At 41.5% G+C, this 252628-nt stretch overlaps 4 protein-coding genes across 10 annotated transcripts; 1 reads left to right on the top strand and 3 right to left on the bottom strand.

Moving 5' to 3' along the window:
• Positions 1-93390: 93390 nt before the first annotated feature.
• Positions 93391-119715, bottom strand: plpp3 (phospholipid phosphatase 3). Of its 2 annotated transcripts, none has more exons than XM_030726724.1 (7): positions 119207-119345; positions 106555-106712; positions 103536-103628; positions 102798-102985; positions 102624-102681; positions 98880-99056; positions 93391-93779 (listed from the first exon to the last, which is right to left on the bottom strand). In XM_030726724.1, exons 1-7 carry the CDS (start codon positions 119343-119345, stop codon positions 93651-93653), a joined length of 942 nt encoding a protein of 313 aa, XP_030582584.1. In that variant the 3' UTR covers positions 93391-93650. The 2 variants fall into 2 exon arrangements, with proteins under 2 accessions (XP_030582584.1, XP_030582585.1); XM_030726725.1 differs by lacking the exon at positions 106555-106712 and adding an exon at positions 107107-107261 and having other exon boundaries at positions 93641-93779; positions 119207-119715.
• A 1560-nt stretch (positions 119716-121275) lies between these two features.
• On the top strand, positions 121276-137567 carry prkaa2 (protein kinase, AMP-activated, alpha 2 catalytic subunit). Its single transcript, XM_030727024.1, has 10 exons — positions 121276-121518; positions 122723-122864; positions 124859-124952; positions 127937-128081; positions 129680-129767; positions 129961-130185; positions 130646-130808; positions 131225-131563; positions 131702-131828; positions 133705-137567. Exons 1-10 carry the CDS (start codon positions 121419-121421, stop codon positions 133953-133955), a joined length of 1674 nt encoding a protein of 557 aa, XP_030582884.1. The 5' UTR covers positions 121276-121418; the 3' UTR covers positions 133956-137567.
• On the bottom strand, positions 137543-147632 carry LOC115778743 (verprolin). 2 transcript variants are annotated; one of them, XM_030727022.1, is made up of 22 exons: positions 147471-147632; positions 145914-147088; positions 145643-145812; positions 144589-144771; positions 144189-144489; positions 143978-144099; positions 143840-143868; positions 143674-143708; positions 143339-143507; positions 141422-141581; positions 141177-141300; positions 141044-141078; positions 140877-140955; positions 140727-140761; positions 139862-139931; positions 139668-139727; positions 139557-139576; positions 139429-139465; positions 139299-139318; positions 139169-139214; positions 138713-138824; positions 137544-138631 (listed from the first exon to the last, which is right to left on the bottom strand). In XM_030727022.1, the coding sequence occupies exons 1-21, from the start codon at positions 147477-147479 to the stop codon at positions 138728-138730; spliced, it is 2976 nt and encodes a 991-aa protein (XP_030582882.1). In that variant the 5' UTR covers positions 147480-147632; the 3' UTR covers positions 137544-138631; positions 138713-138727. The 2 variants fall into 2 exon arrangements, with proteins under 2 accessions (XP_030582883.1, XP_030582882.1); XM_030727023.1 differs by lacking the exon at positions 139668-139727 and having other exon boundaries at positions 137543-138631.
• A 2595-nt stretch (positions 147633-150227) lies between these two features.
• Positions 150228-243796, bottom strand: dab1a (DAB adaptor protein 1a). Of its 5 annotated transcripts, XM_030726727.1 has the most exons (17): positions 206206-206663; positions 204323-204606; positions 185178-185317; positions 183253-183351; positions 172533-172664; positions 168920-169039; positions 168425-168463; positions 167901-167963; positions 166470-166523; positions 161742-161906; positions 159888-159950; positions 159666-159762; positions 158400-158806; positions 157344-157539; positions 157103-157251; positions 155604-155700; positions 150228-152310 (listed from the first exon to the last, which is right to left on the bottom strand). In XM_030726727.1, the coding sequence occupies exons 2-16, from the start codon at positions 204390-204392 to the stop codon at positions 155620-155622; spliced, it is 1875 nt and encodes a 624-aa protein (XP_030582587.1). In that variant the 5' UTR covers positions 204393-204606; positions 206206-206663; the 3' UTR covers positions 150228-152310; positions 155604-155619. The 5 variants fall into 5 exon arrangements, with proteins under 5 accessions (XP_030582587.1, XP_030582589.1, XP_030582588.1 ...); XM_030726729.1 differs by lacking the exons at positions 161742-161906; positions 206206-206663 and adding an exon at positions 243535-243796; XM_030726728.1 differs by lacking the exons at positions 166470-166523; positions 167901-167963; positions 168425-168463; positions 206206-206663 and adding an exon at positions 243535-243796.
• Positions 243797-252628: the final 8832 nt, after the last annotated feature.

Here is a 252628-nt window from a genome sequence, read left to right as displayed (position 1 = left end):
TTAGTGCAAAGTCTGCAATGATACAGATGCTGTACTGAACTGCTGTAAACTGATTATGAATGCAAAGCTGGTGATTTACTATTTGATCTGTGTTCCTACTCTCATCTATGGCTACGAGCTGTGGGAGTGACCATAAGAATCCCAGAGAGAAGCAGGGGAAATTAGCCTCCCCCCACAGAGTGTCTGGGCTCAGCCTCAGAGATAGGGTGAGGAGTTTGGTCGTTCCAGAGGGGCTCAGGTAGAGCCTCTACTCCTCTGCCAGTTGAGCAGATTCAGGTATCTGACTAAGATGTCTCCTGCACCTCCCCTAGGTGAGGTATTTCTGGCAGACCCAGGACATTCTGGAGAGATTACAGCTGGCTTGGTAATACCATGGTGTTTCCCCAAAGAGCTGGAGGAAGTGGCTGGCAAGAGGGAAGTCTGTGCATCTCTGCTTAGACTACTGCTGCTGCCACAACCCAGATAAGTGGCATAAGATGGACGGATGAGTGGATGGATATAGGGCACATTATCTGCTTTAGTCAGCACAGAGCTGCTGCACATCTGCAAACCACTTTACAACCCACCTCCACTTTTCAGCCCCCATGGTGTGTCTTCTCACTGTTGTCTGCTGTGGTGTGTTATCAGGTCTTGCTGGTCTTTCTCTGCCTCTGGAGGAGGATGAAGATTCTATGATAGAGAGGTTCTAGAACCGAGCAATGCCGCCAAATATAAATTACTGCAGGTGGACATAACAATCTTCTTTAATCATACTGGATCTGACTGAAAAGTTTTTTTTAATTGCTGATTTTAGACCCGAAATGATCTTGACACTCATTGCTGTTTTCATTCCTTGACCCTCTGATCTCCACAGTGTTTCTCCAGCCTCAGTAATGTAATGTGATCAGAATTTTACTTCATACAGATCCAGAGGTTCTTTTGCTACATGCTGTGATGGGTAACTCATATTTTATTAGATTACTGTATCAACAAGAAAACATATGCTTTCCCTCTGTTCCCAAGGAAAAAAAAATCTCTCTTTTTCATTTTCCTTCTCATTTCTGATTCCCATCCACAATGTACATGTTGATTCCCAGCATTCCCAGCAGGGGACACGGTGCAGACAGTGAGTCCTCTAAAAATATGCTCTAAAAATGTTCTTGCAAACCTCAGAGCCTTTCCCGCATGCACCTCTCTAAATAGAAAAGTCTGAAACAATGCATTACAGATGTCCTAATATATGTGACCTGCATATCAATAAAATAGAATAGAAACATAGAAGGAGTCAGATTACATGTAGTAACGCTTTAACTTAAATATTGAATCCGTTTAAAATATTGGTTACGCAAAACAATGGAATTGATGAAATTCACATCTTCTGAAATGATATAGCCTCAATCTGAAAGCCCTTGAGGGGTTCCCAGAAATGTGTCTGAGAAAGTATCAAACACATGTCCATCATCAGCTGAAGCAAAGGAGCTGTTTTCCTAAGAGGCGATTGGGCAAGTTAACAATAACAGGGCAGGATGCCACACCACAGTGTTGTGTAACTGACAAGCAAGCACAAAGTTTGGGAAATTTTGCCTGTGTTCATGAATGAGAGAGAAAAAAAGGACACTCAGAAAGTCCTTTTCAAACCACATTTGCTCTTTGTTTTTAGCCCTTGTTCAGAGTTAGTATTTTGCTTAATTGGACAGTATAAACAAATTTACTAGTACTGAGAAATTTAACTTTATCCCTTTGCCTTTCCCTTACTTTCACAAGTGCACATAGACTATGATGAGATAAACAGCCCTCCATAACTGCACTGAAAGGCGTTTTAATACCCGTCCGTGCCTCAGTAAAGCAGACACTTTAAAGTCAGCCAACTAGCTTGAGATAAAGCGTTTTATGTTAACACTGATTTCAAAGCAGCCAACAGATCTGGGAGGTACTTGGGTGCAAACGCAAGCCACATGTGAGATCTGAGGGACCGAGTCAAACTTCAAAAACCTTTTACCAGAAGGGCATGAAAAGCCACATGAGGTCAACTTTTGGGATTGCAATCATTCAGTTACCTCTGCTACTCACACCTTTGTCGTATACTGTGCATATGTGAGAATGCACGAAAACACGCAAAACCTACACATGTCACATGTGACCTCACTGAAATTCAACCACAAGAGGCAGGGTCTGCGAGGTGTGTAGTTCTTGGAAACACACTGACCAAGGCAGATGAATGCAATCCATTCTGATGGTAAATGGTAAATGGACTAGCTCTTATATAGCGCTTTTCTACTCAGTATGAGCACTCAAAGCGCTATTACAACATGTTTTACATTCACCCATGCACTCCCATTCATACAAGCACTTCCATGTTTGCTAAGCTAAGTGCTTTTTTAATTAACTATCATTCACACACATTCATACTCCGACGGGACGGTTATACCAAGATCTCCACACCATCCTTCCAATATTGCAAATGTAAAATGACACCAGATGGGATGGTTGCACAAAACCATAGGTGCAATATTATTTTGAATGTGAGACAGAACCCAGCTGTTCTCAGCAGGTAGGAGAGTCAGGGTGTCACACTCTGGTTCCAGCCTCAGATCCAGCATTGCTCCTGGAGGGTTGAAAGGAGGACTGAGAGAATCTTTTCTCTGCAGGGAGCCATAACTAACAACACCTGAAAACAATCCTGTTTAATCCTGTTTAAAATTCTGTGTTAGTTCAGTCCTGGTGTGCTGACGTTGTTTATGTTCCTGTTTTGACTTCCTATGAAGAGTCTTCCTTTCATGCTCACTGTGTTCAGCACCATGTCTAAATCGACTGAATATCTCATAGACCCCCTTTAGAGCCCCACTCAAACACTTTGGCAACATTGTGCTTTTCCATCTCTGCATGTAGCTCACAGTCATAATGACCACACATGGGGTGGCATTTGATACACAAAACATGTCAAACATTTGTCATAGTAATGTGTAATGTCATGATGTACTCTCTGCACCCTTTAACAGAATATAATCATTATAAAGCACATGCAGTTCCACAGACCAGAGAAGTCCATATGATGTAAAATAGTGTTAATTATTAATCAGCAAATGTTTATGACCCACATCAGTCCCTTTCAGCTCTATGGAACCTTTTCACTCATCCTCATTTTTAGCATTGTTGCTAAATTAGTTTTTTTTTTTTTTTTAAATCCAACAAGTGATGGCTTCTGTTTTGGAGCCAATGAATGCTTTCTAACTTACTGTAAATCTTTCATGAAAAATGCCTGTCAAATGTAAAAAAAATGTCAGTTTGTACTTATTGTTATAGCCTTTACATCATTATATCAACTGAGACGTTTAAGACCACCGTGGTTGAGTAATAAAGGGGATTTATGGCAGACAGTGGCTTTCTTTAACAAGTCTCATCCTGTTTATCCAAAATGCACTGTCAATAGTTCACAGTGTAAAATTTTCTCCAAAAGGGCTTTTGTGTGTGTGTGTGTGTGTGCACGTTTGGTGTGTGTGTGTGTTTTGCTTTCAGCATGTGTGCATTAGCTCATCCAAATGAGTAATAAATGTCCAAAAGCCATAAAAGGACATTGTTGACTCATCTTGTTATTGGAGCACTACAGGCTGTCCCAAAATGAGACATTTGGAACCAGAAAATAACATCCATGCAAAAACCTGCTGTTCTTTCTGTCCAGCACAGGCACATAATAAAATGTACCCATGACAGTATATGCTGGACTAATTTTGCACATACTTAATCTACATCAAACTCTGTGCAACTGCTAACCAGATTTGACCTGGTTTCCCAGCTCGCATTCTCTATGGATAACAAATTGCATACATGAACTGACTGCAGAAAGGCCAAAGCAGAAAGCCAGCATTGTGCTTTACACAGACTTCTGGAAGAGCCTTTGCTTGCACAACTGCTGAAGTTAGATTTGTTTCCATATTTCCTCATCAACACCACCGATGTGTGGCATCCCATTCTGAGTCCGGGCTGTGATCTCTGTATTCATGCTCCATCAATTCTGTCTGGGGTCAGTCGGTTTTCATCCAATTAAAATCTTCATAAGGCAAATTTCAGTCCAATGTTACAGAGTTTTCTTCAAGTTAATTATGGCTCGAAACAGCCAAAATTAACTTGAACTGTTAATCATTGTTTCTTGGATCATATGAAGCATAGTTACCTTACTAAATCTGGCTTGTTTTGTTTTTTATTTAATGCTTTGTCATTCAAGAGTTTACTGTAATTTCTGATAATCAGAATCTTATTCTAGTTTCTTTGATTACTTTTCTTTTTCTCTATTTTTTTTCTGTTTATTTTTGCTGTCTCCTCTCACCACAGTGAGAAGCCTTCAGATCTGGAAGTCACAGAATTCAAGGTCAAAGGTTAAGAGAATTATAATTACTCTTGCTTTTCAGTGAATTTCTTCACGCTGACATAGATATGAGGGTGGCACAGTGGTAGAGTGGTTAGCACTGTCACCTCACCGCAAGAAGATTCCTACTTTGAACCCCAGCTGGGGCCCTTCTGTGTGGAGCTTGCATGTTCTCCCTGTGCTTCCTCCAATCCAAAGATCTACAAGTTATTGATTCAATATTAGCAGTGAATGTGAAGTACATAGTATGACTGTATGGTTAAAATATTACTAGAAACAGCACTATATAAATCCAAGTAAATTACATTAAAAGGCTTCAAACCAAAGGTAATAGTGCATTATCTCTCTGCATCATTAAAGGCTTTCTCCAAATCCAAGTAGTTCCAAATAGTTGAAAATCATCTTAAAATGTACATATTTTCCATTAAATATCCCTCCAAATGTGAAATTAATTCCTGGCTGGTAGAACTTTTTTTTTTTCTCGTTAAAAAGATTTATTTACATGAGAGAAACCAAAACGGCGACTGAGGACACAAACATGTTCTGCTTTGTGTTAACTGTGAGTGCATGCAAGCAGAGTGTGAGATAAATTCAACAGAACATTGAATTAGACATGCTTTTATTCCCTCCTACCTATGAGCAACATGAGCAGCAACTGAAAGAGAAGGCCAGTGGACAAAAACAGTGACTACGAGGAGAGGCTTTTTGAAATATTTATTTTAAGGTTAAATAATCAAATCAATTAAGCTGTTGAATTAGATCTTATTCTTTCTTTCTTTCTTTTTTTACTAGAAGAAAGTGACTGGCTGTTTAAATGATATGCACCAATCATCTGAAACTGCACTCATCTTTCTCCACTCTGTGAATTAGCTTTGGCCATTTGTCCAAGCTAAGTGCACCAGCAGAACAAAGGGCGTCTGGCTGCAATAATATTTGCCATAATTACCCAGAGAACATAAACATAACTGCACCTGGATCAGCAGGGCTACCTGGTCAGTTCTGCTGTGTGTGCTGTTCTGTAGCAGATGGTACTACAGTAACTGTGTGCTAAGGTCACAATGAGGTCGGTCCTAGTCTGCCAAAAAAAAAAAAAAAAATCAGGTGGTTTCTTCTTGGTCTGCGTCACCAACTTTCCTAATGGGTTTTTAATAGTTTTGAAACACCATGCACCGGTGAGTGCATATAACCTAAAACAACCACAAAACAATCAGCCTGTGCATGAGTTATTGCCTCCTTTAAATCATCCATCCATCCATCCATCCATCCATCATCTATCCAGCCAGCCATTTTCTTCCACTTAACAAATATAATCACTAATCTGTGTTCATGCTGATTTTATCTATGTTGCAAATATAACAGTTTGCTTGCTTAGAAAGAAATGAACAGTCTCTAATTGATATTGCAGTTTCATGCAGTTTTAATGGAGAGAGACAGAATATCAACCAAAAATCCAGAAAAAACACATTACATAAAAGGTCTAAATTGATTTGCATGTCATTGAGTGAAATTAGTATTTGATCTCCCCCAAACCCCATGACTTAGTACTTTGTGGAGAAACCCTTGTTAGCAAGCACAATGATAAGACATTTCTTATAGTTGATCACCAGGTTTGCACACATCTCAGGAGGGATTTTGGCCCACTCCTCTTTGCAGAATGTCCAAATCCTTCAGGTTTCTTGGCTGCTGCTTTGCAACTCAAAGCTTCAGCTCCCTCCACAGGTTTCCTATAGGATTGAGGTCTGGAGGCTGGCTAGGCTACTCCATGACCTGAATGTGCTTCTTCTTTATCCACTCCTTTGTGGCCTTGGTGGTATGTTTTGGTCATTGGCATGGTGGAAGACCCATACATCTTCAGTGTTCTCGTCCTCCAAACATGACAGGTTGAGTTGATGCCAAAGAGCTTGATTTTACTTTCATCTGACTGTGGCAATTTTTCCCAAGACTTCTCTGAATCACTGTTCACTGCCAAACTTAAGACATGCCTGTACATGTGCCTTCTTGAGCAGGGAGCCCTTATGGGTGCTGCAAGATTTCAGTCCATTATGATGTAGTGTTACCAATGGTATTCTTGGTGACAGTGGTCCCAACTGCCTTCGGATTATTAACAAGCTCCTCCCGTGTAGTATTGGGCTGATCCACCACCTTTCTCATGATCATGCTCACCCCATGAGGCAAAATCTTACATGGATGAATCGTACCAGCAGTTGTGACTTTGTCACCAAGCTTCTTGCTGATGGTCTTGTAGCCCACTCCAGCCTTGTGCAGGTCTACAGTCTTGTCCCTGATGTCCTGTGACAGCTCTTTAGTTTTGCCCATAGTGGTGGAGAGGTTAGAATGGAAGAATGGCCACACCAACCAAACTCTACTTACACTCTCGAGTCTAACATTTTCACAGTTTTCATGACCTTGCACCAAATGCAGAAATAAAGGTGGGATCTTCAATCAGATTCAAGATAATCAGGGATAAAGGTACTTTAACACTCAGGCCTCCCAAAAAGTGGGCGTCGCCCTCTCCAGCACCAAAGGGGTTAATCCGAAAATTTTCTTTTTCTTTTGCAGTCATCTAACACCATTATCATGTAATATAATCAGATTTGGATATGGTGAATTCCCAAACATGTGCTGATCTTATCTGAAGTTACTCTTAAGAGGCTTTGCTCAATAAGTCACATGGCAGCAAAATGTGACTGTGTTTTTAAAGTGTGGATGCTTGATTTACTCTCTCCTGCCACGTTTATTTGTTTATTACATTTTATATACCCTCTCTGTCTCCAAAGCCTCTTTATCCTATCAGAGTTAAGACTTTGATTAGATGGAGCTACTGTCCATCACATTAAGTTAGAAAGAGTTCGGTCTTACATCTGTGAGAAAATATTAGTTTGGTGTTTGTGAAGCTGTGCAACAACCAACACATTTCCCCCGAAGTAGTTACATTGGCCTCTGCAGATCTCCTTATTTACCTTTACTATTACAGTAAATACAAACTTTTTCCCTATTGTAGCCTCAAGTGTCAGAGAGAGAGAAAAAGCTGGAGGGAGGTATGATTGATGGCTTTACCCCCACTGGTTTTGAGAGTCATGCTCTCTGTAACAGATCTAACCTACAACAGATGTGTGAGCTGTGTGTGTGTGTGTGTGTGTGTGTGTGTGTGGTGTGTGTGTGTGTGTGTGTGTGTGTGTGTGTGTGTGTGTGTGTGTGTGTGTGTGTGTGTGTATTCACCAATAAGAGAAAGCGAGAGAGACCAGCCTCTCTAGTCCTGTGTGTATTTCCACATCACCCAGTCAAGGATAGGTTCACAATTTTTCACAATTTTTGGTCAGTTTTAAGAGAAAATTATGGTGGACGTATATATATATATATATATATATATATATATATATATATATATATATACTGTATATATATAATGTACTTCCACTGGCTCTGTGAAAAGAGTAAACAAGCTATCATGAGAAAATGTTAGGCTCGTGGAAACTGATAACAAGCAATAGCGCTTGATACCTTATTATGAAAGGTGCAATACTCAAATAAATAAAGCTGATATTACGTAGTCTTTTTCAGAATTTAAATAAGTAAAATGTGTCGGTCAAATGAAAAAAATAAACACACCCCTACATTAAGCGCCAAGTCCATAAAGTTAGAAGATGGGGTTTCAGATTAGGTGCCAATAAGTAGGACTTCCTTTGGAAGTGACAGGAAAAGACTGTATTATTTAACCCTTTGACATTAGTGTCTGCTGATGTCTTTGCTACTGAGGTTTGTGGAGACATTTTGACAAAGTCTAAACAGTTCTTTAAGGCCTCCATAAAACTAAGCAACTAATCCTTTTCCCCCTATAAGATTTCAAATTTAAAAAAATTTAGCCAAAGACCAAAAACTTGGTTTGCTGTAAAAGGAAGTGTCAGGGAAGCCCAAAAAATTTAACACTGGATCTGCAAGTAACTTCTTTAGCTGTCGGTGTCAAAGTACATGCATCTACAGCAAAGTCTGGCAATGGGCATGTACCCAGAGATCTCTCAGAATAATGTGCCCTAGACAGATGAATCAAAGACAGAGTTGTACGGCCACAGTTTGGTACAGATCAAAGACATAAGAAAAACCCATACAGTGAAACATAGAGGAAGAAATGTTATGGTTTGGGGTTTCTTCACTGCCTAAAGGAAAGGGCAGCTTGTAGTCGTTAATCCAACTGTGACTGCTGCATCATATCCAACTATGATTGGTGAATATCAAAGACTTCTTGAAAATAATGTAGAAGATAAAATGGAAGTGGACCTTTAACTGGATCATGCACACAAAAAAAAATTGCTCAAAAAAAGCCCCGATTTGTATCAAACTGAATTGCTGTGGGTGGATTTTAAACAGGCACTACATGCAATAAAACCTCCAAACACCTCACAACTGAACACGCTTTGAATGGAAGAGTTGTTTGAAATCTTAGCGAGCCAGTGATACAGACTGGTGGACAATTACGGAAGTTTCAAAGAGGTTCAAATGTTTCCAAATATGTCAAAAAAGCCCACCATTTCCATAAGGATTTTCAAAGTCATATTTCTGGACAGTTTATTTTTACTGTGTTTTATTCTGTTGGCCATTTGTGTTCTCCAGATCTATGTTTAGATGAAGAAGAAGTGGGTTTGTTGTTTGATAAACACTTCCTGTAAACGCAACAGTATCCCACTGGAGACTAACGCGTTGTATCAAGCATGTGGCACATGTGGATTGTAATAATTTCCAGGTTAATATCTGTCAACAATAATGCCAGCACCACTGCAAGGCATTTAACTGTTTCAGTAGAACAGAGTTATTCTTAGCATGTTACATAATCTATTATCACAGATTTACAGGTGGATCAGGACAGATAATCAAAACATCTCTTAATAAAACAGTGGATTTCTGGTGGATTTTGCTGAAGGAAAGACAAAGTGGATAACAAACATCCTTATGATTCTAATATCAGCAAATAAGATGGGAGATGAGGAAATGGCTATTTTGAGAGCAGCGCAAAGAACCTTGGTTGTGTGTGCGTGTGTTAAAGTGAGATTGTTTATATATGAAACCATTCCATAGGTGTGTCCATCATGCCACCGGTGACCCTCACATTCCCTCCTGTGCAACGTCATGTCACTTCCCTCCTTTGTTTCCCCACTCAAGAGGACCTTTCTAAAAATGTCTTTTTGTTTAAAGGATCTTAACAGCCCTCCTTCCTCTTTTGCTTGGCAGTTGTGTGTATGTATGTATGTGTGTGTGTGTGTGCGCGCGCGCTTGTGCATTCATTATACTACATACAGTGGGTCCCAAAACAGGAACTGCTGAGATGCAGATGAGGATCCTGAAGGGTGTGTATTTTCCTCTTTGGTTTGTACCTATATACAGTCAAGGATGCTGTTTTATAGCACATTCAAGATTTAGACACCGGGGACCTGAATGTCCCCACACACTTTATTCAGAATGACATACATACTTTCAAACATCATATAGCTCCCACCTTGGATGATTCACTTTTACACCTCTGGTCCTGAACAAAGCAAGGTGTTGGACTCAAAGTATCTCTTGAGATCCTTTAGCAACCATTGATTGCAGATGACAAAAACACAAAAACTCAGTAAAGTTGTAATAATTTGCCATTGGATTTCATTAGTTAAGTCACATTTAAAAAAAAACTGAGTCCTCCCACAAGTACTGAAAGTACACAAAAAACACACACATTTATTTGAAATCAGAGAGAGGAACACATGCTTTTCTCTTCAGTGGAAAGTGGCATTTGTCCAGGTAAATTTGTCACTTCCAGACTTCCAGCACTTCCATAGCTTCCCTCTTTTTGGTGGTACAACAATAAGAATCTGCAGTAGTTATTCAGAGTCAGAATTAGGATGCACTGGGTTTGTGGAGCTGATAAGCAGACCTCTGGGGACCAGTCCAGCCTGGATGAAGCCCTTCCCTGCCTTACCTTCCCCATTGGACTGCAGCTTTGCAGCGAATAGGACAGGAATGAGTATAAGAACCCCTTGTGTATGTAGGTTATGAATTTGTTATTTTAAGCATCTTTAAGCTTATTGTTTTGGTTGCTCATTGTTTTTGGTAAAAATAAACTCACTCTACACAACCAGCTCAGCAACCAGTAGGCAGACAGATAGAGCTAGCGAGACATACATTTAGCTAAAAAGCTAAAAAGTGGCCCTTTGGAGGAAGTTCTGTTCACTTCCCACAATCCATGCTCTCATTAAATCTCCGTGAGTTGCATTGCACCAAAATGTCTTACCTGCTATTTGGACATTTTCGCTCTTCATAATACAAATACTACTCATCTGAAAAGATCCATGACTGGCCCAAATCTCCTGTCTGTGTCTGGAAATGGAGACCAGGGGATGTGCGATAGACTCCTTCTCAGACCACATGAATTAAAAAATACTACTGAGGTTTCTATGGATTCTTTTTTTGTCCGCTGATGCTAAAGACATGCTGTCTACCCCAGCTGTCAAAGAAGCCTATGCTGAGTGATGGTTAAGGGCACAGGATGCAGTTTTCATTGTCAGTGTCAACTTGCTGACCCAACGATCCAGCTTGACCACCATGTTAAGATGTTTTACAGCAACATAATGACCTTTGACTCGGAAAAAGAAAAGTCATGACTGAGTTTTTTATTTACGGTTGTACTTTGCAGTTGTTTTTATATCTGTGACTGTCCTGCACTGGCAAGTTTGTTGAAGAACTTTGACCAATCAAATATATCTTTGTAGTCTTTGTAGATTTGTCTTTTTTCAGAAGTTACAAGCATATGTAGAATATATAGATAATGAACATGCATGCATGTTTCTGCCTTTAAAATGACAACAAAAAAGAATTAAAAAGGAGTTATGCAGAATAGGCAGTACTTCTAAGATATTGTAACTAATGTCTCTTGACCTCTTCTGTCCTTTGTCCCTTCATCTAACCACGCCAAGACCTTTAAAACACTGGACACGGGTTCCTGTCTTCTATCCACACTAAGTTGGCTTCCCACTCAACTTTATAAAGGGCATCATAATCCACTGCTCTATTTACAGACCTGTGAGTATGTTTTCCGGTATCACGGCTCTGAAATAGCTCTGTCAAAGGGAGCGGCAGGAGCCAGGGAGGCACCAGATTTTGCTCTTGATACGGATGTCCACCTCAAAGCTGACAGTCCCACAACCAACCATCACTCAAGAATAGAGAATGAGAATACCATATGGTCAGACACAAGGGATGAGAGGAAATTAGCAGGGACACAGACAGTAGGAGAGGGAAACTGAAAATTAAGGGAAGTGAAAGGCAGATTAAAGGGAGAAAGCTTTTGCTGTGTGGAGTCTTTGTGAGTTGGACCAGCAGAAGTCTCAGGCCTGCTTTGAAGACAACCCTCAGGGGTTTTGAGTGCAGATAAAGGGGAAGGAGAGAAGAGGAAATGAGTGTGTTTATTCTGCATGTGTTTGTTGTTTAAAGATCGGTTCAAAAAGCCAATTTAACACATCATTGAGGCTGTGCTTCACTTGGCATTTGAAACAATACTGAATCTCATGATTTGGGCCCGAAAGAGCCCCAGCCAACAAACTGACCTCTTGATCAATCCATTTACTACCACCCACTGCACTCAGATCAGTTACTTGAGACCCCCACTAGGCTTCTTCTAGCCAGATAGGAGTGTTTTATTCCCTGGCAATCTGTTGTTTTACTTGTCAGTCCAAACTAAACACATTTCAAAAGCAAGGGCCTGCACACACATGCGCTGTCACACACACCTCACATACACAAAGTTTTTGTTTGCCTGGCTGTGGATCAGAGGACATCAGTACTTCAGCACTAACACAGGCCTTTGGAGAAAACAGCATCCTGTGGCAGCATTGAGTCCAGCCCCTCCATCCACAGCAGCGTGATAACTCCAGGCAAGAACCCAGATATACACAAAAACACACACAACCTATTTGCACATAAACACAGCCACACATAAAGCTAGCAATTGGCTACCATACATCTCAACTCTCATAAATACACGGGGCCCCTGAGCTTTGATCCTTTCTGGCCAACAAAAGACTGACTAATGACTTAACAACAGAAACATGCATTAACAACTTTTTCTCAGTCTTATAATGTTTGCCAGGTTCTGCTGGTCATTGTGCTGTTCAGGGGGAGAAACACAACCAGCAGACTCCAGCAAGAAGCTTTCTCTCAGCAGTTATGCCACGTATTGTTCAATATTTCACTCGAGTGTCTCAGCAGAGCAGCCTTTGCTCTAATTATGTATTTTCTGGAAGTGGGGCTGGTAGAAAATCGTTTGACAACTGTGTTGTCATTGTTGCGAAATTTGTTATGAGACTGAGTCTTGAGTCTTGGAAGGAGGATTTGCCAGATCACCGATTGCGGTTCATGTCCAGGGATAAGGGAATGGTGTCATCTGTGTGGAAGAAGGAAGAAGGAAGAGTCTAAGTCATTTTATGAGCTCTGTTGATCCAGATCACTTACTCCCTATGGTATCTGAACCCAGGTGTTGAGCTGAAACTGTCACTGTTTTTGCTGTTTTTTGCTCAAAACAATGAAAAATACATTTGGAATAACTCAAGCTATATTATCGCTTGTGATGTCCTGAGTACCTCTTCTCTCTTCTCTTCACTTGGACTCTTTTATGACTCTCTTTTGTCATTATAGGCCACTGTTGCAAGTCATTAACCTTATAAGACAAGATAAAAAAGATATTTCTTTACTGATCCCCAGGAGGGAAATTCAGGTGTTACAGCAGCTCAAGTATGGGGCAACATGCAGGATAAATAGATTAAGATGCAATTTTATAGAAGATAAAACTGTACATAAAAAAGTAAAAGACAATAGATAAATGTTCTCAAAGAACAAGTACACACTGCATCCATTATTTGTAGTTTTTAGAAGAAAAATCTTAAAAACCTTTGTGGCTCAACTTCACTAGAAAATTTTGAAAAGTGTGTGTGTGTGTGTGTGTTGGGTTGGGTTGGCTTCGGGTGGGACAGGACAGTTCTTAATGATGTTTTGGGTGGAAGGGGGAAGCTGTGACTCTGGGGTCAGGGGTCTGACGTCACTGCCTTGCTGATGTTTGAGAGGCAGGATTTCCTATGGGCAGGTTGTTTACCTGGTGCCCTGTCTGTCAGACGGGGTGAGACCAGCACCCGAACCCTATAAATGATAACCCTGCACAGGCCATTTGGTCTCTTTTTTTGTCCTTCATCCAGAACCACTTTCATGCAGAACATGGCAGAAGGTATCCAGTTTCTAGTCATGAGTTCTAAATTTCTCAATACTGCTCAAATATTTTCTTTTTTTTTTCACTGCTTAGTTGGGAAAAACAGCGAAGAAAAAAATGGAAGACTCCCGTCCTCTCTTTAAGCTTTGCAACCCTACCTCAGCCCTGTGGTACCAGCAACAGTTCAGCGCTGTCACTCAGCATAGGCAGGGGTCCTCCATGCACACAAACACCACCATGCTTCTCCTCAGTGCTCACATTGCATGCACCTGGTTTAAATTTGTCAGGTCGGAGGTGAGGCATAGATGGATCATTATCATAGGTCATACATGAGGCAGGCACAGAGAGTGAAGAGGCTGATACTGAACAGAAACATGCACAGTGGATCTTACAGCAGTTATTCTAGCCTTGAGGGTAGGCCACTATTTTGATTGATGCTATTCATTTAGCCAGCATGTATATATTACTTGTCTTTATCCTTTCCTTCATCAACTGATAAGAGATCTCCCACTGAGGACGGTGGAGTGTTGAGTCGCGGAAATATTGCAACAGTACGCATCACCATGCCACCTGCCTGGCGACTAAACTATGACTGTGCTCATTTCCTATCTTTTGCTTTGTCATATTTCTTGTTTAAAAGTTTTTTGTTTTCTTTTTGATTGATTTAAGCATATACTGGCTGAAAAACACGGACATGCTCTGTTATTCTGTTGGAGAAGTCCGGATGGGCTTTTTCCATGTAACAATAACTGTGGAATGTTTCTGGTTATCTAGATCTCATTGTGTGGATTAGTTCTTGTCAGAATGATCTCATAAAGAAAGCACCATTTCACATTTCAGTATTTATTAGCTTAGGTAACTTGTGTAACCTTTCCAAGAGCACATGTGTGTAATATTTTTTTTTTTTTGTCTGCGTAATATTACAAATATAATTCAACCCTACTCAGCAGGTTTGGGGGAATCAATCCCCCAAATCTGCTGAGGTCACTTCAATCCATCAGTTCTTGTGTAAGAGCTAACGACAGCGCCGCAGCATTATATCACTAACTTGGCTTGTTCAGAAGGTTGTTAGTGGAGTTCATAAATGTTTCAAGATCCTGCAATGGTAACGAGAAATATGTTTGTATTGACTCAGTGAGGCCACACACACTTAACAAAATACAGAAAAGCCACTTGTGGCCATATTACCTCCAGATTTCTAAACAGAAAAAAGACAAGTTTGATGTTTGAGGATCTGCATCTGATATAGACACATTTTACAAACAGTCTACTGTATACAGCATGCCTGAAAGGTCTGTGTGCATCATAGATGTTAGTGGATTACATGGCAATGTGTTTATGCACACAGTTAGATCTAAAAAAAAAAAAAGAACATTGGCTTGAAACAATATAAGATGCATGCATTGTGAGGAATTGTTGCTTTAGGTATCAGGGACGTTCCATTGAGGCCTGTCAGATACTGCAGTTTATAATCACATGAGGCAAGAAGGCAAAGTTTTAGAAACTTAAGTCACTGAGAATCAGTTTATATTTTGTTGTGATAACTGTAAGGTAGCTAGTATAAATATAACTAGTATAAATATACTGTTAGTGTTAGTAGTAATCTACCAGGATGTAGGAAATAGGACACCAAGTTCAACTTTTTTGCTGAAGCTCTGGTCTCAGCCTTGGCAGCCTTGTTGGGCCCACTCAGTGATTTACATTCTTTCAGCTAAGGTTAGGCTAAACATGACAGCCACTGAGGAGCTTTGACATTTAGTTTTAACAGGAGTTAAATGAGACAAGTTAGATACATTATGTGCATTCAGTGGACATCCTGCTCAAGTACATTTTGAGGCAGTATGCTGCTCGATGGTTGAATAACTTCAGAAGCTGATGTTCCTCCACACCTCAGCAGGCTGTCTGCAGCAATATCTGCAAAAAAGAAAAAAAATTGTGGCCATTAGAAATTAACCAGACAATGGAGGTTTTTCACTCTTTACCCTTATTTATTTGTTGCACAGCTACAGTGTTGTGAAAAACTATTTGCTCCCTTCCTGTTTTCATAGTTTTTAGAATATTTGCCAAAAGACACACTGTGGAAGCAGAACCAGAGCTTGAAAATAACTAATGATTAAATGCAGAGCGGGGTATAAACAGAGTGAAAAGGAGGTGAATGATGAAGAAATACCCATTGCATCATGGGAAGACCCCAGCAGCCCGGGCCTGTTCCACTCCTATTAACTAAAGGAGGGTTCAGTGTCACCTGATCCAGCCCTATAAGATTTATCAAAAAGGAAAATTTCAGGCTTAATCTTAAAAGTAGACAACATGTCTACTGAATCCACACTGGGAGCTGGTTCCACAGAAGATCATCAAACAAATTTTAATGTTAGACAAAGTTAACCAGAGTAAATACAAAAAAATTATGATTTCATTCATTAAGGGAGAAATGCTTTCCAAACCTACCTGACCCTGTGTGAAAAAGTAATTGCCCCTTAAATTTTAAACTGGTTGTGGCAGCAAGAGCTGCAATCAAGCTTATGCAATAACTGCTAATGAGTCTTTCACATCACCAGGAAGGAATTCATTTTTCCCTTAATGAATGAAATCAGAATTTAATAAATTGCATTTTGTATTTACAGTGGCTTGCAAAAGTAATCATACCCCTTGAACTTTTCCATATTTTGTCACATTACAACCACAAACATAAATATATTTCACTGGAATTTAATGTGAAAGACCAACATAAATTGGCATACAGTTGTGAAGTGGAAAGAAAATTATACATGATTCAAATCATTTTTTACAAATAAAAAACTGAAAAGTGCGGTGTGTGCTGTAGGCTTAATGCCTAGCAACATTAATGCCTACCAATTATACAGGATGTACAATCTCATTGTACAATAAAGGCATTCTATTCTATTCTATATTTATTAGCTGTAAAGTAATGTAACTGATTACTTAAAAGCACCCGCACACTGTGCAAATATGACACATGAACTATATTAGACAGAAAAACAAACCCCCTCATAGCTATCCTGACGCACTCATCCAGTTACCTTTGACCTCCCTCTGGATCATGTGTCCGGTCCAAATTATCCTGACCTCATCTCAACCTCATCCTGGGGTTTCCGTTCAGCTCTCACCCGGACCTCTGACCTCCCCATGGTACAGCATTTTATTTCATGTTTGTAACCGTCTCCATTTATCTGTTGCAGTCATTATTACATGATATGATTATGTTGCAGAGACCGTGATGGAGGGATAACAGCGTGTAATGACACTGTGTGCCCAGTGAGCAGATCGTTATAAAGAAGATGAACGTACAGCAAATGAACACCAGCTTTCTATGACAGCAAGAGTCACACATGAACAAGCACATAAACATATTTCCTATGACAAATTTGCAAACAACATTTATAGTTTTCACTCTTCACACTCTCAACTCTGCATCTATTTAACAATATTCATACAACAGGCATCTGTGCATGTGTGTGTGTGTGTGAGAGTGGGGCGGGTAACATAACTCTGGTTTATTTTACAAAACTGTAGTAAATCAGCAAGGGGGGGGGGGGGGGGTGACTATAAAGGTGGAATAATGAATAGTGAAAAACATGAGGAGGGAGGTGAGCATTTAGGGGAGGTGAGGAGGAGTAGAGTTGGCATCATTACAGGACGCAGGTGTGTTTACATTATGAGGCAGTGTTTCTGTGAGATTAGCAGACTTTGGCAAACTGTATCACCAACAAAGCCCTCAACATCACTCACAGTTCTAAGCTGTGACTTGCTGACGCCTCCACTGGGACCTCAATGTTGAGAAGTCCAAGACAACTGCTAATCCCGTTTGTGTGTGTGTGTGTGTGTGTGTGTGCTAACATTAAGATAGGGAGAAAAGACCATAGAACAACATGTGAAATCATGTTGACTCCCTAGCTGACAAATGTTTCATCTTAGAGCCTGAGGCTGGCTGCTCTTCAGCTCTCTAGAGGGAGGCTGCAAATAAGGTAACACTTAGTTTGCTTTGCTCATTAATACGACATCAGAATAGGGCCATTATATTTAATTGCCTCAGTATGTAGAGTGGAAGATAAGGTTGGTGCACCAGCATCTGATTGTGATTGCGTGCATGTTTGTAGGGTGGTGTTTAGTAATGTTGCTCACCATTTGGCATCATTGTGTTAAAACTCCAGGAGATTATTACAAGGAGTGCCATCTGACTATTGTTATGATGCACACGTTCTGTACAACATGCAAGCAATATGATGACAACATAAACAAGAGCAGTCTAAGACAGCATACCTCCACCAAGGCTGAAAATCTGCTCCACACCGTGCATGGAGTACCTGGATCCCAAATGATATCTGTCTCCACATTTGTTTGTGATATTTTCTTGAAAAAAATCAACATCTTTGTTCTGATTTGATGTGAAGATAGGGCAAAATCTGACATTTTGCCAGTTACCTGACAATAATAAAGAATCCTGGAATCAGGTATGAGTTCTAATCAGCTAGAAAAGTCCAAAAGTATCTCTCTATAAGTTTTCAAGGAATCCTGTTTTTGAGAGATCCTGCTAACAGCAAACCCAAACCAACTTTCTTAGAAGCAGTTTTGTGATTTAGTGTTTAGATCAGTTTGCATTAAAATTCCTAAAGGTTTGCAATGTACAAAAAGTATTTGTGAAAAAGTATTTGTCACCTTCCTGATTTATTTATTTATTTATATTATATCTTTTTTTCTGGAAAGGTGAGTTTAATTTCACCTGCACTTAACTTCAAAAAGTTGTTTTCTGTCTGGAAGTCTGGAGAACTACAATGGGGCAGATAATTGTAAATAAAATGGATACTAAGGTACAGATCGTAAACAAACACATCATTATTTTTATATTTTGCACTTTTCTCAAATATTTACTATTTTTAGGCTCACATACTGATCGCTCATAATGGAGGCCCTGAAGCTCATAAGGTTAGCAGGCTGAAATTCATTCTTGAAAATATGATGCTCATGTGGGTTTATGAGTTTACATTGAAATGCATTCATCTAATTCATTTTTTTCCATTGAGTTTGGTATGGAGAATCTGAGTGTTTCAGAGGCATGTTTATTGATGGACTGAAATGATTGTGCATGATTGTCTATCCATCCATCCATCCATCCATCCATCCATCCATCCATCCATCCATCCATCCATCCATCCATCCATCTTCTTTTGCTTATTTATTTATTTAACCATTTTATTTTGATTATAGCAAAAGTGCTTGCTAACTTCCAGTTATGAAAAAAACCAAATGAATCAAAAGTTTGCAGCGGTCTCTGCCACACAGAGGGAGGCAGCATGTGCAGGGAGTCAGGTCCACTTCCCCAGCTGCAGTTTACATCTAACATATTTCTTTAACCAGAGTTACCTTTGAAGTACAGCAGGAAGCTTACAGGAAACAGTCCAACTACTTTCTGAAAATCTTGCAAAACAGGATTCCAGAAACATCTGAGTTCATTTGCAGAAGCAGTCTTGCTATAGAGAAATACTCCTACTGATAAAAGCATGTTTCTGCCATTGAGAAAATTGTCAGATCTATGAATTTGATATACTCCTACCTACAGTAGTTCATTTGGTTTGGAGTGGAAATCGTGAAGGGAGAAAGGCGACAGCTCAAGAGATCTGCCAGTGAACTCTGCATCCCGAGTAAAGCTGCTGAGTCTTTATTTTAACAACAGGAAAGCAACATGACGGCGGGAGACGGTTTGTCCCAGAGAGAGAGCAGTATCAATGGGGAATCTCTGTAAAAGAAAATGGTCTGCACTTATATAGCTCCTTTTAACCTTAGCAGCTCTACAAAGTGCTTTACAATGTGTTTCTCATTCACCCATCTACACACATGCCCCACAACTTGAGGTTCAATGTCATGTTCAAGGACACGTGCAGGGGCTGAGGATCATACCAACTCACGATACCACCTGAGTCACAGCCACCCTGCTCTATGTTCTTTCCTTCTCTGTACCTACTCCTGGGGGCTGAGGTTATGCCACATCTACACACTTATTTTCTTACAAAGCTAGAAGACATTTAACTTCAAAGTCAACTTTGATATCAAAGAAACACACTGTGTTATTCACATCTTCTTGCAGTTTCAGTTGCGTCATGCTTGGCAGAACAGTTGGGTAACACGTCTTAGTAATCTCAAGGGGCAAACTTTTCTTTTCTTTTGTTTCATGAGTGTAATTTTAAAGGGGATCTACAGTGTTTTTTTTTTTCCCCTTTCAGGCAAAAAAGACTAGGCAGACAGAACAAAGGGTCCATAGTTGCTTAATGGTTAAGTGTTAACATGTTCAAGCTGAGTGTGAATCTGTGATGTAAGATAAATTGATCTGCTCTCAGCATAAAAGTTGTTAAATTAGTTATGATTAAAGACTCCAGACAAAAGATACAGTTTGAATTTGTTTGAAATTTTCTGCAGAATGCATTGAATTAATAAGATGATTGCTGAGTTGCAGTAAAATATAAATATACAGTATTTCTTCTCAACACTGTCTCTTTGATGGTTACATAATGAGCAGTTCATTCTATAGACAGGCCTAAACACTGGCTGCAGTGTTGCTTCTTTAAGGGTTATGCTCAGGTCGACTTTCTTACCCAGAGAAGCACATTCATACTACAGGATGTTTACGGTATGTGTGCATGTGTGTGTGTGTGTGTGTGTGTGTGTGTGCATCTATGATGTAGAAATTTATGTGGGGAAATCTGACTTTCACTACTTCTTGATCATGTGTTGCGGTGTGTCTGTTTAATAGTGTCCAAAAAAAAGCAGCATGATTACTTCTGGACCTTTCTGAGTTAACCTGGTCTGAACCCGGGAATGTACCGTACTCTTTAAAAACCCACCTACAAAAACGAGTACAACGCTGTCATGGACGATTTAGGGAAGTAAACACATGTGCACAAGTGTTTTCACTTTGATGCCATCGTGCCTGCATGCATTGCTTTCATCATAGACACATCTGCACAAAGGTGCCCGATTGCTCACTCAAACTCATTTACATGCTGATCCAATCACTTCCCTTTAAAACACTCACACTCACAGCACACACACACACACACACACACACACACACAACACACACACACACACACACACACACACACACACACACACACACACACACACACACACGTACAGAGCCTTGAGGCTTCAGGATATGGCCTCTCCAGGTTTAAAGCCTGGGCCGTTTTTCTTGGCAGTGGTTACAGCAAAGCCTGCTGGGGGATATGGAACAGCTCAGTGCCGCAAAAGGACCGGCCCTGTGTTCGGTTCAGAAAATACAGAAATGCACAGTGGACATTTTTCAGTCCATCTTCATCTGTAAAATGCTGAAATAGAACTGGACACTCCACTAATGTACAGGCTGAGTATGAAGAGGAAGGACACTGCATTGCTGCTCAAGGCTACCCAAACTGTCCAGTCTTTATGCGCTTGTCTGTTGGCAGGGGTTAATCCCAGTCCTGTCTGACACATATGTGCTTGATGGTAGGAAACATATGGACGCTAAGACAATAGACAGTGGCAAAAGAGTCAGACAGCAGCATAAGTGTCCTCTGCTGCTTTGCAGAAAGACCTACTTCCCTCCTCTCTTTTCCTCTTTTTGTTTAACTCACTGTTCTGCTTACCTATAATGACACAACCTAAGCTGTGCCATTATTTTAGATCTTTATCTTTATGCATCCTACCGTATCTTTTTCTTTTTGAACAGTCCCTTGATGCTGACAGATATGTGTGTGAGTTATTTTGAGGTAACTCAAATACACATTCATTGACACGTCAAAACTGAGAACCTGTAGTTCTCAGTTTTGACATGTCAGTGTGTGTTTATTTTGTAAACAGGTATGCATGCTGACTCGTGTACCACTGAGATCCCTTATATGTTCTCCATATTACAATGGACAGAATGATGCAGGAATTCTTTAATGATGAAAAGGGAATGGCTCTAGAGACATAATAGTGATCTTTTAGTCATCCAGTGAGTTTCATTTGCTGCAAATTACCTGCAAAAGTTTGATAACCCATCTGAAACTCCTGTAGCTTCGTGTATGAAGCTATTTTTAAAGCAAATATGCAGCCAGGAAACATATGAACCAATCACGATGTTGCACTGTGACCTGAACAGTAGAGGTTCGTGACAGTTTCAATTGCGTGGTAGTCATTAAAGCTACTTATACTAAAGATGTGGATAAGTTTATTGAAACCATAACATGAATTAATGTCATGTAACTTTGGAAATGCATAGAAGCACATTATAACTGCCTTGAAAAAAATTACATTTGGGGCAAAGTCACCAAACAGTTTTTTTTGTTTTAATAATGCTTGTCTGTACGTGTAGCACTTATGTCTTGGTGTCCATTAAAAGTAAATTTATGGCTCTTTCCCTTGAAAATAAGTGCTGAGTGGTAAGACTTGCTTCTAGTAGGACCTTGACTGTTACTATTCAGTGAACTGGTGAATTAGAAACAGCTTAACACAGTCCTCTTAAGCAGTGCGTGTTAAAACCAAGAGAACTGATTAAAAGAAATAAAACAAGACATGAAAGTTGCTGCCACTATTCATGATTCACCCTTTTATCTCTCAGTGGAGTTGCTGCAAATCAAAAGCTACCAGCAGCTCGCTGATTAACTTTTGAAACACTGCCTTCACTGGCAACAGGTTACTTGGCATCTGTACTGAACACAGACCCTTGACATATTCGGCTGAAGGAAACCTTTGAAATACTCTGTGCGGTTTGTAAATTGATGAAAACCTTCATCGCAGCCATGACGCCAGCAAAGAGCAAAACAACTCTCTGATTCATCTTCAATAGCTCCAAAGTAATTGTTTCAGAATGCTTTGTCCTTGAGCCAGTAAACTCAGGTTGAATAGATATATTAAAAAGAAAAAGCAAGTGTGGAGCAAACACATGTCCTATCTGGGTATTATACATTATGTGCATATGACTGAATAATCTGAGTGCGCCTTATAATTGTTTTGAAAATTATTGTATTTTTTGCATATGTATTTATGGAGGGTTGTTTGTGTATGCTTTTATTGAGCAAGTGTGGCTGCAGGGTGTAAGAAAACTCCTTTAATAACTAACAGGCCTGCGTAGCTCGTGGCAATGGGGGGGGGGGATTTTGATTGCTAAGCCAAGAGCGACCAGCTGGTTTGAGTTGGGAACAATACTGGAGATTCAACCTGCATATGGTTTTGATTTGAGACTCCCTTCTCTTCATATTCTCAATTCCCTTTCCCCATCATCTGCCTCTCTCTCTCCACAGGCCACTTTTGCTTGTGTCTTAATTTCCTGGGAATCTTGCTGTCCCCCTCTATCCCCCTCTTTATCCCTCACCTCAGGATCACACTCTGATTTTTTTTTTTTTTCTGGCACCTTTTCTTATTCTCAATACAAGCCTTTGAAGACTAGAGCTGACAGTGCATCATGTTTTTTTTTTTTTTTGTTAAATATTAATACAACTGAAAGAGTTGAATAATCCTTAAATTACTAGCCCTTGTTCTCCATTGTACACTCTGTGGGAGAGCAAAGGGGCTTATTGGCCCCTGTAGCATCTTGACCCTGCTTATCTGTCTGAACGCTAATGACCTCGGGAATAAAAAGTGAAATAATGAAGACTGTGCTTTCATTAAGTAGAATAGAAAATCTTGTATGTGTGTAGGCTTCCACGTTTAATTGTGTGTAAAATCAAATATGATGTTAGCTGGATGAATTATTTGGCTGCGTCCATGCATGCTCGGATGAGTATATGCACCACTAAACTTCTGTGTGTGTATATATGCACTGCCCATGCTAACCATCTTATTGTACCACAGTGCTGGGTGTCTGACCAGCTCAAATTTCTTCTGGTTCACTGTGTAACCTGTGGTCAAACTCCTCTCATGCTGTGGCCTGCCTGTGGTCAGTGGTCTCCTCAAACAGGATCTGCTAAGATGCCCCCCCCCAACCAATTTCCTGTTTTAAACCTACAAGCACACAAAGGCACAAACATCTAAACACAAGCCTGCTTGAGAACACGTATGCATGCACGTCACATATGGGATGTGAAAAAAAAAGATTCTGTGGTGAGACTATTATGAACCAGAGTATGTCAGACATCAGCCAAAGTGGTTCAAGAGTTCCACCTTCCTAACTTTTAAAAACTTTTTTGTTTCTAGGCAATGCCAGTCTGCGTATAAATTGGATGGTCCACTACTTTGGTCCACAATAAAATATCGATTGCAAAATTTTGTACAGATGCTCGCAACTTATTGCTTCCTTGATTTTCCCTCAGTGGCCCGTAGGTTCATATTTCTGCATCTGGGTGAATTTTTTAAAACAATTGTTGGACGAATAGTCGTTAAATATGAATAATAAATCTAATAAAATAGAAGTGTGCTTCCATAAAAAAGACAGTTACAAACTTTATAACTTTAGCTACATAATATTCAGTTCTCACACCCACTGAAATGTAGGATGTTTTAAAAAGGGACCAAGCTCGAACTAACTCTGCAGTGAAAATCTGGTAAAAGATTTTCCCTAAAATTGTCCGCCTTATTCTTTTCGGCCATCAAGACTGACCAGCAGGAGTCACTACATCAACAACAAGAGAGCCAGCTTTGGCGGGCCAGTGAGCGCACTCCAGCCCATAGCCCCTGTGGGATCCATAATTGCACAACAATGGGGTTTGACATAAATGTTTGTGCTGACAGATACATTTTGACAGTTTCATGTTGGGCAGGAAATGCTCTGGCAAGACTGAACCAGAGTGTGTGTGTGTGTGTGTGTGTGTGTGTGTGTGTGTGTGTAAGAGAAAGAGAGTTTAAAAGCCACTGAAGGTTCGGCTCAACCTTACTGTACTTACCTTAGGGATTAGAAAATTAGGCTTCATTGGAGCCACATTTGTGTCCTGGAATTATTGTTTGAATGTTTTAAATTAAATTATATTTTGGGTCAAGCAAAGCCATGATAGAGTGAAGTCAGACAAACAGCCTCTGGGTCCAAATGACACACACACACACACACACACACACACACACACACACACACACACACACACACACACACACACACACACACGAAAAAGTAAAAAAATAAATAAATAAAAAAAATCAGTGTATGTCATGTTGCTCAATCTGTGTTGAATTAGTTGAGCATTCATTACTGAATTAAGAGTCAAAATGAGAGCAAGCAAGTTTACAGAGTGAAGCAAAAGGGGGGGAGATGTGGGGTGAGTTCACCTCTGGTCTATTTCGTGACTTGAACATGAACTGCTTCACTATTTGTTTATGTTCTTGGCTGTGCCTTTCCTAAGCCAATTGAAATACCTTGCCCCCCCCCCCCCCCCCCCCCCCAAAAAAAAGATAGTTCCTGCATATAAATATACAATATATGCTAACACACTCTCATAGAATCTCTGACTTTAAACTAAAGTTTATTATTAAGCAATCAGACTGAAGTTTGATTTATTCCCTTTCAGTGTACAAACAAACAAGAATTAGATTCTGATTGAATCCAGATTTCATGTGGATGTAGTTTTCCCTGACAAATATCTTCCAATAATGTTTGCCATTTTGTGGCTTTTTTTTTTTTTTTTTTTTTTAGCAATACTCAGTGAGATATCAAAGTGTGGTTTAATAAAAAAGAACATCTGTAAAGGATATGCAGCATTTTCTATAGCAGTATAATACTGATAATTATTCCTTTAAGTAGCTTTCATCATTCAACAGAATCACATTAACTAAAATGTTCCGTTAATCATTCCTTCATTTGGTCTTTAACTAGTGTAGTTGTGTTTCTATCATTAGTGCTAATGTGTTTATATCTTAGCTGAGGCTGAGTGTCTAATTAAGCCTCTTAGTGGTTCAGCCATTTTATAGGTGAACCACTATGGGCGGTCCAAGTGCCACTACATAGAGATCACATATGATGTAGACATCAATAAAATTCCAGCTAAATTATTTCCACTGGCAGTATTTGCAATGTAATCTGTCTCTTTTGTTTAACATGTTGCATTTAATTACACAATATGCTGTTTTTTATGCTCATTTTTTAAAATGTAGTAAACAATAAATATATAAAGTTTTAGAGATGATGACAGGTGTGTTGTTTCTTCTGGACCTGGTTATCTTTCTCTTTATCTTTCTTAAACTTTGTGTTACGCTAACAGGCTGCTGATAGCTAATGGCAAGAATTATGAGATTTTACTCATTTCACTCACGTCAAATAATTAAAGTTACTTCCTAAATAGTTTGTTCCTAATCTAATTGGTCATGTTAGGTGTAACGCATTACAAAGTACTCAAACTATTTTTATTGCAACAAATAATGCAAGATACACTGCCTGGCCAAAAAAAAAAGTCACCACCTGGATTTAACTAAGCAAATTCCTATTGGATAATTACTGCATGGGCGATTATCTTTCAGCTGGCAACAAGTTATTTAACCCCAACTGATGCAATGAGTTGCTTCTCATTTCTTAAACAACCATGTCCAAAGACACATCGTGTGGTCGTGGAAAAGATGTCAGTCTGTTTGAGAAGGGTCAAATCATTGGCATGCATCAAGCAGAGAAAACATCTAAGGAGATTGCAGAAACTACTAAAATTGGGTTAAGAACTGTCCAACGCATTATTCAAAACTGGAAGGACAGTGGGGACCCATCGTCTTCGAGGAAGAAATGTTGCCAGAAAAAAATCCTGAATGATCGTGATCAACGATCACTTAAACGTTTGGTAAAATCAAATCGAAGAAAAGCAACAGTAGCACTCAGGGCTATGTTTAATAGTGAAAGTAAGAGCATTTCCACGCACACAATGTGAAGGGAACTCAAGGGATTGGAACTGAACAGCTGTGTAGCCTTAAGAAAACCACTAATAAGTGAGGCTAATTGGGAAAAAAGGCTTCAATTTGCGAGGGAGCATAAAGATTGGACTATGGAGCAATGGAAGAAGGTCATGTGGTCTCATGAGTCCAGATTTACCCTGTTCCAGAGTGATGGGCACATCAGGGTAAGAAGAGAGGCAGGTGAAGTGATGCACCCATCATGCCTAGTGCCTACTGTACAAGCCTGTGGGGGCAGTGCTATGATCTGGGGTTGCTGCAGTTGGTCAGGTCTAGGTTCATATTGTGCTCAAAGAATGAGGTCAGCTGACTATCTGAATATACTGAATGACAGGTTATTCCATCAATGGATTTTTTCTTCCCTGATGGTGCGGGCATATCACAAGATGACAATGCCAGGATTCATCAGGCTCGAATTGTGAAAGAGTGGTTCTGGGAGCATGAGACATCATTTTCACACATGGATTGGCCACCACAGAATCCAGACCTCAACCCCACTGAGAATCTTTGGGATCATCACTGCAAGATCTTGGTGAAAAATTAATGCAACACTGGATGGAAATAAATCTTGTGACATTGCAGAAGCTTATCGAAACAATGCCACAGTGAATGCATGCCGTAATCAAAGCTAAAGGCGGTCCAACAAAATATTAGTGTGTGACCTTTTTTTTTGGTGGCAACTTTTATTTTGGCCAGGCAGTGTATTATCTTTGCAATTCAAGCAGTCAATTATTAACTTATTTAATTATTAATTAAATAAGCAGTCTGTTACTGTTAAAATTTGAACACAGATCCCCTTTTCTACTGTAACAATAACCAACTGTTTTTGTTTCCTTGCACTCATTGATTGGTAGCTGAGTATTAGAGGAAGGTACTTAATCCTTTTGTCTGTGTACATCTGTAGGTCAGTTAGTGAAATTATATTTACAGTGTGTAAGTACTTCCATTATTTTGAATTTGTACTTGAAAAGTACCAAAAACATTAGAAATGTAAATTGTGTGTGGGTGATGGCACGTTTCTGTCAGCTGCAATGAGCTCTGCTTCATAGTTAATGAAGCACCTGCAAGCTAAGGCTAGCTTCACAACACAGATGGCAAAGAGGAGAATGATGATGATGCCTTTAATTGGTTAGAGGGAGGTTTACAAGCTTCCTGTTGGTTACTTTATGGAGGAGAAGCAGCCAATGTCAACTGGCTATGCAATGAGGTAAGGTCAATATAGTCAAAGGTATAAATGCCAGTCTACATACACTCTGGACATTGTAACTAAAATGTGCAACTGCACAGTTCAGATGCACTTCAGTGGATCAGAAAAAGAATTCAGCAGCGGTCACAGGGTCTGACTTCCAGCGATACATTTGTAATATTCCAGTCTGAGCTTTTGCTTTGGTCCAAAATAGCCAATGTAAGCACTGCGATTAATGTTAAATGTACAGCAGCCTGGCAGTTTCAGATTCCCAAACAATATTTTAATGTTCCTTTAGAATAATTTACAGCTGATCTGAAAAGAATAACTGCCTGAACCTGATTCAAAATAGTCTGTTTCTGATTTTTTCCCCCTATGAACACCTCTATAGCTTTACACTGAGCACACAGACATTATGGTGCTATTAATCCTACCTACTCAGAAATAATACCAAAATACTCCTAAATAAAAGTGTCTTACATAACAGAGAGCTATTGGTCATCATATCTGCCGCTACAAGCGGATTATTAAGTAACCGCAGAGATAATTAGAGCACAAAGACTGTATAAACAAAATATTGTACTGGCCAGACATAAAGGCTAGTAATACACATTTGACTGCTTATGCTAGGTCTAGGTTGCAATGTTTTGTATAATTATTTCTGCTTTCGTCTGCACTAAATTGAAATGTTTTTGTAGACGTTTATTCATGCAAATCAATGAAAGCTGACCAAGTCTTTGAGATCACCCAAGCTAGATAATCCATCATTTTTAAACATGAAGTTGTGCTTTGCATTTTCAAAGTTTCTCTTCTAATGTTTTGCCCAAAATCTTTTTTTTCACTGCACATATTAGTTTACTGTCAATCACGAGGCACCCGCAGGAATAATCTGTTCAATGGGACATATAATCCTGTACCCATGTTGTTTCCTTAAACTTAATGACCATGGATTTTTAGGAGTTCTCTGTTATGAAGGATCTATTTCACTCTAAATGTGACACTAAATTGTATTTGATTTAACCTACATGGTGTGCTTTTAAAATAAACTAAAGATGGTGTAACTGGGCAGGAGTCATGGGAAAAAATAAATGACACCAATGGTGGTTTAATCTGTGCTTTACAGTCAAAATGTGTTTCATGGGAGCCACAGAAGGTTCTTATTTCTGGAGTGGCTTCTACCTCATCAGTGATTGCTCTGCTTTCAATAATGGACTTGTCTTGGCATGGATCACTTACTCCCAGAATCTTTTCCTCTCTGTTTTTGTTCTCCACTTGCTTTTGCCCCTTTGTCTCTGCCTCTGCTGCACGGACAGAGAAAGCTGAGCCAAACAGTAACAGGACAGAACGTTCCCGATGGTGCTGCCAGCTCTCTGAGAGGCCTTGAATTGTGGGGCCGTGATTTGTCACCCCAACTGTTCTGCCTCTTACTATATACTTGCATGCATTAGAGTTTTATTTTCATTACTGATGCATACTATGCATAACCCCCACCCTCCACATGAATCCACAGTATTTCACTCACATTCCTAAAATTATTTAGTCTATAAAAATCAATGGATTGAATTTATTGCTGCAGGCAAATATGCTCCGATGTCAGGTGTCAGTCACATCAATAAGTACACAGAGATAAATACATTCCAGTAACTGCTGAAGTGCTCAGGAATTCATGATATTGTCATCTTGGGCTTTCCCCACTAATAAAGCCAAATTTTCAAAAATACTGTCAAGAATATTTCACTCGGCTTGAGTGGCATTCCTGGAAACTTTGGTTAAGTAATAACAGATTTACAATGAAAGAGTGTGCAGGTCAGGTTTGTGGTGACCTACAAAATGCTCTGTGCCATGAATATTGTATGTATTTGATGTGGGAGTCAGAGTTTGTATGTGAAGAAGTAGGCAATTTCTCTCTTCTTCAATTATCCATAAGCGAGAAAAGTTAATAAAATAAGTCAACAAGGGAAGTCAAGTCCACAGGGAATAAAAAATAGGGACCATAAATCGCCTTTGAGGCTGAGTAACATGAGTGTTATGTATGAACTCTTAATCTGTCAGGTTAGTAAATGTTAAGGGTTAAATCAAATTTAGTGCCTTTCCTGGGGTCTGGAAGAAGGTGGTTTGCCTGGGACCACCACAGTGTGAGTTTCATGTTGGGAAAATTGCATTTGGATTGCTTTTTCCTTTTCTGTCAGATTCTTACACTAATTTGTTGGCCGTTCATTTCTAAGGCCTTCTTGGACACTCATAGTTATAATTCATATTTGTCATCATCAGAAAGTGCAAAAAATGAACAGTGGCACCCTTTTTTTTAAAAAACAAACAAACAATACTTTCTGTACGCTCATTTGCACAGTTGTGTCTCAATGTAATTCTGCTACTGTGGCATGCTAGCAGTGGTAACAGATTAGCTGGATTGCTGTTTGTGATGCTGACTTTGTGGTTGCTACCTAGTTAGTGCATCCACAGACTGTAAATAAAAGATGGACATAGCTTCTGGGCTAGAGAATTGTCCTGGTGTCCCGCAGGGCTTAATTCTGGGCCCACTGCTTTTCTCACTGTATTTACTGCCTCTGGGTTCTATCCTCAGAAAACATGGAATCTCATTTCATTGTTATGCTGATGATTGCCAAATTTATTTGCCTTTGAAGCAGAAGGATGTCCATTCCATAAAACATCTCTTGGCATGTCTAGGTGATATTAAAGCTTGGTTGACCTTGAACTTTTTAAATTTTAATGAAAAGAAAACAGAGGTGATGGTGTTTGGACCCAGTGGCTCCTGTGAGTCCTCCTCTGTTGACTTGGGATCCTTGGAGGTACATTTTAAACCCATTATTACTGATCTTGGTTTTAAGGTGGACAGTGATTTTAAATTGGACAGCCAAATCAGAACTGTGGTTAAGTCCAGTTTTTATCATTTGAAGCGATTGGCATCAGTAAATGCATTTCTATCCAGGCAGCACTTTGAAACAGTGATCCACACTTTTATTTCATCACGATTGGATTACTGTAATTCACTTTATTCAGTCAGTCAGTCGCTAATCTCACATCTGCAGCTGGTTCAAAATGCTGCTGCACGACTTTTGATAGGTACTCAAAAGAGAGAGCACACGACCTCTGTCCTGGCCTCACTTCACTGGTTGCCTGTATATTTTAGGATTCATTTTAAAATTCTTATGTTTGTTTTTAAATCTTTGCACAATCTCGCCCCACCTTACCTCTCTGAGCTTCTTCACCCCTACATACCTTGTCGGTCTCTCAGGTCAGCAGACCAGCTGCTCTTGGAGGTATACCAAGATCAAGAAGGAAGCTCAGTGGGGACAGGGCTTTCTCTGCAGTCGGTCCTAAGCTATGGAATGACTTGCCTTTGCAGGTTAGAGCGGCCCCTTCACTGTCCACTTTTAAAGTTTGTCTTAAAACCCATCTTTTTTCCTTGGCTTTTAACTCCAGGGGGATGTAGTTTTAAGCTGTTTGTTTTTGTGTTGTTTTGTTTTTTAACCTGAAAGAGTTATTTAATTGTTATTTATTTGTGTTTTAATGTACAGCACTTTGTGTCAGCTGTGGTTGTTATAAAGTGCTTTATAAATAAAGATGGTATGGTATAGGTATGGTATGGTATGGCTAAAACTCAGTTCATTCTAATGGCCAGGAGGGGGTGCCTTCTCCAGTTGCAAAACGAAGTTGCTCAGAGGGATGTGGGAAATTGCACTCCCCTCATTTGATCTATGACTGTAGTAAATTCTTTAATAATGAGTTTATGGGCACAATTGCAAAGTTTTATCAAACACATCATGCCACATGTTTTATAAAAATACCATCCTCTTTAGAGTCAAAATTGACAACAGATCCTTCCTTAAGGGCAGGTGTACCTTATGATTGACAAGTTGCTACCATATGAGCATTAAGTGTCCCTCAATTTCTCAGTCAGATCCACCCTTTCCTCTTCAACTCTGGTTTCAAAACATCACAATTGCAAGGGAAAAAACTTTGAGGCTTCACAGTAGTATTTCATTGGCCAATAGGTCATGTGGGGATGGCTACATACATTTTTTTTTTATTTACAGTCTCTACAAGTAACTAATGTTATAGTTCACAATGCCACCACAGTAAGTTGATTGATTTAATTTACTCAGTGCACCTACCAGCTACCACCTACCCCAAGAGATTGTCTTAGCCAAATAACATTAGGTAGCTAACATTTTAATGAGGAGAAATCATTAGGAAAAATTTAACATTATTTACTGATACAGAATTCAGTTCAATTCAATTTTATTTATACAGCGCCAAATCACAACAAACAGTTGCCTCAAGGTGCTTTATATTATAAGGTAAAGACCATAAAATGATTACAGAGAAAACCCAACAGTCAAAACGACCCCCTATGAGCAGCACTTGGTGACAGTGAGAAGGAAAAAACTCCCTTTTAACAGGAAGAAACCTCCAGGAGAACCAGGTTCAGGAAGGAGCAGCCACCTGTCGCAACTGGGAGTGAGGGCAGGGAGACAGGACAAAAGACATGCTGTGGAAGGGAGCCAGAGATTAATAATAACTAATGATTAAATGCAGAGTGGGGTATAAACAGACTAAAAAGAGGTGAATGAAAAGAAATACTCAGTGCATCATGGGAACCCCCCAGCAGCCTAGGCCTATAGCAGCATAACTAAGGGATGGTTCAGGGTCACCTGATCCAGCCCTAACTATAAGCTTGATCAAAAAGGAAAGTTTTAAGCCTGATCTTAAAAATAGAGAGGGTGTCTGTCTCCCAAAGAGGAAGAAAGTCGTAGTGATAGACATAGCAATACCAAATGATACCAACATCAAAAAAAGGGAACACAAGAAGCTCGAGAAATACCAAGGGCTGGGAGAAGAGCTAGAAAGGATGTGGAAGTTGAAGATAACAGTGGTCCCTGTGGTAAGTGGACTCGGGGTAGTGACCCCCAAACTGAGAGAGTAGCTCCAGCAGATTCCAGGAGAGCGCAGTTCTGGGAACAGCTAAGATACTGCACAGCACCCTCAAGCTCCCAGGCCTCTACCAGAGGCCCTGAGCTTGGAGGCCAAAGATTGCCCGCAGGGTGAGCTAGGATTTTTAAAATAAAAAACTTTTTACTCAGCTTAACTTCTGAAAAATACTGGTCTTTTAGAATGTAATATTATTATAGGTTTGAGGCATATTTGCATTTCACATTAACAGAATCAATATGTACCCCCTTTTTGTTTAATGAATTAACTATTTTAGTATGTTTTATTGCAGTAAGTCATGTGGGCTTAACATTTTGTTCTTCTGCCAGTTGCATCATGCCAGCAGTTTCTGTAGCTTAAGGCTGCATGACTGTTGTCTGATCAAAGCCTTCCCAGTAATCATGCTTGAAAAAGTCTTATTCTCAGTCTCCCATGAATCACGTAGGCTTGCAGGGGACAATAATCACACTCATGTGTAAATAGTTGAAGAATCAATGAAAAACCAAATGGCAAAAGGGACGAAACCCAATGGATTTCATAACCTTTTACAAGCATTATGTGAATGCTTTGTTCTTTGTGCAGCCTGGTATTTTGTCATTATTTTAGAATGTCATACAAAAATACAATTTTACTTTCTAATTTAAATAGTGCATGCTTTGACTGAAAGAAAACAATTATGAAGAAGATTCAAGTTTAAACCTGTGACAAACTACAAAATACACAATCTGAGTTTCCACAGAAACTGAACATAAGCATGGACAAAAAAAAATAATGCAGTTCTCCACAGACTGGGACACAGCTCATTTTCCTGTAAACTAATACAGATTTTTACAGTTTTTACTTCAGAACTTACCAAATCTCCAATGAGCTCCACCTTCAGTCTTTGATGATATGGTTGCTGTGCAAGGTTAAGCATGATTTTTGAGCGACATTAAAAAACATGGCGTGACTTCTTGAACCCCTCATGGCTCTTTACATCTTCACTTACAGAAAAACTTCAGGCGACCCTTTTTTCACACTCTCTGGGATTCAGTCCACCTTTCACCTCTTTACTCTCTACTGAAATTAGGTCACCAATACAAAAGGAAAACGTCTCCAAGCCAGGAGGGTTTTTATCACACATATTTATATTTCCTCTTTGAGTGAGCAGTCCTGGCTTCAAAAATGAAGCTCACAATAAGCCTTTCAAAATTCATTAAATCTTACATCGCCTTTCCATGCACTCTCTTTTGCTTTTTTCACACTTTCTGATCTACATTTAAAAGCCTCCACTGGACAAATAAAAATATGCTTGCACTGCAAACCTGTTGAACTTACAGTATATTTAGCCAGAGCTAGGCAGAACCATTAATGATGTTTAACATGCCTATTTAACTTTTCCAGCTAATTGTGATGCTTTTGATTGTGTTACAGTATGTACACCTGTATGCATATATATTTATCACAAGAAAGGTGCCTTAGTGTGCAATCTACAGCATGATTAGTCAGATCTTATTGTTAACACGCAGTTCAGTTAACTAAAGCCAGACCTTTGATATTAGACTTGTTTTTGGATTAGTGTCAACAACCACAGTTGTTGGACCTAAAGTTGCACTAACAGGAGGAAAAACTTTCTCATGAAATATCAGTGGCATTTGAGCAAACTTCCAAACACTAAAAACAGCATAATCCAACACCTAAGGCTCAATTAAACAGCTACATCCCTGTTAGTCTACTGCCACTGTGGGAAAAAGGATGCGAAGCAGTGATCCACGAGCATGAGTGTGTGTGTGTGTGTGTGTGTGTATTAGAGACAGGCAGAGAGAAAGAGAGAGAGAGAGAGAGAGTTGTGCATAAAGTGGATGATAAACACTCATTTTCCGCCCCGATAGCCAGAGCAGTGGGAACTTCCTGTCAGTGACACACTCACAGACCAGCTACAACTCAGAACCAGCCTTCACACACACACACACACACACACACACACACACACACACACACACACACACACACACACACACACACACACACACACACACACACACACAGGAGGGCAATTAGCACTCATATATAACATGCAGCAAATCTCCCATTAACAGGTTTACAGTTATATCTGATTTTAGTGCAGCGCAGCACAACAACACCACTGACTATAACTTTAATGATTAAACATACATTATAATTACATTAACATATCTATAATCTGTTTCTGTGTTGATTTTGGCTGTGGGTTGATTCCTTGTGATCTATAAACTTCCTGACAGAACTCTGTTATGCTTAAATTTTGATTCCCTGTTTTTCTTTTTTCTTTTCTTCTTCTTCTTTTTTTTAAACAAAGTTTGCCCAACATAATATTTTTTTTGTCTATTTCTTAGATTTGCCCTTTTGTTACACTTGGTGAACAAACAAATTTCATTTCTTTAAGTATTAAAGTATTTAAAAACTATCTAAGTATTCCCTTAGTTTGCCATGGTCCCAGAGCCAGACTATATCACAGTGTAAATAAAGAAACATATTATAGCCATAAAACGAGGCTTTAGAGCAGACAAACTGGCCTTGATTAAATTAGACTGCACATGTGTACTAATAAGTGACTGCAGCATATACTTTATCAAATTATTTGAATTAAATTTAATAATATAAAATGACTGGGTCTAAAAGGAAAGGCTAAACCTCGAATCAACATTTATCTTTTTTTTTGCCTGCTGAAAAATTGTGCTGGCATTAAAAGGCATTGATAAAGGTAGTTTCACTTTGCCTCAATAGGGGGCGACTTTTAGGTGAAGAACAAACATATGCTGTTATGTCAAACTTCAGACTCTTAATTCCAACTTGATAAATGCTACTTGAGGAATAATATTATCAAGGCCCCCATACGCTTTAAATGTTTAAACCAAGGATCCCAAATTCATTTTTGATCATCAGCCCAATTTAATCTTGAGTGGGGCAGGCCAGTAAATCTACTGGCTAATTACCTGTATAAAAACATCTCCAAATTGCTCCCCTTACTTTCCGTGTAATGGAGGGCACATTCGCTGCCTGAAATGTCTTTAGGAAAAGAAGTGGAATTTTAAGAATATGTCTCAGTGTTGCTGCATTATAAAGAAATGCTGCTGTAGTAAATCAAAGAAACATGTCAGCACACTGTAAAGGAAAGAAAGAAGTAAAGGACTTTAGCCCATAATTAAAAAAACAGAAATGATCTGTGAATATGCTGAAAATGTTCATTTTTTTACAGCGTAAAAACAGAAAATGATACTGTAACTAGTTAAAAAGTTTTCTGTGATTAAATTGAATACGAACAATAACAATGCAAGCCCATAACAACGGGTTATGTCTTTGTCAGTATGCCCTCCTTCTTTAGATTTTCCACATTTTCCAGAACTATCCAGTGGGCTGGATTGGAATATCATATCTTGCCCAAAGATACTTTGGCATGTGGACTGGAGGAGTCAGGGACTGAGCCACCGACCTTCCAATTAGTAGACACTCTAACACCTGATGCCGCTGTTGCTTTTAGTTTTAGATGTTGGTGCTCCAGTGTGACACACAGTGGTTCTGAACGTTGTGTATATATTCCCTTTAACAATGATTAAAAGGGTGCCTTGACTCACCCAACTGCACAAACATCAGACTTGACTTGACCAGAACTTGTCTTGATGAATTTGAGACTTGACTCGGAAAAAACAGCATCAGTGTGGAAAATCAGCTCGTAGTGGGCGAGTTTGGATGACACCCAGCCGCAACAGAAAGAAGCCGAGAGGGGCAACGTTCGTGCGTAATTCCCCAAGCACCCGACTGTCTGAATAGCTGTGGGTAGTATTTTGTAAGCTTGCTTTCAGTGGAAGACTGTAAGAGCATATGGTGCATTATATCACGAGCTGTCACAGTTTGTTGGTGGGTTGCGATGCCATTCTGGGTGTAGACAGGCGGGTTGAGCAAGGAGTGTAATCAGACCCTACTGTGTCAACCTGGGATCAGTGTGCCTGAAAAGCTAAAAATAAATAAATCAATAAGAAGATCTGGCTCCGATTTAGTGTTTCCTGTGAAATGCTGGAGATATACACACACTCACACAGTATTGAAACACCACACGCTTATGTTCCAAGTCCATAGGGGGTGATTTGGGTTAAATCAGTGTCAACTCATAATAAGGACCAGCTTCCACACTGAGTGGTACCCTGATATTCTTTAGTCATATTTGATGGTCCAGCTCTGTATCTAAGTGACATCATGTAGTCACACATACTGATCATGTTGTTGTGCATCCATAGAAACGATGTAGGAACATAAGAAAAGCTCTCTAGCAGCAAACTTCACATGAACTGCCTTTCATATCTCCAAAAGATTTAGTTGTTGAGTGTGGAAAAATGTAACAATAAAATATGTCTGTGTAGATTCTCAGTCATCCAGGTCATAGTAGTCTCTGGAGCTTGAAAAAGGCGACTGGACTTCTTTTTGTTTCTTGAAGACGTTTCACCTCTCATCCGAAAGGCTTCTTCAGTTCTCAACCAAATGGTGGAGAGACCCAGGTATTTAAACCCCTGTGGGCGTAGTCCCCTGGAGGTGGTTATGACCCTCTATTGATCATGTGCGTGAACACATGTGCCCAGGTGTGAAGGGGGCATGGGTCATATTTAATCAGTGGTTTCAGTTGAAACCAATTTAGGACTCCGCTCCATTGTTTCCTGTGGCCTATTGAGGTCACTGGAACAAAGGTGTGAATGGGGGTTGAGACGTCTGGGAAGGGAGCTCAGGACAGCACTGTAAGCGGGGGAAAGTTGGTGACGTAATCCACCTCCTCTGTTCAATGATGGTTGTTCACAGTGGACATAGATGGCTTCTTTCACTCCTCTTTCAAACCATCTGTTTTCCCTGTCCAAAATGTGAACATTGGCATCCTCAAAAGAGTGCCCTTTTTCCTTCAGATGCAGATGTACTGCTGAATCTTGTCCTGTCGAAGTGGCTCTTCTATGTTGTGCCATTCGTTTGTGAAGAGGCTGTTTGGTTTCACCAATGTAGAGGTCCGAGCACTCTTCACTGCACTGAACAGCATACACTACATCGCTGATCTTGTGTTTGGCGGGTTTGTCCTTGGGATGAACCAGTTTTTGTCTTAGGGTGTGACTTGGTTTGAAGTATACTGAGATGTCATGCTTGGAGAAAATTCTTCTGAGTTTCTCTGACAAGCCCGACACATATGGGATGACAATGTTGTTCCTCTTGTCCTTCCTATTCTCTGTAGTTTGTGTTTGGCCTTCATTCCTGTGCATCTTAGCTGATTTGATGAAGGCCCAGTTGGGGTAACCGCATGTTTTGAGGGCTTTCTTAATGTGTGTGTGTTCCTTATGCTTCCCTTCTGCCTTAGAGGGAACACTTTCCGCACGGTGTTGTAGGGTCCTGATCACCCCAAGTTTGTGTTCCAGAGGGTGGTGGGAGTCAAAGAGGAGATACTGGTCTGTGTGTGTGGGCTTCCGGTAAACTTCAATGTTGAGGCTTCCATCTTCCTCGATAAGCACCGCACAGTCCAGGAATGGTAACTTGTTATCTCTGGTGTCCTCCCTGGTAAAACGTATGTATTTATCCACTGAGTTGATGTGACGAGTGAAGGCTTCTACTTCATGGGTTTTGATTTTGACCCAGGTGTCATCTACATATCTGTACCAGTGGCTAGGTGCCATCCCTTTGAAAGAACCAAGAGCTTTACTTTCCACTTCCTCCATGTAAAGGTTGGCTACAATGGGAGACACTGGGGAGCCCATGGCACCTCCATGCTTCTGTCTGTAGAATCCATCATTGTATTTAAAATATGTTGTGGTAAGGCAGAGATCTAAAAGTGCACAAATCTGATCTGGGGTGAGGCTGGTTCTGTTCAGTAAGGAATCGTCTTCCTGTAGTCGTCTTCTGACGGTCTCCACTGCCTCAGTTGTAGGTATGCAAGTGAAAAGTGAAACCACATCAAAGGACACCATGGTTTCATCTGGATCCAGTACAAGATTCTGGACCTTGTTAGTAAAATCTGTAGAGTTTTCAATGTGGTGGGGTGTGATGCCAACAAGCGGTGATAAGATGGTGGCGAGGTGTTTGGAAATGTTATAGGTGACCGAGTTTATACTGCTGATAATGGGTCGAAGTGGGACTCCTTCTTTGTGGATCTTTGGGAGTCCATAAATGCATGGAGTGGCTTCTCCAGGGTACAGGCGGTAGTAAGTGGGGCGGTCAATGGCTTTTTCCTTTTCAAGTTGTTGCAGGCAGCAAACAACTTTTTTCTTGTAGTTGCTTGTGGGATCACGTCTCAAGACCTCATAAGTATTGTTGTCACTGAGGAGTGTAGTAATTTTGTTGTGGTAATCCGATGAATTCAGCACAACCGTGCACCTCCCCTTGTCGGCTGGCAGTATGGTGATGTTTTGATCCTTGCTTAGGGCTGTGATGGCCTTCTTCTCCTGAATGGTGAGGTTGGATGGAGGAAGTCTTGCACTGGAGAGAGTGGCTGAAACTTTCATCCTGATCTGTTCTGCTTCAGGATGAGAAAGTTTGTTATTTCTTATAGCGGTTTCTGTCGCTGTGATGAGGTCTACTATAGGAAGCTGTTGTGGGGCTATGGCAAAGTTGAGTCCTTTGGCTAGCACATTTTCTTCTGGTTTGGTGAGGACCCTGTCTGATAGGTTCTTCACCCACTTTCCTTGGTTTCCATTGCTTATCGTGTCGTCCTGTTTGTTAACAGATGAATGGTATGCCTTGGTTTGCAGAGTTTGAAATTTACGTAGTTGTCTTTCCTTGCCTTTGATGTGTTGTGCGAGCTGGGCTTTGTCCACAAATGTAGAAACTTCTTCTGCGATGGTGTGAGGTAAGAGTGATGAGAGTTTCTGCTGAGTCTGGTGGATTTTGTTCTGGAGTGCATCTATGGTGAAATGGACCTGTCTTATCCTTTCACTCAAAAGGTGGTTCTGTGCTCTCCATAGAATTTGGTCAGCTCTATGTCCTTTTACTGTGGACCCAAGGTGCATACTCTTGGGAACCAGTCTGGACTGTCTGCATCTCAAGTTGAAACGAAGGTGGTTCCTGTAGTCCGCTAGCTTTCTTGAGTCCCTTTCATACTCCCGCACCAATTGAAGGGTGTTCCTCCCAAAGTGCAAGGCAATATGTCTGTGTAGATTCTCAGTCATCCAGGTCATAGTAGTCTCTGGAGCTTGAAAAAGGCGACTGGACTTCTTTTTGTTTCTTGAAGACGTTTCACCTCTCATCCGAAAGGCTTCTTCAGTTCTCAACCAAATGGTGGAGAGACCCAGGTATTTAAACCCCTGTGGGCGTAGTCCCCTGGAGGTGGTTATGACCCTCTATTGATCATGTGCGTGAACACATGTGCCCAGGTGTGAAGGGGGCATGGGTCATATTTAATCAGTGGTTTCAGTTGAAACCAATTTAGGACTCCGCTCCATTGTTTCCTGTGGCCTATTGAGGTCACTGGAACAAAGGTGTGAATGGGGGTTGAGACGTCTGGGAAGGGAGCTCAGGACAGCACTGTAAGCGGGGGAAAGTTGGTGACGTAATCCACCTCCTCTGTTCAATGATGGTTGTTCACAGTGGACATAGATGGCTTCTTTCACTCCTCTTTCAAACCATCTGTTTTCCCTGTCCAAAATGTGAACATTGGCATCCTCAAAAGAGTGCCCTTTTTCCTTCAGATGCAGATGTACTGCTGAATCTTGTCCTGTCGAAGTGGCTCTTCTATGTTGTGCCATTCGTTTGTGAAGAGGCTGTTTGGTTTCACCAATGTAGAGGTCCGAGCACTCTTCACTGCACTGAACAGCATACACTACATCGCTGATCTTGTGTTTGGCGGGTTTGTCCTTGGGATGAACCAGTTTTTGTCTTAGGGTGTGACTTGGTTTGAAGTATAATTACTACACTCCTCAGTGACAACAATACTTATGAGGTCTTGAGACGTGATCCCACAAGCAACTACAAGAAAAAAGTTGTTTGCTGCCTGCAACAACTTGAAAAGGAAAAAGCCATTGACCGCCCCACTTACTACCGCCTGTACCCTGGAGAAGCCACTCCATGCATTTATGGACTCCCAAAGATCCACAAAGAAGGAGTCCCACTTCGACCCATTATCAGCAGTATAAACTCGGTCACCTATAACATTTCCAAACACCTCGCCACCATCTTATCACCGCTTGTTGGCATCACACCCCACCACATTGAAAACTCTACAGATTTTACTAACAAGGTCCAGAATCTTGTACTGGATCCAGATGAAACCATGGTGTCCTTTGATGTGGTTTCACTTTTCACTTGCATACCTACAACTGAGGCAGTGGAGACCGTCAGAAGACGACTACAGGAAGACGATTCCTTACTGAACAGAACCAGCCTCACCCCAGATCAGATTTGTGCACTTTTAGATCTCTGCCTTACCACAACATATTTTAAATACAATGATGGATTCTACAGACAGAAGCATGGATGTGCCATGGGCTACCCAGTGTCTCCCATTGTAGCCAACCTTTACATGGAGGAAGTGGAAAGTAAAGCTCTTGGTTCTTTCAAAGGGATGGCACCTAGCCACTGGTACAGATATGTAGATGACACCTGGGTCAAAATCAAAACCCATGAAGTAGAAGCCTTCACTCGTCACATCAACTCAGTGGATAAATACATACGTTTTACCAGGGAGGACACCAGAGATAACAAGTTACCATTCCTGGACTGTGCGGTGCTTATCGAGGAAGATGGAAGCCTCAACATTGAAGTTTACCGGAAGCCCACACACACAGACCAGTATCTCCTCTTTGACTCCCACCACCCTCTGGAACACAAACTTGGGGTGATCAGGACCCTACAACACCGTGCGGAAAGTGTTCCCTCTAAGGCAGAAGGGAAGCATAAGGAACACACACACATTAAGAAAGCCCTCAAAACATGCGGTTACCCCAACTGGGCCTTCATCAAATCAGCTAAGATGCACAGGAATGAAGGCCAAACACAAACTACAGAGAATAGGAAGGACAAGAGGAACAACATTGTCATCCCATATGTGTCGGGCTTGTCAGAGAAACTCAGAAGAATTTTCTCCAAGCATGACATCTCAGTATACTTCAAACCAAGTCACACCCTAAGACAAAAACTGGTTCATCCCAAGGACAAACCCGCCAAACACAAGATCAGCGATGTAGTGTATGCTGTTCAGTGCAGTGAAGAGTGCTCGGACCTCTACATTGGTGAAACCAAACAGCCTCTTCACAAACGAATGGCACAACATAGAAGAGCCACTTCGACAGGACAAGATTCAGCAGTACATCTGCATCTGAAGGAAAAAGGGCACTCTTTTGAGGATGCCAATGTTCACATTTTGGACAGGGAAAACAGATGGTTTGAAAGAGGAGTGAAAGAAGCCATCTATGTCCACTGTGAACAACCATCATTGAACAGAGGAGGTGGATTACGTCACCAACTTTCCCCCGCTTACAGTGCTGTCCTGAGCTCCCTTCCCAGACGTCTCAACCCCCATTCACACCTTTGTTCCAGTGACCTCAATAGGCCACAGGAAACAATGGAGCGGAGTCCTAAATTGGTTTCAACTGAAACCACTGATTAAATATGACCCATGCCCCCTTCACACCTGGGCACATGTGTTCACGCACATGATCAATAGAGGGTCATAACCACCTCCAGGGGACTACGCCCACAGGGGTTTAAATACCTGGGTCTCTCCACCATTTGGTTGAGAACTGAAGAAGCCTTTCGGATGAGAGGTGAAACGTCTTCAAGAAACAAAAAGAAGTCCAGTCGCCTTTTTCAAGCTCCAGAGGTAACAATAAAACTGAGGAAAAAAATCTTAATGTTCCATTTTAGACACGGCTGCTCCAATTCGAAACCATAAACTGTATATAAAATATGGACATTTCCTCTGGGTCCAATTTAGAATTGTCTTAACCCAGCAGTCTTTCTAGTCAATAGCAGGAAGTGACTACTCTTAAGTTCAAATTTATAGAAGTCTGTAAGAAAATGACCTTACTTCTCACCTGATTTATGTCCGCCCTCTGAATTTGGTCTCAAGCAGTAGTCTTAAGTCTTTGTTTCATAAATCACGAAGCAATCTGCAACCTCTGAGGCTAAAAAATTACACCAATGCAAAAGTGCCCAAGACTGCAGTTCTTCAAATGGCCACTTGAGGCTGGCCTCAAAAGTAAGTCAATCACCACTGATTAGTACGAAACTGGTTTGAACTCTTTTGATAGTTCCTCCCTATATAACAACTCCACAGTCTTACTGTTACGACTTAAAGTGAGGGATGTGGCTGCTGCGACTGACAGATGTGCCTACATAGGCAGCTATGAACTGCACCTCTCATTTGTATTTGTGCTGTTGGTGCATCTTGGAGCATTGTAATGGAATTATCCAACAAACAATATGGCTATTTGTATAGTACCGATCACCTGAAAGTTTCCTAACTATCCCAACTAATATGACAGTACATATGGATGCACTGCACTAATTAGCTACTATTAGCATGATAAATATGCCCCCCCCCCCCCCCCCCCCCCCCCCCCCCCCCCCCCCCCCCCCCCCCCCGTTTTAAAAGGCCAAGATGGCAAAAGTGGTAGTCCATGTTTTGCGCCAGTAACTAAAAAAAAAAAAATAGAATAAAGGTCAACAGAAACCCAAATTTTCTGAGCATGATGTTTTGTATTTATTTAAGAGAAGTCCTTTCTTTCATGGATTTCATCTCTGCTGATGCTGAATTACCAGTTGTACCTTTGGCCCCAGATTCTTCTTTCCCCCTGTCCTCCAGCTTTCTTCAGAGAAACTTACAACCTTATATATCATACTTGCATCTGTATGACTGTGCTGGGAGCCGTGTTCCCTTCCAAAATGCTCTCAGATTCTCTTCTGCCACACTGACGCTTTGCACATCTGGGACAAAAGTCTGTGTAAGCATTGATTGTTATTTAGGCCAAAGTTTGCCACATTCTTTCCACCATCTTAGGTGCACACTCACACATACCTGCATAAAAAGACGTACACACACACACACACACACACACACACACACACACACACACACACACACACACACACACACACACACACACACACACACACACACACACACAGAGCATAAGAAATGAGTATTGGATGAGATGAGTTTGGAGACGCTTACTGGGGCATGGGAAATCCATCATTTGTATTTTCACCCTAAAAGTGGCCCTGCATGCATGTGTGTTTGTGTTTCTTGATATGAGGTGTTTTCTTACCACACACACACACACACACACACACACACACACACACACACACACACACAGAGTTTCAAGAAATGGGAGATGTTTTTTTGTTGTTGTGGAGAAAGTTGCAGGTATTTTCCACTCCAGTTTCAGACAGATCCAGCTCAGTCTGCTGGATGACCTGATAAAGGCACTGTGACCCACTTAGAAGGAACTAATGGCAAACAGCCTTTGTGTTAGTGCTGCTCCTGACTCCATGTTTACTATACAGTATATAAATATATGCTGTATATACTGTATATATACAGTATATACAGCAACAAATGCAACAAATGTTTTGAATATCCATGAGTTGGATGCCCAAAGTGCAATATGGCCAAGCAGACCCTTTGTGATCTAGGTCCTTTTGCATGCACAAATTCCAAGGATTTAAAAAACAATTTCAGGAGTTAAATGTGTTTGTTCAGTGTTGTATATCTGAACTACATTATGCAACATGGCTTCATGTCGTCAGTGGGTTTTTTTTTTTGCTCTATTTCACCACCATACACTACATTTGTGAGTGCTAAAATATAACTTTTTTAGAAAATTGTGTTGAAACAGAAGGAACGGCTAGAAGATGAGGCTGGTACCAAAATGTAGATTTAAAAAAAAGGAGAGGTTTATTTCATAAACCATAATTTGTTCTGACCAGCCACCTATCCTACATGGTGATATGACCCTTGAATGTTTACCTGAACTTATATTTTCTGGGGTTTTTTCCAGTGAATTCTCAGAAAACAGATTAAACATCCAGGGTAACAACACTAGTTTCTCTTACTCTGCATCACAGATATTAAATTGCTGCAGATTTGCTTTTGAAACTGCAGTCCCATGATATCCCATGATATTAATGCTCACCTCTCCAAATTTCATTGCTATTTCCTATAGTTATGAACTTATGAGGGCTTTTTATACCAAACATGAGCAGAAAACCTTATTTAAACTGCATAAAAGAACTGTGGCTCTTTAATAATAATAGAGCCACAATTATTTCAATCATTTTTTAAGCTTGAATGTGACTGACAGCTTAGAACCGCTATAAGAGTCAATGTCAAACTGCTGTTTTAATACCAATAAAACTACTACTATACACTACTACAAGTGCTGCAAGAAGAATAAACTGTTCTCACAGTTAAGACCCCCACTAAGGCCACTTCTGAAATATGAAATACTGGTTGCTTCACTCCTTCACACCACAATTATTTATTCATTTTACGAAATCCTAAGAAAAACAAACCTCTGCCTTCCCGCCTACAGCTATCTTTCCCAACGTCCCTCTCTGGAGCTTTTTCCTGAAATCCCATGTAACACACACATTTACACTCTGAACATTTGCCTAAAAGCTTAAAACTGAGGATATCCCCCCCCCCCCCCCCCCCCCCACAGCTTGCGGATTAAATTAACACATGGCATCCTCTGTTACTTTCACCAGTTTTTATCCTCAATTCCTCTCCTGTTCTCCAAGTTGGAGAGCAAATGTGTTTGGATATAATGCCGCGGAACGAGTGTAAACATCACTGTTGGCTTGAATTTACAATTTCTGGACGTCTGAGGTCTGAGCTTGGGCCATCCTCTGACCAGAATATAGTGGAGCTGTGTTAATTTGCCAAATTCACTGCATTAATGAAGACTACAAGAAACATTCAATTGCAACTCAATCTAAAATTAAAGCACACACAAAATAACTTGGCATCCTCAGGGACAAATACCTATCGTGTCATCCACTCTAAACAATTTAGACAAGAATATCAGGGCTGTTTTGAGAGAAGTGTACTGAGTGCCCAGTGCTGGAGAGAAGAGAGCTATGCATAATCATAACTCATGACCACCCTGGTCACAGAGCCACAGAGCAGCAGTTATATCCCTGCTTAGACATACCTTAGGAAATGTGATTTAGAGTTATTAGGTAATGTGTATCATGGGACACCGCAAAAGGTGCTAAGAATGTGCAAGGCAGTGAGTCAAGCACAGCTATAAGTAGAAAAATCACATGAAGCAGGGTGTCACAGCTTTTCATAGGGATTTAGGGGAAGTCCAGCTCATTCCCCGTGTCTCTTTGTTTCCCCTCCCTCCTCTCTCCTTTTCTTTCAGCATCCACAGTCCAGAGTTACTGCTTGGTCAAATATTTTCAGAGGAGTCACATGTATGTTTTTGTGTGCTAAGTTGCCTGGTGTCTATGTGTGTTGCACATGTGTTACACTGCACAGCTCCCACATGCGGGCCCAGGAGCACTCGTGCAATCCAAGTTACTCTAATGTGTGTATTTCTAATGGGCCTCAGAGAGGTGAAGTCATTACATGCGGGTCGTGGTCAGTGTGTGGAGTCAGATCATGAGAGGAAATATCAGCACCTTAGCCGCCTCTTCAGCACATGTGCATGCACATATAGCTGAAAGTCTTTGAAGAAATGTCTGCTGAGGAAAGTCTTTACACCTTTAAAGATCCCAGTCAGGACTTTGGTAGGTCAGCTGGGTGCGCATGTGTGAGAGAGAGAGGGAGAATTGGATTTGCGATATTACTTCAGGGTGTAAGGGAAACTACTTAGTAAGCAGTCTCTCAAACTTCAATCCCACACTCTCATCCTGACTCTCTTTTATGAGTAATATCCAGGAAGGTGCATTAGATATGGACCAGTGTGCATTTGTTATTGTGCATATATTAAAAGCACACACCCACAATGAGACAGAGATTCTCAGGTGCGGCTGGATGGAAAGATAACAATCCGCATGTCCAGAGCAAGAAAACAGACTTTTCATTTTGGCAGTGAATTGCACAATGACACTCAATAACCTGACGTCTGTAAAACGTCCAGTCCACATGGACTCCAAATGGAGGCGCACCAGGACTCACAAAAACATCTCTCTAGTATGATGTGGCATTTCAGATAATACTCTCTCCTCTCCTCTCTTCATTTTCTTCACAAAGCTTCTTTGTGTGTCTCTTCATCAGAGAGGGATACATTCCCTGCTGGCCTGGGCCTTGTGTTGCCCCTCCACCACAACAATCCACACATTATTGAGCCATTAACACTGACCTCTGGCTTTATGGACAGCCCAGACCTCTCACAGGCCAGAGGAGAGCTTAGTGGATGAGAGTGGGGAGATATCACAGTAGAAGCTTTGTGAGCTAAAACAAAAGCTGTGTTCAATTAAAAATCAGTTGAGCATCACTGCTGTTCATCAGCTCCTCTAAGTGGCTATGGAAGTTTGCCAAAGCAGTGCCATATTGTGCTAAGAAATAGCCTGATTGGCTGTTTTGAGGTATTGGTCTATGGTTCTTTCTTTGTTTTTAAATCTGGCCAGCTATATAAAACACTGAATTAATTTCCTGGTAAGTATTTAAGCTTCCTTTGACAAATGTTTAATTTAAGTTTAAGAATTGATATTGATGCCCAAGAAGATCCTGACCTGCCATTTTTCCATGATAATCCGAAGAGGGTTAGAGTTTGTTTAGTGGTTAAGGTTTTATGCCACATGTACTGATGTGTGCTTTGTTTTAAATCTGGCAGACCTCAAGCAAACTTCACTCTCCAGCAGTTTCTAATGGGTGAAAGAGCGCTCAGATCAGAGGTCGAGGGTGATGGGGTCAAAACCTTTTGTATGGGACCTATTACCATGGGAACTGCTAAGTCCCAAGGGCTAAATGATTTCCTGTTTGCCGTGGAGCCTGTCTGACAAGGCAGTACAGACATAGACGTCTGAAATTATATTTTCTGTTTTGAATTCAATTCCAAATAGGAACTGGAGCAATTGACAAGCTTGATGCTCCTTTGCAACCCACCGTTCTTCATCCACACCCATAGAAAAGTGTATTTAGAGAATCAAAATTCTCTTAGCTGGCTAAAGGAGTGAGACCAAACCACTGACCAAAAAAGCTGTGCTCAAACAGTTGTTTATTGCTCTTTAAGACTCCCATTTCTGGCTCTGTTAACTATTCTTCTTCATGATCATGGAAAATCACAACTGCACCAATCAGCCCGAACTGTTCTGAATCAGCACCTTGGGAGATTTTCTCTACAATTTGCTCCTGTGGGAAGTAAATGCTGACAGTTTGCTTCATAGTGGGGTTCATGTGTGTCTGTGAAGGATCACAGTCATCTAAAATTAATGTGAAAACTACACTACAATATAATAAGCATCACTCAACTGATCTCAGCCTGAATCCCGCTTTGTCAACATGTAGTTATGAATGAGAATTGTGGTTTCCTGCAGGCAATTGTCCTGTGGGAATTTGATGTAAAGTGGTTTTCTGGTCTAGCTCCATCTATCTCCAGGAAGGCACTTGTAGCTCTCACTTGCTTACGTGGGAAACACATTTGAAATAAAGTTTTCCAAAACTGAAGTTTTCCGGAACTTTTGACTGCATTCTTGTGTAAGTACATCCTGGATGTTTACTTGTTTTGACGAAAATAAACCAAAGTTAAGGCCAATTTTTCTTCCTGTTCCCAAAAGAATCAGTGGTTGGCTGTATGAATGCAAGTTGCATGTATCTATCTTATTTTGTCAGCATTTACATCTCAGAAGAGACTTCCAGAGAGAAAAGCTGCTGATTCAGAACAGTGCAGGCTGATCGGTGCAGTCATAATAATCTCACAGGATAGGATGATAAATATTAGAGACTCATAAATGGTAATACTTTGATAAAGTCTGGATTTTAGGATTAGCAGTTGGATGTGTTAAGTACCTGTGGTGCTAAAAGCATTAACACATCTGGGTCCAGTTCTTGTTAAGACACACCGCACACACTTTTTGCAGTGCTCCAAAAACTACAACTTAAAGTTAGGAGCTGATTTAGCTGCAACATTGAGCAATGCTGACAATAAGCAGAACCCATCATGTCATCACATACGAAGCGAACATACAGCAAGCAAGCATTCGAGTTCCTTTTCTTTGATTTGGTTTATATATTCTGTGTTTTTGTGTTGGGAAATTGAGAGGAAGATTTGTTTTTGTAGCGTGAGTCACACGAACGAGAGGGTAACCAAACACAAAAGCTCAGCGAGGAAGTCTTAAGCAACAAATGAGACATTCCAACATAGGTTGTTTAATTGCATATGCTCATTTCAGTTCACTGCTGTTGCCAACTGCCTGAGATGTTTTGCAACAACAATGATGGATTTCCCTGACCAGCAGCTGGTGTCCGTACTTAATCTTCTGGCCCCCGTGTTTAGAAAGCAGAGTCACTGTGAAACTGGGAAAAAAAAAAAAAATTATACATCATCTTCAAAAAGCCTACAAATACTAAAAAAACATGCTGACTTTAATTAAACTATAGTGATTGTAAATAATGCTGCACTGTCAGGTTGGTGTTGTGGCCAGTGAGAAGATCCTGGCTCGTATCTCATTGTGGCCCACTGGACTTTTCTGAGGTGAATTTCAGGGTTTTAATTTCTGCTGTGTTTAGGAAAAATGTACTTCTGGGTGAAGTGTGCGGTATGAATCGGTCATATGTAGAAGAGAATGCATGTGACTAGATGCCTGTATGCACACAATAGTGCACACACTATAACTAAATGTGCATGCATGTGTGGACGTGCGTGTGTATTGTTTTCCTCAGTATGAAAGTCTTTAATTTGATCAGTCACAGGTGCCAGAGAATAAGAACCGACATTGTCTCTCAACTTAATTAGGTTTAGACGTGCATTTATGCTATCCCTGTTGGCATTTACTGTGGATCGAGTACCAAACTTTATAAATATTTAATTTGTTAATGACACATATCATATCAAATATATTCATGTATTTAAGCAAATGCAGCATTATGCAGTAGCAGCCGTGTTAGATACATTAATGTTAACATGAAATGGATGGCATCAATGCTTATTATTTCAAGATGATGTAAAGGTTTTATTGATGGCCCACAGAAAGACTGATGGGCTCAATTAGTGTTTAAAGCCCACTATATATTTATGAGGTTTAAATGAGGATACAAAGAAAACTGCCTTCTGTGCTTATTTTCGGCAGACGCCACTCTGACTCACACGCCACCAAGTTCCATTCATGCTGCCTTCAGGGCTCATTGACAGGTGCAGATGCACGCACACACGCACACACATGCTTGACCAGCACAGCAAGCTCAGCTGTTGCAGGGAGCAGGGGTATGTCAGTCAGCAGCATCTGCAGGCCAGCAGATCCAAGAAGGCATTCGATTCCTAAATCCAAGCCACTCTTGGATCACTCTCCTAAGGGAGTTTTAGTCAGCTCAGCCATCAAACCTCATTCTGACCCACATGGAAATGGATCATCAATAATCCTGAATCCTCTGTCACTGAGGGGAATCCAAGGTCTATGCATGCGTAATCAAGAGTGTTCGACACACCCATTTTCCTCATCTGCTCCCTCTGTGTCACGACAGTAATGGCAACAATGTGTGGCTTAGTGAGATCTGGGGGGCTGGACTCCGTGTCTGGTCTCCTCTGAGTCACCCCATGGAGAAAAATCATAGTGTGACCACTTTATACTGCTGTGTTATGAAGGTACAATGGCTGCATCTGTCACAAACACATCATTTTAAATCCAGTGTGGCTGCAGTGATATTGAATCCAGGTGGATTGATTCTGAAAGATACAGACCCAGTACAGCCCCAGATAGTGTGGACTTCCGTGTGCCAGGCATGCACACCTTCTCCACTTACTGCTGGGGTAAGGTTCAGTAATGCAGGCAATGCTTTGATCCTCAAACCCGGTCACTATAAATGATAGTGACAATGATTCCTTCAAATCCTGCCAGCCCGCAGTGTTGCCAGGTACAAATAGCAGATACTCCATACAGTATTACTACACACCTGTCCAACTGCTCATTGAGTGAAACAGGATAATGTTCTTTCCAGTACGGTTAACCACTACAGCTCTAAACTTGGTGTGCATCTATTTTTGAGAAGGGAGTGGCTGAATATGTGAAGAGACAAACTAAGGGGTTAAGAACTTTAGAAGAGATAGTGTAGCAGACCTGCAAGTAGATCTGTCAGCTCTCTATCTTTCAGTATATTTGTGTTCATGCAGATACTTAAAACATGTGTTTGGGGTTGTCCATCCATCCAGCCATCCAGCCAGCCAGCCAAAGCCTATAACATGAGGGCCTTTTCTGACTTCTTCAAGAGAAAAAAAAAATGAACTACTATTGCCAAAAAAAACCCTGCAGTTCCTGGAGTGGCACTTGAGGCTGGCTCAAAAAGCCAATAGCCAGTAACCATAGATTCTCATGTTTGAATGCTCTACTAACCAGCATTAAAAAGTCTGTTTACAGACTGGTGCAAAACTAGATTTTGGAAAATGGTCTAAATAATGCAATGTGGTAGCAGTCAAAATGCTAACATGCAGAGTCCAGAAACACCAATGAGTGATGTCACAGGTTGTGTCCATCTTTTATGTACAGTCTAAATTTATGTCTAACATTGGTTGCAAATTACCATATTTAGTTTGGTGAACAAAACAGCAACATTAATGCAGTGGTTTGTGTAGTATCTACTTTATGTAGCCTTTGTATTTAGCATCTGGACATTCTGAAAGTACGTGTCCGGTATCTTTCTGGTAACTTAGATGACAAAGTGATGCAAGGCACATACATTCAGCCTAGTATGTGGTTCACTACTGTATACTACTGGCAGTGAGGAGTTACTACGAACCAACTTTTTCCAACTCAAGCACATTTACAAGCACAGAACTGTCTGTAAAATATTAATGAAAATAACAGTTTAAAAAAAAGTGCTTTATCACCAGGTTTTACCACAAAAACACGAAAAGGTGAAAAGTCCATGACACAGTTTTCCATTATTATGAGGAGGAGGACAAAGAAGCCAGAGATCAGAGTGAAGCCAAGTGAAATCATGCCGAAATTCCTCCGGCATGAAGCAGTCTAAATCTGAATCCAGCATGTGGATCGATTTCAATTCAGTCATCACAGATGTCACCATGTCTGTGTCGTGCATCTGATTTCAGCCCATCTATTCATGTATCCATCCTTTATTTAATACCCATGCACTGATCATATTCAGGGCCACCAGATGGGCCGGAGCCAATCCCAGCGGTGACAGGCAGAGTACACCCTGGATGGATTATCAGTCTGTCTGAAGACAAGCACACTGAAAGTGCCACATTGGATCACTGCAGGGTCCCAATTAGGCTTCTGTTAGAGTTTGCATGTTCTCCATGTGTTTGCATGGGTTTCCTCTGGGTGTTCCAATTTCCTCCCACATGCAGGTTTAGTGAACTGGAGACTCTAAAATATCCTGTAGGCGTGAACAGAGCTCCCAAAGATTGTGCTAAAAAGTTAAACCAGGTCAGTTGCTCTTCTGAGAACTAATTCATTTTCACCTACATAAGTGACAGTCCAGGGCCAAGGCCAGTGATGCAGCCTTGGTCAAGGAGTGACTGTGATTCCAGTAAGTGTTTTGAAACCACCTGCTGCTGCCAAATATCCTATCATCAAAGACAGCTGTGTGAATGCTTGTACATGACTTTTCTTTTACCCATTCATGTTTGTGTGCATGCACATGGCTTTGCACTTGCTTTTGTGAATGTGTGTCTAAAAGCATCTAGATCACACATTCCTCTTAGATGGAGTCAGTGCTTTTGGAGGAGACCCTGCTGCCTGGACTATTGAGTGTGTCAGGACTGTGAGGGGAAACAAGAGAGGAAAAAGAGAAAGTGAGTGAGGCTGGCTTCCAGTGGGGCAGTTGGTAATATGCCACACACACAAAAGTAAAATCCCCTGCAAAAATCTAGTTGGATCCTGGAGGCAATTTCCTCCTTTGGTTTACCCAGAAATCATATAATAACTAGACAGCTATTATTTGCCTCTTACATATGTACAGGTGGACTCCCCTACTGAGTACCCCCAGCCCTGAGCCCGGAGGACTTCTCTTGGAAACATCATTCTGATCCAATTTCTCCAACCACTGTTGGTCTTTCACCATCCAGAAAGGCTCTGCCTGGGAGGCCTGATTACACGGGGGCTCAGAAACAGATAAAGGAACTGGATTGCCACTACTGTTGTGTATGTGCATGTGAAAGCCACAACACTGGTCTCGACATGTGTTCCTAATGAAAGATTCAGCTGGTTGTGCAGCAGTTTGTACATCAAGGTCAGCATTCATCATTATTTTCAGCTTATCTAGAAAAATTATGTTCATCCCTAACAAAGTCCAGCAAGTTAATTCCAGTAAGTGAAGCCAGAGAAAGTAAGTCTGCACAATACTTAATATACAGCCAACATAATGATGCGCTTTAAGCAATAACTTCTTCTTTAGCTTCTTATTTTAGCTCTTTTGTTGGTCCTTAATTACTCGTGAAAATATTTGTTGAGCTGCTAAGTGTTTAAATCACACAGCATCAAATTGCATAAAACCTGCTGGAGAGGCTGGGATTAGGCTTAAAACTTTCCTTTTTGATCAAGCTTATAGTTAGGGCTGGATCAGGTGACCCTGAACCATCCCTTAGTTATGCTGTTATAGGCCTAGGCTGCTGGGGGGGTTCCCATAATGCACTGTTTCTTTTCATTCACCTTATTTACTCTGTTTCAAAGTCAAAGTCAAAAGTCAAAGTCAACTTTATTGTCGAATCTGCAATATGTACAGGACATACACAGGATCGAAATTCTGTTACTCTCAGACCCATGGTGCAACAATAAACAGTAAACATTTAACTAACCAATAATATTAGCATAATAAATAAAAAGAAAAATACGGTACCATGCTAATTGTAAAATATAAACTATGGCAGTATAAATATATAAATATAAAAGTATATATATATATATATATATATATATATATATATATATATATATATATATATATATATATATATATATATATATATATATATATATATATATACCCACGTGTAGCGGTCCTGGCATTGATATCTAGATAAGTGGCATATGCAATGAATAAAGTAGATGTACACAGTATATATATATGGAGACCCTGATATTGACAGTAAAGTGACATGTGCTGTTCATTAAGGCGATGCTAATATAAACGGTATTGTAGTATAGACAGTAGTGTAATTATGAACAGTAGTGTAATTATGAACAGTAGTGCAATTATGAACAGTAGTGTAATTGAATGAGCACATAAACTTGAGTTGAGAGAATAACCAGTTCTTAATGAGTTCAGTGTGAAATATGTGAAAAAGTGTGAAAGTTTGTGTGTTAAGGCAGTAAGAGAGGGAGGGAGGGGGGCAGAGCAGGCAGAGAGTTAAGCATCCTGACTGCCTGATGTTTGTGCTTCACTCTGTATTTAATCATTAATTATTATTAATCTCTGGCTCTCTTTCACAGCATGTCTTTTGTCCTCTCTCTCTCCCCTCAGCCCAACCAGTCGTGGCAGATGACTGCCCCTCCCTGAGCCTGGTTCTGCTGGAGGTTTCTTCCTGTTAAAAGGGAGTTTTTCCTTCCCACTGTCGCCAAGTGCTGCTCATAGGGGGTCATTTTGACTGTTGGGTTTTCTCTGTATTATTGTAGGGTCTTTACCCACAATACAAAGCGCCTTGAGGCGACTGTGATTTGGTGCTATATAAATAAAATTAAACTGAATTGAATTGAATATTGAACATTGATCAGTTATTTAAGAAATGATTCAATCATTTGATATAATACAACTCTAAACAAAATCTTGATTTGATAATTGCGCCCCTCAGCAATAGAGGGATCTGATTTGTGAGACGGTAGGTAAAGGAGACATTTGGGTGACATTAATCCCACTCCAAACGTTCAAATGATGTTGAGGCCTCTGGAGAAATGAATCCCTGGGTGGTTGGTAATCCAGCTTTCACCCTTTCACAGCGTTTTGAGGTGTTTAAAATGTTCAGAGCTGCATAGCCTATTTCTGAACCCAGTAGCATTAGCGTAACGTTGGACACTTTCAGCATATCTGCAAAGTCAACAGTGATTATTCAACTTAAAGTGAACCTATGAACTCTTGTCATCCTGGGTTTTTCTCCTCTCCACCTTCTCTACGTGTTGCACGCACGCACGCATGCACACACGCACGCACGCACGCATGCACACACGCATGCACGCACAAAGGAGTTCTCGTTTCCTACCTGCCGGCTGACTCTCCGACATGAAACCAAAGAGCCAAAACCACAGCACAGCAGCAAGTCCTCCTCCCAGGAGTGTCGGTCTTTGATCTGCATGTTGTCACAGCTCACAGGGAACACAGACACAGACAGAACCCAGAACAGGATTTTTCTTCATGTTTTTACAACCCTGTGAGAGAGATGGGATTCTGCAGCTCTGCCATAAAGTATATGAGTATTTTACCCGATGGCAAAATGAATTCCAGTTAAGTCAGAAAACATCACATAAGAAGCACATAACTGCGTGTAAGAGGTTATGTCATATTAGTTTGTGGTTTTATTTTACTGCTAACTAATATGTTCCGATCACTTCTAGCTTCTTTTATCCTGTTTTATTGATTAAACTCAAGTTGAAAATCATCAGTTAATTGGCAGATGCTGATTTTTGTAAATTATCCTTAAAGGAAACTGTATGACCTTTGCCTGGAAAGCAGAGCCAAAAGGAGGAAGATAAATGACATCAAATTATATATTCTGAATACTTTAAGTGCAACTTAATGGGTTTAGGCTTGAGGCTCCTACGGTGGACATTACATCACCTAATTAATGTGGGCTAAACTGTGCAGTATGCTCACTAATATGACAGCTTGACGACTGTTTTCATGCATGCAAGTGCTGGGCGTGTTGGGTAGAACAGCTCCAGCTGAGACCTTGACTGCTACAACTTATATGATATGGTGGTAATGCTGTTATTCATATCGCTGATCTGTGCAAGTGTATAGTTTCATTTGAAAATGCAATAAGGCATGAGTATCATAACCCAATAAAAGGCAGGAATAGTGACACTCACATCGGTGTTTTTCACTTTGGATGGTTTACAGTTCAGGGTTTTTCTTATAGAGCTCATCTTAAAAGTTGCAGTTAAATTCAAAACAACTTCAATTTGGATGGAAAACAGACTCCTACTTCTTGGAAGTGAACTACACTCTATGACCTTTTTTAGCATTTCTTCTCCATCTACCCCCCAATATCCTTTTACCCACTAAACCTCCTCCTTCTTCTACTCAGGAACTTGCGTCCCCCCCCCCGCCTTACCCTCCATGCACTCCAATGTTTTGTAAAGATTGCCAACACATGTTTCAGAAAGGGATACTTCAACATGCCTGGATATACTGCCTCTGGCTGCGATACACGCTGGGCCTCACTGGATTCATGATGTAGCCTTGGCAGCTCCACCTCCCACTGATCAGTGCTTTACCTTTACATCAACATGACAGTAGGCCAGCCTCACCAGGAGATCTCTGCTTTCTGTCTCTTCACCTCATCTATCCGCCCCTCTATTCTTCTGCACCTATAGGCCTTCGCTGATCCAAGTCTTTTTCTCTGTATGCACTTTCACCTGAAACATCCTTGTTCCAGCTCTGTCTCCTTACACCATGGTGTTCATCCAAAAAGAAAATCCAAAACGACAATGTGAATTGCAAAATAATTCTCATTTCTGGTGTTAAATTCACATCAGCTAATTGTGGATGATTGCTTGCTGGATCCTGTGGAAGGCTGGAATTACAGCAAAGGCATTTGTTAAAATGCTGTCAAACAGCCTGTTGATCATACTCTGCAGCTCATGGCACAGAAAGATATGCAGTTCATGTTAATTTTTTAAAAGTTAATACTTGTTTGTTCAAAGACTTTAAAAAAAACACAATTTTAAATTCCTGCTCATGGGGAATGAGAACATATCCTTGGAATCCTTGGAAGAGTAGTTTTACCTCACAGGGTCAGTGAAGGGAGGAGGCTGGGATGAGTGGATGGGACAAAAAACAAGAGTAAACAGGGGAGATGTTATACAGGGAAACGTACTTCATATCAATGTCTTTAAAAATGTAATACTACCAAAGATGGTTGTCTAGCTCATCTTTCTCTAAAAAGTACATGTTCTATACTCCTGCAAAAAACATTTCTATTGGTCATAAACCAAATAAATTCGAACATCTACTGTTCAAACATAACCAAAGATCACATATTTTTTGCTGCTATGTTATGGCTAGATACCACCAGCTACCTTACCTCACCATTCTCCCTTTTTTTTCTTTTTTCCCCCCTTTTTTTGGTGACAGTTTACCTTAAACAAAAGAATAGACATAGATAAGTTAAACGATAAATAGATAAGACATATACAGTACAGACAAAGACGAAGACTGCTTGTATTTGAAATGAAGTGTATATGTGTCCAGACCTCTTGTAGGAGGAAGCTGACCTTAAGCTACCTCACCTAGTTTCTTAGTGTTATACCAACTTCATGGAAAAATGGTAGCACCCAAATATTTAAGATTGGGAAGGGTGAGTTAAATGCAAATATTTAAAGGTGCGCAACAGCTATTATGTGCTGGCTCCTTAAAAGAGAAGAAAAGCAGTCTTGTATTTATGCTTGTAATCTATCTGGGTCTATGATATAGAGACTGCAGCTCAGAACAGTCCATGAAACACTGCCAGGAGAATCATCATCATCTCAAAAAAAGCATTTATTTTTTTGGAGGATGCTAATATACCTGCAACTGTTGATGAAATTCTGAATTATACTTTTGATACAGGATGATATTTCTATTTCATTGTGTTTCTTTGAAAAACAAGTTTTACTTTCTAGGCTTTGGTTGAAAATCTACATTGTATGGGATGTAGTCCTAAGTGATATGGATGTTTCCTATGTTATAAAACCAAAACTAAATCCTTAATTCATGCACTGAATTCAATTTAATCATTCAGTTCACAAAGGGCAGGCCATCGTAGCCTTCCACTACGATGGACAGTAGTGTTTCATAACCACCTGTGTAGTTTCACTAAAAAGAGCATCATTGCCAAAAAATGTGATGAACAACTGGTTATGTTTAACATATCAAACCATCAAAGAGGCCTCTATCCCTCCTACAATGTCATCGTCACAGCAAAGGACTCAATCAAAGCAGATTTTACCTGCATCCGAAGCACATGCCTCATTTGTTTTATTTTATTCCATCAGCTCCATCTGATGCAAATGCTTCCGAATCCACTGAACAACACCAGATGGAGTCACGTGAACTGTGATATGTGAATGAAACAGGATGAGTCACTGATAAATGGGAGACCTTGTGTTGCTCACTTGCACTCTCTGTGTTGTTCTGTCTCTCTTTTTTTTTTTTTTTGTAAGTTTCCAGTTGTGTGTGTGTGTGTGTGTGTGTGTGTGTGTGTGTGTGTGTGTGTGTGTGTGTGTGTGTGTGTGTGTGTGTGTGTGTGTGTGTGTGTGTGTGTGTGTGTGTACAATATTTTAGCCCCTGGTTTGAATTAAAGACTTCCCGACACATTGAAACAATGCAGCGCTCCCAGCCAAAAGTGTGTAACACATCCCTGCTCTTGATTTCAGCAACACACAGAAACATACACGTGTGCTCGAGGCCACGGTACATTGGTTTTATATTTTACAGCTGATTGCACTTACCGCTTGTTAGCCTGCCTTAAAAGAACAAAGAGAAAACAGAACAAGAGCACATAATTCAGTCTAACATGTTACCTCTAATGGAGGTGACTCAGGCTTTTTCCATTTTTCTGCTTCAAATTTTACATTATTTTGCCAAAAAAAATAAAGTTGTGAAATTGAAGGTCATTTATACTATGGCCTCCTTGCTGTCCAGTAATTGTTGTCTATGTTTTAGATCACTCACATATCACTTCATGGCAAACTTTATTGTAAACTTATGGTGGATATGGGAAGCTGTGAGACTCAGTAAGGTCAGGCTTAAATGAACAATGATCACTGCTGATTGTTCCATGTGTATTATGAAGCTAATATTGTGTAATATTGGCTGTAGGCTGTTGTGGCCCTCTAGACGCACAGCTAGACCCGGTATTTCTAATCTTGTCAGCAGTGTAGCCTGAGATACAGCAATATTATCGTGGGTCACGCCACCATTTCGGTCTCAAGAAGGAACAGCACAAGTGGAATTAATATTGTCATTGATAGTTGACGCCCCACTTTAACTGTGCTTTTCCTCCCTGCCATGCCTGTTGTGAAGATAGCCTACAGTATGTCCATGAAAAATTCTGCTCGTAATTCCAAATGACCTTGGTAATTTTGGCTTTTCCTGTAGTGCCACTCTGAGGTTCCATTTACGGTCACTACTGGACAGAGTACAATGAAATTTGACAGATGCAGTTAGTATCCCATCAGTATGAATTTTAACAACACTGGCGACCCTCTCACTTTTCAGAGTGTGTGACATCAACATGTCTCTTGGGCGAACGGCTCAGAACTGGACAATTCAAACTACTTGAGTGGATACCTGGCATTAAAACACACCTCAGTGTGTGTCTCAAGTGACCACTTCATACTTCCCTGCTTTATATGTAAATCCTTTCACACATCATTTCCATTTGCAAAGGCCAAATGTGATGTTTTTACCTGGCAGGAGACACCAACCTCCCCATGCCTAGTGTAGTGCAAATTATAACCAAGAAGAAACTGAAACAGTACAGACTGGGTCTACACTTTGGCATGTTAGAGGCAAGCCAAAATGTCCAAGATGTTTATATTTCATAATATATCTGGGAACTTTCTGAAATGTAACATATCCAGTTAAGTAGGATGTCCTTCAGTGTGGCCCAGGACACATTCACACACACAGTGCTAACAGAAAGTTGCCTTATGCGGTCCAGGCCACCTGCAGGTGTGATCTGAGAGGTTTGATCTTAGTAGATCCTCACTCCATCATGGGTTCATTCATACTTGTACACATGCAATATGATTGTACATGTTAACACTAGTTCCTGCTCTAGGCAGGAAATACCACCGTGTGTCACCCATTTATTTGTAAAGGCTTTAGCATATTTTTATGGTTGTTTCATCCAGAAAAAAACGGCATTCTCATGATGCTGACTCACTGTTGTATAACGTTGCAGTCCCAGATGTTGGTGCACATTTCTTACACACTGCATCTATCTAAAGGATAGAAATCACTGATTTTTTTTTGTTTGTTTGTTTGTTTTAAAAAAAAAAAGAAAGTTGTTGCGCCACTCTGCAAAAATTAATTAAATGCAGCAACAAAGTCTGCTAGAGGGGGCGGCAAAGTCAACTTTGTGTTTAAGCTTAGAATTACCTGTGCAATGACAGCCTGTTTAAGAGCACATGGCTATAAAAGAGAAATATTACCACTGTCCTCTTCCTTCACTCTACTGGGATTTTTTTTTTTGGTGCAATTGTTCAGGAGGTCCACATTGACCAATTAAATCCACCCCAAAGATTTACAGGGCAGGCTGCTATGATGAAAGTTAGGCAGAATTCTTGTATGCAATGCATTTACACAGTTGTCAGTGTAATCTATGTCTGATGCTGTGTGAATAATCTCTACAAGCTGTTCATGGGTTGGAATCCCTTTTAGAGATGGTCATGTAGCATGCTGGTATTCTGTTAAACTGCACATCGTTAACAGCTGTGTTTCACATCATTAACTTCAATCAACCATTCACACACAACCCACTTTCCTCCCTTCCCAATCTCTCGCTTACTGACATGCTATCAATCGAGCCCATCCATTAGCACTCTCCACTATCAGCTGTATATCTTGGTGCTCATCACAACATTAAACCTGAGACATTAGACTGGTGGTTATGACAGCCAGCGATCATCACCTCTGTTTGCTTAATCTCAATCCTACTCCCAGAGCTCCCCTCTGCCTGTCTTTAATCCCTCCCCTCCTCTCCCAGGACTTGATCTTTGACTCCTTTGAGGTCTGCAACAAAGCCCCTCTAGACTCCGCAAAAAGGCACCACAAAAACAGAAGGCAGAACAGCACATATACACACTCAGATAACAGCATATGCTTATTGGGGCATCTAGGTCTTCCCAGAGGATTCAGGATGTTCTGGCTAAACAAACACACACATGCTCTGAGGTGGTGGTCAGCAGTTTCGAGAGATTCAAGGAGATTTTTTTCTTTTTTTTTTTTGCTCTAAAAATGATTTTGGTGTAAGAAAAAATAAAATGAGTGTTAAACCACAGCAGATCAAGGTGAGCGTTTGAAGACTTTCTAACTAAATTAACCACTATATACACAACACAGCTGCGCAACTTTCAAGATCCGGGATTTAAGACTCATGCGACCACATCAGGTGTTGTCCAAATGGTCTGTGCTCTGGGGTGCAGAAATATTACCCAAACACAAAAGGAGCCTCAGGCCTCCCAGAGCCAATGCAAGGCAGAGGAGTGAAGAAAACAACCAGCATCTGAGCTGGAAATGTTCCACAGCACAGATAGTGAGGACAGTTTGATCCGGGACATCTGCAAAGGACATTCTGCAGAAAATTCCAACAAACAAACAAGAGAGGAGTGATGCAAGGGGTTTGTAGCTGCAAAGGAATCCTGTGAAACAATAGCAAAGCCAACAACATTAAGATAAATACATAATGCATTTGCGTTGTATATACACACACACCCACATGCAGACATTTGCATGAATATTGTAAATACGCACTGACACACTGATATCAAGCGGCAGTAAATCAGCTGAAATTTGGTTTGAATGGTCTGAGCCAATATAGCTGGAGCCAGAGAGACACTGTGGTTATCCCGATTGGAATTATATCCCAAGCAGTAAACACAGGGACATACCACACACCCACAGAATGATCCCGACCTCCGTGTCCTCCATCAGGACACTGAATAAATGAAATGCAGTACAGGCTGCACGTCTTTGGGCCTCTCTTATATGAGGCCACTGTGCTTCTGGCACATACCCTTTACAGTACTGTACATATCAGATTGCCAGAAGGTAACTGCTGAGAGAAATGTAGCAGGTGACCAGGGTGTGACCTAATACACATCATTTCTCTTGGAGGCCCTCAGTCAGAAATCATATAAAACTCACTCTTTCTCCTCCTCCCTACCAGCCCGCCTTTCTATATGAGAGAAATGGAGTTTGGCCTCAGTGCTGGCAGACCATGAAAGCACCTGACTGTATAGTGATAAATTTTCCCAGCTTCCTTTTTTTTTTTTTTTTAAAGGGATGCTGGGAAGCTTTCACTATTAAAATGAGTTTTCATGCGGATCCAATAAACTGTATGGCACACTAAGAGTTTGAATGGAATGAGAACATGGAGGCATTTTAGAATATCTGCACAGTCTTCATTAAATCTGGACATTAAAAGCAAATTAGTTAATGCTAATGCTTTGCTAATGTGCCATATTTTTTACTTTACAGATATCATTGCCTTTTAATTATATATATCATTACAATATCTTTACAAAGAATTGTGTGCATGGCGTAGGTGTAATCTTTAGGAGGTGCAAAGATCAGATCAACCAGAAACAAAGACTTAACATCTGCCAGTTGTTTGTTTCTTGTTTTGAACCCTCAGATGTTGCCAATGATTTACCAATTAAACATGACACGCTCTTTATTTTAGCATTTCCAGTAAGAATTACCACATTAATACCAGTGTGGTCTACAAAAAGTATAGCAACTTATGTAAGCTGACTTACATAGTGCATAGAGTGAAAACTGATAAGCTGAGGGCATGTAAATAAAAGTATGAGTACATACAAAAAAAAGTGAGGTAATACCAAAAACTATGTACTGTTAAAAATGGCTGATGCAAGTCGTACCTCTGAAGGCATGCGTGCTCATTTCTGTCTCTGGACTGCATCAAGCCCAAAGCTTATGACTACTTGTAATGACCACTGAAACATTCTTAACTTTATATATTTAGACTAATTACTTTTATTCATTAGTTTGCAAATAGGAGAAAACTAAAAAAAAAACAAGAACTATGTTTTCTCACATAAATTCCAAATTTCCCTGTTAGCAGTTTGATAATATATCATGGTGGATAATCCATGATGGACAGTCCAGTTCTGCGGGCTGTAAGCTGTGAATAAACATGAAAAAGTCACATGCTTTCATGGATGCGCATGGATGAATACAAAGCTATATTCCAGACAACAAACTAATTTATGTGGCAGCTACAGATGTAAGAAAACCACACAACCAGTGTGAGTCACAGCACCCCCTGACAGGAAAAACGAAAAGGAGACATCAGGAGGAAGCTGTCAGCCATCAAGGAAGAGAAAGAGGATGTACCCCCACCAGTCACCTGGCACAGCCATCAAACCTTCTCACAGTGCCAGGAACTAAGCAGTTGCCTTCACTGGTCATCTCAGGACTATGTCCCCTCCTCTCTATAAATAACCCCGTCTATGAGTCTATTGTTCCTGGAAGGACCTTCCCATCCACCCCCCATTCCAACCTCACTAACATAAAGGGAAGACCAAACTTTCACCCCACCGACTGGTCATGTGTTTGTGCACTTGGAGCGACAGTGTGTCTGCCCTGCAGGTGGGAAACTGGAAGAGGAAGTGTGTCTGAGTGGAGTTCATGAAGTGGAGGATTTAGCAGACAGTGGGAGACAGACCAGGGAACGGAATCTGCTTAGGATGCTTCCAGCAGGAGTCAGGTGGATGACAGTGAGCTGTTTACACCGCAAATTATAGCCGTCATAACATAGGATTCTGACCGGAAGCTTTTATAGCAATTATGCCCATCCAGCTCTCTCTCTTTCTTTACATTTCCCCAATGTATACAGCCTGCTGCATTGTCATTCAACAGAGAGTGCTGAGTTTGCTGATTTTGTTTTCCCAATTAGTCTTAATGGCAAGCTTAGAAAGACATGCCATCCATTAACTCTGTTTTGGATACACCGGAACATTGTGATAGCTGTTTACTAGAGCTTATTGAACAGTTGAATTTCCCCTTGTCCTAATTAGCTTCCTTTATCCATTCAGCAGATACTGAGCAGTGACAAGCTTGTTGCTTTGTGTATTTATAATACCATCCACTAGATGGGGTGTTCTGGCCTTGCAGTCACTGCAGTTATTTATTAGGCCACTGTTCAATAAAAGGTATAAAAGGATATCACAGGGGTTTACTTACAATATCATCAAACTAAGCTTTTTAGGCTTTTAAAGGAAACAATAAGAAATGATGGGATAATGTTGAATTATAATCATAACAAACCAGTTATGACCCCTGCTAGTCTACCTCTCACAAAGCACACACTGAAAATATTTGAATGTTGTAAATAACATATTCTGTGGAGCTGGAAGTGTTTTGTGGTGTATTTGACAACATTATGAGGAATCCAAATTACTGCCACATTTATTATAATTTCCCTAACCCACCCACTCCTCCCCACTTGTCTCTGTGTAAGAGAACTGTGATTGAACCCTGTCTCATGAGCCCACTCGGATTTCTTCAGATCCACTAGTGCTGTTGTTTGTATTTTATAAGCGAATAGAGGCCCTGTCCAACCCAGTTCAGGGTTCTTAGATGTTCTTAAACACTCTTTAAAGCTCCATTCTGTCTCCTCTTGACTCCTCATGGTATGCGGATGGAGGCCAGGATGGGGCACACTTCTAGCAATGACATTTGTACGAGTAGCAATCCATCCAACAACCATGAACGATTCACTGTTGAAGAACGCAGTGGAAGCACGTTTGTAGTCTCTGTACGTGTGCATTTGCAGTTATAACATGTCTTATGTGTTTGCATGTAAAGTATATGTGAGTCACATTGTGGGTGTGGATGTGTAATTTTAGGCCTGCATGTTCATTCTGTATTCTTGTGTGATTGCAGACTCTTGGTTCTGGGTTTGAGTTGTGTTTATAACATGTGGTTCCCCTTCTCCCAATCAATCAGAGGTCTTTACACTGACAGTTTTGGAGTTGTGAGCCTATTAGCCACCACAATCAAACTGATGAGCCTAACTCAGCTTTAACACAGTGCTCTGTGAGTGCTTTAATCTGGGTCCATCCCTCAAAAACCATGCACCTCTCAATGCTGGGGCCTTAATTTAGGACCATAAAACATGGTGTCCCCTAAAATCAGGAATGATATCATGAGAACAGTGTGAGTCAAATGAGGCAAATGACAAAAATGTTAAAATACTGCACTTATACAAGCTGATTTTTATTGCTTGTTTGGGTCACTTGGGTACACAAAAAACAGACAAAAAACTTTTGACCAACAGTTGCTTATTTAGGCAAGTAGCAGATATGAAGACAGCATGTATCAAAAGCTGACTCACAAATGGTCAGACCTACAGGTGCTCAAAGAGCCTTAGGATGCAACAAAAGCAAGTCAGTTGCCATAAACAACTGTTTATGATGACTGACGTTGCAATACTTTATAATATTAAAGCCCCCAAACTGATGTTGTCTCTAGTTACTTCATGCTTTTGTGACAGCTGTATGAATCATCTTCTTCTGACTGCTCCCTTAAGAAATCACAACAGTGGATCTTCTACTTCCATCTTATCCTATTCCTAGCATCCTCTTCTGTCACACTGACTTTCTGCATGTCCTCCTCCACTACAACAACTTCTGTGATCTGCCTCCTTTCCTTCTGCTTGGCAGCTCCATATTCAACAATATCCCTCCTCTGCACACATCCAAACCATCTCAATCTTGTCACTCTATCTTTGTCTCCAAACCACTCAGCCTGAGCTTTCACTCTGATATACTCATTGCTAATCCTGTCCATCCTGGTCACTCCCAATGAATCTTTAATTCTGCCACCTCCAGCTTATTCTCCTTCTTTTTGTCAGTGCCACTATCTCCAAACCATGAATCAAAGCAGGTCTCACTAGCACCTTGTAAATCTCCTCTCTCACTCTTGCTGCTATCCTTCTGTCATATATCACCCCTGATACTAGTCTCCATTCTCCATCCCATTCTCCTCTTCACCTTTCTTGTGCACTGTCCATTGCTCTGGACGGTTGTTGTTGCAATGGATTTAAAGAATATACTTTTTTTTTTTTTTTGCACTTTTGGCCACAGCGGCTTTTGTTAGCAGTGGAGAGAGACAGGAAATGGGGGAAAGATACAGGGGAAGACACGCCGTGCCGCCCACACCGCAACACGGCATATGTATGTGGTTGCCGGCTTCACCACTAAGCCACCCAGGTGCCCTAAAGAGTATACTTTGCTGGTTCATTATAAAATGTGGCCACCAGGGTCTATGGGCGATATCATCAGCTGGGTTGTTGCTAGAACCCGCATACCTCCAGGCCCAGGCATCAGTCAGCTTCTGGATTGGGGATTGTCTGACCTGGTTTAACAGAATCCACCCTTTGCTGTTCATGACAAAATAGGGAGACTTCTTAAGTGCATAAACCTCCCCTGAAGTGCTTTCATTGGGTATGTGTGTTCAGCCAGACCCAACTGGTCGGCTGTGAATGCCTTAAAGGATCTCTGTGGATGGTCAGCTGAGGAAATGGAACGACAATGCAGTGTTACAGTTTTGAGTACCATATCGTTCAATTCACCAGTTAGTTTCAGCCTCTGTGCTGCTGCAGGGAGAAGAATGGTCTGTTCAGACCCATCATCCAGGATTCCATATGTCTCTAGGGTGTGCTCGCCATTGTGCAACAGCACCTTACTGACTTTGAGCAGGACCTGGCTGCACCCAGACCTCCTGCAGCTTGATGCATACAACCACATTGCCAACACCTCCTGTTACTCTTGATCCATGTCGTTTTTTGGTCCACTGTCAGTTGTGAAAAGTTTGCGCACTGATAGAGGGAGTGCTGTGTGTGGGCGCAGTAAGGGCAGTATGGAGACCTCTCTGGTTGTTTGGAGATGGGGGATGGCTTCCCTGGGGCTGGCTTTATCCCGGGCTGTTATCTGGTTTGCAGGATACTGCTGTGTTTGCCACCCTTACATTTCAGGCAGTGCTCTGTCCAGGATCTTGTTTTGCTCCAATCCTCGCTATAGAGAGAAACTCATACACTGTCTCTTGAATCTTCAGTTCGTAATCAAGCAAATCAGCAAGATGCAAGAGGCTGGGGATAGTAATGTGCATGGAGTACAAGAACCTCTTAAATGCCACTCGCATGTCCTGGGGCAGCTTGGAGAGCAGCCGGGTTACATGAGACCCACGGTGAAGTTCAGTCTGACCTGTGACTCCAAGCTGATCTAGCATACAGGTGGTGGGGATGTCAGAGGTTGATACACCCTGTCATCAGTGGCATCCTGCTGTAGAGGTTGCTGCTGTTGAGCTGCCTCAGATGTCTCTGAAGAATAGAGGGTTGACCGTAGCAGCAATGGAGGGTTCAGTTGGTGGAGTACGAGCATCAAGTCTCCTGTGCCTATCCATCACCTGTTGCTGCAGCCTACAATTATCCTCCATCAATTTCTAAAGTGCCTCTATAACCTCAGATGCTGTTTCTGGTATGGACCTCCCCTGGGAGACCCATCCAAGCTGGTGGCTGTGTCTCCCAGCAAGGATGGACATCTGCTGGGCGTGGGCCTTAATGGTAGTCTGGGAACATCTTCAGGGAATCCCACAGTAACCACTCTGATCTGGCTCGAAGGACCAAATGTTGCAATGGAATTAAATAGTATACTTTGCTGGTTCATTAAAAAATGTGACCAGAAGAAACAACCTGCCAACTCTAAGTAATATCTCAACACCACAGTCATTCCACCATGCTCCCTTTTTCACCGCCCACCAGCAGTCACCTCATGCATTCAGGGGACATCTGATTGGCTGTCACTTAACAACCAATTTAGTCCAATTTAGTAGTTAGGAGGTTGTCCTTAAGCTCTACCTTCACTATTTCTACTCCTTATATGTTCACCTTTCCACCTATCTCCCTCTCATTTACACACATCTTGCTTCTACTGACGTTCATTCCTTTCCTCTCCAGTGCATACCTCCACCTCTTCTGAGTCTCTTTCACCTGCTCCCTACTCTCAGATCTACAGATCACAATGTTATCTGCAAATGTAATAGTCTACAGAGGCTCCTGCCTGACCTCATCTGTCACCATCGCAAACAAGAAGGGGCTCAGAGCCAATCTTTGATGTAATCCCACCCCTACCCTGAACCCATCTGTCACTCCTACCGCACATCTAACCACTGTTTTGCTGTCCTCAGACATGTCTTGCATCACGCTTCTCTGCCACTCCTGACTCCCTCATACAGTACCACACTTCCTCCCTTGGCACCCTATCATTTGCTTTCTCTAGTTCCACAAAGACACAGTGCAACTCCTTCTGACCTCTGTAATTCTCCAGCAATACACTCAAAACAAATATAACTCAATTATTACTGCTCTTTCTTGGCATGAAGTCATGCTGCTGCTCACTGATCATCACCTTTTCTCTAACCTAGCTTCTGCAACTCTTTCTCATGCTTTATGGTAAACTTTATCTTATGTAGTTAAAACAGTACACTGTTAAACCACTACACTTCTCCATTCCTCAGGCATCCTCTCACTCTCCAAGATTATGTTAAACAATCTGGTTCAAGTCCACTGGCCTCCCTCCCAGACATATCCATACCTCCACAGATATGCCATCTAGACCAACTATACACTTCCTCTTTACTAATCCTCGGTACTTTCTAAATCACCAACGTTCCTCCTCCCATTTTCTTATCAGCTTCTCAAAGTACTCTTTCCATTTTCAACGCACTCTCGTCACTCTTTAGTACATTTCCATCTCCATCCTTAAGTGGCGTGGAGTCAAGATGGTGCCTGTGTTTGGCTTTGCCATTCTTTTATCTTCCTGGTGTAGTTTTACATTGCTGTCATCATTGTTTGCAATGCTATTTTTACAATTTTGTGTTATGACGTCGTTTCTGCTGCTCGAATTTACGATCGAGGCACACTGTTGAACATTAAAAACTCAATGGAGAGCTGCTGCGTCCCTACAGGGAAAACTTTTCCACCTCCTTTTGTATGTTCCTCATCTGAGTACTTGCTACTGTGCACAACCCACTGGACTCTTAATTCCAAGAAGCAGAAAAGGGGAATAAGTGCCGGTGTCCAGGTGAGACTGGTGAGACCAAAAAGAGAGAAATAGAAGACTTACAGAGAGGAGGGCCACATCTGGAGGACAAAGGGAGCCATGAGATGTTTCATAGGTTCATTTTGTTGCCATCCCATTCAATATCACAGTAGATTATTGTTGCATCTTGCTAACCAAGCCTAATGCAACAACCAGTGCTAGCGTTACCAGAAAACACCTCAGCACTAACCCATCATCCAAATATCAAAAAAAAAAAAAATGTCTGGTTTAAAATAGAAAAACAAACAAGCGGTCCATGGCCAGAATACCTAATTCAAGGCTTCATATTAATATTAACGTATTAATTGTGTCTATGGCCACATCCCAAATGTAAGTGAATGTGCCAGGCTCTTATAATGCTTCTCTGTTTACCAGCTAATCTGTCCTTTCTGTTGTACTGTCTCATTTAAAGAGAGTTGGGTCTCACTGATGAGAGCTCACTGAACCTGCAAGCAGACCAAAACATTGAGTTTAAAGGAGTTGCAATTTCTCTGAATTTAAAAGCATCACTTTTCATATACAAGTAGTCAACTGTTAGCCATCAGCTAGTCAAAGTAAAGAGTAAATGGAAAGAATGTGCCAGTGTTATAGCGCCTGTTAGCAATACTTACACACAACACAGTTAAGAGTCAAAGGAAAGTAATGGCATGTGCAGCATGTGTGAGATCACAAAACGGTGAATGTTTTGCAGCTATTAGCCCGAGGCATGATCAGAATTACACTTTTAGATCCAAACCACATTTTAGCTATGACTCTAATAGACATTCTCTGATGGATAAATATAACCCATGTGTATTTCATTTCCTAGAACACAGGAAACAGGAAGTCCCAGACAGGAAGATAGCGTGATGGCCTTGATGCCCAATACAAAAGTTAAAAGTGGTCGGATGTTGTGAGCTGACGTCTCCAACCAAAAAGGAAAAAAAAAAAAAAACTGTGCTTCTCATTTTCTTTTTGTATTTATATCCATTTTATGTTCTGATATGACCTGAAAACAGAATTTCATAAAGCTAGAATTAAATAGAGTTCCTTATTTGTTCCCTAATCCAGTTGTTCTATAACTATTCAGAATATACTGGGTGAACAGGAAACATTAATGTGCATCACACCCCCTCAGAATGAGATTACCTCTCGCTTTGTGCCATCTATTCATTTTTCCATCTCCACCCACATACCCGCATGATTCTTAGCTCCCAGCAGCCCTTAATATCAACCCACTTGTGTATGTAAGCATGTATGGAACTGTCATAACCGCTTAAAGCCTTATTTTCACATTTAGCTGAATTGAAATCTTTTCCTCTTCATCTTTAATCTTTGAAATTTTCCACCCCTATGTTCCCCAACAAGTGAACACTCAGAAAGCTACCGGTGTTAAAGTTTTTAGTTCACAGCAGTCACCACACCCCGCATCTTTCGCCTTCTCAGTCCTCTTTTCCTGTGGAAATGGGATCATTTAGTAAGAGGGGGAGATAAGCTGAGTGGATGAGGTGAGTGAAGGCTTTTTTTTTTTAAGTCTGGCGCACACAAAGCTCCTTTTTCCTGACGGCGCCCCTGTGCTCAGCTATAGGCGGGTTCACGGGTCAGATCAAGATTTTCTTTTCATTTATCCTCCTGTCTATGTCTGTTGTCTTTCCCCTTGACTCTGACATCTGCATTCAGTATCTCTAATGAAATGTCCTGATGATCGCAGGGCTGCAGATAGAACACTGTCTCGCTATCACTCCCACTGATACCCTTTTAATCTCCAGTGTACATTCTGTTCAGGGAGGAGGATGTTTCTTCAACACCTTTATCTGCCCTCTCGATTTTCTGAACTTATCTCACACTCCTCTTTATCCTCTCTTCATCACTCATACAGCCTCTCTTGTCTTCCCATGTTTTTATAATCTTTTTAATTCCCACAAGGTAATTTTCCTCTCTAACCAAGGAGCAATTTCTTCATAAATTTTTGGAATTCGTCTGGAATTTTCAGTACTGCTTAGTGGTCATATTCTTGAAACAGGAGGTAGGGAGTGAACTTTGACCTCCTCTTGCATGCTGAACTTTTACCCGCTAATTAAAAAAAAACACTATAAGAATGCTGAAAACATAATAGGATTCCAGGCTTTGTCTGGGTTTGTGTATCCATCCTTTTTTGTAAGCTAGTAGGGTTTGTACACATGATACACCGGTGCACAAAAGAATAGAGCTAAAAGTGAAATAAAGTTTAAACACTAGCAGTTTCCCCCTGTTTCTAGTCTCTGTGCTATGCTAGCCCACTGCTGGCTTTAATGAACGCTTCCCTTTATTTAGGAGACAGTTATGAACATCTCTGATAAGAAGGACAATGCTCCTCATCATATAGCTCAGGCACAGCCCCAGAAACACAACAAAGAGTTGATCTGGCTCCCACACTCCTGAGGTTCTAAATGAGCAGCCACGAGGTCTCCCTGACCAAGCCTGATGCATCACCCGTGTTGACGTCTAAGGATTCAGAGCTCTTTTTGGAGACCTACATAAACAGGTGAGTTTTTAATGCTGCAGCTGAACAGTGCATATCCATGTTTATGAATGTGTGTGGCATCAGGGTATGTCCAGTTAGCCACCCCTGTGGTGGGCTTCTGTTGAACTCTGCCAGTATAAGTATACATGCACCACAGAAGCAGCAGCAGACTCACTATTACACATGCAGTGTTAAATATGGACCCATGGACACACACTACACATGTATACACACCTGGACTAGCAGGTCATATCACCTGTTTATAAGCAAGTGTGTGTCAGTTTGAACTTAATTTGTGGTTCTTTTGCTTGAGTTATGTGTTCCCCGTGCATGGCATACCAACCTCATTCTTTCTCTGCTGCCGATGCCCACCCATCTGTGTCAAATCTCCCTTTCCTTGTCCTTGTCTTTGCTTTCCTTTTCCATCTCCCCCTTCTCTTTATTCACACAGGAATGTGTGATATGTGGATCAGTAGACGGGGTGTGTAATATTCCCGCTGAGCACCAGAGAGAAGGCCAGACGAGGGAGAGGTGGTGAAAAAAATTCCGCTGCCACCTCAACTCACATATCCTTCATCACCTCTGTCCCTGATCATGTGATCATCTAGCAGCTAACAAACATTTATTGCCTTTTTACCTCCATGCTGTTAAAGGCACAGGCAGGTACAGTGTACAGCAAATTAGGCACTGACGGTAAAATGAGATCTGGATTTTTTTTTTTTTTTTAACCCAAGATATCTGCTCCAGAGACTGTTTTACTCTTGGGTGTTTTATTGTTTCATACATGAAATCACTTTAAAATTGAGAAGGGATGTGTTTTTGATTTACAGGGAGGCAGCAAAGGGCTGGGCCTCAGGAAAAAAGGGATTTATAGAGATGGGAAGGAGGAGAACGCTAAGAAGGAGCAGTTGATATTTGAATTGTTGGTTTGTGATGGTCAGAACAAAACTGAGTTTTGATCTTTTTATTAAGTCACATACGGGCAGTGTAAAGTGGAAGTAGACTTACCATGCGGGCCTTGCAGTCCCATGACTGAGAGGGGGAAGCAAATGGAGGGGGATGCTAGAAAAGAATGAAATTTCTTCACAGTTTGGCAGTCGTGCAGATAAAGATGAAGTGAAAGAGCAAAGAGGCACGGAGGAATAAATGAGGCACAGAACTGGGAGCAGAGCGCGCAGCTGAATAGCTTGGCATGTGTTGCTGAATTATCACTCACCTTTGAAAATACACCTCACATATTTTACCCGTACATGGCCAGAGGGAGATGGTGTTTGATGCATGTGTATTTGTGCACACACAAGTTGAGCAGGAGTTACAGGCCAGGTTTAGGTTTTCTTTTGGGAAATTTAGACCAAGTCTGGTTTTTTTTGAGGTGTTGTTTTCACTTCACCTCACTGGTCCTGCATAAAATACAATGACCACATGTGCCTACAGTGCCACAATTAGATGATTTACTAAACCTCTAAATATAGACGAGTTGAAGTATGTCAGAAGTTTCTTTTTTTTTTTGTTTGTTTGTTGTTTACATAAACTACTGCACAAAGTTTGGGGTCACTTATGGATGTCCTTAATTTTTAAAGAAAAGCAGATTTGTGCTCATCAGATTACAGACATGTTGTAAGTGACAATTAATAACTGACATAATCATCTGTCATATATCACCGATGATTGTTAATGGAATATCTGTGCAGGCATACAGAGGCCCACCGTGTTACCTAATGCAAGTTTATCATTTAAAAAGTGTAAGTTCTGAGCATTCCCAACATTTGGAGATGTAGTGCAAGTCCTGTTTAACCTTCTAACTGTGACATTTGATCCAGACAAGGTGAAAGGTCACACAGATACAGGGGAAAATGTCAAGCAGGGTAACTTTAACAAATGACCTACCAAACAAAAAAGCTTTGACAGTGTGCTGACCACAGCTCACCCCAAACAGTAATCTCCCCAATCTCCAATCATAAACCACAGAAGTAATTTAGACACAATAACTCATCCACATGAATGAGTTATTCAGGGGCTCTGAGACTTACGCTCACTTCATCAGATAAGCATTTAAAAAAAAAGCAAAAAAAAAACAATAACTTTGGAATATTTGGAACTTACAACATCTCCAGTGATTTAGAAACCAGCCAAGTACATCAGCGAGGTGCTGTTATCAGGAGAAATCACAAATTCAGCATATGTCCACAATCTCAACCATCATCAAACTGTCTTTTGACAGTAAAGACAGTAAAACATGCAGGTGGGAGTCCAAGATAGAGGGACCTTTGAAAGACCGAGCAGATGACATTAAAAGTCTGTTTTTTTAATTTTGTTTTTAATGCAGCCATAAAATGATATCTGTTTGCTTGTCCTAGATGATCATAACACACAGTGGTACATGTATAGCACTTTTGGCAAGGTCGGGCTCTAAATGATTTCACAGAGATTTCCTGGTAGTGTGATACTGCTCACCAATAGCAAGGTCAGAGAAGGAGCACAGCGCTTTCAGCAAATCAAAATTCTGCATGTGTGAAATATTCCATCTGAACTGATGGGTGTTTCCATGTTTCACATGTCATAAATAATCCAGATATGTACAAGTCTCATATGGTAGATCAGTGAAGTAGTATAAAATACTAAAGTACTTCAAACTGCAATGCTTCCCTAAATGCACTGTGATGTTTCCACAGCTACTTGAATTTAAGAGTTTTGTTTGAATTTAAATGATTAAATATGTGATTTAAGTGTTTTGGTGTATTGATGCACTGAAGTTTCTTTCAGATTTAAAAGTAAGCCTCTAATGATCAGTTACGTCAGAGGGTCACTGTGTAAGTGCAAATTTCCTGAAGTTTGGGTAAAATTTAACAGTCATGTAACAGGAATTCTGCCTTGGCTGAAGAAAATGTGTCTGTCTGGTGCACTCCTCCGAGTATCTGTTTAGTCTCAGTCTGAGGGATCTAGCACAATGATGAACTCTTACACACCGAGGGGTCAACGACATTTGCTGGAACCCAGATCATGACTCCAACTTACTTGCTGAATGTTTTGTTACAGTAAGTGATGAAAACATGTATGATAATTGCAGTTCCTCTGATCTTTTAAATGACTTTCTTCAGGCAGGAAAGTTCTCTCAACGTACGGTGAGTAAAACTGTGTGAATTCATGCTTTTGTGTTTACTGTGCTCACATTTTTTTCTTGTCATAATATTAGCTGAGGCCCTTCAGGAACGCTAAACCGTGACTTCTCTCCTCAGTTTTCTGGCCTCGTTTTACCTCCCTGTGTTAAGAAGGTGACTGAGACAGGGAGACAACATGCTGCTGTTGTTTCAGTTCCAAGTTCATCTCATGGTATTCATTTGCCTGTCTGGTCCTTATTACGTGCACTCGCTTTGGGCTGCGATGTTTATTATATTGTTGTGTTTTAGTAAGATGGCTCTAAGTAAATTAGAGCTAACTGACATCTGCGTGACTCAGAAACCCTACTCTCCCACCCAGCGCCCAACTTTCTCCACCTCCCAGAGGAACCCATCTTCTCTTCATCACTAATAACAACGGACACTTCTCAGAAACCAGAGAGCCACATTTCTCTCTTTCCTGCTTCATCTCATCCTCTCTTTCTCTGCGTCTCTTTATCTGTGTGAGAGGGCGCTTGAGTTACATTTCAGTGTTGGGGAAAGCATGCTTGTGCCAGGTCTAATTTAACACTAAGCTAGCCTAGGAGGTTTTGGAGAAGGAGCAGTGAGAAGAGATTGTTTGAAAATTGCAGCAAAAACTTCACATAACAAAAAAAAGAAGACATACCATAGCCAGGGAAATGCTGAGGAGTGGATGTGAGCATGGTTTTCCCAGGCTCTGAGTCTCAGAAGTAACAAAGTTCTGGTCTTCATCACAAATACAGGCACAAATACGCACGCACTAAACCCACAGAACCATTCAAACAATGATAGTTTTAAAAAAACAGTAAGTAAGTAGTAAAAATGTGTTTATAACAAATAGTTCACTTTGCGTGCAAGTCCTGCTGAAGATAAAAGTGCAAATGCCTGCTTAAATAGAGCTACATTGGGCACTAGGGTGGTGAACTCATGGGGTCTTTACACAGTGACTAGTTTCACCCACGGTCTGAGTGATTTGGCGTCCTGCTGAATGAAAGATAAGAAACAGTTGTGTGCATTTTCTTGGGTTTTCATATCAACAGGAACCATCAAACAGCTATTAATGGTCTAATTACACAAACAGACTGATGCTGCATAAGGAAACTTACACAACAGCCTCACACGTTTTAAAGGAATGTGCAGTGACAGCTCCTCCTACTATAATTAGGCCATAAAGAGAAGGATTACCAGACCCAATTAAAAGTCAACCTCAGTCTCTGTCCGCACATTCTCCAGCTACTCTGTGGCGACCCACAATTCAGAACGGAAACACTTAGTGTACGAATACTAGAAGCCAAGTAGTTTCATGTGTCATGGATGTTCTCACACATGAGGAGCACTATCCACTGTGTGCCAGACATGTTCAGAGACAGGCCTCTTTGTCATGTTATGTAGTTCAAGTTTGGGGGAAGTTTGATTAATGTTTATGTATGTATGCATGCAGAAATGGATGTGTTTACATTTATTTAATTCTCAAAATTGTAGCTATATGTCCCTCTTTACTTCAGACAAAGCTTTATTTATCCAGTTAGTGTCATAGTTGTTAGTTGAGCAGACAGACAAGTTGAGTTGTGCAAATAATACAGATACATTCACGCGAAAACAACAATACACCTTCTTTCAATGCTAAGATTTTACGTATGAGGACATAATTAAAAAAAAATATCATCTAGTCCTTATCACATTCTAAGATTATTTAAATATAGCTTTAGATGCACAGCACATAAGCCAAAATGCTGAAGCATTGTGTGAATAACCACAGTTCCCTCCATAATGTTTGGAACAAAGAGAGTTTTTGCAGTTTTGCCTCTGCACACCGTCACAGTGGACTGTAAATCAATCAATATGTGATTGAAGTGGAGACTTTCAGCTCTAATTCAAGGGGTTTTACACAAACAGCCATTTTTATACACAGCCTCCCACTGATTCAAAATTAATGGGATAAACTAACATAAATGTAAATATAAAAACTCTTTTAATACTTATATGAAAAAGGTTTGCAGTCAATGTCTACCTGAAGTCTAGGACCCACGGAGATCACCAAAAGTTGTGTTTTCTCCCTTGAACTGTTCCGCTAAACCTTTACTGTAGCAAAACAACAAAAACTGTGTCTCTGCCCCCAGCATTAAAAAAAGCACTGTAAATACACCCGATGATTCATCAGCTTGTAGAACCATCTTGACATAATCTTTTTTTTATGACTTTATTAGTCTTTCACATCACTGCAGAGGAATTTGGACTGGACTTTGGACCATCACAGCATCTTGATTCTTTTCTTTTTGTAACTATTCTGTTGTAGATTTCCTGGTGGGATCATTGCCCTGCTGCGTGACCCAGTTTGGGCCAAGCTTTAGCTCTCAGACATTTGACTCTTAAAAAGACTTTGGTATACAGAGAAGTTCATGCTCAACTCAGTGACTGCAAGGTGCTCAGATCCTGGGGCTGCAAAACAAACCCAAATCATCACCCCTCCACCACCGTGCTTTACAGTTGGTATGAGGTGTTTGTGCTGATATGCTGTGTTTGGATTTCGTCAAATGTGGCGCTGTGTACTATTGGCAAAAAAAGTCTGCTTTAGTCTTGTCTGTTCAAAGGACATTGTTTTGTGGTTTGTTCGGATGTAACTTTTCATTGCTAGATCAATGACTGTAAGCAAAACTGTCCCTGAGACAGTGGAACATCCCCAAAACACATTCCCACCATTGTGCTTCTGAGTTGGTATGAAAAGGTTATTGTCTGTCTTTGCCTGAGCCAAAAATATCTGCTGTTAGTGCAGCCAAAAACCTTTGTCTTTGATTAATGTGTCTAGAGTTCACTTTTCCTAAAGACCTGGTCTTTGCCTGTATGTTCGTTGTCAAACTTTACTTTTCCTCTCATGCTCTCTGAGGCTTTCTCTGGCACGCCTCATATGCAAGTCGAATGTCTGCAGTCTCTTTCTTATTGTTGACACATGCACTTTGACACAAAAGGGTGCAGTTTTACCTGCGCAGTGATAAATTTATTTAGCTCTTGGAGACTTCTCTTTGCACTGCAAAAGACTCGATTCTAATTTTCTGGATTTGAAGGTTTAAATGTAGGTGTGGACTCACCTTTTCCATGTGACTTTTTCCATGGACACAATTTAAATTGTAAAAAAAAAAATGTTAATTTCATGAGTCATTTGTGTATTTATATTACACAAGCACTGTTTTAAAGACAATCAAATGTGTCCTTAAACATGAAAAAAAAAGTCATCCCTTTCCATGTGAACACATTTCACATCACAGCAGATAACTGTTAAGAAATATCACAGATGTTTTACTGAAAAAAAATACTTTATTTTGGAGTATGTGTTTGCCATATGTTATACTTGAGCTGACAGGAACAGTAAGTAAATGATTTGCAGTACAGTTAAATGGCCCTTCTCACAATACAGTTGTCATCAAGCAGTCAGACACAAACAAAACCCGACGTGTTTTATACAATTTAAATTGACAGTCTGTCTGGAGAGGCAGACTCAAACGGTTTGTTGCTATCTTGTTTTATGGCAGCTGCAGGAAAACGGCAGTGACATTCAGATGTGTATAAATCACTCTGAGCCATGAGACTCAACAGGCTTACTGCAGATCACATTCATATTTCGTGTCCGCGGTCATGCTGTATAAATGGTGCTTCTGTGAACAAATATAAAAAAAAATCAAACACACACTCTCTCCTGGGAACTTGGCCTGCATTTGGCCTGAGTTTCGCTCCTCTGCGAGTCAGAGGTACGATTCCCAGTTCCAAGGTCCCTGTTTCTGTCTCTGCCTGTGTCTCTGTGCTTCTGTGCTTGCTTCTCCTCCGTTAGGTAAGAGCCACAAGAACTCTGATTGAGTTCTGCATATAGAAAGTGCGTTTCCATATCTGAATGAAGGATTGTAGGTTGGTGACCACAGCTGCTGCAAAATGGGGTAAAGGAAACCGGACTTTACCCAGCTGGACCTGCGCCCTACCCTGGACACACACTCAGCGTAAACCTTCAGACCCCGCAAAATGGACACATGCTGTTCTGTGCCTATCCTTACCTAAATGCAGAGCCCCCACCCCCTTCTCTTGGTCTCTCTCTCTCTCTCTCTCTCTCTCTCTCTCTCTCTCTATAATTTCAAGGTTCACATCTGTTTATCTACTAAAACTTTAGCATGTAGATGTACCAACAAAGCAGCAATCATATTTCATTTAAGGATGTCTTCAGATGAGGATTAAATTGAAAAGGTTGCCCTATTTCATCTGAAACTACCAGAAAAGACAGTCAGTCAACTTTTATTTATGTGGGGAGCTTCGACCAGTTTTTCAAAAACTTGAAAAAATAATCCTGCTGATGTTATCGGGGTCTTCAGCCTTGGACATATACACGTACATAGTACCACATTGGCCACTACTTTTCACTGGAACACATTATGTTATATTATGTGCCTCCGAATGCATTCATGTCTATGGATTCAGAGGTCTACGGGAAATTATATACATCATAGAAAAGTCTCAAGCCATCTTTGTATTTATCCATCCATTTTCTTCAGCTATCCCAGCTCTCATGAGGTGAGACATACAGGTCACCAGGCTAACACGGAAAGACAGACAACCATTCACACCTATGGGCAATTTAGAATGGCCAATTGGCACTCAATGGGTATGTGGAGAACAGCACTAACAACACCAACTCCAAGCCCATCACACAAGTCAATATCAAGTGCGGGATTTACCACAGAGATGCTCTGTCCCCACTACTGTTCTGCATAGGGTTGAATTCCCTCAGCCAGATCATCAACAAGACTGGCTACGGATACCGACTATGGAATGGAGCAAACATCAGCCACCTGCCGTACATGGATGACATCAAGCTGTATGCTAAGAGTGAACGAGATATCGATTCACTGATCTACACCACCAACATCTACAGCAATGATGTCGGAATGTCATTCGGACTGGAGAAGTGTAGTTGGATGGTAACTAAGAGAGGAAAAGTAGTCAGAACTGAGGGGATTACACTACCAGAAGGCAACATTGCAGACATTGAGGACAGCTACAAGTACCTTTGAATCCCACAGGCAAATGGGAACCATGAAGAGGCCGCTAGGAAAGCTGCAACCTCCAAGTACCTGCAGAGAGTAAGGCAAGTCCAGAAGAGTCAGCTGAATGGGAAGAACAAGATCCAGGCTATCAACACCTACGCCCTGCCAGTTGTCAGATACCCTGCTGGGATAAGAAGCCGGCCAAAGGAGGAAAAAGAAGCCACTGATGTGAAGACAAGAAAGCTCCTTACCATGCATGGAGGGTTTCACCCCAAATCCAGCACCCTGAGACTGTACACTAAGCGGAAGGAAGAAGGCCGAGAGATCCCCAACACCACCAGCTGAAATGCAGACCCAAAACATGAGAGAGCCTCCATCATGTTTTACAGATGAGTGTAGACACTCACTGTTGTCCCTCTCTCCTGACCTCCTCTGCACATGCTGAAGATGATTTGAACCAAAAATTTCAACTTTGGATTCTTCACTCCATGAGACCTGTTGCCACTGATTTTCAGGCCAGTTCTTGTATAATTTGGCATACCTCAGCCTTTTCTGCTGGTTTCCCTTCCATAAAAATGGCTTCTTGACACTCACCCTTCCACTGAGACCATTTCTGATGAGGCTTCAGCAAACAGGAGATGGATCAACTGAAGGGCCAGATGACTCTCCCGTGTTCTGTGTCAGGTCTTTGTTGGACTTTTTCCTATTTCTGAAGGACATGACTTCATTCTTCTTCTTCTTCTTTTTTTTAGGTCTGCCACTTCTTCTTTTGTCCTCCACTCGTACAGTTTCCTCAAATTTCTTTAAGGACAGTTTGTACACCGTGCTGAAAAATGGCAAGTTTTCAGCTCAGACCTCTTTGGTAATCACTATGGTGGTGCAAAAATACTATTTTATGCCTGTCACACTCAACAAAAGACATTGGAACAAATGATGTATTTTTATGACAGGCTGCTAGTAACAAAGTGCCTAATGATACAATGAAAATGCTCCAGCCTATGCCTAAAGAAACGCTTTGAAAGCCCTTCAGAAAAGTCTGGAGAACTAATACTCAAGACCGCTTTAAAATTTACAAGAATGTCTGGCTTCTTGGAGGCAAAATATAAAGAAGTGAAGGGTGGCTCAAAACTTTTACACAGCACTGCAACTCATTGAATTTTTAAACTGATTTTCAAGAGCATCTGCTTGTTGCTAGACATGTATTTATCATAAGAGATGAAAAATGAGTGTTCGTGTCTTTTCCTGTCATTTGGAGACAATTCATTTGGCTTAAAACCTCTTCTCTGAGCTGTGGTCCCTGAATGTCTTCCAACTTCATCTTTTGACACACAAAGGAAGTTCATCTGAACAATGCTGTTGTTCAGTGCTTTGTGCTTCTGTGGCTACAATTCAGGCACATTACTGTTAAGCCTTGTTTATGGCCATTGCACTGGTTACGTCTAACGCCAACTGTGAGGTCACCACCGCCCCATCACCATTTTAATACCGGTACTGGCTTGCTGCAGTATTCTCCTGAACAGTAACTATCTCCACTCAGTAGAAGAAGTAGAAGAGTAGAGTAGAAGTCAAAGTTTCAATGCCTTTTTCCAGAAAGTCTCACCTTTTCAAGCTGATGCAGCATCTCTGTCTGGTCCTCTCTGAGCCTCTGCACTAATATATCATTAAAATCCTGGTTAAAACCAACACAGTCATACACTCATGTCTTCAACCAGCCATGCCAGCTGTGCCAGGTTACAGAAAATGAGAAGTGTAAAGCAGGACCAAAGCGGCAGCAGCAGTGACGTTACTTTTGGCAAGTGCGGCCACTCACAGGGGTAACGACATCCATCCATTGACTTCCACTTATCCTGTTCAGGGTAATTTAGGACCACTTGACATAATAACACATACAACAATATAGTTACTTGAGAAATATTATTTTCTTGTATTGTACTGATATATTGCTTTAATTACAATGTTCATCTTTTCATCTTTTTCTGACATAAACCTGCGTTAGCCTAATTTTAGTGCCCCTGAATATCAGGTCAGCTTAAAAGAAGGATTATTTATTGGGATATTATATTAAATTCAATATGTTGGTGTCTGTTTGGATCTTTAGAACTACTTCATGGTCCTGACAGTCTTGATATCTTGTCCTCTGCTGCTTTGATTTTGACCATTTCGTTTTCTAAATCTATGTCGTGCTTGCACACAAACTTTAGGGAAGTGCAGCGCTAAATAGTTCTGTTGCCGGATGAGACACAATCTATATTGAATATTATGCTGAAACAGCCAAATATCTAACACCAACAGTGAATGCCAAGCTTAAAAAATATTTATGGATGCTGAGAAGCCAAACAAAAGGAAAGAAACACAGACAGACAAAGTGACAGACAGCAGATAATAGACAGAGACCAGAGGGGAGGAGCTGGGTCACAGCAGGAAGCTAAGACTGACAGACAGATCACCGCGGCCAGATATTGTAGGTCTGCCCTTTCTCTGCCCTCCTCAGCAGCAACAGCCATAAACAACCCTTTAGCTTTTATCCCCTCCCTGCTCTCCGCTCTACCTGTTAACCCATGAGCTCTAACACATGATCATCTGCATTTCGACCTCTGACCTTTCCTCTTTAAAGGTCATGGTCAGCATCCTGCTGTGTGTTTCCATTAATTTTGTTTTATTTCTTCAACATTTCTTCACACTCCACGGGGAATTTTATGAGAGATCATTGTACTCCACAGGGAATCTTGTAAGACATCATTTTATTTATGAGTCAGTTTGATATAAACAATAGTAACCCCCATTCCATCCCCAAATTCTTGCTAAACCAGATCAGTCATTAAAGATTGCTGGGAAATGAGCAACACAACGTCACAAGGAGACAGAAGGGATTGCTGTTGATGCACCACTTATGTTTGCAATCTCAACGGTGATTGAAACCAGATGTCAGGAAGACAAGAAGAGAGAGGCAGAAGGAGGAGTTAAAGGAACAGTGTCGAAGGTAGATGAAGGGCAGAAGAAATAACAATGTGTAAACCATGAGTGGCCTGCTTTCAGTCTCAAATACCATCTGCATCCCTGAAAAAAAGAGAAGGAGGGAGATCAAGGGAGAGAAATCTGCCACACTTCATAAATCTGCACATTTTCCAGGTTTTAATAATTTTGTAATTTCATAACACGAAACTTGAGATGCTTTGAAGAGTTTTTAAACCACACATTGCGTCTGTTTCGCTAATTTTCTCCTTTAGTTTTGTTTTCCTTCCTCTTGTTTACACCATTGCTTCTTTACTTTTTCGATTTGGCTGGGTTTCTACTTTCTGTTCCCTGCACAGAAAACAGCTGCCATTCAGTGGAACCGAGGTTCATGTAACTCCAACAGCACAACAACACACTGCAGATGTGATTGCTGGCATTTGTGGACTAGAATACTTCCATCTTGGGAATTAATGATGACTAAATCATCTAGACGAAATTATAAATAAAGTGGTCAGGCATTGCTTTGGGACAATAGTACAGTTTTACATGGAAGTGTGCAAACTACTGGCTTTCCAGTAAAAAAAAAGATCATCTCGGTGATAAGATGTTTGGCAAACATGTTAAAACAGGATACTTTTTAATCTACATGCGATGATGGGAAATAAAAGTGTAATATAAGGCGTGATCAGAAAAATATTTCGAGACCCCAACAGGAAGATAAATCTGATTTAAAAAATGAAGATCTATTAAACACTGTGTGCTGGCAAGACCTGTTCTCTTTTTACTGTGACTTGGATGAGAGATAATGAAGTTTATGTTTCATTTAAGACACAAACAGATCCTAGCTGAAAAAGTGAGCTGACATGGCTCCCAAAGAACTGTAGAATGGGACTTAATCATCTCAAGGCAGTATGGTCTCGCTACCAAAATATGGATGTCTGGTCACATTCAGACACACTGGGTCAGACACTCTTAGTGTCATTGTTGAACATGCAGGGCTAATGTTCAAAGTGTGTATTTTAACCCAAAAAGTACACAAAAGGTATTTTGAGTTAAAATAAATAATTTTCTAAACCTAATTAGGTAGTTGTTAGTTTTGGTGCCTAAATGTAATCAAACAACAAATGAAAATGAAACTAATCAGCAAGTGAAAACCAAACTAAACAGTAACTGATATCAAAACTTATGGATGGATGGAGAACAGAACAAACTGAAACAATAAACTCTCACCGTGGGATATGAATCCCAGCATCCTTGTTCAAATTCCTGACAACTGCTTGTGCAGACGAAGTTGCTTCGTCAAACATGAGTGACTAAATGCCTAAAGACACCTTGCACATATTAAAGAAAATAACATGAAACCTGACCATTATTTATGTGATGGGCATCAAAATTAATCAAACATTTTGCAGGCTCATACCTGTAATCCAGTGAGGGTCTGTTGATGTTTAGCATTCATATTTACAAAATGGCATGCAGACCAAAACCCATTTTTCCCATCAACAGCAAAGAAAAGCCATATCTGTAAAAGGACACCAGCAGCTCCTGGACTTTAGTATATTTGTATTTTATCTGTTATAGGCACGTCTGTTTTGCATGAAAACTTTTTTTTTAATGGAGCTGGGCTGGGTTTCAAAATAACAATACACACATAAATACACAGAGAGAAGAATGTATGAAGAATGCATGAGAGAGAGAGAGGAGACATGCTATTGTTTTAGCACAAACAGAGCAATTACCAACATCCTGTTTGTGTCAGAAAGAAATAGTGCGGTTGAACTTTTGAAGAAAAAAAAAAAAAGCAAAACAATTAAAAGAAAATTATGTTGCAGTAAATTCTCATTTGTTTACAGTAATTACCAGTAATGATGCTACTGCTGCTGAAATACATGTTGCATGCATTTAAGTATTAATAGCCAAACACAGAAGGTGATATAATTAACATTTTGGAAATGCCTGTCAGCTGTTACGGCGTCAGAAGAGCAGACATTTTTGTCCTCGTTTAGAAATCGAGTTGTTCGACATGTGAAGGCAATAAAGACATCATTGATGTTGTCTCTCAGAGAGGCCATAAAACACCCAGTGTCAGTTATTGTTCAGGCTCTCAGAGGAGACATTATCTTGTTGCTCTACAGGCCTCAGAAAGACAACAAATACCCATATGGCTGAGGACAGTTTACAACCCTGCGCCACACCTCAGCATTTCTATAGCTGTGCTCAATTAAAGTCTTCTGCAGGATGGGGAATGTGTAGTGAAAACACTTTTTTCCATCAGTGTTTGACTCACTCTGTTTTATTATGTGTAACATCTGCACACATCAGGGGGCAAGAGAGTGTCCTGTTAGGTTTGTGGTTGAGCTGATTCCTGTAACTCAAATGCACGAGCTGTGGGTAGTAGTCCGAGAAAAAAAACAAGCACCTACGTGCATATACTGCTCCTCAGTCTCCCAATATGAGGTGTTTGTCCATATACGTAAAAAATTTCTTTCCGTCAGAAACATTTGGAGTTCCTTTGAGGAAACTGTGAGTCAGCCTTATTCATCATATTGGACAGTCATCACAAAAAAGTTCACCAATTTTTGGGGGAAATTCAAAGATGAGTGCTTAGTCAGGACAAAATGACAACACTTCCAAGCAAAGATATGCATGCATGTGTGAGCCCGGACAAGATTTTTGTCAGTGTTATATGAGCTTTGGGAGCTTTCCCAATGTTTTCCCACTCTGATGCATCCCAAACCTCAACTCCCCTTTGTTGCCCTCGATCTCCCGCAGAGAAAGAAATGTTGATGCTAAAATGGAATCACAAGCTGCTTTACTGCATATGGTCAGATTTCAAGCTAAAAACTCACATATTCCAGTAAATTCCTGCAAGGCAATATCACAGCTTTATGAGTATGATGGATGGACCAAATGTTTGGAGCAGGTATTCAGCTTGTTGTCAGCAAGATGCATGGTCTCTGGACACTGACCTCACAGCTGGCTCACTGCAGGATGACACAACAGATACGAAAGTCTCGCACAGACACACACTCACATGGATGACCAGTAAATCAGGCAGCAGCCTCTGGATCCCAGCCAGAGGGACTGAGCTATGTTCTGATTCCTAATAAGCACCCTGTGGCTCTGCACTGCAGGAGAATTTCTCAGTGAGTTTGGTTTGTGTGCGTCTGTGTGCATGTGGGAGCATGTGTTTGTGGGTTTCAGCAGTGTTGCGTGAGCAGGTGAACGGTGGGGGTTTGGCTGTATGACAGAATTGTCTGCTGGCAACCTTGAAGAGAAAAAAAAAGGCTGTTTGCCTGATTCCATTTTGTGCATTTAAAGGATTACAGAGGCGTGTGTCTTAGTCATCCCATTTCCTTCTCAGCATTCACTAGTCTACCTCCCTCCTGTCTGTTCTTCTCCATCTCTTCCATCCTTCTTCTCTTCTAAAGAAATTGGACAGGTGAAAGCTGATTCCTGGTAGAAACACGACCTCTGCATACACTTTAGCTGCCTGACCGCATCACAAAGTGTGTTTGATTGTGTGTGTATGTGTGCGTTTTTAAAGGTTGAAATGTCAGTATGTTTTTCCACTTAAAGTTTCTCCACCAGTGTTTGGTGCCATGATCTCTGTCTCAGTAAGAAAGAAAAATGGAAATAACGATCAATAAAACTTTTTCAGCTGTAAAGATCATGTCTTGTAAAAAAAAAAAAAAAATGTTCAGAGCAACCAAATCCCCCTGCTCCTTTTCTGACCCATCTATTCCTCCACACTGGACCAGGAGCAGCAGATGGGAGGAGGAAGATGTCTTTTCCACACAGGGTGTCACAAGTTTAAGAAAACTAGGACTTTGGCATTTATAGGTTAGTAAATAAGATCAAATTTTTAAGCACAAGCCTAGAAATTGTGATCTCAAAGATGATGAGAAATGGGATTTTCTGAGGCATGCTGAGAAAGATTTTGGATGAGAGACAGGGAGCAAGAGACACAGAGGCCTTTTATGTGAAGATGACATAATCACCTGTTGCCCCCACGTACAGCTGACATCTGTGAAATGTATTAACTTTCTGTCCTGCCCTCTCCTCACGCTCTTTTTCCATCCAGCTTTCTAACGGGGCACAGACACCACCTCACACAGAGGTAATGCTGTTGGGTGTGAAATGAGCAGATAGTTTTATGTCGATGAAGTAGTGACGTCTTAGAAATAAGAGAAAAACACAAATTTGTGTTTTAGTTGTTGTTATAGTCAAGCGTCTCAACAGCCACAGCCGGCAATCATTCTTATTACCTACGTGAGCTGTACTTAGACATGGAGGCTAGCATGCTTTCAGTTCAAATGCCGCCATACTTAAGCTAGAGTGCATAATATAAAGTACTGATTGAAAATGAAAAAACTAATTGATGTGAGCAGAGCATCAGAATAGGCAGGACAAGAAGTCGTGGAAATCTGAAACAAATAATTATGGATAAATGTATCTACAGGAGAAAATATGAAGCGGTTGCATGTATAATATGGCTGAAAGCAACACAGCTGCTGCAGACAAATCAGCACTGCGAGTGTGTGAGAGAGGAAAAGCACTATAGAATAATATAGTTTTAAAAGTGTGCACCTTAAGTGCTTTGGTCAGTAAGACCGGAAAAGAGCTATTACATTAATAAAGGTTAATGTATTTGAAGCCTGGAAAGAAAGCCGGTAAAAGCTGACTGTGTGAGTTAATAGACTTATCAATATCGGAAGCCTATCATTAAGACAAAGGAGAATCTGATGGATTATAATCGAGTAAAGATGAATTATAAAAACAGAATTCAAACTTAGGTTTAGTCTACCCACAAATTTGATATAAGGCCAGGAAGTATAGTGTAAACTGAAGGCTCAGCTGATACACTTCTATTTGGCAAACTTCATGTAGGACGCACTGAAATGGGTTGTGTTTGTGGAACAAGTGCAGGACACCAGAGACAGTATAACTGCACCAAAAATGAGCCTTAATGCAGAAGTAAAGGTGAAACACAGGGGTGCACATGAGGAACAGGAACAGAAACCAAGAGAAGTGAAAACAAACAATCTCAACAGGACAAAGAGAGACACATTTACACACTAAAAGCTGATGACAAGTTATAGACAAAGGAGACACAGGTGAAAGCAATTAACCCAGGTGAGGATAATGAGGGTAGGGTGGACAATCACAGATGAGGAAGCCAAACTAATGCAAGACATGATTGGAAACTAGTCTTCAGGAATTATCCAACAGACAAATACTAAAACACAAAGACATGACGACTCAGAGGGGAGCAGGCACTGACAGAAAGACGAGACGGGGGAACATTGATTGAAGTAAAGTAAGTCTAAATCATGACATAAACCAAAAAACACAAAAACTGCAAAACTGAAACTCAACACTGATGACAATAAAAACCATACCCTGAGACCACAGCCTGCTGACTGTTGCTGTGCATCTGTGACTGGCTTTGCCCCCCCACCAGCTCCTGCTTTCCTGTTCCTGTCTGAATGTCATGACTCTCCACCTCCTCCATGTTTACATAAGGAAGGGTGGGGAGGTCCCAGAACAGAGCCATACCACCCACTGTACATTACTGCCAATGCTACAGTCCTTTTTTAACTGTAGTCGTCCTTATTGATTATTAGCAATTGAGAGAGCGTGCAGCAAAAGAAACCAGCTTTATTGCAATTGATTTTGAGGGGAACTGTATGTACCTAGTTCTATAGCAATCAACTGTGTAGTATGGTGAAATATTACACTTGAACTTGGTCCAAAGGAAACTTCAGATGAGGATTCATTGTCTGGATGTCTACATGTCAGTAGATAGTGAGGAATTTCAGATAAATGTCAGACTGTCACAAAGCAGTATGAAGATAAGGCAATTCAATCATTGTTTAGATCAGTCTGGACCAAAGTTATGGCTTTACTAGCAGATAGATGTTTTTGTCAAGGCTAAAACCCTGTCAAACACTAATAAACAGGATATTTCTCAGTATGGTTATGTACTGATTGCCCATATACACCACAGTAATCTAAAACCTTAAAAATTGGAGCACAAGAAATAGGTTAATCCATTCTTCCGGCCTGTCTCAATAGATGCTAGATTCATGTCGAGCGCCATTTAACGCTCACTGGATTAAGGTTTCATTTAAATCAAAAAAGTGTCAAATTATCTCCCCAGCTGAGACAAAGACACAGTGTTCTCGTCTAGGATCATCATAAAAACAGAGTATTAATCCTAGATATTAATCCTCCTGCTGGCTCCACATGTGCCTATTGAGTGATAGCTTCATCCTTCACTCTACTGTGTCCTTAATTTAATCAGTGATAAGCATGTAATACTGTAGATTTATGAAAAACTGGGTTAATGCTTCTTCTTTTCATTTATTTAGAGGCTGCTCCATTTTATCCATTGTAACAGTTTTTGACGAGTTAGGAGTTATTTATTCTGTGAAGCTGTTTCTGACACTGAAGCGTGGGATTGGCAGGTGGAGAAAGATTCATCCACCCATTTTCTTATCCAATTCAGGGATAAGAAACTGGAACTTGGACAGGTCACCAGTCTGCCACAGGGCCAACACAGACAGACAAACAACCATTCACACTCACATTCACACCTATGGGCAATTTAGAATCACCAGTTAACCTAACCTCACTAAATGCATGTCTTTGGACTGTGGGAGGAAGCCGGAGTACTGGGAGAGAGCCCACACAGATGCGAGGACACGCAGAAAGGCCCTGGCCAGATGGCGGATTTAAACCCAGTAACTGTGCTAACCACCATGTCACCATGTTGCCATGGAGAAAGATGTTGTTATTGTTCTATCATTCATTTTCTTCATCTATCTCCATGTTTCAGCCTTTTTTTGGAGACCGAAAACTATTCCAATCATCTTTTTCACACACTAAAACTTCCCAGCTCTTTCTTGCTTTATTCTTTCTTACACAGTAGTTTCCCCTGTGGGTGGGTTATATTATGTCTACATACTTCATGCGTGCTAAAAACCTGCTAAACAGACACTGCCTCAGTGTAAACATTTGACTGCAGGGAGTCCCTTCTCGCATTTACCTCAGGGAAGCGCTGAGCCTCGCCCAGGTCGCTTTTCTTTGGCAGGTTGGCTTGTGTGTTTCCCTGAGCTCCGGTCCTCCTCTGCTGCCCTGCAGAGAAAAGGCCCTCTGAGCTCCGAGCGTTCTTGCGGCACTCCTGGAGGTACCCACCCTCACCGCAGCTCACCTCCATCTCCCTCACACGCTCACTTGAAACATTCAAACCAAAGCCAAGCCACCTACAGTAGCACTCTTGTTGTGATGTGATGCTTTTTATATCATGTGTGTCAGTGGGCCATTTTGCTCAGTGCTTTCTGACTATAATCACTTGATTGCAAGAAAAGAAGTCTGTCAGTAAGCCCTGCTTTGGATCACCAGCAGAGAGCCACTTTGAGCATTTATACGCATGCTGGTTCAGAATTATAAACTAAAACTACTTCCTCACACTTGCTGCGTTGTTTACTGCTGGTGCATTCTTGTATGTAACACCTCCAGTAAACCAAACTGCTTTCAGTGTGCGATATCTTCATTTGGTCATTCAGTACACTGCATGTGCATACATATGTTACCAATCTGTTGGAAAGGAAAGGTTCTCCACTTCAATTATGCTGGAATTACTAACAAGGTCCAGCAGAGCAGAACAAAGCTAACTTGCTGCTGGCAAGTACCAGCTAGCAAATAAGTCTTATTCTCCACATTCAAGTGTATCCAAATACAGTCTAATTAGTTTCATAACTAAAACGTGTTTCATATTCCACCCCCCCCACCCCCCCCCCACCCCCCCACCCCCATTCCTTGTACTATTGGTGAAATCTTTGCATCTCTGAAATACAAACCATTTGTAAATTATGGCGAAAAAAAAGCCTTATTTTTAACACAGCCACACACATTATTGAGTTTACCCAAATGAGGTTCTGAAAAGCTTTTATAAGACATTGGGTGGAGATATTTCTCAGCCCACAGTGGAAGACGTAATCCAGCTAATGACTTAAAATGTCAGCATTGCCATGAGGGTTTGACATGCCAGCAGTGATACAGAAAAGTTTTAAGCAAGAGTGGACACTGATATCGTTGATTACTTATTACTCATGTAAAACATGAGTGAGTAATAAGTAAGCGTAAACAGAGCGAGGAGGATGTACTAGAGTTTGCCATGGTGAGGGGACACACACCCAGCACACTGAGAGAGAGGTACAGCTCTATGTAATGCTTTGGCCTCCCTGTGAGGGTCCTGTGCCAGTTCTGCAGTGCTGCGCTGCCGCTGCCAAACATGACCACAACATGGGCCTCTTTGCCCGAGCAGCAGGCGCTCTACTATTACAGCCATGCATGCCTGACCCCAGGCCTACCAGCTGTTCACCAGCAATATCCATTTGGTGCTGTTTTCTTTACAACTGACCTCAGACCAGCTGCAAGACTGCACTTTACAAGACACTGAGGGGGGAATTGCATGCCGCAATAATGATAACATCAGTCAAGTGATGACTAAATAATTGCCTTTCAAGCCATTTATCTCAATTAAGTACCAGTACTTTGCATAAAAAATGCTTAAAAAGCACGGGTTGTTTGTTAGCCATGCTGTGCATGAAGAAAACTGTAGCTTTTGCATTAAACACTGTATTTGTTAGGTAGATAATAAAAAGTCGAGTTGACAGAAAGTGTAATTCCAGCTTTTCTCTCCTTGGTTGAAACACACTACACTGGTGAAAATGATATTTCTTATATAGATCAAATGCACAAACTGTGATGATCGTTCTGCTTTTTTTTTTTTTTTTGGAATAAACACACAGACTTGATGATGCCAGACCCTCAGGTCATGAACTGATGGTCTGCTATTTTAAACAAAAGGAACTCGTGCCAATGTGAAGCTACAGTGAATAGATTTAAGGTAAGTTACTGAGTTACTGTGCACCTACATTAAACTTACTCATTGTCATAGTCAAGTGTTATCATATATTACATAAACTGTTAATGCCTGGTACTTATATAACATCTTTGTAATGTAACTGAGCACTCAGAGCACTTTCTACTATAAGCCTCATACTCCCATAGATGTCTTATGAGCAATTTGGGATTCAGTATCCTGCCAAAGGATAATTCAGAGGAGTCAGGGATTGAAACACTTCTGATTAGTTGATAACATGCTCTATCTCCTGAGCTACAGTTGCCCTTCAACGGTGTTATTACTGACAAATTAATGTGTTAGCAGTTTCATTTGTTGTTGCTGGCCTCTCTGAATGGAAATCCTAAATGGAAAGCCTTGTAAAGTACCATTTACCAATCACCCCCCCCCCAAAAAAAAAAATCCATCCCTCAAGAAAAACATGCAAAACACACATGATCAAAACACCAAAAGTGTGTTTGTATGAGCTTTTTTTTTTTTTATTGAAAAGCACATGTAATAAAGCAAAGTACATTTAGCAGAAAAAACACCATTACTGCTATTTATTTTGTACAAAAAAACAAGACAATACAAAAATACTATGACTTTTAATACAAGTAGGGGTTGTATTTTTTTTTTAGCATATTATAAATGTAACTATTACAATCTACAATAGTTTATCTAGATACAAAAAATCTGTCAATCGATGCTTTTAAGCAGCATTTTGTAAAGAACACAGGTCTGTATAGTGGATATATCTAAACATGTTAAGAAACAATATCTTACAGGGTTAATTTTAGTGATCTATACATTATTTATATATTTATAAAAAAAAGAGTGAAAACGGCTTTGTGAAATGATAGGACGGACTATACAATGAGAAAGATGTGCAACATGGCGGAGTGTGTTGTTGGAGGATATCTGAGTAGGCTGTAAATAAAAAGGACTTCTGTATGGGGTACTGTACATCTGTTAGTGATTAAACAGGTCAGGCTATAAACATACAAGGTTAAAGATGCTTATTAGCAGAGAATAAAAATATTAGATCCACAGTTTTTGTGACGCTCACCTGCACGCAGACATACAGTGGCACACATTCATGCTCGTCATTCGACACACAGTTTATCAAGAGGGGGCTCCTTTTCACAGGGCACAGCGCTCATTCAAATGAACATACACAGTCACACTAACAACAAGCACAAGCATACTCACATAAGCATAAGATTGTACAGAACACACACACACACACGCTTTGAGAGACAGACATCCACTGCCAATGAGTGATTGAGTGGGTGAGAGCCCCTCCCTGCCAGCGGAAAGAGCCCAAATCATCCCAAAATAATGTGCCAGCTTTGCTGTAAATCACCCTCTGTGCATGGTAACAGACCACACCATTTTATTCCACCCACCTATCACCTTCTGGTTCAGGAAGCCACACAGAATGGCCCCAACACCAAGAAGTGGCATGGCACAGCCACGCCTCTTGTACAGGTAGGAGGAGGCCGTGAGGTCTGCCCCCACCCTTCCATAGGATCTAAACCCCTTTACTTCATCTAACTCTCAAAAATGCAACATCCCGGGCTTGGGCCACTCTGAAAGTCTACTTTAAAAAAAAAAAAGCTTGATGTGCTGATCTGGAGACAGAGGTCAATGAGGTCAGTGGGCTTTACTTTCCAAGGCTTAAGATTTGAAATGAACTTAAAAGGTAACCTGTTATAAAGGCCTACAAAGATAAGCTTACGAAAGCTAAGCTAAGGTAACACTACCTTGCCCATGTAAGAAGTCTTGTATGAAACTACAAGCGGTTGGTTTGGTTCTAGGATTCAGTTTTTCTGTCTCTTTATGTCAGCATGATCAAGATCTTTTCAGACAGACGTCTCAGGCAGCAAGTGGTGATAATGGACAATGAAGTTAAAACAGTGCTATAAGTTATATTTTTCTATCTTGTTATAATTTCTAAGCTGCTAATTATTGCAGTAATGTCCTTCCCTTAGGTAAGGAAGTTGTTTTCCTTTGCTGTTCCAAGGCCACAGAGAGTTCAGGGAGGAAGCATCACTGGAAATCCCTCTCTCCCTAGGCAGGGGGGGTTTGTCTTTTTTTTTTCCCACCCTTAGCTCTGCCTGTCAAGTTCTCATCTTTTGAATTAATTTTGTCTTTCAGCTTCCAATTCTTTTTTTGTTTTGTTTTTTTTTGTTTGTGCTAAAAAGGATGGGCTCAAATGCTGATTAGTAGTTATAGTAAATAATAAGTCTGGATAGTGAGAGTGGACTCTGCAGTGCAAATCTCAAATCTGACACCCTAGTCCACAAAGTGCCTCTGGCTGGGGCACTGCAAAAGGGAGGAGGATGCCATTCAACAAGCAGCTATCGTCTCTTGTCGCTACATTCTACTGTTCGATGGGAGGTGAGCAGCGCTGCGATTGGCTCCTCTGTCACAAGAAGATGTGGGCTCTCTCACACCATGTTGTGGTGGTTGTTCCTCTCAATGATGTCAGATGAAGAGAGCAGCTCCTTCTTAATTGGAGAGGGCGGGGGTGTGGCCGGCTTCACCCTTGGCTTGAACAGGTCTGACACATAGAACACCTGGCGGACACAAAGGGAAATCAAGATGAGGAAAGAGAACTGAATAAAGCCTGGACTGACTGGAAGAAAAATAAAGCTAACCAGTTCAGCTTTAATGCAAATAGAGTGAGGGAAGTTTAATTTACATATAGCATGTTACGGCTAGCTCGTGTGATTTGCCTATGCTGTGGTCTGAGGCATTTGAAGCATGTTTTGAACTGTGATCCCAAGGCAAAGATACCAAATTATATAATAATATAAATATTTTAAATATAAATATCTATTCTGATCGCAAATGATTGCTCAGGACTTAATGTGACTCAACTCAACTGAGGGTGAGAAAAAATACAGTTCTGTGACAAAAATAAAGTCAAGCACTAAAAACCGCAGTTCTTTGAATGGCCACTTGAGGCTCGTTTGTTATGCTGTTGGTTTCTTGCGCGTTTTCAGTGCCTTCAAAGTCTGTGCTCCATTTTTGGGGTGCTGAAATTCTAGTATTTAGTCTGTATGTAACTTAAAACAAATGAGCAGGTATCTGCGTCTGTGCAATTAACCCGTACAACTTATGGATGCACCTTAACACTCCACCCTCTCATCCAAATGTTCTGTTGACAAAAAAAACAAAACTGGGGTTCTCAAACCAGTGGGTGATTTTGCAATGATTACATAGACTTGTTGCTCTAAACAAGAATATTACATGCACAAACATGTGGGGAGTTCTTGAGAAGACAGTCTTCCCCCATTTATTGGATGAGGAATGTCCTTTTTGGTTAAGAAGCACCCACTCATGTCACGGTGAGAAATCTACTTATGATGAGGAACTCCCTGTCACCTTCCTCCACTACATTTTGTTCAATCCCAGACTGGCAACACTGAGTAATCTGGCTCAAGGAAGTGATCTTAGTATTGCTCACCCTAGTATATGAGTTCTTTAAAAACGAATCTCCTGTGAATTTATGCCAAGTGTGAATTCCCCTTTCACATCACTACATAAGGCCAGTTGGCCTGGCACCGATGAGGAATAAAGGAAGAGGAAAAAAAATTCTCTTCACAAGATCAGAGTGACATCATATGTCAAACAGGAAAATGGGGCAGGAGCAGACAGGAAGTGGGGCTGTGGAAACTACAGCCCACTGTATCAGTAGATTACCGTTTCCACTTGCAAGGACCAGGGGTCACTCATGAGCAACACTGGCTTCAGCTATGGACTAATACACACAAATACATGCAAATACACACACGTAATTGGCAGGCACAGCAGCTTTTCCTTCCATGATGCCAGTCCTGGGCAAGTGGAGGACCTGTGCCATGGAAGCGAGAGGGGAAGGGGGGGCGTGGGGGGTGGTGGGGGGCTCCCATTCAATACTAAACTATGTGAAAGAGAACCTACTGTGAACCAGCTCTACCAGGAAATCAAAATGAACATTTCCCTTTGGGGTTTCACGTGGGAAAAAAAATGGTGCTGTCATATGGAAAATGTCTTAAGGGACAAACAGTGGCCAGTTCAATGATCATCTTTGTTTTCTGTAAAAACAGCTGACATCCAGTCACTGATCTATTTATAAAACAAAGAGCGTCTCATTCTGAGCACAAAGACACTCTCCTCTATTACAGCTTGATACTTACTAACTATGAAGTTATTTACTAATGACCTTTAGCTGAAGGGTGATGTGCAGAATGAAAACTCCACAACAGACAGCTGCTTTCATGCATTTTAAATGCCTCTTTGTGTACATAACAGTTGTGTCTTATATGACACATTATATATGATATGACTCATACAGTGGAAATGGGTATGCAGCCATATCTCTGAGTCATGCAAGCAATGGGGAACTTTCCATACATGATTGGTATCAGGATTCTCACACCCATTTACATCAGGTCTTGTTGCTGCATCGCTGAAGCTTCAACCTAACCCCCACGAACTGCCCTTTTGGCAGGCTTATCATGACCTCACCACTTCCTTTGCGTGATATACGCTAATGCACTCATGCAAAGCCTCCAACTCCATTGTGTTGTGTAGTGCAAACACAGCAGTTTGGTGTTGTAATGCAGCTACACTAGAAAAAAAGTTTGCGATTGTGCCTTTAATGGCATATCTTTACCCACTGTTGAAACCTGAGTCACATAGGAAGTCAGCGTACTGAAGTCACAGGAAGCATCAGTGTCTAAAAAAACCCATCACTCACAGGAACCTGACATGTATATATATATATATATATATATATATATATATATATATATATATATATATATATATATATATATATATATATATATATATATATATATATATAAAAATGTGACAGTATTTAAACAATGTATTTAAAAACCAACTGTAACTGTACTATATTATATTCGAAGCATAAGCACATAAATGCCAGAGTAGGTCAGAGGAAGTAGCTGCAAATAGTTCTCCATATTTCTAAGAATGCTATCAATTAATGCTATCTTCCCACTTTGCAAATGCGTGTCTAACTATACATGTCCCTGAATAGACAAAAAAATAACTGTACTGGTTATCTGGTGGCATGCTGCATAGAATTCCTCATTTACATTTAGGCTGCATCTCTGGACTGATGATAAATGCTTTCCTGCTCCTGTTTCTTCACGAGTTCACGGACCACACAAATACTGCTTCGGTATTCGAGAGCCTCAGTTCGTGCAGCATGTTCACGCGTCCCATGTTTTTAATGCGTGACCTGAGATCAACTCACAAATGACAGTGAACTTAGAGCAACAAAGAAACGCTGCCCCTTCTTTCTCCCTCACAGCTGGCTCTTGTTGGATTCAGTCCCCTTGACCTTTATTACAACACATGTTGAAAAGTAGGTTACTGTGTCTTATAGTAAGTGTCAACTGAAACAGAAAGACCACTTCCTCTTCTGGTTCCCCCAGTTTGGTGAATGATAGCCCAGCAAACACAGTCTCAAAAATATTTGAATCACAACAATCATTTACCTGCATATTCTTATAAACTATGAGTGTACTTGAGTCAGAGACAGCCCATCATTAACTGTGAGAATAGACAAAGGGGCTTAAAGCAGTAATTTACTTACAACAAAGCCTGGAGCAAAGTTTACAAAGCTGCAGAATAACACATCACTACATATGAATGTGCCCATACACATTTGCATCGTTCATTTACTGGCAATCGGTGGGGGTGCACAGTGATCAAAGAATTAGTGGCAATAAAATTATAGCACAACACACCCCTTTGCAGTGAGTCAGGTAAATGTATTTGGAAAGCAAGATGCTGTTCCACAATATAACTCATCCCATGATATTACAAACAACTGTGCAAATCGCACACTTGAGACAAGGGGGCAAATCCACTTTTTTTTTCCCTTCTATTCTTGAAATCAGACTTTTGTTTGGCAAAAACACACATACAAAGGTTCAGACTGAATTACTGGGCCACATGCCTCGAGACTCCTAAAATGCTTTATAACATATGTAGATCAAACTGGTGGGAAAAAAAATGCTCCGACAAATTTTCAAAGACTGCAGTCGTGCTTCTTTTCCTCATTTCACACTTGCAAAAACAATGACTAAAATTGTGTAGTTGTTAACTTAAGATCTAAAGCTGTTCACATGTTCTGCATCTGAGAGCCACATGGGCTTTACATCTTCTCTGTCCTGCCTGCACTCATCTCCTGTCAGGTTCTTTCTGCTCCACTGCTCACTGAGTGGCTGAAAGAGCTGAGCTAAAGTACTCACAGATGTGTGTTTCTACTAAAACCTGGCAAGTCAGAAGAGGCGTCAGGGATTGTAAAACTAGCCTCACTGCCTTAATCGGCAGGGGTTTGGCTGTGTGTGCATGTGTGTGTGTACATTTGTATATGTGGTGTGTAAGTATGTGGACATGAATAATGTGTCTGTATGTGTGGATTAAACTGTCTCTCTTCATGCAAAAGCAGAAAGGTTGTGGAATCGTTTAGTTGGATTAAACCCGGTCTCATCCCAAGCCAAGATGTAGACCTCCCTTCACTCCTCCTGCCAGAGTTGCCCATTCAGAGGTCAAGCTCATACAATGAACATATTTCTAAACACATAACATAATTTCTTTACTTGTCAAGGCTGATGTCGTCTCAAGGCGGCTCCCAGCTGGAGGAGCACTGGTTTTTGCCAGACCATTACAGTTATTGTTTCTTGCTGCTTTATGCTCATGAATTCTAACCCAGGTATTGAAGGACTCTGCCATTCTGTGTGTGTGTGTGTGTGTGTGTGTGTGTGTGTGTGTGTGTGTGTGTGTGTGTGTGTGTGTGTGTGTGTGTGAGTGTGTGTGTGTGTGCATTTTAGCTCTGCCAAGGTCTGCCTAGGCGCCACTACTAAGGTCTTGCTGAATTTTATGAATCTAATTCTTTCCACTTTAATGATTTGGATCCTGTCTAAAGGTGTGTGTGTGTGTGTGTGTGTGTGTGTGCGTGCGTGCGTGCGTGTGTGTGTGTGTGCACGTAGGTCCATACTTTTGCCACAGGCAGCAGAGTTTAGCTGGGGCCTGCTGTGCTGATAGAACCAGAGCCACCAAATAAAAAACCCAAATAATTAACAGCCTCATTCCTGTTTCAAAGGCTAATCCTCTCCCTCTCTCTCTCTCTCTCCTACCCTCTCTCTTTCTTTTTACACCCCCGTTTTTTCTTCTTGCCCCAAATTCAATTTTCCTTGGCTCCATCTAGCTTAGTGTAATGATGAGGGTTATGAAAATCATCTGGCAACTGCTGTGACAATATGTCACTAAAGTAGCAAGAAAGGCTCCAGAGTATGGAATCACACCAACAGGCAAAGATTCACTCCAGCACGCACACTCACGAACACACTTCTTAACTAGGGCCTGGCTCCAAGCAATGTGTTCTTCATTAAAGGGAATCAGATTCTCCTCACTTCACTGCCTGCTCCCTTTCTCCTTTTCACCAAAAGCAGAGAGGAGAAAAAGTGAAAGAAGGAGGATATGTTGAGGCAAATTTTATTTGAAGTCCGCTTCGGCTGTTGTATCCACAGTGGTCAGTTAAGGAAAAGGTTTAAATTTCAAACAGTCTGCCTGGTTCTAATTATGCTATATTTCTCAAATTTCTTAAATCATTTGCATGTATTTTATATTACTGTCTTGTGTGCACTCACTATGCAGTAGGCCACCAGGGCTCCCTGCACAAATCCTGCCAGGACATCGGTCGGGTGGTGCTTGTGGTCGGAGACGCGTGATAGGCCAGTGTAGAAGGCCATCATCAACAGAGTGAACTGGAGCAATGGGCGGAGGAGACGAGCGCCACGCCATGTAAACCTGGACTGGATGTAGAACTGGAAACAAGGAGGGGAGAAGAGAAGAGCAAATTTGAATATGCACAACAGTGTAAATGCTCTGACATAAAGTCTCTTCAACAAGCACAAGAAGTTCTGTGTATATGATGTAAAACAAATAACCTACATTCTCAGTAATGACCTGAACCCTCACACACACCTGGCTGGTAGTTTTCGTGAAAGACACTAAATGCTGCGTTCCTAACCCTGCACCTGTGGTTGGTGTGTGTGTGTGTGTGTGTGTGTGTGTGTGTGTTATTACTGTCCGAGAGGTCTAGACTGAATCAAAGTAGGCAGGCACTTGCCTGATCCGCGGCGAAACGCATACTGTCTTTCACAACACACACTTGACTGCCTGAGACATGTCTGATTCATGTTTCAACATCCCAGCTGTAAAAACATTAAAACCACAGAAAGCCACTGGAATACACACACACACACACACACACACACACACACACACACACACACACACACACACACACACACACACAGAGTGTATACATGTATACATGCTCTGCGATGCATGTTTCAGCACTTTGTTGTGAATTCTACCCTCTTATAGAGCACATGTCTTGTAGATGGATGCACCCTATCACACTCTGCCAAAAGCCCATTTTCTGGGTCATGATATAGAGAGGGGAGAACCAAAACAGGAAAAATTAAATCCAAGGCCACTGTCAGTCCCCGCACAAGAGCAGAGTCATCCATAGCCTTGCTCCTTTTCTATCAACTTAACAGCCACAGTGGTGAGGTCAGTCCAGGTTCCTCAGACATCCTGTGTTTCTTCACCACTCATGCCCTTAACTTCCTGTCTCTCACAACCAGAGACAGAGGGCCTGGGAGGGCAAGTCAGCCAAGGTCTACCCAGCCTAAATCTCTATAGTTGTGTCATATAATCAGACAGGCAAACAATACCTACTACAGAGAGCCACAGTGCCTCCCTGCAACCCCCATCCACTATGAGCCCTAGTAGGTGTGGACATAAAGCTCCCTCACATTTCCTCTACGATCCCCTATCATTGTTCTTATCCTTACGATAGCTAAGGAAGTGATCCCTCCCATCCCTTCTGGTCTTTTTCTTCTCGCTGGTAGGGATGTTTAGACTTCAGGCTTCTTATACAATGGTTCTCAGGTACTGACCTAGAACTACTGATAAGAGCTTTTGTATGACACACTGCACCTATGAATGAAACCTAAAAAAAATCTTTGCACAGCCTGTGAACCTTTTAGGTTTAAGAAGGCTTTAATGGAGGATGTGGGTATGATAATGAACACTTGAACTTAGTCAAAACAAAAGATACTGCAACCTACCAGGAAGAGTGACTATATCTAATTCAAAGACAGTGAGTAAACCCAAATAACCCAGTCCAAGCCTGAATCAGCACAACACAATAAGTCACACAAAAGGAATTGCGAGGGTTACGGACTGCCTAAAATAAAATTCAGTGTCTCTTCTTTAAATCCAACATGGCCTCTGCCTTTTTAACCCGAGTCTTCTTCCCAGAATTTGTCCTGAATAGTAAGGTTTGAGGAAAACAACAATGAAACACAACAAAAGGAACCCTAACAAATTCTCATGACAGAGTTAGACAAAAGCGACACTAAGTCTGGTGGTTTCTAAAAGAATCCAGTGAGATCTTCACCCCTTGTCCCTCTTGTAGTGATTCAGAGTCAATGTCAAATGAAAAAAAAAAAAATGTGAACAAACACAACAAAGTGAGAAAGAATGAGAGAGCGAGGTCTCGTTTTACAGGCCTGTCTCATTCTCTTCTTTTCTTTTGGTTCACACCATACTGTGAAACATTAACATAGATGTGGTTAGAGCTACTTCGATCTTAAACACAAATATTGACTTTTATTTAACCACCGACATGCATCCTGCCTCAGTGAGAATTCTATTTGCGTGAATAATTTGTGCAAATACTTGCTTTTCTGATTCTGAGAATATGCAGATGCTGAGTGTACATCAGACTAAACAAAGGATGGCTCTATGAGACACACAAATGCACGCACATGGTTGTTCTCTTTGGCTGCGGGGTAGCTGAACGGCATGCCATGTGGTCTGTGCCAGTTATGTGTGTGCTGTCTCTGAAGCCTACGATGCTGTTAAGACACAGCTCAAACCACATTAGTCACAGATGCAGCACTAAGGCATGCTTGGCAGGAAATTAAGTTTCAAAAATTCTAAATCACAAAATGCCAAGCGGATGAACCGGGGTTGTGTGAAGGAGGACTAGGTGGCAGCCACATTGTGGAAATGACACTTTCACAGTGGTGAGAAATGAGAGCAAAAACGTTCAAGAAAAGAAATGCGTATGCTGCTGGAGGACAGTTGTGGCTTTGATGTGGAGAAACGCAGCCTTGATAACCTATTTTTGCTAGAACTGCTGTGTAAAAGAATTTACATATGAAGTGGCTCCAGCTTCATAATTTGTCAGACAAACAATTAACTGCACAGTACCCAACTAAATCATAGCATCAACTTTAAAACTTACAAAACTGCATCTTCATATTCCGTTTTATTTTAGATTTTGGCTGTTAGTGGAATCTAGTCTCGTGCACTTGCTCAGGATGTATGACAAATGAACGAACGCATATTTAAGCAGACTTAAATATGTCACGCGACTGGTTTCCAGCACAAACAAAAAAATGCAGCAGTTTCCTCTTACCACTGCACGGGCCTCCCCCGTAGGCTTTGTTTCAGGCCAGTTCCGTATTCAAGAACATCAACTACAAACTGTTCTGCCTCTTCTCCACTCCACTCGTTTTTGGAGAGGCCAATGCTGGCACTCCCGAGTTTACCACAGCTGGAACACTGGTCTCTGAGTAGTGTGTCACTCTGTGGTCTGGATGCAAAACATCTCCATTCCCTTCCTACTTTTTCCCCCTGCCTTTTATTCAGTTCTTTTTCCTTGGTCTGACCAGAGTGCAGCTGTAAGTTCACCCAGAGGCTGGGAAATACCCACAATAACCTCTCACTGGGCTGCAATACACTATAATACACCAGAAATTCAAGTGTCAGTTCACTGTGAGAACCAAGACCACCTTGTAGCCCGCCATCCAAACTCAAAACACCGACTCTATTCTCTTATCTCTCAAGCACACAAAGTGAGACTAAAACTTCTGGTGTGTCAACAAAGGAAGAAGCTAGTGATCGTGTATGTGTGTGTAATTACACAATTTGAGGCATGAAATACCTCTGGGGTGCTAAGCCCTGGGGTGCTAACCCCAACAGGTGGACTGAGAGAAAGAGAGAGAGAGAGGTGGAGAGGAAGGAGAGGACAGGAAGTGTACACACAGCTGCTCTGAAGAAAACAGGTGGAATGCATCCATCCATCTCTCCAAGGAGTCAAACAGAGTATTAAACTGAGAGGAGATGAAGGAGAGGAGGTGGAGCAGAGGATAAGAACAATGTTTTGCTCTTTCTTCAAGCAGTAAATCCCCTAATTCAGAGCCCAGCCTTGTTTCTGTGACTCCATCTATGTGTAACCCATTGTTTCTCTTATTGTCAGCATATGTGTCCCTGCATGAATGTTAGACTAAGAGACCATAATGATTACTTACAGACAGGTAGAGCATGGCAAATATCGAAAAAGAGGCATGTCCTGAGAAGAAGGATTTCCTGTGGAGAAAAAAAACAGCATCTTTGGTTTGTTTTTCCATCTAACACTGAAAGAGTACTTTAATAAACACAGGATCCTGTGTTTATGGCACGTATGCATTGTTGTTTACACAAACCTGGCCTCCTGTACTTCGCTGTCTTCCCCAGTGCAGGTATAGTTGGTGATGTATCCCAATGAACAGTTAATGGTGGAGAAATCTGGTTTACACACATCCAGGAAGTGGGGTCTCATCCGACCTACTGACACCTTGGCAATGTCTGTGAATGACTGGCTGACGGCGCAGCCAAAGAGAAACATGCCTATCTGCAAGATGACACACAGCAGTGATTAGATCAACAACAAATGACTACAACTGCTTGTTAGATAAACTCCTTTCCTGTTGCTATGGTCTTTCCATGCTTGCACAGCACAAGCACGTAAAATAATAATAGTGGCAGATTATTTGTGCTCATGGGTTTTTAACAGTAGTGGACAACAGCAGGATTGAACTTTCTATTCTAAGACCAGTGATTATGTGGCTGATGTGAAAGTTGTGTTGCTAACATGTTTTTTTAACACCTGTGACTAATTAAGTCTTCTGAGCATCTCATTGCACTCAATACTGCCTCTTACTTCCTCAGCAGACTGGTCCTAAGACACCTCTGACTGTTTTTTGTGTGTTTCTAGACTAAATCCTAATATTCTAGCTAAAGTGGGAGTCATTCCGATGTTCCAGGTTTCTGTTCTCCCAAGTTTACACACAAAGAGCTGGCTTGCCCTACCATGTTAAGTTTGACAATTCAAGGGAGATGTTTAAAAAAAAAAATGGTTGTGTGTATAATAATTAGAACATGATGATGTCTGCAGAGCTGACCTGCTTGTAGAGAGCTGCAACGTAGGGATTCCCAACAAATGACTTGGTTCCTTCGTGCAGCTGGTGAATCCTGTAGCATTCTCCAATCACAATCTAAAAGGAACATTTTTTTTTTTTCAGATAGAAAACACAACACTGATTACAAGCAAGTCTTTTTTGATGATGCTGTCGAATCAAACCGTGTTACATTAGTTTTAGATGCATAAAACCATGCAATAAAACGCTAACTTTTGTGTTTGTATCATGCAGGAAATCTAATTCAATTCCAGGCAGAGGTCACAGAGGGATTGTGAAGGATGTCACAGACAGGAGACACAGGAATAACAGAATGACTGAGTAACACATAAACAAACATACAAAAATGAGCATGGCCTGCCTTTCCCTCAGGCAGTTTGAATATGATATGAATGTGGGCAAAGGTAATGCTCTGCTCAGTGATATAATGCGGCCTTCCATGCGAGATGTAAAGAATAGCAAAGAAATGGAATGTCAGTGGAAGAGGAAGAGAAGATAAGTATTTATATAATTTTCTTAACAGCTTTAGTCCAGTGACCTAACCCTGACTCCTGGAGTATTCTAACTAGGATGTGTTAAGTAGAGTTCGGGCCCCATGGAAAAACCTCATCTACTCTGCGCCAAGTCAACCCTCGAGGCACAAAGTTGTCAGTCAAATCTGCACCACCTGCGTTCCCGGACTGATGGACCGGCAGCTCGCGCTTTCCTTCCTCTTTCCACACAAGGCTTCATTCTTCTGCCTAATTTCCTCATTTCTGAAATAAAAATATTTACCTGCACATCTCTGTGCCACTACACACTGTGAATGTGACCAGCAGTATGTGCACAGACGAATGTGCACGCATTTATACTTTTGAGTTTTTCCACACAGCGTATCCTCACATTAATAGCGGGTTTTCTGTTTACATGTACTCTGTGTGTGTTCTGTTAATCTTGACAAACACACCTATCCTGCCCATCAGGCATTCAGCTGCGGGCTCACAGCCAGAAGAAGCAAACATGGTGGTGTGATGCTTGTTTGTCTGTGCTATTGTCATTGAATTACTCAGATCAGAGCTGAAGATTAGAACCACAGGAGACTGATACATGCCACAAATGTTTATTTTGGTTGCCAGCATTCAAACCTCTTCTCCTGTCTCTAACCCCTCAGAGAGCACGATAGGTGTCTGATGGGTTTATTTAGATCATCATTATGTCTGCACTCGTCTCGTTATTGCTAACTCATAACTTCTAACTGTGGAAACACAGTCTGCCAGACATGGATATATCTCACCAGCAGGGCTATTGGGATTTTCCTTTCAGCAGAGATAAACAAGAGAGCCAAGTGGAATCTGCTACCAGTACATGTATATACGTGCATGTATGTGTATGCATGTGCCTGTGCCAGTGTGGTATACAGCGCGTGTGTGTTATAGGATTGGTGTCAGAATGGCAGTAGACGCCACTAATGGAATACAGCTGTGTGAGACACACCAGCTTTGCCCATATGTGAACATGTGAGGGAGCTAAATAACACAAGCACATGGTCCTGGATCCAATAAGCAAGAAGAGCTGAGCTGGTCCAGTGTGAATGTGTGTATGTGTGTGCTCAATAAGCTGATGCCATAGAGGCAGCGGTGAAACGATGTCTCAGTCTGGGAACTTATGAGGGGCTGTGCCACATAAGAGTCTGGGGGCTGTAAAGGTCATTTAACCTGACCACGTGGCACTAATTGTCTTGCACCCCACCACAAGTCATTATAGCATGTTTCCACTAAACCTGACCCCCTCTAATCCGCTGGCACAACACTGGAGCTATTCCCCTTTTCTGGAGCATGGTTCCAGTCGTGGGAATGAAGATTACGTTGTTGCTAACTGGTGAGGCGCCCCAGGCTACCAGTGTGGCACCGTGGGCTCGGGAGAGACGGCACTCACATATTCACCCGCAGCAATGCGCAGGGCGCAGAGGGCATGAAGTCAGACATGAGAATAGAGTAGGAGGTCATAAAATCTCTTTGGTCTTTGGCATGCATGCGCCAACACACATATACACCAACATACACTTCCTAATGTAGCTTGGGGGGGCCTCTCACTCCCACTGACTCACTTAACAAAGTAATAAAAAGCAGGCCATTACAAATGGCTCGGAAAAAGCTGCTGAAGAATAAAGTATGATGAAGAAAGAATGGAGGGGGGAGACATAAAAGGCACGTTTAAAGAAAAAAAACCAGGAGTATTTTAGAAAACACTGCATGATAAAAAAACAAACTTTTGATAAAGGGTCTATGTTGGGTTCTGGACTACTTGGTAGAGCTGGGTGATTAATCAAATTTTATCTTCACTTCCAATTTTGGCTTCCAACAATTATGAAAACAAGATAAGCAAGAAAAAATGATTACTGTACTTCCAGTTTCTTAATGATGCTCCCGTTTTGTCTTGTGTTTTAAATCGAGCGCACCTCTATAACACCTCCTTAAAAGCACTGACTCACTCCCCACCAAGTTCAGGAAAAAAAAAAAGTTCAATAATTTCAGATTTAAAAAAAAAAAATTATGTCGGTGATGCTTTGTTGTAATATCAATTTTGCTCCATGGGGCAGAAACCACGATCTGCGGGATTATGAATACCGCTTATTTGTGAAAATACTGAAGCAGCGCGGAACTTCAGGTCTTCTCTTATAGGCAGCGCTTGTGACAAGGCCGAGGAGCAGTTGGATGACATATGCGTAATTGTCACTGCACACGACCTGATTTGTCTTTATTTTCATTTAATTCTTTTAGTTCAGTTGATTTATATTTATCGATAAAGAAACTCTACTGTATTACAAGACCTTTTGTTTTTAGAACTTCATTAAAATTATGATGTTTCCAAAGCCAGTGAGAAATTATGTTAAATAATTTAGACCTTGACATTAAACAAAATAACCATAAAGGTGATTTTTGTCATAATCGAGTAACCCTACTGTGAGGTATCTAAGAGTCTGAGCACAAGAAGTAAACCAAGGGAGGTGTAAAGATCGACTTACGGAGAAGATGACAATAAGAATGCCAACACCACAAAGTACAGCATCACTAATGGTGTCTCCCTCTTTTCGCGGGTAGCGGATGGACTCGTCCGAACAGTAAAACCCGCGCTGGTACGGCTGTATGGTGCTAGTCTCAATGATCAGGAAAGGCAGGCTAGCTACAAAAAGACAAAGATAGAAGGACAGGGAGAGGGAGAGAAGAAAGAAATAATAAAAGCACCAGGTCAGTTACACGGACACAAACAGGAGAGAACGGCGGGAGCACAAGGAGCATGCTGGCACCGGGGCGGGGGGGTGGGACATGGGATAAGCAGAAGTGGTTGGGGCTTAAGGAAGTCATGTTTGGACGGCTTGGAGCAAAGGAGTGACAGTTTTCCAAAATCAGATGCACCTGTGGCTTAAGAGGAACATTATATTAATGTATCTAAACTTTACTAGAGCTTGTGTAGCCGTGTCACTCCTTCACAGCCACCTTCATGAACCTCGAGCCCTCGCTATTTCTGCCTCCAGCGTTTCCCATCGCCAAGCACTCTTTGCGTCGGGTGGACTTACGGACACCGCAGGCAGTGTCAAGCCAACAGAAATGAGGACTGAGGAAGGTACGGTGCTTCTCTTGTAGGGATAGTACAGGCTGGAGTCACTGCAGTAAAAACCCCTCTGGTAAGGACGAATAGAGGTACGATGGAGTACCAGGGTTGGCAGCATAGCTACACACACACATAGACAAACACATAGATATATGTATGAACCTATGCACATACATGTGTTGGCTGACAGTCACACCTAATGAACCGAATCATACTGTGATATGATTCATAGATCCACTTACCTGTAAGCTGAAGAGAAAATATCATTAAAAAGCACATTAACAGACAAAAACCTTCACAGGTGTGTGTGTGCGCTTGTGCCCACAGTAAACAGTCTGTTTACTCAGCAAACCCTCTCCTGCTGTTCTAGTTGACAGCGTGACACCAGGCCTCTGAGAACTGAGCTTTAGCCTTCAGTTTCACTCACTTCTGACAGTGCAAACATACACTGACACTCAAAGCTATTGGTCCATTATTTAAAAGAGAAATAAACCAATCAGCAAGGGGACAGTGTCAATAAAGTGCGATTAGTGTTAGAAATCACTAGTGTCAAAAGACCCATTTTTGAGACATGCACCGCTTTTCTGTCTTGGCGTCATCCCTCTTGTGCTATTCCTTTAACTTTCCCAATTCCAAGTGTTCTCCATGACAGTCTAAATAACCTCACCACCAATAACAAACTGTTAAACGCAGGGCCATAATTAGCCGTTGGTGAAATTCATTTTGATGTTTGTTTTCCCAACCAGTCTCACACACACACACACACACGGACCGATACACTCCTGACAACGGGAAAAGAAAAACACATTTCCCAATCAAAGCAATACAAATACAGGCGTGTAAACTCTGGCTGGGACTTTCAAATTCTTCCTTGAGGGATTTAAAAATGTGTGAATACCAAGAAAAACAAAAGAGAGCCCACCCAACTCTGGAACATTTTTCACATGAGAGCATGTTTGGCGTGTGTGCGTGCGTACGTACGGCCGTAGTTGCTCATAAATAAAGAGAGCTCAAGACAAGAAGGCGTCTTGAAGACCCACATGCAGACACACCAACATATACATTCAATGTCTGACTGCTCAGAAAGTATTCCGCGTGTGGTTCATGCGGTTGGCTCGTGTCACGGTTTCTTTTGGCATTTTGGTTAAAGAGCCAGGTCTACTCATGACTGTTCCAAATACTGCTGAGAGCCACGGCTGTCTTCTCACTGCTGATGGGTAATGAAGATTACAATACTAACCACTTAAATGAACTTCTCACAAACCTCAAAACACACTTGTCTTATGCATGCTTCTGAGAAAAGCACTCTCAGCTCTCAGATTCTCATAATGAAACTGAAAGGAGACAGTGTTGTCTCAGGTGCTCACCAGATCAATGAATATATGTTTAAACCATGTCCAAGGTAATATGACTACAGTCAAGAAAAAAAAAAGATTTTCTGGATTTTATGTTGTTTTGCTTAGTCTGAAGCCAAATCTTGCTGCTAGAGATTAAAGCATTTTTATATTGTTTGGATTGATATTAGTGTGAATTAAGTACTTTTCCTCACCATCTCTCTTTCCACTGGTCAACATAGGTCAGCAAATTGAATGGTCACTGAGGCAGACACCTGCACAAACAGCGCTGAGAATTTTTCAGGGTGCTGGTGGGCCCACACATGGCTAGCCCAGGCTTTGGTGGTTTCTGAGAACCATGTTGCGCACACAACGGGCAGAGGGAGCTGTGGGTAAGTACAGAATTACCGGGGCAGGGCAGGGCAGGGCAGGGCAGGAGAGTTTACACAACTTACAGTGAGTACGATGGGATTCCAGTGTGTTTCTGTTCACACAAGACTTTCAGCATAATGTGCCTGGGAACCTGGCTACAGATACCTTAAACAAAGTGAAAACCCTCCATACACAAACTTGGGTATGTTGAGTAAACAGTCAGCTGGGAAAATAAGACATTTCCAAAAATCTGTTTCTGCTTTCCCTCACAGGATTCCCTGCTTTTCCTTGGTTTTTGCTTTTTCTCCCCCTTCTTTCCCGTCTTTCTCGCTTGCCTGCTTGTGGAGGGGGGATTCACATGCTAATGAGCAGGCATGAAAGAAGGTCATGGGCTTAACAGAGACACACAGACAAAAACACACAAGCTAACCAGTGCTTGAAGGCTAAACCGATGGGAGAATACCATGGGAAACTTGGGAGTTGACCAGCTGAATGACTGAAAAAGTAAAGCGAGATTGAGCAATTGAACATCTTGGCACTACCTATTGAGAAGTCATGAAAGCCTCTCTGTCTGCCCGCTGCCCTGCCTTAAGATGCCAGGCTGTTTTGTGCTGCCCACCCACCCCTCCAGGCCGTCGCCCTTAAAGCACCCTGTATGTTGGCATTCTCCTCATGCCACCGTTATTCCATGAAACTCTCAGCACAAATCAAAACACACACCAGTGTTAACCCTGTGTCACATCTGAACCTCATCTGCAAACAGTGGTGTGAAGATATATGACCTCTTTTTTCCCCAGACAAAATAAAGAGCAAGTGACCTTCAGGAGACCTGCTGACCCAGAGAGAGAGGAAGAGCGGCGGAGGAGTGTCAGAGGAGGGAAAAATCAAGACAGAAGGGAGGAAACAGAGAGAAGTGGGATGGGCTATTGGCAAAGGCTTGTGGTGCATCACTGAATTAAAAAACAACTACTTCACAAGTTCTGTCAATAGGTCTGTTGTTTTCGATGATGCAGTAATACTTGAATTCAACTGTTGACACAGAGGAAACATTAATTTGAAGAAGATGTGTGTGTGTGTGTGTGTGCTTTTAGAGCCAATGAGCCTTATGCACTATTAAGCCAATGAGCTGTTTTTAAGCAGCACACACGGGTGCATAAAGAATAATTGGGGATTAAAATTCCCCTACGTAGAGAGCAAGAGAAGGGGAGGGCAGGCCCGAAGGTATGGAGACTTGAGCAGGAGGGGAAAAAAAATGCACACACAGACATGACCAAAGTGGGTGGCTTAGTGAGTTTGGGAACAGTTCTATTTGTCTTATCAGATCCTGTCATGCACTTTTCTCTGCAGAGAACCGCTGCAGACCACTGAAGACTACTTACCACAAGTCAGAGAGAAAGAGAGGGGGAGAGAGAGAGGAATTTCTTTGGCTGGTTGAATCTGTGTTTATATGCAGAGGTCATAGCAGGGCTTGTGTGTGATGGTGTGTGTGTGTGTGTGTGTGTGTGTGTGTGTGTGTGTGTGTGAGTGAGAGAGAGAGAGTGGCCTTATTTTCCATTCGTAAATCCACTCACGTGTTCACGCTCAGCTGCCTGCTAGAAATGACGCCACAAAAATATGTCCACATGTGTTTAGATGGTGTGCTTGCACTCTAAATTTATATATGTAGTTTTCTATGCATGTGGTTGAGTTTGTGTGTGTGTGTGTGTGTGTGTGTGTGCATTTGTTTATGCAAGAGAGATTATCCAGCTGGCGTCCGTTTGATTGGCTTTAGAGCTAAATTTGGTGTAGTGAGTGAATCCTTCGATTAGCAGGGCTAAGTCTGATTGTTTTTTTTTCCTAGACACAGAAAAAATAAAATGTGTTTCTTTTATCAAACTGTTAGACAGTTAGAATGTAGGATTTAATGCTTTTAAACAGTGCAAAGTTCATTGATACCGCAAGGCAAGGATCAGGAATTTGCTATCACTTTCTTTCACCTTAAGCCCAGCTGTGCTTGGCACAACAGGAAACAATTGTGATTCCTATGGCAGCTAAAGCTCTACAGTGCTTAAAAGGTTAATTCCCTTTGACACTGCACTAATATCCCCGTAGAATAACACCTGCGTGTATGCTGAGTCTACGGTGGCAAGGTTCCCGCTCTCCGGTTCTCGTGACTTTCTCACCGTTCTGCGTCTCTATTGACATTTTAATAGGTTTTCATGGCTCTCAGAAGCAAAATTAGAATGATATCGTTATTATAGTGAGCGAGGTTGATTGTCAGCAGTGAGTGTGAGAGGTGAATGGGAGGCGGAGCAGGGCAGAGGATAAGGTATTGTAGTCTGCACTAATGGAGGATTTCCTCCTCCTGTCTCTCAAAATGCAATATGTGACCCGTTCTGAGAAAGAGTGGGAACAAGGACAATTCAGAGGAAGGTTAGAAGAGGGTTGGGTCTATGGTGGGTTTTGACTCTATAGACTGAACAGTCAATCAATCAAACTCTGTTGTCTCTTTTTCTCTGATTTTTCTGGCCTCTCTTTCAGCAGATCAGACAGCAGCTCAGCTCGCAGCAGGGCTTCTATAGCTGAAATCTGCATGTAGCACAAGTTATTGCACCATGCCAAGTGCAAAAAGCTATGTCTAAATGTTTGGCGTTATGAGAGAATTATTAACGTGTTAAAACTTGTTCTTTTCTGTTACATGAAGTAAAACTTTTTAAAAACTGTAAATATGATCTCTGCATGTGTGTTGATATGACAAAGCAACATGTTTACTGGATACAGCAACATTAGTTACTCTTCTATTTTGTTAGTCTATTGTAGAGAATCTTGATATACTTTTATAATTCGAATTTACACGTGCTCAACATAATCTGCATTTTTAAAAGGGAATTCTAAAGTGACCTACACTGCTAAAGAGAAATATGGAGAGATAATATATTTCGTTTATTGGACATGTGTGTGGTTTTGTGTGTGCAGAGATGAAGCGACTGAGAGGGCGTATCTTTCCTTAAGAGCGTCCTTTAGTCCAGTATTGTGGATGAATGAATGCTCTCATCCAGCTGCAAGTGACATTGCAATTACAGAGTGTGTATGTGCGCTCTAAAGAGGAATTGTGTGTGTCAGTAGTGAGAGTGTGTACATTTAATAAGAACAACAGAGGACACACATTCATTAGCATTTGCGAGATTTTAAAAACGGCCTGTCAAGCAGATGCTTTGGATGTTATGAAATCTCTCACACATCAAACAGCATACAGTCAGGCAAGCCCACCCAGTTTATCTTAAGGTCACTACAGCCACGAGCAAGAGTATGTGAGGCCTTACACATGTTTGGGAATAGAGTGCATTGGCGCATGACAGACCCTGAACGAGCAAAGGGTCAAAGGTGAGGGATGTGGCATAACTTGAGGATTATACTAGTATACAGGATCCAAATGTCACTGTGGCACTACATATTGTATCTTTGAAAGCGTGTGGCTGTGTGTGTGGCTATGTGGGTGAGAAAGTGGATCATTGCGGTTCCGATGGCAACTTCAGCCAACTTCTTTCTCAAACAAGTTTAAGCTGTCAGCCACAAAGGGCTTTAAAAATGTCCTCGCAATCCGAATAAACAAACTGGGCCTCCACATAAACCACCCGGGCTTTTACCATACGCATAATCACTGTTTAGGAAACATACATTTATAAACACCTGCATGAACATGCACGCTGATACAGATGTTTGGCTCGAGATATTAGATCATTGTTTCCACAGGTTGCTGATGTGTCTCACACATGTACAAAGCTCACAGTTACACAATCACAGACGCACACATAGATACACAGGAGTGGCTGAGGTCAGCAGAGTGGTGTACAGACTGAATCCCTGTCCCTCCCCCTGTGTGAATGCTGTAGCAACCGGGGGGCCGCTGGCTGAAGCATGTGCTTACTCAGAGAGATTTTATTCACAGGAATAAATGCCTTTTTACACACGGGCATCTGTTGGGACACACTCTAGGGGACTTTTACCAGTAGGCACCTGTGTGGACAGCCTCTGAATGCTGCTGGCGGCCCTGCGCTGCTGCTGGCTTGTAAGTGCATCGTAAGATTTGTTGAACTCAAAACTCTTTAAAAGGAAATTCACCTTTGGTCCACATCAGCAACCTAAGCAAGATGATATTTAAAATTTGTTTTAAAGCAATGAGTTTAAACTTACTGAGATATTTTTATAGCTTGGCTGCACTGTCAGTGTAAAAGACAAATGCACAGCTGCTTCAATGAAGGGAAACATGAGCAGTGCCAAGAGGCCAGATCACGTTATCTGGCTGGTTGGTTAGATGGCTGGCTGGGCGTTTCTCAACGATTGCCATAATGGCATTATTACCCCCTGGGACAAAAGCCTGGATGTGGAGAAGAGGGCTATGGACTCTCTGAAACCTGACACTTCTATTTGGATAATGCTCTTCTAACCTTCACTCACGACTTTCCTCCCCTTCCAACTCACCTCTGCACATACCACAGGCCATTTTTAATTGAATATGCAAGGTGTTAAATTGGCACTGCAGTGCAAATGTTAAGCATGATGTTTTCTCGTGTTATATGGAGCCTCTTCAGCCAGGGGTCTTCTCTGTATGTAAACAGGATAGGGCTCAGTGGCTGCAGCTTAGATAAGGCCTGTGCCATTAAAGATGCTGAGCTGATTACTACACAGCACTGAGCAGATAAGCACTACAGCCCACAATCCAGTCAACAATACAGCTAGAAGCAGCAACAACCATAAACCACTGATAGATAATAAAGTGGCCTTGAGTACCCAGCAAGAACAGCCTTACACCCTCTCATCTCTCCCTCATTCACTTACTACCCCTCCCTTCTATTTCATCCTCCTTCTGTCTGCCATTGGTCTGTTGGTCCCTGTTAACGAAACAAAGAGTGCTGAGATGCATCAAAAGGGGTATTGTTCTCTGTGAAACAGAGAAATCCCCCCGACCCCCAAAGCCCCCATCCCTGGATGCGCACAGCATGTGCACAGACAGCTACAGAAGATTGTATATGCAGTAAGAGAAAGTGACAGACAGAGGGGCCTGTGTAACAGCAGGAAGCAGGCCCAAGCAAGGACAGTGTGTGTGTGTGTGTGTGTGTGTGTGTGTGTGTGTGTGGGGGGGGGGGGGGGGGGGGGCGATTTAATGAGACCCATAACTTCAGATCATCTGCTGCTTGTGCTCTAATTTACATTAAAGGGCTAGTGGCATTGTGGGTGATTCCATGTTAACTATTAGAAGTAGAAATAGCCTAGAAAGACAGTTCCTTAAATCAAGAAAGTACACCAACTGTGGAGAAAGCAGAATGCCTAAGAGTTAAGATTTTCATGAGTGCAGTGGACAATCAAATGTTTGTGAATAAGTTTGTTGCCCACACACAGAATTCCATGAAATATACATTTACATTTCTTGGTGAAAACTCAAACATAAGTTTAAACACGTGCAAGAATGACTGCTAACAAAAGCTTATTGTAAGGTCCTGCCCAGTAATCCAAAATGACTTGAATAAGCAGTTTGAAAGTGTTTATATGAGAGGGATATAATCATAGATGAGACATAAGAATGAGAGACATTACTACACTATTGTTGTCAAAGAGTAAACTACAAGCTGGTGTCTTTGTTTTATTGTGCAATCTGTTTGCCAGGATGGAGACAGTAAAAAAAAACAGAGTTAAAGGAGATGAATGTGTCTGGCGTGTCTAACAGTGTGAACAGCTACAGGCAAATTGGTCAACTTTATGCCTTCAGCTTGCCCACGGGAGCCACATGGGACATAGGCACATAAATTGAGCCACACATGCTACCCACACAGTGCACACAGAATGGTTCACCCTTTGGGCTTATACAGTCCATTTAATGACAGCGCCGGGTGCGCTCTCTCTCACTCCTGAACCCCATAGGACACACACCCACACACCTCTAATCATAGCCCTGCAAAGGCACAAACCCCAGGGGTTTGGTGTTTAACTCTTGCACCAGCAGAAACCGGCTGCATGTCACAATGACAGTCGGAAAATGCTGCAGACACATCTGGCATTGATATCACCGGTACACTCCTGGTACACTCTTCTCAAAAGTGTACCAGGATTTATTCTAGGAGTGGTAGTGTTCCTATGGCTGCTGTTATCAGGGACATCTACTGATCTTTGTCTCACTGCATAACGCAATAATGCTTTTCTGCCAGGAGACACTTGCTACCTTCTTAAGAGCCATAACCTCAGCTTGTCCTGCAGACACAACATAAACACTTAAACACATTTAGATATAATAAAGGCAAACATATAGTTACGTAATGAAACACACAAACTGACTGCAGCCAAAACTGAATCCTGAGTGTCGCACATTTTTCTGTGCATGTCTATTAACTGTCTTCCATGTGTGAGGGCAGCAAATTTCATACAGACAGCATTCATCATATGAGTCTATTTTCTATCTGACCTTTGACCTAAAGTCTTAAACAGGAGAACAGACTCAGAAACATCAAGAGTGGGGCTGGGAAAAGAAGAAAGAGAAAAACTGATTATAGAGGCTTGACACAGTCAAGTTAATGTAAAACAAATATATTGGAATAACTTATTCCCACTAAACCCCAGACCAATATTTTTCTGAGAACTTGTTCGTGGCTCCTGCCTCTGCAGAGACTTGTGCACAGTCTCTGAGAATATTTACCCTTGGATAAAGCTCAGCATCTGTGGATTGGAGCCTATGTTTCCACTTCTGTGTGATGGCCTTCCACATGCTGCTATAGATTTCTAGTAGACACCTGCTGTTTAACCTATAAATCTCTATATTCTTCTAATATTATTTTGTACATTTTAAGTCTTTCCCTTCTCTTTACTCTGAGGCAATTATGAAGAGGGAGGACTGGCTCCAGTGGAGAAGGAACAGGGGGAAGAAGTGGAGATAGAAGTGGAAATGGACTCGGAGGCAAAAAAAAAGACAGGATTTCATTTCACAACCACACCTACCTCCGACCAACACTACCTTTCCGTTTCCCACCCTTTCCTGAGCTCCACTATATACACACACACTCTACATGCCCCCTGGTTCACTTACTCCCAAAATTGCGCCAGATGTCCCGTCAAGAGTCTTTGGCCACAGCACTACAGCCAGATGAAGAATTTGAGAAATTCTGCATAATATTTGTAGAGCGGCTCAGGATTGAAGTGGCTGAGGCCTGGAGAGGTAGAGGTTAAACCTCACTAGCTTTAATGAGAGGCTTGTGTGACTGACTGCTGTAATGTTATAGCAGGTGATGGGAAGGCAGGCATTGGATACAGAAGGGTTAACGCTCCAGGGCCAGTTACAAAGCTGATTCCTCGAGGCCAAAACACTCTTCTTGGCTACCTGTCCTGCTGTTTGCAGAAACGAACATCACTATACACCTGATTGTATCACAGCTCCAAAGTTAGCAAGAAACACAAAATGCTTAAATTGTTCTGTATTTCTGTGTCTCACTGATGAAGCAACAATGACTAGACATACCATGAAGAGCCTTTAAAAGCAGCCGATATAACTGAGAGCCAGTGAAGCCAGTCCCAGACAATCCATGTTTATGTTCTGCAAAAAGACCCCTGCATCTCAAACCAGTGCTAAACACAAAATGTATAATCCCCTTTGCATTGTGTAAAACTTAATCATGGTTTAAGTGAGGCTACTTTTGGACGCATGGTTTCCAGAGACCTCAAGTGTGTGTCTCTTCGCAAAGTGTTCTCACAATAAACATCTTTTTCAAATTGGCAATAGAAGACTATCGGGCAGTGTGTCGCCAAAAAGGAAAACGAAATTCTGCGGTCAAGTTTGTGTATTTATAGTGAGTGTATACTGTTTGTGTGCGTGCTCCTTATAGTATTGCTAAATCAACTCTGCTGCTCTGTAAGAGTGGAACCTAAGCCAGAGTGAAATCAGCAGATGATGGCTGCGCTCAGCTGCCAAATTTGTATGCCGGAATTCTGGTCTTGGTAGCTGAGTGCTGGAGAGTGCGAGTAAGCTTTTCATTGCCCTTCTGATCCTGCTGGGCTTGTGCAGGATCAGCTTTCTTTAGCAAAACCAACTGAGATGGATTCTTCATTAAACTTGTAAACATGCTGGCTTTTGTCCTTGTGTGTGATTACAGATGGCCTCAGATGTGTTTTATGCAAACATTCATTAGCTGCGCCTGAGGGTGTGTGACAGTTGGACATATTAACAACCTGGAGGAACACGTAACTGCACAGACTCTGTGTGCAGAGCCCAGCTGACAGAATAGGAACCAATTAAAGGTAATGAGATATGTATGTATTACCTAGTTTTAGAAGTGTACACTATTATTTTCTTTTTTTTAGTAAACACACACAGAACAGAGGCCATCAGGATCAAGTATTCCACTGAGCCCTCTACAACACACCCGCATTCCTCCTTCTTCATTCAGGATGCCCTGATAACCCTCCCTCTCTAATGATCTCTTCTCCCTCTCTTTTAACCCCCTTCCCAGTCACCCCTCGCACCAAGCCCACAACTCCCCCCACCACTAAAGTGGGCCAACCAATCATCAGTGAGCAGCCAGATTGTGTTTAGCATGACAAAGGACAATCTTTGCAACCATTTGTTACTGTGTTCTTATATGCATTGTGTGAGTTTACAGGCATACGTGTGTGTATGTGGGTGCGTGTGTGTCCTAACACGGCAATGGAGAATTGTCTGTAGAACTTTAACCAATAAAGGAAATTGGTTTGTGCAGGAAATTCAGTCCATATGTGATCAAAGCTCATCTACAATTTATATGAGTGCAGATGAAACAGTGTATCTCTATCTGAGGTTCTTTAATAAGAAAACCAGGATAAACCCACTGGAAAACTTTGTCAGGCAGCTCTGCTTCTACGTCACAGCGCTTATGAGAATGTGGAGTTAATGTGCACAATTTGTAACATCCTGGGTGATCCAATCCAGCTCCTGTGTGGCAGTGTTGCATACTTCATCGCTATTTTACTAGTTTCTTTATATTGCACTGTTGGTGTGGCTCCCACCTGCTCCTCTAAAGCCCGGTCAGCCACGGGTCCCACTTTTCAATCCCTCTCTCAGATTGGAGAGGCATTCCCCTACCAGAACACATGCTTAAGCAATTATTCCACGCATTCCCCTGGACAGAGAGAGAGAGAGAGAGAGAGAGAGAGAGAGAGAAAGAGAGCTAGAAAGAAAGAAAGTAATTTGAAGTGAAGAGACCAGGGGCAGCTGGCCAGGGATTGGCAAGATTCTGGGAGAGAATGTGTAGAAGTTAAGCAGAACTCCCATAATCCTTTTCCAAAAAGAGAAAGGGGAGATGGGGGGAATGAAAATAGTGAGAAAAGAAAGGGGGGGCCACTGGAGCTCAAAACTAAAAGGACTGGGCTACAGTGACAACAGCCAAAAACAAACCAGCTATCAAAGCAACACATACACACACACACACACACACACACACACACACACACACACACACACACACACACACACACAGAGCACACACAGAGCACATTGAATCTGTATGGGATGCTCACTGAATAACTAGTTAGAAGTAACACACAATAGGTTGCCTGTGGAATGAGAGGGAATGCAAGCTGATGTCACATCAGTTTCAGTGAATGTGTCATTAGCTATTAATCGATAACTTAATTACACTTTGATTTTTTACCGCAGTCACCTTGCAGCACAGTGTACGGCCAGCTTTACCTGGACTGATAACCGTGTTCATTTGATTTAGGGTCGGATGAACACGGTTATCAGGGCATAGATTGGGGGAGGTGGTGGTGGTGGGTGTTCACTGGCTATTTTTAAGGGCAGGTTAGAACACTTGAAAATATTTATGCCCCAGGCATGTTGTCAGGCAGCACTGGGATCAACTGGTCAGTTCCAGTGACGCTCCATGGACTTTGAAATGACCAACATATTATGGGATGACAGCACATTAAATCTTAGTGTCTCCGATGAGAGAAACTAGTCACCTGTCTTAACAACACCAAAATCATATGTTTTCTCTTGGCTTCAGTTTACCATCTGATTTATTATGTAATTCTTGTAACAGTATAAACTCGTGAAACGCTGTTTGATGAATGTCTCGTTCAGCGCTTCCACTGCCCGGGGTGTTGTGTTGGAACTGGATAAGAGGATGTTGCAGCTTACGTTGTTTTGCGGTTACTGATAACGGGCAATACTTTTAAAATGATAATGCTCTTATTGGCAAACATGAGAAAAGGCGGGCACTGTTTATCTACTGTAAAGAGAAGTTTTGTTGTGAGTGCAACGTGCAGAAGTTTCTGACTTTACTTTTTTGCAGCTGATGTGAGATAAACTATTTAAACCGTGACAGAGAGGAAAGCATCGTGTAAACACATCTGTGAACTTACCAAGTAGAAGGCAGAAGATATCTAGCGCTATTAGCAGCTTCTTCTTACTGTTGTCAACACCATTGTTGGTATTTAACGTAGAGGTTCCTCCGTTCCTTGTCTCTTGGGCCATTGCTTTCTCATACATGTAATTTTGCATTTGAGGACTCCCCGTTTCAGCTCAAAATCCCACACCACACGGTCGGTGAAGAAACTGTCAGACTCTCGAGTCCTTAGAAGAAATGTCATGCAAAGCAACGGGAAGCGAACTTCCCAACTCGCAGTTCTCTCGGAGTTTCTGACCTGCTTATGACTCGCTCTCTCGTATTTCACTTTTGCAAAATAATTAAAAATAGATAAGTAGTAGGTTCAATGGTGAACGGACCCGCGCAACGAACTTAATTTAAAAAAAAAAAAGAAAAAAACTTGTCTGCGCTCGAAATGAATGGAAAGCCCTCTCCCCTTTATCTGTCTTGTTTCAAAGACTTGGAGTGAGACTTGTGTTGCGCATCGACAGCCGCTCTCGTTATATCAATCCTTCTTCTCCTCCTCCCCCTGCTCTCTTAGTTCCCACAGCAGCCCTCCTCCTCTCGCTCTGCTAACGAGTAATCACCTCCATCCCTGCTTGAAAAACTTGGAAGACTGAAGCCCAGGAGTGGACTGACCACCCGTGCTGAAAGGCTGCCCCTAGCGGTAACAGGCGCACTGCGACCGAAGCATTTCTGAGTTAAGATTTGAAAATCTTTGTTTTTTGGATATACAGAATTAAGTGAATATTTTCCAGTAAATGGGGCAACAGTGCTTTTTTGTTGTTGTTGTTGTTGTTGTTTGTTTGTTTGTTTGGTTTTTGTAAAATCCCACTTATATATGTATTTTAAAATCATAAAAAGTGTTATGTCGCTACAGTTAAAGTAATGTTTAATTGTTAATTAAATCACGACAATATGTTAATATTTGTTTCACGTGTACAAAATATATTGAAACTTTCTACATATTTGTCCAGTGTCCATACAGCGACAGTGTCTGTAATTCATCTCGGAAAACGAGAAATCAAAATTGGCTAGAGAGAAAAGAAATATTTCCAGATGTTTTGATTTATATATTTAATAAAAGTATACAGGGAAAAAAATACACTGTAAATTATGAATTGACGAAACGGAAAATACTTTCCAATTTGAGAGGCTCCAGACTTGTTATTTTGTGTGTTCTTTTAATCTCTCGTTTCCTCTTCTTCTATTCTTCTTTTTTTTTTTTTCCATTCTTGTATTGCGTTAGGTTCAGATTGTTGTGATTCGTGTCCGGGAAAATGTCAATATAAATAAATATTGTTTGTTGCGTAATTATGTTTAAGATAGGAGCAAAAAGAAATCCAGAACTCATTCTAGATATTGATTGAGTCATGCTTATACTGCCATCTAGTGAGGAAAACCGCACAACTTAACTTTGTCCCTTCTTTTTTTGCAACTTCTCAATCCATAAACTATATTTTGCCTACCAATTGTCTGTACCCAGGCTATTCTGGTTAAAAAGCGTAATGCGAGATTTGTGGAAAAACAATATGCACACACATACCCTGTAAAGCTTATGTAGCCTTATTTTCACTGTTGTGATGGTTTGGCTCAAAAAGCAAAACGCACAAATTCAGCAGTGTATGGGTTCGTGGAGAATCAGTGTTGTGTAGTGTGCCAATGCTGACCTTTTAGTCTGTCAGAGCAGTCTTGACAATAAAAATAATGTCGCTTGTCTTTTTGCGCCAAAGCGCATGTATGATTTACCCAGGAGACAAAATCACAAGAAGAAAGGAAAGAAGAAGAAGAAGAAAGAAATATAACAGTGTACTGATATAAAGATAAAGTTCCGATATTAATAATTATTAAAAATTAATATTATAATATTAATAGTTAATATTTGACAGGTTTAAAAACGGTATATACGCTTACGTTACATACTTTTTATAACCATCTAGTAGACAGGTGTTACTGTATTTAGACCATGAGGGTTGCTATTTGATTGGGCTACAAAACCCAACATAACACCTCCTCAGTTGGTCCGTACAGGGTAGGTGGCAGAGGGCGCCTTAGAGGGATAATCCGCGTGCGTGTGCGCGTTTTTCGCAGTTGGTGGTTACTCGCCGTTAAGTGCCCCTCCCCTCCACCCCCCCCAGACGCAGCACAGGCTAGGCAGGCTGTACTCCCACCGCACCGAGCGAGCCAAGCCGTCGGTAACGGAGAAGATGGCAGAGCGGCAACAACAGAAACACGAAGGCAGGGTAAAGATCGGCCATTACATCCTCGGCGACACGCTCGGAGTGGGGACATTCGGCAAAGTGAAGAGTTAAGTCATGTTTCTGTGTCATGCCAGGCTTCGTGTGTACGTCTGTGCCTTTCAGTTGGAGTAGTTAATGTCAAGCAGTCGCCTTGCCCCCCCCCCCCCCCCCCCCCCCCCCCCCCCCCCTCCTTAACGCTCCGTGCTGAACTTGCCGGTGGTCAGTGAGCAGTTGGCGTAGTTAAGCGGTTTAACCGCGGCTACAGACTGGAATTTAAACGTACTGTGGTCTGAGAATCCGGCCGCTTCAAAGTCAAATTCTTTCACCGAAGCCCCCTTTCTGTAGCTACTGTTATCAGCTATGGCAGGTGTAAATACCTGGAGGACTACAGAGATGTACAGCCGCACTCGCATTGTTATGGTGCAACGTTAAGTAAAGAAGACTTAGTGGTGGAAGCTTTCCTCTGCCCTGTCTAACGACAGAGGACGAAGGTATGAAGCTTGCAGTTTGACCCACCGTGGGAACCTAACGTTCAACTAACACCGGACTAGCTTGCAAACATTGATGTTATCCCGCTGCTAGCCGGTGATAGCTTGTTCAGTGCCTGTCAAGTCGGGGAAACCCTAAACAGTCTCCAAGCTTCATTAGAAAGCACATAAACACGATATTATTATGGTTGTCTTAGCTGGTTCTCAGGCTCTCAGCGTGACCTTGTGAGCTTTAACTCCATGCCCACCCCGCCTGTTTTTTTTCTGCGTGTTGCTAAAACGTCTGAAATCGTGGCTATTTTTGAACATATGTATCAAAGAAAATTATTTTGCTCAAATTGCCAAACCACTTGGAAAAATCACGTTTTCTTTTACACGTGTCACTGAATAAAACATTTGCTGTATATGTGTATATATAATGGTTGCTTATCTCTGGGTACTGGCTATGTGTTAGTTGGAGCAGTTCATGTACCCAGTTACTATCAGATGCTGAGCTCTGTGTGCGTAGTGTTTGGCAGCTGCAATAACAGCTTGGTTTCAGAGCCTCAAGCAGGCAGATAGCTCCAACACCAAAAACAAACGCATGGCCAGAAAATAAGGGTTACAAAGAGTGCAAAGGGTAAATAAAACAAACACAATTCATTCACTTTTTTTGTGCAACAGGACCCCAAATCAAAGCTTATCCCTTTTAGTCTGTACCCAGCTGCTTGTGTATTAGGTTGTATTTTTTTTAAACCCTTTGTGTAGTCTGTTTCTTTCATGCCTGTATTCTGTTGTTTTTAGTTGGCGAGCATCAGTTGACAGGCCATAAAGTGGCTGTGAAGATCCTGAACAGACAGAAGATCCGCAGTCTCGATGTTGTGGGGAAGATCAAACGAGAGATCCAGAATCTTAAGCTGTTCAGACACCCACACATCATCAAGCTGTAAGTGGAGGAAGACGAGGCATCCTTTTAAGACTCTTGTGAAGACTGACAGGCTTCACAGAGAGATAACTGAGCTCTGTTTTATTATTGGTTGTTGTAATGTGGGTCCTTTGCTATGTTGTGGTCTTTGTGTGTTGTGGCATGTTTTGCTTATTCACGTGTTTTCTAGAGCTGTACTCTACTGAGCATGCCCACAAGGCTCACAGGAGGTAGCACACAAAAAGCAACACACACACACACACACACACAAGCTTGGACCTAGATAAAGAAATCTGTTCTGGTTAGTACAAATCTCCAGTTAAGATGGTGGATATTGCTGTAATGCAGGAGCAGCTCTAAATCTTTCTCCCCTCATGGGTTTTTCCATGACCTTGTTGTCCTACTTTCTCTTTCCTTCTGTCTCCCTGGCCTCTTTCACCTTGTCAGTCCATGTCTGTCCATCCCTCTCAACAATCTTCGTGATATTTTTAGGCTAGGGTTAGGGTTAGCCCACTGCAACACTCTAAGCAATGGCAGATATGTGAGTTATCAGGTCATAAGCTGGAACGCTGTGGAAGTCGATGTCAGAGACGTATACAATAATATACACATGCACACATGTTTTAGGCACACAAGCAGTCTGTGTGCACTTCTATTTACAGACGTATTGAGACAAGCAGTCTAACATACTGGGCATGATTCTCACTGTTTTTTGGGTGGGTGGGTGGGTGGGGTTGTCTTAACAATTTTTTCTCTCCTGCAGTGTTAGGCTTCACCCAGCTTGACAGGCATGAAATAGATTGTGATAAAGTGTATATTTTGCCACCACTATGAAATTGTTCCTGCAATTTAACATGCCTGACCTTTATGAAAACAGTCCTATATCACAGCCTCGCCTCGTTTTTGTTTCTGTGTGCTAATGCCGTGCATTGTTTATGTATATAAAATGGGTTTAGAAGTTTGGCTTCCCTTGCCTGTGACTTAGGTTTTGTAAGAAAAGCATATTTGTTTTTATTTCCAGTAATATTAAGTTGATAGAAATGTCATAAATGACAAATATAAGTGACTGATGATTTTTTAATAGCAACAATCACTCCTGTGTTTTAATTGAACAGGTTTATCATTTGAAAAGTGAAATTGATCATAAGAAGAACCCTCTCCAAAATATAGCAGCACATCAGAGAAGTGCTGTGCTGATTAAAGACACGGTTAATTTGGTCAGTTGAATGCCTGAAACATCTTAAAAGTGACCTTTCATCTCAAAGCCATTAGAATAATCCTGTTCTTGGAAATGAAAGCTATTCCATGTGGGGAAATTGCAAAAACTGAAGCTGACATACAAAGGTGCATACTACTCCCTATACAAAACCATAAACACTGCCTCAAACCAGAATAGAAAGAGGAATGAAAGGCCTAGTGCAAAACAGAGCAAGAAAAGAAATGCATCAGATTCTCTAGTTTGAGAAACAGACACCTCACAGGTCCTTAACTGGCAGCTTCAATAATTGGTGCCCACAGAATACTATTTCCAGGGTCAGCGGTGAAGAAGCAGCTCCAGGAGGCTGCCTTTGTAGGAAGAGTCACAAAGAAAAAGCCGATACATTCTTCTGCTAAATCTCTTGTCTTTTACCCATCATAATCTTCCTGTTATTGTCCATACTTAAATATGGCCAAAAGCAGAAACTGGACAGAGGTAGCTGAGGCTTTATCTTTTTCTTGCTCAGGTACTCCGATGGTTGCTAAAAATGGGCCGCTGTATGCCTTTGTAGATATTTCATTAAAAACATGTAATTTCTGATTAATGCTTCCAGTAATCACTGTCACGTGCAAGAGATCTGATTAATTCATGTTTTTTAATTAAAAATGAGTCTACCTTTTTTTTTTTTTTTTTTTTTTTTTTTAAAAGGGACATTTCTAAGTGACGACAGATTTTAAAGAAAGAAGGTAAATTAGACTAATTAACGTAATGCATGTTTATTGTAATACATCTGTGGTTTTTGTTGTTTTGTTTTCAGGTACCAGGTTATAAGCACACCTACAGATTTTTTTATGGTCATGGAGTATGTGTCAGGAGGCGAGCTGTTTGATTACATCTGCAAAAATGGACGGGTAAGATGACATTCTTTTATTATCTTGCTGGTAGGTTTCAGACTGGCTGATTGAGTACGGTGGTCAATGAATCATCAGAAATTCTTTAAAATATCCAGTGGGATGGTTAGCTGACTAAACAGAGGACCGACTGGTTGAACAGTTCTGAAGTTTAAAAGCAATTGTTGCATATATTTAATAAATAGATCAAGCAAAAATCAAATCTGATGATGGTGTGTTTTTGTGGGCTTGCACAAAAGTCCTAAAAAAAAATTAGATTGACAGACAGACATAGCTGCTGGATAGTGTAGTGGCAACCCTACCATCTTTGGAATAATAGGTCAGGTTCCCCAGGCTGGGCCCCCCATGCTACTTCAGAATATGAGCAAGAGATATACAGTTGAAGCCATACCAGCTTGGATGTTGCCCAGATTAACAAGCATACAGCATGAGTGGACACGAGATGAGAATAGGGAACTGCTGGAATGCTGCTACACGTGTAACCCCAGTGAAAGGGGTTATATGAAGAGAATGTGGGACTTATGGATTCTTCAACACCCAACATCTGAACAAATTGTCAAGCAAAGACTCACAGCCTTGGGTAACTGCTCTAAGAGGTACACCAGAGCTATAAAGCCAGATATAGAAGATGGTTGTTCACTGAACCATCCAAGGTGTACTCAGCGGCAGGGGAACAATATGAGAACAGCCACACCAATGCTGGAAGCAGAGCAATACTGGAAGAGCATATGGGAGAAGGATGCAGCACATAACTGTAACGATCAGTGGCTAAACTTGATCCAGTAACTATCACAGTAACAAATATGCAAGAAAGAGTCTCAAATATGAAGAGTTGGACAGCACCAGGCCCTGACATGATTCATATCTACCGATTAAAGATGATAGCTGCCATGAGTGCCCAGTAGCACAAATGAACCACCTTCTAATGGATAAGACACACCAAGAATGGCTGACTGAAAGACAGACACTCCTGATGTCCAAGGATCCCCAGGAGGGAGCGTTTCCAACCAACTACCAGCCAATAACCTGCCTGAGTGCAACATGGAAGCAACGTGGCATCATAGCAGCTAAGATAAACAGGCACATGGCTCAATGCATGAGCGGGGCTCAGAAAAGAATTGGCAGAAACACCAGAGGAGCAAAACACCAGCTACTGGTAGATAGAGGAGTCACTCGAGACTGTAAGACCTGTGCACCGCTTGGATTGATTACAAGAAAGCCTATGATTTAATGCCTCATACATGGATTCTGGAATGACAGAGGAGCTAGAAAAGATGTGGAAGGTGAAGGCAACAGTGGTCCCCGTGGTAATCAGAATACTCGGGGCAGTGACCCCCAAATTGGGGGAGTGGCTCCAGCAGATTCCAGGAACGACAGCTGAGATCTATGTCCAGAAAAGCACAGTCCTGGGAACAGCTAAGATACAGCACAGGACCCTCAAGCGCCCAGGCCTCTGGTAGAGGACCCAGGCTTGAAGGGCAAACACAACCCACAGGGCAAGTGGGGAATTAAAATTACAATGCTCACAAATGTAAGCTTTCAACTAATGTTATTTTGATTAGGTATCTATATTTTAATTAATTGAATTTATGTTCTTAAACATATGCACTGTTTCAAAGGAGGACATTTAATACTGCACACCCTTCTTTCCTGTTATTATACATTGTAATATTATACATTATTTCAATGGTGGATGCACTGAAAACAGCTGGTTTGGCTGCACCAAAGCTCTGTATGAGATAAATAATGATTCTTTTGAACTGTGAATCCTGAAAAGCTTCTCTAGTAAAATTCAAGAATAAATAAAAATTATAATATTAACATTAGATAATATTTAATGTCAAAATACAGCACTGTTACATGTTAATTTGTAGAGCTGCAACTATTCAGAATTTTCAATTGACATTTGAAAATGTAACCTTGTAAAATGTAAGTAGTATTACTCTTACGGGGATGCATGGTTGCCCATTAGCTTACACACAGCTTTGCAGAACATGTTGCCTAACATGTTGTAGCTGTTTATGCCACCAGGGTCTAAAACAACTGGACTGTGTGCTGCTCCTACTCTTGTTCATGTGTGTGCCATTGTCGGTCATTTAGCTTAGCTTCTGCCGAGGAGAGGAGAGTCATAATGGACAAAGAACCTTGTTATAGTGAAATGAAACGAGTGTTAAAAACAATGAAACTGTCCACTGCAGCCTCTGGCTTTGCTTTTCTTGCTGCTTTTTTTTATATTTGATATTTTTTTTGTGCTTCTCTGTCTTCATGGTGAACTCTGCAGTCACTACCTTTCCAGTTCAAGCCAACTCTTCAGCTAGTCCATAGGAAGCATTCTACTTATCATTGTCATTATTGGGCTACATACTGTTTTTTTTTTTTTTTTTTTTTTTAGGAGAAATGCTTGCAAACACATCTCTGTAGGCTGCATAGCCAAATACCTACACAAATGGACATAAACACAGTACCATGAATGCCATTTTAGTGATAAGCTCACAGAAAACTATCATCAAATGGCAGTTCCTATTGGTCAGTGTAGATTTTAGTTCTGGTTTTGTGATGCAAGAGTGTACACTTTAGGTTAATTCTCATAGCTACATTATTCAGTCCACAGCAGACAGTTGTTTTGTTGTGTAAAAGCTTTGAAAATCCAGCTTTATAAAATGACTAGCTTTTTGCATTTAGCATCCAAAAATCTAGCTATTCCCTTCGGTTGTTAATGGCACTTAAAACAGATAAATGGGATAATTAATATTGCACTTACATTGATTACTTGTGCAGAAACACAGTCTGAAATGTTTTTCCCATTTCTAATTAATGCTCAAAGGTTTTCCATAGCAATCTAATAAGACAGTAAAATGTCAGTGCTTTCTTTTGCACTGACCCCAACAACTAAGTGCTGTTCTGCTGACCCAGTTACACATTTGTAGATCAGAGAAATGAACATCAGTCAGTTCGGTCACGTCCAATCATATTGTGTCTTTCAGGTGGAGGACACTGAAGCGCGCCGCCTTTTCCAGCAGATTATCTCAGCCGTGGACTACTGTCACCGGCACATGGTGGTCCACAGAGACCTCAAACCTGAGAATGTCCTATTGGACGCCAACAAGAATGCCAAGATAGCAGACTTTGGTAAGAATACGGTTATAGCTGGAGTGAGAGACAAAAGTGCAAGCTTGACAATAGAATTGTTTGCAGATTTATGATGAAAGAACACAAAATAACAAGGGTTTGAGCACGGTGACACAGTAAAATTGCATAGTGTGATTAAAGCCAATTAACAGTTTGTTATGCTTCAACACATGCGGCAACTTGTAGAAAAATGTAACATCACAACTATGCACCTTTTAACTTTATTTTAAATGATAATGAATATCTCACTTGAGACTGCCTCTTATTGGTTAAGGCCTTAATTTTTGCGACTTAAGTCAAAATGCCTGATGCAATATGACCATGAAAAAGAGAAATATTTTCAAAAACACACGAGGGCCCTTGTGCGCAGCAGGGCGTGTGGGGTGGAGAGACATCCCTTAGCAACGGCAAGGTTTTATATCAAGTCTGGCAGGAAGCCTTGAGGCCCAGTGTCATCTGATAGGAAAGGAATCAAGGGGTGTGTGGCAGGGGTGTACAGCAGGAGAAGTGTTTTGGCTGAGAGCAGAAAAACGCTGGCAAGCAGAGAAGAGGGAGTGTTAAGGGAACAGGGATAAAAGATAAAGGGAAGGTCAACACAACACAGAGTGTCTGACGTTTAGTATTTGGCACAGACCCTGGGAGGCAGAGAAAGGCTCAGCCAATTAAATGAGCTTTGTGTTGAGAGCTTAGAGTCTTGGAGAGTAAGGAAGGATAAAAGGTCTCAGCAGTGTCCACAGTGTGTAACTCCCTGTCGGGCCATGTTCAATTTAACCTGCAGACAGGTGACAGATTAAGGGAAAAACCTGAACCCTTGACCCCTGCAAGGAGGGAATCTGGAGATCTGTTGTGTTCTGGGGGGCTTTTTTCCTGGCATGGTTTGACTGGCCCTTTTGTTCCTTTACACGGAATGGTCAGTAGTACAAATCAATACAATGTTCTGAGTGATCACCTTATTACTTTATCCTGTGATGAAACATTCCTGTCCTGATGGAGCGGTCACTTCCAGGATTACAGTGCCCCATCTACAGGCCATTAGTGGTCACTGATTGGTTTCATCAGGATATACTGTGCCATTTGGGTCTTTCTGCGTGGAGTTTGCCCCCAAAGACACGATTGTTAGGTTAATTTGTAATTATGTGATGATCCCATAGTAGTGTGTGCTGTCTCTTTGTGTTAGCTCTGTGCTGGATTGACACCCTGTCAAAGATATGACTGACAGAGATAGGCTTCAGTCCCCTGAAACCCTTACTTGAATGGAAAGAAAAAAATTAAGAAACTTGATGAAATTGATGGATTGATAATGCTATAACCATTACAGGTGAAGATATGTGTGAGATAGGGCCAGTGTGTCAGGCAATGCTCTCCACCACCATCATAAAAACACCAAGTGATGGAATATCTTTTGGGGGTACTCCATCAGCTTAGAAGAGTTCCAAAAATCTTGAAGCTGTTCTGGTGGCAATTGGTGGGCTTGTCTCCATACTGAGATGCTTTGTTAGGGTTATCTGCCTGTAGCTGTCAAAGAACTAATAGCAATAATATGAACATAGAGGATCAGAGGGATGTTAATGTGCTCCTGCCTTGTGATTGTCTGACAGGACTGTCAAACATGATGTCAGATGGGGAATTCCTACGAACGAGCTGTGGCTCACCCAACTATGCAGCTCCAGAGGTCATCTCAGGAAGGTAGGTGTGTGTGTGTGTGTGTGTGTGTGTGTGTGGGGGTGTGGGTTTGTGGGTGTGTGATCAATCAAGGCAAACTGTTGGCCTATAAATGCTCGTGAAAAAAGCTTTTCTGGTCCACTGCTAGGTCTGCCATTGTTTTATGTCTTTCTTTTTTTTTTTTTTTAACTCTCACATCCTCTCATCTCTCTGTTAGACTCTATGCAGGCCCAGAGGTTGACATCTGGAGCTGTGGTGTGATTCTCTACGCCCTGCTGTGCGGCACTCTGCCCTTTGATGATGAGCATGTTCCCACACTTTTTAAGAAAATCAGAGGAGGTGTCTTTTACATCCCAGAGTACCTGACCCGCTCTGTGGCCTCGTTGCTAATGCTGATGCTGCAAGTGGATCCTTTGAAGAGAGCCACCATCAAAGACATCAGGTACTGACCCCACCGTGTTGAATCAAGAAGCCTCCTTTAGCTACTCTGTTAACGCTTTTTAAGATTATTATTATATGTATATTATATTCTCTTCATATATAGTATTACAGTTACTTGACACATACAACTATTTAAAAAAATTATAACCAAAGTTTTTTAAATGTTGCCACAAATGAAAAAGTCAAAGGATTGCGGGATTGTAGTTGTAAAGGCAGCTTCTAAAGATCCAGAGTTGAACCAGTTCACATTTTGTAGCTTTATTTTCTTTCCTCAGTATGTCAAACATTCAGTTGTCTGTCCACTTCTGCTAGCTCTGTAACTTTATGCTGGATTGTTAAGACAGACTACTGTGTTTGACAGCACAGCCTCAAGTAAGATAAAAAGTCACGACTTATTTGTCTGATAACATCGCTGTTCAATTTGGGATGAAGTGTTTGAGTTGATTATTGTATTTTGATAGGGAACACGAATGGTTTAAGCAGGACCTACCAGGCTACCTTTTCCCGGAGGATCCGTCATATGACGCGACTGTCCTAGACGAAGAAGCCGTCAGGGAAGTGTGTGAGAAATTTGAATGCACTGAATCTGAGGTTGTGACCAGCCTCTACAGTGGAGATCCACAGGTGCTCATTCATTTTCTTCTAGCATAGATCATGTTTTCTGTGTTTAAGCCTGTAAACAAGGAGAATATGAATCCATGCACAATATATAAGTTCTTATGTAATTCACTCAAATAATATTATATTTTCCTTGGTTCTGCTGTCATGGGCATTGTTGTTTATGTTCTCATAAGTCCTTGCTCTTTTCAGGCTTATTGAAACAATGTTTGTATTCAGTTTGTTCTGAAACTATATGGTAGATTGTTTTTATAATTAAGCTAAATGTGTGCTCTTTTAACTAACTTTTGTGTTCCAGAAATGTGTTTGGGTTTGATTACTGGTTGCTTGGCTTTTGTAGGTTTCAGTAGTATGAAGGTCTGTTGAAAATGAACTGTCTCCTTGCTCTTAATTTTTTTTCCATTCTGCCTCTGTTCACACAGGATCAGCTAGCTGTAGCCTATCACCTCATCATAGATAACAGGCGCATCATGACCCAGGCCAGCGAATTCTATTTGGCATCTAGTCCTCCGCAGGGCTCCTTTATAGAGGAGGGAATGCCGCTGCCTCCCGGAATCAAGCCGCACCCAGAGAGGATGCCTCCACTCTTGGCTGACAGCCCCAAGTCTCGTTGTCCTCTGGATGCTCTCAACACCACCCGGCCTAAACCACTGTCTGTTAAGAAAGCCAAGTGGCACCTGGGTATCAGGAGTCAGAGCAGACCCTATGATATCATGGCTGAGGTGTACAGAGCTATGAAGCAACTCAACTTTGACTGGAAGGTAGTGGGATGTGTCTTATACATATATTTGTATAGCGTATACAGTACAAAGTACCCCACACAAACGAGAGTGTCTGTTTTGCTTGCTTATTTGTTTTTACTTTTTTTATTTGCGTGCGTGCGTGCGTGCGTGCGTTAGGTGGTGAACCCATACCATTTGCGAGTACGAAGGAAGAATCCAGTGACAGGCAACTTGGTGAAAATGAGCCTGCAGCTCTATCAGGTGGACAACAGATCCTACCTCCTTGACTTCAAGAGCATTGATGGTTAGTGACACATTAAACACATTTCATGGTATAGTCATAATTAATACATAACTCATTTAAAACAAAATAATATTAACATTTTAAATTATTAACTATACATAGACTTTGTGCAGGTGTAAAGCTACTAATGCCAATGCAGTGTGAAACTCAGTTTGTTTGCCCTTAATTTTGCTATTTTAAAGGTGAAATGACTAAAGGTGTGAAATGCATGTCATGAGGCTGGATAAGAAAATTGCAGATGCAGTCACTTTATTTTACTCACAAAAAATGTAAAAATAATTGAATGAAATGAGTGTTAAATGAAAATTGAAAATGTTTCATGTTAAATTGTCGAGAACGAGTTCAGTGATCTCACAGCCTGAGGAAAGACTGCTCTGAAGTGTGATGGTGCTTCTGTATTGCTTTTGTCTTTTAGAATCCTTTCTGTGCAGACATGACTCAAAAACATTAAGGAATGCTTATTAATCAGTGTATAGCATCAAGTGGATTAAACTTCATGAATATTGATCTGCTCAGTTAAGTGTCACAGGGGGGTTGTTAATCAGTTTCAGCTGCCTTGGTGTTAATGAAATTAGCAACAGGTGCACTAGAGGGGCAACAATGAGACAAGCTCCAAAACAGAAATGGAGGCCAGTGACATAAGAAGGGAAGAGGCTTCATCTAAGAGGCTTCTTCAGTTCTGAAGAAATTGACAGAAGTCCAGTCACTTTTTTTCAAGCTCTTGAGACTATCATCAACTGGATGATTGAGAATCTGCACAGAAAATCAGAAACAGACCTCATGAGGGTGACCTGAGGCCCCAGCGTCTTCTAGCAGGCTCAGTGCTCACTGCCTGGCACTGTGGACCCCAGTTGGCATTTGCCATAGAATACCAGAATTGGCAGATCCACCACTGTCACCCTGTGCTTTTCACAGATGAGAGCCGGTTCACTCTGAGCACATGGGGTCTGGAGAAGCCATGGAGAACATGCTGCCTGTAACATTGTTCAGCATGACCAGTTTGGTGGTGGGTCTGGGGAGGCATATCCATGGAGGGATGCACAGACCTCTGCAGGCTAGATCTTACTAGCCCTTACTGCCATTAGGATGACATCCTTGGACCCACTGCCAGACCCTACCCTGTGCAGTGGGTCCTGGGTTCCTCCTGGTGCAAGACAATGCCCGGCCTCATGTGGTGAGAGTATGTTTCTGGAGGATGAAGGAACTGATACCACTGACTGGCCCCCACGCTCACCTGACCTAAATCTAGTAGAACGCTTCTGGGACATTATGTTTTGTTCTGTTCGACACCGCCAGGTTGCACGTCACATTGTCTAGGAGCTCAGTGATTCCCTTGTCCAGAACTGGGAGGAGATCCCCCAGGGCACCATCCGTCATCTCATTAGGAGTATCCTCCAACGTTGTCAGGCATGCATACAAGGACATGAGGGCCATACAGACTACTGAGTACCATTTTTGAGTTGCTGCAGTACTTATACACTTGTACTTACACACATTCAACCATTCACACACACTTCCACATACACACACATATAGTTTTGTGCTACATGTACTCGGATTTATTCATTTTTATTTAAATACTTATTCTCGTATTTATCTTTCTACTTGCTGTAAAGTACTGACAAGCGGCAGCTGTCACAATTTCATCAAGCACCTGTGTTTGATGACAATAAAGGCTTTCTGATTTCTAAAATTTTGGCAACATGGACTAGCCTACTGCATGATTTTTTTCGCTTTGTTGTTTGGGGTGTCTTTGAATTCTGCTCTCTCTAGGTTGATCATTTCCATTTCCATTATTTATTTTATTATCTAAGCATTGTACAACAGGTTACTTCATAAATGATTCTGCTAAAACTTGCTGTTACTGTGCTTCTAGATGACATCATCGAGGCAGTGGGCTTTAAATCAGGGTCATCCACTCCTCAGAGGTCAGGCTCCACAGCCGGTCTCCATAGACCCAGATTGAGCATTGACTCTGCAAGTCCAGCGATTGATCTGCCCCAGCTCAGCTCCTCTCTCCCCGGATCCCTGTCTGGTAGCTCTCATCTACTCACCCCACGTCAGGGTTCACACACCATGGACTTCTTTGAAATGTGTGCCAGTTTGATCACTACACTAGCACGCTGAGGCCTGCTGACCTCCCTAGCTTGCTGTAACCTGGATGTCAGTGGGGTTTTTGATCTGGGATCTGGGATGTAGGGAGTGTAGATTTTGGAGTGACTTCTTCTTTCTGTCTCTTCTCCATTTGTTCTGTTATATTGGATTGGGGGCGCAATTGGAACTGTGAACGACAAGGCAGGTGTGGTGTTTACCTCAGATGAAGAGAGAGATTAATGAGGGAGGAAAAAAGTCAAGCTTATTGTTTCTTGTTTTGACAGTCACTGGGTCAAAGTAGTGGTGTTTGACACATCGGGCTATGGCTGTGGGGAATCGATGAACTAGTGGAAGCCTGTAAAGTGAGGAGTGAGTGGCCACAGCTCACAGTCGCATCAGATTCAGCAACGGTCAAGTTCACTGTCACTCCTCCCTCAAATACCTTCAGCTGATTATCAGTTGCTGAATTTCCTTCACAGACTGTACTGCTTAATGGTGGGACCTCTGGCCGAGTTCACCCAAGACACATTGATCAAAAGTCAGTTTTGCATCTTGTCTTATGTCCTTAGTGGGGCACTGTCATTAAACTCGACATCAAATTGGCATCAGAGGGAGGAACATAAAATGTAAAATTCTGTTTCAGGTTTTTTATTATATGGTTTGTAAAGAAGCTTTTGTTATCCTTGTATTTATATTACAATCATGTAGCTGAAACGTTTGACAGAGATATACCAAATGAAAGACTTTATACATCATTAAGATTATTATTTAGCTGTCAGACCCATATTTATTTTTGAGAGATTGTTTTTTTTTTTTTAGGTATTATAGTTTTTTTTAATCTAAATACTACTTCAACATATTTTTACCTGATTTTGAATTGATTGTAGATGACTAATGAACCTCATGAGACAGCGGGATGGTGCTCTGGATGACTCTGAGTATGTGTTGCATTGGATTTGAAGACAGATGCAAACCATCTTATGAGAGTTTTTACAACTGCGATACACTTCAAAGCATACAATCACAAGCAGCATTTTATATATCATCCACAAATATGCAACACACACAGACCCATAAATATGTGCGTCCCTATGGAAGCGCTTGTCAGAGCTTCCTTCCCATGAATGCACAGAATATAAATATAAAAAGCAAGCAGGCCTTACATTAAGATGACAGTCACATATGCAGTAAGCTGAATAAAGACAGGTGTTTTTGTTTTTTAACTATCATATTAACCCTTTAAGTTGTGAAAATAAGGCAGATACTCCTTAGAAGTTGGAGACAAATACTTGAATGTGAGGTCTGAAAATTATTTTTATTGTCCAGTGTGGCCAGTTTTTTTTTTGTTTTGTTTTTTTTAATTTGTTAAATTACTTCAATAAGCCAGTGACTTTCAAAACTGAATGACGTCAAAGGGGCAATAAAGGACGATGTGAGATGGTGTGCATCTGTTGCACAAGTGTATAAGCCACATAAACTTTTCTACAGTTGCCTTAAACAATGCAACACATTAATTAGGTGCATATTTGTATGGAGTGTGTGTTCGTGAGCTCAAGTAAGTGTGTTACTTGTTATGTATTTCCACTGACTTAACACTGGTGTGCTGAAAGGATCTTTAGTATAACTGTAATGCCTGGGATGTCAGAGAGGTGACGGAATCAGAAAAGCGAGTGGCGAGTCAAACCGTGATGTTGGTGTATTGCAGCTGTCTGAGCTTTTGTTTATTTCATTTCAGTCTGCACCGGAAAACTCGTCTGCTGACGCTGACAGTTTGCATATTTACTGCACCACAAACTTTTACTGTAACTGTTGTTCCTGGTTGGTATTGGTGCACACCACCGTTCTGAACTGTTCTGAACTGTTCTGCACTGTTCTGAACTGTTCTGCACCGTTCTGAACTGTTCTGCACCGTTCTGAACTGTTCTGTCAGTGATGTTGCATATTGTTATAGTCAGACATCTTTTCTCAGCCCTCCTTTAAGACTGAATGTAAAGTGATAGCTGGTGCTGCTGATATTACTGTGTTCTTCTGGTTTTAAAACTCTGTTGTTTTGAAGGGGAATGCGAGACTGTTGCCTTTCTCCAGTTTGCAGTAAGACAAAGAAGTCAGTGGGATGGCAATTACCTTTCTGCAGACTGCTGTCACAAATATTTGCAGAAGTGTAAATATGCCATTGAGAAATACACACTGATATGAATAAGTACAGTAAAACACTGTAAATAACTGAAAGAACGGAACATGAATAAAGGTCCCACTGGGAAAAATATTCAAGCTGCAGAAATCTTTAAAAAAATGTTATAACCTGAAAATAGAGAGCTCTGGTTCTGCACTTTGTCAGCCCTGCGGGATGAGTACAGACAAATGCACAGTTTTCCTTTGTGCTAAAATTTTTTTTTTTGTTTGTTTTTGCTGTTTATACCACTCACCTAATCTGTGACGTCTCCCATCATGAGCTGAAAACACCAGAGAGGAGGTGCACGAGTCTAATTCCCTCTCAGACCACTTGAATTACAATGTGCTGAAAGGTTATTATGGATTTAGTAATCCAGTGAAGCCAAAAAAAAAAAAAAACACATTGCCTACCCCAGCTTTAAGAGTTCCTGTGAGGAATGCTGTGAAAATTTTTTTTTATTTATTTCAGAATCTCTCATTTGCATATTCAAATTTGGCACTGCTCAAGGTTTACGCACATCTGTCTTTGACTGCTTAATTAAATTAATTTGGTTATCGAGGTGCTCTGTTGGACCTGCAGTTGATGTGGACTGAAATTCTAGCTCCTAGTGGTGGTTCACGATCACTTTGGTCATCTGTGGATTTTTGGAGCACTGTGAAGACTTGTGGTTGAAACAGTGAAAGCCACATTCTGCTCTGCTGAAACCCTTTATTTACGTGTTCTCTGTAAGCTCATTATTCTTTGATGTCAGGGAGAAATTGCGTTCCCTGCTGCAACGTGCAGCTCCACACACACACACACACACACACACACACACACCTTTGTAAACACAAGTCCACGCCCTTTGTCAGTTATTAATCTTACACTATTGCTGTCTTAAATGATTTGTCTTCTGTCTTGTGCAGTCACATCAATATCATATGTGGGCCTTTATGCTTTCATTCCTAGTTTGGATGCTTGTAAAAAAAAAACACTAAAGAAAATTTGCACCACTATCCAGCAGAAGTCATGGGTGAGATTTAAAAACTCCTCTGACATAACCAGTGCTTACTGTCAGGTGTACTCTAAGATCACAACTGTATGCAACTACCAGTGGTATGACAGTCATGTAACTCTTCATTTGTGTTTAGAGCCAGAAGCCACGCCAAAGGGCCTAATTAAATACAAACTTCACATGTTGTACCAAAGTGAGTATTTTCCACAGCAAAACTGTAGTGGGGTTCTTATGATTAGTGTAACCCTAAATACCCCAGTGTGTGTGTGTGTGCGTTTGTGTGTTAGCTATGCGGGTGCACGCCGGTTGTTGTGATTGTGTGATTCTGCTTATGTGCGTATGCGTGCGTGTTTAAACGGTCTCTCCTCGTCTCTGTCTGACTGGAGTTTGGATTTCTCTTGTTACGCACTGCATGATATTGCTGTTATGATTTGCACTTTAATGAATATTTATTGAAAAATAAACATTGAAAAATGTGTATTGCTGTCTTGACATTTGTTTTTTTTTGTCAAATTAAGAGATATTACACAGTCACACAAAATCACACCCGCTACTTATTTCTGTTGCAAATGACCTCAGTAATCACTGCATTATTTCATTTCTCTATCATACTTATTATTCATGTGTTTACAGGGAAATATTAGTGTCAGAGGCATGTAAAAGCTTTATAAAAAGAAAATTTAGTTTATGGATGACAATACAGAGCAAATTCCACTAGCAGAATTCTGAACAGTTTATATCTATTAAATTATGTGCAAAAAACCAAACAAACAAACTCAAAGGCCATATGTATTGTAACATGAGTAGTTACATAATCCCTTCCACATTCCACAATTGGCACTGAAAAAATAATGTGTGTAAAAATGACAAATTAAAAAATATATATACAAAAAACAAATACAATTAAAGAAACTGGTCAAAATTAGTTAAATATTGAAAGTGGTCCTGAAGGTTAGTCTGAGTACTGCAGATACACACAGACCGGGAACATTAATGGTATTAGGTCGCATTACGAGCTGGCTAATTGTTACTAATGATTACATCTAAAAAAAAAGAAAAATTGGAAGCTTCACCCAATATTCCTCTTAAGTCTTTCGCCATCTGATAAGAAAAAACTGCTGTTTCCATTCTGCTGTCCGTTCCTTATTTCCACCACTTTAAACATATTTTCCATTCTGGTGTTTTCACACAAAGCATTTAATTTTCCCTACAAGAGCCGCCAAGATCGGCATCCTCCAGAAATCCTGTCTGTCTGTCATTCCTGGGCGCAGCCGTTCCCCGTGATCACTTAAAGTAAGCAAACTGTCCCACGCTGGTTTCACTTTGCAATGTTTGATAGAGCAGAGGAAAGATTTCAGTTTCCCGAGATGATATAATGCCCACTGTTGTAAAACATAATTCCCATCCATGAATGCAGTCACTGGGTAAAGAAGGTCATAGTCCAGCAGATGTAGGTGCTGTCACAGACTTGTAATTGAGATCAGAGTGTGAAGAATAATGCTGCAGACAAGTCCTGTCCCACCTGGGTCAGTTTCTGTTTGGCTGTTAAGACAGAAAAATATCGTGTCATCATGGCATGTGCACAGTGATGGACAGTGAAGTGTCCAAGTGGTTCATCCTTGCCTTGTCGTATGATGGTCACTCCACCACCACTCTATCAGCGTACATGTCAGGAGGAGGCAAAATGAGCTTATTGGGAGCAAAATCTGTGTCCTCTGTTGAACTGGTCTGAGATCTGTGGAGAAAAAAAAAACATGAAAACAATTCACTCTTTCCTCTATGCCCCCCTTCATGCTTCACTCAGCAGCTGATTATGTTAATACTGCCTAAGCATAGAGGAGTGAGGTCCTTGGGAGGAATCACCAGCTCATTGTTCTACCAGACAAGCTAGACTAAAGTTCCTGGTAGCAAAGGGGCGGAGTTATAGCTCATATGACTTTCTCTCAAACAGAAAAAAAAGAGACATTTACTCTTTTCATGCTTATTAACACGTTCCACGCAAAACGGAAGTGAACCTGTCTGTGTACAGGTCGGACAACATGTTTGACATTTTTTGTGTGTTATTCTTTCACTACTTACGTGTGATTCGCTTCTTGTGCCACATTCACAGGATCTGCAGTGTAACCTGAAAGTGTATCGATATCATGGTTTAAAAATCAGGTTATTAAACATTAATAAAATGTGGGTTTAAAAGCAAAACATCACTTACTTGTCTGTGTTTTATTCGGGCTGTTGAAAAAAAAGAAAGAAAAAAAAAAAGACAAGCAAACATTAAAACCCTTCCTGGGCTCAGGTATGTGTGTTTCTGTGAGTGTGTGTATTGTTCTTTGTCCACTTACATGTGAGTTGCTTCTTCCAGCACACCTGCAGTGTAACCTGAACATGGATTAGCATTAGGGTTAGAAAAATGTGTTAATCAGATACATTAGCCACTTTTTAATGGTGATTTTTTTCAGGCATTACTTACTCGTCGCTGGTTTAGTGGTACTGTTAAAAAGAAGAAGAAATAATTACATTTTTAAAACAAGCTTTGTGTGTGTGTGTGTGTGTGTGTGTGTGTGTGTGTGTGCGCCCCTACCTTGCAGCTGACTCCACAGATTTTTGTGAATCGAAAAAATTTGCCAAATTCTGAATTGCTCTAAAAGAAGCAGAAATAAAAGGAATTGTATGAGTGTGTGCCTGTGCGTGTGTGTGTGTGTGTGTGTGTGTGTGTGTGTGTGTGTGTGTGTGTGTGTGTGTGTGTTTGTGTTAGAATGAAGCAGGTGAACTCACTGGTTATGGGAGCTGTTGGCAACCATGTCACTGCGACTGTGCTGGTGGTTTATGTTAAGGTCTTTGTTTCCTAAGGAACAAAAGACACGAGAGTCCGATAAGTATATCCAAGTTATTGTACCATGGTTACACAATTTCCTGTTACCAGCTAATACATATTTCACTAGTTTAAAACCTGTTTCCCATTTAAAAACCTGCTTGTCTAATGAGTCACACTGCAGGGAAATAACGTATGCAGTAATAGAAAGTCCATAGTTTATAAAAGACATTCAGAAGTGTAAAGTCCTGTGATTTCAGTAGATTTGAACACAGTATAATTGGACAGCAACTGGATAAACCACCCAGAACATCAGTTAATTTAGTCCAGTGTAGCTACGAGAAGCACTTCTGACGTTCACTGTAGAAAAGAAGATGAACTGGACATAGCCTCCATAACCTCAAGCACTTATTTATGGACTCTTGTTTTGAAACCTTTTGAGTATTTTGAAACCAAGGACACCACACACTCATATGCTAGTGGCTTCCCAATGACAGAGGTGTGTCGCAAACTCTTATAGGCCTATCTCTGATTCTGTTTTCCTGAAACAACTTATCTGGTGCAAAAAATCATGTTTGTAGTATCTTTGTTTACTGTGTGTGTGCTAAACCCCATCACGATAACAAGAAAGAGGAAATAAACATGACAAAAGCAAGTGTCTCCGTCAGTGCCAGGTGACTCTTAAGTAAGTGATTCAAAAAGCTCTTATACTTTGTTGAATATATTTTTCCAGAGAACAATTAAAAAGCTTCCCAAATAGGTTTTATACAAAAGTTGGCTAGGGAAAAACGGAGTTGGAATGGTGCTGCCGAAGATGGGATGACTTACCCATATCAGGCATGGAGAATGTCCGGGTGTGACCTCTACAGAGAAAAGAGTACCAAAAAAAACAAAACAAATTGATCACTGCAGCTGTTAGCCTCAATATAAATAAACAGCAAAAAAAGCAAAATTCAGCATAAGGTTACATTTACTCACAGTGGGGCCTCCGGATTTGAAGCATCAGGACTAGAGAGAGGATCGTCGTCACAAGTCCACTCCTCGCTGTCGTCTGTGACTGAGCATGTCCACATCAAAAATATTAAACTGCTGCTGAATAATTTCAGTGTATTCTGTAATTTTGAGTGACAACAGGAAACACTTACAACTGTCTTCTGTTTGCTGATAATGGTTTGAGGCTCTGAAAAAAAAAAAGAAAGAAGGAATGCTTTTAACCCCACAGTACTAACGGTGGTAAAAGGTTGCACACGCTAGCTTGTTAATGTATAAAATTCTTACTGCGAACTCGTGCGGTTATGACTTGGTTTGGTGAGGTTACTGTTTGAGCTGGGGAGAGTTTTCTTTCCCAGCTCTAACATCTCCTTAATGTCCAGCTCCACATGATCAACTGAAACATACCCATCTGAAAAACACTCACAGCGTCATCGATGGTGTCATCACAGATTAAAGCACTTACATGATTTTATCCCTGAGATGAGCACATTGCTAACTAGAATAGATGTTTTATTTTGCTTTTAACTCACAGTTGTTGCTGCTATCCCTGGCCAGCCACTTCCCTTTGGGACAGTTTCCTGTTCGGATAATGCTGATGGTGTCTCCCATCTTGACGGGGAGATCAGTCTTACGTCCCTTTGCGGTTACAACTACTTTTGCCTGGTACAGCGCATCCTCCTGCCCTGTGATCTAACAAACACAGTGACAGGTTAACACTGCATAGCCCTACACTGGCACACAGGATAACTATAATAAACAGTATTCATGTAGAACTTTTTAAAACAATGCTACAAGAGAACTTGAGTGATATCCAATTCTTAATCCATAGGGTTTAACGTGATGTCGGCCCACCCTTTGCAGCTATATCTTCAACTCTTCTGGGAAGGCTTTCCACAAAGTTTAGGAGTGTGTTTACGGGAATTTTTGACGATTGTGCCAGAAGAACATTTATGAGGTCACACACTGATGTAGGACAAGAAGGCCTGGCTCACAGTCTCCACTCTATTTCATCCCGAAGGTGTTCAGTCGGGTTGAGGTCAGGACTCTGTGCAGGCCAGTCAAGTTCTTCCACACCAAACTCACTCATCCTTGTCTCAAAGTTGGGAGCAGGAAATTGTCCAAAAATGTCTTGGTATGCTAAAGCATTAAGAGTTCCTGTCATTGGGACTAAGGGGCCGAGCCCAACTCCTGAGAAACAGCCCCACACCATAATCCCCCCTCCACCAAACTTTACACTTTGCAGTTGCTGTGGTTCCCAGTCACTTCCACTTTGTTATAATACCACTAACAGTTGTGTGGAGATTTCACAACTGGACTTGTTGCACAGGTATCATCCTATCACAGTACTACGCTGGAATTCACTGAGCTCCTGAGAGCGACCCATCCTTTCACAAATGTTTGTAGAAGCAGTCTGCATGCCTGGGTGCTTGATTTTATACACTGTGGCCATATACGCTTCTAGTGTGTTGTCAGTGCATGCTATTACTCCTCTTTTTAATATTCAGAATGCTCAGGACAATAGAGGACTTATTAACAGTGAGGAGTAGGAGAATAAAATCACAGTTTTCAATCTAGAGGTATAATTTTGTTCCTCAACAGCAGGAAAATGTGTTTTCTTTCAGAAGGCATGTTGCTCAAAACCGGCATGTTTACACTCTTTGATCAGGAAGTATCTGAGTGACAGCAGCGCCAACTAACTGTCCCATAGAGATCCATTACAATGTGATTGAGGCTTTTTGGAGAAAACCAGAAACAACCTCTTTCTCTGTCTCTCTCCTGTCATCATATTTTTGCACTACGAACACACACACACAAAAAAAAAAAAAAACCCCACAGATCTGTAGAGCAACTTCTCGGGGCGCTCATAGTTTTTAAACCACATCGGTACAAGCTGTGGTTTTGATCTTATAAGCTGTTTCTCAAGGCGTCTGCTGAGCGACATTTTATACAGATTTCACTGCCAGTTACACAGCAGCCCTTCCCCATAGCAACTGTAACTAACACTGTTGATGATTTACTTGAAGTTCATCATCTGACTGATTGATTATTTTAATGTCCTTTCCCTGTTCTCTCTCTCATTCAATAATGAAAGAGTATCCTGAAGGGACACAAACTTACAGTTTAAATGAGCATAAAAACATTATTGGGGTGCTTTTGAATATTCCATAGGAACACAATCACTCCAAGTTAACAACATGGACATTAATGAGAACATTTTTAGGACGCTAATATGGCAGAATAATATGCAGGACTAAAGCATGGTCCACGGGTTTTCTGTCAGAAATACGACCGACAATAAAACTAATGTTTACTCGTATTCTGCTTGAGCTTGCACATGTTGCTCACTTCAACTTTTCCACTGCAAGGAATGAATCCTGACAGGTTTGTATGCCTGAACTTATACCCCACCCTCCTCCGACATTTCTCAGCCTTCCATACACACTTACTTTGAATTTCTTCCTCAGCTCGTTCTCCTTCTTTTCCCTCTCTTTTTGCTCTTTCCTTTCCCGTTCTTGTTTCTCCTTTAGCTCCTTCTTCTCCTTTTCCAGGCGCTGCTTCTCTTTCTTTTTCAGCTCTTTCTCATCCGGCCCCTCTGCAGCTGCTTTCTTCTCAGACCTGAGGAAGAGACAGTGAAGTGCATCACCCAGTTTAAAAAGGACTCCTGGTGGCACGTTTAAATAGCCGAGGAGATTATGAGCAAAAAAAACAAAAGCAAATCAAACTGTTATCACTAACTCCTGAGGGGATAACTGAAATACGTGAAAAAAACAGAAGTCCTTACTTGCTGAACCTGCCCGACTTGGTTTTCTCTTGAACCTGTGAGTAAGAACAAAGAATGCGGTTTAATTCACTTTACATTAAAACAAAAAAAACCTCCAGTAGAGGAGTAATCATTTGTCATGGAGAAAAATAAGCTCTTGATTTTAAAATTTTACCCTGCAGCTTACCGTCTCCGGTGTTGACTCAACATATGGATCTGTGGTAGAAAAAAAAAAAAAAAAGGCACAGTTACATACAAGCTTAAATGATACAAGGTGGATGATGAGAGGAACAATTTGGATTTCCAATCTGGTCCAGGCTCTTACTCTTTGGTTGTCCTTTGCGTTTCTTGACTTTAGTCTTTACGCCTTTTTTGCCACCTTCAGGTGTGGCGACATACTCATACACATTTTCTGCGTCCTGATACACATCGTCATCTGTGTGGGGCCTGCGTGTGACAAACACCAATGAACACCAACTTCTCAAAAGCCATTTGAACATCATTCGACAAAAATAGATTCAATTTGCATGTCTTACTCTGACGCTGCTGGTAAGTCGTGGCCGACAGTGAGGGATGATGCTGGCGGTGGATTCATTTGGGATGTGTTTCCACCCGGTGACTCTGTGTGGATCTCAGTTTGTGGAACAGTTATCCCGTTACTGTATCCCTTTGGCAGGTCCTGACCATCTGGAACATCTGGACCTGCGTACTTCTCATACTCTAACTCTGATGCCGGCAGCTCTGGAAAATGACCATCTGAAGCCACATTGTCAGGTATGTCAACCTCTTCAATATAAGGGGTGTAGGTTTCTGAAAATTCAGGTGGAGCAGGGATTTCTGCAGATGAGAGACAAAAGGTTATAAAACAATACTACATAACGGGCAATTTAAGTTTAGTTTTTCTCTAAATTGTGAGTCTAACAGTGGTGACCACACCATTAAATTCCACAACAGGTGGGGGACTGAATTCCCCCATGTGGATGGCAGGCTCTGCTACAGAAGAATTCTGAGGCCTGGTGTCTGAAATGATCGTCTTGGGTGGAGGAGGGGGAACCACGTGCAGCTCTGGGGCAGTGTCACATCCCTCAGTGATATTGTTCAAAAGTGGAGCAGGTTGTCCTGCAAGGAACGACATTACATATGTATATGACTATAGGTGGTTATTCAGACATACAACGTCAATCTCACATTTAAAGCAAAACAAAATTTAACATTGAAACTACAGCTAAAAAAGAAGTTTCCGAAAGCGAAAGGGAGAGAAGGCAAGAGAGGGTAAGATTTGCACATGTAAGGAAACCAAACCAGTCAAATAAACTGTGGAAGTCGTTGTGGTATAACTCTGCAGAGCAGAGATAATGCAATTACAAGAAAAAACAAATGATTGGCTTTAAAAAAAAAAAGTGCAGTGTAATTCAACTTTACTACTTTAATTACAAGACAAAATATACCTCTACAAACTTGCCTTGCCTTTTAAAAATGTGCTGTTTCCTGTTGCAGAATAAAAGATTTTAAAAAATCGTAGGATGTCAGAGGTGCTTATCTGTAATTAAGTGTAATTAAGGTTGACAAAAGCTGATATCTGCATAAAAACCCGTGTGCACAATTTAAAAATTGTAACGTAAATTAAGCACAGCAACAGACTTCCTGCTCTGTCTCTGCTGTGCTTAACAGACATGAGACTGTTTGTCATTGCACCGCTCACATACCTAACATACCTCGACACCTCTGCCCTGCCTGCTGCTGAGCTGTTCCTGGCACAAAAGAGGAATGTCACCACCTGAGGCAATCTTGTGGCACAAACCACACCAGGTATTTTCTGCAGCTGGAACCCTAAGCTAACAAAGTGGGTTCTGAAGCCCTACAGCATATACCTGAAGTCATGATGATGAGATAAATTCTTTTTATGAGGTGAAGTAAATCCACAAAAAAAAGCGAGAGGCAGAGAAGAGAGGAGAGGAGTTTTAGTGCGGTTATGGTAATTGGGACTTACGGGGGTCAAGCCCGTTAATGTGTGCCGTTTTCGATGGGAGGGCATTGTCTGTTCGATCTTCATAATCAATGGGTGGGAGTTCTGGGAGACTGACAGTGGAGCTCTGAGAAGGGGACGGTTCCTCAGGTGGAGGGGTAACGGAGTAGGATTGGGTGACGTTTGTCAGGGGGCTGACAGGAGATAAGGAATTACAAGTTATCACTGACTGAACAGCACACACAAACATTTCTGGAATAAAACTATGAGAGTTCCTGCTGTTTGTGTTCTTTACCTGCTGGTCTTATTGCGTGCATTCTGGAGAGCCTTTAAAATTCTCTGGTCACCAGGAGGTGTTCTCTTTCCATGATTCATATCCTCTGCCCTCTCCAGGGCAGAGAGCGCTGAGATTGGACGCTCTACTTTGGGAGATGGTGGAATGGATGGAGGGTTTATGGCTGAAGAAGGAAGCTTCTTCTCAGCAGGTATATAAACAGCATCTTTACCAGTCTCAGCTGTAATCTCAGGCTCAGAAGGTGCTGGAGATGGAGTAGAAACCACTGAAGGAGAAGTAGAGAGGGTACAGTCCAGTGGAGAGGGTGAAGAGGGAATGAGTGGATTCGGAATAATTTCGTCTTGGCTGGCCAGTGTGGAAACAGGCAAAGCAGGATTTTCTATCTCAGGTGGGGTTTCACTGTTCGGGTTTGGGATTTCAGGTGCTGGGTCATGAGGTATGAGAGGAGGAGGTGGGTTGAAGGCAAAAGATTCAAGAATAGTAGAGGGTGGGCTAATTTCTACATCATTACTGTCGTCAGGTATGGTGGGGTTGTCTAGTAGAAGGGATTCTGGTGTTGAATTACATAGTGCTCCGCTACTCAATTCGGAAGGCATAGGGATGAGTGGAGCTGGTCCAGGAACATCTGAGCTCGGGGCATCCAGAATCGGATCATCTGAGATCAACGCCGAACCTCTTTTCGGCTTTTTGACAATATTCAACCCCTTCTTTTTTTCTGTTGTGACTTTAGGTGGAGGTGTGGCTGGCACCAGCTCTGGTGTACTCTCCAAAGGAAGCACCTTGTACTTATGCTTGTGCTTTGCTTTCTTTTGATCCATGGAACCTTCAGGATTATCCCTGCTTCCTTTTGATGTTTTGTCCTTTCCACCTTTCAGTTTCCCTTCACTTTTGTTTTTTCCCTTAGCGTTCATGGAGATGAGAGGCGTTTTGCTCTCCTTCTTAGCATCTGTGAAGACCACTCTTGGTGCAAACAGTGTCTTTCTTTCCAAGTTCTCATTGATGGTGCTGAGCAGGGAGGGGCGCGCGCCTGAAGGGAGGTGATGATAGGTGGGGCTCTGGGGAGGAGAGGCCACCTTTGGTTTCTCTGGGATAAAAGGTTTTGTCTTGGGTGGCTTCGATATGAAATCTTCTTGTTGGAACTTGGCCCTCAGGGTCTTAAAGTCCATTGGTTCCTCCTGATGAAAGTATCACACAGTACAATAGCCTCAATACAGTACCCGAATAAAGTAAATATCTTCACCGAAGGGAGTGTAGTTCTGCTCTTCTCATGTTTTACCATATAAGGTAAAAATTTAAAATGTTACAGTGTTCAGCAGTAACATTTCTATTATTCTTTCTACACCCTTGATTTTTGGTGATATTTGGTGATCAGTATAATTCAAGACAGTTTTCAACACACATGCCCTGAACTCAGTCCCACTTTACAGAATGTTTATGTGAGCTAACATTTGAAAAAATACTGACAAAAGCAGTTGTGTTTGCTAACACAACGTTAAACATATCAATAACATATTATCAAATCATTATAAAAATGTGATTAAAGTGTATAGGACATACCTGATCCATTGCGCGTTTTAATATTTACAGAAACAACAGAAACCTCCTTTATGAAGTGAAACAGTTCTCTTCAGCCTCTCATCTCATGTCCGGTGAAAACACAAATTAATAAAAACGTTTAAGCCTTGTATTCACTGAGCCAACTTGCTGCCTGCTTCACCTCTGATCGGGAACAATCTGCTCCCCATGCGCACTGGAAATGGTTTCAAGGAGGAGTGAGATTGGGTAAGACACAGTCTGGCTTGTCAAACTAGTCCGGTTGAGCATTTTTACACCACAGCATGACGACTCTCAACAGCTCATGAATTTTATTCTCTTCTTTAGGAATGTGGCCGGGCTGGTACTGCATGAGTCACTGTCATGAAACCTTGCTGATGGTTGTTGTTTTTTTTCCTTCAAAGTGGCTCATTTAAAAAAAACAGCGTATCTGTGGGATACATGTGGGATAGTATAATCTGTGACTGTCTGTAACTTAAATTAATTCTTCAAATTAAATGTAACGAAAAGCAGACAGAAGAAATCAGAAGTAATCAAACAGGCATTTATAATATGACCTAAATATATGCTATAATCATCGCCTTTATTTGACAGTTTATTCTGACTCGCTGCCAAACTGATGAGCAGTGCTTGAACTGACAGGCGTGTCCATTTTCATCTACTCAATTCATACACTCACCGGCCACTTCACTGGGTACACCTTGCTAGTACTAGGTTGGACCCCCTTTTTCCTTCAGAACTGCCTTAATTCTCTGTGCCAGAGATTCAACAACGTGCTGGAAGCTCCTCTGAGATTTTGGGCCATATTGGCACGATCGCATCACACAGTTGTTGCAGATTTGTCGGCTGCCCATCCATAATGTGAATGTCTCATTCTACCACATCCCAAAGGTGCTTTATTGGATTGAAATCTAGTGACTGTGGAGGTCATTTAAGTACAGTGGAATCACTGTCATGTTTAAGCCTCAGCCTCAGTTTCTTGGTCTTAGCTGACAGGAGTGGCACCTTGGGCGCTCTTCTGTTACTGTAGCCCATCTGCTTCAAGATTCAACACACATTCAGAGATGCTCTTCTGCAAACCTTGGGTGTAACAAGTGTTTTTTTTTTTTTAATTACTGAAAACTTCCTATTAGTTCAAAGCAATCCAGTCATTCTCCTCTAACCTCTAACACTGACAAGGCATTTTCATCCAGACAATTACCTTTCACTTGATAGTTCCATACTCTGTAAACCCTAGAGACAGCTGTGTGAGAACATCCCAGTAGATCAGCAGTTTCTGAAATATTCAGACCAGCCTGAAAGGCACAACATGCTCAGTTTGAACTTCAGCAGGTCGTCTTGACCACATCTACATGCCTAAATGCACTGAGCTGCTGCCATGTGCCTGATTAGATACTTGTGTTAAACAATAATTGAGCAGGTGTAACTAATGAAGTGGCCAGTCGGGGCAAATTTTGGGCTATTGGGTGTCCATTTTGAGACTAGTAGTAAAATAATATCCAAAATGCAGAATGAAGTGTTTCCAGTATTTTCAGACACTCTATTTGAACTGTATGTTAATGAGTGCATGATAATAACTTATTTGCACATTTAAACAAAACAAACACACAAAAAACTAAGTATGGATTTTACAGGGCGTCTGCTTTAAGGTCATTTCTCTTGTTTCAAACACCTCAGTAGCACTTATATCAACCAAATTTTCCAGTTTTACTGCCATTTACATCTGGAAGGATTTTACTGAGTGCTTTGTTCATGTACCACTGTGAACACGATTTATTGTGCATTTTACTCCTAGAAGCACATTGAAAATCTCACCTTTTCTGTTGACGGTATTTTCTGTTTAATAAAATGAGACATCCAAAATGACATCAGTAAAAACATTTGACACTAATGTGCCAACAAAATGAGCTAGAAATTTAAATCTGGTTTCATTCAATGTTCAGATTCCAATATTCAGATGAGAATATATTTAGATAGATAAACTTCATGCATGATAAAACAGTTGTCTCTATTGAAGTAATAACTGAGGACGCCCTTAAATAGATCTGCAACTTGTTAGAGTTTGTGGAGAAGAATACGGCTGCAGTGCTGTCTTGAAAAATGCATGAAGATGGTCAAACTGCCGCTTGTCTTTGCCAGCACAGTCTACTGTTCACAGATGTCGGTTCTGACAGCTTTCACAGGCAAAATATTCTCAAAGAAAACTGCTGACAGTGAGGTTTATGGAGTCCCTGGGACACCATTTGTGGGAAGACAAGCTGTCAAATATCATTTCTAAATTGTTAAGGAGTAACAGGAAAATTCCATTCACCTGCATAGTTTATAGGTGGTGGAAATCCTACAGATAAGTATCTCAAGTAGTTGTCACTTCAAACTGTAACTAACCATTTTTTGTGTGTGTGACTAGGCCACTTTAAAACAGCTAAAAATTATAGTATAGTTTAATTTATAGAAAAGTGCATTAAGGTTGTACCTGTGTCTGAACCCTTCCTGTGGGTGGAAAGTGAGAAACAGAGCAAGAGTGGGAAGGTTAGAGTCCTTGTTTTGCGGTTGCGTGCTAATAAAGCTCATGACAGCTTGCAATTGAGTGTAGCAGAATGTGACAGGTTATTAAAGCAGTTTTAAATTATTGCAAAATACTGTGATACTTGCTTTACACTAACAAGAGACATGGGGGGTGGGTCACCTCTGCTAGGCACACACCATTAAACTCACTCTTTCTTGCTTGCACAAAGATAGAGGCATAAACAGACATATTAGTCATTTGGGATGTGTTTATTTGTAACAGTAATACATGGTGGAATACGTAAATCAAGATAGAACAAAAAAAAATCATCTAAAAACCCACTGTAGAATGTCATATTCATAAAGATAAAAATAATGTGTCAATTTACATTAAGAAACTTGTTAGCTGAGGTAAAGTTAAAATAGGTCTAGAAATGTTATGTACTCAAACAGCAATGTTTCCCTTTTTAATTCAATGTCTTTGCTCATCATCTAGTTCTCAAAGTTTTAAAGTTAATCAACGTCATAGTCCAAAAGAGTTCTCAAGTGACATGAGGACTCTGGCCATAAAATAGGGAGTCACTGGCATCACAGTTGATGTAGTTGTAGCAGAGGATGCTGCAGTCCGCACTCAGACAGCAGCAGTTTGGCACCTGACCAACAGACAGACAGATGGGCAAAGCATCACTGTTATCTTAAAGACTAGTCTGGGGGAACAGGGCAGCAGTCTGGGCTACAGTGAGTGAGTGAGACCTGGGCTGCTGCCTGCAACATAAAAATGATAGTTTTGTGATACAAAAGCACAGGACTGTGGTTTATTTGTTTGTTTTGTTTTTTTCTTTTTGGGGGGATGGGGGGGGGTTGGAACTCAAGAAGACAAAGAAGGGCATGGTGCTGGAACCAGAGTTATTAGGGTGAGACAGTGATTCACAACATCTAAGCACAGGAACAAATATCAGAGGGGGCAAGAGGCAAATGAAAGAGAAAGAACAGGAAAAAGAAAACATATGTTGGTATTGCTTGGGTTAACATCAAGAGTTGCATAACTGAAGCCTTCCTATTTTATGGCACAGAAGTCCAGTGGACAAAATGGTTATCATTATTTACAAAATGAGTTTGGCAAACCAACGATCAGATGCCTTAAAGCCATGTTGACTCTATATCTCCTATAGAGCTGACCCCAGCGGCTTGATTGACTTATAAAATAAAAATTCAAATTTTCAATTTCTTCTGGTTTTTTTTTTTTTTTTTTTTTTTAAATCAGTATTGTACAAAAGCTATAGAGAATGAACAGTTCAATCACAGAATCTGTTTAACTTGCAACACTTCCCTCTAAGGGTCTATTCCTCAGCATGTCTGGTGCTCTGGCCTTTGTATGAGTCTGTCTGCGAGGAGAGACGTTTGGCAAATCACTGTGTGTATGCATGTCAAAGAGGGTGGACTGCGTGTACGTGTTTGGCTGTGTGAGTGTATGCAGGTTGATTCCTGTGTGCAAGATGTGTGTAGTTGGTGTGTGAGTAGCTCCCAGAGAGTCTGTTTCTGCATAGTGATCCAGCAGACACTCACGAGAATGGGGTTAAAATCCCCGAACCAGCCAACCAATCAGAAGCAGTGATCCCAGTAATGGGCCATCCCTGATAGGCCCATTAAGAGTCTAGCTCCTCCTGTGGGATCTCCTCACTACAGATGCAGATTCTGTCCGTTAAAACAAAAGGTGATCATTCTAATCCCAATGAGCGTGCGTGTGTGAGGGAGTGTCAGAGACGGGGAGGCACTGCATGATTCAGTCCCTTCTTGGCAGCACAGTCTCTGGCCAGACCCAGGAGGCAGAGGAAAGAGGGCAGAGGAGGAGGAGGAAGGGAGCGAGGAAGAGAGGGGAGGGGTAGGTTATATCTGTAAGGCGCCACATGGAGAAGAGAGGAGAGGAGAGGAGAGGAGAGGAGAGGAGAGGAGAGGAGAGGAGAGGAGAGGAGAGGAGGAGACAGCGCAGTGGAGGGAGAACTGGGTCCGTTTCAGTGATTGATATCCCTTCCTGCTTGGAGTGAATGACCAAGAGGGCTCTCCCCTCTCAGGAGGAGGAAAGACTGCAGTGAGGAGGAGGAGGAGGAGGAGGACTGTGGGAGTGTGGAGGCTCCTCCTGGGAGGTTGTTAGCAGGAGGAGAGAAAGAAGGGCTTGGCCAGGCGGGGATGTGCCAGACATGCACACACACACGCACTCACACAAACAGAGGTTAAGGGTTCTCCTCCTGTTCTCTCAGTGCTGGTCAGGTCTGTCTTCCTGTGTGTCTCTTTATTTCTTCCCTTTGTTAATCTGGGCGTAGAGAGGGTCCTTCCCCTTCTGTCAATGAGAAAGAGAGAAAAAAAAACATCAGCAAAGTTTTATGTTCCATTTTTTTTCCCAAAGCCTGACTGTAGCTGAAATGTCAGTATCCGGCCTCTGCAGTTCATCTGAATGTTACATAATCAAAAGGGAGTGCCTGAATTTATGATTCATTCTCTCAACTGACTGAACTGCAAGTATCACCAACCTGCAAGCCTTGACAAGTTAGATCTAGATTTGCACTGGTTTGCAAGGTCCAGTAACTAATATCACCACCAGGTGGCAGTAGCACACTGCATTGAAGGAGATGTCCAGTCACTTTTCCCTCTTACCTCTTTGGCCATTTGCAGGTCCATCACTCTTAAAACCATTTGTGTGTGTGTGTGTGTGTCTATGCACATTTTAGCTCTGCCAAGGTCTGCCTAGGCGCCACTACTAAGACCTTGCTGAATTGTCGCTGGTGTGTTATTGTTTCTTTGTGTGTCAGTGTCCATGCATATTCTCTCCCACTCCAAGCCCCCTCCAGGACCAGCATGAATCAGAGGTAGTGCCTTGAAGGACCAGTAATGAGTCATCATGTTGGTATTTCTCTCCAGCTGAGCTGGAAGACAACAGTGGATGATGGAACACCCTGCAGTCAAAGCACCAACCCTGCTGCAGTCACTCACAATGGGGCCGTTATTATCGTACACATAATTATAGCCAGCCACTCAATCTGCCATGCAGACAAGTTGATTGGAGACTACTGACTTGCCCATTATATTCTGGGAGACTTCTCCGGTGCACAGAACTCATTTAGAGTTTGGGGTCTATCCACAGCTCCTCGATGAGAACGTTTACTTGAGCAAACTGGTCATGGTTTGGTGTGTCTCTGTCACAGTATGACTCCACATTGGCCCGTTGTATTTTAGACTGTCAGCTGGATAAAACAACCTATTAAAATATGTTACCCTCTGGGAAAGTGTTATTGTTATTTTTTAAAATAATGACATTTTATGGACAAGCAATGAATTAAGATAAACAGATAAACAAAAACAGAGGCTATTTGAACTTTTATTGTCACTGATTTGTAAAATAGTGTCTTTAGCTCCTTGCTGGTTTTGGCTAAAACAGATTTTTACATTATTTTTACTGTTATATCTGCAGTACTTTCATGGTAAAGAGTGTTAGCTCAGAGAGCTCTGGAAGCTTTAAGGAAAAAAGCAACACATTTAAAAAAAAAAAAAAAAAGTTCCTCACTTCTACTCGTGCTTAAATCTTACTTATTGCACAATCTGCAATGGCTTTCATCTAAAAGGAATACTTGGGTTGATGCTGGGAGGGTTGCTTTATTTGAAGCTTTGGTCTCTGGCATACAAAGCTGTAACTGCAGGGCTGACCAAGGCCAGACAGTCAGCAGAAAGTAGCTGCCAGCAACCCTGAGAAAGGTGACAAAGAGGCTGAGACAAGCTGTGACAGCAGGCACACACTGCTCAGCCAATGCACCAGAGCCACAGCCCAGCGGTGTCACCCTGCATCATCTAACAGGCACTGCCATCTGAGGCTGCTTCAGCTCCTTCATCCTCAGCCGAGAGAGAGTACAGGTCCTCGGTGGAGGTATGAGTGATTTGCTGGCATGGCAGCAGCCTCAAGGCCAGCATATCCGGCCTGGCTGGTACATGTGTGGACATTTATGTGCGTGTGCGTGTGTGTTTGCGGTAGGCCCTCGGCAGGGGGAGTGATGTGAGATTGGTCAGTGAACCGTGGAAGCAGGCCATTTCATGGCTGAGACTTGGGAGCGTTCACTGGACATGATGAAATCACCCCAGAAAAAACACTTACACTCCCACTAGCCTGAACACATGTCTGTCGGAGACACACAGTGGGAGGGGGAGGACAGGACAGGCGGTCATGGCCAGCAGCAACACACTCACACAAGCACTCGCATATTTTTTGGCTCCAATATAAGCACAGGTGGCGACAGTATCGATCACAGGTGTGCTTGTCCAGGGAATAACTGGGACTACTGCACAGGTGTGTGTTTGGGAAGATGTCTAAAGCCGATGTGATTGAGCAAGTAAACACCATATGGGAACAGCATAATTGGACCAGATCCAAAGCAGTCCACCTACTACAGAGGACAGACTTGAAGCTTCTGGCCATAACTGTTAGATCACGGCCAGATTTCCTGCTCAGTACTCTAAAATTCGTTCTCCTACTTAAGTGCCACATCCACCTGCTGCCATGCAGCTTTCATACCGTCTGAATGAGGACCAAGGCCAACAGGGGAGGGAAGCTGCTTAGCCCCCCCGCCCTCCTCTCTTGGAGTGGGGAAGGACTTGAAGGCTTCTTGGGTTTTAATTAATGCCAATTATATCGGGGCAGTCATTAATCTTGGCACTCCAGTATTAGCTGATGAAAACAAAACCATCACATTTTTTTCTGGTGAGTGCCAGCAGCTATCATTAAGGAGCCGCAGTCGGGAATTGTGTGGGTGAGGACACCGGGTAGGGAGGCAGGGATCAAAATGGCTCTATTTGTTTGTGTGTGTGTCTGTGTGTGTCATTGAATAGGCAAAATGCATATTGACATGCCACTCAGAAATTTCAAGTCTATGAAAGTTGTGAATTTCGCTATAGGATAAAGCATAAGAGGTGTGAAAACATGCACATCATCAGTTGCTGCCTGTCTTTATCACTCTAACATTGGTGCACAGTGCATAAGTGACGTTACATACTGTATATAATGCATAAAATGTGAGTGTACATTCTGATCAAATTAAGCTAAACAACTGAGATCAGCATATCGCACACAAATCCCAAAAGACATCCTGCTCACTGAAGTGCACAGTTTCTGATTGGCTGTCAGACACTATTGAATTTCCTAGGGAGATGTGTGCTATTTAGGGAACTGGGTATGATTTAGGTGCACATCAGAATGACAGAGCACAATGAGAGAACTATGGCCAAAGTGATAATGTGTGATGAACTTGTCACACATTGTTTCCAAAAAAACAAAACAAAACAAAAAAAAAGTCACGTGCACAACCCTGTCATCAGCAACAGATACAAAACTCCAAAGAAAAAAAAAAAATCACCACACATGACAAATCATTCAAACTGAGTCACATACGCATCATCTTTTGAGCATGTGTTAAGGAGGCGAATGAGAACAGAGGTAAACAGTTAAAATGAGACAGCAGAAGCGAAAAGAAAAAAAAAAAAGCAACACACAAGTTAAGCCAGGCGGCTAAGGGAGGTAGTAAATGAGAAGAACAGATACATGCAGAGAGTTGAAGGAGTTAGAGGGAAAGGAGAGGTGTTGATACCTACCCTGCCCTGCTGCTATCTAGCTCCCAGCCTCTGGACTGGCCTGGTCTGGGCTGGGCTCTGCTGTCTCGCTGGGGCAGGGCGACCCAGAACCACATGCCTAAAAGAGGGAAACAAGGAAAGGAAGGAAGAAAAAAGGATGGAAAGCAAGGTCCATGGAAGAGTATAAGAGAGGGAAATAAGGGGGAAGCAGACAGAGAAGAATAAATCTGAAGGAAGGACTGCTGGATTGTAAACTACAAGAACAGAGCAAACAGGAAGCAAAGAGTAGAGGTGTCAATACTCTAAAGGAGAAACGCAGACACTTGGGAGTAGGAAACCACAGCCCGTCTCTCTTTTTAGAAACTTCTTTGCAAATACACACAAACACTAAAGATGCACTCATTTACAGCGGTCTATTATGAAAGCCTCTGTAGAGTTTGTTCTATTGATCCACTGCTTTTTCCCCCCTAAAACACTTCCGCTTTTTACACCTCACCCCACAAAGGGTGAGAGGCTGTTTCTCTGCTTTTGTGCCATCTTTCCTGTCCTTCTCTCTTCCTCTTTTTTCTTTTTGTGTAACCTTTTCGCCACACTCACTCAGTGCCACCGCCAATGCACATTTCTTTGGGTTGTGCAAAGCTTCTGTGTGTTATTCAGGGCTGGTGACATTTTCAGCAGTGTGAAAGTCCTCTATTTTTTCAATAATAGCTGGATTGGAGGCATAAAACTAATGTTTCACGCCTGGGGAGTGAAGGACGAGAGAGAGGAGAGAAGCGAGCTTGAAAGAAACAAAAAAAAGAGTAATTGGAAGACAGGAAGAAAATGGCAGGGAAAGAGCTAGAAAAGTCTTGCTTCTCAGAAGGTCACGGATTCTGCAAGGACTTTGGTCAAAGGCACGGGGTGCTTGTCTACCCTCTGTAAGAATTTTTCTTTCTCCGATCCTTTTTCTCCATTTTCTTTCTTTTTATCTTCTCTCTATCATCCCATTTCTCCTTAATTTTCTGTCTGAGATTAAGGCGCTGCAGGTAAAATAAATATTAATTGCCCCTGGAAGACGAATTGGGGCACTATGGTTCCTATATCTCACCAGAGATGAGTCTGTCCACATAGAAGTAGTGATGTATGGACGCTACCTTGCTGGTATTAATAACAGCTTAATGATGTCTCTGACAATTTCACCAGCTAATTTAACGCTGTGTTGATCATGCACACACTGAACCACATACTTGTGCATGCTGCTGCTACATTTTCCCACAGTAACCCACACTGGATGTGCACATTTTCATATGCACTGATACAAACAGTAACACACACACTCTCACACTAAAGGACACAACAGCATCGGCCCCCTAATCAGCGAGAGTGATTACCTGGCCCGCCAAGACTGCTACAAAGGCCATTTATCAGCAGATCTCAACAAGCTGTGCAGGTTATAGCAGCATAAGAAGTGACTTATTAAAGGCACATACACATGGCTTACTCCAAAAAACTCTCACACACCAAACTGCATGCACACTTACAGCATCTTCCTCTCCACTGCGACTAGGACTGCCTTCTGCTTCCCCAAATGAGTCATCTGTGGGGGGGTCTGTGGCGTCGGTGGGGGGGTCACTGACATGAGAGACTGAGGATTTTGAGGGAGAGCTCTGCCGGGGAGCTGGGGTGGGTGCTGCAGGGGAAGACAGAAAAAATTAAGATAAGACTGGATGGTGATAAGAGAAAAAGCATGTCACACAGTACAGACAGACAGAGAGTGCTCACGGGAGTTGGTGGATGGTGTTGTGGAGGTGACCGGTGTTAGATTCATTTGAGAAATGTCAAAGTCATCACAGTCGTCCGTGTCCTGGGCAGTGCCCACACGGCTGAAGTAAGTGCTGAATGCCTCCGAGGTTCCTGCTAAACTGGGCTGATCAGCCTTCTTCGATGGCATGGCTGGAGGCTTCGCCAGCTGAAAGTCCTAAAGGAAAGATACAAACCAGTCAGCAAAGTTAACATTAAAAGTCTGCATGGTAATTTTAATAGATCAACAAGTGACCTCTTTTTTTTATTATTATTATTTTTTATGTTACAACCTAAAATGGGTGTAAAAAACACTGGCGTGCCAAAGGGACCAATGCCGCCTACTAGGTGGCTTTGCAAAGTCTAAAAAACTCCAAAGAATGAGAGCACAAAAGGTTGCTCTGATCTCAGATTCTCCATCTGAGCCACATGTCCAAATCACTTACTGATGAAAACACCACCCACGGCCTCTCATACAACACAAGAGCAGGCTGACAAAGTATCATTTCTCTGTAATAACAGTAGGATGACTTTTAAAAGTGAAAGAAATCTCATATGGATGTGTACTTCGTTATACTAAAAGAAAGGGGAGATTTTGGATGTGTTTGTTTTCATAGGTTATTTCATAATAATTTTCCCATTCTGTTCAACTTGAGATCAAATTAGGCTATACTGTATGTGGCCTAACTGTAAACTAAAATGAGCCTGACTTTAACCTCTAACCTTAAAATGACTTGATTCCAATGTCTGGGTATATGTATGACTATTCAGTTGTACTTCAATTTAAATGTACCAGCTTTATTTTTTTTTTATTCAGTCTTACCCAACCAATTAAAAATGGTTCCAGGCATATTCCAATTTTAACAGCTCTTTAAGGTAAAGAAATAAACAAAATATTTAAAAGACCAAATGAATTATCATTCATCACTGAGCAAAAACTAATATTTAGTCTTTTTTTTTTTAGTTTGTATATGACTATAACCAATATTTATAAAAATCTCAGATCTCAGCAAAATATTTTATTCATCAGCTCCCCACCTTGAACATCTCCTTTCCCATCTTCTTCGCTCTCTCCCCATGCTGTGGACTCGACGATGCTGAAGGGGAGGGCGCTGAAGCGCTCGCTCCAGCACTTGAATGGCTCTCGCCGGCTGGAGTCACAGTCGTGACGGGGGTGAGCGTCTGGAACATGGCGGCGGGCAGGGTGCCCACAGGCTGGGCTGGGAGGTAGGCTGTGGGCGGGAAGGCTCCTGCTGCCATGGCTGCCCACTGCTGCTGGGTGGCAGGGAAGATGTTGGCCTGGCCCCAGATGAGAGGCTGGCCACCTGGCAGCACCTGGGCTACTGGGCCTAGAGGAGACTGGACCCCGAAGGCCAGCGGAGTCTGGGCAGCAAAAGCCTGCTGGGACCAGTGGCCAGGAGGTACTGCTCCCATCGTCACATAACCTGGTGGTGAGTGGTTTGAAATAAGTCATTAAAATTTTTTTTTCTGAACCATTTTAAGAGAGTAAGAAAAGAAAATGAAAGAGAAAGTGATTAAAATATCCACAGTGCATAGCCTGCTTTTCTACACGCAAACCTGCACATGCATCACCAGAGAGTGCTGCCCTACTTTTGCCCGCAGCTAATGCAGTGTCTCTTAATGGTCATGGTGAACTATTATAATTACCTCCACAATGAGGCAGAGCCATTATGAAAAGGCAGAACTCAACACACTCATTAAAATCACTCAGACTCATCAGTAAAAGCTGTTTCTTATTTCACACTCACTAGTCTCCTGGTTTCTAGTCTCTGGCAGTTACCTACAGTGGAGACAGTTGACATTTAACCTTGGCTGCTCTGACACATGCACAGAGAAGGGAAGAGAGGAGGTGAACAGAGGCGATAAGAGAAGCAAATAAAGAGATCCAGAAACCTTTGCACCAATTTTTAAATTCACAGCAGCCCTGTGCAAGAAATCTTCACTACAATCATCGTGGCATGTTTTATTACTTTCCCCTGTCTGACGCAGTTGACTCAGCCACAAGTAAATCAGCAGCATCTGAGGCAGCAGGATAATAATGCTTTTCATATTCAACACACACCCAATGCCACCTTTTCTCCTCTTTCTCTCATCTACATTTCAATTCTATTCCATCTCTCTGTATTTATTTCAACACCACCCCCTTTTTCTTCTCTTCTTCAGATGCCCTCTGCATCTGAATCTTCCGACTCTCCAGTTTCCATTCATGCTTCTCCCGCTGTGTTTGTTTCCCACTGGCTTGTAGCAGCCTTGTATTTAAGCAGAAAGTAAACAAGGTCTTACCTGAGGGCACAGACGCGGGATTGAAGGGAGCAAACAGTTCTGTTGGAGGCTGCAAGCCCTGTGAGGGGTCCAGGGTGTTGGCTGGAGAGGCGGGAGTCTGTGCAGGTTGTGATTGGAGGTCAGGTGAACAACAAAAAGGAGACAGTTCAGTGGAAATGTTGATATCATTTATCATTTTGCAAGATGCAAATTGCAAACTGTGTATGTATGACGACTACTCACTGATGGAGAGGTGATGTCAGGAGGCGTAGACATGTCTCCAAAAATTTCTAATTGGTTGATATTCTGAGAATTACAGAAAGTATATACTGGCAGTCAGACACATTGTTAGTAATATTAGACTTTATGCAATTTCTGAATCGGTTTACATTCCAGTGCCACATGCATCACACACTGCATGCAACATAACATTAGCTTGGTATGTTAGCGATACCTACCTGAGCACTGTGGCAGCAACAGAAGAGGTAAAAGAGGGGTGAGGAGAGATGGGATAATGAGATGAAATGATTGATTATGATGGCATACCTACCAGGAGTTCTCACAATCTTTGTCATCTGCTTCAGATAAAGATGCTTTCCATCAGTGGATCTAAAAGCAGACTACCGCACCCTCTAGTGTCATTACTGTAGCAGTGTCTTCTTTTTGGACAAGTCATTAATGTTTCCTGCTTGTGGAAGATGTGTGATATGTCCCAGAGGGAGTAACTATCTAAGACAGCAGCCTTTGTATTCAGTCTGGATTGGTTCTGTACCGCTCTGTTTCCTTTCACAGTTCCCTCATGATCCTTCACTTTAGTATCTGCCTCTTTTTTTGCACATTATTAATATCTTTAGGCTGGTGGCGAGTGAAGGATATTCTATTTTTAGTTGATAAAGGAATTTAAGCCTTGAACACATGGTCAGAGATTAGCATAAATCATGGATGCAGATAATTTCTTTAGAGATAATGACTGTTCTTAGAATATCTCCCCTTTTTGTTCACTCTCCTGGGTCACACATAGACCACAAAGTTCTTTTTACACCTATCAGAAAATGGATCTGTGAGCATGGTGTTTTACATTAAGGGTCTAGGGTATTTTTTATTTTTTATTTTTTTACAAAGAGGAGCAGGAAGCTGTACTATGTACTATTGCTGCGGCAGAGTTTAGCAAAGCAGACAAAATCGAATCAACAAGATAAGCTAGATAGCCGAGACAGACAAAACGGTGCATCCACACAGCCTGATAAAAGAATATCCACTCACAGAACACGTTTTAAGAGTTTTTCTAACTACAATCAATTCCCAGAGTTGTTACTGACTCTTCTGGCATTCAGCATTTGGAGTCACTGACACAGAGCCTTTGCTAATGTTCTTTAATCTGAAACCACAGGCACGGGAAAACCGTACTGCAGTGTGTGTTCAAACAGCACGGGAAGTTGAATATTTATAGACTTTCTGTCCAGTTTCAATTCACTCAATATTCTTTGTGTGTGCGGTGGCGGGGTGGTGAGGTCAGGTTGCTGTGATTATCATAGTGTTATGAATGCTTTATTAATGGGCTCTGAGAGGCAGTGCTAGTGTGTCCGCAGCCGAGATGACCGCTGCTGTCTGCTAACCCCGCTGACCCCCACACCAGCTCTCTGACAGACACTCTGACCTTTACGTCTACTCCGCCCTTAAAGGACCTCCACTCTAAGCTAACTGCGAGTTTTTCGCTCTATTATATTGGCTTGTCCTCTTTCACACACCAACAACACGCAGGGGTGAATTCACAGGTGCGCCCATGTGGTTCTCGACTTTACTCCCATCTGAACCTGGTTACTATGGCAACAACAAGATTGCATGTTTTATTCATAAATGACAGAGGTTAAGAGTCGGGGTCATTTATGACTAGAGAAGAACAAAGCTGGAGGTACAGATGAGCATACAGGCACAAAAGATCATCAGATGACGTGACTGAAGAATAGTTGGTGACAGCTAACGTTCAGGACAGTATGCTCCCTGTTTAGACATACTAATAAATCTTCTAGCTTTGAACATTGAATTAGTTTGAACTACAACAACAAGAGGACGTTGCTGTATGTTAGTATACCTTACCTGAGTCACCATATCCAGGTCTAAGTGTATCAGTTCTGCCACTGCCTGCTGCTGGTGCTGCTGCTGCTGTTGAGTTTGTTCTTGTTGGAGGGGTTGTTCATGAGAATGATGATGTTGATGGTGATGGTGGTGGTGGTGGTGGTGGGGGGTGTTTTGATGTCCATTCTGCAATCACAGCCCCAGTGTTAGATGGCAGGTGGGATGAAAATGTTCTCACACACAAACATGTTAGTTATCTTTCATACACTCGGAAAGAAAGAGGGGGGATCAAGTGAGGTGGACTGAGTCTCTTTAAAGCAAGGAACATGATGAATTGCAGGTGTTCTAGTGATGTGCGCGCGCACGCACACGCACACGCGCGCACGCACACACACACACACACACACACACACACACACACACACACACACACACACACACACACACACACAGAGAAAGACAGTTCTTCTTGCCAGACTTAGAGACCAAGTGAAGATTTAAAGCGGTTTAAAGTTCATCCCTACCTTTTGTCTAAACTACAGCACTGAGCTGGGGTTTAAACCCTAGTTGTGTTTCTGTAAAGCCTGCTCCCATGTGTCAGGAACCACGGTATGAAACTGACAAGCAGGCAGACACAGAAAACGGCACTGGTTTCACTAACATGCTTCATGTGAAAGCACAGTGAGGGAGGACATAATTGGAAAAGGCCTACAGTATTTGCCATTAAACCACTACAATCAAACAAAAGAAAGACATGTGAAAGGTTCACACCAACATACTACTGCTTTGTATTTTGTGCTCCAACTTGGGCAAATCTGACTGCACAAAACAACTTCCAACATTTTGTCAGCTACAGCAAGCATGATGGGATCTGCTGTTACTTTCACCAACACTGGCACTGAAACATGATGTGCAGAAGGGTCTGGCCAAGCTATAGCATTCACTGAACGACAACAATAGTGAATGTATTATTTTCCTTGGAGGAAAGCATGAGGTACGGCCATCATTAGTTGATGCTGAAAAAACAATAACAGATTTCTCAATACTAATCAGTGCAGAAAATACTGCTCATTTTTCAACAGTATATTTATTTCTTAAAAATCATATCAGTTCATTTAAATCCATCTGATTTTTCTGGATGGGTGGGGCACCTTTAAATTTATCTGGCTCAATCTATTAAATCACACAGGATCTGCTGTCTTCGTCACTTAAAGCTCCAGTCTGCTGCTGCTGCTGCTTATTTCTCTGTATCTTTCTCCCTTCACTTTCCCTCTCTGACCAACCCTCTCTCTCTTTTGCCCTGCCAATTATCCCTCTGCGCCCATTATACACTCTCGCCATCTCTTTGCCTGGCCCTTTATCTTTATCAGTACAGCCGCCACCTATCAATTAGCCATCTCTAGGGAAACAGTAATTACCTGTGCACATGTGTTCTGCATACAATTAACGCATCCCCTTTAATTAACACCACCTTGCTGATCCCCTGCTGTGTGACTGATCACACTGCCCCCCCCCCCCCAAAAAAAAAAAAAACAACCCGCTGATCTGCCACATGCAAACATATACACATATAACAAGAGACTTGTAACACAACCAGACACACAGTGGATGTTTTTTTTTTCTATATTTAATTTGCAGAGCACACACACACACACACACACCTACATTTGGGAAATTTAAGAAATAAGACCTACATTGGAATTTATAGAGCCCGACCGATACGTCAGCCAGTATTAGCTACTTGGCAATATATATATTGGCATTTATAACAGCCGATAAATGAAAATTAAAGAAATTAAGAAGACAATTAAGAAGACACAGAAGAAACACCCTTCAGTTATGTTATGAGTGCTGACGCTGAATAGTTTGTCCACCAGCCTTCCCTGTTGGGAACACTTGTTTGGAACGCCACAAACAACAACCAGTTGATGTGAGGAGAGTTGGGCAAAGTGTAAATGAGTGATCCCTGACTCGATTATTTTTAAACTGCATTGTCATATTATCTTAGTAAGGACTCATAAATAACTACACATAAAAATATTAGGGTAATCTCACAGAAAGAAATATATATATATATATATATATATATATATATATATATACACTGATTATTCTGTATTGGGGCCAGTGCAGAAGTGCCAAAATCCGCTGTTCCTCAAGTGAGTCAGACTCTTGGGTTCACTAACTTCCCCCTCCATAACAACTATACTAAGGGCAAATTCTTGACAAATAATATGGCTTTCTGTGCGTGTGTGTGTGTGTGTGTGTGTGTGTGTGTGTGTGTGTGTGCGTGTGTGTTTTGGTGATTGAAATACTAGTGTTTCATTAGTATGCTACTTGACATTATTGGCGTGTATGTGTTTCTGTTTGCATTGCACGTACACAGTGTATAGATGCACCTTACAAACCAAACTTGCTAATTTTAGCTAATAACACCAAACGTGGTAACTTCTGCCACCAGAAAACCAATGACTATAATGCTAAATATGAAACAGGCAATCACAAACCAATGGCTAAATCTCACAGCAGCTACATCCAGTAATCCAGTGTTCGAGTTGAGTTGATGTGTGGTGGAAATACACTGACCTCTGCATGTGAACTCTAAGGTGGTGAGGGCTTCTGTTGATTCAACTGACTCTCTCAGGTCTGAGACGGTCAAGGGCTCAGTAGATTGGAATGGCCTTGTGTGTGCGCGTGTGTGTTTTATTGATTTGCCATCATTTAAGAAGGTGACAGATTAAACAAGAGAAGAGACTGCTTGAGACATGAGGTCACATTTCAGCCGACAGGATCATTTCATCTAGGTATAGTGTGCACACTGATGTCACTGTTGTCTACTGTCAGTCCCTCTGAGAAGACAGTGAATTTTTTGCTGTCAGTAAAATAAACACTAAATCCACTGCAAACAACAAACGTGCTGCTGTTTCTGATCAGCCATCAGCAATTCTGCTACTGACGGCAGAATAAGAAGATTACACCCTAATACCTATGTTTGCACATCATTTCAACGTTACTAGCAACACTGAAAGTCAAATAACATAAGATAACATAAGCTTGATTAAATTAAGTCTTCAATGAACTAAACTTACTAGTATATTTAGCTTCAACCGTGCTATTTTGGCACCACTTTGATGACATATCTGGAATTGTTTTCACTAAATGTGAGACGCCACAGCTACCACACATCCCACTTCTCCTAACATACACATCAGGAGGATGCTCATATGTACAATATGATGTGATGGCTGCAGTTTGCTTTCTGGTGTTACATTAGTGACTGAAGCGCAACATGCTCCAAAGATTTAATTCACAGAGAGATCAGCGCAGCAGCAGTTTTCAACCCTCTGATGCCTGCATTTATTTCAAATGTAAATCAAAGTACCTACAAATTACCCTACAAGTTGTCTGCCACAAAAGAAATTTAAAAAATTCTCTGATCCATTTATATTTCTATGATCTAGGCTCGCATTCTGACTGACAGGGAAGCAGAAAAGACTTGAATATGCTTTATTTAAACCACAATGGACTCACTAGTCCAATTGGTTGCACAACAAGAGAGAAATATTGGATTTGTTCACGTTCAGACACCTGCCAACACAAAGGCAATCCAAATAACAGCATGTGTTGTGGGCTGGGTGAGGAGAGAACAGAAATACTATGGTGCTTGTAAGCTTCTTACTAAATCTGGGGATAATATGCAGCCAGAAAACTGCGAGACTGTTTTCCAGACTACCAAAATTTATAGAGCGGGATCGTCACTGCTGAGGAGGCCCGTTTAGCGACCTACTACAGCAGTGGTAGAGAGACTGCAGAGATTGCAGGCGCTGGTGGTGGGCTCTACCAAATAATGATATTAGCTAAATGGGAGTATGTGTTTAAATAATCCAAGTTCAAATACTCTTAAACCAAAATACACACCAGCAGATAAACAGCTTGATTATTGTGAGTGTGAAGGCTTTAACAGATTAAATCAGCAGGAATATAACTACCATTTTTATGGGCTGATAAAGAGCAGCTGAGTTATAGTGCAGCCTGTCAGTGGTCAAGGTCGTCTTTCATTATAACTACCGCCAATGTGATCCTGCAACAGGAACTTGCATGTACACACGCAAACATGAATACAGATTTCCACTGCAAACATTCATTCATAGGTGTAAACAGGGTGAAAAAAAAAAAACACTGCTCAACAACCGCAAGTATATTTTTAAATATCTGAGGTCATGCACATTGACAGTAAGATGCATAATATCATTTTAAGGAAAGTGTAACAGTGACAAAACGTGTTCCGTGCAGTTTGGGATAACACCATGCAAGCTTTACGACCAGCAAACCTCAGCCAAGCATGCTTCACTGAGAAAACTGACATGACACAAACATCCAAACACATAAATTATCCCAGTTTACCAAAAGGAGCAGGCACCACGGGGCACAAGGAGAAGGGCACCAGCCACCATAGCTACAGCACAAGCAGTACAATAGCACAGCACACTGCATGAGGCACTGGATCCCAGCAAACCTCTCAGGGGAAAATTAGACACACTGATCACTGTGTGTGAGAAATATGAAAAGGAAGTAGAATAACTGCGAAATTAGAGCTTCGCATGACCGTATAATGGGCGAGCACCGATGGAAAAAGGCTTTACACGTGAGTAACACACGTAGGATAGCTGAGAGGTTTGTCTGAGAGGGGGAGGCAGGCTGGGGTGGGGTGGGGGTGGTCGGACACGGGCATAACACACGGTCACTCACTGGGTGTCGCTTTGGGACGTCATAGACCCCTTCCTTCTGCTGACTGGTGGGAACCTATACAATCGACCAATAGATTCAAAGAACAGCCGAGAGAGCCTGTTACCTCTGGAGTAATTAAGCAATAAAACTTTACACTTCATCACTGTTCCAGCACTGCGACAAACTGGATGCCAACACAAAAACCCTGGAACCTGGCTCTCCCAGAATCATATCAATCACCGGTAAAGCGTTCGTGTGTGTGCGTGCAAGGATAATCAGAATTAAAATCTTTTGAGTGAGAACTCATCTACTAGGTTAATCAGAAGACTATCAGCCTGCGGTGATGGCCTCTCTCTCCCTCCCTCTCTCTCTAATAAAGAATGGATAAGGCAGCTTATCACATCCACAGACATGTAATAACTCAGATTGTCACACACATGGAGACATGTAATATTTCTATGTCACACAGACAGATAGATCTGACTGTGTGTAATGAGAAGAAACAATGAGCTGATATGTATGAATCCCGAGATTCCTATGGTTTGATTTCTCCTACGGTGACGCAAGGCTTGAAACAAAATTTTATTCTCCCCCCAGTTGGACGTGCTCTGATCAGAGTGGTAAATGAAAAAAAATAGCACAGAGGAAAAATGTGGATATCTATCTAGCACAGCCTGCCTCATTCTTTCTCCTCCTTTCAATGCCTTGTTTACTTCTTTCACATGTTTATTTCCAGAAGCTGCCATCTTTATTCATACATTAGTTCCTCTGTGGCTGGAGGCTGGCTGAGGCGCACGTTTTTTACGCATGATGTGTGTGTGTGTGTGTGTGTTTGGGGGTATGTTTGTACATGTTTTTGTTTGTGTATGACTGTGCACGCGCCAGCGCTCCCTCTATTTTCAATCCATTTTATTTAAAGATCAAACGAGAGGCTGGTGATTAATCTTTCTTTCCCCCGCTTTCTTTCATCTCCTTGGGAAAAGAGGGAGGGGAGGCGAGAAAAAGAGGAGGGGTCTTCCTTCCACACACACCAGGAATAACCTCCACATCCCCTCCACGCACACCCGACCCTCCCCCCTCTTTATCCCTCGGAGGTCTACCCGCATCTCTGAGGAGTGCACCCAGAGAAAGGGCTCATCTCCCCTGAGTAACTAGCTTTAGCTCTCAAGGCCCTCTGGAGAGTGCTGGCTGGTTGTTTGCCTCAGATTCTTAAAGTCTTTAATTCCTGTATCTACAATTGCTGTTTTTTAATGTGCAATTAATTCTATGAGCAGGCCACAATATATTTATCCCATTAAAGAGTAATGTAGCTTGTACCGACTGGACAGTAAATAAGTGATTAAATCTCTGTGGCTTAAACGCTTTTAGGAACTCCTTGTCAGCAGATTAACCGCAGTAACTGTAGTTTAAAGCTAAGTAAGACACAAGCAAACAAGATGAGCTTGTGGGTACCTGATAAATGCTCTCTTCTGATTGGTCACGGATGGGCTCGTGTCCCGCCTCAAACACAATGTACTACCACGTCAGCAGCAAAGGGAAGAGAGGAGAAATAGAAAAAGAAGCAGGAGGGAAATGGAAGATAAAAGAAATTGAGAGAAAAGAAGTGAAAACTGCAGAGGTGATTAGTCAAACAGCATTGTCAATAGGTCCTCATTAAAGAGCAGTTGAAGAAGAGATCCCAGTGACACACAGAGGAGGCTTTAAGCAGCAATAAACACCAAGAGCAACTGAGAAAACAAACACATCTTTCAGCTAATCATGCACCCACAGCTACAGACTCATGAACACACAGATATGAGTGTCTCCTACTGGCTCTTTGTATACATCTGCAAACCCTCTAAACAGCATGTGTTGGGCTTATTATGAAAATCTACCCAAACAGGAGCTGTCTCCCCACAGTGCACACACAGAGGAGCAAGCTGACTGGCTAGAAATGCAGCAGGTGACAGCAGCGATGGGATTGGTCAAGAAGTTACCTGGTAGACAGGGTCCTCCAGATCCTCCTCCAGGATTGTCTGCAGATGAGCAGCGGCAGCAGGAAAGAGAGGGAGAGATCAAACAGGGAGGAGAGAGGAGCAGGGGTGAGAAGACAGAAGAGAGGGAAGAGGCGGAGAGTTAAGCCGGTGAAGGAGAGAGAGTAGGCGGAAAGCACAGCGAGACACAGCAGCTTCCCAGCATTCAGATAATCATTTGGCAATCATCAGAGAGCGAGCGAGACAGAGAGATAAAGAGAAAATTAAACAGGAGATGTACAGAAGACAGAAGAGAGGAAGGTGAAATAAGTACAATGGGCAGATGGCGCCACTGATGAAACCTGAAAGTGGGTGCTCCGTATGTTATTCTTTGATGTTTTTTTAAGTCTTACCTGACTCATCTGTCAAGAGTCTCTCAGATGAACCTCATCATACTTATGGCAGATGATTAAGGAAATTGCTTGAAAAAAAAAAATACCAGAGAGCTGATAAAAGTACCTGGTAGACCGCCTGCTCACACTGCTTGTCTTTCTGGGCCTTCTTCTCCATCTCTTCTCTCTGCTTTATCTCATAGATGAGCTGGAACAAGTCCCGCAGGTCCAGAATCACAGGCTCAGCCTAGGACAAGGACACATTATCCAACCATTAACACAGACTCACACATTAACGGAACCACGACACCGAACTATAACGTTATTGCTCATTCTAGTTATGTGGTGATTAATTTACCTGCCCTAACTTCACGACGGGAGTTTAAGGCCATGATCAAACTGACATGAACAGCGCAGGAAAAAAAAGACCACCTCATTCACTTTAATGATGGTGATGCCTCAGGCCAAAACATTTAATCTGGCTCAGTGTTTGGCCCATCTCACTGTGTCTTTATCCCACACCCTGCTGTAAATGCTAACAAGTGCATATTTCTGCTCAATTTACTTTGTGAACTTCGACTTTGAAGACGAGTGATACAACTGTCAGCAGAGTGTGAAATGTAATGGAAAAAGTCTGAGGGTCAGCTCTCAATAGAAACAACCAGAACTGTGGTGCCTGATGTTTTTTGGCCAACCTTTGCTCATCACCTAACCCTACTCACTAGATATGTTTCCCTGTGACTCGTAGAAGGGTCGCTATTTTAAGACACTGGAGGAGATCCAGTGTGCACTGCAGGAAAACAAGTGCAACTGTTTAGAACAGGACTTCCACAGAGCAATTTAACCTAAGATAAAATCAGGCATGTTTCTTTGCGTTTTGCAGGCAGAGTCACGAAAAGTTTTAAATGCCCCTTGCAGATTTAATTTGTAATTTTGTAGCTACATAGTAGAATTAGAAAAGAACGTGCACTATAAACTCCTATGCAGTTTTTATTTTCAAAGATGTATCACACAAACTTTGAAACCCATGTTAAGGCACACGTGCATGGAAACAGTCAGACAGTGAGCACAACTGCTGCGTGTTCAATAGTGTCACACAGCAAAAACTCTAGCATTGTGTTACCCTTGTACCACCTTCCTTGGATAAAAAAAAGTGGTGACAATGGACCAACCAGTTAGACGACACACAACCTTTAACTACTGTCACAGCACAACAGCAAAGAGCCTCATAGTACAATGGCCTTTCACATCTAATCAATTATTGACTGGAGTTATGCGAAGTGCAGCCAGAGTTCATAGAGCGAATGCTCCCTTGCAAAATGCAGTTCTATTTTAATGTTGTCTTTCAGCAAGATATTCTGAGCCGAATATTGCACATGACACACGCTGCGTTAAAGTTCTCTCCTACTGAGCCAACAGTGAAACATACTGTCGCTCTTTTAAACTCAGATCTGTTTTGCATTTGACAGTACATGCTCTGATCTCCGTCTTCTCTCGTCATTTCTCTCCCATTCTTTTTCCCCTTTTCTAGATCAAATACGTCTAGGTAAGAAAAGGCAGCGAACAGAGAAGAGCACTGAATTTGAAAACTGCTAATGCTGAGGAGGAGTGGAGGAGTGGCCCGCTCATAGGACCATAGAGATGAGATAACCTCAGTTCAGCACAGATGACTAATTCATAGCCTACGGCAAACCTGATAAATGATTCTAACAAAAAGTAACGATAAAGACTTTTACTGCAGTCACAGTTCTAATAAAATCTGCACGGATCAGGATTTTAGAGTAGAAGATGAGTCTCCAGTCCTACTAAATATTAATGCAACAGATTCAGCCTCATTGCCCAAATTAAATTCTGGTGTTGGTTGTTAGCAGAATATCTCGAGGACATTCCTGAATGTATTTCTTGGTGCGCTGATTTTTTTTAAAAACCTGTCTTCTTTAGTGATTTCCTGAATTTCCGTTGCGTGAAATTTAGGAAACCACTAAATCTGGAAATCATTCTCAAAACCTTCAAGAGACTGCATGAACAAACAACCTGAGAAAGTATGTGCATTATAAAAATGACAACGTAAGAATGACCATCTGTAAAAGTGGACTACTTCGAAAGAAAGTTCCACCAATAATCATGTTATCTTTGAATATTTTCCAATGGATCTAAATTAATGATTTAATGGCTATATCTGTAACTGTGTCATGAGTTATAAATTATAACTTAAAATTAGCCAGCCGAAGTTTTTCTGTTCTACGCCGAATTTAAATGACCTTTAACCTCTCTGTAGCCTCCCTACAAATTACAAGGTTAGGTATTGTAAACAACAGAGCTATTCATATTAACTGAAACTGCAACTTTTCCAGAAAGTTATAACAATGACTGACAAGCCTTTCTTCACAATTAGTCTTTCCATCTTCAGTAAAACTGGCTAAATAAAACATGCCTTTCTTGTGCTGAGACTTTGATTTGAGTGGTAAGCCAATTACTTTTGAATGCAACCTTAAATTGGCCTGTTCGGAACATCTTTAAGTCTTCGTCTTCATGACAACAGAGACACTTTGTTAATTCACATCAAAGCAGTTACTTTCCAATTACAGCCTCGGCCACAAGCTCTGTTCCTCCATCCCTCTTATTGTCTGCTCCACCACTAAAAGTCTGAGTGTTAGTGATGGCTGGTTCAAACCCTGAAAATGGAAGTAAAATATAATTATGACCTTTCCTCAGGCACACATCAGGCAAATGGCAGCTTAGCTGACGGATGAGAACTTACCGTTGTGCTTCACTGTTACGCAGGGTAACATTTTCTGAACAACTGTTTTTTAATGGAAATGTGGCTGCTGTATTTGTGAGTGCAGACTGGCGCATATCCGTCTAAGTCAAAGAGCCACGGTTCATGGCCCTAGGAGGATGGATATGCCATTAGAGTTGGTGACACACACTCAAACCCTCATCGACTTACTATGGGAAATCAATATGGCTACAGAGAGAGCCAGCTGAAACCAGACGAAACAAGCCAAGCACATACAACAACAGCGGCAACAATCATAAAAGCTCTGAAAGAAGTACTCAATATCATATAGAGTGTGCCGATGCAGAGCTGAACCGGCACTGTTCTAGATACACAAAACCTAAAGCTACAGCTCCACTCAGTAAACAGTTTGTTTGATGAACAGCACAAAGCGACATGAGCTGCTGTTCAAGGGTCCTTATCTAAATGTCAAGAGGTTCATGTTACTGAGAAGAATACCCTGATGAATCATACATGAACCTACACACAAAAGGTGCATGGTGAGGCATGTACACACACTTGCTGAGCACTTAAAGCCGGCATAGGCAACGTGTTTTTTTTTTTTTTTCAGTGTAACTGGAGGAAAAATCCACACTAATTTTTTGCATATGGTTATTCAAGAGAGGTGAGAGGAGACTAGACTTCTGCACATCCTCTGGGCTCTGTCTTCAGTTTTAGAAAATCTAAACCATGATGGTAGACTCTGACCAATGATGTCTTTTTCAGGCCACATTAAGTAGCATTAAAAAGTGAAAAGGTCCACAGAGGGCATAAGAAACAGTGGCTTGTCTTAAGGACAGGTCAGCTAGAAGAATGTGGTTGGACTCCAACATCCACACTGGTAAGCATCCTTTAATTGATATATTTGGATATTACCATGCTAGGCTTCTGGCGGGAGCTTAGAATAAAAAGAAGTGAGCAGGATGGGTTTTAGATTTCCTGCATATACATAAATACTGACCGACTGTGCGGTTTTGATAGCCACAAAGCGGTGGTTCCCTTCCTTTCCGCAGACATAGCCAAAGGCTCGGTGGTCCGTGATGTCCTTGGCAATGTAAGAGATCTCGTGGACAGCATGGTGATGTTGGAGGACCTGTAGCAGGGAATGGCATAGATGAGTTTTAAACTGTAAAGATACAGACAAAAAAAAAATTTTGTCCAAGACTGTACAACTTACCATGTATATATTTTTTAAAAAACAGATAAAAACAAATTAATTTAAAACTATAAAAATAAACAGGGATTCGAAAAAGGACTGTACATCTTTCTTTTCTGTTTGCTCCTAACCAGTAATGTGACTCAATTAATCAAAAGACTGTTTTCATGAATTCCATAGTGTCAAAAACAACCTTATTTCATAAAGTTAGGATGAACTCATGCAGACCTCCAAAGACATTTGGGAAGCATAAGCATCTCATGTAAACCCCCCTAAGTATACACTCACAAAAACAAACACTCACACTGAGACCTTGTATCCTGCATTAAATTGTTTCTAGCTCCCCTGCCCTCTCTAGTTTAGTCTAGGTGGGGAGTGCCAAGCTGGCATTGCCTGTGCCCCGTGGCAGATGGCACTGTTTTTCCCGAGGACAGAGGGGGGATCAGTGACAATCACAGCTCGGCAAGCTGTCGACTTGATCACTTCATCTGTGCCCTCACTCACAGCACACACAAACACAAACACACGCACACAGTTCACAGCATAATATGCAATAGCCCCTCTGTTCGTCACACTAAATGTCTGCTTTGTTGTTATTGTCTATGCCAGATGCATGCTGGGAGAGGAGACACAGAGTCAACATAATGACCCAGTAGCCCTTGAGTGCATGCTAGTGGTTGGAGCGTTATACATCTGAGGCCAAACACACACATCTGCTCTCTCTGAAGCTACTCCAGAAGTGAGACATGGCAGAGCAGAGTGGCACTATTTTAACACGGGGCCTATGATACACAAACACACACAGAGGGACACCGAGCACCCCAACAGAAATAGATAATCATTGTATGAGTCATGTCTTCTAAATTTAATAATTGGAGTAATGATTATTATAATTATCACCTCTGATTGACCTGAAAATGGCAGCTAGTGATGTACATGTGCATGCGCACACACACACACACACACACACACACACACACACACACACACACACACACACACACACACACACACACACACACACACACACACACAGAGCTCATTTGCAGAGGTTATTGAATTATCTCTGGGTGGGTGGTGAGGTGACAAAGAGGGACTCTGATTCAAAGAGAACTGAGAATGAAATGACTGCATAAATTGCATTGCTCCACTTCGTCTTGGTAGCAAGTAGACCTTAGACAGAAGAAACAGCAGCAACACAGCAGCAAAATCATCCTGCAGACCTTTCCGGTCTCAAAGGTTCTCAGTGTGGTTAACATCTAGGAAGAGTACAAGTGTTCAGACAGGGCCACTTTTCTGTAAAAACTTTAATAAAACAGATGGATGTAAGTTACAACAAAGTAATGCACCTGGTTTTTCATGAGCTCTCTATGAAAAAATTATACTCAAAAAGCATAAAATCTGGCAAAATCAAACTAGAGTAGAAATTTCAATCAAAAGTCTGCTCGAAAAGGTAAACCGGTTAACAGGTAGGACATGTGGTGGGAAATGAGAAAAGTGAAGGTCGGAAGATGATTGGGTTTTTTCCAAATTGAACTTTGCACATATAAATATTATTTTTGTCAAAACATTAAAGAAACTTCAAATCTAGCAATGGACATATTCAATTTCAGTACTACTGGACTTTCAAAGCAATCAGCCGCCCAGTTTTGGTCACGGGGCGATGAACAGTATAATCTCTAGTTTAAAGATGTGCAGCCATAATCCCTCTTTTTGGACTGAAGTCTTGCTTGGACACTTAAACCTGGAATTATCTACCATGAGAACCACGAGACATTTATGCCAACAAGACTTTTATTTACTTGCGTTTCTTATGGAAGCTTGAATGTTTTTGTTGCTTCATGCTAGGTAAAAATAAACAAATGCTGCTCGAACTGTATGTAAAAACAGTTGATACCGAGTCTGAGATCTGCCTTTCTCTCCAGAGATGTTGATGTGCAGTACTAGTCTTTCTCACAATCTTTCACACACAAACACACACACACGCAAACACAACGTCAGTGTCTCAGAGGGACTGTGGACAGCATGCCCTTCAGCAGCTGCTGGCCACTGAACCAAGATATTCCTTGTTATTCTGGGAGTGAAGAGGGGAAGCAGCAGGATACTGTCTGTCTAATATCCCTGATCGTCACATCTCTCTCCTAGAGGGGAGACATCATCAAAGGGGCTGTGGAGTCCATCCAGCCTTCAGCCAGTCGGACGGGATGGGAGATTAGCACGTAACTTAAAGATTTAATTCGTTTCTTGTAAGAGGGCTGCATCTTTTGTCACTGAACTGTCTGAAAAAGACACTAAAACATTAATAAACACAACATTTCCTGTTAGCTTCATAGCAGAGCTGGTTATTTAACATGAGCCGTCTCATTATTTCTTGCCTTTTGTGCATTCCACTTTTTTCAGGTGGGAAAGCTGGAAAAATGTGACACAGGATACTTACATGAAACAATATTTAAACTGAATCACAACTGGAATTAACACAATTCACTTTAGAGTAAATTCAACTAGTCATGGATGTAAAGCGGCAGGCACGCTTTTTCCTGTATTTGTAGCGAAAAGCCATTACTTTTAGTCCGTTACAACTTTGCACAGAGTTTGCATGGTCTCCCTGTGTCTGTGTGGGTTTCCTCCCACAGTCGAACGAGATGCATGCTGGCTTGGAGTTCATAATACTTAATTAGTCGTAGGTGTGGATCTCTGAGTGTGAATGGTTGTCTCTCTATGTTAGCCCTGTGATGGACAGGTGTCCTTTCCAGGGTGTATCCTGCGTCTTGCCTTGTGACAGCTGGGATACACTTCAGCCGCTCCACAGCCCAAAGTTGAACAAGCAGTTACTAAACTGGATGGAGGAAGGGATTATTTATGTATTACTTTCTAAATTCATGTCCATTCTGAAGATCTGGTGTTCTGTTATCCTACTGTAATTGTGCCCCTTCACAGCTCTGTTCATCATAGAATAAAGGCTCAGGCTACAGCAGCAGATTCAAATGATCACAGCACTTGTGGCCTCTCTGTTGGGGTGTTTAAAAAGTGCTGGCGGCTAATATTAATAAACCACTGCACAGAGTGCGGCAAAGTTTCATTTGTGAACACTGGTCTGAGGTCAGTACTTCGGAAAAGTATGAACACAGACTGAAAGAAAGGAGCGTGTGTGTGTTGTGTTAATGCTACAAATTTTAACTCTATATACACACACAGTGGTCCACCCTTGGCCACTGTCAATCAGATCTGATCAATCCAAGCCAAACATACAATCCTCTCTGATTAATAACAACAACAACAACAACAACAACAATGCTTGTAGAAATGTGTTTTCCCCTAACTTTAAATTTAGTTCCCACAAGTACTCTTTAAGATTAAAGAGGACACCTACATGTCTTTTGTATTTTTGGCATTAAATAAAAAATAAAAGTAGCTTCCTGTGCCTACCTCTACACTCAGGGCTCACCAACACGGTGCCCGCGGGCACCTGGTCGCCCGCAAGGACCACATGAGTCGCCCGCAGGCCCGTTCTAAAAATAGCACAACTCACTAGTGAGCTGTGTCTAAAAAAATTTTTATTCTGTTGCTATTCTTTTTTATAATCACACTTGCATTTATATAGCTTTAAAAATGACAGTATCTTAAAAATATCCTCATTATACATGACGTTTAGAAAAGTTAGGGTGAACTCTGACTTACTCTAGTTCTAATTCAATGGTCAGTATTGTGCGCATGACAAAACCAGTGCTAATGGAACGTAGGCTAGCGGACACAGCGAAGATGGGCGCTGAGTGCAGTTTCTTTCCCCAAAAATATGGCTGAAAAAAGAAAGAAAACTTATCACTTTAACGAGGAATGGGAGAAGGAGTTCTTTTTTACGGTTGTGAAAGAAACCTGCGTGTGTCTCATTTGTGGGGCGACCGTAGCGACGGCAAAGCGGCACAATATTGAGAGACATTTCACTACGTGTCACAAAAATTACCATGCTAACTACCCACCGGGAAGCGCACTACGTGCAGAAAAAGCCAGTGAGCTAAAGGCAGCTTTGGGTAAGCAACAATCTTTTTTCACGAGGGCGGGAAAAAAGTCACTAAAAGCAACCGAAGCCTCGTTCAGAGCTACACATTTTCTGATCAAGAAGAAGAAGGCATTTTCAGATGGAGCAGTTGTCAAAGAAGCAATGATGATAATAGCTAACACTGTACTTAAAGACGACAAAAATGGAACCGATCTAATCTGTACTCTCTCCGACGTCCAACTGGGGGCATCTACGATGGCTAGACGAGTGTCAGCTATGTCTGGTAACCTGGCCGATCAGCTGGACCGGGATCTGGCAAAGTGCAGGTGGTTTAGCATCAAGTGCGACGAGTCCGTGGACGGCAGCAGTACAGCGCAGCTATTGGTCTTCATCCGGATGGTGTTTGAAGATTTCTCCACAAGAGAAGAACTCCTGACACTACTGCCCTTAAAGACAACTACGAGGGGAGTTGACATTTATAACACGCTGAAGGAGTTTTTCGTGCAGAAGAAGGTAGCATTGGAAAAACTGGTGGCGGTGACAACAGACGGGGCTCCTGCTATGATCGGCCGACATACAGGTTTCATCGCTCACTGTAAAGGTGACCCAGACTTCCCAACATTTCTGCATTATCACTGTGTCATTCACCAGCAGGCGTTATGTGCAAAAGTGATCGGCTTTGAGCACGTGATGACTCCCGTTGTAAAAATAATTAACAACATCCGCTCCAAAGCTAAACAGCACAGGATTTTCAAGGTGCTATTGGAGGAGATGTCAGCTGAATATGGTGAACTGCTGCTACACACAGAAATCCGATGGCTCAGCAGAGGACGAGTTTTATTTCGTTTTTTGTCACTTTTGGGTGAAATCAAAGAGTTCATGCAGTCCAAAGGCGAAGACGTCTCACTGCTAGAAGACACAGAGTGGACCCTTGACCTTGCATTTTTGACGGACATTACTGGGAAACTAAACGTCTTGAACTGCGAGCTGCAAGGCAAAGGTAAAACTGTTGTTGATATGATAAGTGCTTTAAATGCATTTAAAGCCAAGATGAACATTTTCTCTGTGGATTTACAGAGAAAAAAAGTGCTGCACTTTCCCTCTGTGCAGTTGGTGCTGAAAAAACAATGCTTCTGCATCTGACACATTTGACAAAGTTGCAGAAAAGTACTGTGAAGTCATAAACAGACTTGGGCAAGAGTTTGAGAATAGGTTTTGTGATCTTGATCAGCTTGAGCCATGTGTGTCATTCATTTCCAATCCTTTCATGAATGTGGACACAACATACTTTGCTGAGAAACTAAGTGCAACATTCAACTTGGATGCTGGACAGGTGGAGATGGAAATCATAACATTGCAAAATGACCTACACCTCAAAGTTTACCAGACTGCACCAAACTTTTGGTCCCTTGTTGACACAGAGAAGTACAGTGGTGTATGCACAGCAGCTATGAAGGTTGCCAGCCTGTTTGGTTCAACCTATCTCTGTGAATCAGCGTTTTCTGACATGAACTTCATCAAGAACAAACACAGAACATGCCTCACTGATGCACATCTGAAAGATGCACTCACAGTTGCAGTTTCAAGTTACACACCAGATTACAGTGCACTGGTGAACAGCATGCAATGCCAGTCTTCTCACTAATAAAGAAACCAATGCCAGATGTTAGTGGCAACATGGCAGTGTCATGGCAAAGTTTAATTAAAATATTGAGGAATTGTGTTCAATTTAAAAGTGTGTTCATGACATATAAGTTATAATTTTGTTAAAAATGCAGCAGATTTGGTCATGAGTTCAAAATGTGACAAGATTTATTTAAAAATATGTAAGTTGATTTTTCTTTAACATTACATAATAACTTTTTGAAACATGGTGCAACATAGTTCATGATTTGCTAAAAAAATGTTTGTGAATGGCTAGTGAAAATTGGACATTTTTCCTATGAAATGTAGTGATGTAAGTGATTATCTAAAAATGTGACAATTACTGAGATTAAAAGAGATAAAGTGCTGAATATTGATATGTTTCCCACCTTGTTTTCATTGCTAATTATTGGGAGAAACCATTAACATGATCAGTGTCTTCTCATAGATGAGTATCATTAATCATTATTGATAATGTATAACTAAAGGCAAACTGAGTAAATTTGTTATTTCAGAAGAGCGTGTCAAACTGGTGCCCTTTGTATGACTCAGTACCCATGAAGTAGCTCTCAGTTTCAAAAAGGTTGGTGACCCCTGCTCTACACTGTAGATCAAGAGAGCGCTCCGCATCAAATAGAAAGAGTTTTGGTGGGATGAAAAATAATTGCATACTTGGAGATTCTGAATTTTTCATTGACACTGGCGGTGTAGATTTCTCTGGAAGATTCTTAATGAGACACACTTATTATGGAAACTTCATATTTTACATTAAATTAATTTACAAAGCAGATGATTTTAATGTATCTTTAAACATGTCCGCAGAGATTCTTTAAAGTTTTGAAAAATGGTCTTACATTTCCAATAAGCTCAGAACATCAAACATAAAATGTATTTAATTTGTAAGTAGAATATAAAAATTAATAACATTTAATTCACTTAATTTTCATTCTGCGAAAAAAGGCTGACGATATAATAAATGTGAATTTTTGTTTGAATGCTTGTTTTGGATACATTCATTGTGACATTTATAAACATTAGCCCACGCGTAGAATATAATATTATGTAAATGTAGTATATGTGCAGAGCAAATGTAGGATATTTGTGCTCGACACAAAGAAAAGTTGAAGCCAGTCCAGCAGGATGTGGGATTTGTGGAAGAGCTACTGGGTTAGCAGTGTGTGCAAATCAAAGACAGCTTAAAGGGTGATTCCAGTTTATTTTCAACCCGGATTATTTCTGATTGACGAGGCTATTGTGGCTCTATGAGTCATGCTAACTTTGTATTTATGTACAATGACTGCAGGAGTGCAGACAGTACGCACTCTTGCGTGGCCCCATTTTTAATGGGGAATTTGTTTGTAGTTAAGTTTTGACCACCTGGCTCCTCTCCAACAAGAAGTCAAGGGCCCATTTACACAGGGACTGTTCAACTTGCACACAGGTGCCAGTGGTGTTGGAAAATAGAGTTCAGGCACAGTGAAACTGCTTCATCAACAAACCTGTTTGCTCTATAAGCACAGTGACAAGGCTTTAAGGCAACACTGGGCAGAGATGGTTGCATGCCATGTTCAAAGATTTTCAGGATAACAAACATCAAAGCAACAGGTCTCCTTGGTTTCTTAGGCACAGACTGCCCGGAAATCTCTGCTAAAATGGAATTCCAGTGCATGAGAAAGATGTTCAATTGATGCCCACAGCCTTCCTGGTGTTTTGTCTGTGTAGCAGGTTTCTTACCTCATGCTCCTTGATTAAAATGGAGTACCAGGGCCTAGATACAGTAACATAACCGGCTTTAATATTAAACCTTAAACAGAAGTGACCTGCCCAGGGTGTACCCTCTCTTGCCACACCGCAGCCAGGACAGGCTCCAGCTCCACAATGCCACCGCTCATCAGCTCATCAGATACAAAAAAAGCATTCACTGTAGAGTTAGGATGAAAATAAGAGATGGAAGAAGTTGGACAAAGTTTTGCCCTAGCAATCTTAAACTAAAAATTCAACAGGACAATCTTAAAACATCAGTTTTTTTGTCAGTCCATAGCTGTGTACATTTTTAAGACGTGCATTTAAAAGATTTGCTCTTCTTGGTTGTCCAATTGGGCTGTATCTGAATGAAATAAAACAGTCCTTGCCATTTGAAATAAATGACGTCTCTAAATTATGCAACAGTTGTGACTGGCTGGATTCGTCAAACATGGTTTGTCATCATTTTAAGTACCTGTTCACAGAGTGAATCACTTGGCTTTAATAAAGATTTAGCTGTTTAAGCATGCTGATCCCAGCTCAAAATTCCTGTATCCCCTATTTCAATGGGAGTTCTTTGCCTCCTTGTCTCATTTTTAGCGGCAAATGATGAATGATAAAAGTCTGTCACTGAGAACAAGTACTGCTTGATTCACAGCTAATCCCTTCAAGGTTCATCCTATGGTCATCTCAACCTTTCATTCCTGTGGCCCCACCGACCAAATAATACTGTTAGTCGGGTATGTCTTTGTCAGCGTTCAGTGACAATATATCTGATAAAGCCTGAATTATATGTGTGGAATTGTCTGGAACAGATGCCAGTTTTTCAGTCTTTTCTGCTGGCAGAGCTGGATTAGCCCTTCACTCATGTTAGGTTTTCACCTGACTTGGTACTGCGCCCTTACTGAGACTGGCCAAAGGAGTTGAAGAGGTTAGTACACACACACGTGTCTATATGGAGACGCATATATGTGTGTTTTAAGAGAGAGGCTGACAGGAAAAGAGACATGCTGGCCTGCCCTCTGTTAGATTAATGTCTCCCCTCTTTTTTCTCCTCCATCTCAAGCATCACCTCCCTCCATCCTGCACGACCTTCCCTCCTCCAAGAGAGAGGCCATCCATCCATTCGTTCACCCATACATCCATCCGCCCATCTGGCTGACTGATGCACAGGAGGGGAATGAGACTGTCAAGATCCCTGAACCTCAGCAGAGTCATTCTCTCTTTCTTTCTGTCTCCCTCTCTCACTCCCTCCTTTGCCATTAGGAGTGGTTGAAGGGCTGATAGTAAGGACAGCATATCTCTATAGTTAATATTAATGTGCAGAGACAGAGGACAAGGTCTCCCTGTAGAGAGCTTTACTTTGACATATGCTTACTGATTCTCCACCTATCCCTCTAACTCTGTTTCAGTCTGCTTCTGCTCCTCCATCACACACTTCCTCTTTGTCTTTTTCACATCCTTTTTTCCACCTTCTTCCCCTTGGACTTGTCTTGTTTCTTCTCATCTACCACTCTGGCTCTCCATTCATGTATCAATCACTTACTTTTCTATGTTTCTCTCTTTGTCCTTCAATGTAGAAATTTTGAACCATCAAGAAGAGGAATAAGAACTAAGGATTATGAGGGTTAAAAGAAGACGTACGGAGGACTGACTGCGCTTGTATTCAACATGGCTGCCATGTGGGTGGCCACTGCTTATTGTGTCTTGCCCGTCTAATACAAGGCACTTCTGAATCACTGCTGGGTATACACACACACACACACACACACACACACACACACACACACACACACACACACACACAGTCAGCGCATTCTAGCTCCCCGACAAAGTGTAAATCTTAGGCTTACCATGTCAACCACTAAAGCTCGGTATGGAGCAGCAAGCTTTATATTCTATCTAAACCAGACTATATTCACAATGAGACCCACTCAGAGCCAGACAGTGAAACAGACAGCTCACACTGCATTATGTACACATCAAAAAAAAGAATAACAGTTGCTGTATTATGTTTAAAAAATAAGGCTGCTTTTTCTGCAGCTGCCAAAATGAATATAAAAACAAACACACACAGAGAGAATTTCTGCAGCACAACTGAGCCAAACACCTCAAAATTATTTTGTTAGACTGATTTTTACAAGTTTCTGGTATTTATTGGGGAAGTACGTCTCCATTATTTAGACACAAAAACAGGGCAAAATGGCGACTTTAGTCATCAGTGGAGCCATATTCTTGGGAAGGTAGATATAATAGTTCTTACTTAAGGATGCAATGAGAGGAGCAATGAGTCTGAGCATAAGTAATATCTGTCATAGGATGCTAAACACATCTGGTCATTAATCCTTACAGTTACAACAGCAGCTCTGCAACAGCATTTAAAGTACCGTGTGTAGGATATAAGTGACATCTATTACTCTAGGTGGAATATGGTATTCATAATTATGACTTCATTATCATAACCTGTATGTTGTTCTGAATTGTTGTGTAGTAGATTTGAGCTACAGAAGGTCCATTCAATTGGTTGCAATGCCAACCTCACCACTAGAAGCCACTAAGTCCCACACACTGGTTCGTGTGCGTGTGTTTGTTCTTCTTTAGTTGTGGGTATTTGCTGGTAAATTCAAGAATACAGTTTTTGTTTGATTGCTTTTTTTTTTTTTTTTTTTGCATGGATTCAAGTAAGTCTTAAATCTCATGAGTCACTGAGAAAAATGCCTAGCAAGTTATACGATAGAGGGAGAGTCAGGGTCAGTTATCAGACAGTCAGCAGAACTAAAATAAAAGAACCAGAGGATTGATTTAAGACGGTCAGTGAAGTCGGGACAGATCATATCGGTCAACAGGAAGAGCAGCCATGTAAGATGGAAAATGCCTAATCCCGGAGCATAATATGAAACCAGTGTAGTTGCTGTTGGCACAGAGGGAGACAATGGGACAGCCATGTTCTCTCATCTACTGAGGCCTTGTTCTCAGGGTTTCAATTAGGGCCTCCTGATTTCCCCAGGGCCCCCTCCCTCTTACGGAGATGCCTCATTAATAGATGAAACAAGTGCATGCACGCACAGAAATCCTACATAAAGTAACACACACACACAGGGACCCACAAGTAAACAGAATCACATTTGCTTCAGAACTTACCCCTGACTTCTCATCAAAGATCTTGATCCCTCCAAAGGAAACGGTCAGGAACACCTTCTGTTTGTGTTCTCCTTTAGACCGTGCTGCTGCAGCTATACCCTGAGGATGGAAAGATACAAGCAGACACACACACACAGACACACACACAATCCATACAACCATGTCAGAAGCAGAATAGAAATACATGTGCAGAGTGACAGGAATGTCCATAAGAAACCTCTCACTGGTTCTCTATCTAAAATAAAAAACCATTTCCTCTTTGGATTACATGATGACACAATATATTTTTACTTATCAATAACTGTCAATAGAAGTAATAACTCATTCTAAAATAAAATCAGAAATGAGCCTCATGGACTCTCATTATGACAGTTTTCTTATTTATCCACATCCAACCAATATTTTAGTATATTAAAGAATATATTTGTGAGGGATCATACATTTCTTTTTATGAAATGACTGGGGACAAAGTGAAAGGACTACACAGTTAATGTGGACATTACTTGAAATAAAGCACACAGCATATACACAATGCTCGCATTCCCATTCTTTATGTGTCTAAGAAAATCATTTGTTGCTTGTGAATGTCACTGAGAATGTCAGAAACGTCACTGCAGTTTTTTTTTTTTAAATAATAGAAAGTTGTTTTGCTTAAAAATGACTGACAGCTGAACGCATTAGCTTCATTTATGGAACTTCACTTGTTTAAAGCTATTCAGGAAAGTGTCTTTATATGACAGAACAACTGCTACAATGTGCTTAACATACAGCCAAATGACATCCTGATGATTTATGGCTGTAAGTGCAACTAAAGGTTTAAGTTCCCCTTCATTTTCACCCCACCACCGTTTGCATAGGTGAGTCACAAAAGGAGAAGACAGGAGAGGAGCGGGATCACAAAAACGAAGGATTCTGGCTAGAAAAGGGAGGAGCGGTACGAAAGAAAAGGTGGAGAGATCAGAGAAAAGGAGTTGATGGATTTTCTGTCTGAATAAATGAGGAGGAGGGAAGCTGTTTGATCAATGAGCTGTCTGTCCCCTTCTCACAGGTTTCCACTGGATAGAGTTTTCACTACACGTAAACAAAACGTAAATGTAATTTTCTCAATTCAAATATCTCCCGCAGTATGATTTGAAGGGAAATTAATAATGAATGAGGCCCTCTTCAGTCTGACAGTGTTTTCAAACTCTTTCAGCACACATTTGCAGTGAAACAATGCAAAATCTAGGCTTTGTTTAAAGATGTGACTTCTTAAGGAAATGCAAAAAAAATTTTTTGCATCCATTTTTCATAACTCTGCAATCAAGTATTTCAGAAAATAAGATTGTTCATTAGGCCCAAAAACAAAATGGCCTATTTTTCTTCATCTTCATCTTCACTCATCACTCTCACACCTATCATCCAAATGATTCGCCTCCTATATGCCTTCTCCTCACTGCTAACTGCCCCATCTGTCTACCCCTCCCTCTAATTGTTTCTGTCCTTGCAAATGAGACATTCATCCCAATCCCCTTTTCATCCATATGGCTAACCTCCTCACTTGCTCTTGCACTGATCATCACCGTCCCTATAAATTACAACATCCCCATTTTCCATCTTTCTTATTCAACTTCTCTGTCACAGTAATTTGCATAGAAAGACTGCAACCAACTCTATATGCATGCACACACTGACAAAAGTGCAGTAATGTGCTGTGATGTACAAAACATGCATATTTAAATGTTGAACTTTAGAATATGTATGAAGTGCCTTTTGTGGGTCACTGCTGGCAGTAACGAAACATCATTTCTGGGTGTTGAAATCCTCCAGATTTTTTTTAATTTCTCACAAACACCATGCAAAGTTTGTTTTAGCAGTGAGTTTAAAGCAGTACAATTAATCAATAATTTGAGACAGATCAAGAGGAGGAGAAAGACTTTTCTTACCTTGAGCTTCATCATCGAGTCCTGGCAGAGTTTGTCTCCACGGGCGGCAGTAACCTCGTCCAGGCCAATGAGTTTGGCCTTGTAGCGGACGCCATCGCCCTTAAAACGCCTGATGAGAGCTGCCTCGCTGCGATCCTGCCCTGCAGACACATAGACACACTCACTTTGCAGTCTACAGTACATCTTCAAGTCAAGGACCTCAATCTACTTCAGACCAGCACCATTACCTCAGGATCATCAATCATATAAACCCCAGAATACTTCAACAATAATCTTTCAAAACAAACAAACAAAAAAAAAACTGTATTATAGGTTAAAGCCGCTAATGTAAACAACTAACTCAGATCACACGCACTGAACTGTGGTATCATATGAATAATAATGGTCAGTACACTCAGAAAATGGCAGGATTAGCCGAAACTCTGACTGTTCACATCTTTGGCCATTTCTCATGCCAAATAATGGTGTGACATTTTCCTCTTATCTCCCCTGTCTCCTGCGGTCCTTCATCTCTCCTCACTTGCTATTGTGTACCAGATTGTCAGCGCTGTGCGCATGCATTAGTAAGTGTCAGCAATGGTGCGCATGTGTTGACCTTGCTCTTGTCCATGAAGTCTCTGTGTTATCTCCTCCAATCCTCTTCATACACAATACAGAGCAGAGAGAGAATAGTTACTCATAAGGCCAACCTCTTTCATTGTGTCATGCTCTCTCATCCTTTCTCTCTCTCTCTGTTTGTGTTTTCATCAAATCTTGTATAGAAAAATACCAGAGCATCTCTGTGCCTGTGTTCTGTTTTTGAGTGTGTGTACGTGAGTGAAAGACCGCGAGAGTGATTGTGAGAGAGAGGCATAATGATAATGCAGCATATTCAGATAATATATTGAGGCATTAGTACTGTACTCTATAAGAGCGTGACTCTTGGAAGGTCATAGTCGGAGTGATGGAGGGGTCCCACTCCTCCTTTCCTCATTCTTTCACACTCCCTCCATTCACACAGAGTCCCTACAGCATTGCAGTATAATAGAAATGAAGCCATTTTTTTTTTTTAACCAAGAGCGAGAACATCATGTTATGTGGTGCTACTGAATCACAACTTTGTTTGATTGTCCACACACACACACACACACACACACGCACACACACACACACACACACACACACACATGCTCAAAGAAACACAGCATTTTTTTTAAATCTTTATTTGAATCAACTGAACTCGCTCACATTTAAAAGATTTAAGAGGTTGGAAAGTACTTGAGGATAATTAATGTGTTATAAGGCCTCATTATCACACAAGAGATAGAAATTCTCATGCTTGGTTAGCCCCTGTGCTAATAGCCCTGCTCTGTTAAAACCTCAAAGTCCAGAGCTGCCAGAGATTATTTTGTAACTATTTATTTGTCCAAGAATCCTGTGTGATGGAAACTTTGACAAACTTTCATTAATCTCTGGCTCTCTTTCACAGTGTGTGCTTTGTGCTGTCTCCTTCCCGTACTGGTCAGATGACTGCCCCTCCCTGAGCCTGGTTCTGCTGGAGGTTTCTTCCTGTTAAAACTGAGTTTTTCCTTCCCACTGTCACCATGTGCTCATAGGGGGGTCATCTGGATTTCTCTGATTTACCTTATAATATAAAGTGCCTTAAGGGGACTGTTGTGATTTGGCACTATATAAATAAAATTGAATTGATAAAAAGCAACACATACACACACACACACACTCAGATACACTCAAACATTGTATATGAACTCATACGGCTGAATCATTGAACAGACACACGCTCAGTCACACTGCTACTTGGAGTAAATCCCGGCTGTCTGCCTCAAAGTCCTAAGAGACAAAAGAGCTGAAGAATATCAGTCCTTGTTTTGGGAAGAGAGAGAGAACAGCTCTCTCTATGGTGTCGCGTCTCAGCTGGGCTGAGATGAGAGTAAGTTACTAAACCACTGCAGGACTGTGCTGTTCATTTTAAAGACGTTTAAATATTGCCTTCATTAAAAATCAAACAGTGACTTGAAAATGAGCTTATATATACATATGCTCAAATGCACACATAATCAAGCATATTGAGATTATTACTCCAGTGATGTGATGGCAACAACCAAACCTTCCACAACCACCAGCTCCACATCATCTTTTCCCACTGTGACAACGACAAAAAACATGCCGCATGAGCTGTCTGTCAGGAATAATTCAAAAAACATCAAAAGCTCCAAAAAGCACCTTAAAAAAAAAATCCACATTTAACCTTACAATTGACAGCACCCCTGTGGGGGCTGGTCATTACAAACTTGTGCTACACACACGTTTCTGCTGGGGGTGTAACAATTCTCCAAAAGCCAAGGTTTGATGAACACATTGTTTTCTCTTCAGAGGGAATAAATAACAAACAATAAAATCTTTTTACTACAGGTCTAATTACCTGATCACAACTGGGCCATGAACAAGAAATAACACTTGTTTTCAGTTCAATGAATACCCTGAAAAACATTCAAATATTACAATTTTTTTTTTAACCAGCCTGGCATGATCTAGCAAGGCATTAACAAGAATACAACACTGTACTTGTTTGTGTCACAATTTTGGTCACAGTTTCAGGTTTGTAACACTCCTAATCCAAATGTTCAATTCCAGAGAGCAAAAGCATTTACACTGGTAAGATATCAGGTACACCAGGCTGAATGCGAAATCCACAAAGTACAATCTAGAAAACATCTACAATATTCCCACTTCATGGCACGTTCACAAAAATCACTGAACCATACATCTGAATCCAAAAAAAAACAAAAAAAAAACCCCAGTGTGTGTGTTCCTGACAGAGAAAGTGGGGTTCAAATTCAAGCATATAAATCACTTATCAAAGAAGAAGGTGGCACTGCAGCAAAAGCTTGAGTTTAAGTACTCCTCAAAGAAATCTCAAAGGAGATTTGATGAAGAGCCGGAACATGCTCATAGTGAATATTAAGATGATTTAAGCAATTTTAAAGCTCTTAAAGGAAAAATAAAAGGGGCTTAATCATACAATGAGAACAACTATATGAATTTAATTATAAACCAAATAAACTTGATTTTAATGTTTCAGTGAGTGGCTTTAGTTAAAAACACATTTTTGGTATTTTCTCTTAATTTAGCTTCATAATTTGATTACAGATTTTATGCCCTCATAAGGAACCATTTGTTCATTATCATAGCAGCCCACATTGTTTAGGACTTCATCTGTGTGTGTATTTATGTATGAGTGTTGAATAACACTGGTTGTGTCCAGCTGCCTTTGTCCCACTGGAACACTGGTTTTCATTTGAGTTTGACATTTAAGACCTGCTTGCTCCATCTGCATCCATCACCATTACTGCTGCTATACTTAGCTCACAGAGAGAGAGAGAGAGAGAGAGAGAGAGAGGGAGAGAGGGAGGGAGAGAGAGAGAGATGTTGAACAAAGCTGAGACGAGAAGAAAAACAGAAAAAGGTAGAGAGGGTCCAGGGTTACCTCTCCTGCTGAGTGGTTTATATTATTACCTTTTGGGAGCATGTTCCATGAAAGACCTCCCCCCTGTGTGTGCATATGTGTGTGTGTGTGTGTGTGTGTGCGTGTCAGTCAGTGGGAGAAGCATTCAGTCTCCTGTAATTAAATGTCCGCTGTTGCTGTGACCCCGCTGAGCTTCAAACACAACTAATGAAAGAATCTTCCATTTCATCTGTCATGGCTGCTCCACAGACACACAAACTCTGTGTCTTCCTCACACATACACAAAGCACTTACGGACACATGCTCACATCCCACCTACCATACCATAACACTAATGAAAGAATCTTTTGGATCATCAATCATTGCTGCTCCGCAGGTCAACAAACACACAAAAACATGCAACATTTTCTGAAATCGGTGCAATCTAGCACGTAAAATAAATACAACAGTGCTACACTAGTATCGCAATATCTGGAATTCAAGTTTTTACGCTACAGTAAAGCACTGCATATCGAGTGTGTGTGTGTGTGTGTGTGTGTGTGTGTGTGTGTGTGTGTGTGTGTGTGTGTGTGTGTGTGTGTGTGTGTGTGTGTGTTTGTGATAGTACTTGGTATGCAGGGTTTGTTCGTAACTGTCTGTCTGAAGCAACAAGCAGAGAGGGAGGGAAGGACATAAAGCGAAGAGCAAAGGATGGAAAAACGTGATGGATGGATGAATGAGCGAAGCCTCCATTGGATAAATGTCACTCAGGATTAGAGCGATATGACAGGCAGAACCTCCCTGACTCACTCTCTCTCACACACTCACACACACACACACACACACACACACACACACACACACACACACACACACACACACACACACACACACACACTTACTTTCTCAGGTGATAGATGGCAGGTGACTGCTGGTACAGTGCGTCTAGCCCTTCAGGAAAGCCCCTAGCATCGCCCCTGGCAACTGTAACCTTTTGCCTCCTGTGTGCCCGTCCATCTCTGTCTTCCCCCCTTTCACCTCTTCTCCAAAAAGTCCCAACCCTTCTTTTCTCTGCATGATTCGACTTCTTTAGATGGGTTGCATTTAGATTACATACTTAAAGCTTATTCACTTGAATCTTTGTCTGTTTCTTTCTTCCCCTTCTTTATTTCCTCTTGCAAACTGGCAACAACTTATTTTGTAGTTTTGACTGTCATTTATTTCTGTTATGATGAATTTTACTTACCAGAGCAACTGCCAGGAAGAAGGAATCATAACTACACTGAAGACTGACAGGCCCAAGACAACACAGATCATCTACTGTAAAAGCTATAAAAACCCAATGTAGTGCACCAAAGTCATGATATTTAATCCTCATGAGATAGACAAACTGTGTGCAATCAAAACTTCTTAAGTGTACGTGGTCTAAGTTTAACAAGGAACTCCATACACTCTAAAATCTAAAAGACATTTTGGACCACAGCCAGACTACCTGTGGATTTGTTTAAAAGTTGCCTGATTGTCTGATTTCTTGCATTTCTTACTCTGTCAAATACTATCAAAAGTATATTAGACTTACACATTCATACAGATACATTAAAATGTATCCAGGCATGTCTCAGATGTATTCAGGCTGTCCTCACTGGAGCAGTTTTTCCATTCAAAAGCACACTGATCATCCAGGCCTATGACTGACAATGAGTGTAAAGGTTTTAAGTGTAAGGCCAATAAGGCAGAACGGTCTAGTTCATTAATTTCATTAGACATCAGAGACAGAGGCTATTAGTTTGAGACCACTGGGTAAGAATATGTGAGAGACGCAGCAGCTCTGTAGCAAAGAAAAGTGAACTCAAGACTTTATTTGATTTCTTGCTATAAAAAGGAAGTTTTCTGGCATCGTGTCATCTGATATTCCTCAGAAATTAATTAGCGGCACAAATGCTGATGCCACTAACATCCATTTACTTTCATAAGGCCTACATTGTTTGCAGTGGCTGGTAAAATGCAGAGCTTGATTCACTGTGCTCCAGATGAAGAAGCACCCAGAGGCTCTTAACTGCAGCTGGGATGGTTCCCAACAAACACTCAACAGCACATGAGGGAACCCGGCAGTTACTCTCCAATTAATCCTGCTTCTAAACCCTGCTGCTGAATGTCTGTGTGTGTCTGCGTCAACATGTGTGGGTTTTGTGCTTTCCTCACCTATCAGAGACTTGCTCAGATGAAGCGCTCAGTCATACCCAATCTCAGACAGACTCTTTTAAACCTACAATACACTGTGTGCCAAGAAAACAAGTTTCCCCTTCAGCTCCATGCTTAATTTTGGCAGATTGATTTGGCACACAAAAGCTCACACTTGACTGAGTATACAAATAAGCGCACGCTACAAAAACACAACCGCAGTTGCTAAAGTGAAATACCAGCTGTACAATGAGATGATGAAGCGCTGCGGCTACTCAACAAATAAATGAGTGCTGAGCTGTTGCTGATGTACATTTTTCTGTCTTATTTGCAACACGACTGCTGTTGCGTTTGCCAGTGAAGCTGCTTCTTTGAACGTTCATGCTGTGATGAATCCTGATAGGATTCATTGATGTAATCAGTGTGACTAACTTAGCATCCATTCTTGAAGAGAGCTGCTGCTCACCTGTTGACTGTGAACCACAATCATGAAGCCAGGTTTAAGAATGAGGAAATAAGATTAAACAAATACAGCTGTGCCTTTTCCCCCTTTTATCTCAATATTCCTTTTTTTTTTTCACTGACTGTTTTGTTCTCCCTTTCCCCAGCTCTACCTCTCTTCCATCCGATCCTCTGACATCGATGGCAGGGATGCAGTCAGAGACCTGAGCTGCCTCTGCATGTGTGTGCATGCACATGTGCCCTGAGGCATCCAGCCATCCTCACTGGCAGAAAACAGAACAAATTAGAGCTGAAAAATACTTTAGGGACAGACGGAGCACATTGGCCATTACGGTCTCACATGCACTCACACAGTCAGACACACACACACACACACACACACACACACACACACACACACACACACACACACACACACACACACACACCTTCTGTCAAGGTGACTTTGGAAAAGCAAACAGAAAAAAGTTCTGACTTGATTGTATGATGACAATTGGGAAAGAGACATAAACACTTAAGACTTTCTGCACATAATACCTTATTTTTATAGCACATTTTAAAGACACATATGGTACGCTAACTTCTTAACCGACAAATCGGTTTCATGTTTGAAGATAGTTTACATCTGCTGTAGTTACCTCTGTAGGGTTGTAATAATTATGTAATTACATTGCATATTTAATATGCAAAGTAATTTTACTAATGGCATCACTGGTAGCTCGTACGAGCACTCAAAACATATAAGCGATCTCTCCCTTGTTGCTAAGATCATCCCGTGAACCTGGAACTGACCCGCAATACAGCGCGCTGGTTTGCCTAAGAATGAACTCCTGTGACTTCCGACTCATTTTGCCAGATCGGGTCTCAAATAGAGTGCCTCATGAGATTTGCTGATTAGTTGCCTACAATGGTATCAACTGCTATTAGCTGTGATGTCCTTCAAGTCACTTCTAAAAATCATTTTTATAAACTTGCTCTTATGTGATGTTTCTTTTTTTTTTTTTTGTCCTTCCCCCTGTTATTGTCCTTCTATCATCTCTTATTGTTTTGTAATTTCTGGTGTATTAATTTTTTGAGTTCATTGTGTGATTCTTTTTGTGATAATTTGTGTTTTCCATTTTTCTTTGCTATATTTTCCTAAGTCTTAACTTCTACTTATGTCTGACTTTCTGTTTGAAGGTAGCAATCTGTCAAAGCAGTTTGTAGACTGTTTTGAATGGTGCTATAAAAATAACATTATTATTATTATTATTATTTGTTTGTTTTTTTTATCAGCAAATGTGGACTGGCACTGAGATCAGCTGATCTCCTGGAACTGTCTGAGCTTGACTCTGTGGCCTGCCTGAAATTACATTATGCTTTGTTTTTGCACTCAGTTGCTGGTAAGTAAAAATCCAGAAGCTTTGGTGATAATGTGAGCGGGTGAGTTTTGATCTATTTGAAGCTTCTGGAGGGATTTGTGAGGGAGGCCAATTAGAAGGGAAATACAAACGTCAACACGGGAGGTAACGAAACTACGAACAAGGATGGAGGTGGTATGCCGGGGAGGAAGGGGTGGAGGCGATTTACATTTCATAAGTGGAAATATGCAGACCGGGTAATATTATTGATATGGGAGTGAAAGGATAGAATAGAATACTTGATTACTAAAATAATCAATTTATGCAGCCCTAATGGGAGTGAAAGGATAGAGTGCTATCAAGGATGACACCCAGACTCTTAAACTGAGGGGAGGGGAAAACTGAGGAGCTGTCGATGGTGAGGGAGAGGGAGAAACTGCCAACTCTGGATAAGGTGGATTTTGTTCAAATGAGGAGAAACTCAGTTTTGTCCCTGTTTAATTTAAGAAAGTTTGAGGTGAACCAGGATTTGATTTCAGATAAGCAGGTGGTGAAGGAGGAGGGTGGGAGGGAAGAGTTAGGCTTGGTGGATAAATAGAGCTGGCTATCATCCGTGAAACAATGGAAATGGATGTTGAATTTACAGAAAATATTGTCAAGAGGAAGGAGGTAAGTGATGAAACGGAGGGACCCCAGGACAGAGCCCTGAGTCACACCTGAGGTTACAGGAGAGGGGTAGGATTTGAAAGACTTAAGCTGGATGAACTGAGGGTGGCCTGTGAGATAAGAACGGAACCAGTCAAGAGGGGTGTGGGTGATGCCAGTAGATGATAATTTAGGCCATGCTTCTTCCTGTATACTGTCCTCGTGTGTGATACATGTTCGGTGATACTTGATCTTCGCTAGTAGATAGTGCTTGCTAGCAAAAAAATTAATCAATCATGGCATCCCCTTCCCTCCTGGTGCAGAAGTGCACCACATCAACCAATCAAAAGCTTATATGGCAACATGTGGCATTTAGTTGCTGAGGCACAGGTGAAAGCTGTGAGAGTGATGGGGCAAAAGAAAGGCAGCAATACTTATAACAAGTTTTGAAATTTGAGAGATGTTAGCGTGATTGAAGTGTATCATTAGTGTGCAGTGTGTATAGTGTGTTGTGTAGTCACAGACAAGGCAGATGCTAGTTAAAAAGCCATGAAAGGCAGACTCAAATGTAAATACTGTCTGCAGGTGGACAACAGTCGGAGTGACACACCTGGAAGTGTCAGACCTGTGATGTGGCCCTCTGTCTAGTGGTGGACAGGGACTGTTTTTTGGAGTGGCACAAATAATTTGTGTGGCATCTTATTGTGACCCCTGATTGTTCTGCAAATAGTTGTACAAAAACACTTTTGAAAATTACAACTAATATTTGTATTTTTAGTTTTAAATATTGTTTGATAAACATGTTTTCACAGTAAAAGTGAAAAACAAAAACAAAAGGTTTTCTACTCAGATTTCATGTTTTTTTGTGTGTGTGTGATTTTAGGTCCAATGTGTTAATACAGTATGTCAAAATGAAAAAAGAAAAACCTGTACCATCACACATGTGACTGTAGGTTGTGCTGAAAACTAAATACCTTTCATTTCACCTCAACCTTCTCTATTCTCCCTATTATGCAATAAAATAACCACACCTATGCTAACATGAGGTTGCTCTCAATCCTGTAGACTTGGTCTTTTTTTTTTCCCCTCTCATCTCTTTTTCCCCATTATCCAAGCAGTCCTGTGGCTATCTAGAAATCTTGGTAGTAAAGCTCTTTTTTCCCCCTCTGGCAGTAATTAGAAGGTAATTGTTCTCACCAGCAAAGGGGAACATGGGGAACCTGATGTGCATGTGAGTGTGTATGTAACTGTGTCTGTGTGTGCGTGTTTTCTGATGTCTGTGTATCAGATGGAGGCGTGCGTAAGCATGCGGCTAGCATTGTGCCACACACACACACACACACACACACACACACACACACACACACACACACACACACACACACACACACACACACACACACACACACACACACACGATCAATTTCACCAGTCCATAAATGTTCATATCCTGCTGTAGAAGAACAAGTTGCTCTCCAAAGCCCTACACTGTGAGCCTCCACAAAATATTTCCTGTCATCAAAAGAAACAGAGAAAGCGCCACATACTTTGTTGTCATTGTTCTTCTCCTTGTCCCTCCCGTGAACACAGACACACACACACACACACAGATGCACGCGCACACAGTTTAGTCAGTTCAAGCACTAAAAGACAAATCTGAGTGAAAAGTGTCAAAACTATTTGTGTGCTAAATCCCTCATTCGATGTGAACAGGTGTGCTTGAGTGTGTATGTCTGTGCGCATGCAAGTGTACATGTGTGTGTGTGTGTGTGCACGACCGTCGCTACCTCTTTCAAAGCATTAGGAAACACAGGTAACTCCTCAAAACACAGCAGTCCTCCTTTCGTGCCAAAGCGAGAGTGCTAGAACAAAGCCTTCTCTCGTGTCTGTCATCTCTGCCAAAATATGGAATCACTTGAAGCTGTTGTCCTTCCCTTCTCTATTTTTCGGTGTCTCATCTTGCATAATGAACCCTCTCCCTTAATTCACTCAAACAGGATCCTAAAAGAGAGAAGTGAGTAAAAGAGGACTGGCAAACATTATTCAACCTGAAAAAGGCGAGAGTTCTACCATCTGTTAATGTGTCTCTGTGGCTAACTCTGTTATCTCCTCACTTTGTACATCCTGTCATCAACTCCACATCTTTCAAGTCAAACTTTAATTTTGATTTCCTGCCTTTCCTGTTTGAAACTGCTCTGTAAATGACATGTTTTGTACACTTTGAGAACTTTTAAAGTATGACAACATACATATCAGGACACTTTCAGTCCCTTCTATGGCAAGCTATTTAACTCACAGGCTTCACGCACATTGGGATTTGTTTCCTCTGCACTTTGTGCTAGCCATGGGTATATAGTTTATGAAACTGCAAACAGGAAGAGACAGGCAGTGATGTGGCACCAAAGAGCATGAAATGTCATTGAAATCCAGCTACTTGTAGGGACGACAGGAAGAAAAACAGTTAACAACATGAAGCAGGTGGGTAACAAAGTATCTAATGTCAACTTTGAGGTGAATATGAAATTAAAGCAATAACTGTGGGAGTGTAGGGCACCACTAACTGACATATTACACAACCAGGGCCTGGAAGGTCCACTAGCAAGAAAGTGTCAGTTACAAAGCAGTAGGTGATAAAGAAGGGTGGTGTTTTTTTGTTTTGTTTTTTTATGTGGACAGGGCTTGGCTGTGTTGGACTTTGCCTTAAGCTAGAACACTAAGGTCAGGTCATTTTCACCCACGTGGAAGTGAGAGTGATAGCGTGACAGAAGACACATTAGCTTTCTAGGGTTAAACAATGAACTTCATAAACATTAAATAAATGAAAAGCAAGCACCACAAAATGTATTGTGAGAAAAAAGCAATGCATAGTTTACCAAGCTAATTAGCTGTCAAAAACTTAAAAAACTTACCAAGCTCCACTAATTAGAAATACATTTCATTGTGCATTGTACTGTGCGTGTGACAAATAAACCTTATCTTATCTAGTTTAGGTGCTGAGTGCTTAGATACCACTCTTTAATATCTTGTCTTGCTGTCTTCGAGCAGAAGGTTACTGGTTCATAACCAGCAACCAGCAGAAGTTTACACACGATCAAACATGTACAACAGAAAGCCCGTCCTAAGTTTCACGGCTGAAGGAGCATTTTTGACACATCTTCAAGGTTTTCTTTCAGTACAAATAAACATGACAATAATAAACGCGACAACACTTGGGCACTGGATTCACTTGACCTCAAAAGGAAGCAAATTGTCTAAATGAACACGGCTCTGTGAAGTTGTCTTTAGAGACAGTAAAAGCATCACATGCAGGGTTACTTGATTCACACTGCATTGGGCCCCTGGGGACTGCATGTTTATGTTCCTTCCTAAAATAATAATTTTAACCTGCAAAGTAAATTTTTCAGACCTCTATCATTTACATCTGCTTGTCTTCTCCCCTGTGTTAGCTGCTACTGTGGTCCATGTCTTGCCGTATACCACCACCAGTTGATCAGTGGAATTACCGTCAGAACAGTTGATTATCTAGATAAACACAAAAATACTGCTTCATCACAACAAAAGGTCAAAAACTCCATAACATACCTTTAGGTCACTTATAACGCCTACAAGAGAACGTTATAATCGAGTTATGCTTTTCAAACAGGACATAAAATTTTACAAAACAGATTTAGCTTCATGTTACAGTATGTGTTTTACATGAGCGTTAAACAGACTGTGTTATGAAAACAGAAACAGAAAACCGCAGCCTGCCAAACCTCTAACAAATAAGAAATGCTCTTTAAGCACACAGTCCTTAAACCAGCACAGCAGGGTGAGAGTATCGGCCTCTATTAGAGCCTGTGTGACATTGGGACTTTTTCCTTTTGTGCAAATTATGAGCAGGGAGCAAACTGTTGCTATGGAGACAGTAGTTAGTGATGCGGTGAGCAAAGCCACACCAACTTGTGTGGAGGAGAGGTCTAAGCTGAACATACTGTGAGGATCACAAGCTACTGCAGCCACACACACACACACACACACACACACACACACACACACACACACACACACACACACACAGTCCAAGACTCAGGAAAGCAAATAAAAGGCTTTTACCGTTATGTATTTTTCTTTCTGAGTCAGGCATTTTGAATGCTAATTTGGTGCGGTCACATTTTAAAGCTTGGATGACGCTTTTTGAACACTCGGGAATGAGGGCAGAAGAGCGTATCATTGAAGCTGCTGCGCGGTAAGAGGATGTGGGTTTGCTGAGAGGAATGAGACACCTGCTTGGGAAAAAAAAGACAGATCGCATCTCACCATCCTTATGTTATTATAGGGCAGAAAAAAGGAGAATGGATAAAGAATGGCTACAAATAGCAGGATGGATAGATGCATTACAAATTTTCCAGGAATAAATTGATGGGAGAGAATGGCATAGAATGGCAGGAGCGGACAGAGAAGAGGCAGTTATCTCTAAATATAGTTTTAGTGCAAACTGAGAGAAAGGCCATGTTTGAAAAGTGTGCGCCACTATCTGGCAGAGAGTGTTGTTTTTCTTTTTTCTTGTCCTATATCCCCCAGTATCCACTTTTGGCCTCCAATGACAACCACAACAGCAGACAGCCAATTCAATTCAATCTCTGTCTGATTGGAGGGAACAGATCTGATTACCTCTCATAGAAGGCACACACACGCACACAAACCCCCCCTCCACACACACTCAAAATGCCGTTGTTTGTGCTCTAAGATTCCCCAGGGAAAGATGTTAGAGTAAATGGCTGCGGTGATTGTGCCAGATAGACTGGATGTGCGCATAATATCCACACGAAGAAGATAATGCGTTTGCTAATCGCACACCAGAGACAAGCAAACACACACCCACACAATCCACACACACAAATACAAAGGCTAACAGCTGCACAGCTATAACCCTTAACCACTCTTTTCATGCCGGTGGCTGCCAGCTACACTGTAGAAACACCCTCCCACACATCCAACCAAATCCCATTGTGGGAGAGTCGTGATTTTTCAGAGTTGTGTTGACAGCAGTGGAAGTTATTATAACTTGTATTCAAATTTGATGTCGCATTAGGAAAGACAGACATGCATCAGTTGATGTTCTATTTGAGCATTTAATAATGTTGTGAACGCAATACTGCAAATGGAAAAGACAAAACTTTGGTGGGTGAGAAAACCCAAAGTATAAAAGTCAGCTTTGTAACGTTTGCGTGCAGGGGATTGCTGGTTACCTGCCAAAGTGGCCATTTTTGAAATACAAGCTTAAGAATGACAGTAACAATGTACCAACACAGCCGCAAATGTTCATTCACAAACCTGACAATGTCCACACTTCCTCTAACAATATGGGCACAGCGCCAGCTTCCAAGAGATAACCACAGTTTATCCACCAAAGGGAGTTTTTTATTTCTATTTAGTTTTGTCAGAATGGAGGCAACATGGAAATTTATGCTGCGTTAACTGTGAATAAATACTGCAGACAATTTGTTTTCCACTGTTATACAAGTGACTCAACCTACTCTTGTTTTGACAAGAAACTTTAGATCCTCTGGTGGGTGAACCGAAAGCACAGGATACATTCAGTGCCCATTTAGTAACAGCTTAAATTCAGTAATTATATTAACTGCACTACATTTTAAAGATGCATTGTTGTGAAAAGGCTACATTGTAATGCCAGAGTGATTTGCTTGCACAGTAAAAGGGGAAAATGCAATTCAAAGGCTCTCCACAGTAAGACATCCACGGTACATCATACTTCATTAGCAGGTGGGCGCTGAAATGTAAAAGTTTAAAGTGGAGACAAAACTGTCTGCAGCTGTTGGCTCTTCACAAATGTCAAATTGGCTTGCTGTTCTAATTTGACATTCACATAAAAGTGTTTGTACTGGCAGACTGTCAACTCCATGTTTTATTAATAATGAAGAATATCAAAATGAGCTGCTTTTATAAAAAGCGGTTGGCGTCCTACTGGAATCTGCTCATCCCCTTAACTTCAAGGTTGCAATCGGCAGAGAGGTAAATAAACAGCCGCGCACAAACGAGATCCAAATGGAAGCGGAGCGAGGCGAGAGGAAAAGGAAATCAAAGGGGAATAAGAAGCTGGAAAGATCTAATCTCTCTGGATTTATTAAAACTTAATAAAGACTATTATGTACACTTCAAGGATCAAGTCTGACCAATAAGACTGACTAATTTATTGTTAGAGTATCACAACACTGCAATTACTTCACTACAGTCATGTAAATGCCAAGGGTTATCGCTACCCTGTCACGGTAATTCAATAAAAACCTTCTGCTTGGGAAGAAAAAGAGCTCTTAGAAAAAATGACCCCTGAGCTCACATTGGAAACATAACTGCACTGGTGCAAAAAACACATGTGCACACAGACCCACACACTGATGCGCAGACTGATCACACAATATCTGTGATAAATGTATGACATATAATAGTCCCATAATCTTTTCCATTGCATTCTTTTCCAAAGAACTCAGAAACAAAGGGCCAAGATTAAACAGCTCCCATTCACAATGACTCATTAGTCTCACTCACTCTCTTCATGATCAGTCTCTCCTCTGTGTCTCATTTATACGGGACAAGGTCATTTAGGAGTCTGAGGAGTGGAAGGAAGAGAATGATGAGAACAGGAGAGGAAGGACATTGGAGGAGTGGAGAACTGTCCTTCAGGGATTTTCATAAAAGCAAAACCACTATTTATACCCTGATCACAACCATCTATTCTGTGGATCTACAGTATTTTCATTTAAATTCAGCCACTCCAGAGAAACATGCGTATGTACTGCACAAACACAGGTCTTACACATGAAGGCACATTAAGGTTTCCTATTCCAAAATCATGCTTGTTGCTTGTGTGTGGTATATGATTGCATTTGACTTTCATCACCCTGCTGAGAGTGTGTTCATGTCTGTGTGTGTAGATTCGGTGTGCTCGTGTCTGCCCGTTTAGAAGGAAGATCAGAAGAGAGATGAATGAACCAATGCGTGAGCCAATCTCAACAGGTCTGTGGCTGAGCAAATTCTACATCCCATTTGTAAAAGAGACATACAGATGGAGACAAGTTATAAGGTGAAGTGTGTGCAAGCGTATGTGTGTGTGTGTCTATGTGAGAGAGAGAGACAGAGAGAGAGACAGAGAGAGAGAGAGAGAGAGAGAGAGAGAGAGAGAGAGAGAGAGAAAGAGAAAACCCTTAAGTCTCAATGCTGAAGGCAAACCATTCATCTTCCCTCTCATATGCTCTTCTGGGCTTCAATCCCAGTCCCAGTGTGTGTGTGTGTGTTTGTGTGTGTGTGTGTGTGTGTGTGTGTGTGTGCGCGTGCATGCACACATGTGTCTGCATCTCCCAAATATGGATAGCAGTCTGAATGATGAACATGATCTCCATTGCAGCAGAACAATACTATTTCTAAATAGTACATGAGAGGCATTCAGCTTTCCCTCATACACTGTGTATGGGGGAACCAATGCTTGTTTGCAGGGGCTCAGGCGCACCATGTGCAATGAGGCATCTGCTGCAGGTGATAGTGAGCGTGTGTTTCTGTGCAGTTGCGTGCATCCATTAAGTGTCATTCCCAACGGCGTCCAAAGTTTTTGCTACATCAATCAAATGCTTATTCAGAGAATGCCGGGCGTCACCCTTACAGTCGGGCAGGTGGCACCGAGCAGCTGGGTGATGGCTGCCAGCCTGGCCCCTGGCATCACCTCTGCTCTGAGACCGCCCAGGCTTGCTCTCATACACCTGCTAGCTACCTGCCTCTGGAGCTTTTTCACACCTGAATATTTTTGCTTCTCACCAAACACAACATCCCCACACCTGTTTAGTGGGAGCCTACTGTGCCGCACCACCTGTTAGTTAACTATGAACAGCAGCAGCCCTGCATTCTGTATCCTAATCCACAAAGACACAATTAATAAAGAGAAATAAGTAGCTCGCAAGGCTGTGTTTGCATGTATCAGTGTGTGAATAACAATCATTTTTCAGCCAGGGCTGTGGGTATAGCCTTAAAAAATAATGAGTTATTAAAATCAAAGTAGCTTTCTTCCTTGTCCGAATACAGTAATGTGAAGCAAAAAGTTCACCCTTCTTCAATTTTAAGGTTTTACAAATCAGGACATAATACAAAAATTATCTGTTCCTTCCGAGGTCTTAAAACGATTTAAATACAACCTGAGATGAACTACAGTATATGACATAATTACATCATGTCATTAAATATTTAACAGAGATTAGGCCAAAATGAAGAAGACGTGTGGAAAAACTAAGTACACCCTTACTGTTTCTATAGGAATTAAGAGGTAAGACTCAACCAGGTGCTGCTAATAAAATGCACTTGATTAACTGATCATCAGCAAGTGTGACCACCTCCATAGAAATAACACAATGCCAAGAAGGAAAGACAGCTTAGTGGAGCAATTGTACCTGCCCATCTGGGAAGGATTATAAGACCATTTCCAAACAATTTTGAAGTTCATCAGTGAGAAAGATTATTCAGAAGTGGAAAACATTCAAGACCAATCTTCCCAGGAGTGGATGTCCCAGCAAATTCACCCCAAGGTCAGACCGTGCAATGCTCAGATAAAGTGCAAAAACCCAAGAGCTACATCTCAGACTCTACAGGAGTTACCAAGTTAAATGTTAAAGTTCATGAGAGCACAATTACAAAAAGACTTCTCTCTAAAAGAACATGGCAGTGTGACTTAGATTTGAAAAGTTGTGTCTGAACAGACTTCTGGAACAATGTCCTTTGAACACACAAAACTGGAGATGGAGACCTAATTTCCTGCTTCTAAATTCAGATCAGACTGAAGTTATTGTACTTGGCTCTACAAACTTTACAAACATGGTGTCTAACCAGATACTTCTTCTGGGAGGCATTACCTTTGTCTCCAGAAACACTGTGAGGAATCGTGGAGTCATTTTTGACCAGGGCATGTCCTTCAATATACATATTAAACAAATATGTGGGACTGCTTTTTTGCATTTGCACAATATAAATAAAATTAGAGACATCCTGTCTTAGAGTGATGCTGAAAAACTAGTTCATGCATTTATTACTTCTTGGCTGGACTATTGTAATTCATTATTATCAGGCTGTCCTAAAAGCTCCCTGAAAAGCCTTCAGCTGATCCAAAATGCTGCAGCTAGAGTACTGACAGGGACTAGAAAGAGAGAGCAGATTTCTCCCATATTGGCTTCTCTTCATTGGCTTGAAATCTAGAATAGAATTTAAAATTCTTCTCCTCACATACAAGGTCTTGAATAATCAGGCCACATCTTATCTCAAAGACCTCATGGTACCATATCCCCCCAACAGAGCACGTCACTCTCAGACTGCTGGCTTACTTGTGGTTCCTAGGATACTTAAGAGTAGAATGGGAGGCAGAGCCTTCAGCTTTCAGGCCCCTCTTCTGTGGAACCAGCTCCCAGCTTGGATTCGGGAGACAGACACCCTCTCTATTTTTAAGATCAGGCTTAAAACTTTCCTTTTTGATCGGGCTTATAGTTAGGGCTGGATCAGTTGACCCTGAATCTTCCCTTAGTTATGCTGCTATAGGCCTAGGCTGCTGGGGGGTTCCCATGATCCATGAGTGTTTCTTCTTCATTCACCACTTTTGACTCTATGTTTATACTCCACTCTGCATTTAATCATTAATTATTTTTAATCTCTGGCTCTCTTCCACAGTGTGACTTTTGTCCTGTCTCCCTCCCCTCAGCCCCAACCGGTCACAGCAGATGACTGCCCCTCCCTGAGCCTGGTTCTTTTGGAGGTTTCTTCTTGTTAAAAGGGAGTTTTTCCCTCCCCACTGTCGCCAAGTGCTTGCTCGTAGGGGTACGTTTTGACTGCTGGGTTTTCTCTGTAATTTTTGTAGGGTCTTTACAACATAAAGTGCCTTGAGATGACTGTTTGCTGTGATTTGGCACTATATAAATAAAACTGAACTGAATTGAATGTTTAGCCATAATACACAGTGCCACTTTTGGTGAAAATTGAACACAGCATACCAACACAAAACACCACATACCAACTGTCAAGCACAGTGGTGGAGAGGTGAATATTTGAGCTTGTTTTATAGCCACAAGACCTGGGCACATTGCAGTCACTGAGTCAACCATGAACTCCTCTGTATGCCAGATTATTCTAAAGTCAGGCCATCTGTCAGGAAATCAGAATGGCTGAAAAAGAAAAGAATCATGGTGCTGCAATGGCCCAGGCAGAGTCCAGACCTCAACCTGACTGAAATCCTGTGGCGAGACCTTTGTGCACAAACAAATTCCTGCAAAACTCAGTGAACTGATGCGATATTTTAAAGAAGAGTAAGACAAGATTCCTCCACAACGATGTGAGAGAGTGATAAAGTCACCCAAAAAACAATTACTTCAAGTTATTGCTCCTAAAAATATTTATACAGGCTACTGAACCATTTCTTCTTCAGCATTTTGGCTTAGTATTTGTTAAATAAATAATGGTGAAATCATTATTTTTTTTATGTCCAATACATAAAACCTTAGAATTGAAAGAGGGTCTACTTTGTTTTTTAATGTGACTGTAGGTAATTGTTTGGCACTGACAGGCCTTTCACACACAAGACAATTTTACATATTACAGTCATAAACTGTGCATAAATCATAGACCGGCAACCATGAGGTCACACATAGAGGTCACACATTGGTTTTGTGGACTCCTGCTTTTAAATCTCAAGTTAAGCATTTGAAACCAGAGCAAGTGGCAGATCTGACTAACACTCAGAAGAATAGAAACTCAGCAACCATCAGTCACTAGACAGCCATGATGTCTGTCATTTATGATAGTTTACTATAAACAGGAACAAAATGATAATCATGCTGTTCTGGATGCTGACTCACTTTCACTAAACTTTTCTGACTTTAATGTCAAAATGTAATGATAGGGGGTTTCTCTTATCATGTGGAAACACTTTCATGTCACAAGAGAAAGAATTTTTTTCTCTCCTTACAGAGTCATCAGCGAATTAACCACATTACTATTTCAGTTACGTCTTCAAAATAATTGTCCCAAAGTCGCATTGCTGCTCTTACCTTTCCTCTTGGAGTCCCGTCTGACGCTGCTGGGCCTGACCGCTGGTTGTAGCTCTGTCTCTGTTGACATCCTCAGGCTCCAACTGGGCTAGACTCCGCTCCGCTTGGCTCAGCTGGGATCGACTGGGCTCCGAGGGTCCAGTTCACAGCGTCAGTGCCGGCTGTGCGTGCGTGGGCGCCGGGTGTGTGCGTGGAGGCGCCAGGTGTGTGTGTGGGCACACAGGCTCATGGGAGAGGGACGGGCTTTAGCCCTGACACAACATCCCACACACACCCACAGAGAGCTGGGGGAGAAAGACAGGAAGAAACAGGTCGGCTTCAGTAAGGTTGTGCTTACTCTTGGCAGGCGAGACCTAGAAAGACTTCTCAGCAGGCATTAGAATGACTTCGCTTCTGATCTGCTTTGAGTAGATGTTGCCCATGGTAACAGACTAGAGAGACCTGCACTACACTTTCTGCTTTCTATCAATAATGTGCCTCAGCAAGAAAATTTCATGAGGAAATACTTTTGCTCTCAGAGCCACTTTTCTCTTTAATCATGTGATAATACCTTAAACAGGTTTAAAAGTACTAATGATGCATTCAAACTTTTACACCTGATGTAATCTATGTCCTAATTAGACAGGAAAAAATGGACAATTGTTATGCTGGTCTTATTTTTGTGGTTTCATATTATTATACCCATCCAGTTATTTGCTGTGACATCAGAAGTCACTACCCTAATGTCTGACAGGGTAAGGGTGAGTCGTTTCAAAAAGCAGTCAGACAACAGGTTACAAACTAGCAAAATATTATAGCCAGAATATCTATACCACATTATTTGCAGGTAAAGCCGAGCATGAGTTCGCCTCCAACATGTTGTAACAGTCTCTTATTGCACAGGAAAACTCTGCACCGAAACTACAAGGGTTTCAGGAAGAAAAATTGTTAGACCCGCCGCCTGTGATAGCAATATCTACCTGCCGTACCACATACTGTGTTGCAAAGATACAACAGTGGAGCTGCACTGGTGCTGCTCTCGCTACTTCTGTGACAATGACACAGCTGCCGCTGGTAAGAGGAGAGAGAGACTCACCGGGGAGTTTATTTCCCACTTTCAGTATGAACCAAAAGTAACAGGCAATGACAGCAGGGGAGCACCGATTCATGGTTAACCTTGTTTATGTACAGCTATGAATGATTTAGTACATGTAAGTGGACCCATATACAGTACCAGTCAAAGGTTTTTCTTACTTTTGACTGGTACTGTATGCAGAATAACTAAAGATAAAACAATTATAAGTCATAACATTTGTTTAACTTCTTTATAGACTAATATTTTGAAAGTGTTTTTATTAGTTTGAACACGACTACAGTACACTACAGCAATCCAGAGCTGAACCAGGAAGTTGAAACAGTGAGCAATAATGACAGACAGTCAGTTTGGGATGCAATTTTCCTATTTGTTCACTTTATCTTTCCAAACAGGTCAAGTTTAAAATGTGCCTTATCACCTGACCAAAAGATCTCAGCAATTAACTTGGGGGTTCCAGTGTTATTATTGCGAACATGAACAAAAGCTAAAACTAACAAGGCCAAGGCTGTATTAATTTCTCTTTAATGCTAATGCTAGCTGCCCCTCTTAAGACTGACAGGCCCCTCTGGCCCCCAGCATTTTGTCTTTTCCTTGCCCATCTGCTGCTACTTTATTCCTAAGTGTTGACTGGCAGCGACTACCATAACTCAGCAGCCAAAAACACTCAGATTCACGGTGTGTGAATGTATGAAAGCACGCTCATTTACATGCACACACAAATAAAGAATAGCTTTTTTCTTATTTAGCAATGGTAAAGGACAAAGACGGGCAGCTGCAAGTTGACATGCTACATAATGAATCTGACTACCTTCTGAGCTGCTCTTCCAATCTTCTTAGAATATAAGTCTTGACCTCTCTTTCCTTCTCGGTCTCCATCTAACAGTGGCCGAGTGCCGATTTAAACAATACCAAAAGACTTGTGCTTCTTGGGGAAGAGGGAAATCTCTCTTATTCTCTGCCTCCCCCTCTCCACGGTGTTTTTGTGTGAATAGGAGGCCCCTGTAAGCCTTGGGCGAGAACAGATGAATTGAGAGGCTTTTAATTTGCTGCAGACAGAACAGAACAGAGTCCATTTAATTCTGCCAGCAGAGGCCATGTCGGCAAAATGCTGACAATATTCTTTATCTGGTCCAAACACACTGGAAAAGTGTGAGTCACTCCAATTACAGGCATTATCAGCAGCACTGTTCCACCAAATGGATGGAGAGAGAGTGAGTATGAAGAGAGAAGGGTTAGAGGGAAGAGAAATGAACAGAGTGGAAAGAAAGTGAGGGGTGAGGGAACATAAGAGTGGGTGAGAAAGATAATGAGTAAGGGGTAAAGGGGGAGAGAAAAAGCCCAAGGAAGTAAAATCAGAAAAGAAAGGATGGAGTCTGAGCGGCTTCAGCTTCAACCCTGAACATGTCCCCTGTCCGTCTCTTCTCTTTCCTTTTTTGTTCTCTGAATTCGTTCTCCTCCTTCTAGCTGTGAAGTCTTTCAATGAAGCATCTGGAGCTTGTTTTTAAGAAAAGCAGTCTCTTAATCCTCAAACTGGACCAGAGGCGAAGCAGTCCAGAAATTCTCACCGCGTTAACCCAGCTTCTAATCTACAACCGCACAAAAGAAGACAAGTTTCTGTAGTGTAACTTTGATGTCACAACCGAATCTATACCACAACACAACTGCGAGTTTACATCCTGTCTACAAAAATCACTCCTGTCAGAGAACAAGTCAATTATTTGAAGACGTTCTACCCATCCAAGCATCACAAGCAAAACAGCCAGCAGTTCACTGGTGAAAACGAGCAAGAGACAAGGTTGTGAGGCTGAAAATGAAAAATCTGCTGCAGCACAGCTCTCAAAGGCTCCAGACATATGGTTGTTTCTCTGGAGACTCAGGGAAGAGTTCTACATCTTAAGCTACAGTCCCTGGAGAGGAGAACAAGCTAATTTCAAGCAGTCCGTGTCTAGCTTCAGTCGTACAAATTCCCTGCCTTGTAGACACACAGATAAAGCGAAGGAAAGAGCAGCACCATCAAAAGCCATCGTGAACGCTGTAGTGGCAGTTTGACCTGGAATCAGCGCGCAAGCTAAATGTAGCAGCAGAGCAGGATGTGAACATGGCTTAGTGTGTCTGGATTTAGACAGCAATCTGAAGCCACGCCAGAGGAGAGGCATAGCGGCGGCAAGGAGGAGAAGGGAGTGAGCAGTAAATTGGACGTCTGTAAATGGGGGCGCTGCCAACAGGCACTAGCGGGAGATGTGAAGATCTGCATGTGTGTGTGCCTCACTGTACTGTATGTGTGTGTGACTTTATAAACAGGATGCTGCCAACAGGAGCTTAATGCCCAGAAATCATCTGCAGCTACAGGAAAGTATGCCAGGCAAATAGAAAGAAAAAAATAGGAAAGAAAATAAGAGAAAGGAGCGGGTTCTCTCCATCCGCCTCGCCTTTCTCCCACCTCTCACTCTTACAGGGTAATTGTGTTCCGTCCATCAGGCTCAGAGATAGATTACTGGCGCCACTCACTCTCCTGCCATCTCAATAATGAATAATCATAAAGACCACCACTACACTGCTCTCACACTCTATTTTCAGTACTTGTGCTCTGTCCATCCCAACACCCACACTTTACCAGTGCTACCTTTGTATCCTGACACCATGGCACTGAGTCCTTATCAGCAGCAGCACACTTCTCCTCTGAGTTATACTCATTGATGAATAACAATGTGAGTACTAAAGGTCAATCCAAGTTACATTCTGCCAGGTTTAAGGTGTTTCTATGGTAAATAAGCAGCATTCATTTTAAGTGTATTAACAAACAAAATCACATGTAGTTTTAGACACCCAAATGGTTAAATGCACCTTTTAAATGTCAACTGACTGAACACACCATCAAGCCACAGAGAGAGAAATAAATGTCAATGCATTTTGATTCTGTCCAGAAAAAGAATAAAAAACTACGGATATATAACCTACCAAATTATGAGCTTTAGACGATAAAAATATTTTGTGTCCACTCAACTCCAGTAGTCCAAAAAGCTCAGGAAGAGGCGGCGAAGAATGAAGCAGAAATGAATGGAAGAAAGGGTAGAAGATCAACTAATAGAGGTTAGAGGAGAAGGCGTTCCTATTGGTGTACATGATAAAAGGCCGTGTGTGTTTGTGAGGAAAGACACAGAGAGTGGGATTAAAAAAAAAAAAGACCTGAAAACATGAGCCGTGGACTAAAGTTCAGTGCCATGCAAAGATAAATGCTGCATATCACTGCACTTTGTCCAGCATGTAACAATAAAATAAGCACACTGTCCGTAATCAAATGTTCTTTTTACTGAGAGATTAGTGTAATTACGTAGATGTATAGCAATGATGACAAGATGCCATTCCTTAATAAAATTTGCTAAATGTAGCTTAATGAACAATAATCAATAAATCACTAAATGTTCTGCACATGTAAAAAGCTCAAAAGTAAATGCAGAAGTAACGACAGTGAAGTGGTTAGAGGAACAGGTGCAGGGGCATATTACAGCGAATATACACGTGAACATTACACAACCTTGGCACTAGGACGTTTTATATCAAACTCTGATATGACAACATTTTTAGTGATCTAAAACAAGGCTGCAACTTTTAGTTGATTAATAAATAACATGTTAGCTGTTTTTATACTCTGAATATGTCATTCTTCTAGCAAAATGTAAAACATTATCCAGTTATAGATTTTCAAATCAGGAAAATTTTCCTTTCTTTGTCTCACACAATATAAAATTATTTATAGTTTTGGACTAATAGCGTGAAAACGTCACCACTTTGAAAATTTAACTTTGAATTATGGAAAATATAATGACATTTTATAGACCAACCAGGAATTCATAGAGAGATTATCTATGAAGGAAATAATCATTAGCAACAGTCTTAATCCAAAATTACCCCAATATCATCAGCTTATTACAGCAAACTGATGTTATATGGCTGTTAAGTAGTGAAGACAAAAAGATGTAGATTTTTTATTGATTTTTTACAATTAAAAAAATCACTCCAGCTACTTGTGCAGCCACATATTGCATTTTGGAAGATGGACAGTGTTAGCATTTGGCTGCCAAGCAGGGGAATGGCATCATGGGTCAATGCAGTTATCACCCACTGAGAGGCAACTGTCAAAATGTATACAATCACAGCTCACCACACCATAATAAAGCTAAAGCATTATATATCAGCTGCATGGTAAAAGGGCACTTTTGACATTGATCTAAATAGCCAGTCCACCCACACTGCACATTAGCAGAGCTACAGTTCAGACAATTTCTTTTGGGGCTGGAGGAAGAAAAGTTAAAATTGTGAATTCAACAGCAGTTACATTGGTATGACTTAAAGAAAGAGAAAATACCTCAAAACTAGTTGTTACTACAGATGTCTGGTGGCTGAAGCATCAGCTATTGCAGCAGCGCTGGAGTCCTATAAGAACAAGAGTGCATCTAGTTCAGCGGGCAGTCAGCCAGGCCACCAGTCAGCACAACAGCCCACTGCAATAGACACAGGCTTCTGAGCTGCTCTAGGTGCTCCACATGGCTCCCTGCCTGCATGAATGACTAGAAGGAACATTCAGTGGAGGCCTCATCAGGAAAAGGTAAACATACACACATGCACACAAGCGCACAGACACATACACACATACAATTTCCCACCCACAATCTCTTGCCAGAAATAGGATACCCCACAAGATGACAGGCTCACTTGCACGTGCAGATCACAATTTAACACAAAATATGCACATACACATACAAACACGCACATCATCTTCACCCTATTAACAGACACAAGGCTGTAGATATCAAAGCGCTGCGCTCTCTTTTGGGATTTCCTCCTTTCTCATGTTTTAAGGGGAAATAGATGAAAACGAATCCCGTTCTCCCTGCACCTCCCCTGTGTATGTGAGTGTGAGGGTGTGTGTCTCCTCTGACTTGTTAATGTGCTAAAATTTAAATTGGTCCTGCTAAGCAATGTGTGTAAGGCTGTCTTTTTCATGCAAAGAGGAACCAGCAGCTTTTCTGACAGACTGTGGATATGCCTTTATTACCAAACCTGCACTCTGATTCCACCTCTGTGTCTGCATGTCTGTCTGATCCTCTCACTGCCTCCTTCATCTCTACGCCCCTGTTCTACTACACAACCCACATCATTCTCAGCTTCTCTATTTACACATGCCCAAACTATTTGCTGATCTGTAAGACTGGATTTATTCATAATTTAGAAAATTCATGCCTTTATTTAGTTGTGCTGTGGCCTTTCTCCTATTCATCTCTGAGGCTGTATCACTTCAGATGGCCTTCCCACAGGTAGACCTGCTGCACGGTATTCCTCACTCCCAACACTAAGCAACATATGAAAGTGGAACTGTAGCCTCATCTCTCAAAGGAATGATTCAGTGATTTATAGTTGCTTGTAGTGAAATGAAACAGGCAATTGTTAGTAATATGGAAATGGATTTTCATGAATGACAGCATAGTGCAAACATACACCAGACCCTCCAACTACTATTTCTCTGGTCCCTCAGATAAATAAAAAAAAAAACAACTTCTATTCATTTTCATACGGTCTTTACTTATTTAATTTTATGCATCAGTGGTGGGTGAATGAATAAATAAATTGTGTACACAGAATGACAGAAGGCACAATAAAGAAGCACATAGGAGGTTTTGCAATAGAGGTAGAGAAATGAACCATGCTTGTCTTAATAGCAGCATAATTTAAAGTTTGGCCTGTTGCAGCCAGAATATCCTCAGCAGCTCTCAAGCCAGAGGTCTCTCTTTTTTTTTTCTACAAGACCATCATCACTGCATTCTGGTGCTGGCCTGGTAAAAGTGTCTACTCAATGTGATTTAGATCCCCTACAGCCCCGCTGGACACCCATCAACAGAGCCTAAAGTGAGTGATGGATTTGCTACATATGTGGAGTGGAAGAGGAGAGAGGAGGATTCTGGTGTATAAAAATAGAGCCAGAGCCTGCTGGAGCACAAGACTAAGACTTAATGAGGGATGCAATCATCAATTATTCAAAACACTTAATCATGGTGTCGCACGGTGCTGTCGCACAAACACACGTGCGCGCACACACACACGTAGTCAAACACACACACACGGACATACCACAGGCTTCTCAAACTGTGCCTCTCAAGGCAGACATTGAGAATGAGATTGATGGATGAAAAGACAGAATAAAGACATGGAATTACTGTTTTTTTTACTGTGTATCTGGGCATTTCCGCTTATGAATATTAAATAATCAAAAAAACAAACCCGAAATGCATACACATTCCTGCAAACACGCATGGGCATCCATTACCATACCAACCTAACCTTTCAGTGTCAAATCAGCTTGAAGCCTCTCTCACTGCTTATACACAACATGCTGACATATACTAGTGTTTTCCAGTTCCCCTTCCAGTATCTTCAGACTAGGTATAATAATGATCATTATCTCATTAGTCGTGATCAATGAAGTGTAGGGCTGCAACTAAAGATTATTTTGGTAGTCGAATAATCTGTCATTTTTGTTATCGATTAGTCAACGATTATTTCAATCTTAACTCACCTGTTAACATCACCTTGTTCTCTTCTCAAAATTAAAATAATGACCCATAAAAATGCAAGTTTGAAATTAATCAAATGTATTTTTAACATTAATGTAACCATCACAATAAATATCAAATAAAAAATACATATTAAAGTAAATGCAATTTTTATTTTTAAATGAAAATATAATGTGCAAATAAAGGGCCTCTGTCCAAAAGTTCAAATAGGGCTTCAAATTAAATCAAAAAGTTTTTTCCGTCCAAAACAGCTGAAAAGTTTACAGATGATTCAGTTCATACAGAGGTTTACTATTCAGAATGAACGCTGATATTAATATGAAGAAAAAAAAAGCAGCCAGCGTAGCTGCTCTTATTGTCCTTCACTCGTTAGCTAACATAACTGAAATGCAGAGGTGGGAAGTAACGAAGTACAAATACTTCGTTACTGTACTTAAGTAGATTTTTCAGGTATCTGTACTTTACTTAAGTATTTATTTTTCTAACTACTTTTTACTTTTACTCCCTACATTTTTACACAAGTATCTGTACTTTCTACTTCTTACATTTTCAAACAGACTCGTTACTTTTTAACACGTCAGAGAGAAGTTTGCATTTCCGGTCAGTGCGCCGTCAAACATCAAGCGATCTGAGCCTAAACGGAGGAATAATAACACATTAGAGACAATCGTACTGGCGTATCCTCCATCATCGGGGCTTATCTCGTACAAAGGGATTAAATACGCAAACCCATATAATTAATGTATCATTTATAGCGCTATAATCAGGGGTTACAGCGGGTCGGACCGAGTCCGTAAGTTGCGCTGCGGCACATAAACAGCTTAGCTAGCGCTACTGAAGAGGAGCGAGCATGAAGGGAGTAACGTGTGGCAGGTAAATGCAGCGTTTCTAAATGCTCAACAAATATCAGCAAACACACAAAGTGTGTGCAGTTTGTTACACAGCTAGCTAAAAGAAGAGCTGCTGTATTTCAGGGAGAGCAAAGAGAGAGAAGTTCACTCAGAGATGGAGAAAGAGGACAGGAGAGGAAGAAGAGAGGTTAGAATTAAAGGAAAGGACTGGAAAATAAACTGAAGTATGCTGACGTGTAATTCAAAGATTCTATGAAAATACTGCAGTTTAGGTTAGCTTGTTGTACTGTATTTACAGTAAAGCTCTGTGTTGGACTGGAGCACAGTGTTTGTGTTCATGGTCAGAGTTACAGGTTACATCAGTGCAGCAGAGATGAGTTTGAATCAAAGCTGCTGATGCTGAGATTCATTCACTGAATCCAACATTTCTACAGCCTGTATGCTGTCAGTGTAGGGGATGGAGATCAGCTCAGATAGCTGTGAAATACTGGGTTACATCTTTGTGAGTTCAGTTCATCCACACAGAGCAGTAAACCTCAGAGCAGCAGCAGCAGGTCAGCTGATCACAGCCTGCACACCAACATCATTTACTGCAGCTACAATAGAAAGCTGTGATTCTTCTCCCCATGCAGAGCCACTACAGCTGATCTTAGGGTTCCTCCACCTGCTGAATCCCACTGTAACCCCTGAGTATCCTCATGTTGGTGTTTAGGTGGAGGCACAGTCACCCTCTACTATGGAGGACACAGAGAATAGAGCTGTGTTTAAATTCCCTTTAACAGTTTGTGTCCTACATAACAGATTCAAGCTGAGTGCATTCATTAGGATTAAAATTTAGATTGGAATAACGTTTGTGTTCTCATGTAATATTATTTTATATTATTACAATAATATATAATGAGGTTCGGTTAGTTTTACACAAAAATAGCTTGTAGAAACATCCTCCAAAGAACTACTTTTACTTTCTTACTTTGAGTACATTTCAGAGCCTGTACTTTTTTACTTTTACTTAAGTAGAGAAGTTGAACCAGTACTTCGACTTTTACTAAAGTATTTTTTAACATAAGTACTTGTACTTCTACTTAAGTACAGAATGTCAGTACTTTTGCCACCTCTGCTGAAATGGTGGTGCTTAGCAAACATTATCCATGAGAGCTTGTTTCCGACAGGTAAACTGACAGAAACATTACTGCACAAACATTAACAGGTATCAGCGACGCACTAAAGTACCCATCCAGAGCTGACGTCACAGCTCCAGGGTGCCGGCGTTTTAAACGCTCAGCACTGCAGTGATGCTGCCGTGGAAGGAAAGCTCTGCTTTGCACAGTCTGCATTCAGCTTTATTTTGGTTTTCTGTGAAATGCTCCAACACCTTTGACAGTCTGTCTCCATTTTCTTTCATTTTCTACACCCTCCTCTCTGTTCCACTAGCGTTACGCTGTTCTGTTACTTTCTTCTTCGTTGGTATTGTTGTTGCTGGCAGACAATGGAGGCAATACTGCCCCCCATATCTTCCTGTAGTGTATTGCAATTACAAAATCACACGATAAGCGGAACAAAATAGATGGATGGGTTTAAAAGTACAACGCTTCGACGATGAAATTCTACGTCGACAAATTTTTGTAGTCGACGTCATCGATTACGTCGATGAATCGTTGCAGCCCTAATGAATTGATTATTTGGTCTTACTAATGTAACTGATTAGATATATTGGCTATTAATGGATTAGATGAATGATGTAGTACCATAAAGTGCCAGGAGACTCTCACTCTGACATGGAAAAAGAAATACCATAGTTATCTCACTGCTCTCCAGTTTAGCTAGCTATTTGAAGGGAAACTACTATAATGTTAATGGAGGTGCGTGTACAGCTGGTTAGGCAATGCAGACGTCTGCACGAACCCTGAGATTCACTCTGATGAAAAAATTTAAGTCGCTCAGACCAAAGCGGACCACTGCATACTTGCTGATGTGGAAATTATAACAATGCTGTCAGAAAGCAGAGAGCACCACTGCGACAGCTTATGGTGCTAACACTCAGATCGACTTTGCACTAATTTCACCTGCTTTCAACATTTTTTTTTTTTTAAGTGATGAATCTATCAGAGACATTTCCCTGCTTTGAATATTAATACATTTTAGTGGTGGCAGTAATTACTGAAAAAACCCTGACTGACAAAGGTCCTGCAACACTGTTTGTGGACATCTGTTGGATCTGAACAGCTGCTTCCAGCAGCTGCACTAAAATTAACTACAATAAACAAAGCACACTCCCATCGTGCAGATAAGGTATGCATATTTTATATCAACAGTTAAAATCATTTGGTGTGAAGCCATGAGGAGAATACAAGTTAAGGACTTGAAGACAACACCTCCAACAGATTAGGAATAGCTCAGACTGTAATTGTTAGATATGTCTGACAAATCTAGTCTGATCTAATTTATGTACCTTCACTGAACCCTAAAAGCTGTGCACCTGTTTGATTTGTTGCCGTTTTTTTCTTTTGCTTTTTTCCCACTATACCAGACAACTGATGGAGAAGGAAACACGGGAAAGTGACGGAGAGGAAGGTATGACAACACAAATCCCCGTCTGGGTCCACACTGGACATTGCAGATGTTTTGCATACTCCATTCAGAGGTCCCTGCCAGCTGGTCGATTCAACCCTTACCTAGCTAATCACCGCTATATAATGCTCATCTCTCTGAGTATTCCAATATGGTTGACTGATGTACCGTAAGTGCCTTTTAAAGTTTGATGTGTGAATCCCTAGACCCTTTGCAGGTTCCAAAGATCCATCTTTTCAACATCATCAGCTCACTAATAATAACCACTAATAATAACTAACACAAAAATACATATGGTATAACGTAAAGTGATGAGCCAAGACATTGCGATTCCTCAGTGATCAAACATTAAGTTGCTATTATAATAAGTGTTAAATGCTGGAGAAATGGGCACTTGTAAAGAGGTGAGTAAATATAATGATGAGTGGATATGGATTGAGAAGTGCTCCTGGTTAGCTTTGGTCTGATCTAATGTTCTGATCGGAGATGTAAACGAGTAACTAATCTGATAGTAATTACCCAAGTATTGACTGTTTTTTGATAACCCAACAGGGAGCTGGAACTATAATGGTGGCTTGCAAAGAACTAACAACATGTTCAGGTATGGTGATAAATTTAGCTAATTTAGATCAGTATTTTCATATCATCATTAGCAGGTGGTACTTTTTGGAGCAGAACCTCATGGGAATGTTTATGTTCTTCTAGGTGAAAAATACCGAAGTTCTCCCTAATCTCTGCAAATGCTTTTGAACTGCAAAGGAAAGCCAGAATCCAGAAAAGGACACGGACTAAGATGTAAGCAGAGCAGAGAAAGCAGAGACTAAAAGAAGCTAAGAATGCTTTAGGCTACACCTTCAAAAGTGACATCCCAAAACTTCTTCAACTGCAAGCCGTCGGCAAGCCCTAGCTGCACAGCTCACTACCTGCAATTGATACTGAGACACACATCTGGAGAAGCCAATGGGTGAACTTTATGAATGTCTCTGTCAGTCAATCTGCCTGAGCTGCAGGGAGAGAAACAGATTCTCCACCTCTGGCCTCTGAGCCCAGGTAGAGCACCGAGGGAATGTCTAGGTTGAACCCTAGGGAGAAATTCCCAAGGGGGTACAACTGCATCTCCCGCATAGTCCTCCCCTATGTTACCTTGTACCGCTAATGGCCATCCGTCAGTCACAGCTCCTGCCTCCTGCCTGTGTGTCTAATCGCCCACGCACACTGTCACAGTCGCCTGCCCTTGCAGTTAATGCAGACAGCCAAACAAAATCAAGCATCCGTGTTTGATAAGGCCTTGTTGTTTTTTATGAACTCTGACAACTTGATCAGCTCCCACCCACTTCACATGGGAGTAACAGCTCCAAATCTGCCACAGTATGTTGGATATTTAACACTTTTATACATTATATTTGTTATTTGTACTAGTTGGAGGTCCATGCAGCTTTCTCTCACAAAGACACACAGCACGTCAAGCCCAGATACAGATTACTGCATTCACTGATGTCATCGGGCTGAAAGTGAATCACAGTGGGATTGTCATACTCAGGACATGATTTGCATAATTTCTTTCTTTGAATTCCAAACTCTTTTGAACTTTTGTGCAATCATTTCCAGCCAAACACACACACAAATACACAAACCATGACAATGTGCAAAAATCTCTTGCTGCATATGATGTCTGAAAGTTTCCTGGAGGTGAAACTTTCTGCCAGCTCTTGAAATAGCCCCTTTTAACACCCCGTGGTCTATTGGACTGCTGGTCTGTCTGAACTCCCACAGATTGGAGGGGCTATTGGCATTCACTTCCCCACGGGGCTCAGAGTCAATACAAATCTCTTAAAACTCAGAAAATGCTGTGTGTGTTTCTGAGAGTTAGTGTTTGTATGTGTGTGTATGAGAAAGCGAGAGCAGAAGAAAGAAGGGAGGAATGCTAAAATTCAATAGTAATTTTTCTATCCGTGAGAAGTCCTAGGAAAGAAGTCGTGCAATAGTTAAATAGAAGTTGATACAAATGCACAGGTACACACACTATACAGGTGTGAAATATCCATGTTTGCTTTAATGCACCTGTATGTACAACCATTTCACACAAAAACTTCAGAATATTTTAAGAGTATCAGGCCAAGGCAGCAAACTTGTCCTTGTCATACTTAGCACACAACAAGTGATAGTCTACTTTTGATGAATACTCACTACTTGCAACACTCTATTTGGTTTAGGTGAGGATGCTACCAGACAGACGAGCAGAGAGGAAGCAGTACACACAACTCCCAGTCACTCACAGTGAATTCACAGCTATTCTCGCAGTGGCGGAAACTGGCACAATCTGACATCACACAGAGCTGACAGGTTTAAAAACATCTGATATCCAATCCCAAATGTATTGGAATTTTGTGTTCCTACATGTAACTCCATCCGGTCTCGGTCCATATTTAGAAAAGTTCAGAGCTGCAAGTGCATATGTGAAAATGGCTTATGTGTATGTGGTACAGGTAATGATTGTGTGCTTAAACAGAGCTCCACCCCGCTGGGCCCCAGCCTCTCAGCGCTATCCATCATAGTGATGCTGCTAATGATACCAATACATACACCAGCACAGAGGGAAGAGGTGGAGGGAAAGCAAAAAAGGGGACAGGGAAAAAAAGAAGAGGAGAGAAAAATGGTCACGCAAAATGTAAAGGAACAACAAGAATTTCAATATTATTTTATGCAATGTGTGGAAAAGGCTGCCTAAAAGGAACTGTCATGCTGGCCCTTTAAGGGGGGGGCGGAGCTTAGACCACCAGTGTGCAGCATGCAGACAAGGAATGGCAGAGAGGGGAGAGGAGCTGAACCAGAGTTTACAGTCTGAAGTTGGTGGAATTATTTGTTGTTTAGAGTTTGCTAGCCACCCCAGTTTGAGTTGTGTGCGTGAAAATACAAGTAAGTGATGTTAACAGTAAATGACCTAGTTTATTTATCAAAATATACATGTTTCACCCTTAATTGATATCATGCTCTGTTCGCATGCACATTTAGTAAGTGCTATCTACGTGAGTTCCGTGTGTTGTACCTTTGTAAACCTAGTGTATTGAGAAACATTAATGTTGCAGTCATGAAGAGTGTCATTGTGATAGTATTTCAGTTATTTTGGCATTATTTAGACACTGTTGTCACATTATTTGTTATCTGTTTTAGAACCACACACATCCAGTTCCTGTACCGTAAAGAATAAGCAGTAAATTCACGTTACTGAACCCACGGGAGTGCGACTCTACTCTTTTCTGGAGTTCTAACCGGACTCACCACAGTGATCCAACCCCTCCAACCAGCCCAAGATAAAACCTATTTTACAGTGGTCCTTCGAGCCGGATAAGTGGATTGCTGTTTAAGGATGCAAAACCCAGAGTCAACAGCAATGGACACTCCACCCAGACGGCGAATGTCAGTGCCTTCCTACCTGTCAGATTATGACCTAAGTGGACCGGGAGCTCAGAGTAAATTCCGGACAGCAGCTACAGCTACAGGGGGAGTTTTAGGGGAGCATAGGGCATCAGCGCGTCCACCCACCAGATCTCCATCACCACCGATTAGCCAGAGCTTTGACCCGATGAACTTGAGGGATGGTGAGGAGCAAGAACAGGAGCTTAGCCAATCTATGGAGCAAGCCAGCGGGGAGCAGCAGACCGACCAAGTTCCAGGGGTTAGGGCTGCTCTCGAAGAGATGCGCCAAGAAAACGCTGAGCTCCGTAAACAGTTCCAGAGCCTGATGGTTGCTTTACAGTCACCACCAGCAGCCTACCAGCCTCTATTTCCACCTCTTCCACCTCAAAGTGTATACAGTGGCGGTTACAGTGGCGGTTATGGACACTACCAACTCCCAACTGATACGCCAATGTACCAGCAGCAACAATATCCAACGCTCCGCTCCCAAGGAAGCCTGCCACAAGATTCCTCTCAATTCAGAGTTTCCCAACCGTCCAGAGATCTGCACTATAACCCGTATTATGCAACCACACCACAGCAGACTGCACTTCCTCATGCAAGCAGAGATTCTTCATTTCTCCAAGCACCCTGCTTTAATGAGCCACAGAGAGAGACCACATACCGGGGACCAAAGCCCACCATCCCCTCCTTTACAGCGCCAGACCCCAGAGAGTTTGCCCGCATGAAGATTGCCTTAGAGAATCTATTACCGGCAGATGCCACTGAAAGATACAAGTATCAGATCCTCACAGATCATCTCAAATGCGAAGAAGCTTCACTTGTAGCAGACTCCTATTGCAACTCAAGGCAACCTTATACAGATACAATGACAGCTCTCACCAAGATGTTTGGGCAGCCCCACAAGCTTGCCGTGCAACGGATCACAGAGTTAATGGACGGTCCAAATCTACGCAGCGGTGACACCAAGAGCTTTCGTCTGTTTGCCCTCAATGTGCGGTCATTGGTAGGCATGTTAGACCAACTGGGACAAAGAGGCCATGTAGAGTTAGTCTGCGGCTCTCATGTCTCAAGGCTCTTAAGTAAACTCCCCTATGACCTCAAAACCAGCTTTAAGAGGTTCATCCACCCCCTGAGAGTGGCCATCCCCACTCTCATAGACTTTGCGGATTGGCTAGAATACGAGCTAGAAGTTCAGGAAGACAGCATGAAGCCCCCCAAGAGAGAGGAGACATTTAACAAGAAGTCTGATACCAAGCGCACTCCTAAGCCCCCAAGTAAGACTGCTACTATCCTCCTGGGCACGGAGAAGGTTTTAGGATCCAGCAGTGCAGCATCACCATCTGCATCTGAGCATCCTCCCAACACATCTAAGAGAGCAGAGAAGGTAATGGCCTACTGTCCCTATTGTGATAATGACAAGCACTTTCTGAACAACTGTTCCAACTTTAAGAACCTGAGCAAGGAACAGAAGGTGACATGGATTAAAGCCAATAATAAGTGTTGGCGTTGTGGACGTAATCACCAAGCTGCAAAGTGTACACTTAAAGCTCCCTGCAAGATCTGTGGCAGAAGACATCTGTTAGTGCTGCACGAGGTGAATGAAAGGGTAGAGGAGGAACAAGCATCAGCTCCACCTTCAACAGAAAGTTGCCTCATTAACACTGCCAACAAAGTCATGTACGTCAATCGTCCAGTCTACAACTGCAAGGTGCTCCTGAAGATCAGTAAAGTACGCCTGAGGAATGGTGACAAGTCACTCGAGACGTATGCTGTCCTAGACGATGGTTCGGAACGAACAATACTGCTCCAGTCAGCTGCCAAACAGTTGGGCCTTACAGGATGTAAAGAGGTATTAGCTCTCCGTACTGTCAGACAAGAAGTGGAGCAGCTCCACGGGGCGGCCGTGTCTTTCACGATTTCTCCAACAGCCAATCCTGACAAGATGTACACCATCCAGAATGCCTTTACAGCCGAGCAACTGAGTTTAGCAGAGCATTCCCATCCAGTTGTCTCACTCCAGCAGAAGTATAAACATCTCGCAGGATTGCCCCTCCCTCCTCTAAACAGAGTCCGTCCCATGTTACTGATTGGTGCCGACTATACGCACCTCATTACACCCATAGAGCCAGTCAGACTAGGACCACCTGGTGGGCCAGCAGCTGTGAAAACGCTTCTTGGATGGACGCTACAGGGACCAGCTCAGGCTATTGAGTCCATCACTAATGTAAGTCACTGTCTCTTCACATCTGCACCATCACCCACAGAGCTGTTCTCATGTGTGGAGAAGTTATGGCAGATGGATGTTCTCCCTTACCGCAGCGAGAAGTTGGCCACTAGGTCACGGCAAGACCAAGACGCCATCAGGCTCCTGCAAGAACAGACCATGAGAGTCAATGTCAGTGGCATTGAGCGTTATGCCACACCCCTTCTTCGAATCAAGAACATGCCCCTCTTGAAAACCACTCCAGAAGCAGTGTTGCCTCTCCTGAGAGGCACAGAGAAGCGCCTAGCCAAATCACCCGAACAAGCGGTTGCCTATCAGAAGGAGATTGAGAAGCTTGTAGAAGCTGGCTATGTAGTGAAACTGGTGGAGCACCAATGGAAGACCAGCACCGAAGCTTGGTATATACCCCACCATATGGTTCAACATAATGGGAAGAACCGAATAGTGTACAACTGCTCATTCCAATACCAAGGCTACAACCTGAACCAACTCCTTCTACCAGGTCCCACCCTCGGCCCTGCCTTGCTGGCGGTGCTGCTGCGCTTCAGGGAGCATGCCGTAGCCTTCAGCAGTGACATCCGTGGCATGTTCCACCAAGTGAGGCTCTTACCTGCAGACCGCCCCATGTTGCGGTTTGTATGGCGGGACATGAGACGAGACAAACCCCCTGATGTCTACGAGTGGCAGGTACTTCCCTTTGGAACTACCTGCAGCCCTTGTTGTGCAACGTTCGCGTTGCAGAAGCACATCATGGACCACAGCAAACCAGGAGAAGATGTGCATGTTGCCATTAACAAGTCCTTCTATGTGGACAACTGCTTACAGAGTCTCACATGTCCAGCAGCCGCCAGGGCACTTGTTGACAAACTGCGCCACCTTCTGGCTGATGGAGGATTTGAGCTCAGGCAGTGGGCAAGTAACAACCCAGATGTCATCCACCATCTCCCTCCAGACCTCAGGTCATCCAGCTGCGAGTTGTGGCTCAGTCAAGGTCAGTCCGACATCCAAGAGCCAGCCCTCGGACTACACTGGAATTGTAAGTCTGACACCCTCACCTACAAACACAGACACATTGATTGCTCAGTGGCAACCATGAGGAACATCTACAGAGTTTTAGCCAGCCAGTATGACCCTCTTGGCTACATAGTGCCTTATACCACCCGAGCCAAGGTTATTGTGCGCCACCTGTGGGAGAAAAAGAGGGATTGGGATGACCCGCAGCTCCCTGAAGAGCTGCTGCAGAAGTGGCATGCATGGGAAGCAGAGTTGGCGCAGCTGCACAAGATAACACTGCCTAGGTGCTACACCAGTCCCAGCCTGGACCAACCCAACTGTAAGAGAGATATCCATGTATTCTGTGATGCCTCCGAACAGGCATATGGATCAGTGGCTTATCTGAGGACAGAGAGTCCAGAGGGAGAAGTTGAAGTCGCCTTCCTTGCAGCCCGGTCTCGTGTTGCCCCAAAGAAGCAACAATCTGTTCCTCGGTTAGAGTTGTGTGCTGCTCTAACAGGTGCTCAGCTCTACAAGGTCATCAGCACCGAGTTGACCCTTTCCATACGCAGCTGTATCTTATGGTCTGACTCAGCCACAGTCCTAACCTGGTTAGGTTCAGATTCCTGTAGATACAAGGTCTTCGTGGGCACTCGTGTGGCGGAAATACAAGAGCTAACGGAAGCTGCTACATGGAGATATGTGCCCTCACGAGATAACCCAGCAGATGACATCACTCGCGGCCTCACTATCCAAGACATCACCAAAGGCAGTAGATGGACGGATGGACCTGAATTCCTGAAACTGGCTCCAAGTGACTGGCCTGATCTACCACCCCCACTCCAGAGTGATCCTGATGGTGAGCTGAAACGACAGGTTGTTTGTCTAACTGTGTCCAGCTCTAGTGTTCCGGATCCACACCAATACCAGACTTGGGACAGCTTCTTAGAGGCCACTGCACATCAGCTTCACAGGGCGGCTGACCACAACCACCCTCTTACTGCTGATTCCTACGCTGCTGCTGAGCTAGAAGCTCTACAACACGCCCAAAGAGAGTCATTCCCAGAGGAAATCACCCAGTTAAAGGCAGGCAAACCCATTGCCAAATCCAGTCGCCTTCTTCTACTTGCACCGGAGTTTGATGAGAGAACAGGGCTCATCAGAGTAGGAGGCCGTTTACGCCGCAATCCCGACCTGGCTGTAGATGAAGTCCACCCCATTGTTCTGGACCCCCGACACGCACTGACCCAACTCATTATACAGGATCATGATGGGAAGCTCCAGCATCCCGGGCCAGAAAGGGTGTTTGCTGAGATCAGGAGAAGATACTGGGTGTTACGTGGCCGTGAAGCAGTACGCCGCCATCAAAGATCCTGTGTTGAGTGCAAGAGGTGGAAAGGTCACCCCAATCCACCCAGGATGGCAGACCTCCCTCCAGCCAGACTGCGCCTGTTCAAGCCGGCATTCTATTCCACAGGTGTGGATTGCTTTGGGCCATATACCATCAGAATCCGACGCAGTAACGAGAAAAGGTGGGGGATATTGTTTAAATGCTTAACCACCAGGGCAGTCCACCTTGACTTGATCCCCAGTATGGACACAGACGCATTTTTAATGGCTCTGAGACGCTTTATAGCCAGGCGTGGCAAACCCAAAGAGATTCTCTGTGACCAGGGGACAAACTTCCGAGGAGGAGAACGTGAGCTGCAGGAGGCATTTCAACAACTTCACCCTAACCTCAAAGAGCAACTAGCTTGCCAACAAATCAAGTTTGCCTTCAATCCTCCTGGATCCCCACACTTCGGAGGTTGCTGGGAGCGGGAAATCCGCTCGCTAAAGACTGCTCTTCAAGTCATCATTGGAGCCCAAACCATCACTGAGGAGGTGTTTCGCACAGTTCTGATTGAAATTGAGGGGATACTCAATTCAAAACCCCTGGGCTACACTTCATCTGAGGTAGCAGATCCTGACCCTGTTACCCCCAACTATCTCCTCATGGGGCGGCGGGATGCCTCGTTGCCGCAAGTCATCTATGATGGCCCAGATATTCTTGGGCGGCGAAGATGGAGACACAGCCAAATTCTAGCTGACCATTTCTGGCGAACTTTCCTGAGGCATTACCTGCCAGGACTCCAAGCCCGCCAGAAGTGGCAGACAGAATCAGCCAATCTACAAATAGGAGATGTTGTCATGATAGTGGACAACCAGCTCCCGCGGGCCCTTTGGCCTGTGGGGAAAGTCTCCCAAGTTTTTTCTGGATCAGATACCCGGATCAGATCAGCTGAAGTGACTGTAAAGGGAAGAACCTACGTGCGACCCGTGGCACGACTTGTCAGCCTACCCACCTTGCCAAAGGATGATTGATCGCCCTCCCCTTTACTCAGCCTTTTCTTGGTTGTTCGTATTCACAGGCGAATACGGGGGCGGCTGTGGAAAAGGCTGCCTAAAAGGAACTGTCATGCTGGCCCTTTAAGGGGGGGGCGGAGCTTAGACCACCAGTGTGCAGCATGCAGACAAGGAATGGCAGAGAGGGGAGAGGAGCTGAACCAGAGTTTACAGTCTGAAGTTGGTGGAATTATTTGTTGTTTAGAGTTTGCTAGCCACCCCAGTTTGAGTTGTGTGCGTGAAAATACAAGTAAGTGATGTTAACAGTAAATGACCTAGTTTATTTATCAAAATATACATGTTTCACCCTTAATTGATATCATGCTCTGTTCGCATGCACATTTAGTAAGTGCTATCTACGTGAGTTCCGTGTGTTGTACCTTTGTAAACCTAGTGTATTGAGAAACATTAATGTTGCAGTCATGAAGAGTGTCATTGTGATAGTATTTCAGTTATTTTGGCATTATTTAGACACTGTTGTCACATTATTTGTTATCTGTTTTAGAACCACACACATCCAGTTCCTGTACCGTAAAGAATAAGCAGTAAATTCACGTTACTGAACCCACGGGAGTGCGACTCTACTCTTTTCTGGAGTTCTAACCGGACTCACCACAGTGATCCAACCCCTCCAACCAGCCCAAGATAAAACCTATTTTACACAATGTAAGTTGGGTTAAATAAAGATCCCCATCATGCCAATAAAGGTAATTTTAATTTACATTTGCATTTGAGAGGGAAGGGTGAGGCAGGAGGGGAGGGGACAGGAGAGAGATAGAGAAGAAGCAACCAGCATGAAGAGGGAAGGAAATGTGCTGTCACAGGCTGAGAAGTGGAAGATAATCTGTGTGACTGGAATAGGCAATCTGATTCTCACTTTCCTCCTCCTTGCTCTCTCTCTCTCTGAAACACACACTAAAAGACAAGCACACACAGTGCATAACACTGCCTGCTGCCAAACTCACGGAAAAGCTGAGGCTGACTGTGTGTGTGCCCTGCATGAGCTCCATTGCATCTGTGTGGATTAATATTACAGCCAGTAGATTCTTCTTCAGGAATAAGACACATGAAATTAATTGTAAAATTCTCTTCTGAAAGAGCGGAGAGAATTTAAATAGAAGCGTGAAGCCGAAGTATTCATATTTTAAGCCTTTTTTTTGCAGGAGACTCCAGCAGCACCCTGAAAATACTACCTATCCATACTGCTAGATTGAGTTTTTCATGTTTTACTGATATTATGTGTTTAAACATGGAAGAACACCTACATTCATAAATGTTTCAAAGTGTCAATTCAAAGTGTTTAATTCCTGTAACAGCAGAGCAACTGAACAAGACAGAAAATTTATTTTTTTCATTTTTTCAGAAAAATTAATGAAGAAAAATAAATAACAGCTCAAGTATCCCTTTGGCTTGTTGAAATAAAAATGTCATTATTTGATTAGTTAAAGGGGAATTCTAATTGTTTAAAAGCATCATAAGGCTTAAAATGTACTCATACAAAAACTTGGTGTTACAGTAGTTAAATACAAAGTCTGTACAGGTACATGAATCTTTTATGCATGAAAATCTCTTCCCTAGCATCATAATCCATAGTTAAGAGTATATTTTTTAGGTCAGTTTTGACTGAAAATTTGTATTTGTCAATCTACCTCAGAACTCAGCTAGATTAGTCATGAGTGGCTGTAAGGAAAAAGGCTGGAGTATTTCTTTCTTTTTCTCATCTTACTCCCAAGACATGTTGTCCTCTTCACTTCCAGGAGCAGAATGAAGGCCAGCGGGGGTTTTAAATTAGCCTATCAGATGCCTCCACCAGCTAAAGGAGAATTCTGAATATGCTAATAGACAGGAGATTAAGATATGTTGCTTGGGGCACAACCACATCTCCACACACATTTATATTTCATAGACACACGCTCATATACTCACAGACATAGACTAAAACCTTTTTATTCCATGATTACAGAGGACAAAATGATCATTTCAGATCTCAAGAGCAGAGACTGCTTTTCAGAATGTTACAGTGTCTTTGATAAGCATATGGGTAATGATGAGGATTATTTCTTATGTGAAGCTGGACGAGAAAAAGAGATAAAAAAGATGCAGATGTGCATGAGTATGTATAATGATTTAAGGAGAGCATAGAGAGAGAGGCTCACTAGATTACACAGTACTATCTGCTCCAGGCAGAAAGCACAGGTGAGGAAATCCCTCCTTTCCTCCCCTCCTTCCTCCTATGTCCTCCATCTTTCCCTCAGCCCTATTCCCGTTATCGCAGCTGTACACAAACAGGTACAGCTCCCCTGACCCCTCAACACCCCCTAAATCTCCCTTTCCTCGATCTGCTTTAACAATCTACCCATGAAAAATACCATTCCTCCCTCTTCTTTGTCTTCTCCTCTGTGTTTCTCCGCGTGTCTGATTGCTCATCTTTCTTCATTGCTCTGCCTGCCTCTCTCCCAGGGCTTGCCATCTGTACAGTAACAGGTGTGCTGTGTATGTGACTGATGTGTTTGTTACCTGTAGCACTGCCTGCAGCCACAGCCTGCGTGGAGAATAGCTGCTTCTATCTGACCTACTAGGCACTACTCTGCTCTCTTTTCCTAATCCTCTTCCTGTGACTCCTTCAGGTGGTGACAGGGTAAAAAGAGGAGTAGGAGATGAGTGTGTAATGCATTAAAGAAGCAACAGCAAGCTGTCATGTATGTGTGTATGCATTTGAATGAGGCTTTAACAGTTGTGCTGTGTGCAATGTGTTCACTGTAGTAGAGTTTGGGTAATTAGTCCCACCAGTCTATGAGTATGCGTGAACATGTGAGCACATATGGGTGTGTTTGTGTGGTGTGGTCTCATTAGTCTCACAGGTGAGTGATTAAACGCTCTGCAACACCTGGAATTGTTCCTCTTTTTTTTCCATCCCACCCATTTCTGCTGTTGTCTTAATTTACAGCCACACCCTTGAGAACTTCCCTGGCCCAGTCACAAAGCACCCTTAAGGATGGCTCCACACGCCTAATGACAAACACATTAACACTTTCAGCCACACCTCACTGTAGAGCCTTTTCAGACAGGGAGTCTGCAACATTGCTGAGTTATAGTGTCTTTTAAAGTTTAATTACAAATATAGTTGTGATGGCCCTATTCAAATATATATACAGTATATGTTTCAACTGTTGCTTTGAAGACACACCATATGTCCATACGTGAATCTGCCCTTGACATTCACTGTATATTAAATATGAATGGGGTTACTATAATATGATGCAGTGGTTTATGGACAGTTTTGAAGCCTTGAGTTTGCATTCTGTTTCTGCATTGGCTTTACATAAACTTATCACAAATTGTAAGGAAATTTCTGTTTGGTCGATGATTTCTTTGCTGTAACAATGCTTCTCAACAATAAATCTTATACTGTTGGAAAACCTGTTTATTTCCCCTTAAAAGATGCCACATTTGTAAGGAAAATGCATGGGTTGAGAAGCAGAGTTGAGTATGTGAGCTTCACTTGCCAAATTTTCTCTGCCAACACCAAACAGCTTTTTCTGCTATTGACTTTTGTGTGATGTTGTTTACTGGATTAGCTGATTGCTGGTTGGAGAATTGGCGTGTTTGATCAGGCTAGTGACCAGCATGAGGAAGAGGTGTCAGGCTGTTGTGGCCGTGTATGGTTCTTCCGCATGCTACTGAGGCCCTGTTTGTTAAATTAATAAATTGCCACGTCTTGATTCTTCAGACTTCAACCATCCAATCCAATAAACAACAACAGGAGAAAAGAAGATTTGACAAGTTTTTCATGGGCGCAACACACATACTCAACTCTGCTGCTCATCCTTACAAATGTGGCACCATTTAAGGGGAAATAAACAGGCATTCCAGCAGTATAAAATTTATTACCAAGAAGCACTGTTAAAACAAAGAAATAAGCAACCCAACACACGCTTCGTAGCCCCTTAACTGGCAAGGGCCCGGTGACGGGCCGTTTGTAGTCCCTTTTATATGGCAGGCTAGACCCTCCCATTTTTATTGACACGTCATTCGGCCAATCATGTAACTGGCTGCACCAAATCACCTGACAAAGCTACGTGACGCCCTCTGAGTATTATTGGCTCTGGGAAACCCATTTCTTAACATTATTGGCCGAATGAGGTGTCAGTCAAAATGGGCGGGTCTAGCCTGCCATATAAATGCACTTCATTCGGCCCGCGGACCAGACGCAGCCGATTAATAGGCTATGAAATGGGTTGTTCAGAGCCAATAATAACCAGAGGGTGTTATGTAGTTGTTTCAGGTGATTTTATTTGCTGCCAGTTAAGGGGTTAACAGACAGCATAAAAGCTGGATGCAACTACCGTAATGTCACCTATTGGTTTCTGAAGTTTGAATTTCAAGCCTCAAGATTAGTGATTCCGCCATCGCCATCCTGGTTGCAGATGTGATGAGACGGGATGGGCCTGACTGTGAAACCACACGCTCATCAGCTACTGACTTATGACTGACAATTCATTAGCCAATGAGCATGTGGTTTCATGCCACATATAACCCCCCATTTTGAAATACAGTATAACCAAGATTTTCAAAATAGACTTCATTTTTTATTGAGCATGACCCAAAACGAGTGAGTAAGCCCAATAACTCAGCAGTAAAGTGTTTACAGAGGTCAAGACAGAAAGCTGTTTTCCCATATACCTCTACAGGACTTTTCACAGCTGTCACCATCTGGTGGCCTTCAAATAAAATGCAGGTTTAAGGTGCTTCCGCATTGGCTTCATTTTTCTGACCCTGGAAGTTGCGTCCATGTTCTTTACGGTCTACTGTTCTTGACCACAACACTATAACCAAGTGGATCTGGTGGTTAGTACAATGCTTTGTATTTCAGCTGTATGTGTTTAGATGTGAATGTGTTCAAGTAAGGCTGTGTGTATTCATGGAGTGGGGGGGCTTTGGATGAAAGCGTGCCCCCCCCCCCAAAAAAAAAAAGAGGAAGCACTTTCACTTTTCTTTCAGGCTGCAGGACTGATGTAATTTAAACTTAGTTTGCAGTGGAAGGTTTAATTAATGCCCATGGTGAGCTCAAGGCTTCTCTACTAAATGTTCTCATCAGTTCCATAATTTATTAGCTGCCTATTTTATACAGTCCAGCAGTGCTCAATAGGTTGTGGCTCTGATTCAGTTCCTGCTTGCTCGTATTTTATGTGAACTCTTTTGCCATTTGTATTATAATCAAATGGCAAATCATTTTAATATCAACAGAGTCTATGACAATTACTTTAGATTTCAAAAATTATATCAGTGTGAACATTTTTACATCTGACATTAAAAAGCACTTTACAACTTAAAACTAGGTCATCCTAGTTTTTTTTTTTTTTTTGGTTCATTAGCCCTATGCCACCATAGCCTTTATAATAATCTGATAGTATTTAAGATATAATCCAAGTTGAAAGTGTTACCGTATGATCTTTATGACAAAGAGGCTTTGGGGTGCTCATGCATGAAATCAACATGATAAAATATCACTGGTGCAAGGTTCTAACAAGTAGGATATACAGTAACTGAGAAAAATGGGTAAAAGCAGCCGCGAGAAGAAGGAAGCTGAAGGATCAAGAAGGAATCCTTCAGGGTGTTGATGAGGTTACAGATTCTGGGTCATACTGTCAGTCTTACATCCCAAAATTCTACTGGAGCACCAGGAGCCCAAGCATATAGTCAGTTCTACGCCTAAGCTACTTTCACACATGAACTTCAGACCTGACTTTATAATATGAGAATCAGGTCAGGATATTTTCCACAGCTCTCCTTTCTCACATGTAGCACACAGCAGGAAATAGTCCGCGTCAGGCATGCTTGCACTACTGGAAATACTCCGTATGTTTTAGGAGGACAATGTGACATAACACAGACTTTGTACTATGGAGCTGGCAGATTAAAGACCTGCTCACGTCCAATGTGACTGCGCTGAATATTTGTGCTCTTGGACCGCTGTTTGGTATGTCTAAGAAAAAAAAAAAAAAAAAAATCAAAGTTAAGAATTTGTGTGAAAACAGCTCAAGTCAAAGTGGGATGCAGCAGATGTTGTATAGACAACCACAGAAGAAGAAATGGCACCACAGTCATTTAATAAACCATGCAAGGAGCCACAGCAGTGGAGAAAGAAGTCACATGGCCAGTTGTATGTGGCTCCTGTGATATTATTATTGCACAAGTGTCCCTGAGGGCTGAGATGTGATAGATGTCAGCAGTGTGTAGGTAATAAATTACAGAGGTCAATCCACTCTGGGGAAGAGGTCCGCAATCATGGAAGGCCATCTGATAGACAATACTGGTTTCAAATATTCCCTTCAGCACACATTTCTATTCCTACCCCTGGCCTCTGTTCATCAGACAGGGGATCATTAAACTGTTCTCTCAAGAGAGCTCTTGTCCGAGTGTGAGGGGATCACAGTAAGAATTCATTTGAGGGGTGACTTACACCAAAGGCCAAGGTAAGCGTTTGTTTTCTCCAGGTGAGCGCAGAGTCTCCAGAGAGGAGGGAGAGAGAAGGATGAGGTAGTAGACTCATCACCGGCTATAAAACCCATTAGATACCCACAAACACGAGGACACATACTTACAAGGTGGTAGGGTGCAGTTGAGGGCCAGGTGAGATGAAGTGAGCAGATCAGCAAGCAGCGTGACAAATAACAAAGCAGAGTTCACTGAGGCAGACCAGACAATCACAATCATTTCTCAACTCACTTCTCTCCATGCCCCCCTTCCTCCTCCTCCTCCTCCACCATTCCCTCCATCATCCCTTTCTTCATTTAACTCTTTCGGTTATGAGTAGTTATTGACCAGGTTACTTAATTTTAAACACAAATTTCAAAATGTACCTTTTTTTATTCTTACCTACCCTTTGAAGTAAAATTGCCTTTAAAAAAAATAAATAAATAAATTTCTTTCTATCTCACCAGAAGAGCCCATGCATTTATAGCTCCTGCTGTAACCTGTTGCTGCCTTATGAAGTGAAACAGCAGTGAAATAGCCTGTCCATTCATGGTCTGCCACCTTACATTTATAACATGGCACGAGAAAGTATAGGAAGGAAAGATAAATGAAGAAGTCTGTTTATAAGTGCAATCTATTCTACAGCACAGCTGCTATTACCAGCTGGCACAGAAGACTGGGGCAATGTGAAGCAGCAAAGTGCAGGAAAAATCATGTGTGCTATGTTTAACGACACAAAAGCTTACACAAAATTAACAACTTTTAAATGAATCTCTGCCAAATATTCATGTCAGGTCCGTCCAAGGCTGATACGCGCGTGTGACTGAAACCATCATCTCACTGCAGATTTTTTTCATCTTACATTTTTTTTTACATGTTGCCTGTTCCAATAATCCAGCTCTCTGTGCACACAAATACAAAAAGTCACACAGACACATACTGTGAACTTGACCTCAAGGCTGAATGGGTGGTCTTTTGACACCCTCATTTCCAAAAATTACTTACCATACTCATCAGCCCTCAGCTTCTATTGATAGAGGAGTTACTATCTGGAAGCATATCCGGCTAATTGAAAGCAGACTATCTTAATGCTCATACTGACAGTGGATGGGAGGGAGTATGTATAAAAGAGGGAGGGAGAGTGACAAAGAAGGAAAGAAGGGTCATGGCCTAAGGGAAAGGGAGCCATGAAATGCACTGAAAAAACTTATTTACCCTTCGGTCACGTCCTTTTCATCATGTTTCATCAGTTTCTGTGTGTGTATCTATCTATCTATATATGTGTGTGTGTGTGTGTGTGTGTGTGTGTGTGTGTGTGTGTGTCTGTCCAGCAGTCCAGTAGTCCAATAGTGTGTGTCATTCTGATAGATGCTCACTGGAACTCGATCAAGGAGCACAAATTACCTGTGAGCAGGTGACCGAATCCCCCATTCGTTCTTAAAGAAGGTCCCTCACTAATAGCTGCACTCTACACACACACACACACACACGCACGATTGCAGCATCATTGAATCTGCTAAATTCAGTTTCAGTGCATATTTACTGCTAATACTTATCCACTGGATTTTGCATTAATCAAGTCCAGTGCCTGGTTTGCACGCCGAAGACACTTTTTAAATTGACAGCGGATATGTTTAGTATTTGTTGGATAAACAGATCGACAGTCTGACTAATTCCTCTGAGAGTAAACGCCTAAATCTGCAGTTCTATACACCTTTAAGAACCTTTTGCTTCACAGATTTGATTTACTGGTCTCACACATAAAAACTATGCCAGTTCACATAAAACACTACCAACCCACTAGTTCACACAAGATCTTCTTTCACTGTGTGTTCAGTGTGAAATTAAATAGCCAAAGGACAAATTGCTGGAGAGCAAAACCAATACCCAGCCAAGGAAATACTTATTTTTCTCGGCGGACCAGTAAATACTGGACTTGAATTGCACAGGGGGAGAGGAGGAGAGGAGAGTCAAATGCGGTGTCCATATTGCTCTGTTTCTGTTGGAAAAGAAGGCAATTGCCACTGGCCTGGCCATAGGAACTTGATAAATTGATACTTATCAACGCTCCTCACTGTGAGACGTGTTTTAAGGTCTTCTGACTTGTAGTAGTTTAAAAAAACTCCTTAATAGAGCATCAGCTGCTTTTAGCTTTCACAAATGAATAGCACAACTTTGCTTGTGAAATGAATATGTATGCAGTCCCTAATGCTAAAGAACCACAGCTTATTCAAAAGCACAAAACCATACTAACTGGCTATAAGCTGATTTGAGCTGTAAATTTCAGCAGTCAAGTGAGGACTGCGTCATTTCTTCTCTAATGTGTATTTATGTGTCTGTGGGTCAAATCCTCTTACACGACTGCCTGTAAACAACATTTAAAAGTGGATAAAGTGCAAATTGTGGCACTGGAGGGATAATGTTTAGTCATTAGGAAGGGGGCCGATGTGTGTACGAGGGAATTAAAAGCTTTATAGATCATAATAAAAATAATACATTTTATGTGTAGAACACTTTTCGGGGTACATAAAGACACATGACAAAGCTTATAGCTGTGCTGTGATGTAGGATATATTTACATGTAAAGTGAGCAGTCACAGAGGTAAAACAGGACATCTCTTACTTATTTCCCTCACACAGTGCACAGGTTATGTCTGGGTGCTCCTCACTGCTCCATCTAACCAACATTTAATCTGCTTTGATACAGTGATAAGAGTAAAGGTGATCTACTTGTACAGTCACTACTAATTTTCTGTCTTGATTTTGCACAGCTGTCCACCAGCCTTTCACATTAGTTTGCTGAGCTTTCTAAACATTTTTTCCATGTAAAAAAAAAAAAAAAAAATCCCTTTAGTTCTGAGCTATTTAAAGGTGTCCTTTCATGAGCTGCCTGTTTTAATTTCCCCCAAAACATATAAATGCAATTCAAATTCAATTCAGAGTTTTTTTTTTTCTCTCTTGACTAGGCCATAACCGTCCGTCTTTTCTTTTTGAGCTATTTTGACTAATGCTAAAAATCATTATCCAGTTGAAAGGTCCACTTCCAGTTTAACTTAAATTTTCAGACAGATGAGGATCTTCCCTTGAAAAGCTGTCTTTGCTTATTGTGGTCACTCAAATCTATCTTTGATGCATCTGTCTAAAGTATGTTATTCCAAAAGGCCTGGTCTTTGCGTAAATGTTCACTGTCAGTTTGGCAATAAGCAAAAGCTTCTTCCTGACACACCAGCCCTGCAGGTCAAATTTATGTAATCCACTTGCAAATTAGATACGAGAAACTGTCAAAAAGATCATATGAAAAACTTTTGGGATAGAAGATGCACACACACATCCTGACTGTGTTATAACCAATCACGCTTTTGCTTAGTTCATGTGAAGTAGGAAAGTTTAGACAGCACTCTTATTTATTTACATGAGCCAAGACTTTAAAATCACCCACCTTTACTGCAGATCCATGCATTTTGATTGCAACAGCCGTAATATTTACATTCAGCTCTTGGGCTGAATTTGCTGCCGCAGCCAGTAAACAAAATGGATGAACTTTGAAATCTACTAAACTTGTACGTAAACTGTTTATTCCAAATACTTTGGAATAATGACACTACACACTTCAAAAGCAATGAAAACACTGGACCCCAGATGTCAGAGATGTACTTACTTGTATGACATTGTTTATTTAAATCATGCAAATCAATGAAAAACGCCCATTTTTATACATCATTTTAAAGTGGATCAGGTGTTTTGTCCACGTATTGTCTGTCCAAAATAATCATTTCCATTTACTTTTTTATTTGACTGCACATAATTATTTTGTCTTTGTGTAACACATAAATTTGTATTTATATATAAACTTAAGAAATTTTGATTGAGTGGAAAAGAAGAACTGATTAATTAGCACCACTGGGTTAGAGTCTGTGGGTGGCACCAAGTGTGATATCTCACAAAAATAAAAGATTTTTTACATGATAAAGCCCTGCTTTCTTTTTGAAATAAAGCACAAACTGCTTTTTAACAGACTCTGTGAAAAAGTAAGCTTTTTTTTTCAGTTTTAATGGTGGATATTCACTCTGCAAACCTCCAAAAAATCCTAATGATGTGGCCAAAAGTAGCCATGTGGTATGATTCTGTCTCACGATGTCCTATTTCAGATGAAGTCATAATAATGTGAATTTCTCCAGTAGTATGCAAAGATCAGTACAAGAAAAATAGAATGAAACATTCAATGCTTCAATGTTAAGATTCCTGACACAATATACCCTCTATAGCCTCAATTTTGAGCAGTCTTGTTTTAAATGCATCCTGCTTCTTTAGTCATAATCTGGCCTCTCTCTCTCTCCCTGTATATGTGTGTGTGTCTGGTTGATGAGAAAAAAGAAGAACAGTGTGCACAGGTTAAATTGGGATTTGTAATGGGTTAAGATTCCTGAACTGGTGCATGTGTGTGTTCAGGAATCGTGGCAAAAATATTTCTGCAAAAAGGCCTGCATTTCATTCAAATCCAAATCCAAAATAGATGTTAAAGAACAGGCTTCTGATAGAAATCATCAGACAGACTGTGCATGGCCTAATCCTCTCTGAATCTGCCAGTGAGCATAAGACACAGCTAACGATAAAATCTTTCGATAAGTGCACTCTCCTATGTGTGAGTACACTAACGACAGTCCTAGACCTCTACTAGAGGAGCACTAAATACACTATATTGCTAAAAGTATTCACTCATTCATCCAAATCATTGAATTCAGGTGTTCCAGTCACTTCCATGGCCACAGGTGTATCAAAATAAGCACCTAGGCATGCAGACTGCTTCTACCAACATTTGTGAAAGAGTGGGTTGCTCTCAGGAGCTCAGTGAATTCCAGCATGGTACCGTGATAGGATGCCACCTGTGCAACAAGTCCAGTCATGAAATTTCCTCGCTACTAAATAGTCCAAAGTCAACTTTTAGTGTTGTTATAACAAAGTGTAATCGATTGGGAACAACAGCAACTGAGCCACAAAGTGGTAGGGCCACGTAAAATCAGAGCGAGGTCAGTGGATGCTGAGGTACAGCGTAAACAGCGGTCAACAACTTTCTGCAGAGTCAGTCACTACAGATTTTAGTGTGAGCTTGTTTTTCAGGAGTCGGACTCAGCTCTTTAGTTCCAGTGAAACGAACTTCATGATATGCTCGAGCATACCACGACATTTTGGATAAGTTCATGCTTACAGTTTGGGGAAGGCCCCTTCCTGTTCCAACATGACTGCACACCAGTGCGCAAAGCATGTCCATAAAGACACAGACGAGTGAGTTTGGTTTGGAAGAACTTGACTGGCCTGCACAGAGTCCTGACTTTGGGATGAATTAGAGTGGAGACTGTGAGCCAGGCCTTCTCATCCAACATCAGTGTCTGACCTCACAAACGTGCTTCTGGAGGAATGGTCAAAAATTCCCATAAACACTTTTAAACCTTGTGGAAAGCCTTCCCAGAAGAGCTGAAGCTGTTATAGCTGCAAAGGGTGAGCCAACATCATATTAAACCCTATAGATTAAGAACGGGATGTCACTCAAGTTCATAACGTGTGAAGGCAGATGAGCGAATATTTTTGACAATATAGTGTATTTAGATGAATATATTAATATTCATTGACCAGTAAATTCAAGGAAGGCATGAATTTGCATTCTACAGTTCTAATGTATAAACAGACATCACTGGCGGCTCAGATCATTGCAGTCAAGGTGAAATCTGAACTGCTCAGACAAACATCAAACCTCCCTGTCTAAACTGACATTTTAACGTGTACTTGAACCTGCCAGTTAGCTCAACCTAAAAGTTTATCTCAAGATACTGCAGGCTACATTATTTAAGCTGGATATTACATATAGTTATGGAGAGAAATAGGTCAGAATGTAACATTCTGACCTATTTCTCTCCCTACCTTTCCATCCTTCCACTCCATCTGTCCGGCTGGCACAAAATAAGCAGATCTAACTTTGAGGAAAAGCCTGTGAAATATCCAATAACTGCTGCAAGTTGCTACATTTTATATACTCTACAGCTGCAATCAACCTAGAATTGTTAGATCTAATGGTGCAAGTGAAAACATATTTCAGTCACTGCCGTATACAGTGCTGAAGTTGAGGACCCCCCCCTATGACTTTGTAGATTCACTGAAAAATTGAAAAAGGTAACCCATGGCAGTGCATATCCAATCGTACATGAAAGAGTTGTAGGGTAAACTTTCAAGGCTGTGTAATGATGACCACTTGCAGCTCTGCAGCACTATTTAGACTAGTAAGCTTCATTCATTACTCACCTCAGGCTCTCTGAGCTTCTTTTCTTTAATGCTTCAGTTAATTTTCTTTTGATAAATAAACATTTTGTCAGTTAGTCTGTTTGCAGAGGCCTAAAAATGTCGGGATTTTTTAATGAGTTTTGCATTGGAATAGTATCTACTAACTGAAAAGGTTTATGTAAAAGATCCCTATAACACCTAAGTGAGTAAAAGACATAAAAAAACAACAGTTTTCCCACTGTGAAATTAATAATGTATGCAAAATTCAAATCCCATTTTGATCATTTTTATGCCTCTACCTTAACCGAAACTAAACTTGGTTTATGGGTTGAGCAGATTTCATGACCCATGAAGCCATATAAGACTCGATTCCCTGTTTTCAAATGTGCTTTTGTGACGCTGAAGTGCTGAGCTCCGTGAGCTGAAGCAGGAGGTGCATGTGGGGCATGGATGAGTGTATGCTAGTGTGATAGTATACTTCAGTTTGAGCTCTGCAGGCTGAATGCAGGAGCATCTGGGCACCTACCCGCTCCTCTAAGCCCAGCACGCATTACACGAGCCAGGCACCAGGTGCTCCAGGAGGCAGCTTGTGCTATGGTTCCAGCCCAGAAACAACACTTCTGTCCTAGACACAGATGCCAGGTTCTCGCTCCCCATTTCATCTACTTAAACAGATGTTTAGCACACAAAGCAATCCTAACACATCCGACAAGGAATTTAATTAGGTTACAGCACCTTGTCTTTCAAAATAAGACAGGGTCAGACAAGATATAGCACTTCCACATGACTGCTGCACTACTTCCTGCTACACATTAAGTGAACGTGCTATGAAACATCACTATGAATTGCATGCAGGAGACTGTGACGGGTATTGAATTATGGCTAATCTTTACAAACAGAGAGTAAGAGACAGACAAAGGGGAGAATCATGGGACAGTTAAAAATTCATTAGTGAGCAGCAACAGAAAAGCACAGATGGAGAGAAATCATGAGAGAGAGAGAAGAGAGAAGGAAAGGAGGAGAAATACAAAGAGGAAATCCTCTGAGGAAAACATCTTTCCATTCCTGTCTTTGTCTATTTCTTTCTCTAACTTTGTTGCAGTCTCCCAGTGAGTGTGGAAGTCAGTGGAGCTGATCCACAGGGAAGACTAGCTTGCACCCCCCCCCCTCCCCAGTAAATCTAAGAGCCCAATCCCATGCTCCCATCACATCATACATGCATTCATTAGCTATTGTATTCTTTGAATAAAGAATATTATACAAAACTAGGCATCTCTGCTCCTCTGAACATGCCTATACAAAAGGAAAAGAACACAAATTAAAATATAATTTGTGATGCTTTGTTTGTTGTGTTCTCTCCAGCACCTAAAATGTCATAAGGAGCATGTAATACTGGTGGGGTCTGCTGAGGCATGACACAGAGCACAGTACATCACTGCTGTGTGTGTGTGTGTGTGTGTGTGTGTGTGTGTGTGTGTGTGTGTGTGTGTGTGTGTGTGTGTGTGTGTGTGGTTTGAGGGAAGGGGGTGGTCAGGGATCTTGACTTCTGTGGAAATTAGAATGTAAGGCGCTGAATTAATTGAAGTGTTAATGTGCTGTGACTCCAGTGTGGTGTGTGCCTCTGTGTGTGCGCGTGTGTGTGTGTGCGCGTGTGTGTGTGTCTTTGCCTCCTGAAAATGCCTCCTATAAAGTGCTTTTGTTTGCTGTTAAAACTCATTAACAAGGTGCACACCTTTTTGATTTCACCCCAAAGTGGGACTTGCTGGAGAAAGAAAAGGAGGACCGATGTGTAAATCAAAGATGGGGGGGGGGGAGATTAAATGTGATAATGATGCTGGTGAAATGCTAATGTTGAAGTGAATGTGAGCAGGAAAAGAAGAGGAAATCAAGAGGCTTAGTTCCATAATCAACATCTTATCTGAAACAAGAGGATCCCTGAAGCTATGTTACAGGCAGAGAATGATGGAGGGAGATAGAGGGAAGGAAAAAGAATGAAAGAAACAGGGGGGGGGGGGGGGGGTAGACACAGAATAGGGAAGGGATGCAGAATCAAAGACAGAGACTGTCTTTGTTTTAGTTTGTCCCTAAAAAGCAGAATATGTTCAGTTGTCCTGCTCTAGCTAAATAGAGTGCACTGTGGTTCATCCTGGACTGCATGCACTGGATAATGCATTATCCAACTGACTCGAAACAGGTAAGGTACAGCGCACAGAAATCACAGACAACATTCTTCTTTCTTACTTAGCCCATTTTAGAGCAAAGCAGCTCATGCCAAACCCATACAGCAGCCCTTTTGTGGTCAAATATAAGGACAGTGAAAGTGCGTTGTTGTCTCTGCAGATGCTAATCCCAGTGCTGCAGACAGATTGCGAGTGTTTTAAGAAGATTACAGACTGCAGAGGCAGATTAGTTGGCAGCTTGATCTGAACCTCTGGATGGACTGTCCTGCTCACTCACAGCCCCTCTGTGGGGGTGTGCATGCATGTAATGTGCTTTAGTGTGCCTGTTTGTGTTCAAAAGGTAATCATGATTGGTGGTAATGACAGCTTTGTGCACATAAGGCTTAAAAATACGTTTGTCCACGTGGATATTGATTTGCCAGACACAAACACACACTCAGTTTTCTTCATAGTTCATAAATGCCAAGAAATAGGCTGCATACGTACACACAGAGTCCCAATGGGCTGGAAAGATATTCTTGATGCCAATTATATCTGAGAGTCTAAGATGTCACACATGCACACACACATACACATGAACACACAAGTGGATCAATGGGAAGGGCACCCAGCCAAGCACCACTCAATTCTCCCCCCTTCCTCCCTGTGAAACAGTGGAAGCCCTATTGAAGGAAAAAAAATCCCCTTACTTAACATGTTACCACCTGTTTAAAATACCACAAAAGAGTAAATATAGGAATCCGCAGGATTTTATTTCTAAACTGCTTAAAAAATTGAAGATTCTACATTTGACGATGGTTTTAGAAAAAAGTAGGCAGTCATAGGAAAGTGTTTTTCATCTGGAGCTCATACTGGAAGGAAATCAAACCTGGTTTCCTGCACTGACACTCCCATGGACTTGACTTAACTTACGGCTCTATGGGTGGAAAAGCCCCAGTGGCCTATGGATAAAGGCACTGGAATCCTAATCCAGGATTTGTGGGTTCAAGTTCCACCTGGAGTGTTTTACACACTCAAAAAAAAAACTATCAAAGGAAAACTGCTTACTTTGGTAATAGACAAAAAAGACTTTCTTGCTGGTAAAAGGTAGCACTGCTGCGGAAAAAGTCAAATACTTACTGCACAACTTAATCTTTGAACTGAATAATATATTTTTAATCATATTTGTTTTTGGAATATTTGCCTAGGAGGCAGACCAAAATACTACACCAGTATTAGTTTTACTACTACAAAATATTAATTCCTCATGAAAGTTCCCCTTTTCAAAAAAACAACTAAACAACTAAACCTAAGGGTGAAATAGCCTTAAAGACAATCTGACAATCTGAATTTGTACATTTTGTTGCTGTTTTGATGTAAGATATAAAGTGGGGAAAAAAAAAAAAAAAAACACAATCCAACTGAGCTTCCAGGTCAAACAAGAAGAGAAAATAATGAAGGCGGGAACTTGATGAATGTTACTTATCTACATGCACAAGTATAATTCCACTGCAGGTGCCAGCTCATTGTTTTCTCCACAGCTAATTTAACGAAATGCCACTGAGACACGCACCCAGCCTCTGTCACATCCAGCAGGTAACTTGAATAGGCTGTCACTTTATTGTGATGTTGAATTGTATCCATAGCAACAAGTGTCACTGGGGTGCCTCAACAAAAAAGACAGTGATGTGAATTATAAGTCAAACTCTGTAATGAGACACATTATGAAGAAGAATTGGATCAGCACAATGTATGCTATATTACCTTTACAGCTTTCATGATGGTGCCGCAATATAATAATTGGAACCATAACAAAAAAAAAAAACTTCACCATGTCTTATTTCTTGGCCCACACAAAAACTTTCTGGTCTGCACAGCAGTGACTAAAAGCAAATTAAGTTGTACTTGAACTAAAGCTCAGTGATCCGCAGCCAGTGGATCAGGTCTACACAAAGGCTTCAACACTTCTCTGTGATGGTGGCCATACCATTTAAACTTTACACATAGCATAGTTAAAGGGAGACCTTGAGCTTATTGTAATCCTTTTTAGATGGTGCTTTACTTTCCTGCAGTTTGTGATTTTATGCAGAGATTTACACGGTGTCACTGCGTTTCTGTACATCATAAAACAACAACGGGGTGAAAAGGCGGCTTTCCAACCGAGATACAAAATCAGTTACAAGCCTGCTTTTACAAAGGCAGTGAGACGCTGTAGGGACAGAACAGTAAGCTCCAGCCACCACAGATTTCATTACTTCAAGACTACATATACTTAGAGAACCCCTTTCTCTTTAAGATTTAGTCCAGCATTCAATCAGGAGTGTTGTCTACCGTTACCCAGTATGCACAAGAACAGAAATTGCAAGAGGCAGCCTGGGTTGTGAAAAGTGACAGAGAATAGGCAAAAAAAAAAAAAAAGGAAAAAAAAGAAGAGGGAGGCTGTAGATGGGGCAGACAGAGCTGAGAATTTAAAGAGGAAGAAAGAGAGCCTTCAACAGTGTTTTCTTTGAGTTTCCTCACAATACTCTGTGGGTTTCTATGACAACCTGGAGTCGCCAGCTGGATCTATACAGGCAGAAGTAGGAGGTCTGTTTGGTACAAGTGGAAAAAGTATCCAAATCCTTTAGCAAGGTTGAATAACTTCAATAAAATGGTCAATCTTTCAATTGTTTTGAGTTAAAAGTAGCTTGTGGCTGGTCTGGTGTGGGGATGATTATCTGTGAGTGCTGTAGAACTAACAACAGGTATCAGCAGTGCTGTAATAGGTGAAGTGTTTCCATCTCAAATGCAGTACAACAGAGCATCATACATTCAAAAATAATCAAGTAAACTGACAGTACCTGAGAATTAAATGGCAGTTGGGGTAAACACATACACAGCCAGATGTGCTTGAGCTGAACCTCCCATGACACACTGATTTTACATATCCATATCCCTAATGGTTCTATTACAAGAAAAATCTCATCTGAAACATGGATATCAAACAAGTATTCACACTGGCACAAACCAGTTATATGAGCTACATCTAAGCCTGAACACCATAGTGTATATAAGCTGATGCAGCTTGTACGCCAGACAGCGAGAGGGAGAGGGGAGTGAGGGTCTGCAGCGTGCCACAGCTACATGATTAATGCGGCTTTTAGCTGCAGCGGAGCCTGCCGCCCCCCCCCGCCAAAGCAGCCTGACCGGGTTGCCCATTCAACTCTCCTCCCCTGTACCCGTTGCCCTCTCTCTTACCCCATCCACCAAAACTCAGTGAGTGAGAATCATCTGTAGCGCACACACCATTGACTACATTTCTGCACGAACAATTCATCAACATAATCTCATCCTGTTTTGCGTTTCAGTTCATTTTACATCACTCCTATTGTGAGCCGGCTCTCTAAAGCGTGGACAAACCCCAACACATCAGAAACATCAGCAGGCCTCCGTGCGTAAAGGAAAATTAAAGTTTTTAGACCACAAAGTTGTTTTAAAAAGCGTCAATTACAGTAATCCCCCCCCCCCCCCCCCCCCCCCCCCCCAAAAAAAAAACACACCTAAAAGCTATGCTCAAGATAAATTCAACTAGACGAAACGTTCAAAATTCCCACGAAGTCAAACAAGGTTGCTATAAGTCTGCTCACTCTTGTGTCAAAGATTTTATTTTTTCCAGTGGGTCAGGAAATCATGCATGCGCCCGGCAAGGTAGCGCAATGGAGCTGTTTGAAGATGTTTCATAGAGAGAAAGGAATAAAAGTTATGGTTTCATCACTTTATGGCCATTACGCGTGTAAAATCTGTTGCGGAATCTCCGAGAGTGGGGACGCCCCGTAAAACTACAAACGCCGACTGCAGCAAACCGCTGTCTTTCCTCCCGCCTTACAGCACACACACACACACACACACACACACACACACACACACACACACACACACCGGCCTCCCTCTACTATTTCTGTGAGAGGGTCACTCCCCCCCACAAGCCTCAATCCACACGCGCATATACATACATGCATGCGCTAAAATCCCGATGCACCATCATCAGTAGCAGCAGCAGCAATAGATAATTCATTGCAGTGATAGTGGCAGACCACAGTGAATCCACAGGCTTCTAATCACATTCAACTATTCAACTATTGAACGATCTAAAAAGTATACACTCCCAGGACCTTACGCACAGGACAATGTTCTTTTCTGTACATATCCATTCTGGGCTGTTTGCGTTGACGCACTTACCTTTGCACTACTGCGAAAAAGAGCACAGTTAGTTCCCATTTTCAGAAAAGGCTTTAGACTCCATTCATTCACGTGAATCCTCTACTGGTTTATTCAGACATCCACAGTGTGTTTCAGCAGGGAGAGTAATCCAGTTTTCCATCCCGGAGAGAGCGCGTGCAAGCTTCGTTACATCTTTTCCCACAATCCTTACAAAACTATGCCAGGCTTCTTTCAGCGCGTTTTTTTTTTTCTCGCTTCTCGGTCCTCTGCCCCCTCTTCTTTCCTCTCCCCCTTTCTCTCTCTCTCTCTCTCTCTCTTTCTCTGAGGTTGCCTGGTTACCTCTATCTGTAGGCTGGTTCAGATTGCCGGTCTGCAGCCAATCACAAGGCTGGGTTCATCTTAACCCCTCCACTGCTGAACTGTCCTGATTTCCAGCTTTCAAGGAGTGAGGGGAGATGGGAGGTAGGAGCGAAGAGGAGAAAAAGAGAAGCAATGGGTGATGGTGAAGGATTTAGAAAATGTATATTACACAACTATAATGAGAAAGATGAAAGAAGAGAAAGCGGATGACTGAGGAGGAGGAGCTGACTGGTGGATTTAGATTTAAAATCAAATAAAAAAAAAATTTAAAAAGTGGACAAAAAGTTATCAGACTTGCGAATGGAGAGGCTGCATCACTGTTTGAACAGACAGCACTGGATGTAGCTTAGAGGCATGTGCTGTCCAAAATTCACTATCATCACACATCAACTCTTTTTCCACACACGCAGGCACACCAAATAATGCTGACATAAAAACCCACTCACCGAATCATGAATGCACCGGCCAGTCAACCTGCAGCCTTCACCCAGTCATTCAGCACAGACTATTGATTGGTTAACCACCCACAGTTAAGTCATGCAGACTAAACCATTTGTGAGTCATGCACTTGGCAGATTCACCATGGTGTCTAACCTTCCTGCTCCAAGAGTGGGAGCACACTTAAAGTTTTCAGAACTTTGAAGATATGAAAGGAAGAAAGTGGCCTAAAGACAGAAAATACATCTTCCTTACTGTTGATTAATTAGTGTAAGATTGACAAAAAAAATGTTATTATAAGAGTGATGCAACTATACTGAGTTCACTGAATCATATTTTTCAGTTTCATGATTTTCTTCCAGTCTCCCATAAGCCTTAATCTTGTGCAGCCTGTCCTCATTTAATCCTTCCCTTTTACTTTTTTTTTTTTTTTTATTCCTGCACCTCATCTTCTCCCTTTCTCCCCCAGTCTCTGGCCTTAAATCATCATCCTCTACTCTCAAATGTGTTGTGCTGCTGTGGGGAGTTTAGGAGCTTCAGCATGGACACGATTCCTCTGATCTCTGCAAAGACTGGGAGACTTCAGCATTTCTCCACCTAAAATCTCTTTCGTCTTCAAACAAGATGGAGGTTTTTCTATTTATTGGTAGGACACAAGAGTGGTGAGGAATATTTTTAAAATGTTTCTTAAGAACATACAAAAGAGGCCCAAAAGTATTGTTGTTTTTTTTTTCCAGATAAATTATTTTCAGAGTAACATTAGCTTTTTCCCTCCACTTTTTTCTTCAGTATGATTTTACATGTTCCAAAAAGATTCTTGCGATACAAGGAATGCTAGAGTTGGTCAACGTAACCCATAAATGTTCAGTGACTGATAAGGGGACTGTAAAGTCCAAAGCAGTCAGCATACATTACTGTGCTGCAGTATGAACCTTCACATAGAAACAAACCAAATAGCAAACATGTACCTGTCAAATAGCCTGTACGTGTCTCTTATTCAGGACGGAATCAATGCAGTGAAGCTGTCCATAGGTGAGTGTTCCCAGCACCATCTTTCCCTGTGGATTTGATACACTGTATGGATGAAAGTACTGGACAACCTACACACCTAATATGGGCTGCTCAGCCTGGGACACCCAAACCACGAAGCCCACGGTGCACAGTTTTTGTGCTGATGTTAATGTCACGTTTGGAGGTTTGAAATTCTGCAGTTACTGAGTCAGCAGAGCGTTGATGATGTTTACACACTTTTATCTTTCTCCTGTTAATCTCCTTAAAGAAACCCTTCTGTTGCTGTACCCTTTTGTTCTAATTCATTAGTAAACTTTTCTAATTATCTACTGTCACAAAAACAGTTAAAAAGTGTTCGGCCTTGTTTGGCCCCCTGAAAAGTACTTTGGAGACTGCTGCTTATCCCAGGAAATCATTTATTACTTATCAGTCTTCTTTTTGCAGGACTTCGAAATTTGCTTTTCTATGTCTCTAAAAGGTTTAAGCTTGCGATGGTGTGGTAACTTGGTCCAGTTTTTCCACAAAGTGTTTCAGAGCGCCATGCACATACCCCTTAGAAAACTTCAATCCAGCCAGGATCAGATAAAGAGAAAGTCCTTTTTGCTGACTTTTTCCCTTAGCTCTCACTATGCCTGTTTTACTGGAAAGGGCTGCACCGAGGGCTACACATAGATTTACTTAAAAAGCTGATGATACATAGATGAAAAGAAACTAAAAAAAAAATCTGCCTGAACGTGTTCTGAACATGTTATTAATGGACAAGAAGCAACCAAGTTAAATGCCACAAATTCTAAAACTTCCCAACTTTGGATTATTTCAAAGTTTTCTTGAAAACATGACAAATAAATGTTCTTTTCAAAAAGAAAAATATTTTCTAAGAAATACAGCGCACAATTTGTCGCATCAATAAAAAGGACTGGATTAAAACAACTTTCATATCTACAGCCACTATTTAAGCTGTGTTCAGACTCACACTAGCATTGTGTGAAAAAAAAAGGAGAGCTTAATAATTAAATGAGGCCAGCACATTGGTACAGATGTTATGCTAAGAGAAAAGCCACCTGGAAAGAAAAAAAAAAAAGACGAATATGTCAAAATGCATATTGCTAGCAGAATACTCTGTAAAGTGGATTCTGTTTGTAGTTATTGTCATGAAATATCAATGTTCTCTCGGTCCAGTGTTGTTAAAGCCTTTTTTCATAGCCACTGCGCGAGTCTTAGCTTCTAAAAGGGATGTCAATCATATTACATCATCTCACAGGAACCTCAAAACAACACATCCCCATCCAACACAGCCCCCTGTGTTTTGATTTGTTTTTGTCTCACTACTATCAGTCCATCATTTTGTTTTTGTCACTACTGCTTAGATTTCAAAGCCAGAAAGGTACACAGAAGAGATACTGACATCTGACCGTGAGTGATGAGGTGATCCTGAGTGACTCAATACTGTGCAAGCTTTGTGGTTACAAAATTGCTGAAATGTTAGTAGCTTTCATGAAGTTCACAGGCACATATTCATATTAGTCACAAATCTACTCCTGTGTATTTAAACCTCATTTAAATAATAAATGCTGCTCCTTCGCCTCACATTTCCCCATAAACTTTTCACCCCATCACATGACCTCTTGCAATGCCTCACCGCTCTCTCCTACCGTCATCTTTTCCCTCCCTGCAGTAGCTGTAGTTTACTCACTCTATCAATGCAGAGCCCTCCTCTCTATCTCCTTCCCACACTTCAGTATCTCTGCCCTTTTTACCATATCTCCCTCCCTCAGTATCGGCTTCTCTCACTTACCTTTCTCTGCTCTCAGTCTCTGTCTGTCTCAGCTTGGTTGAACAGATAATTCCTCGTGTGGGAAATGTTGCGAGTGTGACTTTAAAATGCATTTCACAACATATTATGGAATACATTCCTTTAAATGCTATCTGTAATGTATTGAGTCAGATTGCTCAAAGTAAGTAACATATTTAAAACACTTGGAAATTTGCACAACACTGATATCCTTAAAAATGAGTTGATCTGATGGTGATGTTTTATTTGGCATTTCCATCACATCAAGTTCGTATAAAAACTGGCAGACAAGATGAGAACTAAAGTGAATTCACAGTTCCATCGAAAATTTGGTTTTCATTTTGCTGCCTTGCAAACAATCGACTCAAAATAAATAATGGCAAAAAAGTCCCTGCTGGTCATTAAACAGAATACAGGTTTAGGGTACCTCCTCACTGGCTTCATTTTTCAAACTCATCACTCACTGATCTTTTATGTACAGTCAGAACACTGATGAGAGACATTTTTCTGCAGAATAACTTTTGATAATTTATTTACAATTTGCCAATAATACAGTTTTATGTGTATTGCTACTTTTACTGAAGAAATGGTTCTAAAAGATTCCTCAAGCCCTCATCATTGACAGCTAATGATAAATATTTTGATAACTATGGAAGTGCAGATAGGTGAAGATGTAAATGTAGAGTGCAGCAAGATGCATGAAGCTGTCATGCACACAATTATGAAAAGGCACGTTTAAAAAAAATTGGTGCAATTTGTTTTGTTAAAATAGCGGAGGAGGGGTCTCTGACTAACTAAAGACATTACTCATATTTTGTATTCTAAATTAAATGAGCTTGCTGTACTGTACCCTGCTATTGCCAAGCACTGGATGTGGCTAAGCCAGTAGACAGCTTTCACTCTTCTCTCCTTTAACACCTGTCACACACTCACACACAAATGCACATACACACCCTTTTCTGCAGACACATACAGCTCTTTTAGGGTAATCCATGGGAATGTCCAGATGGATATGATCTGATGGTCAGCTCCTGTGTACTGTTCAAAAAGAATATTTTTTTCACAGGATTAGGTTTTTTTTTCTAATTCACACATACTCGGCAAGAGGACAGAGGGAAAGATATGAGATGAAAAAAGTAAAATAGGGACAGAGAACAAAAAAAAAAGGAGGAGAAAGAATGGAAATTTGTGCGTATTATCAGCAAAATGGGTCAAACTCGTTAAAGGCAACAAAAGCAGCTCTTTAATTGCTTGAGCGTAGCTCTGCACTGATGTAAATGCTGCACAGTACAGTAGGACTGTGGACAATCAGTTCAGCAAAAGCTTGGGTAGAACCTTAAGGCTAACATGTTGACCTACTACCATTTTCAAAATGCTTACACATCAGATTCAGGGTTAAACATGATCTGTACATATGACTGGGAAAATCTTTGCACAGAACTCAAAGTCAAACCAGTGTCTCAACAGAGACATGATAAGATATGAAGTGAAAAAATATTTACAGTATAAAGGTTAATACACTGTATCTTAGCAAAGTGGCAGAAAAGATGTCTAAAGTGCTTGTGCTGAGCTAACAGAAACATTCACAGGGCAGACAGATTGGTGGTATTTCATTTAACTAGATCTAGGACTCCAAAGCATGCATGCATATATATCATAGCAATCTAAATGATTTGTTTAAATTGTTGTTTGTTTCAGTCATCTTCAGAATGAATGGCATTCGAAGCCATGAGTTTTATCATAATATTACATCCTCTTCAATATGAGAAAGGATTTAAGGGGGACGAATCTGCCTGCGGATCACACATAATGCAACACAGTGATGTGCGGTCACATGCAGTGCTCTAAGTGCAACAGAATACTGCATGGTAATTACAAATTGCACGAGTGCTACGTAACAGCTACAACACTTGAATTTACACACAGACAACAACAGAACCACATTTATGTAAAATGGAGAAGAATTTTAGTTTTTGAGACATTGTACTTTATATAGTTTTCATGATGTATATTTGTATGTCAATGTCCTTTTAACTCGGGGCCAAAGATGAGCATGTGGTTATGTAGGAAACGAAGGAAGCAAACACTAACGCATGAAAGATCTTGTAAGCAGTGACTAATTTTTCAAGATTTTTTTGTACACAATGAACAATAACTGTCATCTATAAAATATTTTCTTTTTTGGATTTGGTTTCTATCTGTAAAGTTAAATGAAGTGAAAGCAGTGCTTAGCTGTGTGCCATTTCTGGCTTGGTGCTGTCAGAAGCAGATGCACCACCATCCAGCTAGAATAAAGCAGCCCCCACAGGACAGGAGCTGAGTCATTATTATTTGTGTGCAGACCCAACACAAGTTGTTTCACCTTGTTAAAGATCCAACTGTAGCCATGTGTTCAAAATCTTGTTCCTCTATGCTACATTCAAATATGCATACTGTGGTCACATGACATTATAATAAAACTGCTAAAATCAGTAGACACCCGTAAATGACACAGTCTCCTCTGACAAGGCATCAATATGTCTAGAGGTGAATTTGAGAGACCCATCTAGACAATAATGAGATTAACTCTGACCCAAATGCACACACAAGTATGCAAGTATACAATGACCTGTCTCATCAACTGTCTCCTGTACTGCTTATTTAGCCACAACACCAGGGTTTTGTGTGCATGTGTAAGTGTGTCAGAAAGAAGGAACTAAAAAGTGAGAAGGGTAGCAGAGGTTGATAGCATGGGGCTATGACATTGGACCCTCTTCTGAAGATGAAATATCACAGCTCAACTGCAGCTATCAAAGCATGCCACTCTTCAAAAACTCAGGATATCAAGTGCCTGACAGATGTGAAGAGAGGAAAAGAGCATGTGGAGACGAGGAGAGACGGTTTTTAGACATGGAAAATAGATCAGAATGTGTGTGTGTAAGTATATATATATATATATATATATATATATATATATATATATATATATATATATATATAAAAATCAAGCACCTACGGATGCAGACTGCAGGCATTTGTGAAAAATGGGTCGCTCTCAGGAGCCCAGCAACTTCCAGTGTGGTACCATGATAGGATGTCACCTGTGCAACAAATCCAGCAACTCAGCCACGAAGTGGCCATGTAAACTAGCAGAGCCGTGTCAGCCGATGCTGAGGCATTTAGTGTGCAGAGGTCAACAGCCTCCTGCAGAGTAAATTACTACAGACCTCCAAACTTCATGTGTACTTGCAGTTAGCTCAAGCAAAATGTGTAAAGAGCTCCATGGAATGGGTTTCCATGGCTGAGCAGCTGCATTCAAGCATTACATCACAAAGCGCAATGCAAAGCGCTGGATGCAGTGGTGTAAAGCATGCCGCCACTGGACTCTAGAACAGTGGAGAAGTCTTCGCTGGACTGATGAATCAGGCTTCCCTGTCTGACAATCTGATAGACGAGTCTGGGTTTGGCAGTTGCCAGGAGAACGGTACTTGCCTGACTGCATTGTGCCAAGTGTAAAGTTTGGTGGAGGGGGGATTATGGTGTGGGGTTGTTTTTCAGGGGTTGGGCTCGGTCCCTTAGTTCCAGTGAAAGGAACCCTTAATGTTTCAGCATACCAAGACATTTTGGACAATTTCATGGTCCCAACTTTGAGGGAACAGTTCCAACATGACTGCACACTAGTGCACAAAGTAAGAACCATAAAGACATGGATGAGCAAGTTTGGCGTGGAAGAACTTGACTGGAGTCCCGACCTCAAACCCAACAGAACACGTTTAGGATGAATTAGAGCGGAGACTGCAAGCCAGGCCCTTCTTGTCCGACATCAGTGTCTGACCTCACAAATGAACATCTGGAAGAATGGTCACAAATTCTTACAGTTGTTATAGCTGCAATGGGTGGGCCAACATCATATTAAACCCTATGTGATGTCACTCAAGTTCAAAAGCGCATGAAGGCATGAGCGAATACCTTTGACAATAGAGTGTACGTGTGTTTGTGTGTGATATATATATATATATATATATATATATATATATATATATGTGTGTGTGTGTGTGTGTGTGTGTGTGTGTGTGTGTGTGTGTGTGTGTGTGTGTATTCTATCATGTACTCTCATATTTAAATAACCTGAAAGGGGGTTAGATACAACAATGTAGTGCAGAAATGTCACACATATTTGTGCTTTTATCAGGATGTGTAACTTTAAGGGCTTCTGCCTCTGGGAGGATCAACCATATTTCATCATGTTTCATTAATACATTTGCATATGAAGACATGGGAATATGCACACATAGACACTCTTTATACTTAGAACAGAGCGGGGGGAAAAAAAGGGGTATCTCATCTCTCTGAGACGACAGCTTTGAGCCCCACCACCAGCCTAGACTCACTGTACTCGCAGTCTAGACACCCTAAACCAGTAGGTTTTCAGATTATCTGTGATACTAATGTGATGCTATATTAATCCCAAGTCACCAGTTTTACATAGCACAAATGCCCAACAGCCTCTTGCCACCAGATGTGCTTGTAGCAGGTTCTGCTGTTTTGCAAGTGTGTCTAACAAAAAAAAGACAATTATGCTTTAGAGTTTTTAAAAAATGAGAAAAACATAGAAATACATAGACCCCCATGCATAAATGTGATGCGAATGTATGTATGTATCATAATAGGAGCATAATTTGGGTCTGAAAAGTAATTAAAGAAGGTTATTAGCAGGAAAAGATTAACAGGGTCTTAAGTGACAGGCGCAGCAGTGATAACATTACCAGCAACATTAGCATGAGCTGATGTTTTTTGTCTATGAATTAAGTTGTCAGTGAAGCTTTAATTTTCATCACATTTTTGTAGACTATTTTGCGACTTTATTTTTCTGTTTATGCATTTAATGAAAATTACTCAAGAAAAATACTTTTTTCCTAACTGAATATGGAACAAAATGATTAAACATATTAAGCACCTGCTAGTCAAACATCCTCCCACCCTGGCAATTTGTCTACTGCTGTCTGCAATCTCAGCTTTTTTACTAATATACGCACACACAAAAGAAGAATGTAAGGACATTTGTAGATGTTTTTTTTTTTAATGTCTTTTTTGATAAGCAGAATTTACCCATTTATTTTTGGTGATTGATACACAACATGTCTACAGCTGTGGTCAGACGTTTACACTCAGAATGAGTATGACTGTCATGGTAATTTTGGGCTTTTAATGATTATACAGCATACATCTTTAATAACTAAAAAAAACAAGACTTGCGTGCACAAGTTTAAATTTATTTTGGATTTTCTCTAATCCACACAGTCAAAATTACACATACAGGCTCAAATATATAATACACTCACTTAAATCTTTTCTTAATAAGTAGTGATGAAGATTCTACAATGCCTTAATTTGACAAGGCCGAGGCCCATTAACTTCTCATTAGTGATCATGGCTGACTACAAATGGTAGTTCCTCTCTGCCAGCATAAAAAGGAATTGTTTGATAGTGCTCATTGGACTGACCGATACTAAGAACAATGGGAAAGTCCAA

Source organism: Archocentrus centrarchus, chromosome 4 (genome assembly GCF_007364275.1).
Source record: "Archocentrus centrarchus isolate MPI-CPG fArcCen1 chromosome 4, fArcCen1, whole genome shotgun sequence".
Taxonomy (NCBI): domain Eukaryota; kingdom Metazoa; phylum Chordata; class Actinopteri; order Cichliformes; family Cichlidae; genus Archocentrus; species Archocentrus centrarchus.
The sequence above is the reverse complement of the archived record's forward strand: the minus strand, read 5'-3'. Positions and strand labels throughout refer to the sequence as shown.

What these genes read in the sequence shown, in the direction of transcription:
- plpp3 (XM_030726724.1), bottom strand. Translation starts at nt 119,345, where the DNA reads ATGCAAAATTACATGTATGAGAAAGCAATGGCCCAAGAGACAAGGAAC. An exon ending in TATCTTCTGCCTTCTACTTG is followed by an intron (nt 106,713 to 119,206) that starts GTAAGTTCACAG and finishes GTCTTTTTGTAG; the next exon opens with CTAGCCTGCCTTTCCTGATC. An exon ending in CCCTGGTGGCCTACTGCATA is followed by an intron (nt 93,780 to 98,879) that starts GTGAGTGCACAC and finishes TGTGTCCGCCAG; the next exon opens with GTGTTCTATGTGTCAGACCT.
- prkaa2 (XM_030727024.1), top strand. Translation starts at nt 121,419, where the DNA reads ATGGCAGAGCGGCAACAACAGAAACACGAAGGCAGGGTAAAGATCGGC. An exon ending in ACATCTGCAAAAATGGACGG is followed by an intron (nt 124,953 to 127,936) that starts GTAAGATGACAT and finishes TGTGTCTTTCAG; the next exon opens with GTGGAGGACACTGAAGCGCG. An exon ending in AACTCAACTTTGACTGGAAG is followed by an intron (nt 131,564 to 131,701) that starts GTAGTGGGATGT and finishes TGCGTGCGTTAG; the next exon opens with GTGGTGAACCCATACCATTT.
- LOC115778743 (XM_030727022.1), bottom strand. An exon ending in AGCTGAGGAAGAAATTCAAA is followed by an intron (nt 141,582 to 143,338) that starts GTAAGTGTGTAT and finishes TGTGTTTGTTAG; the next exon opens with ATCACAGGGCAGGAGGATGC. An exon ending in CATAACCGCACGAGTTCGCA is followed by an intron (nt 141,079 to 141,176) that starts GTAAGAATTTTA and finishes TTTTTTTTTCAG; the next exon opens with AGCCTCAAACCATTATCAGC.
- dab1a (XM_030726727.1), bottom strand. Translation starts at nt 204,392, where the DNA reads ATGTCAACAGAGACAGAGCTACAACCAGCGGTCAGGCCCAGCAGCGTC. An exon ending in GTGAGCAGGCGGTCTACCAG is followed by an intron (nt 168,464 to 168,919) that starts GTACTTTTATCA and finishes GCTCATCTGCAG; the next exon opens with ACAATCCTGGAGGAGGATCT. An exon ending in TGGGAAAGGAGATGTTCAAG is followed by an intron (nt 157,540 to 158,399) that starts GTGGGGAGCTGA and finishes TCTTTCCTTTAG; the next exon opens with GACTTTCAGCTGGCGAAGCC.